The following is a 285651-nucleotide window of genomic DNA, read 5'->3' as shown; positions in this document are numbered from 1 at the left end:
ATAAGTAAATTATTTGCAGGCTAAAGTATGACAGTTTCATCTTCCAGTTTGACCTCTTGCACAACACAAAACGTGACCCTGTTGTACTGATGCAAGGTATCGGGCTAGCCTACATGTCTTACATAGGAAGGCATCCACATCAGGTATGAAGACATCAAGAGAAGGGAAATCCACTATCCTCCTTAAAAGTTTGCTTCAATATTTAGTTAGCCAAGCAAAAACTAGTCTGGATCAATAGGATTTAAAATTTAGCCTTTGACTGTTGTCATGCCTTATTGTAAATTAAAAAGCTCTTGTCATGCTGCCTTTTCTCCATTTTGCAGATTCTCTGGACCCATGGCAGCCATAACCATGCCACATCCAGGGCAGCTAGGAAGGACAGCTATGTATGTGCCAGACATTAACTTCAGTGTTACTTCAGTGCAACTTCGGTTGCATTCATTTCAATCCAATAATCATAATCCACATTTTTGCTCACTGACTATTCTAGACATGGTTATAATGGGAGTCGTTGTTTCAGCAGAGTGGAAGTGACTTCTGTGCTCACTTTGACATTTGTGAGGCTAAAAAACCATGAATTATAAAATATCAAAGATTGTACGTTGTCAGTAACTGATTCGAGTGAAACCAGTGCAATTCTTCCTTAACTTTTCCAGAGAACATGCCACAGTTCTGGCACATATAACAAATCACAACACCAGTACCAGCTTCTGCCCTGATAGCACCACTCAGAATCCACATCATCACACAGGCTAATACAGTATTTAGAGAGAGTTACACTCTTCATTGGAGCTGTTGGCTACATCACCCTAATCAGACTCATACTGATGTAACCACGTCCGTTCTGATGTACCACTTTTTAACTCTCCCTCCATAATCACAGCTGACTCCATGCATCACAGCTTAGTCCATTCATTGCCCAGATAACAGAGACCTCATGTTGCAAAACACGACATCGGCTAGCTTGTTGTAAGTTGACCCTGAAAACGATCCTGCACCTGAGATGAGCCAGGTCATACGCTTACACAGGCACACACTGCTGTAACTCATACATGCCACAGAAGATGTATTTCTTTCATTTTTGTTCCATGTATGGATTACAGCTGCATGGTTATGCATGATCACTGAACCCACAAGTAGCCTCTTGAACATCATAGACATAGGGAAAACCAGGGCGCTCTCATGAAGATAGTAAGGTTTAAGGACCTACATTTGGGCCTTTTAGGGCAACTAATTTACCTCCACTCACTTAGCTGGATTCTTTCTGCCAGGTACACATACATAAGGACAACTCACAGCTAAATCTGGAATTTTAATTATGTGTTTTCTGATTTAGTGAAGTTTAGATTTTAGCATTTTCAAATATTTATTTTTATCCTTAAATTGGAATTGCCTGACTCTTAAATGCATCTTCCATTACAATCAGAATGTCCTAAATCTTGTACTTTAATTCTACTTTGAGAATATTTTCATTTAAATATGTATTCACCTATTGACTAGATCTTGATTTTTCAATGTAAAGTCAATAAATTCCACAGCACCTGCACATATGGAAATAGCTTGCAATACGAACATGAAAGCTATTAGCCAGGTCAGCAACCACTGACTCAAATAAAAGAGATAATAAACAAGAGAGATAATAAAAAGCGAGTCCAAATAGATAGAAGGGGGTACTTTTCTAACAAACAATACTATAAAGTTGATGAACCTCTGAGTTCAACATGTTTAGTTCAACTTGAATAATTCAATTCAGCTGACATATGGCTTAATATGTCTTTACTTTCCTGTGGAGACTAATATACATTTGGATTCAAGCAAACTGTTCTAAATTTCCAGCCTAGAAGATTTTATCGGAAAATACATTTCCCTTTTTAGCCTATGCACACTAGTCAACATAAATAATGTCAATCTTCAGTGGAAGATTTGCTGTCAGACTTTGCTTTCTGCAGTTTTTAAATGGAGATGCAGACTCTCTAGACTAATTATACTGGACATCTTGTGGCCAAAACGCCTTTTATTGAATCTCTCCCTTCTATGGAATATCCATTCCCTGAGTTTCCCATTGGGAATTTTCCAAGGGCATTGAAAGAAGATGTGTGAAAGACAAAAGAAAAGTCACACTAAGTCCACAAATATTGAAAAGAGTAACCTCATAAAACTAGATGTCACCGTTAGAATACATCCCTGATTTCAACTGAAGGAATAAATTTAATCTCAGAAAATATCACTTGCATTATCACTCAGCATAACACATCTGTAACTGGAGCTGTAATACCTTGACTATTCAGAAGAAATAAATCATTGTTTACAGTTAATCAAGTGCTCTGTGGTTTCAATAAAGTCTGCTAGCTGTGTTATTGAAATCCACTAACTAAACCTTGCACTCAAGTGTACGAGGCTTTACGATAATGTCAAAAGCCCAGGAGGTACTGAGTGAGTCATAATGTCCCACTGCTTTTTGAATTATTCCAATTTTAAATCCACAGTTGGCAAAGAAACAAAGAACAGTATAATAAGCATTTGATGCTGTTCTGTATAGTGAACTTTTTTTTACCCTAGGACAGAACTCGCATTAAGCCAAGGAGTTCAGTGTTATGAACCTTTATCAGAACATGCAATGTTAGTCCTTATAAATGCTTTTTTGGCTACAAAACAGATGATCAGGCACTCACACTTTTCTTACTTAGCAAGGTATGATACTGCACTTAGGCTGAATGCTTTGAAACACCCTAACTGCTAAAGAATGTGCTCACAGAAGCCTTATAGCACTGTGAATCCAGCCTGAAACTGCAAGTATAAAACTACAGAAAAGAGGCACTTCTCTCCTATATTTTGGGTCTATTTGAGGCACTCATTCCTCTGCTTTCATTGTTAGGACGCATTTCGTCCCTTGCATGATGTATCTAAAGGTTTACCCCCGTACAACAAAATATTAAACTAATTTTCAAGTCAAATATTTAACTGTCTTTTCATTTCACATCCATATCAGTATACAGAGACCTAAAATTGTTTCAATACAGCATGTCTAACCCCCCAATGTCTAGGCTGGATATAGAGTACTTCAAGAAGTAGCTAGTGAGCAAAGTTTATTAAGTAGCATGAGAAGTCCCTGAGACTTGTGTGTTTAAGTCACTTAGTGAGGGGGTTTAATGCAGCTAAGTTCAGCCTCCTAAAAGTTAAATATCTACTCAAAGGTCACCTAGGACCTCTCTGTAACCAACAGAAAGAGAAGACAAGTGTCCCCAGAGGGTGACCTGTCCCACCACTGGTGAGGTGGCCTCACTGGACACAGCAAATTACGCTAAAGAAATTCCAGCCTCTCTTCTTCCGCTCACTGCAGAGGGACCCTTTACCTTGGCAAGGCACAGCTTTTAGCTGGCTAAAGTTAGGTGAGACAAATCCCACCCTCAGATGCTGCATAGCCATCACTGCGTTGCTGCCTAAAGCAAATATCATCAGCTCCAGAATTAAAACAGGCATGTCTAGTCATTCCCTACGTTTTACGCTCATGGTCATCACATTTAACTGTTCTTGTTCCAAGTGACTTCTTCAAAGGTAACTCTCTTACTATAATCCTTTGTCAGTGATAAATATTGACAAAATATCAAAACTATGTATGAATAGATAGTGAATGGTCAAAATAGACTTTTTTTTTTTCTTAAACGATTTGGACTTTATAATCTGCTGTGCCTGGTCAAAGGTTTTTAGAAGCATGTTTCAGAGTAGAGGCTGCTCCTGACAGGATTTCCTGCCTCATTCTCACGTAATAGGGATTATGGAGCACTCCATCAAGGTAGAACCATTTCCTTTGTCAACGGAAATTATTCTACAATTAACTAATGTTAATTCAGACATATCTCTTCCTTTTTAAAATCTCTTGATTCAACATACTGCAGTACTGGGAATCCCTCTGAAAATCTGAGAGTTACTCATCCCGTAACAAACTCACAATGCAAACCTCTGCAGCATATATTGAAAGTAGTAAATGAAGGGATCAGAAAGTTTTGTAGGAGGCTGAGGGTTTGTTCTGTGGACTGATTTTTGGCAATTGAAAAAATAAATATATATGCATGCTATTTTCTATATATATAAAAAATAATTTGTATATAGGTGCATATATATAAAACTAGCAACAAATGGAACATTTCATAAATAGCCTGCCAGAAAATTAAAAGATATGAGTAGTTAACAAGGGAAGCCAGAAGAACTGTCAGCAAATGCCCTCCTGTGGACAGCAAGGTAAATCAATGAATTGGAAAGCAAAAATGTGACCAGCATCTGTCTTTTATCTGAGTTAGCAATCTTCACATAAAGAGAATTCATTTAGATCAGGGATTTACTAAAAGTAAAGCTGCCTTGTGCCAGACACATACATGCAGAGAGAGGGGTGGGGGTGGTTGTTTGGCCAGAGCTATTGCTGGTGAAAAGTAGCACAATCCCATCGGCTTGGAGCAGAGCCGCGTTCATTTATACCAGCTGAGCGCCTGGCCTCGCATCAACACGCTGTTCTCAGTCCTACTGAACTGGCCGGGACGGGAAGCTTCGCTTTCACAATTACTTACAGTTTTGATTTTCTGTTCTCAGAGGCAGTGGTCATCTGCAGCTCCTACTGAAGTCAAACTCAGCAACTTTGGGAACATCAGACCAACTAAACGATTTTTATGCAATACATACAAGCCCCGTTTATGGCACAGCTAATGTAAGAGGCAGAGGGAACATCCACATACCCAATTTGACAGCCAGGGGACTGAGTCTGCTCTCGCATAGTCTTGTGTGTGCGCAACAGGGCTGTGGAAGAGCGCTTCCTCCTAACACTCCTGCCCAGCGTACATTCACAAGCCCACCTATTCCAATCAGATGCTCGGGAATAAATTTCCTCAGTTTCCTTCCTCTATGATGGTCAAAATGGTCCTTAACTCAAATTCTTCTAAACTTTAACTGGCATCTATGAATATTTAGGCTTCTCAAGTGAAAGGTGGTATGGAATTACAGGCATTTTTAACAGAGCTGATTAAAAAAAAATATCAGAATTCCGACAGAAAATATCGTTGCTGTTTTGAAATCTGAGAAGCACATCTTAGTGTACAGTATAACATACCTCCCTGGAAGCTGTTGTTCAGATGTTGACCCCCTTCCATAATCTGGAGTAAAAAGCAGAGATTTAAACAGTAATCTGCCTTCTAACTCGCAGAGCCAGGAAGTGAGCTGGTGGAGGCAAAGGAAAGCAGACCATGCTCTTGGATGGGTACCTGACATTTGTGCTGCAGAGAAGAACTGCTGGGTTTTCCTCTTTCACCTTAGAGACTTTGCTGGATTAGGAGCTCTACCTATACCTTGCTGAGGTCAGCTTTGACTTCCAACCCCTGGTAACAGTAGGACTCCCAAGTGCCCCAGGGTGCATGCAGTGGCTTTCTTTTTGCTTATCGTTCTGAACACCAGCCAGCAAACCTCATATTCTTTTATGCTTTCTTCTGCCTGCCTCTTACCCCTCCTCCCCCAGATAAATTTGGCAGGATAAAGTGGGACATGTAGCCAGGCTTTGGGCTTAACGAGATTGCTGTAGCAGAATGGGAAATATGCAGATGAAAGAAAGTCATAACAGGAAGTAATTTCCCTTTACTAGGGCATGAGCCTTCACGCTGCTGACGGGGCTGGCTAGCTCCCATCTCCAGGCTATTAAAAAGCTGATGTCCCAAAGGCAATAATTTGAATCGACTGGGAAGGTTCCCAGATAGACTGGTTTTCATCTCTACGAGGGAAAACTTTCATCTGTTCTATTTTGTTCCCTTAATAAGGCATCCTCATGAGAAAATACGCTACAAATATTTATCCATTAAGAATCAACAAATTCAGCTTCTCCATGACCTATCTTGCTTTAAAACAGGGGAAAGGCAACCCATGCTAATCTGGTTCAATCTGAGTTGTGTTTGCGCTAAAGCTTCATCCAGGGAACTCAAATTCTGAAGCGTAGCATCAATGAGCAGCCTTTGCAAGCCTAGAAAGTCACCCCAAAATCTGCCGTGGAAGCTTTCCAACAACTTCCCAGCCCCACGCAGTCATTAAAACAGTAACCAACTAGATTGTCATTATTGTCAAAAATACACGATTGCTTTTAAGAGGACTACTCATAATTAAGGCAACCTCATCTCTCTGGTCCATTGTATCAATACGCTGATTGCCATCAGCACAGTACCAGGTTAACAAGAAAAGACAAAACTTGCATGTCTCTAGTTTGGGAGACTGAACGCTGCCCTCTGTGCAACTCCCGCAGAATGGCATTTTGCCGAAATGGGCGACTTCTTGCTGAATGTGTTAGTTCTCATTAAACTTCATGTTCTGATTGTAAATGTCCTGAAAATAGTTTCTACTGCTTAAAAAAAAGAAAATCAGCTGAAAGCCTGACTTTTTAGGAGTTAGGTAAACTGCTGTGCATGCCAAAACTGCATATACATTTCAGTTCATGCTTCATTTTCACATCCCAGTAATTGCACAGTGCCTAGAAGCACAACGCTGTTGGGCAGGATCAGGGCCATGCGATGACCCTTCACAGCTGAAGTTAAAAATTTGAGTTTATTAGCTGGGAGCTATCAGACTCAGGTCACCTATGGTGTCTCTAGCCACACCGAACAGCACACAACTCAAGCACACGAACATTGTTTTGAATCTTATTTGCCCCCAAAGAGCTTTAAAACGTCATCTTCTTAGAGGCTGTTCTACTTTCATGTTATGTAGGGCTGCCCCCCCACCCACAGTTTGGAAATAAGATTTCTGTCTAGGATTCAATAGCTCAAGTTACTGTACTGCTCAGTGAGAAAGTCAGCGCTGCCTCCGCTGCCAGAGTGGCCGAGTGTCCGCAGTCACAGCGCTCCTGGGTGAGCGCAGGCTGAAGAGCGACTGGCACATAATAAAGGTGAACCAGTAGGTTCTTACCGCTGTGGATCCATGGTGCAACTCTAAGGGATATAAAGTTTAATTCTAAAGGTAACTAAGGAAAGTAAAGCAACTGCCGGGTGGCTTAAATCTGTCATATGGAAGTCGGCACTTCTATTGGAAAATGTTTAAGGACCTGCACACCAAAAATAAAAAACTGAAAACCATTGCTTTAAATTATGTGCTCTGGGCCTCCGTTCGCCGGGCAAGAAAACTCTCACCCAAGTTCAGCACTGAAATTCCATACTCCCAGCGCCCATGTGGTTACAAAATAAATGACATTCAAATGAATTATTAGAAATAAAAGTAGCTTGTTGCAAACAGATTGAGCACCAAAAGGTAAGGGGAAGAAAGAATAAAAGGATTCCAGAGTGGGCCCAGGGAAGGAAAGTTCTGCAGAGGTTGACTGAGGTGGGTCTGAACAGCTTCAGCCTAAATTCAGCTAAAGGCATCTGTCCAGGGCAGGTAGTACAGCCTCTGGGAACTGTATAAACTTAATTGAAAAACTTGCACAAAGGGTTATAGCAAGTCTCTGAAGAGGTAAATTCACAACAACTTAGGTCAGATAGAAAGAACCACAGGGCAGCACCTCTGCAGGTGTGAAGCAGCGTTACTCTTCAATATAAGGGGTGAGGGCATGTTTTACAAGAGCAAACTGTGTCTGTGCCCCAAAGGACTTTCAAGAATAAGCCTTGTCTACATGTTAATATTGAAACACCTTAAGTATGCAGTCCATGGGCACACTTTTAGGGATCTAGTTTTCTAGTATATGCCATTTTGATACAGAAAAGGAAATAACTGGTTTAAGGAGTCTTTATATGGCTAACCACTTTCATGGCAAGGACTGTACTGGCATGCCACTATCAGTAAATAAGCAAAAAAACCCCAAAACAAAACAAAAAACTGGCAGAGTTATGAGAGTACAAGAGCAATCTTCAGACAAAACAAAATGCTGAAGTAAAAGAATGAGTGCTGGATGGGGCAGAAGTACTTCACAGCTCTTATTTCACCTCTAAAATAGTATTTTCTTATCATTTTCAGCCATCCGTACTCTATCATTAGAGATTCTTTGAATGCCAACTCCCACTGTTCCCTTGGGATTTTGGACTGACTAAGGAATGAATAAACCATGAGCAAGGACACACTCAGCCAAAGTCTTTAAAAAACCCTTGTTTACTGCGTACGAAATATCAAAGGAATCTTGCAAACATGGAGGTGATGCCAGCCAGTTTTTTAAAGCAACTGACAAATTCAAAAGCATGATCTACAGAGCTGCAGGATCCCAGGGGTATTTTCTATTCCATGAAAAGAAAAGAACCAAGGTGAGTTAAACTAAACAGTGGCTGATGACTCCTAAATCATAGTCACCATTAGGAAGAAGCTCACTGCCTTCCTTGAAGACAGTCTGACGGCAAGAAAACAATTAGAAGAGCAAAATGAGCAAGAAAACATACTCCTGGTCCCATTACAGGACTGTTAAAAACTGCCATTACCTTCTGCCATTGACGGACTTTGCATCAGCCCTAAAGTATCTGAGTCATGTGAACATCATGACCATTTCCTACAACTTGTACATATTTTTCAAGATTTAAAGAACCGTAGTCTCAAACCTTAACTCAGCGAGTAATGGTTTTAACATATATTTTACATCTTAATTTGCCATAATAATGTGGCTATAAGCTGCTGTCATTCGCTCCCTCTTTCTGACCTTGGAAATAAAACGTTTAATCTCCATGGGATTTTCCTGGCGAGATATTTTAAATCAGTGCATATGTACATACTTCTCTATATGTTTTTTCAATTTTCCTAAAATATTCTCATATGTGCAGACATGATGACTAGACATGTTTCAGTGGTGCTTGAAACCTGATACAAGTGGTCAATTTAACCATGTAAATGAACAATATTACAGAAACACACGGAGTCTCCTAGCAACAAAAGGCCTTGGACATCAAGATGATAGCCAGCAGCTTAGCACTGCAATCGCCTGACCTAGCTTGAAAAGAAATTACGCTGAAAAATGTCCTTCCTTTTCTTGCAGCGCAACCAAAGATAAACGGCTCCAGGTCTGACCTTGAAGGGCTTTTCTTAGACATGTGTGCCTTACTCAAATAGTGTCACAAAATGGCCTGCGAGAAAGGAGGCCTAACTTACCTTACTTACCTTAACTTAATCCTAACTTACCTTATTCAGGTATTCTTTATATTGTACAGAAGTAAGAGCAATGCTTGCTTGGAAAATAATGCAATACTTCTGTTCCCTCAAATTTTCCCCCCATAGAAAATAAAGAGCTATAAAGCATGCAAACTTAAAGCAAAGTAGCCCTAAGTGTCACTCAGCTTGTGGTGACAGATTTCCATGGTGCAGGGATCATTTCTGCGGTGCGTGACTGGTGCAGGCACCCAAGGAAATGCAACACAGAGGAACAGAGCAAGAGACTCTCCTCCCATCTTCCCTTTCTGCCTTGTTTTTGTTTGCCTCTGCCTGCGGTTTTTGGGAGGAGAGAGATTGCAAGGTTTTTAGTCCAAGCTGGTTTTTCTTCAAGCAAGTCAGCTGAGCAATTATTCCAGAGAGACCAAGGATAATTTTCCCTGTTATTAGTGCAGAGGGGAGGGGACAGCCAAGATGCAGCCTTTTGGGGGTGTATAGGACTTGCTGGAGAGCTGGCCTCTCTCAGTTACGTCCCCTGCTGAGTCCCAGACTTCATAGGTGACCTGGAAAGTCCTTTAACCTGTGCTTCAGCAAGGGACAACAGCACTTCCCATGGAGAACAAATGCATTAAAGTCAACTGACTTTCCAACAGAATGGTGATGGGGCCAGAAGGGTACAACCGGGGGAGACACTGGCCTCCTGGAAGGATGCAGGAGCTGCTGGCTGCTGCACTGCACCGACTGTCCCCGGGGACCCACCAACGCACACGGCTCAGGACACTGAAAAAATCCCTTACACCCTTGCTGCGCTCAGAGCTTCTGCAGGGCTCTCATAGTTAAACAACAACATCAGTCCCTATTCCCAGTTACATCATGACTTTGTTTTTCCATTTGAAGCAGCTAACTGTTGCTTCAAGAAAAAAATGTCAAAAATTGCCTGTTTTCTGAATGAAAGCTTTAAAGTCTCGGGCACAGAAACAAAACCCTCCTAATATGAGAGTGACGGTTTACTGGTATTCCGCTAAAATAGCAACAGCTATTTGTGTGGAGTATGTCCGTAATAAATGCGTTGGTATAAAAATGCTGCCTTGCAAACACCATTCTTTTCAACGTTGCCTTTACAGCTCTGGAGGCACTGGCTGCTTTCACAGCCAAGTTTGCCACTGCTATGGAAAACAGGCTGCACATGCAAGCCAGCTGAAGTCATGCACACCGAAAAGGGCTAGGGCTGCTGCTGCTACCACTGTAAAAATGTTATTTGGAAACCGTCTTCTCAGAGAGCTGTATAAGGAATCAAAAATCCACGGTAAGGATGCGGGCTCAATGCTTTCCCATTTTTTAGCAATGACTAATTCAAAAAAGCTCTTATCTCAAAATAAAGCATTTCTGTCCCTTACAAAGGCATAGAAGCAGGCAGGGCAGAATGGCCTTATATAGCTGGCCGAATAACGTCCTCTTCACCACCGTATCTGAAGACATTCTTGCAATGCACTCTCATAGCTTCAACCAGTGTGGATGGGAAACTCTGCCAATGCCCTCCTCTTCCTCAGCTGCAAAGCACACAGGAGCTCTCTCCTGATTTCATCCAGAAACAGTTGTGTGAAGAGGTCCACCATTATCGCAGGCTCTGCATACAGTGAACACTTGTCCCGTGTGTACGGAATAGATGCCCCTAATTTCATGGTATTTTGTGTTATCTCTGCTTGCCCCTACCTTTGACCTCTCAAATACGGTCAGAAATTTTTCCAAGCATCTACAGGTTTGTGATACACATGGAATTTATTTTCTTCCTCTTTCTGAACTATGGTTTTGTTCTGACCATATTCATTGTCATACCAGGTTCTCCCGCAGACCTGTATGTGCTTGTTGTGGAATTTCCACATCCAAGGTCCTACCTCTGCACAGAGTACAAATCTCTGTACTACAGTCAATCCAATAGCTTCAGTCCTAGTGCCTGAAGTATCTTATTTTCTTTCTTCTTCTTTTTTTTTTTAAACTTTCTTTTAAAAGATGCTTATTTAAAAAAAAATGCATCTTTAGTAACAACTAACAAAATCAACATCTCCTATTTATCTTTAACATCTGGTCAATGGGGCTACTTTTGACAAAAAGCCCTGGCAGCTGATATTTTGACAACAAAGAGCTGAAACAGATGTCAAACAAAAATTCTGTCAAATTACAGTGAAATACGTAGAACATAGATATACACTCTAGCTCAGCACAGAGACAAGGCCACAACCTAAAGAGAAAATGAGGAGAGACAAAACACTTGATAACACTCAATAAACCTGGCCAGGAATTACTTCATAACTAATCTAAGAAAGCTAAGTGACATAGAAAAAGCACAAATTTTTGGTGTATAAGGAAACATAGAAATATATAGTTTTACAAGCAGAACAAAGCAAGCCATTTCTCCTACAGATTCTCCCTTGTGTTGAGCTGTTTGCTGTCCAACAAGGGTTGAGTTTGTAACTGTGTCTTCTTTTAGGGGAGACATTGGGTGTCTCTATGCTATCTAGCTGTCTATTTTCCTAAGGCTTGTAGGCACCAAATAACTCCATCAAATATGGTTGAGATTGACCAGTAGGATCAAACAGATATGTAACTTGACTGTATGAGTTTCTGTGAGGAGTCAAGTTTAAATAAAGCAGAAAACAAGACAAAACAAGATCACCCTGAAAGTACCTAATCAAGCAAGATACTTTTCATTCAGATCCATGTCAAACTCATGAAGAAAATTCAGTGAGGTGGAAAGAGGGAAAAACAAAAGCACAAACAGTGCTAACTGCCATCTTTTGGGGAATAAACAATACCACTTGGCACACAGTTACTGCAATACGGGACCCCAAGGAACAGCCACTCCGGTTGCTGGGCCAAGCTACCCCAAGTCAGCCATTTCATCCCTCAGCAATCCTTTGCATTAGTCAGGCCTCCTCATCAAAGCAAATCTGGGCCTAAAGGACCATGATCTACTATCTACAGTCCACGGTTGTGACATATAAATAGATCAACAACAAAGCTAAAGCAAAAGCTCTGGTTTCAAGCAGGATCTTTTAGAAAGACTGGCTCTGCTGAGGAGAACTGCTTATATTGCTTGAAATTAATAAAAGAATGAGGGGTAGGGGAGTGCTTGGCTTACAGAACAAGCTTGGATCCAGCACTCCCCTGCCAACTGTTTAGCAATGAGAGTTCAAAACAAAGATATTTGACCTGTCTCTTTTTCATTTGTGCAGCGATAGCCACAATAACTGGCTGCTACTTTAGGGCCTTATCCATACCATTAAAATCAACAGCAGTCTTTCCATCAACTTCAGAGAGGCTTGGGTCAGGCCATTACTGCTGCAGTAGAGTCCATGCCTGGGCAATGAGGTTGGGTATCATTGTATTTCTGCCAAGTTCATTGCTCGTTATTTCCAGAATGTAAATGATAGGATGGTTTCTGTCCTCAGTCAAATAATAATTAATATGGGTAGAAAGGGATATTTCTATTTCCCTAAGACGCTTCACAGCATTAACTGCTTGACATAACTGAGATGACTCCATCCTTTTATGTTTTCTTGCCTTGATCCTCAAAAGAAATACTATTTTTCAATAGCACAACATAAGCTTCATCTTAAGTAGCAAAATACCCCTGTCAATAGTCATGCCAAATATTAAGAGACATTCTGCAAAGTCCTTTGCTAAATGCTGCTGATACCTTTACCTACACTACACCACCCTGCACACTTCATGACAAGACCCTGTGAAACTGTTACTACTTCAGGCAATCAAACAAGACCTAGATCGCAGCAAAATTGTCTCTACAGCTTTTTCCCCACATTAATTTGCTGTACAGGGTGAAAGCAGCTTATGATGCCTCAGACCCGCACTGCTTCTCCACTCCAGTTGAATACAACAATATTTCACTGTCTCATAACATAATACCAGACCGGCTTGCTTACGTTTTCTTAATCCGAGAACATAATGTATAAGTATAGCTGAATTCAGATTTAGACATACCTGAAGAACTTTCAGCACAAGTTTTCTGTAGCATTAAAAGATTTCATCTCTCCTCTCATTTTTTGTAATGTTCATAGAAGGTCCAGTGAGGAATAATTTCTGCCACTCTGAACACAGGATTTTTGAGTTCTGCACCATCTTTGGGCTCCAATTTTCAGGAGAGCTCACTTCCCATTTACATATGAGAGCAAGTCATGAGATACAGACAAAAGGCTCTAGCCAAAGTTCTGGTATCCTGATCTATGACCTTACATGTGATGAGAGGTAGAAAGGACATCTGAACATATTTATACTTTGCAGATCACTTTCAAAAATTCTGACCTGAAATTTCAGGAAAACAGTAAGACATTCTGAGTAAATCTGCTAAAGGTATTAGTACCTGTTTTTGGCATCTCACATATTTTTCTGCAGAAGTAAGATTGCTTACCTTTACGAAAATGAATCTTCTCACAATCTTGAAAATTAAGTAACCCCAATATAAATGCAAGCCTTGAAGGATCAATAACTGCCCATTGAAAAAAAAATACGCTATAACAGGAGTCGTGGAATAGTATGTAGGCTGATACAACGTGGCACGAAGAATCCTAAAAAAAAAAAAAAAAAAAAAAAAAAAAAAAAAACAAATACATCACTGTCATGGTGCAAGATTCCTTCCCTGTGCTATTTATAACAATTTCTAATTTCACATTCCAAACTGATTAACTATTTCCACAAAATATTAAAAAGCCCTGCAAAGATGACAGATTAATTAGCAAACCTTGGTTTAACTAGATTATGCATCACAATTAAAATATAGACTTCACAAGATAAGAAATTTGAGTCTTGCATCAAAGTAGTCTAAATAAGGTTAGAAAAATCCCAGGTTTTTAAAACTTGAGCTCTGTGTGGTCTAGATATAATGCAGCTCAGAGCTTGTCTATTCCGTCTTTTTCATGCAAATCCCCTCTAATCTGAAATCCACACTCTAGAGAAACTCCTACAGGCTTTTCAACTGGGCTCTTTGTTAATTAAGATGTGTTTTGTCCATCTTGAGCCTTCACTTCTTCTATATTATTTGGGGCTTTTTCAAGCCCCTTTAATTTCATCACATTTTGCTTCCAAGCTCAAGAACTCAAGAACAAGAAACTCAGTGAAGCAAAATGATTGGAGATTGCTTGTGTAGTTAATCAGAAAATAACAAGAGAGTAAAAGACATCAGCATTTCTGAAAGAGAATACTACAGGAAATTAAAACCTTGTGTTGATCAATGTTCAGAACTATTAATTTAACCAGCTTGAGTCTCTAAGGGTTTGTCCACATGCAGGGAGGCACATGAAGGCAAGCTAGAGCAAATCAGCGAAACGGTGAATGTGAAACACATTAAACACTTTTTGAAAGCTAAACATGTTAAGCATTAAGCACACTAAGCACCCGTGTGGATACTCCAAAGGAGATTGAATCACAGCACTCTGAAGTCATGTGAGCATTTAACAGGTTCTAATTTATATGCGTTGACTTCACAGATTAATTGGTTCACCTTTTCTGAATGCTCCCCAGGTAGGTAAATGAGGTGGGTTACTACCTAGGAACTAGGTAGCAAAAAGAAGGCACTACAAAAAATTGAATTCAATCATATAGGACTTTCACTGTAGTTTGGCTTTGCAGCTACAGCAGGAGGGATGGAATGAAAGGGACAGTGATTTCTCTTAGTTAAGTAGTTCAGTTCCCTTGGAAACACAGCAGCACACAGTATTTAACTACAGTTTGTGAAAATAAGTTGAATAATAAGTGAAAGCCTTTACTAAGGTACCACATTTTCAAGAGATTAATTTTTAAACCATTTTTACTTAAATTAAATTTCTACTTTAAAGAAAACAACAGTTTTCATCCACCCTTCTAGGTGGCCACTAAGAGCAATAATAATGAAAGCTCATCTTCTACTCTTTCAAGCCCAGTCAGTCCCTTTTCTTCTTCCATCACAACCAATAACTACCTCTCACTGGAAATGGGAATGAAATAAAAGCTTGTGACTACATCAAATATTGCTTACCAGAAGGGGAACAGGATGATTCTTGTGATGAAAAACATGATAGCAAAGATGATAAAGAGCATCTTGCAGGTTTTCTCCCACTGAGCATAATGAAACATTTTGGCTGCCTGCATTAAATAAAAACCATCAAACATATTACAAATATTCTGTGAAATAAGTCCCTTTCTAGTATTTTCATAAACAAGAAGTCATATTCCACTTAAGCAGGAAGAAAATTTCCTCCTTGTTTGACACGTAGAGCAATCATTTTACTCATACCTAATAAAGCATTATCAAAACAGATTCCTTGTTTATATTTCTCCTTTCATCTTAAATGAAAGGACGGTATCAAAGCCTGAAGAACAGCTCTCTGATCAGAATACAAGAGTGCTATGGAAACACAAAGTGCTCTTGGAGACAGAGGTCCATCCCTCTATCTCGCAGCAGATTGGGAATGGGCTCCCAGCGATACCCACCAGCCCAGGAGCCGCTACGGCCCATCGCACCCAGGCATACTAGCAACTCTACATCACAGACCCTTCTCTGTGCCTCCTACAGCTGCTACTGCTTCCTCTTCCTGGAGGTCCTTGCTGCGGTCTCCATCCCACTGGGAAAGATCCTGATCACTGCTTCCCCCCAGCTGAAACATGCAGCTCCCCTGCTCCTTTAGGAGTTACCCTGGCCATCATGGGAAGAACCAGCTGTTCAAGTGTGAACAAAGTTTCAGGTGCCAAGCCCGGCTCTTAAACAGCAGCTTGATTTTTTTTTTTCTTTTTAAGTGGCAGGGCTGAACCCAGTTATTCCCATACCCAGTATAAGCATCCTTCTTGGTGCTGTCCTACCAGGTGTCAGTACAACCATTTGTGTGGCCACAGAATAAGCTGGGTCACAAAACAGCTCAGGGTTAAGAGTGCCTCACCAAAAAACTGTGTATATGTATTTAATTTGGATCAGACGAACTGCATGACCCCACATGTAGCTGTTCCAGCACAGCTGACAGAGTATCAGGAGCAGAAATGAGTAGCAAGAAACAGCAGCCTAGAAGGGCTGCTTGCACTGGTGCTGCCACCACCAGAGGTGATGAAACTGTGCCTTTAATCCTGGTGTTATAAACCCAGAATAACTCAACTGAAGGAAACAAAATGTGTGTTCCTCTTTGGAGAAACCCAAATGCATGTCTCCAGGAACACAGAGCTGCCTGCAGAATAAGATGCTTCTTAATCTTAAAGCATTTCTTAAGCGATACTTTGTGCAGGGAGGGAGAAGAAGGGAGAAACTTTTCTTCTGCCAGTGCCTGACATATTCTCATTCAGAAACAGTTTGAGTATCTCCAGCCAGCACTGTACGATGTAGCCATACCCCTTGGGCCAACACAGGGGTGTGAATGCTGACAAAATTAAGACACTTTGAAGTAGTCGCCAAGCTTTTAGTTGCTAAATTTGCTTGAGAATTGGTACCATGACAAGCTGTTCACAGGCTAGCCAACTCAGGCTAATTTTATCAGTGAAACAAGAATAAACCAGGGAGGCACCTGTATTTCCAGTCCCTGTTCTGTACTGCAGGACTTCTCCGTTACGCACTTTTTTCATAACCGATTCTGTAATGGAATATCAGCCTAAATTATCTAGATCTTACAACTTATGACCGTGTGAAGCTGCATCTCTGTGGGGACAGGTACGGAACTTATGGAACTGATGGCAAAGAGATTAAAACATCACTGAACACAACCTGGTCAATAAAGAAAATTAAAAAAAAAAAAAGAAAAAAAAGATGAGGGGCAGGGTTACCTCAAGCCAGAAATCCGCAGTATCGTGCACAAATATCACCAGCGTTCCAATACGCACATAATTGCCACACCAAGAGCTGCTCATCAACCCGATGGCTGCAAAGTGATGAACGACGTGAGCCAAAAAATCCTGCAAAGAAGAGAAGGAAGGACATAGAGCCAAGCAAGGACGGCCCCTGAGGGTCTCCCCGGGGTGCAGTGACCAGCAAGGCTTGTCCGGTGCAGCCGAGTGCCGGCAAGGTGGCCTGGCAGCCAGGGGTGCACAGATGTGTGCAGCAGTGCCAGGGACAGGCTGATGCTGCCCTCATGTGGCTGCACCAAATCCAGTATCGGGACAGTAGTTATTATAAACTTTGGTTTGGGTTTTTCTTCTTTTTTTTTTTCTCTTTTTCTTTTCTAAGCGAGTCTAGCCACCAACAAGCATGCCGACTTGCCTTCCTTTTGTTGTCGATCCCGAGTGTGAATAAGAGAGACCAGTAAAAACTCATCTCAGCCATATAGTACCAATACTGGGATGGCAGCAAAGTCTGCAAAGAAGAAAAATGCAGCTCACACAGAGAATAGCACAAGGTGAATGCCAAATGAAATTACTTCTTTTTTCCTTTCCTCTCTCTCTCTTTTTTTTTTTTTTCCTCCTCTGCTGAGTCTTGCTTAAAAAATTAAACTAACTAAATCCCTGTTCTGGGCTTCATTAAGGAGGATGTTCTGGGAGCCAAATATTTTAACCTTTACTCAAACCAAACTCTCAGTTTCTGCAGTTCCTCCCCCACCTCCAAATTTCAGCATGCATTTTTCTATGTTTTTGTCAGAGAACTACATGCACAGGGCTCCTGCATTTAATTACAAACAACCGCAATTAAATGAAGCCCTTCATTTCAAGGAGCAATTAGCATTTTAAACATTCACGCATCTCATGACTAGGATGTCGCTGCTTCCACTAAAATCCTATGCATCTGCCTAGGGAACAAGAGGGCTAGATGCTGCATTAACATGAGCTTGGCTGCTCAATCGGTTCTGTAGTGCGCCAGGGTGGCAGGGGATAGGTTTAGTTATCAGGTCCCACAAGTAAGAGAAGCTGGGAAAAACCAGCTAGAAGGCAAGATTTTTTTTTCTTTTGGCCCCTGCCTAGGCAAGGAGAAAGGAGAAGGCAGTGTGATGGGACACAGATTTACACGAGCAGGAGGGAAGGGGGGGACACAAAAACCTCCAACAGGGGACAAGAAGGCAGTTTGCTTGGAGTCACCTGTTAGTAAAATATTTTAGGAAGAACCAGAGCCTCATGACCCATGGAGGGAGGAACTGAAAGCAGGGCTCACTAAAGGCAGGGCGCACCAGGCTGCTCGGTGCCTCGAGCCCTCTGCATAGTGCCTCCAAGCATCCTCATGACTGCTGACAGCTCGTGGTTTCTGCACTGAAATCTGGAACGCACTCAGCACCTGCTGTGGGCAACTGGACAGCTGGGATGGGTGCAGATCATATTGTCTGGCTGGAGGACTGAGCTGCAGGAGAGCCAGATCATGGCAAAGTCCTGCAGCAGTCAGCAGGAGGAACCGAGGACGGGTGACAGCTTTGGCACGGCACCTCCCAAGGTGGTATGAGCTGGAAGGGAGAAGCGCTTCTTGGATCACCCCCTTTCAACTGGGAAAGACCAGGAATGCCTCGAGGCCAATGGCCCAATGCAGAAAGCTCACCTGAAACGGATAGCCAACCCACGTCTGCCATATGTCATAAAACCAAGGTTTCTGGGGAAAACAGATGATTCAGAGACTGATCAGCTAAGCAACAGTAAATCTTAACTCAAAATCCTCAATACTCAAGCAATAAAGAATGTCAAGTCTTTACAAAATTAACTTACATCATATAGAAATATAAGTCCAGCAATGGATGATGCAAGATAAAATGAAAATCGCCAGCTGCAAGATTAAAAAGAAAAAATAAGAACATTATTTCTTCTTTATAAATATTATCCTGAGCCAGAACTACAGTAAATCATTGTATATCACAGCCAACCTTCACATAAACATGTCCTCACTCTCTGCATTAGATGTAGTTATCTATTAACTGTATCTGAATTATTAATATCCAAACACTTGTTTTGACTAATTGCCAAAAAATATATAATTTTACATTACTACAGTATGGATATCTTGGTTGTGTTTTTTACAGTAATTTTCCAGCCAGAAGTGACCTGATCCAGAGAACAGCCACAGCAAATGTAAATCTGTTGCTCAGGGAATTTATTAGTGTTTGAGAACACCAACCTTCCCTGCTGTATCAATCTTTTTCAAGTATTCAGATTGGACTGAGAACATCTCGCAGTTCCCCATCTCCAGAAGACCTTTCAGCCAGGTGGTGCATACTTTCAAATCTGAACACATATGATGAGTGCTGCAAGCACTAGCATCAACTTGTTTTAATTGCTGAGTTAATTTCTCTTGGTCTCTCTCAACATCAGTGGATAAAAACAGGGGAGCCCTCTGAAACTTTCACAATGACTATGGGGTAAGTTTGTGTTACTACAGAGGTCTTAATCAGCTGTAAACCTCAACCTTTGACCAGGCTTGCCAGCATTTAGCTAAGCTTGATCCTAGCTTTTTGTGGTTTAAATGGATATCCATCAAGGCAGATAAAACTTTCAGGTTTTCATCACTGATCTGGTAAGGAAAAAAAAAGTTCCTATGTATCTTAGCAAACCAAAATTACATTGTTGCTTATATATGTCAGAGGAGGATGCTGTGATTTGGAGCCAGCAATCAACGACTCCGGAGCCAGCGTGGGAGGTATTGCCCCTGGGACTGGGTGCAGCTGGAGAATGCCAGAGCACTTCCACTCCCTCCTTGGCAGGTGAGGGAAACTTCTTCCTTTTCACTCTTCTCCTTGGCAGCCACCAGCCCAACCTTTCCCAGAGCAGCTCTCCAGCATCAGGAGGAAAACGCTGCCCACCTGCATGCACTGATTGCAGAGGAGATGCGTGACCCTGGACCTGCTGGGACAGTCTTGTAGGATGAGATGTCCCCAGAGGGAGGGCAGTGAACCTCGGAAAGCTGATTTGCTAAAAGGGGGAGAGCAAGCCTTCCCAAGAACACCGCTTTAGTTAGTACAAATGGACTGAGAGATGCATAAAAATGATGATTATGGTCTTTGACACACGTTAATGAAGTGCCATGTCAGAGGAGAAGATGAGAGTCTGTCTGGTGAAGGCAGCCCCACCGTTCTGAGCTCTGCACTACCTGCAGGCGAGTGTCCCAGGCGAAAGAATGAGATGTTCAAAGAGTTAGCTTGCATTTTAAAGGGAAGAGCAAACAAGCAAAAAATGAGGACACGGAATGGGAGAGGCTAGGCAAGGAAATGTGTCTTACGCCTGCAGAGAAAACCAAGAAAACTATAAAATTGCCACTAGATAAAATGATAATATACAATCATTATGTTTTTCAACCTTACGGTATCTTTCCTTGGATGACATGAAAATAACCTTTTATAACACCTACAGTGCAGACAGAACACTATAAAGGTACATGGCAAAAATTAGCAGAGCAAATGGAAGGGTAGAGTGGAATGTGCAAGCAATGCCTGGCTCAGGGTTAACCAAGAGACATCAGGAAAATAATGCCATAGCAGGGGACTGCCTCTGTGCGGGAGCTGATTCTGCCTGCACACGTACTCATATTTCAGGCCAGGCAGGCGTAAGCAGTCCAGGGGACCTAATGGGACTGACCCTGAGTTCAGTGTTAAGCATTTGCTTAAAGTGGTTTCCTGATCAGATCCAAAACATAGAGCACCTTACAAGGCTGAACCATTAGTCCCCAGCCCCACAAAGATATATTGACTGTGCTTAGCAATAAACACCGGGTGCTTAATTGACTTCAGATGAACTCATTATACATGCAAGTTTGCCAGAGCACTATCTCATTTTGTATTTAGCCAAGCTTCTTTATGAATTTGGTGAACAAAATTTGAAGCAAGTGTCATCCAAATTCACCAAATTTTACCTGACAAATGGCTTTTAATGTCTGAACATGTCCACTAGGGAAACTGCACAACAACTATGTTTCTAATTCAGTTTCAGGAATCTGTTCTGTTAAGTCTAACAGAAAGATTTTAGTGGATGAAGTTAAAGGCTGGTAAGTTTTTTAAGGCAGGGAAGGTTTCATGTGAACAACTTTCCAAACCCCAATGTTGCTTAACTGAGAGCAGTAATAGCTTAAGTATGCTTTAGATCTGGCTCATCAGATTTTCCTTGTGATTCAGAAAAGTGACGTTGGAGATTCCAGGCTTTCAAAGCGTCAGAGTGCTCATAACATCGACTATTAAAGTGGAATAACTCTGCTCCTCATTTGTTGCCTTGAGAATTATATCCAGTTAAACTCACTGAAAAAGAGCAAGGTTCACATGGTTCAGAAATTGCACAAGAGAAACCTGCTCGCTTCATTCTCACTCAAGCTGCCAAGCAAGTTTTAATTTCAGTCTTTGGCCATGTATGACTAGAGCCATGCATCCATGGCAGGCAGCTTGTGTAAGGATAGCAGGAAATCTTATTGTCGCTTGCAAAACAAGGTTAATTGATCCAAAAAACAACAGCAAACCCCCCCATGGATGTCACTTTGCTAAGACAGTTCACTCAACTCAATTAAGCTTCAGAGTGTCACAGTAACAGCTATTGACTGGATTTGTGCCCAAGAGAAGACATCACAAAATCATTACTGTATTGATTCACACCGAGAATAACCTTGATGGAGTATTCAACTTAGAGCTTTGTGGCTGTACTTTTAACCCTCATTCCTGTGCTTAAAATAACCTACACTAAAAGAGGTAAAATATTATAACCATGTGAATTTTTGCCAATATATTTATGTTAGTAAAACCCCAAATATACAGGACATTAGGAAGGTGTTGGTACAGTTTATTTCAGCTTCCAAAAGCGATGAGCTGTATCATGTTAAAAGCTTTTATCAGTAAAACCCTGTCCAGTTTAGGATTTGGGGTTTGTACAAGGTTTTGGATAATGCTGGAATAGTTAACTGTAAAATGTGTAAGTACAAGGAAGTTCTCAAATACTTACAAAAAGCATTCAAGAGTCTGATTTTTCTGGTTTTTGATCATATGCAGGAGGTTTTGAAACATTTTAAATATTCATTATAATCATTCAGAATTGTTGAATGGCCCTTTCGCATCAGCGTATTTGAGTTTATGTTCCATATGACTACCAAGTGTCCAAGCCGGGCCCTCTACCATTTAATTCGGATGCCATGATTCCTGCATGCATAGTAGCATGGATACATATTTGCACAAGGGTGAACAAGCATTTTTCTTCCCCTACAACTCTTGGCACACAGAAAAAGTGTTTTCCTGTGCTCTGCATATTTTCATTAAGTGCTGCATAGCAAGATCCTACGAATAAGTCCACTACTGCACAGTGAAGAAAACAGTAAAGTATTTTGGAGAGTTTTTTCCCTCTTTAAGAAAGAGGAGAAACTGTTAACCTAAAACTTGAAGTCACTGCATTTAGAGCAATATTAGTAGATCCTTTCAATCTGCTTGTGTATGCACAAAATCAAAAACCCCAGTCAGATAGACCCAGCTTTATGGAATTGAACCCCTTTGGAAGGGCAGCTCATCTCAGGCACCCAAGGACCAAGCATTTTTTTCAAAACAAACCCACAATAAACAAAAAAGCAGCTGTCTCCTCTTACAAAGCCTCCTGGAATTTCTGAAGCACCGTTGGGATCTCAAGGTTTCGCCGTCTCCTGAACCACTTTTCCACCAAATGGACTGTACAGTTACACTTCTTGGCCAGACCTTGAATCTCTGACTGCAAAAAAAGGAATAATGTTAGCAACAACATCTAGCCAGACACCATCTTCATTTATTTTGTATTTCATAGATCGGCTTCACACTGCTTCACTGTTGTGAGGTCTGCATTTAAAAATATTACTAACATTAACTATCTGTGAGGGTTTACCTTGCAGGCTTCCTGCTTTAATTTTCAAGTAACATTCACAGAAGTCATGGATTTTCATGACACAATTAATTTTGATAAATAGAGCAGGCATGAAATGTACAGGTCTAGAAACTGTGCTATTTTCTTTCTGGTGACTTCTGAACATTTCGAAGATGCAACTTTTACTGCTAAGCAAGAGATTTAGCTGGGGAGGATTTGGTGAAGTGCCATGTATTTACACATTGGCATTAAGTGTGTAATGTCTTACCTAATTAAAATTGGTTATTAAATTGTATTTAAATAGAGTCTTGCAGGTGAGACACTGGCCTGGAAGTAAGGTGAGTGCTACTGTGTGACACAGGGCATATTAGCTAATGTTTCTGGGAGAAGACCCAGACTGCCTCCTTTTGGCACTTGAAAAGAAATCAGGGCTGCAGCGGTGGCCTCTCAGCTTCCTCTAGCTCCTCTGCAAGGAGAGGCAGAGGACGCGGTCTGTGCAGGGCTCAGCACACCCTGGGAAAGCTCCTTCCCCAAAGGTAGCATGCAAATCACGGGTGGCAGCAGCACCACCTTCACCAGCACGAGTCCTCTGAGCTGGACACCCCAAGGAGGCAGGTTCAGTTGTTTTACAGGCAAGGCAAAAAATGCTGCACTTCCACTCAGGCACCAGGCATCACCCAGCCGCCCTCATGCAGGAGGAGGACACAAAACAGAGACCAGGAGACTTGCCCAGGTAGAGAGGAGCTTGCTCGCGGACATGAGTCCATCTGCTCCTGGTGGTGTCAGGCCAAAGTCGCAGGAGGAGCATGTCAGGGAGAGAGACAGAAAGCAGAAGTCCTATGCAATAGTCAATATCCCTCATTATTAGAAAACACATATTTCTTCCTCAAAACTGCATAGGAATGCTGTAATTGCTTGGTATTTTTAGTTACATAAGTGAACTTTTTGGGAGTGCATTCACAGCACGGTATCTGTTTCCTATCAACAGTCAGGTTGCTTCATTTTCTGAGATGGTAAATGTCGTCTTTTTTTTTTTGGTTCAAATTTAAAAATCAACAGCAAGGTAATGGAAAGACTGTTTGCTTTTCTTTCTCATGTAAGCCAGGATTAAGTATGCAGCAATATAACAGATCAGAAGGGCTCCATTCCAGTGTGCCAATATTATTGCTTGCAATAAATATGGTATCACTTTCCAACAACAGATGTCAGCTGATGTTTTCTCCAGGCAGAATGAGTTATAGATGGAACACTGATCTTCATTGGAAATAATATTAACAGTATAACCTAGAACAGCATGCCAGAAAATTAAACATCTTTAGAAAATATATATTTTCTATTTTGGATGCCATATACCCTGTCAGCAGGACAGCAACATAAACCCAAATAAATTAAGTTATCTGTCAATCAGCTGGAACTCATCTCATGATGTCATTGCTGATAGCTCATTGAAACAGTAAGATCTGGGATTTTCCAAACCTAGAACTACTTTAAAAGAATGAAAATCCTTACTTGGGATGGATGTTTTGTGCACTCCCGGAAATAACTCTCTAAAACAGGATTAGGCTGTGGCTTCACACGTCTTCTATTCTTTATACCTAAGGCTTTTGCTAGAGGTATAGCAATACATCTGAAAAGACATTGGAGGAAAAACTTTAAAAACGCAACACAGTTACAAGATCTTAACTATTCTTATGCCAGGATATGAAGAAAGTAAGTGTGAAACATTTTAATCTGCCACAGGATATGTAAGACTGTGCACTGTGACAGAAAGGAACCTCCCTCTAGCTAGTCCCAACAAGGAACTATAGCATATTAGCAGTTTTGAAAAAGCAAACCCAAGGACTTAAATGTGTGGTCCTAAAATGCTACAAAACAAAAGGATAGAGCCCGATTTTTGTGCCCTTGCATTTTTCAGAGGTAGATTGGAGCCAGGCAATAGTTAAGGGAGAGTGAAATAAGAACAGATGCTCTCTCTGCGTGAGCTAAAGGATTGCTACCGGGATACTTTCTCCTAATGGCAGAGAGTCATTTAGCACATTGCTTCACAGGACTGCCACCGCCAGGAAAACCAGGTCCTGCCACAGCCTCCAGCACACAGCAGCTCCTCCAGCCTCCTCCAAGGCTCTCGTTCTCTCTCCACTTTCTGCCATGAAGAGCTGCAGAGCAGGTTAACTGCTGCTCTTCCACTTGAGCAGGCTTTCCTGAAAAAGCCCCCTCATTCCTGTTGATAGCTGCAATTGATTCCTCATTACTCAGAACAGCGGGCACTTTTCCTCATTCACAGGCAAACTCATTACAGGCCAGGTGTATGGGCTAATTGTGCGCACAAATGATTTCCAACAGCAGTGCAGGGAGACACAGCTGGGCAAGCATTTACTCAGGAGACACTGTGAATGGTTGCAAGCATATGATCTAGATTACTTTTGATCTCTGACATGATCTTATCTGATTCTGTCTTAACTGCATCCAACTTACAACATTCCAAATTTCCTCATTCTACCCTGAAATAATTGAAAAAAACACACTAATCACACTCTTTAGAGCAGGAAAAAAAAACAGGCAAGCAATAATTAACAAACAAATAAGTCAAAGCACTGAAAAACTCCATGTGTGAATAGCTTTGTTCTGTGGAGCCAATCTCTGCCTGTCCCATAAGATTCCAGCTGCAGAAGCAAAGCTGTCCATCTTCGAGTGCCAAACTGAGAAAAAGGGAATCAGTATTACTAGAGCTGCGTAAAACGTTCACATCAAACTTGGAGATCCCTCCAGTGTGCTGAGATTTGTGACAGTCACACACCTGGGATTTATCAGCCTCACACAAATGTTCTGGGAGAGCACCTAATGAACAGAGAAGTTTGGTTTGGAGGATAAATAACTCTGCACTTCCACCAAAAGAGCAAAGCAAAAGGACAACTAGGTGTTTTTGGAAGAATTATCTCTCTAGTAAAAACAGAGTTAGAAGTGTCAAAATGCTGGTCCAAAAAACCTTGACAGAAATATTTTCTTTGCAGACTGGACCACAGCCACACATTCCTAATAATGAAAACATTTCCTAATTTTTTACCCACTACATTATCAATACTAGATCTTTTTAACTAACTACCAGCTAATCCTTCTTTATGAAAACATCTGACTACTGATTTAAAGATATCTTGATTTTCAAATATTTTTTGCATTAACAAGAATTAACAGTAGCATAAAATTGCATGCATGTTTCTTACCTTTCACTGAAGAATCGAATAAACAGCAACACAAAAGCATACGGTATTGTGGCATATAATTGATGTGGTTTTGGAAAGACAAGGCCATCACGGTCTACAAAATGTGCCCATGAGACATTGACAGGCATCCAGATATTCTCCCACCAGAACCAGCTGTTGAGTGTCTTTAATATGTGTGCCATGCTAAGCAAATAGAAAGATAATTCAAAATTATTCCTGCCATAGTAAAAAGAAAATGCATGCAATAAAATACACTGCATCTTGTTATGTATAACAGTGGTTCCGAGCTGGTAGGACATTTCCTACAGATAAGGTACAAGCAAATTACAGAATTTTCAAGCAAGGCTGTGGTCCCCAGAGAATAAGTCCTCTGGGCACACATGGGTTGCATTGGTATTGCAGGCCCGGCAGAGGCCCTCTGCATTGCTTTCCCGGCAGAGAAGCCGCAGGGGCTGTAGAGGAGAGATGTCCAGGCGTCTCCAGACTAAGTCATCCAAAGCTGAACAGACCTGGCCACATAACTGAGGAACAAGGAATGAGCAAGAGCAGCCACCAAGAAAGAACCCATGGAAGTGTGGAGTTGTGTCGGTTTTCTCCAAAACCACTCAATTGCAGGAGGTTGGAAACCTCTTGCATTGAGCGTGCAGGTGGGATTATAATCGAGGGGAAGAGAAAATCATAGAGCTAAATCTTGCGCTGGTATAAACCAACACAGAGCCTTTGAAATCTGCAGCGTTGTCAATTCACATTATCTGAAGCACTTTCCCATGCAGCGTATGTGGAGGCAAGTCCTTTGCTGTGGCAAGTGAAGGGTGAGGGCCACCAGAGCTTCTTCCTCCTCACATCTCCCAGCTACTCAGAAAAAACTCTAGTGGGAGACAGAGCTGGCAAAAAGCACTCAGGGGAGGTCTGGCTCCACGGCTGAGATGCAGTCATTCACACTGGATTTAGTAACTGATCAAATCTTTTATAACAATCATTAATAATCTATCATACAAATACAAAGATAATCAAGAGACTTGATCTCCTATAACTTGTGTGTTGAATTTTCTGTTTCTAAATTCGATATTGGGGGGTAGGGTGGGAAAGAGATGAGAAGGTACCCCCTCACCTGGTCCTGTGATAATGAAGACATCATTTTGCTGCTGAGTTGCTCTTGCTTAATATGCTAGCACTAATACCTTGATCCTGATTTTGCAAACACCACTGTGCCCAAGAGCATAAATATCACAGTGCACAGTGAACTTATATGGGGATTTCCAGCAACTACCGTGATTTAAGTGTGGCCATGTCCTAGGCCAGAACAAAATGTCTAAAATCAATTCTTGAAGGGAAAAAAAAAAAAAAATCGCTTACATCAAAACATTTCATTCTTATAAAAAAGTCTCATTTTCAACTTCTACATTTTATATGATATATTTAGAGCTTTCTACTATCCCTCATTTTGCTGTAAAGACTTTACAGAACAAACATATTATATACCCTATTAAACTATTTTAAAATAAAATAAAAATAGAAGTCAATATAATGTTTTCCATAAGGTTGAAATAAGTAATTTTTCTGGACATAAGTTGAAATAACTTCTTTTCCTTAGTAAAGTCTCCTATAAAGCAGAAAAATTACAAGGAAATAACTGATTTCACCAAACCCTACTTTTTGATGAGAAAACAGTTAAGCTAGGAGAATTTCAACCAAGTTTCCTCACAGTGTCAGACTTTTCCATAGGGAGAGCTTAGAGTGAAACAGGATCAAATGATAAGATTAAACCATGCTGAGGGTGGATGGTAGGTTTGGTCTTCTCACGCTTCCAGAAAGTCTTAGTGATCTCTCCAAACGGAGCAAGAGCCACACAACTTTAGTTTTGTCTGCATTCACACTTATCACCTGCGCGGGATCAGGACACCCCACTCAGTGCACTCACACATACTTTTCGGATGCAGACTCGGCCCGCTCTAAAGCCTGCATTCAATCACCAGCTACAAGCAAACGCTGCAGTCCACATCGGGCTGTTTCCTTTGAGGAGTGGGGCTCTGCTGAAGCCTCAACAGCAGGTTTGTGAAATGGTGACTTTATATCCATCAACCAGAGCTGCGTTAACAGACACATTAAATCAATTTACTGGCCGTACACAGTAGTCAGTATTGAGATATTAATAACTCAGCCATTTAATCTTTTTAAATGCTGAAAGGGGAAAATAAAACCTACTGAATGGATTGTGCGTGTGTATAAGCAAATGCAAAAATAAAGGAGGGAGAAATCACAATTGTTCCTGCACTGAGACTTTTTATGCCAAGTTTTGGCCTAGAGCAATTTTTTTACTGCTGAATTATAAACTCCTGGAAGTCAGGATTTATAATGGGTCTGCTAACAGACTTTTAACTACAGCTAGCAGGCGCCATGATAATGAAGCAGGGCTTTGAAACATGACATTTTAGGTCAGACATAAAGACTTACAGACAGACTGCCTTAGAAGACCAGGAGGAGGGACTCATTACACAGTAGTGCTTCTTTTTATTTATTTATATATTGATGTGTGTTTGTGTGTAGCACATATTTTATATATATATATATATATGTAAAAAACACTGTGTGCATTTGTGTGTATATACACACACATATCACATATTTATATAAATAAACCAAACTGTGCATTGCAAATTATCACAGACCATAACTGTAATAAAAATGGGCCAGTCTATTATAACACAGTGTCTCCTTTCAGCTTTAGCAGCTCTCAAGAGGACGTTCCTGGAGTGCCTGGAAGGTAAAGGGATCCCTCCAAACACTCAGGCAGCAGCAGCCTCAGCGTTTTACAGTTTTTGCTTCTACCCTCTGTGCTCCTAAGCACTCCACAGCTGTGGCTGTGTGATCAAACACTTATCCCTCCTCAAATCAGGAGATCCTGAAACATATAGGAACTCCATAAGTACTATTTCATCACATACATCATATACAAGCAGGGATCTTTAGTTCTTAGGCCACAGCTGTCGCCCTTCCAGCTCGCTAAGAAAAGCCTCCTGGAGCACACACACACTGTAAATTTTTTTCCTGTGTTAAAAGGAAGATGACACCTGACAGAAGTCTCCATTGCAGAAAGTGCGGCTAGAGGCAATTAGGAATAGCTCAGTACTAAGCTCTATTTATCATCTCCTTCTCCATAGCTACATACTTGCTACTCTCTACAAACCTTGATTAAAATTAATACTGGCACTAAGTGACACTTTCAAGAATGATCCTATCTACTATCCCATCCCCATTGCCAAGCAGGTTGTTTCAAAGCTCCCTCGGCATCACCGAAACAAGTAATCCAGCCTTATGGCTTGCTCAGCACATCTACGGCAACCACTGCCCCAAATGCTAGTCCTCATTATTGGCTTCTCCGCATTAGCACTTGATTGCTTCAGTTTAAATTATCTGCTTTGAATCCTTTTAGCCCTAAACAGTGACTGTGAGTTGTGAAATGAGAGGGTGGAGAATGGTGGGAAAAAGAGATGGATAGAGCACACACTGCTTATTTGCCTCTAGTGAGCTTTAAAGTCAGTTACAAAAGCCATAGCTGCTTTTGCTGATCTCTCCTGATCACACAGCTGTGATCTGACTCAGACACACTGACTTGGGCCATCAGCAGTGCCTCTCAATTCTGCCTTCCCATCACCAGCTGCCTGCACAATTGCAGCAGAGGGACTTCTTGGGCCCCCTGAATCCCTCATCCATGCCAATTTAGCAGGCGGAGGCTGAGCAGCCAGAGAGCGATCTCTTCTCCCAGACCATGTCAGGTTAAAGGCACCTTGCCAGCACCATAGGAGAAAAAACTTCCCCATTATCATTTGCACAGTACATCTGCTGAAGGAAAAAGGCTTTCTTTCATCAGGGTGGCATATGGTTCTGGCACATTACACGTAGACCAGCCTCAAGCACTTGCATCTATTTTAAATTATGTTTGTCTTACACTGTTTAATTTTGTTTTTAACCCAAAGATACTTGGCAGCTTACTAAATGTTAACAGGTTAGAATGACCAGCAAGCCTACAGCACAGCTTGGCTATATAATCTTACACTAACTGAGAAAACCCCTTCTAAATACCCATCGTGCGAGAGGGACAGGAAAGGCATCCACCATAGATGCTCTTGTCACAGGACTAATAAATAGGCAGAAGTCTTTCCTTCAGCTGTCCCTTCTGCCACCCAGGAACAGGGGCTACCATCAGCATGGTGTAGACAAGCATTTCCTCCGATAGTGCCTGAAATCTCATTGGGAAATGGGAGAACCAGTTTCTTATTACTCACTTAGGAAACTCTATTTTGCAGCAGGCTCATTTTATGTTGCCAAGCAACTTTCACCCCTGAAAAGCAAGTGCCAGGGCTGCAGCACTCAGGACTCAGGCTCAGCTCCCCAGTACCTCAGTGTAAAACTGGAGCACACATGCACTTACTTTAATCAGGAGCTTGTTACAACGCATCCAGTGTAACCCCAGCTAGCAGCCGTCAGTTCCAGCACTGGGATCACACCACCGATGCTGGGTGCCAAAGAAGGGCGACCGCTTTAGTTTGCCTCCCTTTGTCACCAGCCATCATCCTCCCCACGCACACACTGCTTCCAACGAATTGGCCGCAGCTGCAAAGACCCAGTCTCTCCTGATTTGAGACCAGCTCTGAGAAGACACTTGAAAGCCTGCCTGGCATGAACCTCCTATTGCTCCCAGTGCTTAGCTCAAAGCATTTTTCTTAGAGCTCCTAACAGAGCCGTGGAAGCAGCTACATGTGTCAGATTCACACAGCAGCTGAATGACCCATATTCTGCTAAACCCAGGATGAAAAAAAACTGCTGCTTCTTCCCAGGTTCACATCCATACGCAAGCACTATCAATATTATTTTCATCCACAAAACTGGAATCTTTGCTGTTGCTCTAAAAGGACGTCTAACAACTAAATAAAAATGTTTTGGAAAACTGGAAAGTCCCCCTGCATCCTGAAAATGAAACACTCCAGATAAAGAAATCTGATCACCTCCTTGCTAAAGGAGGATCTCTTCTGCAACCTGCCTAATCTGGTTTTAAATCAGCTAGTGCGAAACAGGAAAATCAGGAATGGTTATAAAGGATGCAATTCCTGAACTTAATTAAAATCGAAGCCTACATAATTGGGAAGTACCAAAGTGAAGTCTACTTTAAAGCTCTGTTCCTTGGATCCTGAAACATTTAGTTAAAAAAATTTAACCTGGAATTTTTAATGCTGTTAAGCAAAGAACAAATTTTTGTTTGACATAAACTAAGTGGTTAGATTTTGAAAAGCAAAGTCAGAAGCTGCTTTGAAGTAGAATTTCTGGCTACTACAATCTGGGGAATGAATTAAAAAAAAAATACAGAGGAAAAGCTTTGATTTTGCTCCAGTGTAAAAGCTCAGAAGACTCAATCTTGCTTGCAAAAACCTAACTTGCAAGAACAGAACTAAGAGAAGGAAATATCCAGATTTGAAGGATGTGTTGAGAGGACTTCCTTTCCTCATCTGTTGAATAAATTGGAAAACCCAGTAGATCACTAACACAAACATGCAAGTGCAAAGTATTCATTTCTCTGAGCATCTTACTAGACTACTGGGTCTGATTCTGGAGGTGCAACAGTGAAAGAAAAAAAACAGCAAAAAGCAGCAACATCTCTCTCCTATTTCTCTTACTATGTGATAGAACTAGTAAAGCTGGTGCAGTAACTGTTGGGAAAAATCAAGATTCCCAGATATGAAAAAAGATAGCAAGACTGGTCCAGGCTGTTAGTCATCAACATTAAACCAAAGTGGTTTGAAAGAGTTAATAAGGTCCTGATTCACCATATCACAGGTTTTGTTTTCATTTAAAAGTAATCAACAAATGCATGAATTAACACACAAGTTTCAAGCAGCAGATATGTGCTCTGCTAATACTAGATAGCACAGTGCTTAAAGAATCCCATGTATTAGGTGAAAGAAAATACGGAGCATACACTTTCTTGTTAACGTTTATGCAACTTTTTTCCTACTGAGAATAACAGAAGCACTAGCTAAGAGATACCTTAAAAAAAAAAAAAAAAAAAAACAATATTGGAGAAAAGTGGATTTTAACAAAATTCAAAGAGCTCACATGTACAAGTGCTGACAGCTGACACTGTGCCACAGAGCCTTTCAAATGTACAACAGCTGCTTTATACATACAGACAGGACATACAAACTTGCAAGTTTATAAGCAATCAGAGGATCGCTCATAGGATGTGATACTAGGTTAGTTTCTCCACTGGTAATTTTATTATGCTAAAAAGTTATTAGCCCCTAAGGCAAAAAGAGCAACCCTGACCTTCATCCTCTTCTCCCATCCAAAAAAAATCCACTCAGATATCACCTGTTTGTTCTAGGCACCTGCCTGTTAGAAGCACTAATTGTTAGTTCCAGCTATCTGCCTCTCAGAGACATTGCTGATTTCTGCTCTTTGGCACTGTTTTTGCCTTTGACTGAATTGTGTTTCACAGTTGACCGGCATACATAATTTGAATTGTGGTTTCACGGAAAGAATTGAAATGAAGAACATTGGGTTGATATCAACTAGTATCAACTAGAATCATCCTGCATCTTGCACATCTTTTTTCATCCTGTTTATTCAAATGTGAAACAAGGATTCCAGTTAAATTTCACACAGCCTGAGCCACAGCATGAAAGAAATCTTACCAAGTCTGCACACACAACCAGCGGTACCACAGAATAAAAGAGCTGTCAGACTTAGAGGTTCTTATGGTGAAACACTCTGAAATACTCTATACATAAAAAAGAGTTAAATTAAGACTGGTATGAGACCTTTAACTTCAAATTTACTCACCAACACATACAAATCCCAACTGTAAACAGTTATAAGTGCTTGGTTATAAGGTAATTAGAATATTTCATGTCTTTTACTATTCTATCATATTACCTCATAACTTGGTTTCCATATTGTAGCATGCTAAAATAGCACTTTGCAGTAACCCTCAATTAAGGTGGCGAGTGAGTTTTATTATATTTTTCCCTGTTCTCAAGGGGTGGGGGGGGAAAAACAACAGCAACAAAAACCCAGAACTGTTTGAAAGAGTTCATTTTCTGGGTGAAGTTTTCAATACCCTCTCTACTTAAAAGATGAATTATTTTGAAGCGTCTAAAATCTGTTTAGCTGGTAACAGGCAGTGGAGGGAAGTGAAAACTAGTTCTCACTATACTGTTATACTACAAACTGTGTCTGCTTTTAAGCTTTAAATCTGTAACATTGATCGAGTTGGATAAAAACTCAAATCTCTGCAATAATCTTCAAGTAATAAAACTACAGCTGTATGAAAAAATGCCCTGTCAAAAGTACAGGTTCATAGGTAGATGCTTAAGAGTTAAGAGGTTTGAGCAGACCGAGAGGCAACACCAGTTGTGCTTCAAGAACTTGCTAGTAGGACTTGTCAGAATGTAACAAAAATCTGTTTTTTTTGTTATTGTTGGTTTTTTTGTCAAGTATGATCCCCTCTCACCCCAATAACAACTTGAGGAAAACATACAGAAATGATTATTTTTTGTAATTTACCAAAATTTTAGTTGAAATAAGAATTTGAAGTCTAACTTTCCAAAATGCTAAGTTACATAAAGAGGATTTTAGCAGAGGTGCAAGACTCCTTGGTCATCAGGTTTCTATCTAAGGTAAGGGTTAAGAATCACCATCTGTTCATACGCCAGGGGAGAAAAGAATACAGGCGAGTACAGGCACACAGTGTCCAGGGTGCTGACTGTACGAGGTACACACCAGGGAGCAAGGCCTGACATAGGCAAGCATCCCAAAAAGCAGACTAGAGGTAGATTGACCCCAGATTTGTGATGCAAAAGAAAATACTGGAAATAAGGTGGCAGGTGCTTTTCTTTCAGAGTTGAGAGCCAGATTCAAAGATAAGGTGGAAGGTGCTTTTCTTTCAGAGATAAGAGCCAGATTCAGCAAGAGGCTTCCATCAGATCAAATGCGTGAAAAGCAAAGAGGGGAGAGTTTTAGGTGGAGATGACTGTGAAGCACACTAGAAGCCAAATCCATCGTGGATGGAAGGTAGCTACAAGCTCTTTCTTGCTGCTGCCTTTTCTATGCCATTTCCAGTTTCCTTCCTATGACTCTCTAGTTAAACATATGTAAGGAACAATGAGCTTTGCTGTTACCAGGGCAGTCACCAAACGTACTCTGTAATGTCCCCATGCCTCCAGTCTCCTCGCTTTGCCTCATCGAACTATGAGCTTCTCAGGAAAGGAAATCTCTCATTACTCACACACTTGCATGATCAAGAATAAGCACATTATCAGCAGTAATGAGTACAACAGTGCCACAAAACATGGGAAGGGAGCAGAATATGTAGAACTGGAGAGTGGGCCTGAGGGTGCAAAGGCAAAGATGTTGACTGCTTTGCCTGCACGGTGGATAACTCCATGTTTTAAATTAGCCCTTAGGAGGTAGGGAAAGAGATGACATGGTGCAGTTGCACTCTGCAAACTCTCTTATTTCCTACCTCCTGGAACACTCTGGCAGACAGAGGAGGTCTTTGGCCATCAGGTACATACGGTGGCTAAAACTAGTACATTGCCTTTAATGACTTCATCACCACCCCAAACAAGAAATTAAACTAAGTCTCTTGTGCATCACAGCTCCTAGTTCTCCTCCTGTTGGTTATCCCTTCCTTTGCAATTTAACCTGCTCGCATATTTTTAACCCACAAAGTCAGCATATAACTTCTATTTCATTATTTCAGCTTCTGTTTGGCATTCCTGTCAAGTCCTAACAAACGCAAGAAATAAATCTTCAGCTAATGTGTACTGGTGTAACTTCATCATGGTGTCACCCTGCCGAAGATTTGATCCAAGCTAGGAAGTTAACTAAAAGTAGGCATACATTACAGAAGAGGAAAAAAAATGCATGGAGTTCCTCCACCTGACTATTAACAGCATTACTTTGAAAGAAGCATGTGTGGCAGCTTGTTTAAAGTGCATTACTCACAGCAGTATCTGCTTCAGATCTTCAGCAGGTTAAGTCATGTATTATACTCTGCTAAGCTGACCTTCACATGGAATGGATTTTTCATAGCATTTTAAAGAAGAAAATTTGAACCCACTTTTTCAAGCAACTTAAATTCTTTTTTTTTAAATGAAAACACATTTACATTATTAACTAACATCATTTTTCCTGTTAATATTTTCCTCCCTTCTTATTCAGAATTAAGTGCTCTTAGAAACACTTTCTAGAATGATGATACAGAAGGTAAAAACTACTGTAACCCCTATTTCCTTCTCTAACATAGAAAGTAGTTCTCATGGGTTGGAATAATTAGTGGTAATACATAAAATCTCATAAGCACCTGTTCCAAATGTCTAACTTGTTTGAATTCCTTATCCTAAGAGTATTAGGAGAGTTGCTCTAAGTTTCCCTTATAAAAGGGATGTTAGAGATGAGCACATGTTAACAATCCAAACCATAACCCCATGTATAGGGAAAAGAAAAAAAAGAAAAAAGAAAAAGAAATTCCTACCTTTATGATGTTGCAGTCAAACAGAACGTAAGCACATTAGCAGGGAAGAAGTATTACGCTCACTACTTTGGCAAGGCAAACACGCCCTATCTCCAGAACTCTTTCAAATTCTTCAGAGACCCACCCAGCAAAGCTGTACTTCAAGATTTCTGACTGAAGGCAATCCTGATGTCATATGTATCCAGTCAGTGAAACTCAGGAGTCGTAAGGCTGTAAGGCCTTCCCTTGTGCCTGTTTCAACATAGTAGATGAGGAAATGTTCTAAGTCACATGGTATTTTGTTGCAGTACGTCAATTTGTCTCAACTTATACTGCTCTAGACATGCATGGGAGGATGCTGTGCCTGCTGACCGTGCAGAAAAAACCCAAATACATCACTTTGCAACAATATTTTTGATGCATTTTTAAATGAGATATGGGCTTTAAAATAAAGCTGGGGAAAGGTTTCCCCTTTTAACTGACCACCCTCAGGAATATTTCCTGCCTCAGTTAACTGGATGCTTTACAGAAAGAGTCCCAACTCCTCATATGACATAAACCAGAATTCTTGAAATTCCTAAAGTAGAGGGAACTTACACAAACTGAACACGTTTGGTCACATATACCATAAAAAAACATGTTAATTTTACTTAATCCAAGGTGATTTTTAAAAATTCCATGACTAATAAGGCTGAAAGTCATTCTCCACCAGCTCCCTCAAATTTCAAATGATAACTAATGGCATCCAAAGATGTTGGCACTACTCAGTATTCTAATGGTAGGACATTTAAATGATACAGAAAAGAGAGAAAGAGTGTCACGTGCTAGTTAGGAGCCTCAACATTTTGAGTCTGCAGAGAAGTTCCTTAGCCCTCTTTTTCTGCTTGCAGTGAACAACAAGCAATGCAAAAAGAACAGACATGTCAAAGCTGGATCAAAGTTTACTCTCACCCAGTATATTGTCTCTGAAGGCAGCTAATAGCAGATGGCTATGGAATAGTACAAGAACAGGATAAGCACAGTATAGCAATTGCTGATACCCCCCAAGCCTTCAGTAGTCTGGGGCTCAAAGACTTCCTAAACCAGAGACAGTCACTATGTACATAATAGCTCTGGACAGATTTTCTTCCTTAATTTCCAAAACTCCTTCTGAGCATATGGAAACTTTCATCATAATCCATAAAACTGCAATAAGAGAACACATGACCAATATTTGGATCCAGTTCTAATTTTCTCCCAAAGTGATCTGGACTGAAAGATCTGCTTTTGTTCATATAGGGTTTTTTGTTGTTTTGTTGTGAAGTATTGTTTTTTGTAGCTATTACATTTCTTCAGTCCTACTGTAAAATAGGGAGTGGCATTCAATAAACTGAAGCACCAAAGGAGTATTAAACATGAAGGATTATTTCAGGAAGGCAGTAGTAAGGCCTTGCTCTTGCTTTAAATTATCTCCACACTCTCCCACATCTGAACCATGAGAATGAACCAAGTAGAAGATTTAGGAACATTGTGCCAATTAGGAAAGCCTAGAGCAAGCTGATTCACATATCACTTGGCTAATACAGTGTCGGTAACGTAACAGATAATTGGCCAGAACACTCCTTATGCCTCCATCCAGTTTCTTCACTGTCGCACTACATTGCAAAAGTATCTTTTGCTTGACTGGAGCAAATTTGGGGCTGCTCCAGATAATAAAACAGGAGAATGTGGTTTCTACATACTTTTTTGAAGAGCATTTGTTAAGTAGAACTCACCACCTCCGTAGGATTCTATTACAGGATTAAAGATATTGCACAGTAAACAACAAGCTAACCATACCCTCTTGATCAAAGCTGCCTACTAACTTTTCGGTTATCACTGCGTTCTCATAGCACTTTTGCCTTGAGGTATTGCAGATCTGAATGCTGCGAAGAGGAAAAAAAACCCAGCCAAACAAAGATCGTAGTCTGTACATCTCATTAGGAAAAATCCCAAATGTAAACACTCCTTAGTTGTAACATAACAACCATTCAATCAGATGACAAACATAACTGGACAATGGAGACATATTTGACCCAAATAATTAATTGTACATACCACTGGAAAGGGCAACATTTACATAAAAGAAATTTTCAGTGAAAAAGTATTAGAATGAAACCCAACAGAAGCATTCACAACTTCTTTTTTTCCCCATCAGCTAAATACATATATTAAATTCCTGTGAATCCACATATTGGATGTGAGTTTTTACCTGAGCTTCTAAGTAATAGTTAACTATCTCAGTACAGAAAACATCCACAGCTAGTCTGTTGGACTGCATTAATATTAAATTCCTGGGATCAGAGCTGTTCCATATGATGGTACCTGCAGGAGAGTTAAAAAAAAAAAAAAAAGGTTTCTTCTGTTTTATTTCATACAAAAAGAAATCTGGAGAGCCAAAGATCAATGTCCTAACTACACTGTCTATTAGTACCTAGTCATTTCTGCTAACTGATTATCTCAATGGCAGACAATTAATCAAATCTCAGTGAAATACACATTCACTGAGAAAAAAGTAGAAAGGTAGTTACCTATTTTTTCATGATACCCATACAGCTAGTGAGACTAGCAAGAATCTATCATCTGACAATTAGATCTAATTTGATCAAATAGATCAAAGTTATATCAATAATAATATGGACTCTGAATTCTGTTTTCACTACCACTGGAACCCATCTGCATGCCATTTGGAACTGTTTCAAGATTGAGGTAAAGACCTTCATATTCTGATACTTTCTGCACTTTAGAAACAAATACCTGAAAATGAATCATTCCAGCATGAATGAAAAAACACATTAAAAAAAAAAAAAAAAAAAAAAAAAAAAAAAAAAAAGCACTATCAGAAATCAATCTTGCAATCACTAGCTAAGCTTCTTTTTCACATGGATTCATATCTTCTCTGTATATATCAATCTTCCCCTACAGAAAAGTAGGGTAAAGTCACTGGATAGGAAAGCAGTGAATGAACATTAACACACGCTACTGCTGGGCAAGCTACCACTGGTTTGCTAAGATGCAAAACCAGGATTATTAATAGGATCAGTTACGCCTTTGGAAAAGACTCCAGGAAATGATACTGACATTACCTGGTGACTACTTTGTAAGCAATCTCTCTCTCACACATTTAACAATTAAGGCTTGTAAATACCACAGTTATGTTATCTCTTTCAAGTTGTTGCAAACTTTTTCCTGGCTGAATTTCATTTAAATATTGAACATACGGTTTATTGATAAGCTACTAGGACAGTAGTTAACAATCATCTTCTATCTAGAGGCACACAGATGTATGCATGCTTTAGTGAAGAATTCATTTGGTTACAGTTTTGTCAGCATTTTAATGCAGAATCCTAGTCTGTTTTGTCCTTAAATTATCCTTGTAAAGCCTTATGCATGCAATCACAAAATGTTAACAAAAAGAACTGTATCTGAGGTTTGACTTTTATAGTTCACCCTTTCCATTCCAAATGTAGTGCTATTAATTTGCTCAAATAAGACTCCCATGTGCTATTCCTATCTTAGGCTGCAGTAAACCAAGGCACAAAATATTCTGTCTGGAACACCACCAATTTAACAATCAGTCAACCAATTAGTTCAAAAGAGTTTTTAAATTCATTTCCAAATCCATTAAATTCATTTCATTTTAAATTCATTTCATTCATTATCATAGAATTAAAAAAAAAAAAAAAAAAAAAAAAAAAAGCTGCATCGTTGATCCTTGGGGCTACAAGCACTGGTTTAATGAGTGTACGAAAATAAACCTCAACAATTTGTAACACATGCACATTAGAGAATATTGCAAAAGTTGTTTAATTACATCAGTAGATGACTCTCCTAGCATCAATATCTTACTCTCTTCTATCGAGAGAAGTGCAAAATATAAACATTTTCTTGGTAAAACTTAAAGAAAACCCCTTCGATGACTCATAGCCATCAAGAATCCCCCTCCCCCCCCCCCCCACACCATCATCTCATGATACAGAATTACCAAAAATGCTAGCATCATACTGCTGGATGTTTTTTTAACTTAGGTGAAGAAATGCTCCTTTAGAGGGATCAATATTCTGTTGAAGATGACCTAGCACTAGGTTCCTCCCTGAGAAGATAAAGAATTAAAAAAAAAAAAAAAATTGGTCAAGAATTTTACATTTGCTGCATTGTCGGCCTTTGTGTAATTCTCATGGCAATTTCACAATTTTTTCAGGTCCCCCACTCGAAAGGGCACTGCTGACAGACAAAGCTTATGTTTTGCAATGCACGTAAGTAGGAACCAGAAATGTCTAAAGGATGCTATAATTCTACACTAGAGTTTTTCTCCACAAAATATCTCAGGAGAACATCTTAATTTCCAGCTAAATTATTCTATAAACTCCACCTAGTCTTCTCCCCCATCCACCACATCCATCCATTCACTAATTCAGAGCTCAAGACTAAACTAGCAGGTGGCCACAGAGATGTAGGGGTCAACTACTCCAAAGACTGTCTTATTCAATATCTATTTTAATTTTACACTAAATACCCATTTTAAAAGGAAGATACAACTTAGTTCTCTGAGACAACAGAGCACTTAACTTCAGGAGAGGATCTTAAGAAGATGAAAACTGCTTCCTTATAGTTCTGAGGAGGTCTGGGAATTTAGACTAATCCCCCCTGCCATTAATATTTTCCCATTGCCATCATTACAAGCTGCATGTTAAGTGTACCAATATTAGCTGGTTTCCACTGTTTGGACCCTGTTCTGAACTAACTCTCCCCAGGTACTGTCTTAGGCACTTACTTTTCAGGTAATTAAAAATAGCTCTAATAAAGGATGTAAGTGTAAAAGTTTAAGTTCAACATCCATCTTACTACACTGCAAACATTTAATTTGAGTTATTTCTAATTTAACTTTTTTTTTTTTTAATAAATATCCCTTCTATACAGAATGTATAACAGAAGTGAGGAACTTTGTTGGAATTTCACTTCTGTGTTACCCAAGCTTGATTTTAGATTTCATGCTGCATTACAATGCTCTATAGATAGGCAACACAATGCCTATAGACAGGCTAGTCCAACATCTAGCTTTCTTTTTAATTAAAGGAATACACTATAAAATAGTTAAGAAACACTAATTCCAACTTTCAGTGAAATGGTAACACTGCTGATTAAAACATATCCTAAGCTTTTCTGCCAAGACAAGAGACCTGTTTTTTTACAGTTGTGAGAGTAGCCCAGTGTGTCCATTTAGGCCAGACCACTGATGCAGAACACACAGCATTAACACAAAACAAAGAACTGTCCCCAACTAAAAGGTTTTATTTGGCTCAACCTCAAAGCATTTAAGTGTTGCAGTAGCACTGCACTGGAGTACATAAATCACTACCAATCTGGCAGAGACTTCATACATTAGAATGACACTAGGTATAACTAACATCACTTTAAATATCATTTACTGCTGATATACTTTCAGATTAATCATTTATTATCAGATTTTTATACCTAACAATTCATCTTTATATACAGTACAGTGACATACATACCGTGAATAAGCCTAGGACTCTAAGGTAACAGCATCAGGTCACTGAATGCAACTGCAGATTTTAAGATCTTTTTAAGGTGTCAAAAAACCACAAGTTTAGCTTGTTCAATTCAAATACATGATAAGTGCAAAATGCATGAGTTTTAGAATTCATTTCTCTTATGTAAACATTGCCTTGTATACTAGTGAGAAATCATGAGCACACTTCTTTGTCTTACTGTGGATTCATGTTCTTACTGATCTTCTCAATGTGACTCAGTAGTTTTAACAATGCAGATGGATTATATGGGAAAAGATTTCTTCTCTGCAACCTCAGAATAGCTATTTGCAGTTCTTCCAAACATGCTGTTGATTTGTAAAGCATTATTCTTATGGGAGTGATGTTATTTGAAGACACCGTACAAGCCAGAAAGGATGAGGTATTAGATCCCCTTTGTTTCAGAGGCAACACTTCAGATTTGAGGGTATTTTGTTTATCATCTATGCAACTGCAAACGGCTTCCCTTATCTTTGTCTCGCTCTTGTAATTTAAAGGCATCTGCTTTGCATTTACCAAGCACTCTTTTCCAACTGACTCTAGTTCAGAATCTTCTGAGCTGTCATAATTAACAAGGCTTTGAAGAGAACCCAGCAGAGATGCACTATCAGTGCATAGCAATGAGTTAGACTGGTTGGACTCTGCAACTTCATTATCACCTTGCTCTGCTGTAAATACTAAGTAATTGTGAGAAGAGGCCAAAGATAGAGTCTGTGGAGCTGGTTCACAACAAGCATTCAGCAAACTTGCATCAGTCATACAGTTCTGTTTTCCTTGATGGGGTGGCTCGTCAGAAGAAATGGATTGAAAAGCAGCATGTTTCGTATCAAAATGGTTACAGACATTGACAAAGTGGTGCCAGTCTTCTCTAAGAAGTTTTAAATACCTTACCAAATACTCCAGAAAACAAGTTTCTGACGAAATCAAAAAATCTAGAAGAACTGTGGAATCAAATGCAATATTTTTTAGGAAAAATAAAAAGATACAGTGGGGATTATAGCCACTTGCATGCGTAAGGAAGTGCCAGGTTTCCTTCTCTTTTAGGCTTAAGCTATCAGCAGCATCATGTCGTAACCTGAAAAGTAGTTAGCGAAATAGATTAAGTTCAATGGAAATCTAGAATTGTTTAAAAACAGGTATTTTTGGAAAACATTACTGTATTTTTGGAAAACATTACTGTTGATTTTTTGTGGTGTTCTCAAACACAGATTTTAACAGCATGCATACCAGTTCCTGCTGCAATTAACTGTTTTTACAGTGACACATTTCCAGAAAATATTTTAAGTCAACAAAATCTGCAGAAAAGCACCTACTAGAATCAAAACAGAGGAACTTGTTTCATTAGAAGAGCTTTCTATGCAAGACGCACAGTTTTGAAATTTGTTCCTGCCTATGGTATATAACAGTTTGAAACCCAATAACCCACCAGGCACATCTGATTTGGCTGAAAAGTAAACACCAAAAAGAAAATGAAGTTGTGATACTAGAATGAGAAAGAATTCAGGCAGGTGTGAGATCAGAGTTTAGGAAGGCAGAGCACTTAAAGCAGGCTTCCTTAAATTGTACTCCTCCTCAGGATACATTCTGGAATGAGCAAAGTTACTTGCAATATATGAATTGTTTAATGTTTTTGTAAACCTAAACACAGACTAACTTTCAGGATGCTAAGCCTACTGGAAAAAGTGGCGTACTTGGATTTATGTGCCTAAAAAGAATTTTATATATAAGATACTATTTGCAATATCTTTTAATTTGAAACTTCAAGGATAAAAGCTTGAGCTCTTATAAATTAGGATATCATCGTGTATGAGAATTTAAATGGCCATGAAGCAGTGAATGTCCATGACAAATTCTTAAACACCATGTTTCAAATGTTAGTAATGACAGTTTTTGTTTTTTTTAAATCAAATATCTGGAATTAACGTGGGTCCAATCCTTAGAGGGCTACTATGCCACAAGTCCCTGAATTCCTGCAGTTTAGTTATAATATTGCATTCTTCTCAAACTCCCAAAGTTGAAAGAAAACAGCCTTCTACCTGTGTATAATCACCATTTTAGATCTGTGAAATCAATTATTCTGGATTACAATATACAATAAAGTATTTGACAGGAAACTGTTGCACAACTCTCACTTCAATCCAAAACACCTAATTAAATTATCGGAAAAGTTAACAGCTCTTACAGCACACATTACTACATAGCTTTGAGTCTTTTAAAATTATTAAAAATATACCTTCTTTATGCAAAGTCATCAAATAAAAACATTATTACGTATTTCACAACAACCTTACTAGGTCTTCATAGTTCTGTCAAATAAAAGGTATACTAACCTATCAAATTTTAAATAAATGAGTAACAATGCTTTAGCAGCTTCCCACATATCATCATCTTGCTCTATGAAAGTCAAGGAAAGCCATTCACAATGATGCACAACAGGGCGAGAACGTGAGGAAGATGTCAGATGACCCCTCCAAAATGTCAACAGTTGGGACATGGAACTCCGAAACTCTCCTGAAAACAGGAAGGGGGAGGGGGGGGAAGTAACTACATTTTGTTATAGTTCTTTGTTACTAAACAACATATGCACTTTTTAAATGTAACAATGCATAACACTGAATGTACTTATTTCATAGCTCAACTGAAATAACACAGCATTAAGTTTTACAGACTAGTTCTTGCTTCTTGATACCAAAGAAATTAAGAAATATTTTGCAGAAAGCCATGAAGAGTTACCTAACCTTAAATTCTATGTGATGGCTATTCTTTGTAACTCTAAACATAACAATGGCATCTAAACATTGGTAACTGTCATATATCCTGCAGAAAATGAGTATAGCACTTTTTTTTTTTTTTTTTTTGCAAACAAATATAAAACTTAAGGATACAGGCTATTCATAAAACATTATTCTTGGATGACAGTCACTCATCCCCCTTGGAGTTCAAGGAAAAGTAATCAGAGGGCACCAAAAACTTTTGAGTGCAATAGGGTGAGTCCTCTTAAAACTAACATTGCAACCTGATGAACAAGATTACATTTCAAAAATTTGTAGATAAAGGAAGCCTCTAAAAGTTTAAATATACCTACACAGCTGGGGTTTGTACTTTTCTCTAGCTTCTCGGTTAGGTAGCTTCATTGGTACACGGCAAACTATAGACAAGTGAATTGTAATCAAGTCAAAGCCACAGATTTAACGATCCAGTATGAGCGCTTTGGTGAGATTTCATCTCAGTCCTTCCCACTTGAAAGAACAATACAATTTTAAGGTTTTAATGGGGTTGAAGCTAGAACCCCTACTGTGTGTTTTACTGTAGATAATCAGTTGCAGTGATTTCTAGTCTCTGGGAACAAATTGTCATTCCTCCAACAAAACAAGGTATCAAGCTTGTAACACAGCCATAATCAAACGTACTCTTTATAAAATAAAATCTTCATGAATGATATACAGTCATATACATTTCTCAAGCACATATTAGCTTGGAGTAAAGGTAGATTCATGTGATGGTACAAAATCCTTGCTAAAAGTACTGAATTTACTGACCTCAAGGTAATATATGCACTGTTTTTCCTGCAAATCTTCAGTACAGACTTCCCACATGCTAAACATTGCACTCCTGAATGCAAAAACCACCTCAAAACATACATCTTTACCCAGAATGTACACCTTAGGTAGGAATTCCCATGCTGCTGGAAGGACACCATGGCTTGAAGAGCAAAGCTGCATGGTTTATATAAACAGTGATTAATGCTTTCATAAGACTTCTTGCAACATGGGAATCAGTTTTACTTACAAAACCAGCATTATGTGGTTTGCTTGAATGCTTGATTTTAAGATTTGCTTTTCCTCTTAGCAAAGACATATAAACAACAAATTGTCTTAGTTTATTAATAGATACTATTCAGACTGAAATGCTTCCCTGTATATCAAAGCTATCTGGAAGCTACCCTCAAAATTGAAATGAATTAAAGTTAAGCCACTCTAATTCATATTAATAAAAAAAAAAGACAGGATCAATCAGCTTCCCGGAAGGGAAGTTAACATATTAAAGCATTCTGGTACTTGTTCTAACCACCTCATTTAACATCACTAAAATAGAAACACCATTACTTTGAACTTGAAATTCCTTGTGATGGTTACAGTATTTGAATCTAATTAAAGAAAAAAATGTTTGTGGCATGGGTCTGGGGAAAAAAAGAGACTTTAAGACAGACAGATTTTTTTTTTTATATAGGTATCAAAAATAGTTTTAGGCTACATTTATCCTATTCACTTCTTCTTGGAGGACCTCAGAGTCTCTAGATGTTTTCAGAGGGTGGACTGTAAGAAAAATACTCTCTACAAATACTTAAAAACTCTAAGAATGCAACTGGAATCACAAATATGACAACTTCTAAAATCTGGAAAAAGCATCAGAAGCTGTCTTGCAGAATTCTGTAGCTCTTTTGCACAGTCAAATGAAAAATGGATTTTATGCTTTCTACAGAATGTAGAAATAGAAAAAGTAGAGTAACATTTACATCCAGAACTTGTAAAAAAATGCCCCAGTACATTTACAATACCATCAAATTTCATCCCTGTAGAAGAAAAAAAAAAGGCAAACTTTGACTTTTCACCACTTTGACAACTGGTTGACAGTAAGGAACACACATTCTCACTGGTATTTGACTAGAAACACTGTTTCAGAGCCACCTTTCCATTTTTGCCATGAAGACTGTAATCCAGGGACAATAAGCTGCTTTGATCACACAATTTGCACATCCATGCTCACACAGCTTAGAGCCAGAAGAGGTGCATCATATGCCTCCAAGAGGTAAAAAGGTGGGTGGGAAGATGCAATTCCAGGAGCATCTCGCAGGCAGGAGAGGACAGTCTCACTGCAGCACTCCATTACAGCATAGGAGAACGCTGAATACAACCTGGCTAGAGTGAAACAGCAATGCTTTCTCTCCCGTCAGGAATGCAAATTACACAGCATTGCCATGGCCCTCCCACTGCCTGCCTTGTGGCATAGCCCTAACACAAGAGACTGATCTGCTCTTCTCATAATCTAACTCATCTATTCAGTGGAACAAACACACTCAGGCCAAGCAACTATGAAAAGTATGCCTAGCACCTACTAATCCATAGGACTAGGCCTATTATAAGCGAGGGTAAAGAACAACACTCTCCTCTGTGAACTCCCATAATTTTCCTGTCTTTTACTTCACAGATTTGTTGTTTTTCTCTTTTCCACCATTGCCATTTTCTGCGCCCTACTATATTATTTGTCTGACTAGTACCTAGTACGTTCAATCAAGATAAGGGCATAATTGTACTTTAAAGGTCTGCCTCCATGTTAGAAACCAGGAGAGCGTTACCTGCCCTTCCTGTAGCTCTCCATCCACAAATAGTGTAGATGTTTATTCTATGGACTCTCTTCTTTCCCAGCTGGAGAGGAGTCTGATTTCCTCAAGCTGGCTCATCTATTTCATATATTTGCAAGTGTTCTCAAAAAAAAAGGTTTTCAATCCCAAATGCAGCTGTTTCAAACCCCCATATCCCTAGGCTAAGGCTAGGATCAAAGGCAAGGAGACAACTAATACGCAGGACACAAAGTGACAGTGATAACAGGTTTTCTGTGTGGGTTCCCTCCTCCCCCCACATTCGCTAATATTCAGTTCATTTAATTTTTAGAAAATGAATTTCTTCACACTAACAACTTCTAATTCTGCTTAATTCTATTTACAGTCTTAATAAGCTGTGACTAGAAATCTGAAAGCTTTAAGACTCTTGCTGCTTGATGAACAAAACAAAACGACTATTACCTTTGACTTCAGCTTCTGTAGCAGAGTTCTGAAACTTGAATTCCAGTGCTTTAAGCACAATTAGACTTAGGGCTCTGAGAAGGGTTTGGTCAGGACCACTGTGAGTATTATCTCCAGGATGAGGTTCACTGCCTCCAAAGTAGCTCACTTTTTCACTGAGAGGGATCTGGTTAAGCCAAGTCGAATTCATACCTTGCAGAACACCATTACTCAGTGCAAGCATATCCTCATATAAATATGGCTTTTGTAAGAACAGTGATCCACTTACAGGATCTTCTCTAGATTTGTAAAGGACACATTTTTTAAGGAGCATAATGAACAACTTCTTGAATAAATAATGAACTGATGAGCTAATGAGATTCAGGACATAAGAAACCTTCAAAAATAACACTCTCTGGCATCTCAGTGGTAATTCTAATTCAATTCTGGAAGCCAAAAGAGCTTCAAGTAGATCTATGAAGCTGATCAAATTGTTTGCAGGTTCAGAATAAGGTGAAGTATAGTGGTGACTGTCAAAATGATGGCACAAAATGGAATTATAAAATCCTTCAAGCACAGCATCAAGAGGAGCCAGCAACTTCTTCAAGATACCTAGAGCAACAAGAAGAATGTTACGCAGAGTTGCACTTGCTGAAGTACAACACAGTCAGCTATATCACTTAAAATATCCTCATCAGATAAGCAGCAAACAACTGATTGTAATCATTTTCAGTTTTTAAGCATGTTAAAAACACTACATTTTTAATAGTACTTTGCCTCCCTCTTTTCAACCAAGAAAATAACCCAGTGCCATGGATATTTTCAGACAAGCTGCTCTGGAGGAGATTAAAAGTAATTTTCCTCCCCCTAGTGGGCACTCATATATTGATAGTATCATAAATTTGCTACAGTACCTGCTTTAGGTAAAAATTTATCTTTCAAAATGTCCCTGATAATAGCTGTAAGAGTCCACAGACATTCTGATACTTGAGTATTTACAGTGAATTCTGACAGAATCTTCAAACTAAAGGTGAGCCAGGTGACATTTAACGCATTCTAAAAAAAAAAAAAGTTCAAAAAAAATCATGTATGCTTTATAATTGTGCAAATTAAATTCAACCACAACACAGTGATTTAATATTGTAGATTTTAAAAGATGTTAACATAGGCATAGAGTGAAACAGGTGGAAAAAGATACACTCATACATTTAAGTATGTAGACCTGCATTTACAGATGTGAAGTCAAATAACTATGTAATAGAATTTATCTGTATTTTCCAGAATGGAAAAAACAAACCTGCTAATGTCATGTGACCTGCCTCAAAACCTGATAGTACTGTAGAGACACAATAAGTTAATAATTCACAGTCCCTCACAACTTTGCAAGAAATATTACAAATATGCTTCTGAAAGAATTCTCTGTTCAGAGAAGGTACTATGGTACCTACAATACACATTCATCAAATCTACAAGTAGAAAAAACAGCAAATAATTGGAATATTCAGACAACATAATACAGAAAAGTATTTGATTAACTTTCAACAGGTTATTGCCTATTCTTATTACTGCATCACCTAACAGCTCCATTAACTGTAAACATATTCATAATACAGCTTTTTTTTTTGCAATATACATATTGCAAGCTTAAAGAGAATGGCTTTTTGCATCTCAGATATGTTTTTCCCCTTAAAATAGTTTCATAAACTCCAGATCTTTATACAGAAAAACATTCCTCCTCACATTCCAAACTCTACTCCCACTACATGTCTGACCTCCCTTCTTTCTACACATTCTCTGAACTTTGTGCATCTCCTAACACACTTGAAAAGGTCTCTTGGAATATTCATTACATACCCTTCCTATCAATCATTTCTGACCTCAAACCCCTTAAGATACTCTTTAAGGGAAGACTACCATATACTATTATCTTGTATAGCTTTCACCTTGTTCCTGATGCTGGGTCGAAAGACAGCTCAACAAAACTGCATGACATTTTGAGCAAACTAACATATACTGTACGCTGAACACCAGCAGAGTGTAGATCTGCCTTTCAGAAAGTTAGAGCATAACAGACATACAGGGAACACATGCAGGAAAGGCGCAGTCCTGATGTTGCTCCACAGGCCTAATTGCAGAATGCGTATCTTAAGAGGTACTTACAGATTTTACTGTAGTCATGTAGTCCCTGCTTTTGTGCCATATAAGCACTATAAAAAGCTGGCTCTAGAGTCAAATGGAAGAACCTGAGGGCACACATTCACTACCTCATTGTTTCTAAGCTGTGGAAGGTTATAACATACTCACCTCTTCCTTCAGCTGGAAATACACAAGAGATGCTAAACTTTTCAAGGCCATGTGAGATAACAGCCGATCAGAACTACTGAACAGACAAATCTGCAGACGTGAAAAGAACAAAGTATCTAAGTTATATTCCCTTTTCCCTTTTCATAAAAATATTTCAAAAGTTTGTAAAAGCTTACCAGTTTTGAGTCAATTTTTGTCTCCTTCAGAAGGAGGACAAAAATATCACAGTACTTCTGTCTTGTACTGAATTCAATTTCCTGGGACTGCACTTTTGCCACCATCATCTTGATCAAGGTTAACTGAAGCAGCATCACTTCTCGTGGACACAGTGAGGAGTTAATGTTTGCAAAGTTATTAGATACATCATCTGTTACAGAGACGACAGCTTCTGAAATATCAGGGTCCTGATGGCTCTTAATACCACTATTAGATGGCAGATGCATCCAATTACACGATTCATCTCTTTCTGGTGACTGCTCAACACACAGATTGAGGAAAGAGGTATAATGACAGCTCTCCTTTCCTAGTGGAATGCCTACCAGTACATCCTTATACATCTGCTGCAGCAGAGAGATCTTCATTATGAGAACAATAAATATTCTGGAGAATGTCTTATGTCTTCACCAATTACTTCTGGTCACTGCAAATTTGTTTTGAAATTATTTTTATCCATAAGAGAAACAGAAGCACTATCAGGCATTTCTCTTCCAAGTTACCTAGAAATAAACATTCCACTGTTACTGAACTTAACAGATAAGCAGGAAGATACAAAAGAGCTATACACATTTTTGAGTTAATACTACCCTTATTAAACATAATTTGAAAATACACATTCACTATGTTTTTAAACAGCAAGAGTGATAAGCTAACAGTTGCATAAAGTTTTGTCCTAGTGGGACATTTAAATGACTTAACTTTACAAGAATGACCACATAGTGAAGAAGTCTATAGCTCCAAGTATGATACTACTGAAACTAAGGCTGATTTACTAAGCCTAATGCAAACAGGAATGACTACTATTAGGGACTTCATCTGAAACATTGTAAGAAAATTTTGATCAAACCTTCCTCTACATAGCTACAGCTTCCTAAACCTCATTTCCTGTGTGCGATTCCTCCAAAAATAGGTGCAAAGCTGGAAAATCAAACTGAAAATTTTTATTTGAACAGGCAATGTTTATTGTTCCACTAAGATTGGGTAGGGCAACACATCAAGAAAAAACAAACGGAGACTAAAGAACAAATCTTGTACTCTGCTGCGCACAGACATACAAGGTGAGCAACATGAATACAATGGATGGAAGAACTGGGCTCTTAATTTAGCAAGGAGGACTGAAGAAAACACCTAACAGAACTCCTTTACATCTACACCTGCAGAAGTCTCATTCTGAGCCCCTAAATCTTATAACCTGGAAAAGATTTTTAGATATGCACAAGACCAACAAGGCCACAGGCCTGGGCTCAAGGGGCAAGTGATGGAGAAATTTAAAATTAGAAATTACTTAAAAAACAAAGTGTTGGAAGCCAGTAGAAATATTTAACCACATTTAGAAAATCCAAAAAAAAAATCTTTGATCACAAAGTCAATGGAACATTTTTCAATAGCATGAGAACACTCAAGAGAGCTTAAAATGAAAAGCTATTAAGAATTCAAATCTCTTTACTTTCAAGTGTGAGTATCTAACCACCTACAAATTTCCAGTCATTACAGAAGTGGCGAGACAGATATCAGATCTCATCAGAAGACAAAAATAATATATTTAAGATTACCAAGGTTTCTTTTTCAGCTGTATTAAGAGTAATGCTAGTCTGTAATATCAGTCTTTTCAGGACAGTTTTACCACATTATCTACCCAGAATTCTTTTAATAAAAAGAAAAGCATTATCTTTATCTACTGCCAATTTGGGAGTGGGGGTTGTTTTGTTGATAGGAATTTACTAATTAAATTTACTAATTAAAGACATTTACTTGAAAGAGGGGGGAATGTCAATGACTGAATCTGCTTCAGACATAATCAGAGAGAGCACAGTGAAAAGCACAAAGCTAAAGAGTAAAAAAAGCAATCATATCCATAAACAAGAAATGACAAACTCCAACCCTTACTTGTATTATTTATTTGTGTTATTCATGACAGCATCTAAAAAGCAATTAAGATAAGGCCCCACAGTGCCAGACACTTGCATAAACAACAGGGAACAGTTCTAAAGAGCTTATATACAAACAGATCAGGCAGAGAGAATAATTACACAGTAAAAACAGAATAAACATTGTTATATATTATTTCCATGATTATTTTAGTTAGGCTTTAAAATCAAAAACAAAGTCACATGGAGCTGCAGACAGAGGAAGGAAAGAAGAAGTCGGATAGAAAAGGAAATAAAGGAACTGAAATGAAAGCTCAGATGGCAGCTGAAGCTTGTAAGGTTTAGTGATCAACATAAACCAAACGAGTGAAGTTTAAGCAGTTGCAAATGCCCCCACAATACCCTAAAGCAGAATTATAAAACCAGTGTATTTCTCTAGGGTAGGATGCTTAATTTAGCATGAAGTCACAGAAATCATTGGTTTGACTGGAAAAAATAACAGTTTTGAAATATCATGCTACTGTTTATTTACTTTTTTATTTTTTTAATGCCATGAATAGCTTACAACAACACACTACAATTACTCAAACATATCAGTGAAGAACAGGCATTATTAGGGGAAACTCTGGTCAAATACCTATACTGCATTAGCCTTTCTCTGCTGTATATACTATTAAACGTCATCACATAAATAGCAACTGGGAGAAAAACTATCATCATAAAATAAAACCAGCGAACGCAGTTATGGCGCATGACTTAATGGATACGAGCTTGGAGGCTCTGCATCTCCTCATGACGCAACGGGCGAATAACAGAAAAACATACTTCGACCTACTTGTACCCGCAGTGACTCTGTAGGCTCATCTCTCATTAAAGAATAAGCTTCCAGTCAGGGCTGAAAGATTGTAACCGCCTCTAAAATGTGATTTCCTTCCAGAGGCTGCAAATAACCGCCACCGGGAGCTGTCCGCCTCCAGCCGGTCACCGCTGACGCCTCGGCACGCCGGGCGCTCAACCGGTTCTCGAGCGGCCGCCTTCGCCCGCCACAGCAGAGGGACCGGACCGGCTTTCACCGGGCCCGTACTGCACACGCAGCACCGGCGCCTCGGGGGGCGCTGGCAGCGGAAACGCTGGGCTAAAACCGCCCTGCAGCCTGACAGGGAAAGGAGGCGGGAGCGGGGAACCACTGCGCCACAGGCGCCGGCACCAGGGGCGAGGCCGGGCGGGGAGCCCCGCGCCTCGGGGGCCGGGAGGCAGGGCCTGGCACGGCGCCGTCGCCACCACGGGCAGGGGCCCCGGCCCGCAGGCCCACTCCCCCCTCGGCAACGCGGCCCCGCCGGCCCGGGGGTCCCCGGAGCTCCCTGCCCCGCCCAGCGGCTCCCCCGCACCCTCCAGGCCCTCAACGGCCGCGGCCCGGCCTCGCGCCCCCTCAGCCCGCCGCCCCCCCACCCCGGCCCGGCCCCGCCCCGCCCCTCGCTCCCCCGCCCCGCCCCGCCCCTCACCTGGCAGCGCGCGGCCCCGCTTAGTCACCCCGAACCGCCGCGCAGACGAGTCCCCCCTCCCCTATCTCCCCGCTGCTAGGCAACCGCTCCGAGTCACCCGCCCCCTGGAGACAAGGCGCGGTAAGGCCCAATTCTCCTCCGTCTAAACGGCGGCGCCGCTACAGCCCGCTCCTTTCCCCCCCGCTTTTCCCTGTCGCAAAACCCTCCCCCTCTCCGGCGCATTTACGGCAAGGGGGAGGAGCGGTAGGCGGAGCCGACGTCAGCCCGGCGCCCAACCCGGCGCGGCGGCGGCGCACGGCCGGGGGCGGGCTCAGCGCGGCGGCGGCCGATTGGCCGCGGCGGAGGTCAGTCCCTGCCCGCTGACCCCGCCGCGAGCCGCGGGGGGCGGCTCGGTGCGAAGTGTCCCCACACGGCTCGGCCCCCTCCGCGCCCGGCTCCGCCGCTCCCCCCGCCCCGCCGCCGCCGCCAGCGCGGGGGGCGGCTGCGCAGCGGGCGCGCGCCGGCCCCCCTCCCCCCCGGCAGCAGACAGGTAACGGCCGCGGGGGGTGGGGAGCCCCGTCCGCCCCGAGCCTCTCCCCGGCGGCGGGGGGGGGGGGGGGGCGCGACCCCCTGGCCCGCCGCGGGGCCTCGCCGCTCCCGGGCAGCCGCTCCGCGGGGTGGGGTGGGGGGCCCACCGGGGCCGGCTGCGCTCCCCGCTGCGGGAGCCTCGCCCCCGCCGCCCCCTCACGGAGGGGGCGCTCAGTCCCCTGCCCCCGCCGCCGCGGGGGGCGGCCGGGCTGCTCTGCTCACCCCCCCCCCCCGCCTGCCCGGCCCCGGGCCTGCCCCCGCCGTGCTCCCGGGGGCTCCCCCGGCCCCGCGCTCCGCCGTGGGGCCGGGCGGAGGGAGCCGCGGGCCCCCCCCGCACCCCCGCCGGCCGCGGCTCGGCTCCCCGCCCGCAGGCCTCGGAGCCCGCGCTGGGGCTTGACCGGCTCCTCCCGAGCGCTGGACGGGTCCGGAGGCTTCGCTATTGCGAGGGAGCGATTGCCTTTGCCGGCAGCTCTGCTTTGCGGGCTACTTCCTGTCCCATTCCGTAATACTTACCTGCACCTCAATTCCCGGGAGACTGGGGCCGGGCAGGGCTAGCGGTCCTGCTGTTGGGCTCCCTCCAACTCTTCGGTATCCCGAGAGGGTGCTCCCGTTTTCAAACTGAGGCCCCAGTTTGGGTAAATAACCCTTTCCTCCCAAAATTTTGCAGATTTTTTCTGTTCCAGCCTGTTATTGCTTTGGTATTAACTGTTTTTGCTTTCCATTTCTCTCTCTTGTGTCATTACATGATTCAGTGCACCTTTTTTTCTTTCTTTCTTTTCTTTTTTTTTAGGTTTAAGCTGCCTTAAAGGAGAATTAAAAATTGTGACTCCAAAGAACAAAATAAGACAGAAGAGAGAAAGCAGCGCTCAAAAAAAATAAAAAAAAGGTGATAATTCGCTTAGACTCTCCAAAACCATCCTAGACATGTGGTTTGGCTGGGTTTGGGGCCTCGTGTTGTGCATGTTTTTGATAGATTTGAATAGGTAGTATTAGATTTCTTTGTTCTCTTAAACCTACTTGCTATTGAGCTTTAAAAGTTGAAAAGCTTTAAAGCCCAGTTGAAGTTCTGTCCCTCTCTCTTCTTGTTCTGTTCATTTTTTAAATTTAATCTGCAAACATTATTTTCATTATGATCTGCTACGTAATGTTTATTTTTGTGGCTCCTCATTTCAGGAATGTCATTTAAAATGACTTCACTCTGGGTAGTTGAAAGCATCTTTTCTTAAAGCCTTTTCCCTGGCTTATGGGTATGACACATGAGTTTTAGCAGCTGCTTGGATTCTAAAATCATTATTGGGGTAGGTCATGGTAATTACATTATGTCAGTTTAGGTATATCTAACTTTTGCATGTGTCAGGCTTTTTGCATTGTGTTGTAACTGAGTTGCAAAAATTGAAATTCATTTAATTGGGTGGGTGTTTGCTTACAAGTGCTAGCTTTTTGTGTTGAAATCACAGAAGAAGATAATACTGTTAGATACTTAAGGAAAAATACGAAACGTGGCATCAAAAATTGAATGTTACTGCTAAAAGGAGAAAGGTTAGGTTTCTGGGGAAGAAGAATTCAGAGGGTGCATTGCCTGTTCTATGTGGAAAGAAGATACAGAGATGGGCTTTAGAAAGAAAGAGAGCAAGGAGGGGGAAAAAGATGTCTGTCAGCCTTTTTCTGCATCCTACTGTTAGCACGCTCTGAATAATGGCGTTTCTGCTCATTTTTTCCATGTGGAGTCTATGCTGAACCCGTTTTAATCTATTTCAAATGTAGATGAGCCTGTGTTATTTTGGTAAATATATCCTCAATATACATCCTGGTTGTCTTTGTCACGTTTTCAGAGATGCCATTGACTGTAGCATAATGCTTTTCATTGTCAGCAATAAATTATTTTTTAGCATTAGTTGCAGGGGAAGAGCAGTACCTGTTGCCAACAACCTTGGTCAAGGATGGGTCATTTTTCTAATCTAGGTATCTTTAGGGTACGGTGAAGAGTAGCTGTTAAACTTCAAAGACTAAATAGAACATTCCCCAGTAACACAAGTGCAACAAACTTAGAGATGCGTTTTAAAAATGCAGTGAAGAAATATTCCAGTTATTTTGGTCGCTTAGTATAAAAACACGTGTAACACTGTTAACGTGTCCAGTGTAATTGCAGGAGGGATTTTGTTAACAATGTAATAGGCAAGTTGAATGTGCATTAGTACAAACTTTTCAATGCGGTTGTGCCACAGTTTATTCATATGAAGTTGATTTATTATAACACCTTTACAACCCATCCAGTGCACCTAACTTAGGGGCTTGCATTCGTGTAGCTACTCAAACAGGACGCCTCTGGTGCTGATAAATCCTTGGATGTTTAGGATTTATTCACAGAATGAATTGCAACTGTTCTTTTGATTTGTGAAGCTCCTTAATGTAAAATGCCAATGCAGGGAAGTTTGATCCAGATGCAGAGACTGAAACCAAGTTCGCAGAAATGGGGGAATTAGCTTCTGGCAGAAATTTGTACATGGTCAAAACAAGGAACAAAGGTAAATAATGCGCTGAAGGCCTGCCCTTCCTCTCTGGAGGAAATGCAACATGTTGCAAGTATAGCTATCCCCTTAGATAAAGTTGCACATCCAGACTTTATTTTTATCTTCAGTCTATATGCTTCCTTCATTGTTTTTTTTTCTTATAGTGAATTCTAAAGAAAATGTGCTGACTGAGAGACTGTTTTCTGTTGTTCCAGGATTTGCTTACAGAATGATACTATCAGAGTGAAAAACTATTGCTTTATCCAGTGAAGTCATCTAATGAATTTTGCCCTCAGACTCTTTTAGGGTGTTTAAAAAAAATACAGAGCAAATTTAAGTCTTCTTAAGATTGTTGAATAAAATGAGCTTTAGAAATGGCACTCGTTTGTTCATCAGTTGTGTTATGAATATTAGGACTGAAATGATTGCTTTAGTAAGGTTGGAACTAGCCTTTTTTTTCTGCTTCTGTTGTTCACTGAAGTTGGTGCTTGTATGCTTTAATGGTAGCAAGTCATGTTAAATTATATAAATCTTATATACTAGCACTTGCTCTGAATCATTGCTTACTTTTAAGGCAAATTTTTCATCTTGCTTATACTGCATCATTCTTTGAAACTTAATAACAGCACCACCGTAACTTGAAGGAGAGATTGTCTTATGCTTGGTACGTGAGGATCTCAAAGCACGCTGCAGACCACAAGCTCTGTGTGGTTTGTCGGTATAGACTTTGAGGAAGGATAGTTGTAGCTCTGCAGACCTGATGCCGTCTTCTTTATTGAAAAAGATCCGTAAGGCATTGCTTTAGCACTACATTGAGGTCCTTGATTTAGAAGGATTTGCAATTTCCTTTACTGGGCTCTACTTGCAGTTCAGGTTGTTAGTGTACGGGTAGGAATTTCTGAGAATTGTTGATAGCTGCTGCGTTACCAGCGCTTTCCGAAGGCAAGGTCTCTTCTGTTGTTCTCTGGTTTGCAGACCTAAAGTTATTTGAGCTGCGTAGTTTCACTTATTCTGCATCAGGCCCAAAAATCAGACCTCACAACATCTCTGTGAAATGGATAATAGTTGGTAAAGTGATATGTCTAGACTTGAGTTGCAGCCACCTGCAGAATGTAAGAGAAGCTGCTTATTAGTATATAATGACACTGGGCAGCATCATACAGTACCATAAACAACTGCTGTTTATGTAGTATTTTTACATCATACTTATTTTAAGTTAAATTTGTCCAAGGTGCAAGGTGGCATTACAGGTGCTCTCATGAGAAGTGTGTGTGTATCTTTTAATGACGACTTAGTGATGGTTTCTTTCCTTTGAAGTACAAGTTCCTCTGTGATGTTTTGGGGGACTTATTCACTATTAACTCATTGCTTTCAGAACCAGCGGTATACAGGTGTTGCTTGATAATCTTCATCTCAGTCATGTGGACAGATAACACATACTTTGCTTGATGCCTGTCTGGGATGTAGTGTTGAGCACCTACCAGAAAATATATTCAGGGTTATAAGGCTCTGTGAAATTTTGCTATTTCATGTGTTACTAGTAAACTTTATTACTATGATCTGGGAGCACAAAAAAATAACATGATGTGTTGCCTTAGTCTGTTGTCTGAAGAGCTTCACAAATAGGAAGTTAAGCAACATATGAAGATGATAGTTGCATTTAGATTTCTTCTTGAACACACATTGACCATTTTTAAAATGCCATTTGAGTGAGAACACATTCAGCTTGTTTGAGTTCTGAACTGGGTGAGAGAAGTGGGTTGCAGGGATAACGAACAGTAATGTGATTATTCTTAGTCCACAGGGCTTTCCCCCCCTTCCTCTCTCCTCCAGTGTCTTAGAATACTTCATTTCAACCAGAGACAATTAGGATCTACATTGATGAGGTCTACGCTAGCTATTAAACGTCCTGTGTAATGGTACGCTTCTATTGTTGTATAGCATTAGGTTGACATCAGTAAGATAAGGTCCTTATTCTGCTCTTGAATATGTAACCTTATGGCCCAGGTTTGAGGTCTCTCAGGCCATCTAAATGAACAAAATACTATATTATAAGGTCTTGCTTTTAGTGCCAACCTTGAACTGTCTTTAAAAATATAGATATGTCAGAATTAATTTTCCACATAATGTTTGCAGTGGCTTATTTAGTGCAGGAACACATTGATGTAGCAAAGTCTCAGATCTCTTTGACAACGTGAGACATTATCAATAGGTAATGAGGATGTTTGTCTTATTTTTTTTTAGTTGGTGTGCTACTTCTACTATAATTATTAGCATGTTAAGCAAACTTTGTCTAGTCTTTCAGTAAGTGACTTTACTTTCACTAAAAATATAAGTTCTTTTTATTAAAGTTGCAGATCTTACTCTTGCCATATGCAGCTAATTTTCCTTTGGGGGGAAAAAAGCTTGTTACTTTTTTAGTGGAGCAATCTGTTACCTTGTCTGTAGTCTGTGAAGTCAGTGCAATTCTAATTTGCATCAGCTAATAAAAAATGTGTGGGTTTTTAAGTGAAAATCATGCAAAAATTAAAAAAAAAGGTGAACTAACAACCGATAGTCTATGCAAAAAACAAGGCTAGAAATGTGATCAAATGAGGTCATGGCAGTGCAATTTTGTGCAGGGCTGTGAGCATATCTGCAGACCTCGTATGTTTTATCTTGGGAAGCAAAGCTCTTGAAAACGTGCATAAGAGGGATGAAGAGTGCTTTTTTTTCATCCTCTTTTCTGAGCTATCATCGGGAAGGCAAGATTTTATGTTGCGTTAAGTGACAGAAATTTTCACTTAAGCTAAAAGCTGCGTAGTTCTTGTAACTATTCTGGTACAACTCAGTTACAGAAGAAACAAGTCAGAGTTGTTCTTGTATGATCTGCTATATGATGAAGTAATTAATGCTTTTATTATTTATTGTATTTTTGCAGTGCCTAGTCATGGTCTAAGTTCCCATTGTGCTCAGCATTGTACGTGCACACTCGAAAGTGGTCTTGTCCCAAAGAGCTTGCAGCCAAAGTGAAAGAAAGGCCAGATAGAAGAGGTATACAAAGAATTAATGAATACTATTAATTAGCACAGGCTCTCAGAAGTGCTGTGAGGAATGGTCTGACTGTGGGGCTGACATTGTTAACTATAGATGACAGGGAAGGAGGATTAGCTCTTCTTATCTGAAGGAAGAAGCTGGATAGGGATTGTAACAGCCGTTTACTAAACTTAGGGATAAAAGGGAAAGTATTATATATGGAGAAAGCAGTGAAGCTTTTTGAGGTGAAGGTGTTGCTTGTTTTTTGAAAATATATTTGCCTGTTTGTAAAATGCAGCGTGTCTTAGCCTGATTTATTGCGTGAGGGAGAGAAGACTCTATGGTGGCACTAGAGAAGTCCAGTCGAAGGACGGGGAAGACTGTTCTGTGTTGTCAGGTTTTATTCTTTAGATAAAGAACCATAGATGTGATAGAGAAACAAAAATGGTTTAGGAGGAACTAAATGGATCATCTATGTTTTTACTGGAGTCTGGCTCCCACACGGAGATGTTACGCAGTCAAGCAGAAATGTCTGCTGTAACTTTTGCATCCATTCTTGTTCCAGGGTAGGAACAGATATGTGAAAACCTGAAAGAAGGGTTCTCCAAGGTTTAGTTCAGTGATATAGTACATCTCTAGTTTCCTTCCCCCCCCCCCCCCCCCCCCATTAAATGATCTCTGCAGCCTTTTCCTTGTCTGTCACTAGCACCACCACACCCCCACCCCACCCCCAACCTCTGGCAGACTGTCTAATAATGAAAGCAAACACTTTAGAGTCTTTTCTGGCATAACTGCATTATAACGCAGAATTGTGGCATAGGTTCAAGATGAAATTAGGTAGACCTCTCAGTTTTACTCTTTGCACCTAATAAGAAATATCATTCTTTTTAAGGGGTAGCAGGTTGTTTGACACACATGGGCACACAAGATTATGAATAATGAAGACAGTGAAGAGTGGGACATACATCACAAAGTGACAGCCTCCTATAAGGTAATGCAGGAACGCATTGAATTTATCCTGTTGTACTTGCAAAATCAGTTCAGTAGTTGTCCTCTATTTTCATGGTGCTATTGTCATTATAACCAAGAATGTCTAAGTACATTTTTCTTGTCTTCATTTTATTTTAATTTTTTTACTTGCATGGAGAAAGCCAAAATGTAGCAATCCAAATGCATACTGTGTTCTGAATGAGATTGATTATAGTTGCATAATGTTAACTATTAAGTGCCAAATGGCTAATGACTTCCAGTAGTCCTTTCTGTCTCCAAAGATTGATACTGTAAATGGGAATCTGCAAACGGGAATTTTAAATGAACTGTGGAGCAGAAGTGAAAATATTTTCAAAGCTGGTATGTGTCTAGAACTATCCTGAAACCTTCAACGTTACAGTTAAGTATTCTTGTGATGTGAATCCCATTGCCTGCCATGGGGGTGAGATAGAATAGGTATTTTGAGAAACTCCACAAATGATAAAAGGAGCTGCTTATGCCTGATTTGTCGTCTGTTTTGTATGTTTTTATACTTACGTACTTCAGTACTAGCTAATTTGAATAAACTCTGCTAGTCACATGCAACATATGGGGCCAATGCCAACTTTTTATAATGCTGCATTACAAATATACCCACCAGCTGAGAAGTGTGATATAAAGAGCTTTGCTTTCCCTTAACCAACTGTCTTCATATGTACTTGGGGGGATACTGCTGGCCCCTTAATGAGAAATCCCATTTCTTCTCTCCTGGTCTGTTCAGTCATCCTATCTTTTCCTGTAGTATTTTCAGCAACTAGTTTGACCTTCTCTTTCAAGATAGTATGAGATCCTGCAAGTATTATTCCTTTACAAGGAATATTTCGTTTTTATCAGATGTTCTCAGTTTGAGGGAAAAGTTTTCCTATCTTGCTTTTCTACACATTCAGAAAGTAGGTCTGAAGAGGCATGCTCTGTTTTTTGAGGGGTCTTCTCTTGGCCTGTAGTTATTATCAGGCAGGTTTTACTATCAGTCTTCACCTGTAAATCCAAAGGAAGATCTTGGCCATATGGTTGGATGTCATTAACAGTACCATTACCAGTGTGATACAGATGAAATCTAGCTCACTGTCTCACAGGTGAGCATGTTCTGAAGTGCTAATTGGAGTTTAGAAGGAGCTTAGCAAAAGCTTATTAGAGTCAGTAGAAATACTTCCATTGTCATCTGATTAATCAAATTTGATTTTGGAGATGCTGCAAAAGCTGAACTCAACTGCAAAAGTTGAGTAAGCAGGTGCTGGTTTTGCAAAGCCTCTTTTCTTCCAGTACCAGATAATGGAATCCATATTATAAAACAAAACCAAACCAGTTCCTAAGCTATATGTAACCTTTTGAGCTAGAAAATGTTTCATAACCACTTGCTGAAATGGTGACTGTTACCATACATGGTATCTTGAAGCATTTATAAATGTCAAAACCAGGCATTTTCTGTATGTAATTTCCATATTCACTGTGTAAGTAGGGTCATCGTAGCTACCTGTTACTTCTGAGTTTAAATCTCTGCAAGCAGCACATAAATAACTTTGCCATGGGCCCAACCAGGTTATAAGAGTAACTAGATATCCAAGCCTTTATCTGGAAGGACAGCAGTGATTGATGTTTTCACTTTTCTCTTGTCTGCGTATATATCTGGATCAGAGGAAAACAAGTGCCCAGTGGGATATGGGGAGCTGATTGCAATGTCTTTTGAATGACCTATGAATCATGAGGATCTGGAAATCCTTATATTTATGTAAATGAAGGGATACATGATGGTGTGGGTTGACATCCTAATAAAATAGGGTTGCTGTAAATTTTAAAGATTAGTTTAAAGTTCGTTTTTGTCTTTAGAATTTTTCCTCGTACCAGTAAGAGTAAGTTAATTAACTTTACAGGAGTCTTTTCTAAACAGATTTTTTCCCCTTTTTATCTTGAAGTTGTGTGTTAATATCCATTGCAATAGTTTCTGAATATTTTCCGAGACTTCTACTGCTCAGCATTCCCTTTCTAATACCTAAGTGTTTATCCACTTTCTTCTGATACTCCTTTCCATTCTAGGAATACCTGTTAATGGGATGTGATACATAATGTATGTGAAAATGCAAATGTTTAACAGACTTTATGTACTGTGAAAGAGTCCGTAAATATCTGTATTTTTTTCTTGTCCCCAGCTGGGTAGCAAGTAGAACTGAAGATGAATACTTTTCAAACAGAGCATGGAGTATAGTACTTATTTCTTTCCCAATATATGCTGGTGTCTAGGCTCTTTTACAATGGCTATTCTAGATAGCCTTTTGGCCCAGCCCTCTCATATACTGTATCAAGGTAATTACAAATTGAATTGTTCTGGTATACGTGCTGGTAGTGCTTGAGAGGGCTCTATTAACTGCACCTGTGTTTTCTCAGGTCTCATATATGATCGTCTTTGTGTCTGATCCTTGGATTATAAAGGTCCTTTACGGTGTTTATATACTAGTAAATGGTTCCACAAGCCAAAATACAGGCAGGAGACTGTAGCTTAAAATAAAGTTTTTAGTTTGAATGCTAGTGTAACTAATACTTCTGTGCAGTGTGTCACAAGAAGAAGTTTTATTAGTCAGATGAAAATATTTTTGTTTTAGCTCAGAGGTGATACATTTCTAGAAAAAAGTCTAGAAAAGAATATCATTGTCCAGTTGCTTTAGCAAGGCAGCACTGTTTCATGCAGCAGTTTAGATAATCTATTTAGCCAATATCTCTGGAGTTAGTGATAACCGTGTTGTGATCTTAAATGAAAGTTGGGTTGTGGAGATTTTTCATTTTGCTTATTACTTGGGTTGCTTTAACAGTGGACTGTTTGTTGATGCTGTCATTTCAGAAGAAAGTGTTTTCTATTTGTAATGTGCAAGTGTCCCTTTTTGTTGCAGTTCAGTGATTTGAACCATGTGCTATGTTTTTGCTAGCAGTAGTGAGATAGTCTGTAATTCTTATCCTATACATAAGATGGCTTTGTTCTGCATATGGAGAGTAAATCTTAGCATTGCTTTTCACTAGTACTGACTCTTTTTCTAGATATCTCTTTTCCTTGTCCCTGTCCTAATTTATTCATGTTTTATATTGATTCAAGGTGACTAGTATGACCTCATGACGCTTCTGTAAAAGCCAGATTCAGCTAGGATGTTACACCATCACTGTCGGAGAAACCCTGAACTACAGGAAGAGTTGCAGATTCAGGCTGCAGTTGCTGCTGGCGATGTTCACACCGTGCGCAAGATGCTGGAGCAAGGGTATTCTCCAAATGGTCGAGATGCCAATGGCTGGACCTTGCTTCATTTCTCTGCAGCAAGAGGGAAAGAGAGGTGTGTCCGTGTTTTTCTTGAACATGGAGGTGAGTTGACCAGAGAAGAATTTTGATACTCATCTTGCAGCTTTCTATCTCAGTTTCTATTGTATGCCTTTCTAGCACCAGTTAAGTGTCAGACTACTTCTGATTTTTTTCTACTCTTTGGAGTGATGCTTCATTTCTCTTTCCATCTGATGCATGCTCTGTGAATGAGGTAATAGATTAGCTTTGTATCTTAATACCTTAAAATTTTTTTTTCAGAATTGGCTAGGAACTGTTATAAGAATGAATAAGCATTATAAAAGTAGGGCAGAAGAGCTCATTATAAACTTAGATGCACTCACAGCATTCACTATAGGCCTTCCTTCACTGTTAGGGGGATTATTAGAAGGCAAGTCCTTGAGTTGAAATCCTAGGGAAGATTGTTTCATAATTCTCGAGCAAGTTAACAAGTCAGATTAAAGAGTGAGCTTCCATGTAGGCTTTAACACAGTCTGCTAAACTTTGAAGACAGTACTCTTTGTGCTAGGATTTTAGTGTCAGCTAGTCCAGTTGAGTTTATGCCACTCCCGCATCCATCAGGAACAGTGAAGCTTTGTTTGAAGAACCAATTGAATTTTGTCAGTTTAAGTGGTATAGTCCTTCAGCTGATGGTTATTCCCCCTCAAATGCTAGAGTCAAAATTGCTTTTTGCTATACATTTTTACAAGAGCACCTAAAGTTTTGGAAATTGGTAGTCTTAAACTTTTAATCTGACACTAGGGGCGGAAAACAAAAATTGGGAAAGGTTCTCCACATTCTGAGTAGAGTTTTTAAGAGAACAGCATTTTGTAGTCTAGTACTGTTCCGGTCAGCTAAGTTGATAAATTATGAAGTTAAGATGTTTTCAGTTCCAAGCAAACTATTTGAGTTCTCTTTTTGATGCTTTATTTATACCTGAGGCTATACAGGCCCCTCATTTGTATTGCATTGTTTGTTAGATGTATAGATCATACTTAAAGCCAGGTGGCACTAGTAGGCTGTTGTATTTGTACCATTAGTGGTATGTTACTTCAGAGTAATGGTGAAATACAGCCTGAACAACTGGGCTCTGTTTGTATACCTTTTACAGTTTGCTAACCGTATTAAATTGGCAACCCCCCCCCCCCCCCATGTTTTTATTTGGGTGAGGGAAAGGGAGAGGAAGCTACTAGATTGTAAAAATAAATAAATAAATAACTTCTACTTTTTAAATGTCATATATGTAGGTCGGTAAAGTCTTCAGTTTTATAATTTTACATTTTTAGGCTGTAAATCTGGAAATAAGTTGTTTTTAACTCTGTAAACTTGAAGATGGTCTCAAAAAGAAAAAAAAAAAGTAAATCTCTAATATTTTCATCATATAGGTTTTGATATTAGATAGCTGCTGGCTTAGCGTTTTGTTTTGTTTCTGTTTTTGTTGTTTCTCTCTCTCCTAAACGAAATACCGACTGAATCTGATGCTTGGTGAGAAACGCTTGTAATGAAACATCCTTGTTCTGGAAGCAACATGGAATTTAATCACCAGGACTAGAAAGTTGAGTAACAAATAGTGTGAGGGTTAGTCATCTACAGCAGCTTTTCTTTTGCTGAGTGTTGCTTCAGAAAGTTGGTGCTGCTTTGTGCCTTGCCTTGTTTTCCCTCAAAACAGGGGCATAAAAGATAATGGGTATTTAAAAAATAATAATGTCACAAATGAGTTGTTAAGCAGTGAATAAGCTGACTGTTAAAGGCAAACTTAATCGTGCCTGCCTCATTACCGAGAGGTCTGTGTCTACCTTTCTTCACACAATTTTTCATCTTCCTCCCACTCAGGAGGTGGATTACTTTGATATTGGGTGCTAATCCATGCAGACTATAATGATGTTGTGGCGAAGGACGTCATTTTCTGGTGTGAATCTTACAATAAACAGAGTACTGAACTGGCTCTATATATTTGTTATAAAAGAGATAGTAAGGAGGAGTGGATGAAGCACTGAAGAAGAGGGGACTAAGGTGTCAGTGGGAAGGATGGGGATTCATGATAGTTGTGGCCAGCTACAGCGATGAAGTTTAGCAGAGCTGGAAATATTTTCATAGTAGAGGAGTGAGAAAACCGTGCTGGGCTGTTGCTGAGGGGAAAGCACTCTGCCTAAGATCTGGGACACTGAACACTACTGACATGCAGTCTTGAACGATAGTGGGGTTGAGATGGAGTTTGGCTAACATGGGCTGAGATCCTTGACCTGGAAATAAAAGGTAGCTTTTTACGGGGAGTTATGACCGGGCTGCCTCCTGGTTTCCCTTTTGCTCTTTTCTTCCATCATTGCTCACCAGTGAAGGAAGAGCCATGGGACGGGCTTGTGCATGCAGGCTGGCTGGACTGACTGGAGAGCATAGAACAGGAGCAACCTTTTTATTATCCGTTAAACAAGAGGGAGACACAGACAGATGGGGGAAATGCATAATATAGCTAGTCCAGATTTAAGGCTGAAGCCAGCAGAAACAACCACCAGATATAAAGGTAATAGGTCAGAGAAGAAGTACTCCTTAGCAAGTGATGAAATGCAAAAACCTGAACAGAATCATGGAGAAACTTAATTTTCATAGGAAAGCGTAAATTAGACTTTTTTGAATATGTCTCATTTTAATATAGTAACAATTCTATGAAAGTAGCTTTTCCCCTCCGTAAGAATATCTAATGTCACAAAACTCAAATTTAGGAGAACAGTGCAAAAATAGGGGCATAGTTTTGAGAAATCTAGAATTCTGGCCTGATAAGCTTTTTTTCTCTAATGCGATTTTAAAGGCAAAAAAGTACATATTGAGCTAGACAGCCCAAAGCTGGACAAAAAATACATTTTATTAATCCACATCCGTGCCATCACTGTTAAGATTAGGACCGGCTAGAGGCTTGAAAGTGTGTAGCTGTTACTTGTCTGTTGGTGAAATCATCTTGATGCTAATGGAGCAGGACAGTTTCCAGTTACTTGTATTAAAATGAAGGAATAATTCACAAAAGCTCCTAGAAATTGAAGAAAGAGTAAGAGAAGGAAGTATCCAAATAGGGGTTTGTATTTATTTTTAGTCTTGACTGCAAGGTATCTAAATTTTAGCAAGATCATGCAGAATCCAGGAGAAACTGGAGAATGGGAAATGCTTCTCCCCCTAAGCCAGCTGATGAAGTGTTTTTGTGCCTGAGCAGTAATGCTTTCCTGGAGGTCTTTTGTATCAATTTTGTCCTAGAAAATTCAAAACAAGAAGCTGTATGTAGCCATGTTTCTAAACCTTGAGGCCATAATTAAACCCTAGTGGGGGAGGAAGCTTGACATAATAGATACACTTTATAGAGCTAGAAGTATTGCTTTCTTGGCTTCTCAAATTAGACTATGATAGAATGACCTAGTGAAGGTAGCACAAAAGAAGGGAAAATCTGTCCCACTGGACAGTAAATAAAAACTCTTAACATTTTAGACTGAAATCTATGAATCTATATGTCCGCTAGATTAGAGTATTAAGAAGAGTCTCCTCCTTGTTAACAGTGGAATTTAAATGACTAGCTTAGATGCCTGACTTTAACGTGAAATGAGATAATCTGCATATCATTTAAACTTGCAAATTGTCTCATTTGAGATCAATAGCAGTTATTCGGTGTCCTTGATAACTGATGTAGCAGTTCAAGATTTACGTCACTTTGCTATACCTAATCTTTAAGGGTATGAGAAGTGACCAGATGCAGTAGTTCGTATTTCTAGATTTTGTTATCCCCAAATTAATGGGAAGCTTGAGAAGGAACAATTATAATTGCTTGACAGGTTGGAGACAAGATAAAGAAATGCTGCCAACTGCTGGCTTCATACCTTCCTAGTTAAATATACTAGTAACAGCTACTTTTTTTTTTTTCCCCCCTCTCTGCAGATTCTGGAAGGTAAGCAAGAGAACTTTTTCCAAATTTGTTTCTACCTTGCTTGTGTTCCAGGGGTAGAGAGTTATTTCATGATATGAAGCAAATGCTGAAGTTAAGAAAAAATCCCAAGTTCTTAAGGCAGTGTCAGCTTTGTAGCATACTTTTACTAATATCATAGGGACTGAAAAGATGGAAATAGTATGCAACATAATATAGGTCCAGCTTTTGCTAGAAGTGCCCGTGCAATTAAAAATAGTTTGTCCAGGAGATGGCAGCAAAACATTTACTGAACAGTAATGGACAATGTTTTGGTCTTGTTTAAATTACTTGCCTAATTGAGGAGGTAACCGGTACCGTTAGCTCACTAGAAGCCCATAATCTTAACAGAAATTGCAGTATTTTTTTCATGAGGTCTTGTTTCCAGACTTGCTTTTGGAAGTTTTGTTATTTGCATTGCTTCTTTTTCCCCAACTGAAGCCGTTTTTTTCCTGTTCTTCTTGAGACACTTATCAGTTATGTGATTTGGTATTTTTTTGGTTGACCTTTGTCATCAAAAGCAATCCAATTTTGTGAGGAGGGAAGGCATGGAAAGCTGCTTTAAACTGTAGGGAAAGGGCATCTTTGTTTTGTGAGCTAAAATGCAAAAATTTGCATCAAAATTACATGCATGCAAATATTGGGCAGTATCTATTTGAATTTGGAAATGGCATAGACTAAACGAGTGGCAGTGGCCTGTACCTTGGTTAGAGGGTAGAAATGATTGATATGCGTGCCCTATGCAGCATAGAAGAGAGAGAAGGCACAGCACAAAACGGTGGTTGTCCCTCACTGATGCTGTCTCCTTTCCATTATGTCCGTCTTCCTCCCTAATTCTAGTTCCCAGAATACATCACCCCCCTGCATCTTAATTTTCATGTTTGTGCTTCTGACTTAAGGTACGTATCACCCATCAGGAACCAATCTAGAGTAGTCTGAGCAGTGGGAAGAAGCAGACCCTGGGAGAGACTATCCTGACTTTGAAATACTCCCCTTAGTCTTTAATGGCTTTGTGGGTTATACTGGTTCTCTGCTGTGTTTTGGGCCTCATCATAGTGCAGCTCAGGAAGCAGCTTTTCTGTCACTGACTTCATTTCCTACCAACCTGTGGGTGCTTCAGCAGTTACCTTCACTCAGTTGAGGTGCAACTTTGCAGAGTGCTGAAACTTCTGCTGCCTTTCGTAGAAGACAGGAAGACCGTTGCCACTAGGGGTCTAAACTTTCCTTAATTTTTCTGTCATTTCTTCTAGGTACCTGCTCTATTTATTTACTAGAGGCAGTTGTCTGATTTTATTTCTCTGAATGCTGTTTTAATTGTGTAGCCAGGCTGTCTTGTGCCCCCCCCCATCTTTATTTAAAATTTTTAAAAAATCCTAAAAGTTGCTGGATGACTTTTGCAGCTGTACTCAGAGCTTTCTTGCCTGTCCTTCTGTTTTGGTAAGGTCTCCATCAGTGCATTTCCCAGATATGGTCACAGTAGATCCATATTGGGAAGCTCTTTCTTATTGTTCTGTAATAAAATCTTTACATATTCAGACCTTTAGAGTAAACTAGCTTGCAATTAATATTATACTGTGAAGTTAATTCACAGTAGGCCAGAATTTTAAGATGGGAATTCATCTCCTCCTGCACTTTGGAAATACGTTGGCAACTGAACAAAAAATTCTGCCCTTTCTATATGGTAGGGCAGACCAAGTGTTCCTCTCAAGTGATGTATCTGATCGCTGGGTGTTCATAGGCTTCAGCCAAGTTTGTTTTAAACTTGAGTAGTGTCAATGTCCTATTCTCACCCCTCCCACCAGCTCTACTTTTCTTTAAAATACAGTATGTATAGATGAGGGAATTCAGTGCCAGAATGCAAGGACAGGTCTGTCGAGGTTATGAAAGATGGATGGACAGTGTTACACTTCTCTGCTCTTAGCGATGATGTGCTTTGTGCACACATGTTGTACAATTATACATCAGACACTTACACAAGGAATTACGAAGGATGGACCTCACCAGTTTTTCCAGTGGGTATACTGGCATATTGAACATGTGTCGACTTCAGGCTAGTCGCTTGTATAGGTAATATCTCTCCTTACCAGCTAGTAGACTTAAGTTAGGAAAGTGCCTCAAACATCCAAGCTGTGGTATGCTCCCCTTTTACCATCCCACAGGCGATATCTACCCACGGTGGAAGGAGAAACCTTTTGGCCTGGCTTGCTCTGTAGCTGAGAAATGGTAATGCGGCAGGCACCTTTCCTTTGGTAGTTAATGTGGCAAGTGCAATCATTAGCTTTAGAAATCTGGGTCTGCTGAGCGAATTGAATTAAATAAATTGGCTTTGTTATTTTATTTTTTAAACTCATAAAACGCACCGAGTTTGTATGCTGTTTTGGAAAATAAAATCTGTCTAATCACTTGTATTCTGTGCTAACGTCCCCTGACTCTTTCCATAATGGGATGCTTACATTCTTGTAAAATCTTAAATTTTTATAAAACTATAAATTCAGAACAGATTTGTCATCTATAAAAACAGATTTTATCAAGATAATCTAAAATAACATATATCCTACATGCTTTGGAAATCCTGCAGACCACAGAGAAACGTTTTACCTAATACAGTATTACACCCTAAAAACAATACAATCCTGCCAGACCACAAAACATCCGCAATTTGGGACAGCAGATGTTGCTACACATGCTTCTTTTTAAGACCAAGAAGCAGCACAAGGGAAAATAAAACAAAAAGCTGAACACTGAGAAAGAAATGTAATATTGTAGAGCTGAAGGAAAACTGGATGGACAGAGAGGGTTTAAGTAGTTAGCTGAGGATTGCTGAGAAGATGTGGAAAACTGTTAGTCAAATGCAAACATGCATTTAAAAAAAAAAAACCCTTTTTTGTATAATTATTTCTTAAATGTAACTTAACTTTCCTTAAAAATATTTTTCTTTGTGAAAGCAAGCATTTGTTTGAAGTATTAAAAAAACCTGTGTAATGTTATGCCTGGAAATAATAACATTCAACCATTTGATTATTTTTTTGCAGAACCAGACTACAGTAATGTCTTCTAATTTTTTTTTTCCATTTTAACTTTAGCTGATCCCACTGTTAAGGACTTAATTGGAGGCTTTACTGCTCTGCATTATGCAGCCATGCATGGCCGAGCGAGGATTGCGCGCTTGATGTTGGAGTCTGAATACAGAAGTGACATTATTAATGCAAAAAGCAACGATGGTTGGACTCCCCTCCATGTAGCAGCCCACTACGGCAGAGACTCATTTGTCAGGCTCCTGTTGGAGTTCAAGGCTGAGGTTGATCCGCTCAGTGATAAAGGTACTACACCGCTTCAGCTGGCCATTATCCGAGAGAGGTCAAGCTGCGTGAAAATCCTCCTGGATCACAATGCCAACATCGACATTCAAAATGGTTTCCTGTTACGATACGCTGTGATCAAAAGCAATCACTCTTATTGCCGAATGTTCCTTCAGAGAGGGGCGGATACAAACTTGGGTCGCTTGGAAGATGGACAGACACCCTTACACTTGTCTGCTCTTAGAGATGACGTGCTTTGTGCACAAATGTTGTATAATTATGGAGCAGACACTAACACAAGGAACTATGAAGGACAGACCCCACTGGCTGTTTCAATAAGTATTTCTGGAAGTAGCCGACCCTGTCTGGATTTCTTACAAGAAGTGACAAGTATGTATGTAAGAAAAGTTAATCACAGGACACAGTGTCCTCTTAAAGCCTTCTTTGAGTTTAGTCCCAGAAAGAATGTTTCCTCTTTGCCCCTTGAGGCTATTTAAGTGCACTATGAAGTTATTGGGAAAGTGAAGGGATAGTGGTACCGGGAATCTCTTGCTGTCCTACTCAGCAAAGGTGCTAATGTTAAGTATATCTCATTTGAATTCGCTTTGTTTAAATATCTACAGGAAGCATCCATTTAAACAAAAAAAATGGACTGTAAAATCTACTTTCATTAATGGTCTTAGCACAAAAGTATGTGTGTGGGGGGGATTTTGTTTTTTTTAAGGGTTTTTTCTTGTTAGTGCTATGCCGGTACTCTGCAGTTGGTGGCTGTTTCATCTGGCACTGTGACTAGAGGAAGAAAGAGCTTTTGCTGCTTTATGTTCTCCCACGTTATCTTGTCTTCTCTCCCCTCAGACCAGACAACAAAACAGGTGTTTTTTTATTCATGCAACTCGTTGGGAATTTGTAGGCTGTGTAGCTTTGATTTGATTTTGTTGATATCTCTGATACGAGAGGGAATTGAACTCGTCATTACTTCTGATATTTAAACAGCTGAGCATATATAGGCTACTAATGTTCTGTTCTGTTTTAATTGTCACTTTCTGGTATATTAGACCTACTGAAAATTTTCTTTTACTCTTTCATTGCACATGCAATGCTATAATAAAGTGCTCCATAGTTATAGTATTAAAGCATTTAGGACTTGTTGATTGGCAGTTAGCAGGAGTTTGCTAATTCAAGCATATTAAGCTGTCCCGATAATGTATCATCCAACTAGGATTATCTTTGAATTGCAGAGAAGAACAGGGTATTTGGTATGTGCTTCCCCTCTGCCCCTTCCTTTTTTTTGTGTATAGTATAGAAATACAAGCAACTAATTGGTTTTATATGATTTCCCCTGCCCCTTCCTATTTGAACACATTTCTTCCTGCTTTTGTCTTTGGGAGCTTCATACTGTATAATAGCAAAGTCAGGGTTATTGGTTGATGATATAATATCGAGACTTGCAATATTTCAGTCTTAGAGCTTATCTGTAAACCTGGAGGATTAGATTGCTTCAGAGATTTTCTGCAATATCTAAAGACTAATTCAGAAAGTCAGAAGTTGGTATTCTAACTTATTTTTAGAGTGTAGATTCCATATTTTAAGGGTTTAAAGTTATGATTTCATTGAAATAATAAGTAAATTCTGCTAGGCCTACAGAAACTTCTTTTGTAGATTAAATTTGTGGCTGATATTATAATCTTGGAACTATCCCAATTTTGTGCCGAAGGCTTATATTTCTGTGCGTGGAAAGGAGGGAGCAGTGGGAAAGGAGGAATGTCTAATGCTGACAAAAACACTTCAGCTTTGTGCTTCTGAGCAAAACTAATATTCATATACAGTTTACAATAGCTGTAAACAGACTGATGCCCTTATTAATCTCCAAATACTGTCTTCCACTGTTTTCGTAAATAATCCCTTCAATAAGACGATGTAGGAGAAAGGACACGGGGAAAGAATCGGCTGGACTTTTGATAGCAGAGTTCCCGGCTAGCTCACATGATGTACAGACAAGCTTTGAAATCTTATACTGTGGCACTCTAGGGGAGAAAGTTATTTCTGAGTCTATTGCAATATGTATTTACTGGAAAAACTTTTACAAAATTTTTCTAGCGGTAGTCGTACTGGAATCATCTCTTGTGGTTGGTAGCAGTGCCCTGGTTTTAGGGCTTGAAAGGGAGTTTTAGTTTGTTTATTTGAGCATAAGAGGAAATGCTTAATGTAGAAATCTGTAGCTGTAAGTTTTTATATATGCATTCAGGGTTTAGAAAAGGTATCTTTTAATAAAACAGAAAGCAGTATTTACTTGCAGGAGATTCAGTTTTTAGGCTGAATGTATGTAAATTATGAAAGGTATCAAACTGGTATGTGTCATCGAAAGAAAGCAGTTGGGTACTTCAGGTAAAAGAAAGACTATTTATCATTCTATATGTAAGATAAAGTTGCTATTATTTTTATCCTCAGATAACATATTTGTACTGTTTCAAGTCCACAAAAGCCAGCATATATGAAATGTTTTCCTTTAAAGCATTTGGCTCCCGGTCAGATGCTCTAATGGGCAATAAGCACAACCTTAGTCTAGTCCCCTGTTCTGAAGAACGGGCAAGAAATCAAGCTCTCAGAAATGCTTACTACTGACTCCCGACGTCTATGAGAAGATTGGCGTGTTGGAGGCTTTGTTCTCTGACCCCAAGGGAAAGTGTCTGATACTCTTCCTGATTACAGACAGATTTTTTTTACTTGTAATAATTCCAGTAGGAATGAGGTTAGTGTGTAGTTGCCTCTCAGTATTAAAGCATGAAGTTGGAAGTTAGGAAAGTGAAGTTTTTAACTGTGAATCTGCTGTTGACTCAGTGTTTAGGCAGTCGCTCTTATCTGCCCCTCCTTTGCTTTCTCCCCCCAGCACAAAAAATGAGTACTGTTCCTCCGTGAAATAGCAGTATGGAAGATAAGTGCTTAATGACTTTATTAATCACCTTCCTTTTCCTTCTCATGTAATATGGCTTACGCTTTCCTACTCCAAAGATGCTTATTGGTAGCCACCATGGTAGCTGAAATCATCTAATAAAGAGTCATTTTGGAGCCCTTCGGTGTGACATTTCAGTTGTGCAAAGCAGCAGTGGCAATTCACTTGCTACCTCTTCAGGCTTGTTAGTGGGTTAAGCTTGGAATAAATTAATGCAAAGTTGAAATACAGATGCTATATGTATGTGTGTGTTTGTGTGTGTATTTATATATACATATACACACACATACACTTTTTTTTTTGGTAGCGAGTATGTCTAGAGAATTACATTTGTGATTACAGTCCTGGATGGAATGGTTTAAGTTGAGGTCGAAGAGAATTTGAGAATATATAATAAAGAGAATACTGCAGGTAATAAAAATGTTAAGTGTTAGGAGAATACTTTAAAATTTAAACTTTAACAGATTAAAAATTCAATTATGATCTTGAAAAATCTCGAACCCTTGAATCCCTCCCCATAGCTTCATTTAATTTAATCACTGTTCAGATAACTTAGCTGAGAAGAGAGCCTGTAACTGGCTTGGCAAGTTGCTCCTCTGTGTGGAGGCAGATAACGAAATAAATGGATATGGCCACGGCAGTGTAACGCGGCATGTGTGTTAGCAGGTATCAGAGACAGCTAACTTTAGATCTGGAATGAGATCTAAAGGTCACCAAATGAGTAGCTAAATGGAATACAGATATTTCATCTGCATGCAGCTTTGTATTTTCCAAAGGGCAAATCATTGGCTTTGACAAGAGATTTTCATTTATGTTTAGGACACTTAAAGCACTATCAAAGTGCAGAAAAAATTAGAAGTCCAGTATGGAAACGCATACACCTTCTTTGTCTTGATGTCTGTGCTAAATAAAGATAACTTTTCGCTAGGATTTCTTTACTGGAAGAGCATTTTAAAGAGACTCTTTGCATAGTTTAAACTTTCATGAATAGAGAAATGTCAGAATAAAATATGTAGCGATCTGTTTATTTCTCTCTGTGGATAATTGCCGAGGAAACAGTATCTTCATATTTGCTATACTACAGAAGAAATTTACTGGAATTAGAAGTTTTGATTGTTTCCTTCAGTGCTGCTGGAAATATTGCACTAACAAATGTGATCTGCTTTGTCATCCAGTGTTATGCAGGGAATTAGGGTAAAACAGGTATTTTATAAATTATATTTTAGCTCGATCAGTGATGCACAAATGTTGCTTGAATCATGGTTACTTTCTGCTGATTTCAGCTAACTATTTCTTAAAGACCCATGTAGTTTTTGATACCTTTCAAACAAAGTGGGTTCCAATTCTCTTTTTAGGGAACTGATCTAACCCGATTCCTTCCTTTCAAGAAAAAGGGAAGATAACTTTCAAAGCATTGTCTGGCTGTGATTAAGTCAGAACTACCTGCCTAAACCTAGTGTGATACTTAAAAATGTAGCTAGCAAAGCAAGCTGCGGTTGACTGTACTGAATAGTTGAATCCTTTTTATATGTCTAGACAAATACTTTAGGATAGTTACTTCAAGAGTCCTATGTAAAATAAAATTTATAATAATATATGTCAGGTATGGTGTTCCCCCCCACCAGGGGAAAGGCACTATTTACACATTTATGCTGTACTCTGTTATAATGTGAAAGTAGCGCAACAATGTGACTTAAGCCTTTCTTTACATTCACCTACCAGTTCAGGCATAAATTTCAGGCCACTTTACTTCTTATCTCATAAAAATAGGTAAGCATTATGCTGTTGAAGCTCTCTCTGAAACTGCTGTGTGAATTCCACTGAGACTAAATTTATAGATAAGTTGCAAAATATTTAAGTCTGATGCAGGCATATAGTTTATCATATTTAGATCTTAATTTTATTGCCAAATACCTGACATTGTGATTTACTGGCATTCTGCTTTTCCATATATAAATTTTCAGTCCAAAACCATTCCTCCTTGGTGCATATTTTCTGTGCCAGAAACTGAGATTTAACAAAGTTAAATTCTGGTGAATTATTTTTTCAAAGCGCAATGAAAGCATGCTTCAATTTGAAGTATTCTAGCAGAGGCATACTGAACACAAAATTAAGCTACAACTTGGAAAGCGGCTTGTATGATACCCATTTAAAAAAAGGATTAAAAGTTATCTTTTTCTTGTTGAACTGGTTACTAGTTTGAGGAGTCTGTTTAGTTTCACAGTGCATAGTTGCAGTTTCAAAAACTTCTAGTATTTTGGCTGTGGCAGGACCAGGAGTAGTCCCATACATGTGTATATGTGTGTGTATATTATTTTTTTATATATATATTATATATATATGACATGCAGGGCTGAGTTTATATTTCAGACCTATAGATTCTGGGTAGTGTTTTTTTCTGGCATTTAGAATGCTGCAAACCCAAGTATTTTTGGTAGTTATTTAGCTCTTTAAAAAAAAAAAAAAAAAAGCTAGAATACAAGAAACTGCAGTCCTTAAACTGTTAAGGACCTACTTGGGCTGCACTGAGTGATTGAATTCCTCTTCGGTCCCACAGTAGCTTCATCAGCGTGTTTCCCGGCTGCTGGTGTGTGTAGCCATACTATTGCCCATGCTATTGCCTTTTTGAATGCGAGTTTCCAGTTAATAAGTTAATTCTTTAATTCTTTAGTGTGTGTGTGTATTTGTGACCCCCCCCCCCCTTTTTGAACTTCTCCAAGACCCTTTTTACCCTGAAAACCAGCAAATTCTTAACTAACTTCAGTTGCTGGCAGCAGCTCAGTTCCTTCACAGTTGTGGAATAAAACTGGATTCAGAGTTGGCTGTAGAGGAAATATTTATTCCTGTGCTCTAAAGGAACTGAGCTGTTGCCCGCTATAAGTCAGCCTGGTTTGAACTGTTTTCTTTAATGTTTCACAAAACTTTTATTTTTAAGTTTCCTTTATAGCTAAAAAGAAACTACTAAATGGCTTCTTGCTGCTGTTTTCAGTCTTTCCCAATTCTCAGGGGAATCAGAGGCTCAGTTTGAGGAAATACCGCTGTAAGCTGTTTCTAAAGAAATGTATTAATATTGCAAAGAAAACTGTGGGCAGCTTCCCAAATATAAAACTGACATTTCTTTTTTATTTTCTGACTTCTTCAGAAATTGCCTAGCCACGTGAAGCCAATGACACTGCTTGTTAGCTTTTACAAGTTGGTGTGTGTTTGGGGTTTTTTGTTTGTTTGTTTTTTAAGTAGGTGGAACAAAACATTGGGGAGAGGATTGTCTAACAGCCTACAAATGCATTAATTTTAGTTACTCTTAAGCTTTCTGTTGGGTAACAGAAGAGATTAGTTCATGGTTTCTCTGCTTGTGCAGATGTCCTCTTATCTTCTAGTGGAGGACAGTGGTTGGGGGTTTCCCCCGCTGTACCTTTACAATATTTGGATCTCTTTTTCTTAAAAGTGGGTGATGCCATCCTTAAACATCTTTGCTTTTAAAGGTACTAGCCCTAATATTATGCCTTAATGCTCCTTAAATATAAACTTGTTGGGTGGGTTCAAGTGGTGTGCTCTTGAGGACCATGTCCGTGGAGGAGTTGTGTGAGTGTTCCCATGTACATGTGTCCCTGTTCAGCAGTGTGCCCTATCTAGAAAAATAGGGTGTTTCACCCAAAAGGTCTCTGGTAAGTGCAAATTATACAAATACGTGGCAAGAACTACTAGCGTTTGTTAAGAAGCCTAGCCTTTTTCAGGTTTTAACTGAAAATGCTGTGAATGGCGTATGCTTTTGCCCCATGGCTGTCGCAAAGCTGCCTCTTCCCCTCAGTTCTCATCAGTCTCTGCTTTGCCTCAAGTCTGAGATGTGATTTCCTCAGATCATGATCGCTAGGAAAAAATTCCCCCAAAGACTGTGTGCTCCTGATGAGTAAATAACATGCCCGAGGGAGATAATATGCCATCTAATTAGTGCTCAGTGGACTCATGTGAGATGAAACTTAACAGCACGGCATTCGCAAAAATAAAAACGTCCAGTGATCCCGTTCTGTGCAAATTGGACTTGCCTTGTTTTGTAAACGTCCCCTTTACAAAGCTGTCAGTGTTCCTCTATTTACGGCTGTTACGTGCACGTTTTAAAAGAAAAACTTGGCTGGTTTATCGCGTAGGATGGCTGGAAATAAACTACCGCAATGCTCTGCAGCAAAAATCGGGAACCTTTTACTCCGTGATTTTTAAAGAGCTTTAAAGCTTACTGTTTACCTCGTCCCTTCCAGCCCTGGTAACTAATGCATACAGATGTTAGAGAAATTGTTTGTGCTCTATTTAAAAAAAAGAAGCCCAAGTTTAACTATATTAAAATTGAGCCTGGTGGTAAATTATTGTAGGATATGATGAACAGGACCGTGACTTCTAACTTCCGTGGCTCAACCTGGGGCTTAAACAGAGACTAGCTCTGTCTGAAACAGCCCGTCTGTCCTTGGGATACAACAGCAAACTGCCAAATAAAATAGCAGAAAATCTTCAAATCGAAAAAGAGGAAGGGATAAGGTAATGAGTGGAAATGCAGGATTAATTGTAACAATTTCTTGCAGTTGAAACACATTATTTTTCCCCTTGTTTTAACAGAGAAGGCCGATCTATTAAAAATAATAGGGAAAAAGTTTATTTTGTTTTTAAAGGAAATAATTGCTTTGAATTATTTAAGATTATTTAAGGAAAAAAGTTCTGGATATTGTTTTGTGATCTGTTGAACTGAGTTAGGAAAATGTTAGATTTCATACATATTTAAGTGCTGCTTGTAGAGAGAATAAAATTGAAAAGCAGTAGTACTCTTTATATATATAAAAAACATTATATATATATGTGTGTATATATATGTGTGTGTGTATATATATATATATATATATATATATATATATATATATAAAGATAATATGCATATTTTTTCCTCACATAATTTCTTCTGTAGGGAAGAAACTTATCTGTCATGTTTGGAAAACTATACACAAAAAATATCTTGGTGGGGCTTTGCAATTTCATTATGGCACATGCCATAGCTGTGGAAGACATGGATGAAATACAGAGATCTCCTTTTCTGTTCCAGTAATTAATACTTCTAATTTATTTGATTATTGCTATAAAGCTTGCAAAATAAATATACCAAAGTATCTCGCTTGTTCATGTGAACACATTAGTTAACCTGCAGCTCTCCAGTAACTGCAAGTGTTTGCTGCTGTAGGTGTAACTAGAGTTATATAAAAATCTGACAATAAACTAACTGCTCCGGAATAACAGCATTGCAGTAACTGAGGCATCCCTTTGACATTGGTAAGGGATTTTTTTTGAGGTGTTCAGTACTAGAACTATTTTTATGTTGCCATGTTGCACAACAGTGGTAATTTGGTCAGTCTTATCTTTTGTGCTTTCTGTTTTCTTAATTCCTTTCTTCTCTAGCTTATTTGCTTAAACATGTTTCCAAACTTGTGATGCAGGATATAACCTAAAGTTGTTACTTCCTAATCGTTTTTAGGCAGAGCTTTATTCATCATTTAACTTGTCTTACTTTGCCAAGTTACTAATAACATTTTTCGTTTGCCAAACTAAGGTTCACTGACATTGGTCTGTAATCCTTTATTTTTTTTCTTTTTCATTCAGATGCAACCAAGAATGAGTAAGTGCTCTAGACACTGTTTCTAATAAATCACGAATGCATTAATAACCCTGGAATTTGCAAGGCGTGACCTAAGACACTAACAGCCACTAGATGTAGCAACTGGTGCTTAACACTGGAAATGTCCATTGTTAGCACATTCCCAGGAAATATTTTTAGGCTTATCAGGGGAAAATGTCATACATTTGATAATCAGGTCTTTTTGAATTAACCGATGACCAATTTCTTCTGGGTATTTTAAGTTGTCTGTTCTGTTTTACTCCCACACAAAACATAGGCTGTTAATTAAAAGGCGTTTGTTCCTGAAACCAGAAATCATGGTCTCATAGCTGTATTGCTGTGTACTCCGATACATAAAATATACACACAGATTTATAGTCCTCTGTAGCCTCTAACACTGTTTGCAATTACGTTTTAGAAAGGTGTTTCCCTTCTGAACCTTGCTTTCATTCACACTTCAAAGTATCAGAACTATTTCTTTGTCATCGTAAGAGTAGTCTGTTTGGTTTCTTACCAAAAGTGCTTTCTTACCAAAAGTACCTTTTCTGCAGCTGGAAGCTGAACATTCAGCTACCTTCTGAATTGCAGGAATTCATTCCTTCAGGTGAAAGAAAATTTTGCTAAGGAAAAAAAAACACTGGTAGACTACTTGGTGGATTACTTAATTTATCATCAGTATTCAAAGTCACAACATCATGGCTGAAGTATATAACTAAAAAGAATTTGACATTTGGATACTCTGGTGATAAATATCATAGAAGTATTGTAAGCTGATATGAAGGATATTCCATTTTCCATGCTATTTAATTTCAAATCTAATTTCTTTAAAAATAGACTAAAACTAATTCCATGCATTGTCTCTGCCAGCTTACCTCAGAGAGTTATAGTGTTTAGGATAAATGCATGTATATATAGGCCGGTCAGTCCATTTCCATAGGAAAACCCACACAGCAAAAAAAAAAGGGAACTCACTATAGAGGGCTTCTGAAACCACATCCAAGTGCCCAAAGTAGAAAACGGGAAACAGTTTCATAATCTCGTTGCTCTAACCAGGATCGTCTAATAAACTCTCCCCTCTCCGCTCATCGCTTTGCCGCCCGCTGAGCCGAGGGCATCGGGCTCCTTGACGTAAAACCCACACGCACGGTGCTGAAGGCGTTTCCTGTTTGCAAATGTCTTGTTTAGTGTTGGCAGCTCAGGAGATCAGATTGGAAACGGCCACCTGAGTTACTTAAATTCGCTTTTGTTGTTGCCTCCTCCCTTTTAGAGAAAACATTGGATTCGAACAGTTGGCTCAGTAAAATCCCCATGCCTGCCTTTGCAAAAGCAAGCGCTGTCTTTTGCCATTAACAATTGCATAGATGATAAAAGATTGCAGCAGCTTGCTCCATTGGCGAGGGATTGTATGGATATCAGCCAAAGCACCTACATCTTTCATTGCATCATTTCCACTTATGCAGTTGTCTGGTGACATAACTGTTTAGGCCCATTTTTCAGGTTTAGACCATGACGCAGGTAAGTCAGGGAACAAAATACTGACTAGCACACGTGCCGCGTTATTGGTAAAACCTCCGTAAAGATACCATAGGATGAGGACAAGTGGAAAGGAAGGCAGCTGGCTTGGTCCCGGTTTTGGAGTGGCTTCTATAGGATGAGATTAAACAGACTAAAGTCTTCAGCTTTGGAAAGAGGTACCAGGTCCGAGTGGCGGAAGGCGAATAATGTAAAAGTATGTAAAGTCACGACTGGCGTGAGAGCGATTATTCATTAGGCCTCGTAACTCAAAGAATGCTAGGCACTTGGTGGAGCGATCAGGAAGGAGATCTAAAATAAATACAAGTACTTTGTAGTTTTCCAGCCAACGCCTAATTATATTGTGAAATTTTTTGCCACAGGATGTTTTGGATACTGAAAGTATGAATGGGTGCAAAAAACATTAGGCAGATTTAGAGGACATGCATTCAGGGCTGTGAAAGACACTGATCTGTATGCGATTGCTGCTTTGGGAAGGCCCAAAGCCACCAGTGCTGAAAGCTGGACGGGTGTACTGGGACAGGATTTCTCAATGTCTGTTGTTCTGGGTTTTTTCTTTTTTCTTCTTTTCCCCCTCCTCCTTCCTTGGGATCTGTTACTGGCTGCTTTCTGAGACAAGGCTAGATTAGCCTTTGCTATGCTATGTGGCATGGGGGACCATTTCTGAAAGTTTTTGGCTTCTAACAGCTTCCTCTTAAGAAGGAGCTTGAAAGGGGCCTGGTTATTTTGAAAAATGCTTGCCAGAATCTCTTAAATTCATGTGATATCAGAAAAGCGTTTCCTCAGTGAACAGTGGTTTACTCATATTTTCAGTGCTTTCTGTTCGACAAGGTTGTGGCTGCATCCTAAGTCCTTGCCGTCTCCTTAGAAAGAGGGGAGAAGGGGGAAAAAACAAAGTAAACCTTAACTCGGCCGCGTGATCCTTGGATGACTCTTGCAAGCCTTGCTCTCACAGGAGACTACCTAGTCCTGTTGCAGTTGAATGTAGAAATTTTTGCCTTAATGCTTTAAAAGAGGCAAGGCCGAGGGTTTTTTTTTTTTTCTGCAGGTGATAAAGGGATAGAAAAAATGCACAAAAAATTATGTAAAGTAGTTGCTCTTTTCTAGGCCTTTGTTTTACAAACACTTAAGCACATGTTGCTTCCTCGCGTGAATATAATGAACGTAACTCCTTACATGTGTAATGTCCCTTCGCGCTGATGTCAGTAAAATTCTTTGCATAGAAGTGTGAACGTTTTTAGGATTCATCCCTTGATTTTGCTGAATTATTGTTTGCTAGTAAGTTACTAACTCGCATCCCGCTTTTTTAATTTTTCCCTTTCCTCTGCCTGTGCCCTTGCCCTCTTCCTCCAAGAAAGCGAAAAATGTCTGTGATTTGAATAAGTAAATGCTCTCTTGAATTATGTTTAAAATGCGATCATTTTGCTTTTATGTGTTCCTTTTGTCTTTTCAGGACAGCCCAGAAACTTGCAAGATCTATGCCGAATTAAAATTCGTCAGTGTATAGGCCTTCAAAACCTAAAACTACTTGATGAACTACCCATTGCCAAGGTCATGAAAGACTACTTAAAACACAAATTTGATGATATCTGATATCCATGAAGAGAAGAACTCTGAGCAAGATTAGTTATATTCCAGATACTTAAGAGGCTTGTTGCCTTGCACAAAGTATATCCTATGCAAGTTCTGATTTTTCTGTGAAGTCAGAAGGCAGGTATACACTTCCTTGGGTTTTTTATACCACATGCTAGAAGGTCTTAATTTTTGGTTTCTTGGTCCAAGTTTACAAGGTCCAAGCTTTCTATACAATATTACATTTTAAAAGTTGCTGTTGGTTTTTTGTTTGTTTGTTTTCGAATTAAGTGTGCAGACTTGCAGTGGAGATGGAAAATAGCCTTTCAAGGGAAGTGATTGGTTCGAATTGGCATGCTGAGCAATTATTAAGATAAAGTTTGGGAACCGAGGCACCAGTCCTGCAAAAGGATGCCTATAGGAAGATCTTCAGGGCTGTGTTGTGCGTTGAGACCCTTATAGCTGTAAGTCTCTACCTGGCCGTATGTTTTTGCAGGATAGAAGGTAGAGTTGGTAATCAGCATGTCCTGGAGTACCATACAAATATCATTTGGAAATTAAAAAAAAAATGCAGGTAGCCTGTTCAATTCATAGCTGTGAGCACTGACTCTTTTTGTATTATTCTCTTCCTGATTACTGTAGTTTGGATGCCGATAAAATTCGGGCCCTCTGCTTTCCTGACATTCCCTGTAAAATGGGCGGCTGTTTGTAAGTCTATTTTTAACAGTGACAGTACACTACACAGAGGCATAGCCTCTGTATTTTTTACATTAACTTAAGAGTACACAAATTTAGATTTTTTGAAGCCAATATATTCTGTTTCTCATACAGTGCCTCCTGTGCAATAATCTTTCTGATGTATTTTCCCTTTATGTGTGACTTCCCCCCACACACTATTCCTCATTTAGTCTCAGTACATTATTTGTAAGAATAGGAACTGCTGCCTCACTGTAGTGTTGATATGCCATTGCTATAATGATGCGGCAATTGCTGTTCATTATTAATCCCTGAATTTCATGAATGTATAACCTGCTTTATTTCACTTTCAGTTGAAATTTTATCTACGGGTCCTCAGACAAACTGTGTCCATTTAAAAAAAAAAAAAAAAAGAAAGAAAGAAAGAAAGAAAAAAAAGAAATTGGCCTAAACCCTTTTAATTAAAGGCAGTGATTTTTCTTTTTTCCTTCAGAAATTCAATTGGCTTCAGGTTAGAGTGGGAAGTGCACGTAACTTACTAATTTGCAACTTTTATGTGCACTAACAAGAAAAGTCCCCTTCATATTAAAATTTTAAATTTTGCAAACATTAAATGGTTTCCTATTAATCTCAAAGCAGCAACTGCAAGCAGTACTGAAATTTGGCTACTGAATGTGTTTTTCATAATAGATATTAAAAAGATCTGTTAAAGAGTTTTGTTTCCGATGATAAAAACGCCGTTCTTGCCATGAAAAAAGTGGGCCAAAATCTGCAATCGTTTCCCTCCCCTAATTTTCAAGGGATTGTGGATTCATCGTAAGGTTCTTGCCAGTGTCTTCTACATTTGTTTTGCCATCCTACTGGCTCCTAAAGAGCCTCTCTAGTATCAAGAGCGCTTTTGTACCGATTGTATCAATGGCAGTGGGGAGATGAAAGGAACGGTGGTGGCTTTTAATTTTAACACTGTCACTTTCAAAATATTTAATATTAAAAGTATGAAAAAGGGAAGCAAGTATACTCATATTATTTAACTATACTAGTTCCTTTTAGTTTTTTATAACCCGGATTGCAGTTCCTCAAACACAAATCTTATCGCTAGTAATGGATACACTGGAGCTGTGGCAAGCAAGGAGGAGTTGCTCTTCCTATTGTGCCTGATGTTGCATCAGGTTTCCAAACAAAAGTGATTTTGGAGATTGATGGCTCAGAGGATTGGTAATGGGATGTTGAACCTTTTTACCTCCAACTCATTGGTTCAAGTCCAGCCTGCTTCAGCAGTGACCACAAGTTAATGTCACAGCAGCACGTAGGAAGCCAATACATCCACTCCTAACATGTCCAGCCAGCGCATCGGTCACCCCTGGGCAGCAGAGCTCCCACCTTTACGGTGCTTCCTCCCGGTCGTAGGTGGTGGTGGTGGTGGTGGCACTGTAGAGGCAGCAAGCTGGGAGCGTGGGTGAGGTGCGTGAGAGCACGCGTGCGTGATGGTATCTGCCAGCTTTTACCAAAGCAGGACGGATCAGCCATTAAGATCTTTAAACCTTGGCAGTACTGAGGCGTGATGACAAAAGTGAAGAATTGACTGGCAAGTTTTAAGCTTGAGTCTTCAGTTTTGTGAAACGAAATCAGAACCTTAACATTGTGGGGTTTTTGGTTTTTGTTTTTTAAAATCCTTAATATTGTTCACTACATTTGTAAGTTGGTCTAAACCAATGTCCTTCCCCGCTGAATTTTTACAGTAATATTTTCTAAGGTAATCTAGAGTATATTTTAGTTGCAACCTATATTAAGGCAAATTATTTGTTCTGTCTGTTGCTGTGACTGAAGAAAATTATGGAAGACTTTGTTGGTAACAAAAATGCTATTTAATGAAGAAAAGTGTAATTCCATTATTTATTGTTTGAGGTTTGTTTTTTGGATATTTCTGTTGAGTAACTGACATCTAAAGGGAACACACATACATTTCAGGCCAGTAAAAAGCTGTTCTTTTAAATTCATTTTCATCCCATCCTCTTTCCCCTCCCTAAGGCGGGGGAAGCCCTCATCCTTTCTTACGAAGCTAAACCATCTCTGAAAGTTGGTTTCTCTGACCTTGATTCAGCAAAGCACTACAGCACGCGAGCAGCTCTGAACTGTCGGCTGTTCAGAGTTACCCATGTGTTTGAGGGAGTGAAGTGCAAGAGTTTATTCGTCATTAATCCTACCCAAACTTCAGTAATGGGGAATTTGGTCGTTTTCTTTATTTTAAATATTGTGCACAAATACTTTGAAAAACAAACTGAACTTTTTTTGTTTGGACTAGAATGTGGAATGATGATAAGTGCATAATATAAATTTGTTATGTAGCCTGGTTCCATTACCTTAAAATTCACAGTTGAACACTTATAATAAACCTTAAAAATTGGCAAATACACCAAAGAAACAATACGAGTAAAAGACTCTGATCATTAACAAACTGCAAACCTCATCCTTTAAAACAAAGCAGAAAGTTTTTGTAAATATTTATGTTTATAAATGTACAGCAGAGTAAGAGTGTTTTTTAGATTATTTAATTACCATATTTCTAAACTATTTACATTATAGACAATGCTTGTTAGTTTGAAAAGCTCTTGAGTGTTTTTTGTTTTTGTTTCTTGGGATTTTTTTAAATTCATTATCACTCATGCTTGGAATAACATCTGGCTTCCTTGGGATCATGTGGAAAATTTAGTTTTCTGGCTCTAGTTGGCAATAGTAGGAGAACACATCTGGACAGACTTGTCAGACGCATACCCTGAAGCAAAGAGAATATGTAGCATGTTACCAGGGTGGACCTGGACTAGATGAAAAATTTTGGATCCTAACTCTCTCAGTTAAATCTGTCCAGAGCCCACAATGTCATTGTGACGGGAGCAATTTACAACCTGCCCACAAATCCAGCTTCCATGCAACTCTGTTACCGATATCATAATGTATTTTGTTCTTCCTTTGTAATGTAAGTTTTTGCTTTGGGTCAATTTGAAAGTTTAAAAAAAAAAAAAAAGTTAAATCTGGTTAAAACCTTTTTCTTTGGTTTACGTTCTGTTTATTTCTGATGTGATGTTTTAATAACATAATATCACTTTACACACTTTCTCTCAATGTTTGTCTGTTCTACTCCTTTTCCCTTCTCCAGCGCCTGTGACTCCGGTAACACAGTTGGTACTCAAATTTGCCACCCCAGCTAGGAGTGCACATGTCTTATGGGTTGTAATGGGATTTGTACCAGTAAATCGGGGAATAAAACTCAGTCTTGGAGCTGGACTGCAGAAGGGAGGGAACATACGAGTCTTTAGCTGTGAATAGTTCTTCCTTCCCTGTTTGGGTTCCAGTACAGCCACTTTAAGGTCTCAAAGGTATACCCTTCCTTCTCAAGTTCCTGTGCCAGATGAAATACAAAAATGGACCAAACAGAGGTCAGATATTGTAGATAGGTCTGTTTTGTGTCCATTTGCTAATACTAAAGTGGAATAAGGAGGATATATCTGAATATTCCTGGGGATCTGGAAGTGAGTGTTTTCAGTCTTGAGAGTGATGTACAAGCAAAAATTGCAATAAGTTTTTGCACCCCAAAAAGTTGGAGAGGAAGGGAATGGGAATAAGGACTATTGCTGCTAAAAGGTAGTGGAAAAGATGCTTTCCCTTGCCCAGCGGCAAAGTATTCAAGCATCATTGAGTGTACATAGGTTGCACAAGACAACAGTTGTGTTTAGAACTGTTGGTGGTAGTTACTGACAGACTGACCGGGCTTTTGACTAGTGTATTTACTAAATGCTGTGTTAAAGACTTTGTTCCTGTTTATGTATCATATTTCTTGTTTGAGTGTTCACTTGTTAAGTTTAAAACAATTGATGTTATTACTTTAAAAAAATTTATTTACAAGCTGTTGACAAATGAGATTCTATATAGAATATACGGTCTTTCCATATGTTGGTATAAGTGTGCGATAAGAAAGTGTACTTATTCTATTTGACATTACTTTTTCTTTTTTAAAACATAGTATACATATATATATATATATATGTATATATATGTATATATATATGTATATGTGTATATATATATATATATAAAAAGGCTTCTGCTTCTTTGAAAGCAAAAGTAGTGGAGCCAGTGAGAATGAGCTCAGGTCATGGAGCTGAATTCTGCTCTGCCTATGCCACATGTTTCCCCAAACAGCCTGGACTGAAGCATTTAACTTTTTTGCTCTAGTGTGTGTGTGTCTGTCTTTTCTCTCTCTCTTACCTTGTTTTTATTGGGACTGCCACAATCTCAAAGGCTTTATACTGTTCTTTGAAACTTAAAATAGTATTGAAAGGCTGAAGTTTATTCTTTTCATGTATCACTGGCATGTTTGAATCTTTTCTTCATAATTCTACTTCTTGACTTATGATGTTAACCAAAGTAAAATTCAACATGCGATTTAATCTCGTGAAAATAAGAAACAAACCAGTTATATACACTGCTGCATGAAAACATGCTACCAAGAGTTCCTTGGCCAGTGCGTTCCCCAGGGATCCACGACATGCAGCTGGAGCAGCAAAAAAGCTGGGATCGAAAGCTGCATTGACTTTTATTGGGAAATCTCCAGCTATCTAGTGAAGAAATTTGAACTTCAGCCGTTTCCTCTGCATCTGGGATCCCCGGTGCTGCTGACTGCTGTTTGTGAGGCCTCAGGTAAGTTTTGAACACTGTTACAGTAAAGGCTTGTCTTCATGTTTGCAAGAGGGACACTTGAAACATCTGCTTCTGTAGGTGCTTTTACAAGTGTACAGGAGGAGGTATTGCTGTGCCTTCTCTAAACTTGCCCATTTTTTCCATGTAATGGAGTTTGTGTAGTCAAAACAAGTGTGCTTGAGAGCTATGAATGCTACAGAGAGTGAGTGCTTCCCGGATTTTGACTTGATCAGCTGCAGTGTTCTGGGTCCGTGAAATATTTCTAAAATGCCTGGGAAAGGTAAATGAAAAGCAAGTTTATACTCAGTAGGTTATACAAGGGTATGTGCTTTTAAGAGAAAATGGAAGTCTGAAAACTACTGACATACAGCAAAGAGCATCTATTCTTTGTTAATTTTTAAGCAGTTTTCTTCTTTATTTACAGGCCACAAAATGACCATAACTCCTCTGTTCTGACTTGAAAAAATAGTATTCATTTGCAGTCTTAGTAGTATTCATTTGCAGTCTTAGTACTCACCACGTATATCAGAAGGTCATCTCCCATTCCGTTACTTTCATTAACTCTTAGTTACTTATATTGTACTCGATTATGTCCTCATTCTTGACTTACACCATTGTAACTTCACTGAAGCTGGTTGTTATTCGCCATTTAATCTAGTGTGAAAGAGCAAATCGTTAATATAAGGAACTTTAAGTCCGGCTTCTTGCTTTATGGTCTAATAGGGTGAGTATTTTTTAAAAGTATTTACAAAACACTTTGTGAAAGGGCCCTATGAGAGATGCTGTAGTTAGGGTCATATTTGTAAGCTAGAAATAGGCAATTTTTTTCCTGAAACCATGGCCTGTTTTTGTAATGTGATAGAGTTGCTGCTTAAATCCTTTGAGTTGATGATGAACTTTTCATGTTTGTTCATTTTGTATTTTGATGAACTTAATGTATTTGTTTATTTTCCAACACAGCTTATTTTCCAATACAGTGGATTAGTTAGAGGTCCAAAGCAAAATGTAAACTAATTTTATTTTTAAAACCATTAATTTTAAACCATTACAGATTATGGTGTGTGGAGTTTTTTTGTTTTGTCCATTCAACTGTTAAATTTTTCAGCGTTACATCAGGGTCTTCTGCCTCTCGCTGAATGCATGCTTAGCTTGTGGGCTGGTTGACTGAAGTCAACTGTGCAGTCAGTTCACAACATATTAAAAAAGTTAGGTTAGGGATCTAAATAGCATCTTGCCGACTGAAGCAGTTAGACCTGCCTTATCTCTAATATGTCTAAGCCCAAGCCTTAAGTGAGGCTACAAAAGGTTAGATGTCTCTGTCCTATTCAGCTACAAGGCAACTTTCTGTGTTTTAGGTTCCCGTGTCTCTTGTTATGTGACCATGGTGTTTGCATGGTCTATGGAAGTGAAGTTTAGGTTCAGTTTCCTCCTGTGCTTGCCTTAAACCTTGGAGAATACCCGGCTGCTGGGCAAGGGGTACTGAGCTGTGACTGGCAAGTCGTACCTGTGTGAAGCAGTTCAGCTACAGATCCATCCCTAGCTATCTGGATATTGCTCATCCTGTAATACTGAACTGTTCTCAGGAAGTAAAAACAAATAGTTTTCGGATAGCAATCGGTATGAAAATAAAATGACGAGGATGTTTGGTAGGAGAAAGAAGTTAAGATGATAGAGCAGAAAATGTTGCTTTTAGAGAAATATTTGGTATGTGGTTTGTTGGGCCCAGAAGTCTGAATGTCCTTAATATGAAATGATCTGTGTGAGTGTTTGAGTGATCCTTTCCTAATTTGTGTGAGCTATTTAATGGTCAGTGAGCCAGAAGAAATCATTCCATTTTCTGATGGTTCAAGCACCCTCCTGATGAGTGAGAGGCTTTAGTTCAAGTTCCCACTCTGAATCAGGCAAAGCAATTAAGGCTAGGGATTTGAAATGTTCCCACCTCTCAAAGCTGTGATTACAGGGTTGTAAAAGTGTGTGTGAGAGAGAGAGAAAGAAAGAAAACAAACCCCCAAACTCCTACACGGTTATTCTGAATGACTTTTCGGAGTCAGCCTCAGAGACCACCCTGCTGCGTGGAGCTCACCCTCGTGCCTTTTGCCTGTGTGAACAAAGGACTGTTTTTGTCCTTACTTACCTCTCTCCTACCTGGAGAAAAGAAGATCATTCAGACCTTTTCTGGTGCACCTTACCTCAACCTCTGGTGGTATTTATATTCACAAGCACCCACCTGCCTCCAGCTCTAGTCTTTGATATCACTGCTGACCGCCTCTTCCTCTTCACAACCTCACCTCTACAGCAGTTCCCTCAAGTGGACAGGGAACGAGTCCTCCCTCTGTCAGGAGGAGACTGTCCTAGCAGGATTGAATTTCTGGGATCGTGTGATGGTGACACCCAGAGGTACCAAGTCTGGAGCTTGGTAGTGCCCAGATCTACCAAGAGCGTGCTGGTGCTCTCTTGTCAGCCGTCGCTTCTGGGGAAGCTGCTGGGAACGATCCCCTCCGTTCCTGGTGGCTCCGCAGTTGGATCCCTTTTTTGCAGGGAGTAGTCTGTGCGGGCAGCTGAAAGAGGGGAGCAGTCTGGGTGAAGCTCATGGGTGAAGACTGTGATTGGAAGAGTGGGATGCAGTGAAGGCAGGTACAAATCAAATGTGATTTATAGAGCAGGGCTGCGAAGGGGAAGTAGTGCGTTGTCTTAAATACATTTATTGTTGTCATTTGAAAATGTTGTCTGGCAACTGCACCCACCCTTCCTGCATCCAAGGAATGTGCCATTGCCACAACCTGGGGACGCTGCAGATGCAGTGTGTCAGTCTTAGCGCTGTCCCCTCTGTCCTTCTGTGTCCACGACATTAGCTTCCTACTCTGTCAGCCTGTTCTGAGCCATTTCCTCACAACCTGAAGTGAGAGTAGCTTGAAAAGAAAAGGCGACGAGGAAGAGAAGACTGTGGGGATGATGATTAAGGTGGCGGTGATAATTGTAATTTCCACCTTAAATGGTGGTTGGTGGAAAAGTCACAGCTTTGTCACAGTGCAATGGGGTTTGCTATTGATCTACTGTTCGCACAAGTGAAAAGTCTTACATGGTTCTACTTTTCATGATACTGCTGATGACTTTTACATGCTTTGATTTTTATTTTATTTTAATCTGATTGCTTGGCAGAAGAATTCATACTTTTTTGATATATAAAACCAAAATACCTTAGTCTGCATTTTTGTTGGCTTTGGTGCCAATGTTCCAGCCCGGTGGAATGCCAGATCACTGATTTAACTTGTGCTGTTGTAGGACTTGAATGCGTTTAACAACTTGCTTCTCTTCACAGCCAGTTACTGTTTTAATGGATCAGACTGACTAAGGACACAACAAAACCTTGCAGTGATATATATGGAGTATTAGTACTATATCCTCTGCTTCTAATTTGTTCTTATCCACAGCAATGAAATTCATTATTTTAAGAGTCTCATCAGTTGTTATCAATTAATATTAGAAAACATTTTACACTGAACAATCCCAAATAAGATTTCTTTGAAAGGCGATCCAGATATGGGCACTACCAGTTTTATCTGATAAATGGATTCAAATAACCTCTGCTGCTAACTGAGTCTTTGGGGTTCCTTATTTCCCACCCCCCACCCCCCAAGCATGGGGACAACACTTTTTCTCCCTCGAGCCACTTTTCCAGAATTTCCTGAAGTCTGCCATTTTTGAGCAGAGAAATGTTTTGTTGAATTTGAATTGCTTTCACAGCTCGTTGGCCTTCCTTCTGTCCTGGTAGAAGGACAACTTTTAATGAGAGCAGACCCCTTGTTTTAAAGGGCATTTTTAATAGCCACTACACTTTGCCCAGTTGTTCAGTGTCTTATCTCTAGTACTTCATTAAATTGTAGTTATCTTGTCAATAAAGTGACTTTTTTTTGTCAGATGCATACAGTATAACAGTTATTAGTTATGTGCTTATATACAGCTGAACTTGCTGGCTTTGAGCATTTCCTGTGCTTTGTAAAATGCTTATATAATCTGTTATGCAGGCTCAGCTGTTCTTAATTCTGATGTGATTCATATCGTGCTTAGAAATTGACATTCTTGGCTTGTCAGAAATACTGATATATATTAGTGCTGTATCTATCGAAAATTGCCATTTTTTTTTGCAGTGCTTTAATTTGCAGATCTTTATATTGTAGCATTCCTTATTGCACAACACAGCATTGTTTGCTTCTAATTTCCCTCTCTTCCTCAGTCCTGAGAAGCCAGAAATAATTAGATTATTTTTTTTTCTTTTGGCTTGCATAGTTCACTTGTAGTGAGTTATGCTATGCAAAGCTGTATTCCTCAGTGAGAATTTGGTTGTCACTTTTGAGCCACACGTGGACTGTATACCACGCTGTACCACATATATACCACATTTGTACTCCGCATTATAAACACTCTTTGCCCGCATGTGGCTTGGAGTCAGAAACCATACCTCACTTGTAAGTCAGAGTAACTACTTCCTCCAGCAAGATGCCATGTTTACATTTCTCAGGCCTTTCTGCTATGGACAGAGCTGTTCCATAGACAAGAACCCTGTTCTAAAACTCCAAAGACGTGGCTAAACTGCTGGCTGAGGGTCAGACTACGTTAGAGACTACTGCAAGTAACCCTCTAGCCTGTGCCTCAGACTCCTGCGTCTTAAGTGGTACTTGCCTTGGAATTTGTATCTTAACAGCATTAGTGGCTGTTACATGTGTGGATGGTCTTTTTTATTTTTTCTGTTCATTTCACAGTGGGTCCTGCTCCAGGACTACCTGGCTTAGGATATCAGCTCTTCATTCCGCATCCTGCTATTCCTTGCTCTGTTGGCACAAGAGCAGGCTGGCCTCTTAGGCGAGGATTGCAGAGATGACCATGGCAGGTAGGACAGGCTAGCAGCTTGAATAGGGAAGGATATTCTTCATAACAGTGATTTTAGAAGCTAATATGGTCTTGATTTTTAATAGCGAGCTGAAAGTATTTTGGAAGAGTTGAGTTCAGTGTGGACAGATCTTTTTTTTATTTCAATGGGTCATGGGAGATCAGAAGGTAAGTTCAGACTTCAACTCCCCTCCACTTGAGCCAAATAAATTATCTCAACAACTGGATGAATTCATATTTTCAGGAAGAAGTTTGAATATACCTTAAAGGTCTGTATGATGGCAAATCAAAAGCCTTTACTGTTCAGCCACTTCTGTTTAATTACCCTGCGGCTGAGACGTTGAAGTCTTTGTTTCCAGACTGAATCTTTCTCATTTCAGCTGGAAAGTAATGAATGTTGCTGCATCTCTGTGAAGTCTTTCATCTTGCTGATGATATCATTTTCATGTATAATCATTCAGGTAGTAAATAATTACTGTTCAGACTTCCACTTTGTAGGTAGAATGAGGCTTCAAGAGATTCTCTTCCACTCCCTGCATTGTTTTTGTTGCTGTTAGGTTTTCCCCCGTGCTCTTTACCAAACACTTGCATTGCATAGACCTACCAATTCTGTACTGGAGCTCTTTGATTCTGACAGGGCGCTAATAAAAGCGAGCCTTCCTTGGAGGATTCTCTTGCTTGCGAAGTAATGAAGCAGCAATGTCATTTGGCTGCCCAGGGAAAAAAGTTACAGTTCTGTGGGGTTTGGGATTTGGGGTTGGTTTGTTTGTTTGCATGTTTGTTTTCTCCAGTTCATCTTGCTTGGAGCCCTTGAGGCTCTCTTGACCTAGCAGAGTGCCCCTGTGGGCTGAAGCCTTGGAAGTTGCCCTAATTATGCATTCTTAAAATTGCTTTTCCTTGTATAAGAGCCACACTTAGAGCTGGTGTTGGAGGAAACAGTGTCGTTGAAGCACGGAGATGTACCAGTCTCAAATTTATATCACATTTAAGTACTGTCCTTATCCGCACAGAAGAAAAGGCACAGCTCACTTCTGAAGCCTAATCTTGTTTCCTGTCCTCATCCATTTCCTCTCCTACCTCTTTCCGAAGTATATTACAGCTAACGGTTCTGTTCGCTACTTGCTGCAGAGTACTTCAAGACCAAGAGGTGCACACAAATTGTTTTGATTTTTAGGTCAGCTTGAATTTTTTTTTCAGTTACACATAGTCAGCAATTCTGCAACAAAAAAGCTACTTTGAATTGAGATCTTACCTACATTTGTTCTGTATATTCTTAAGAAACTTAGATTTTTATTACAGAATGTAAATGAAGTCCAGATATGATTGCACAGCCTGCTGTGGGTCTCTGTTTAGTGTGGTCTCTTGTTGTTGACTCATCTGTCTTACCAAAGCATAATGCAGCATAGATACGTATTATTTTTAAGTAGCATTTATTCTCAAAGTAGCTAGCTGCAGCTGCCTTTTATTCCTGCAGTGCACAGATGTGAGGTTAGAGTACAGTTCTTCCCCCAGAATGATGTATTGCTATCATGACCTTGACTTCTGCTCTTATGGAGGTTCATGGTCATAAAAATCACTTTGTTCAAGAGCAGTGGCTGTAACAAATACGCTTAGCTAAACCATCACTTTTTCACTTTTACTGATTTCACTTTTCTGCTTTATGACAGAGGTTAATACAGAGAATTAGATTTCAGTGACATTGTTTAAACCTCTTTATCCTGGCCTAATTAAACTGAATACTTTAAAGATGATTCATATTGCTTGACACCCTTGCATCTAAATACTGTTTCATTTACTTTGTGGCTGAAAGAAAAGTCTAGACTAGAAATTCAAATTAACCTTCCTTTCAGTTATTAACTGAGAGAGTCTATTTTTTAATTTTTTTTAGAGCTTTCATTAGAAAGCACTATATTTTTCCAATATTTAGTGCCATGATAGCCAGATCCTACCAGATTTCCAAAAAGTGTTTCTTACAGGGAAGAATTCAAAAGCCTTCAGAGCAATACCTATCTGTAAGGTTTCAGTGCAGAACCACATCGTTACCTGCTATAGAGTGGCACCAAAGAGTGTTGGAGCTCTGGAAAAGGCTTGGGTGGGTGTTTTGTGCTCTCTGTCCAGAGAAGAACTGGAGCAGGCAGGTGTATTTAAATGGCTGTTTGCTTCTGTGCCGTTTTTGTACGCATCAAAGTTTTCATACAATAACTTTTTGTTTGAACTATTAACAATTTAATATTTTGGGAAGTCCCTAAGGTGTGCATTGTCTTTGTTTTCTATCATCAGATTCAACATATATGCTGTTTATAACTCCACCCACCACCCCAAAAAAGCTCTTTGCAACACCCTTTTCTGAAACCCTAGCCCACTTTCCTCCTGCTGATCCTGTACTGTAGAGCAAATACCCTCTGATATGTCACCCGATATGCATCACGACTTCACCCAAGCTGCGTGCCAACGACAAGATGGTAGGAGCCAGGACTCTTCCCGTGCATCCAACTTTTTGGTCTTGGGAGCTGCTGTGTACCCCAAAGAGGATGTTTGAGGGCGAGGGGAGCAGGGCTGCACCATGCCCCTTGTAATGTTTCTCCCATCCTAGGACAGCCGTGGTCTGGTGGCACATTCAGGTTTTGTCAGGTCAGTCAACAAGGAAACACCGAGATGAAAGTTTTCTGCCTTAGCTAAATAATTCTGCCTAAGCCACCAGGAATTACTTGCTTTTGTATGTTTTGCGTGCTGGCTCTTGCAGGTGGTGTGGCCGGACTAACAAAGGCAGGGTTGAAAGATACTGCGGTTTCCCTGCCTCCTCCTCGCAGGATTTAATGGTACGAACAGCACATTACTTCACTGGTGTTTGTTGCTGTTTCTGCTTGTGGGCTTTTCACAATGCTGAGGTCACGAAGATGACAAGATAAAGGATGACTAGTGCGAGTCTGCTCCCTCTTTTGGAAGGAATAACTCTCTTTTCTGATTATATTTTCCTTCCCATTCTTTGGAAAATTTGACTCAGAAATCCATCACAAAGGAAGTAAGTTCATTTGAATTTCTATTGAACCTTGAAAACCCACCTTTTTTTTTAAAAAAAAAAAAAAGTTCCTTTTGGAGGCTTTCAACACTGGCCTTTGACAAGAACAGAAGACAAAACTGAAACTCCCAGTTAAAATATTCCTGAATGTCAGTGGCTTGCCCTTGGCTCTTGCACTGTATCACAGATGGAAGATGAGACCATTACTCTGTCTTGGGGATATGATGTGTGATCTGAGTCCTTGATAGTCTTAATGCTAAGAATCTGTACCATACAAGGAAAAATTACTGTTTATTAAAAAAAAAATGCTAGCAGAAATCTTTTACTGTATTTGGAGGTAGGACAAGAAGGAAGAGGCTGAATGTGATCACTTATTTCCCTGTCCCTTTACAAAATTTCTGATGTTCTAAGTAAAAATCTGTGTACTCAGCCTCAATTTTTGATAGCATGTTGAGTAGTAATCATATGTGTTCAGAAATACTACTGTTTTTCTTTGAGGCAGCATAGCTTAGAAGAACAAGTCTCCAACAGATACAAAAGCGAAAGTGTGTATGGCTGTTCTTGGTCCCCTGCATGTGTTGCAGGATCAAAACGGTCTTCTCTGTTCTCAGCATGATATGAAAAAGGTGCAGGGGCTGAAAACAAGGCAGCAGCTTCCCAGCTATGTTAGGAATATAAAATAAAGCTGTCATTGCATCATTGGGCTTTTTATTCCAAAAGATCCTATGCTTGCCCTTGTCAAAAGTGAATGTGTAAGCTACCATTGTTCTGAGCACAATATAAATGCCAAATTTGTGGTCGTGCTCCAAAGAGGCTACATGGTGCTACACTCAATTATCAGGCAAAACTTTTTCTTACTATGTAGGTAAAGAAAGGATGTAGAGGGAAGATACTGGTTCCTTGAGCTGAAAAATCTTTGATTTCCTTAACATAAGGCTTTAAATCGAATGAGGTTTTCTAAGCTGAAAAGCACTGCTCACTGCTTGCATGTGTGCCGTTGTGTAGTGCAAAGCCTCTTCACGCTGCAAGCTTTGCGTGTGGACAGGCTCATCTGCAGCTGAGCCTTGACATCGTCTTTGCCCTTTCCATCCAAAAAGAAACCCTTCCTCTGAAGGCCTAGAGATGAAAAGCTGTTTCTGCTTTTTTTTTTTTTTTTTTTGTCTTCTACAGGGTAATTGGAGGCCTCTAGATGTTTGGAAATACCCATGTATCAAACTGAGTCCTAGCTGTTGGGCAGTAATAATTAAGACAGAGATGAGATTAGGGGTAGGCTTAGGCCCTGCTTACTTTTGAAGGAGTGAGTCAGTCCAGAAGAAAACAGTGGTGCATTGTGGTTTGAGTTGGGCAAGATATTACTTTTAAATAAATAACCTTCCCCTGGTTAGCTGTAATGCTGAGCTGCTTCTTTCAGTGCCGGTGTTTGGGTGCTGCTGTCACACAGCACAGGCTGCCTGACTTTGTTCTTCCTAAGTCATTCTGCTGAGCTGTAGCTGATACCAACATTTTTGTTCAGGTAATACAACTCGTGACAGATGTGGCAGGTCTTTATTTTGTCTTTTTTGATTGATTGCCTTGTTGTCTTGAAAGAGAAGTTTTAAAGAACAACCTAATGTGGCCATAAAAGAGGTCTGCTGTATTTTGGACATGAGTTATAGGGGCCTGAGACCCAATTTTCAACAGCAAGTTAATTCTCTGAAGTTTTGAAAATCCCTCAGAGGTCAGGCTGCTAAGTCATCTTAGTAAATCAAGTTTTCATGGTAGCTGTGCATCTACTGAACATCTACTGAACTGTAGATTTTTTTTAACTGTATTTTTAATAATCAAGAAATAGTCTTATGGATGATAGGTCTACTCTGTATTGTATAACACTTGGTTATGTGTTTCTTGTATTTTAATGGTTCTCAGAATAACAGGTGGAGATAGGAAGGCAAATAACGGGAGTAAAATGAGGCCACAACTTCATAAATGCTTACTTTTTTCTAACATGAATATTGGGGTTTTTTTCTCAACAGCTAAAAACTGGACACAGGGAACTTCTATGCTTGCTCCTAACTATATACCAGTCTCACGTTGCAAATCTCAGCACTTGTCTGCTCCAGTCACAGTACCTTGCTTATCTGACCAAAAACCTGACCTTTCTGCTCTTGCAAATACTTGGTTTCATTAATAATACAGAGGATGCAGATAATCTTTAGGCAAGGTTATGTGGGCCATTTTTGGAGCACGTTGTTGTTGCAGCTCTCACACTGTTCAGTGAAAAGAGAAGCCCCGTCAGAGGCTGGGAAACGGCGCTAGGCTGCTGTTGGCAGCCGCTCGCAGGGTTTTCACTAGTGCCGAGGATGGGGCAAAGTGTCACTTGGCCCTGCCACGGTTGTTCCTTTCTCATGGCTCCCCCTGAATTTTGTAGACTAAACAGAGAGGATGTGTAATGGCTGATAGGGTCAGGAAGGACAAGAAATGAATGGATTCAGGCTGCATGCGTTTCACTGCAGCTTGCTCGTTTGTGTGCAAGGAGGATAAAAATGTACGTGCCTAGTAGGAGTATTTAACTATGTATAATCCTTATAATAAAGCAGGCTCGTAGTTAGCAGCCTGTTTTAATCGCTTGCATTTTCAATTCTGCCTTCCAGCTCCTATAACTTAGGCCCATGTATTTACAGCAGTTGCTTGAATTCTCAGGGTTTTCCCCTCAAATGACCCCCCTCAATTTTTTATTGAAGTTTTCTAGCAGTCTTTGAATAGAGCCATACTGGTTAATGGGTTGTTCCCTGCCTAGGTTTACTTTAGGCAGTTATTTGTGCCCACTCTTTTTGTAATAGCAGAATTAAAGGGTGGGTTAAAAAGACTAACGAGCAACAAATGAAGCAGTGAGCAAACAAATCATATTTGTATGCAAATAGAAAAATGCTGGACGAGATGTGCTGTGTTCTGGAACCTGTCAGCTATCTCCAAGCTTTCAAAACTTCAGCCCCATCGATGTTCTTGTGCTGGGCTTTATGCCAAAGTCTGGTGAGTCAGTGGGTCCTCTCACTGGCGCTGGCGGCTTTGGATGGGACCCTGCCTGCTCCCAAACCTGAGACAGGAGAGATCTGAGATGCTATCAGCTGCTTGGATTTTGTAAGGGTCTTCTCTGTATTATGAAGGCTTTTCTCTGTTGCAAACAAAACCAAATCACAAGAGCCAAAGAATAGACCGGTTTTGGAAACTATTGGATTGTTTTCTCTGTCAGCCACTGTCTTGATTTAGCGACCTCAGTAGCTGTAAACGTTGAGCCCGTACTGCCTGCGTGGAAGAGCCAGCCACTCTGGCTGGAACTGGGAGAGATTAACAATGTCTGTGGCTTCTGGCAAAGAAAGAGGACAGGAAGCATGTTGACCAGCGTGTCAAAGCTCCGTTTCCTCATACAGAGTATATGAATCTGCTGGGCTCCCAGTAAAGTTATCCCTTGCGATTGTGAACGAGGTGATTTCCATCCCTCTTCCCCTTCCCTCGCGCCTGCAGTGCCTGGTGTAAGCTGTGAGAGCCCTGCGTAATCCCTCCCGTTCTTCAGCGGAGACAGGCTGGAGAGCTTCCAAGGAATGTCCCCTCGGTGCTGTTACCTTTTTATTACGGGGAGTTGCAAGGTGCTACGGCGTTGGGGGGAATGAATGAAATTTATGTTGGTTTTATATGGCTTTTGAGTTGTTTAAATGACTCGCTGTTGATAGGCAGATCAGGATCTCAAGAGATCACCTAAATTTGGCTTTTTTTTCCTTGAGCTAGATAAGCAGGAAGGATAGTCCCTAATGGGAGGAGAGGGAGAGGAGGAGTGAGGAGACATGTGGCATGTGCAACCTGGAAAACTTGTCTATGAGCTTGCCTCGACTCCATCTAGGGAAGGAAGCTGATGCTAATGGCTCTGCATGAGATAACAAATTATACCCAAGCATGTGTTTTTTGTATTCACCACGATATGTCATGGGGGGGGGGGGGGAAACAGGATGTATAGTGTGTGCTTATTGCTGGAGCCTCAGGAGAGCTACCCAGATGTTGAAAAGAGGTAGGGAAGAGAGCTGGAGATAAAGGGGAGAGACCTCCAGGGTGGGACTGTAAAAGCTGATCCAGAAGAGGAGTCACTGTGTTTTGCTCTCGGTCACAGCAGCTGGCTTCAAGTGGCAAGGGCGGCTTCCAGATAAGCTGTGGACAGTAGGAGCACAGATAAGGAATTTGTTCCAAAAGCCTGAAATAAAAAGCCGAGCGATGCAGTACACCCATAAATAAATATTTTAAAAAGATTTCCTTAGGACAGCTGCTGGATGAATTGTCCTAACGTGAGCTCGAGGTGTGGTGTGAAATATGGTGCTAGTCTGCTATTTGTTGATAGTTGTGCAGTAATCTTAAACAGGCCGCTTAAAGAAACACCCTTGTAATCACATTGCCATATGTAACTGTGTGCTTGAGATGTTTCTAATCCATGTGGTTAGCTGTCAGAGGCTGCATTAGTGACTGATGTAACTCTGTATGCTTGATCGCTGTGTGCTGGGAGCATATGGTTTTCAATGAATTATCCCGCCTCGAGCCTTCCCCGAAGGTTTTCCCGGGACTCTTCTCCTGTTCTGTGTAGCCTCTCTGTGGAAAGGGAACCAGGTTTAGATTCAGCAGCCCTGCTGACCCACTTTGGTTGCCTGGTAACTCTTCTGCTTTTTTCATCCCTCTGAAATTATGCTTTATTTTAATTTAATCTCTGATGCTACTAAAACCAGAGTTCAGGATCTCTTCCGCTGCCTGAGCGTGGAATGCTTTTTTGCCGCAATCAAAGGACACGCACACGCACGTGTGTGCATCACACTCTCAAGTGTAAGAAACAAAATTTGGGAGGCTTCTGCACTGCTCCCTGTGTTGTGGGGTATTTGCAAGGATACAGGTGCTGCTGCTATTGCTAGGTAGGGAAAGCCCAGAACATACTGCATTTTAGCAGTGCTGAATTTACTGTGTGGAAGGAGATGTATCTACGTTTTCCTTCCCTTACCAATAAAATATAAACCTGTGAGATAAGTTAGAAACCCATTCCCTGCTCCGTCACTGGTTTGTTTTGACGTCCTTGCCTTTCTCATGACTGGATTTTCAGAAGACAGTTGTGTTTTTGCAAAACTCTTGTTGGCTTAAACTTTTCAAATGCATGAAAGTTTGCATACTGAAAAATGCCTACAGCTGTAATTTGCTGCTCGTTATTGAGGCCACAGTGGGATGGAAAAGTGAGTTTTGCAAAACGCACAGTCAGTAAGAAATGTTGAAGTGTGTTACAGGACGTTCACTGCATCTCCCAGTTCTTTGCTGTGGAAATACTGAACTGTGCTGCTTGTAGCAAGGTCACGGTCGTGACAGTCTAGGCATTTAGACAAGGCAGGATTGGTAGGGGGAGAGATGCTTCGTATTGGTTTCACCTCAATGGTTTTGAGGAGAAGAAACAGTCTCTGAACTTCTACTTTTCTCCCCAAACCTTGCCTGAAGTAAGCTCAGCAGAACTGTGACTAGCAGCTGTTTATGCAACAACGCTCTTGTTGCATTAATTTACTGAAATTCTGATGTGGACGGGTTTGTCCGATCAATCAAGCACGTGCAAAAGGGTCGTGTCGCGCAGTGGCCGGCGGGGACGGCAGTGCTCACCCTTCCTCCGCTCTGAGGAAAGCGGAGATAATCTGGAGGGGAAAATTTTGATGGCTTCAGCAAAGTACTTGAAAATGTCAGAAGTGTATCCAAACTATTGTAACCTCTTGGGTCTACTAATGTTGGAATCAAATAGGCGGACAAAAGAGTAAATCAGTAAGAGTTGTGAAGCTTGGGACAATGGGCAGTGCCGTGCAGCTGACAGATAATAAGATGATATCATTCGTTTCCTGGAAAATGAGCTGATTCTGGCCAAAGCATTCCAGACCCCGAGCACTTAAGTGAGCTCGAGTTCTTGGAGTGTGTTAAATAGAAATTGCAGTAGTGCAGGTGTAACATGACTAAGAATGAATAACCCCATAGCGAGATATGACTCAAGATTGAGATTTCTGGTAACTTTTCTGTAGGCAACAGTAAAAATTACAGGCAAGGAAGGTGAGGGGGAGTAAGAGTTATGGTCAAGATTTGGGGAAAATTTTAAATGTAGGGTCAGTAATGTCTTTAACGTTTGCGGCTTTGAGAGTGGAGAACATTAATATCTGGGCTGTATTACCGTCAAATACACAAATATTTACGTTTAGATATTTTTCCCCCTATGAGAGGACTTATTGTAAGTATTAAAACACCCAGAAATTCAGAAAGAGGGGGGAAGCATTCAGCAGCAGCCTAGATGGAACATGCAGATGTGATAGACGGTCTGGGAAAAGGCTGCATGGCTGAGCTTTTGGCAAGGGTGACGTTTGCATTTGTGTAACAAAGAACAGGATTCTGGTAACTCATTTTAGTTTTCTTTTGTTGAGTTTATGATGTCTCTAGTCATGCACAATACATGCACAGAGTGCTTGTGAGAGAGGCCCAGGATTAATACTGGAAAGTAGTAAGATACTTTCTGGATATTACAGGCAACTTGAAAGACCAAGAGGGGCTTTACTCACCAGTTACTTGACATCAGACTTGAAGCAGGAACTGGACAGGGCATTTGTGTATCTACTTCACTGGAAATAAGTGCAAGGAAAATGCACAGCAAGGAAGCGTTATTGAGTGGTGCAGGGAGGAGGACGTGCTCTAGCATCGAGACAAGGGTTCTCACGAATAGGCACACCTGGATCGCTGGTCAAAGCAGATACTCCCATAAAGGCAAGCTGTTTTGAACTCCTATTGAAAGAGCAGAGAGGGAAAAAAGAAAGGAGGATTATAAAGGTAAAAAGAATACATTATGTCAACATAAATGAAGACAGCTACAGGTGAACCTAGTAATAATCCCACTTCTTGCCATCGTAATATAGCCAGGGTTATACGTGCTTGATCCAGCCACTCAAATCAAAACACTATTATGTTACTGAAGATAGGAGCCTCCTGTCCAGACCGTTAATAGGTTATTGTTTAGGAGGATCTTTAGAAGGAAGAAATGTCAGATCCTACTAGTATTCTGTACTTAGCATTTGGCAAATGTGAGCTAATCTTTTTCACCCCTGTAAGATCTGTTGGTCCACATTACGTATGTAATTATCTTGGTGCTGACTGTTTTGATTTAGTGTTTGCAGGTTGTCTCCTGTGAGTAGACTGTGGGTGGGGGAAAGGGAAGATGGAGAGTGGGTTGGGACTAAGTACAAGTCATATTCTGTTTACTAGGGAATAAACCCTAATACTGTCATTAAAGCAAAGCCATATGATCCATATTGTGCATAGGAATCTTCTAAATGTCAAAGGAAACAAATCCTGAAGCACAAGAAACTGCAGATATGAGCATCCTAGTGGTGAATTTAATAGTGGGATCCTAGCTCGTCTGGGGATGCAGCAAGCTCTGCTTCTAGTTATGTATGAGCTTAACTATGTATTCCAGGTGTCGGGGTGACTGATCCTTCTCAAACACTCGGTTTCATTTTGATCCAGGGTCTGTTAGTCAGTTGGGCTAGCTGCCTAGCAGATGGCACCTCTTGGCCCCACGCATTCCTTCCTCCTGTGGAGTCTTCATTATCACCAAAGAGCTGTATTGTCATTTAAAACCTTAGACTGCGTGGTTTTCTTTTACCGGAACTCAGAAATATTAGATGGTGTGATGCTTTTTCTACACGAGGTAGAAACAAGAATGGATATGGGAACAGAAGAATGGACTGAGGAAGAGGAGTAAGGAAATGGTGGCTTTGGAGAGGATAAAAGTGTGTAGTAGTCATATTGCCCTAAAATTGATAACAGGTACAAAAAAAAAGGTCTGGAATCATATGCTGAATGTGTAAATATGTTGCTGAAAACTGTAGATCAGCAGAACCTGCAATGAAATGGCATCGTTAGAGAACATAGCTACTGAACATGGAGTGCCATAAAAAGAGCTGATATTTGCTGGCAGTGTGTCCAAAGTGGACAAAGGTGATGGACAGCGGAGCATAAAGCTCTAAAACTTTTAAATTTTCATGTCAAGTAATGACTTAATACAGTTAAATGACCTTGTAAAGGGGGGGGGAAGTCTTTTTTTTTTTTTTTTTTTTTTTTTTTTTTAAGAACTGTTTGGAAAAGCAGTTCAGGTCTGTAGGTGGCACTTAATTTCTGGACAGCATCTTTGAAACAATCCATGTTGCGTCCTAGAACTTTAAGTAGAAAGCCAAGAACGAGACCACCCGATTATGTGGCTATAATGGTTTTTAAAAAAAGGTGTTTTGAATTCTGACACATCATTGAAAAAATGAAACAGCAAATGTGTTAGTCATCTGAGTTAAAGTCTTTGCAGATTTCAGACCATGCAAGAATGTGCAGTGGTGTAATACTGGCAGAAAAGCCCTCTCTTGTGAAAATGATCCTTCATCTTATAAAGTGGTTGGCAAACAAAAGTGGGTCTGCAAGAGGCAGCTACACCTTCACGGGAGAGGGAGAAAGGAATATGCTCTGAGCCTCGAGCGTCAGAAGCAGTACTGGCTTTGGAAGATCAGAGGAATGACAGGAATGGGCTGATCAGGGCAGTGTGGGGACCGAATTTCCTAAGAGCTTTGAAAATGGGTTACACACATCCTGTTCCCTTCCTCAGAAACTCCTTTCTGGTTAATATGTTGCTTTTTCACTCGTAATAGACCCATCTCACTTGGACACTGACAGTAGCTAGTTGTTTCTTAGAAGAAAAACAAGAACAGGGCATGCATCACCTTCTCTGATTTGTCTAATTTGTGGTTTAGGGACTTTCTGAACCAGAGGTTGCATCTCCCTCCCAGTGCTGCAACAGCTTCAAGAGATCATTCTCCCGTTACTTTCTGTACTCCTTTTTGAATCTGCATATAATTTGGCATCCAGAACATCCCATGGCAGTGATTCCATAATGTAATGAATGTTGTGTAGGAAAACATACTTTCCTTTTCTGCCTGATTATTTCATTGGTTTTCCCCTCATTTTTGTGGTACGAGAGAGCAAGCTGTTTCCTACTCATCGTTTTCATTCAATTCATGTGCTTAGTTGCCTTCATGCTTCACCTTCAGTTCCAGACCTGGTTCACATAATCTCCTCTGTGTGGAAGCTCCTCTGCCTGCACTAACATTGTGGCATAAAGGCAGATAAAACTCAAGGTATCATAAATTTTTGCAGCTCTTCCCAGTAGGTTCTAGTTTTGATTATCCTGGATAATTTTGCATCATCAGGGAGATTGATTGCCTTTCCACTCGCTTCCTTGTACAAGCCCTTCGTGCAAGTTGACCGTTCGAAAGGAGTGAGGATGGGAAACAGCGAGAGACAAGCTCAAGTCTTGGCCTATGGTATAGCCCGTCAGTGCTAACGGGATGGGCTGCCAAGTCCATAGCCCCCGCTTGGAGGTGGGACCAGAGACCATGGAGGTGGGCAGAGGAGCAGGGACTTCCAGCCTCCGCACAAATAGCGGGATAGTGGAGGCACCGCGGCTGAGCGGAAAACAAGTGTCACAGCACTTGGGAAAGGGTGGAAGCAGGGCCGGATGGAGGTGACTTTAATAGCTGTTTTGGGACCTGGCTGTGACTTTTAATAGCCAGTTTTGTCGAACCACCTCCAGCGTAGCCCTGCAGTGCTATGCAGCAATTCAAGTGAGCAATATGCAACCTACTGATCAGATGGAAAGTGCTAAAGAAATATGGGCATCCATGAACAGCTATTGGAGGCAGGCTGTGCCGGTAATTCATATGCCTGAGTCTTCATTTGTTTTTTTCCTCCACCAGATATAAGCGGCCAGGAAAGTTGCTAGGTTGAGATATTTCCCGGAATCCAGGGGCTTCCTTCCTCCATCTGCTCTTTCAAGCGTTACTGCCTCTCTTCCAGTGGGGTGTTTTGTTTTGCTGCAGTTAAAGTTTAATGGGAAGGGTCTGGGTAACTTAATCTCCAAACCCTCATAGCTCAGAAGACCATGTCGGAGGGCAGGACCTCTTCTAAATTTCTACAGACTCAAAGAAATTCATGAGGACTGCAGCAGTTCCTGATGAACTAAGTGTTCGTCGGGGTGGAAATTCTTGTTTTCTGACATAAACAAGAAAGATGAATGTACACGTAGCAAGGAGCGAGGCTTGGAACATAACGTTCCTGGATGTCCACTTCAGTTGACAGAAGTGTAGTGGTAGAACACAATGTTTGTAGCTTCAAGGAGCCTTAAAAACAAAACAAAGAAAAACCTATCAATCTTGGATAAATGTTTTAATGGAAATAATTATGTGACTTTAGAACTTTGAAACGCTCAAATTTTTTTTTGCGGTTCTGAAGGAAAGTCCCAATTTTCCTAAGAGATGAAGAACTAGGAAAAAAAAAAAAAGAAAAAAAGAGGGGGGTAATCATATCCCACTTCCAGCTACTGCAGCAACACCAGTGGCAGCTGCAGCATGGAAGAATTTTAGATATTGTATTAGAAAGGAAGAAGACAGAATATTAGACATCTTGAATTTTCAGCTGTATAATGGAGCATATTCCTTTTGCCCATGAGCACGTGAGGTCCTGCCTTGTGCATGCCGAAGGGATGCTTTGTCACACAGGCAGAGCTGCGTGAGCTGCTTAAACTTTCCGAGTTGATCTGAGTTGTTAAACTTTGATTTAAGTGGGGGACTTGACAGATGCTTCTGCTCTGCGGTTAACTACAAAATCCATTTGTTATCTTATATATAAGCAATATAGCCCACCCCTGTGTTAAACCAGGCACCCAATTTCTACAGCATAACACGAATACCAGACCAATTTCTTATTTGTATAATAAATGGGTTGTGAATGCCGGCGTTGCTACCGTGGTGCAAAGGAAATGAAATACGTTCACAAAACTGCAACCTCTTTAAATGTTTGGTTTGAAAATATAACACAGGACGTAATTTTTACCTAGGGCAGCTGTGTTTGGTGTTGTTTTTAAGAGCGTACAACCATGCGGGCTGCTGCTAGGTAGCCCAGTGAGTGCGTGCTTCATAGGAAGACTGCTCCTAAGAATTAGTTTGGTATTCATATTCCTGCTTTTATCAGAAGCATCATTATCACATTTTAAAATCTGCAATTTTTGCCTTATTAAGAAGATACAAAACCCCGTAATTCCAGTAACTCGATTTACAGAATTTCTTCATTTTTTCTCCCCCCCCCCCCCAAGGGACATTCCATGCAACCCGCGTTAAAAGCTCTCTCTTCAGCTACTGTTTGTAAACACTGCGGACTCGTCCCGCGTCCCTTCGCCAGCGCATGCTTCCTCCCCTGAACGGACTGTCTGGAACAAGCCTACGCAAGGAGAGCTGCTCTGGCTTGCTTTCTCTAATGCACAGCAAAGGTCGGCTTTCTGCGTTGCTGGTGCCCGAGTCCGCACCAAAGGGTGAACCAACGTGCTTTCCTGACTGCTGCCGGCTCTCTAGCCATTGCAGCCCTGAACACGCGTGTGCAGGGGGTGGGAGATGCCAAACGTGTTTCCTTTTCTGCCAAGGTGTGGGTCGGCCATGAAGGTTTGCTTTTGCATCCCACACTTACCTTTGCTGGAGTAACCTGAGTTAGTGCGATGAGTCCAAGCAGGAGTGGGTTGGCTTTTTGCATTTCCTTCAGCAGGTTCTAGTGGAGACTCTGACTGGAAGGGGCCAGGTCTGGATCTGAGTCTGGTGCGTGAGGTCGTCATGTTATGATACTTTTTCTTATGATACCTTGTGAAGGATCTTGGTGCCGTCCGAAGCTCTGTTCTGCCGTTATGGGTGCGGGAGCATATTTCGTTGTCTGAAAGCTGTCAAACTTCTTTGCTGATCTGCAGTTTCCAAGTTTTCTTTTATGTGAGCTCATCCTTGCTGTCACCCTCTGGAGCTTCCCCTTATTAGCTGTGAAGTGCTTTGTTCCCTTATTCTGCCGTGCAGGGCTAACGTCGACCTTAGCTTAGCAATGTATCAGGGAATTAGGGCATTGCCTCTGACAATGTAGTGGTTGTGTCCCTTTTTGTCATAAAGTATTTTTGTGCTAGAGCTCACTTTATCATATCCTTTTAATAAATGCAAGTATATAGTATTAGCATTTATCACAAAAAAGATGCAGCTGTAAAGGCATATCATTACTTCTGAACTCGAACATCTTAAGGCAGTTTCATGAACTATGACATTTTTTGTCTCCACTGACAACAGTTACCCCTAAAGTCTACAGTGATAATAAGGCCAGGAAAATACCCCCCACCCCCAAACCCCTGCTTTTATTCTTCTTCATCACACTCTGATTTCTAGTCTCTAATTCCCTCAAAATGGTTTTGTTTGCCAGCTTAGTAGATTCCGTATTTCTAATTTTATTGCATATTTTCCCGAACACAAGCTGCCATCTAGCAATTACTTCTTGTCTTAGGATAAAGTTTAAAGGAGTATTGTGGTGTTTCCTGCCTATTTAGGGAAAGAGCTGATCGCTCCTTTCTGTCCTCTCTCTTGATATACTAGAAACTAGGTTTACCTGGCTTTTCCACCCAGAAGTTTGGGTGATGAGTGTCATAACAGTGACACTGCGAGAGCCAAGAAAATAAAAATTGAGTAACGACACTCAGAGAAATAGGTAGAATATAGAATAACTATAGAATAACTGTAAGTAGAATAACTTGACAGCTGTTGGCGGGACTGTTCAGGGCCTGGCTTCATGCAGACATGTGCCATTGTACCTATGTACTTACCAAACTCTGAGGTCTGACTTCAGAAGTAGAAGGTGAAATAGCCCAGTAGAAGCCTTCTTAGGGGCTTACTAACTTCTTGTCCGCTTCCTATACGCTCTAGAGTTGGTTGCATCCTTTCAAGTTCGGCGTCTTTCATTTTGAAAAAAAGGAAACTTTTTGAAACTCTGCACTGCTGGAGCAAATCTGGGTATATATTTATGCACGAGTGTCTTGCTGCAAGTACTAGTTAGGTAAGGGAGCAGTGGGACCCACCCAGGTGCTTGGGAGGTTTGTACTGAAAAGCCTGTGCTGCCGCCTCGTTGCTGCGATGCATTGGAGCATCCCCTTGCTGCTTGGCGTGAAACCTCGTGTGTGCTCTAATCCGGTCTGTGCGGGTGTCCGGTCCGTGGAGGGGGGCAAGTCTGCCCTGGCTGCACCGGTCTGTCCCTTCCCAGCGCTGCTCATGCAGCTGCTTAGGGGGTCCATGGCTGGAAACCAATCTTTTTCTTTTCTTTTCTTTTCTTTTTTTTCCAGCAGTCATTCCCAGCAATCATCTTCCTTTCTTACTGCAGCTTTCTCATCCTCTGCAGAGCAAGCATGTTCCCAGATAGATTTGTAGATCTCTAAAATATGACTTGACTTGACTTTTGAATCCTGAGTACTGTATTTCCAGGGCTGGCTCAGCAATATCACTTACCAGACTTGCAAAGAGAGAAAAATGTTCTTTGGACTTAATACAAGTGCGTTAATGATAAAGTTTCACTTGATGATAAAGTCTCGTTGCTGTTTCACTCAATAATGCCACGATTTCCCTCTACCCCTCACTGTTCCAGTTTGCTCCACTTAAACATTAAAGCTCAATGAGCTCAGACTTGCTTTTTTTCTTGGTTATTTCAAATACATTTGTAAAGGTATATCGCTAATGATAAATTTTGTTGTTGTTTGGCAGTCTCTTGCAGAAATCAGTGCTGTGCTCCTTTCCTGTACCCTGTGCTGGATACTTCCAATACTATGAGGTGTTCTGGCATATCTGAGCGAGGCTTTCCTTTGCCTTCTCCAAAGCAATCATGGAAGCAGTGTTAAATCATACAGCAGGTTACTACACACTGGGATATGTAACAGAGAGAAAATGTTTAATGGAGGGAAAAAAAAAGTCATTATTCCCTCAAGATATTAAAACCTAGTTCAGCTCAGAGATGATGGTCTATTTAGAAAGCAAACTACTCCCTTTCTAATATCATCAGTGGGTGGGTTTTTGTTTTGTTTTTGTTTTTTTAATATCCTGTATAATTTAGGACTGAAAGCACCTGTCTTCTCGACCAGATGTCCAAGGCACTGGTGCATGACTGACTGAAACTCCGGCACCGGAATTCCCTCCTGCTGAGTTATTTCTTTGGAGATAATCTACAGTCGCTATTTGTCTGCAATCAGGCTTCATACAGTGTTTTCTATAGACCTGGTGAGACTGAAAAGCATTAGGAAAACTTGGCCTTGAAGCAAGTGACAACAGCAACGTAAGTGTACGTGTGTACAAACCTAGGTAGTCTCAGCTGTCTTCAGCTGGAGGTCTCTAAGCACCAATAAGAGGAGCAGAAAAAGGGCTTGATACAGAACAGTAAGGGCTTTATTTCAGCTTAAAAGTTGGAGAAGGAATATGAAACATGAGCTGATTAGCTGGATCTCAAATACTTGAAGATCTAGCCCTTGTCTCCACAATAGTTAGTCATGATATTAGCCTGACAGGGCCAGCCTTGGTGACAGCCAAGGGGCCATGCGTTTCTTGAAATAATTAAGCAAAAATATCTCACACATGGCTTCTCCCCGAGAATGCAGCCTTATCAGGTTTCAATTTTATTTTGGTTTTGTTCTGCATTATGGCTTGTTCGTCCCTGCTCGTTGGGGTTGGCTGTGGGGGTTGTGCAGGAGGAAGCTGAAGGGGAGAAGTGGAGAAAGACAGCGTAGTGTGCTTCCTTTATTTTGGGAGAGTAAGTATGCCTTGCAGACAAACTACTCGGATACACTTTCATTGCTGCTTGTGATTGTAGCTCTAAATGAAGATTATATTAACAGCAGATCTGATCAAATGAATCTCTCTTGTATACTCAAGTGTGCAGATACTTTGATGGTCAGTACTATAGAAAGTGTTAGATTTTCACAATGAGCTCATGTGATGCAGATGCAGAAACTGAGGAGGATTTTTAATCCTCTGAAACAAGGAGAATTGCCTTTCTGCTGAATAAACAGGTAGGTTTTGGTCAGTGGCAGGTAACAGTTCTCCTAGTCTAAAGGCACGGGGAATTTTGGCAGACAGCTCATGAAACCATGAACCAAGGTAGCAAAGCTGCAGGTCTCCATAGGAATGTCCAGGTGTTTCTGATGCAGACTAAAAGGGGGGGGGGGGGGGGGAAGAAACATATTATTAAAAAAGGTGCACATGCTGATTGAAGGCAGCCTTGCCCATACGACACATCTTCTAGTATTAGCAGCAAGGATGGGATCAGTCCATCCTTTTTGAATCTTGGTTTGGAGCCCGAACAAAAACAAACAAATTTCTGTTTACTTTGAGGCTTGGAAAAATGTATTTAATGTTTTCCCCTCAATTCACTCCATTCTTGTCTGTTTAACTTCATGGAAGATTAAGCTTGCAGAATCCAGTCAGTGACTTAAGTCCCCTCAAGGTGATGTTTTGTGAGAGATTCAAGTTGACAAAAATGCCAAAAAGGGATGGTTTCACTTTCCCCCTTTAATCCAGTCACGGATTTCCTCTCTCTCTCTTGTGCCAGTGCTAAAATTCCTGTACCCCCATGCTCATCAGAAGACTCATTGGTACTAGGCTTAATTTTCAGTTGGATTAACTGCATGTGAGTTGGTGTTGACTCAAGGGAGTGAGGCCAGGAGGGGGTAGATCTGCCCATTTTGTCACCAGCCAGCACTTGGACAATTTTTAAATTAATTTAGGGCTCCAGCTGTAGTCCCCGTGAAAGTCAACAGGACTTTGGCATTTACAAAAGTGTTATTCCAGGAAAGAACTTGCTGGAGTGGTGTCATAGGAAAACAAAAAGAAAGTTGAAGCTCTTCTCCAGCTTTTCAAAGATTTAGTGAAATTGCTGTTCAATAACAGAGCCACCAGTGCTGGGTCTGGGCGTGCCACCTTTCAGGAGGAAAGTCAGAACTCCAGCCCCTGGGAAGAGCACCTTTTAGGACACAGAGCACTGCAGTGATTGTCCAGGCACTTAAGTGACCCATGGTAGATGACCACTGCAATGCTTTAAGGTCTCTATGACCTCAGGCCTGTTGGATCTGAGTGAGCATCAAAGCATCCCTGGGGTGAAGGGCATGTTCACAGAAGTTTCCAGGACACTAGAAATGTTTTAGCTTGCATCAGTAAAGAAGCGATGGAGCTGAATGATTAGGTCCTTATTTAATGTTCTTAAGATACTTGAAAGAGAGATCTTCCTTTGATACCTTAAAAGTTAACACATGGAAATGATTGGTTACATCATTTCATAGTAGCTACCAAAACCTCGCAGCAGCCTCTGACTTAGTAGCTGGAGAAGGTCATGGGACACTTGCCTCTTGGCATGCAGTTCAGATTTTATTTTTTATTGTTGTTCAGGGGAAATAAGATAGAGGAACTGTTACGGGAAAATCTGGTAGCACAGATCTAACAGTATATCCAAAAGCACTCACTAGATACAAATGATGAGCTTTACTTTCTTCAAAAAACAAACAAACAAACGACTCCAAATACAAACATCTCTTCATTCTCTCTCTTGCGACTTAGTAACTTTTTTTAGCTCTGAATTGTAATAATTACATGTATAGAATAATTGGCTTGGGATTAACCTGGATGTTTTGGAGCTTATGCTGGTGATCAGCTGACCATCATATATGAAATGCGCAGCACTTAGTAATATGCACAATCATCCACAGGTTCTGTGCTGTTGAACCCATATGTTTTTGCTGTTTTATAGCCTTGTATCCTGCTTCCTCAATGTACGGATATCCAAGGAAGTTGGATTGTTTGGTTCTGGGTTGTTCAGTTAGTGGTGTACCTTGTCTAAAGGCTGGAAGTTGATATCCCATCTTGCAGTGTTAGAGTCAAATCATCCACTGCTGTGAGTTAATGCGTTTCCGCTGAAATGTATGGCTTTGACCGCTGCTTTGATGAATACCTTTCAGCACGGCTTCCCTGGAGACGTGGCCAGCATCTCCCTGGCCCACTGGAGAACCTCCTGGTGTACAGATGCTTGGGAAGCTGCTCACAGTGCTGCCCTTATGCCACAGTCTCCCATATGTGCAGAATGACCCTGTCATTAATCCGATTTCCTTGGGGCTTCAGCGTGACAACGAAAAGTTGGGCTGAGGCAGAAAGCAACATAATGCTGTTCCGGAGCAGAGCTGGGGAGATGGTCTGACTCTTTCCTCTAAATGAAACCAGTTTCAAATGTTCTTGTTCCTGTCCATTGTTTCCTCCTTGTAAGTTTTGGACCTGCTAGCCCAGTTCAACAACAAGCGTGAGAAGGGTGGAAGTCCCAGAGATACCACGTCCCTGCAAGATTGCAACAGAATTGGCAAGCAGGAGGAAATTCAAGAGGAAATGACAGAGACTGAGATGCAGTGTTTCCGCTGAGGACAAGGTTGGAGGAGCTCAAGTGGTCCTAGATGGTCTCTTCAACCTTTGAATGCCAATCTGCCCATATGCATTAACCAAATGGTCAGTTTGCCCTCAGCTCCGAGCCAGCTGCAGTGACCTGGCCACGTGGCCTGCGACCACCGGAGGCAACAGGAGCAGGAATACAAAGTGCAAGGAGAAGCAATTGGGGATTCAGGATAAATCCTGTAGTGAATCAAATTCCATTAGTTCTGCTGTGTGGAGAACTTGGATTTCCTTAGATGCTGCTTAGGAATAATACTGACCTGACTGGCGACTGTATAAAATTGCTGAATATTCTACTCATCTTATATTTTCTGGGTTTTTTTTGGTTTTTTTTTTTTTTTTTTTTTGGTTTTTGTTTCTTTTGTTTTGCTTTCGGAATTAGGTTCAAGTACCATTAAAGACTCAAGTACTGCGGGAACCCTGTAGAAAGTGAAGTACTCGGACAGTCATTTTCAGTAAGTGGACTTAATCAAGCATAGATAATGGGGAGTTAGGCCATCTTTGAAAATCATGATGTGTGTCATAAAAGGATTGGAGACTTACTGTTAAGAGTTTATTTAAGTGAAGTGAGATTTAGCTTCTTACAGATTTGAATTCTTTTAGGGACTATTGGCATGGGAAATTAAGAGAGATTTTGCTGGGGAGGTGCCTGGGGGCATTGCCTCTGTCTTGGTCATATTACTCATACAAAAAGAACCAGAAACAGGATTGTTGGTCTCTAAAACTTCTTTAAGACATTGAATAGAGGCTTATGTAGAGTAACTGAGAGAAAGCAAGATGCCATCTTCTAAAAAAGGAATTTTATATTCTTTATCATGGATTGTGATGCCCTGAATCTAATTTAAGGCTTTGAAGTATTCTGAACCCACTTGCATTACCACCAAATCCCCTCCAGTTAACATGTTCAGGGAAAGGCACGTACCTCAAAAGAAATAGCCATGCAAGGAGCCTTCCCCATGATAGCTGGGGCTTTCGTGCAGACTTTGCAAAGTGTAATCTAAAACTTCCTTGGCTGCAATTAAGTAAATCTTGTGTCCTACAGCAGTGAGATAGTATCTCCACAGAAATGCTTTCTAAAAGTTTCCTGTTTCCATTGTGTTCTCAGTCCCCATGGGATAATATTCTCATTCGCTAAGTCCTGGGCCCTTAAAAAAAAAGAAATTAAAACAGGTGTGAGTCAATGGGATTCCCCAACTTATGTTTGTTTTTTGCTTAAGTAACATTACAGCATGCATGGTTTATTTGAGCAGTCTGGAGAGATGCTAGTGGTTACACACAGCTTGGTGAGCCTGGAGACATGAGTCTGGTGAGGGAAAACGTGGATTCTCAGGATGCACATCAGACCCTTTTATTTGATACTTTGTCTACATTGGCAAAGATTTTCCCTGTCTCTGTCCCGTACTGTCTGTGTTTTGGCTCTTTTCTCTGAGGAAGTGCTGTCTCATGATTCGTGCACCAATACCTCGTACACATGGATTCAGTCCCAGCTTTGCTCCGATTCAGTGTGTCTTCCAACAAATGACTTCATGTGCCTCAGTTTCTCCAACTTTAATGACTGCCAACCAAAAATTGGAAGGGCATAACAATTATGCAACAGTTCCCAAATCTCTTTACCCACTTCTGTTTGCATCTCTGGGTGCTCTACCTAGTTTGGGAAACTCAAGATGCCTTATAAATGGTAAGCTAGTGATTCTCCAGTGAAAGCTGTTGGACAAGCGAAACCTTTGTGCAACTATTCCCAATATGTCTGGTTCTCTAGATGAACCTAATCCACCACCGACTGGTTTGACTCAGTCTCTGTGATCTGCTAGAGACGCTAGTCTCAAGTGCCTTTTATTAGGAGACCACTGTGTTTCTGAAGGCTTTTTGGTCTGATGCTTCCTCCTGAGGAACAGGAGGAGGAGAAAATGGACCATAAAATTTCCATTACACTGAAAAGCAGAAACATCTGTTGGAGACTGCAAGTGAGGTTGGAAGTGATATTTACCAGCGAGAAACTGGCATCTAGTCTGCTCAGACCCTCTGCAAAATAACTCTCACTTCCTCCCATGGAAAATAACGTGGAGGAATCTCTGTGTCAGGATCTGCCCCAGGCACTTAGAAGGCAGCAAGCTGAGCGCATCTTTGCCAGACTCTTGTGTGTGCACGTATGTACGTAAGGCACATGCCTGTGACTGAGCGAGGTGCATCCCATGAAATAGCCGTGCAGCAATGAACTGTTTCTAATAACAAGTCTTGCATAAAGTCAGCTGTTCTGCATCATGCATTTGGGGTTGAGAAACTCAGCTCTTCAAAGCAGAGTTTCGTAAGCTGTTTTTTTAAGGAGGGGTTGGTGGAAGTGACAAAGTTCCCAAGGTATCCAGAGACCTATGGTTCCTCCATTCCTAGCAAGAACATTTGCCAGGGAAAGGGGAGTGAATAAAACAGTGCCTTGGGTCTACGTGATGCTTGCTTACTCCATGTGCCTATGGCCTATGACTGCTGCTGTCTTTATAATTTTGGAACTAGAGGGGCAGGCAGCTTTCCCCGTGATCGCAGCGCTGTCCCACAAGAAGCTTCTGGGAGGAATTAGTGATCATCAGTGCAGCCAATTCCTTTTTCTGACAGTTACTCTGGAGGCTGGAAGTGTCCTGCTGCTCTGGCCACGGGAGACTTCCCAGCGTTACTGCAGATCCTGTTAAGTCAGTACTGAAACATGGAGAAAGAAACCATACCTGGGTTATTCAAATGTCCATGATTTCATGGAGTGAGAAGTATGTTCCAGCTAAATATTGGTTATACCTCAATTTCATCTCTCGCCAGACCCCCGGTAAGACTAAGGCGAGCCCTAAGGGCCAACCAGGGCAGGCAATGCCAGGGAAGGAAGCACGAAATCCAAAGGCAGGCAGCTCCTGCGGACAACCTCTTTCCAGTCGCATCCTCTCCTGTTGGGTGAGGTGCCTGGTGTCCCTAACCAATGGCAAATTTATCCAGCCATGAGAAGTATGGCAGGAGACAATTAACATCTTTAGCTTCCAGTTTGGGATTCCTTGCCAGCTGCTTCTTCCAGTCTGTTGTGTTGTGTATTTCGTTGAAAACCAGGAGGATTTAAATAGTGGTTTGAAAATTGACAGGAAAGAAAGGCTCTTCTGTATCATTGCAGTGCAGTGTTTCATGGTCACAAGGCACATCTTTTGTCTGAATTCCTATCTTGCTCCAAGAGATCTGATCGGTAAATGATTCAAAGGCAGATGTGAGCAGAGGCTGATCTTAGGGATTGACATTGGCTGTTTCTTGGAATTAAATAATTATGAGCACAACACTCATTCTTGCACTATGTTGGCTACCTGTAATGCTGAGTGATTTAATAGATTCTTTCCTCAGTTTTGCATAAATTATTCTGAGACCGGACTCTGTGAGAGCTACTGCTTCCCATGTCATGATGCATTATCTGAAGTGTCGTCTCGCATATAATCCCATGCTGAAAAGAGCAGAAAGTGCTAGCACTGGAGGGCAAGGGGATGCTAAAGCTGTTAGGCAACGAGCGTGCATCTGTGACAAGGTGTTGAACCCGCTGCCTGGACTTTGTGCAATGCTTCGAATCTGGTTTTCTCATTTCCACCTGTGCTGCACAGCTGGAGAGTGGACCCAGGGCGCAGTTGTTCAGGGGATTATGTGCATCCCTCTGAAGCATCTAGCCTGAGCGCTATCAGATATGGCATCCCAGGCTCAACCGTTCATCTGACCATACATGGTATTTCTTTCTGTCTTTTTGCCAGGTTTTCTTCTGAGAGTAATATATGCCCATTGCAAAGTTAGCTAATGATGCCAAGTACTGCTGGAGGAACTCTTGCGAGTGACCTGTTTTTTTGTGAGATAATCTGTGGGTTATTAAAAAGACATATATTTAAAAATCCTAAAGTCAACAGATTTGCATGAAAAATTGTCTGACTTGTCTGGCTTACTTGACACTTTGGCCGTCTCAGAACAGATGGGACAGTATCCAGCTGTGGGAAAGGAAATGCATTTAATGTTCATATTGTGGTCATTGAAATGTGAGGGGCACCAACAGGCTCGTAAGGAACCATTGAGAAAATCCCCAAAGCCTATCAAAGCCTAGGTTGCATAATTTTGACATAACAGTGCTGCTCAGAGTAGCTGTGCTAAATCTAATAGCTGTCCAGGCTGTTCTGTCTTGTCATGAAAGATTAGGTTTGATTAAGACCAGTATGTTTCAAGAAATCATTTGTCCCTGCAGATCCATGCAGGATGTTCTTGCGGGCTTAAAGAAGAACATCTGAGGAAGCAGAAAGCTAGCAGTTTTTAGAAAAAGAAACAGAGACAGACTGGATTAGAAAGGGGCGGGGGGGAACCCTCAACTGTCCCTAATTTTCACTAATGTTCCTAGCGAAAGAGATTTCCTTCCCTTGTAGAAACCATCCCTTGTTTCCCTAGTGGTAGGAGTAGCTTTGGGTGGTGGTGGTTGTGCAGTGCTTTCTTGCAAGAGTGGATCCGACCCCAGGAGGATTCATTTTGGGCAAGGAAACATATAGGGGTGGATTAAAAAGTGGTGATGGCTCCATCTGTGTTGCTGCTCTTCTGGGCCATCTCTCAGGGAGTTTGGGCAATAACGGGAAGATAAGGCCAGGGCCATGTGAGCCTCTTTATTGCTGTAAATTGCGAGGTGCGTTAGCTCTGTGCCCAGGGCTGGGCATGCCCCAGGATGGGAAGGGCGCTTCCTTGTTTCAGCTTTCTTACAACTGAGCAGAGTCCTGTATAGGATGTTGAGTGGCTTCCCTCTTCTTTTGGTTTTTCTCCCCACACTTTTTGCTTAGAGATCAGCCTGAATTCAATTCTTTCTGTCCTCCCTTCCTTACTTTTGATAAAATTGATATATGGACCCAAGCCTTGCGACAGCCTTAGCTCTGTGCAGCTGACAGACTAAAAGCTCAAATACGAAAGTCTGAGCAGTCAGCTCCACCTCCAAAGTCCACAGCTTGAGCCCATCTCTACTTTTAATTATACCAGACCATTCCCATGTGTCTTGGTCTGTAAAAGACACATCTCCTCATATCTGAGTTTGCTTTAAAATTATATCAATTGCCATTTTTCTAAATCCCTCTATCAAAGAAATCCTTTCCCCTCCCTACTAAATCTCCTGCACTTGGAACTTCAGGGAACAGAGCAGATGCAGTTTGATGCCCTCATCCAAACTAATGATTTGTTTCTGGCTGAGAACACGTTACCATCAAGGGGTTTTAATATTCTGCAGAATGTAGTAGAGGCCAATAGAGTAGGAGGGGGGGTTAGATGCTCTGCCTTTGCCAAGATGTTTATGCAGCAGGAATGTTATTTATGTAAATCTGGAAGCACTCTTGAAGCGATAGCCTTGCTCTTGCATCTCAGACTTTTTTCATTAAGTCGTTGATCTTTCTTCAAAAAAAAGCTTTTCTTTTCTTTTTTTTAATAAAAAAATCCCTCTGAAAATCTAAAACTCTAGCATGAAAAGTGCTTGGAGAAAAATATTTACTGCGCAACTGCTCCAAACTGCCCACATTATGCAGACCACGGCAATTTCTTGAAGAATGTCAGGGTAACAACTGCCTGGTTCAGGGTTTTGCACATCCTCTCCCCCTCTTCCCCAGCTGCCTCCTTTCTCCTCTCGAAGGAAGTTCCTGCATGCACCAGCATCTGACTCTGCCCTCGTTCGAGTAAGCCCATTTCACCTAAACGGGCTTTGCACAAACGTTAAATTACAAAATAAAGTTTGGAGAAAGTCCTAATTGCCAAAGTATGTGCACTAGGGCAAAGTACCTCTCTGCATCTTCAAATTATTCCCTCCTCGCTGGTAGGAAGCCCTGCAGAGGCCGTGTCTCTTGCATGAAGCCACCGAATTCTGGCAAAACTCGGTCTGTGCTTCTGAGTTTTTTTGGAAAGACTTGTTCTCCTTGTAAAGTTTTTAACATGTTTTATAGATTTCCTCCCTGTAAATAGCACCGTAAATAAATGCTGCTTGCAGCTTTGTCTGTTAAAAACCAGCACGTAATGAGAAAGGCTGGTAGCATGGAAAGAAGGGCACAACGAGCGTGGATTTCTGTGGATATTTTCTGCTGTAGAGGAAACCGGACGAAAGCAAAAGTGTCAGGGCAGGGCAGCATTGGCTGTAGTGCGGCCTGCTGAATGCTTATCACGTGCAAAAAGGAAGTCTTTGCTTGGGAACTTGCTCTTTTTTCTTCCTCTTTCTGTTTCTCTCATCTTTTAAGGGAAGCGTGACTCCCCCGTGCTGGAGGTGCCAGTCTGTAATGCTGCACTGCGGTCGGTGTCTGCTGTGCCGCGCGTAGCTGCTGCAGGCCACATCTCAGCACCGAGCCTGAAGAGCGCTTCAGCGCGTGGCTCCTCTCGTTCAGTGAACCCCCGTGAAGTGCAGCTTCAGCGTGCGAGGAGATGGGGACGTGGACCGGGGGAGCAAGGTGGTGGCAGGTGGAGAAGCAGAGATACGTGCTGCGTGGAGAGCAGGGCTGTTGTGTTGGGCGTGTGCTGCTGGACCAGCTGGGATCTTACCGGGGGGACACAGGCAGCAGGCTTGCAGAATTGCTTCTCCAGAGCCTCTGCTTGTCTGTCCTGAAGAGCTTAAAAATCTTCTGGGTGGCTAGTGGCAACTGAGACTCCCTGTGTGGATGTACTGTGAAAGAGGCCTCGTGAGATGGTGATTATGAGACCTATTTGCTTCACCTTCAGGTGCCTGATAAAACTCCTGCAGCACAGGAGAGGCTCATGGAGCAGAGTTACTTTGCACAGTGCACAAATGAAGAGCTGTAATGAGGCGGATGGTGTGTTTCAGGCACTCGGATGTGACGATTCCCATGGGGGAACGTGCATCCAAAATTGCTAACTTGTATACTCCAGCTCTTATCACTGCTGAAGCAGCTGAGCAGGCCCTTATGTCATGTATTAGCAGAGTATGAGCAATGAGGCGGACGGTTTCATAAGCAACATGTTCTTACAAACCAGTGATGTGAGCCACTCATGACTTGGAAGTGAGCAAAGTGTGGACTGAGCTGTCCTGGGAAATAAAGCCTATCAATAGTATTGCCAACAGCCAAGATTATTGGGAAATTTAGCCCGCACAGCATTGATTCCTGATTAATGCAAAATTCTTGGCTTGGCATGTCATTCCAGTGACTTATTGCAGATAATTGACCTCACTTATCTTTTGGGGATTTGCATTATCTGCAGTAGCAGCAGAATTTGGCTGTATCTGAGCCTCTCTGAACCCCAGCCAAACTAATGGCAAAATATAAACATCTGCCTGGAAACTATTTTTGAAAGGGCATATATGGTAATAACAATTTGTAGACAGAAGAAATGCACCTCCTGGCATCCCAGCCCGGTATCTGTTGCCCCTTTGCTCGTGGAGTCTTCTGTCTATAGCAGATTTATGTAACTCGCAGTAGTAGAAAAGGTGGTGAAGCAAATGGTGACCAAAAGCCAAGTATTACGGCTTTTATGATAGAACAACCAAAGCACTTCCTGAATGCGGGGGGAAACAGAAGGAAGTAGTTTTACAATCAACACTTGATCACAGCAAGGCTATCATCATCCAAGTTTTTCTTAAGCTGAAAGAGCATGAGGAAACATCGTGAATTCTCTATTAATTAACCTTCTGTATTTGCATATCCCAAGCCATCTGAGACCGCTGGTTTCAGTAGAGGAGGAGAGAAATGCTACGGGCCAGATCTGTGGAAGTAAGCAGATTACACCAGATGTGCATCTGCCTTTAAGCTCCAGCCATAGAGCTAAAATTAGCTTTTAGAAAAGAATGTTAAAAGCAACCAAGATGCATTTTTATTGCACATTTTCTTTTGTCGTGATTTTTTTTTCCCAATAGTAGGTATGAGACCAATTATCTGTGTTTTCTCCACGCGATTGTTACTGAGGTTTATTAACATCTGGTGTTTGACCTGGACCATCAGTGTGTGGCACTGGTAGCAAGCAGGATTATGATGTGGCAAGGGGACATTCTTATGTGCATAAAGAATTCTTGGACTCCTTCCCACTAGGGATGCTTGGATCCCTTGGAGATGGGTGTGGGGTTTATGAGGAGGGGGAGGAGGGGTTACTCGCTGGGTTTTGAGCCTAGCTGGGTAACACCCTACCCGTGGGGCAAATAGCAGGCAAATCAGAACCAGGAAGCGATGTGGCACATGCACATGAAAAACGATGGGTGGGGAGTGTTAACCAAACTCGACTGGAACTTGGGAGAGGTGCCAGGTCATGTTCTGGTTCAAACCCTCTCCTTGGTTCCTAGTTCATCTCGCCTCCGTTCCTCAATCCGTAAACCCCATCCCCGCGAGAAGGCCTGTGCAGTGAGGGACAGGGAGGAAGTCTCTCGTTGGTCCAAATTACGCTTAAAATCAAAACCAGAAGGTAGCAGGGATTGTCCCTTGCACAGTTGCTTACTCACGGCTCTTGCGTTGCTCAGCACCCTTCCTGTGCTGTGTCGTGCAGTCTGTCCTTAAAGCAACTGATGCTGTCCGCATGTGCTGCTGATGCGATAGGAAAGGTCTTTAGTGTACGCTTAGTTTTTCCCTGCAGTCTGGCAGCTAGAAAGGGCTCCAGGAGCCAGTGCCCAGCCAGGAATTCTAGTGCTCTGCAAGTTTTAAAGGAAACCTGGAATTTGCTACACTCGGAAAATCACTGAGGTCACCTGCTACCTCCTCTGGCTGTTAAATTTCATGACGGACAGCTAGATATTCTTAGAGCTAAATATGCAATTTCCACTCTGGTATGGCTCCCTTGTCCTTATGGCAGGGTGTCCCTTAGACACCCAGCAGAGTCAGTCTTTCGTTCTAGTCCAGCTGTGATCGGATGAAGATCCCAGTTTAGGACAAAGATAGTTCTCTGAGATATTTCTTTTCCCCTGATTCTAGGATTGCGAGCCCTGACATCAGTCAGCACCAGAACCATTCCAGTTTCTCCACGTGAGAATCCCAGTTAGCCCCAACACCATCCTGAGATTACTGGAACGTAGCAGGGTTTAAGATCTGCGTGCTCTCCAGAGATGCTGGACTTGGGAAGGCAGGACAGCGTGGAAGAGGTGTAGCCTGCCACCAGCGGATTCCTGCAGTCCGTGTGAAATCCCATCGGGATAGCTGGGTTGACCTACTGCATCCTGCGAAAGGCACAAAGCGACCGCAGCATGAAACAGGGTTTCTCTTTGGAAGGTAATTATTCAACAGAAGCAAAGATTAAAGAATGCCCCCCAGAAATGCAAAGTATCTGAGGCCAGAGAACTGTTAGATATGTATGATCTGATGGAATAATTAAGAAAATGTGCCTAGTTTCCTTCAATGAAACATGCAAGCCATCTCTAAATGCTCATTTGTTATGTCGAGATTTTACTGCTTGGATCCTAATTTTTCACAGCTGTAAACAGAAGACAAAGAGGGGTGGAAAAAAACAGTCTTAAGTAGGAAGGAAGAGGTGTGTGATCAGAAAACCTTTGGCAAGTTAAGAGGATTAAGAAAGGCCCTAATGTTCTGATTTTAAGTTCTCTGAGTTGGACTAACATCATGGATTAAATTTGGGTGGTTAAGAGGAAGAAAATACCTCATTAAAAAGAAGCAATTGGGTTTAAAGTTGTTGTAAGACAATGGCTGAAACAGCTCAACTGGAATGGTCTCGCTTGCTTAATTCTGGGGTTTTGGGAGTGTGCGTGTGTGTGTTTTCAATGCCCTCCCCCACCTCTTCACTCCCAATCTAAAAACCTGACGGATTTGCTTTAAAATATATTACTTTCTTTCCTACTTCCTTCTTAGCATTGCTGTTTGGACTGTGCTGCTGCTCTCTAGAATTGCACTGGATAGTGAAGCCTGGCTGATCCTAGGAGCAGAAACTGTTGTTCTTTGGGCTATGTATCCTGCAAAGTGTGGCTGAAAGGATAAGAGACCAGTCTTAGCCATTCTTTTAAGTCCACCTCTTCCCTTACAAAAGCAATATTCTTGGATTTTTGCACCTTTACGCTTTGCAAGGTGATAAACCAGTGACAAGTGAGCAGATAACCATTCTAGCAGGATTAAACCCTATAGGCAAGACGGAGGGTATATACTCAAGGGTATTCTGCCATCCCTTTCTCAGCTAAAGCTTTCTGACCATGCATATCAGTGAAGAAAAAGAAAATCCGAGGGAGATCCTTTTGGAGAAAGGATGGAGTAAATATGGAGCAGAGAAGAGCCCTGGAGCTGCCGGTGCCGGTGGCTTGGGAAGAAATCAGCTGGGAAGCCATGGGGTGGCAAGCAGCAAAACAGGAACCTGGGGAACCCTAGGGCTGCCTAGTGCTGGATGACCATCCACATGGCAAAGTTACCTATGCTTTAAAGCTCTTGGCTAGCTCATGGTCAGTGTTTCGTTGCTCTAGGAAGCCAAGAGAAGAATGGTTTGGAGCGGCCTGGCCTGAGCAGGTGCAAGTTGGCTTCCTGCAAAACCGAGCTCCGTCCAAAGAGCCGATTTTGCTGGAGGCTGTTAGAGGATGCCATAACCCTCCGTGACCGAGCAGGTTTGCACTGGAAGGGAATTTGCTGTGCTCCCGATGACAGCGTGCGCAGTCTCGCTTCCAGCTAAACCGCGGCCAAGCTTCCATTGACGTTAACAGCGAGGCGGGCTGGCCAAGCCCGCGGACGCGGCCCTCTTTCCACTCCGGCTATCTCGCCGTTACCTTAGCTGCCTTTTGTCGTGCGTTCCCCTCGACCAGGCAGATTTTTCATTCTCATGTTGAAAGCAGAACAATTTCTCTGAGAGCAGCTCTCTCAGCCGTAATATCCTGCCAATGGAAAAAGTGACACTAAAAATAAACCGTTTTGGAAAGAAGTAAAGGCAGCTTCCAAAAATCCCTAACTAAAAAGAAAAAGAGGAGGAGAAAAACCAGTCTAGACAGCTGCACTAGGTGGAGGCAATAACAACCAAAAGGAACAAATTAAACTGTGGTTAAGGGGAGAATTTGTCTCTCCTGATTGCAAGACAAAAGAAACCCAATTCCTTGTTTGTAGAAAGGGATGCTTGGGAATTTCTTAGGCCAGCTGAGGACCTATTAGAGTGATGTGAACTGGAAATGGAGTTAGAGGGCTTTGGCTGGTTGCATGACCCAACGCGGGACCACACACAACACAATACGCGAGGCTTTGACAGGACAGCGAGTAGTGGTAGGTGGCAAAACCGTCCCTTATTCCACTAAACAACAAAATCAACTTCTGCTGCGTGGTTTTGGCATCAGCTGTAGCAGCTATGGGGGCAAGAGCAAGTCTTCGTTCCTCTGGACTTTTACCTCTGCTTCTCGAAGCTCCCCGATGGTTAACTGTACTGGCAACTCTTGGATGCGACTTGGGAACGTGGTTTGAAAACTTGCAAAGTTGTGGGTTTCCCCTTTTTATTCTCTTGGTCACAAGCAAACTGCAGGCTGGGTCCTGCCGTTGTTCTGGGTGTTTTCTGGGTTGGTTTTAGTTTCGTGTGATTCCTGGGTGCTGCAGCTGCACGCTTTGCAACAGGTTTTGCGCCTTGTGCGTGCCCGAAGACTTGCATGTATGTATGTTTGCCATGCAAACTTCACGACTCGTTTTCCAGTTATTTGATGGAGTGGGGGCAGGATTTCATCCCGTGTCAGTACTCGGAGACTTCAATGGAATCACTTCACCATATGCGTATTAAAAAAAAAAAAAAAACAAAAAAAAACACTTCTGAAGGAACAATTGAAAACTCATCTAAATAAAATAGCTGCAGTCGCGTTCTCTGTCTTCTCTGTCCTCTTAATGAAATCTGTCACTGCTCTGTGTATTATCTGTCTTGTAAAAATGAAATAGCTCTTCAAGAGTGGACAGTTAGAGAAAGGAGATCGAAACGTTTCGGTTTCAGGACCTGTGCCCAGAGTCTGCCCGGGGGCTCGCTGCCACGTAGGTGCCTTGTGCGGCGATTCCTATCTCGCGTTGCAACTGCGAGAGGGAGGAATCGCCCGAGGTGGCACTTTGTGTCTTCTGATCTGGAAACCAGCAAGTGACAGATAACAAATAAAACTCTCTCTCCTCCTTGCAGTCATTAAGGGTCACCTGGCATCGGTAAAGGCCCCCGCATTTGCCCTCGTCTCCAGACTGAATTCCAGCTTGCTTATTAGCATTTTTCCTACATGCAATTCATCCCAAGATTTCAGTTGAAACCCAGACTTTTCTGTGACTTTTTCCTTCAGTATTACATTCCAGAGCAGCTGCATTTCGGTGGTAAACAAAATGTGGGGTTTTTTTTTTTTGTAAGATCAGTTAGTAAAATAGCTGAAGTATTGTGGGATCCAGCTGCAAGAAAGGCTTTGCGGTTGACGTATTTATTCACGGCTCACAAGTTTCCTTTTTTGATTGAATTATTTTTAAAAAGCTTAGAGTTTTTTTGTTGTTGTTGTTTTTTAAACATAGTAGCTAGCTGTGTACAAGCAGACTGCGTGTCTACCCTGCGCTCCGTAGGTCACAGCGGTGGGACCGGAGCTCCTCTGGACACCGCGGTATTGCACGGACGGACGCACGAGCCTGGCATCTCCACTGCTTGTGATAGCAGCCTCGGGGCTGCGCTGAGGACCAGGCAGGCCGGGCAAGATCCGTGTCTGTCGGTGGATCAGGTCCTTGGGTGCCTGAGGGACCCCTTGTCCCACCGTCGGTAGGCTATGTGCAGGGCAGCTGTGGGTGGAAGGTGGGAAGAAGGTAGAGCATTTTGCACAGCTGGGCTTGCGATTGCTCTCTTAGAGCAGATGCACACATTGCTGTTGAAATCCCAGTCCTTTGGCCCAGCGTGTGTTCGGTTTAATATAAAACTTGGGCCAGAAGATCTGGAGGGTCTTCATTTGTGCAAAGCCCTGGTGAGGGCTAGGTAGATTGTATCTTGTCAGTTTGGGGAGATTAAATTCAAGGAACTTGATGCCAGAAATGTCCTATGAGCTCCGTCCAGGGCTTTGCTGCCTGTTCGTGGTCTGTGGCACGCTAGATCTGTTTGCTTGGGAAGCAGCAATACCCCTAAGAAGGTTTGGACGGGTCTTGACTTGCCTCATCCCTGTGTCAGGTAGGTTTTAGGTGGTTTGGGGGTTTTGCCTGGTTTCCTACGGAAGTGAGCCTGAGATGACTGCACCATTCGTGTCTGTAGCTATTCCTCTCCGCTGGTGATAATTTTTGCACCCACTAGCCAGTTTCTGCAAAGTTTGGCCAGGAGCTAATGGTCTGAGAGACAGGGGATACCTACAAGTCTCACGAAATAGCTGGCTGGGAGAGACGGGAGGCCCGATGAGCATCCCACCGAGGAAACAGCGAGCCCCGTTGCGCCCGGTTGTCACACGCCAGAAAATAGGTGGGGAGGAGAGATGTTGCACGTGCCCCAGTAAAAGAGCAGCTTTACTCAGAATTCGCATCTACTTTAGTATAAAATGATACGAGATGGCCAGCCACAGGAAGCCTCTGGCTTCATGAGTGCCGCTGCTGCTGCTGGAAAAGCTTTATTTAAGTTGCCTGGAAGCCGTGCTGCTGAGCATCAGTTAAGCTCACCTGGAAATGACGGGCCTACTGAACTGACTTAGCGTGAACGGCAACTCGTGAAGATCCCTGCAATAATAAATACACCCTGCACAAACGGAAAATAAACATTGCAACTGGAGCGGCGCGTTTTTCCCCGGCTGCTGTGCAAACGTTAAACACCCCGGTGAGGTATGGACGGCTGACTCGGCCCCGCCGCAAAGCCGGCTCGCCGTACGAGCCGCGGCCCGAGCGAGGGCACAGGCGGATCGTCTGAGCGATGTTTCTGCACGAACAGCGGGTAAAAGGCGGCATAGTATTTCTGTACCAGCTGATCTGCTGCTTCTTCCAACGTGCCTTTTGATGTCTGCTTTCATGGCGACTTCTCACGACGCGAAATTCATCCTGGTTTTAATGGTTTGGGGACGATGCGGTTTTTTAGATGAACAAAACAAGGACGTAGAGCTCTGAAAGATTCCTCTGCCCTTTATCAACTGTTTCTTTCAAGTACTAAATGCTTTTTCTTTCCTTTTTGCTCTGGGAAGGTGGATTCTTCCCCTGCGCTGTTTACTAATTAAAAGTTAGTTGGTAAAGAATAAGCATATTGTCCTTGCCGTGGTTTGATCTATTGTTATGAGGGCTCTGTGTTGTTACAGATGAGATCAAAGAATTTAATTTATGATGGGTGGATAGGTCAAGTTCAGTCGGCTGAAGCGAGTGCTGGATAGAAAGAAGGGTTGAACAATAATGTCTTAAGCAGCAGCTCAGGCAATAAGCTTTTCCTTACAGATAATACAGTCCCACTTTCTCCACTTCTGATTCAAGAAGCCAAGCAGTCCTTCGGATATAAATATATGAGGACAGCTGGATGCAGTCTGTTAAACCCCCTGTGCTTTCCCTTGGTACGATATCCACAGGAGATAATATAACACCGAAGGCATCCGAGGCTTAAGATAAAGGAAAATCCTGGGACCGTGACTGCGTGTTTCGGACAGCCTGATTCACAGGTTTGCGTTGTGTTTGCATGCATGCTGCAACTTCCTGTGGTATTTTTTAACATAATTTTAAAACATCCTTGAGGTTGCAGCAAGAATCTCCAATTAAGACCTAAAGTTGATGCTGCTAAGCCTTAGTCACACCCTAATAACAAAAGGGGAATGAGGCAGGGGAACGAATTTATTGGGTCTGCTTATAGTCTCTAGCTGCAATATTTTCCTTGAACTCTGCTCAGAGAGGAGTGGGTTGGATTTTTTCCATTTCATCCTTATTTATTACACATCAGAGCGCAGCACTGTTATGAAACCAAGAAAGTCACCCACCTCTCCCCTGTGCCTATGGAAAGCATGAGGACTGCCTTTGACATGCGAGATGAGTAACCTGGGAGCCGTTTTTGGGTTCTATTATTAGTATGTGTCTATGAACACATGGTTAATATAGCTGCGTACGTGGTTTGTGCTTGCCTTGCGTTCTGCCCAACTGGAGCCTGGAAGCTGTTTTGGGTGGGAACCACGTCTCTTTGTGCCTGTTTGGAAAGCGCTCAGCACACCATGGGCTGGTCGAAGAGGCGTTTCCTAGTGGCCATGGCTCTGCTTGCAATCAGGCAAAGGGAGTTTTGCTTTCAGCTCCGTCGCTGAGCTTGGCTTCTCGGTGCGTCTGCTTGCCCTTGCGTGTTTTTCTGTCCCAGCAAGGGCTGCGGTTGCTTTGCGCCAGGCAGACTCCTTACAAGACAGCTGAGCTGCAGCGAGGCCGTGAGCCGACACGGCTGCTTGCTCACCTAGAAGGTCCGTTTTTTCACTGCTCATGAGCTTTTGGGTTTGATCAGAATCCCCCATCTGAAGACCCCAGGTGCCCTCTCCCATGCAGAGCTTCTGCCCCAAGTCTCTCTGTCTTAGCTGGCTTCTTGCTCGTCCAGTCCCCCGCTGATAAAAGCCTGTTTGCTCTGAAAGCTCCTCTTTCTCTCAGCCTTGGTGATAATGGGCCAGCAATAACAGCGTCTTTTCCTTTTTCCATTTCTTGAAGAAATACCTGCAGGCTCCAGAAGAACAAGAAAAAGCTGGAACCACCAGTTTTCAGGTGTTGCCTGTTGTCTGTAGCATTCGCCTGAGAAAAGGAGTTGTCTGCACTGGCGGTTCTCCATTCTCCTGTCTTGGAGGTGACGCCAGGCCACAGGCAGCAGCTGCTTGTGCATCAGCTGAGGCTGTGGGTCTCAACACAGAGCCTTTGGTTGCACAGGCAGCTCATCATGGTGATGCCCATCACCTCCTCTCTGTTTCTCCTCCCAAGCTACAGCATTCACTCCTCAGTCATGTGCTGCATTGTGGCCCGGATCGGGGAAATGATCCGGCTTTTTATTTATTTATTTTTTAAGTTGCTCATAAATTCAGTTGGTTGGTTGTTTTCTCCGCTGGGTTATTTTGCACCAGACCAGTCCCCCCGGCGGGTTCACGGCACAGAGCTGTGCTGGCGTGACGGAGGGAAATCGTGCACCAGGAAGGAAGAAACTGCTCAAGAAGGGGAATACCTTAAACCAATGTCAGCCACACTTCCAACCATGACACAGTCTCAGGAGACCTGCTGGAACCAGTGTGCTGTACAGAAACAGATTCCCCAAACTGTCAGACTGGAAGAGTCACAGGACTGTCAGCAGTACTTCAGCTGCGGTGACACCTACAATCACAACAATTTCAGTTCCTGGTAACATCATCAGTTCCTTATTCTCCCTTTTTAGCCACATTTGTTAACTTCACTAAGTGAGGTCAAACTCTGTCAAATGTAACTGCAGCTGGGCAAACTCCGGCCGTGTGAGTTTGCCAAGAGGTTGAGGAATTGCCTTGTTTCAGCACTAGTGGCCTTTCCACTGGTTTTGCTTTTCAGGGTCTCTTTGCCATCAGGTCCTTTTCCATCATCACCTCGCTCTTGGTTCTGGCTCTGGCATTTTTGCCCTACTTAGCTACCTTCTGGCTTCTCTCCTGGGTCTCTTTCCCTCTTTTTCTTTGTGTCATTATGGCTGCCTTTTTAAGGCTCCTCTCTTCTTTCTGCAGTTGCTCTCATCCTTTCAGCCTTGGATGTCTCTTGGAGTCTCATTACTAATTTGGGGTTTAATGAAATTCTTCTGAATCATCAGTGAGACTTGCAGGTTCTCACAAACTTGGACTTGAGGTGCCGCTGACAGCTAGGTGTCAACCGTGGCCCGGGGATGATTCATCGCACCGCAACGCGGGTGCCTCGCGCGTGCTGGAATCCAGGAGCTTCCTCATGCGTCCCTTGCCGAAACCTCCGTTCTGCTGCAGAAATGGGGAAAACGGTTTTGATGAAAGCAAGGCTTTCTTGCTGCCTTGGCTCTGACGCGAGGGTACAACCTCACACCTGAAGGAGCTCCTCTGTGCTTCCCAGCTTCAGCCGTGACTGAAGACTGATAACCCGCAACTGCAGTATGGCGATGTTGGGACAGAAGATGCTATCATGGCCTTTTTTAACCCAACCAGAAGCTATGAATATCTGAATCCTCAGCATTTCCTTGTAAACCTTCCAGCCCAAGAGTATAGACCCAGGAAACGCATGCAGTCGAGATAAGCTTCAGGGATGCTCACAAACATTGCGTTGCTTATCCAAACCTAAGCCCCAAACTTTTAAAATTTTCCCATTACCACCCTGTCTGCCACTCAGCTTGGAAGTTTTAAAAGGGGAACTAAGTGGGTGATACAGCATACATCTTCGTGTCTTAGTTACATTTACTGATGTCTTCACTTTCTGGAATAAAAGCTTAAGCTTTTATTTCTCATGACTTCTAATGTATCATCTTGGAAATCAATCTTCCCTTTAGTTTACTTAATGAAGCTGTTTAAAGTCATCAGCTAGAAAGCATTCAGTGGCAATTACAAGAAATCTTTTCAAAACCCACTCCCTGCTATGGTAAAGTGAGAGAGACAAAGAAAATCTTTTACAACTTATTTTCTCTGTCTTAGTATACTAAAAACAACCCCCCGAGGGGCGTTAGTGACTCTTGAGGCTGAATATTTAGATATAGTAATTTATCTTCATGTTTATAAAGCCACAATTAAATATTTAAAATCTCCAGAAAATTATAATTGGAGATGTGTAGCCAATTTTTTTTTAAAAAGGATGACTTTTAATGTCTAGGGATTTTGTGTTGTTTGTTTCTGTTGACTAATACGTACAGTAAAGTGCCTGAGTCCTGAGGTGACTCACGGGCTGTGCAGATGGTGGGGCTTCCTCCGGGCTCACTGAGTTAATCGAGTAGGAAGAGATGCTGCATAACCGCCTCCTCCAGCCCCACGTCCTCTTCCTCTGCTGCAAAACCAGAGGGTGTGTGAAAACCCCTCCTGGAGACCCAGCTGCAGGAATAGTGGGTTTTCCAGGCAATTACGTTTTTGGGAAACTTGTGCTCTGACCCAGCATGCATAAAACAAAATTAGCTGGGGTCTTCTGGAGGCTGCCAAGACAAGAGCCATGTGAAGGATGCAAGCGTGTGGGAGGAGAGCAGCTCTTGGAGGAGAAAATAGCTGCTTTTTTTTGAGCAAGAGTGTAGCTGTCTCCCAGGGCGGGTTCCTCCAGGGGAGGGGGTCTTGGTGCAGGTAGCACTCTGGTTTCTTCACCCTTATAGCTGAACATTTGTCACCTTCTTGAGGGTTTGGGGGAAAAGAAAAGCCCCCAGCCCTGGGTGACCCCTTCCGTGGTCCGTTCCTGCTGCTCTCATGGTTGCGCGTTGGCCATCAGAACCTGGATTTTGGGACCTGGGCAATCTTGCTTGTGAGCGTGTTGGTGGGAGAGGCAATACAGGCCCTCAATGTGCAAATGTCTCCAGGGAATTTCCTGGAGACCCCTCGCAAGTCAGCTTGTGGCAGCTTGGCAGAAAAGCCACGGTGCTGTGGTCGTTTCACTTGGGCACTTGCCGACGTTGTTTCCTTATCTGGTCTCACCTTTCCTTTAACTGTACGTTATCCTGAAAGCTGGAACATCCTCGTGCTTCGACATCCTGAACGACTATTGTTTTTAAAGTTTCACACGTGTCCATTCATTGTTCTTAGGCTCGTGAGCAGTTCCCTTCGTGCGCAGTGCTGTGATGAAAGCGCACACCTGAGCGATGCCCTGACCGCGAGGGTGACATCACGTTTGCTTTGGTCAAAGTCATCTTCTAATGGTGCCTAATTGGAAGCTGAGCTCTTAGGAGAACCTGGCGCTGGCTGTGAGTACTGAGCCTTTCTGAAAATCCTCGCTCTGTTATGTATTCACAAGGACTACGCAAAGCCTCTTCTTGGCATGGGGACAGATGCAAGCTCGTAACAGTGTGCATTTAGTTATAGATGTAATTTTATTTGGCTTTGTTAGAATCTTCAGTATAAAACTCAATAAAAAGACCCCTCTAATAAAAATGGCTCAGAGAAATAACAATAAACAGGTTTTATTATACGGAAGATACATTTAAAAAATCCTACTAAGAAAAATGATCTAAAGAGTCTCAAAAAAATATGGAATATGGAAGGGGAGAATTTTTCCCCCACCCCCTACAAAGATGGGTGGTCTGCATGCCATGTGAGCTTCCTCGCTCTGGCTTTTGTGGGCAGGAGGAGGGGAAGCTGTACTCTATCTCCATAATGAACTCTGACTGTCCAGGAAAGCATTTATTTTTGCAAAATTAAAAAGGGGGGGGCAATGGATCTGTTTATAGCTATATAAAAAGGCAGAGAAGTTAATGCTAACATATGTTGCTTCGTGGTCCCAGAGCAAAAACATTTGCAGGGTAGTAGTCCAGAACGCAGGTGGTAAGCGATCAATACTTTTATTTATTTATTTTTAAGAGATGGCAGAATTGCTCACCTAAGGGAGGAGTTACAGTGGATGTATAGCCCCGCTACGGACACGTTATGTTCACGGGTGGATATTGTGTGTGTTGTATCACATAGACTTTAACGGTGTGCACCCAGCTTTGAGGATCTCCAAAACCGAGTCATCCTCTTAGCAAGTCACAAATTCAAAGGTGTCTTCTCCCTTGCTCTGTGCTCCTGCCTGTCACCCACGTTAACAAGCCAAACTGGGTCGTGCATCCAGGCTCCCAGTGCCGACCGCTTCCGGAGCGCCGCGGGAACCTGGAGCTGTGTGTCTGCGCCCGCCCCCTCCTCGCGGCAAGGCTTCCTCCAGCACGAGGGGCCCGCGCTGAGCAGGGTGATCGAGTCCTGAAGGGACTCGTGGACGACCCACGCCGTGAGGGAACGAGTTTGCGCAGGGCCCATCTCCGGATCGTGGTGGTGGCGGCGTCTTCTGCCGACGGGAGAGTGAGCGATGCGAGGGGTAGAGCAGCCGAGTAGGGGCTCTTGCGATTACGGGCTGGGCTAGACTGAAGAGATCAGGGATTTATGGATCTCTGGTGTTGTCTTGCACAAATCGTGCTTTGTTTCCAGTGTCGTAGATCCTAGTCTATAAAACGCTGAAAATTCTCTCTCTGTTCTCCTCATCGATGTAGGCTTTTTGTCTCAGGGACTGATTCTTGGTCGTGAGCTTTTAGAATATGTAATCCAAAAGATACAGGATCTTGTAGGCAACTAATCATGTCCTACAATGATGGTGATAATATCCAAAAGAGAAGCAGGCTTGTTCAGAGGGATGTAGAATATTATGGAGGCTATAGTTAAATCTTTCCACATATATATATATATATATATATATATATATATATATATGTTCTTAGAGCTATCTCTTTCTCTCCTCAATCCCAAACATTGGCAATTTGGCAATTACCAGTGTCTCACCTATGTTTCACTGGAAATGAGCTCTGGTGGTTTTGAGACAGAATGCAAACTTCTCGTCTTTTCTGTTGCTGTAAGTGATTAGATGCAGACAAAGCCCTATTTCTTGTTTTACAGTGTCCTGGGAGAGGGAAGGCTGCTGGTCTGAGATCATCTTCTTTCAGAGGACAACAAACTGGGCTGTGAGACTGTGATCCAAATGCAGATGAGACAACTGGCAAGATGCGAGTTCCTGCTTCAAGACCTCGTGTGTCCTCCCTGCCTTCAGGATCCAGGTGTCACAGGTTAGAGTTGATCCTACTGAAATCGAATGGGATTTCCTCGTCCATAAGACCAATGGTAGGGTTGACCACAAATATCCAAAACTTACAAGTGTTCTCATGCTTTGATTTGCAGGACGTGTAGTGTTAACGTTATTTTCCATGGAGATGGAAAGTTCTAAGTGTTTATAGTATCAGGCCTGTAGTTTGCTTTCCAGTCCAGTCCAGCCCAGGGCCAGGTATAAGTCAGGAGCTTTGGAGTGGGGACTTGCAGGCTCTTTGCTTCCTGTCATCCCCAGCAGACTGGCTAGGAGCTGGTCAGATGGTCTGGTGGGACAGCAGGTAGGTTTCCAGATCCGTGTGCCAGGCTGGGCTCTGCTGGGATCCTCCTGCTCTCCCTTGGACCGTTGTCCATATGGATATTTTCATGGAATGCTTTGGTTGTTGACAGATTGTTTTCCAACAGAAATGTTCCGCCAGAGAATTTCCAAACAGATCTTCAGAGTAGCTTAAATAATAATTAATAATTCTCTTTCTACACAAATTCCCACAGGATCCATTGCTGGTTGTTTGATTGAAAACATGAATGAAGCTTTACTCCATGTATGCAAGTTAGAGAAATAGGTCATTTTTATTTTTTCAATGATATAAGAGAGCGTTTTTTTCAGAGCACCAGACTCACTGGACACAGCACAACAAAACTCAAAGAGCTTTGTCTGTTTTCCCCTAAATTTTAACAGAACTTAGCCTTTAGTGTAAATATCAAGATCCCCCTATCCCACATATGAAGATAACTCCTGCCCAACCCCACATCATGTCAGACCCATGCAGGGGCCACCTGAAGACCAGCTGTGCAAGTCTCTCTTGGACTGGGTGTAGTAAAGAGGTTTGGGAAAATTATTCCAAAATTGAAGGCTTTCCTGAGGTCTTTACTAGCAATATCTGTTTGTTTTTAAATCAAGTAAGCTCTGGCTTGGGTCGCTCTATCTATTCCAGCTGTGGCGTTACGGCATGAGGAGCCTGGCACGCTCATAGGTGTGAAGTATTGCAAGGAACGAGTTCATTTTGAACTCCCGGGTGGCCTGGTAGAGGATGGTAGCATCGAGAGAAGCAATTAGACCGGGAAATAAGCTGAGCATTTCATCTACAAATACATTTTAACTTCTCCGTTTGGGGGAAAATATTCCTGGGCTTTTAATTCATCCGTTTGCTTGTTATCGTAATGGGAATGATAGTGGTGACCTCACTGCGCTGGGCTCAGGCTGGGGAAAGATGGATCGTTGGGGCTTCGCTGATAACCCCTGCCCAGGGCTGGGGTGAAGCTGCGAACACTGCCCATTCCGGGATGGGAAAGCGCATATTCTCCCTGCTTTATGTATTTTGTTAATGTGTGTTGATGTTATATGTTATTAAAATCGATTACCTCCTTCATTTACTTCCTTTCCAACTGCTTTAACTCTGGACTCAATTACTTTGCATTTCTTTTTTTGGAAATGTAGGTTGAAGCTGATACAAGGGAAATAATATCCAATCTGTATTTTTTAAGGTACAGGACCAGTTTGTCAGGCTGTTGGCACAAAACAACAATTGTTTTATTGTCGGGGTAAGTAAATAAGAACAAGAAGTCTTAAGTATTGGCATATGTTGATACTTGGCCAAAAAGGTCTCTAAACAATACATTTTCTATTCATTCCAGAAACCTCATACTCCATTATTTCTCATTTAATGCTGTTGGCAAATACCCATGTCACCATCTAATTTTGACTATAGTTCAACTTTTTTAGTGCAAAGCTAATCCTCATTATAGTTGTAAACATGTGTTTCATTTGGCCTCATGTTCATGCTCTGAAGTGACAAAGACAATTTAGGATTTGCATCAGAAATGGAGATGTATAGGTAAGCATTTTGTTCAATCTAATTCATCTTTTATACAGTGAAAATCAGCTCAGTTGCTTAATAGCAAAGAATGTTTTTATAAGCCTCTCTGTACTCTCGTGCTTGGCCCATTTCCTGCTCTGACTTTTTTTTTTCTTTTCTTTTCTTTTCTTTTCTTTTCTTTCTTTTTTTTTTTTTTTTTTTTTTTTTGAGACAGAAAGATGGGAAGCACCGAGAAAGAAAAGAATAAGTGTATCTAGGAAAAGTCTTGAGAGTCGTTAAGATCTTGTGCAGTGACTGTGTGCATGTGTCTTCCACATCTTCATTCTTCAGACGCTAATGTTTTATTTTTGTATTTGAGGTGCTTCATTTTTTGTGAGGGAGGATTACAACCAGAGGCCTTAACAAGGCCCTACTCGGAGGAATCCTCTTTGAAATCAAGTTGCTGGTAAGGGATCGCAAATCAGCATCCCTGAAATCACAATTCACTTTGAGACAATTTTACTTTTTAAACCATTTTGTAATTTGTCCATGGCAAAATTCAGCTCGACTCCCCTGCCTCCAGTGAAGCGAGCGACACGGTATTTTGTCAAAATAATCTGATTCGCAGAAGATTAGTAGTAACAAGACTTGAAGTCTAAGCGCTCTTGGGATGCCAAGCGCTGCCACTAATCACCGAGTTCCTTAAAATGCAGTGCTGTAAAAACAGCAGCAAGGCCCGAGCCTCTCGGGGACAGTGAAACGCTGCTAACTTGAATCAAGTGGGACCAGACCCATTTTCTCCACGGTTTCTTTCATTAAAATTATTCCATCATAGTTAAGCTCCTGGCTGAAGTATATGCTGGCTCCAGAGTACTTGAGGTAGAAGTTGAAGTAGTTGAAGTATGTGTTGGCTCTTTAACTAATTGCTTTAGGTTAAGAAGTCACCCAGGAATAGGTTAAGCAGAGGGAGGAGGTTGGAGGTACAAAGTGGAGGAGAAGGTTTTGCTCTTGGCGTCGTCTGCGACGTGACGGAGAATTGCCGTGTGCGCGTCGTGGCGCTGGTCCGAGAGCTGTAGCCCTGCGGCCAGCTGACGTTCGGCTCCTTGGGGAACCACCGGCGTCCCACGGGCTTGGTCCATCAGCTTTCCTGTTTTATTGTTTGTAGGAGACCTCGCTCCTCTTTTGCTGACGACGTTCGTTCGGAAGGTGGCATCTGTCACCCTGCAGCAGTCACGCTGTAATGGGAAATCGGCTGAGAAGCTCCCGAGCAGACACAGCCCATCTGCTTGGATTGGGGTGGGCACCACGGTTTTAACAGCTGGCAACGTCGTCAGAGTTTGTCTGCTCTGAAAGAAAGTAACGATGGCCACAAAACGTTTTTCTGTATTCAGATACACAGCTGAGCCGCAAACACTTCTCTGCGTTTGCAAATACCACCGAGTCACAAATTGTCTCTGTGGATTTAAATAGGTCCCAAATTCAATCCATACATTTCCAGTCATTATCACCCCATTATCCTTTCTCTTTTTTGCTATTTTAGTTACCAAGCAGTGGTAAACCCCAAGCCTTTTCTCCAGCATGTGGTTGATAGAAGAGGAAAGGAAAGTTCTTTTCAAATATTAAAATGTTTTTAAATACTGTTTTATAGCAATCAAGTTCATCTGTAAGAAATCAATTTTCAAAGAAGCGTTTGATGGACTGACAATCGTTTGAGCCCAGCACGAGATGAAATAGTCCAACTCAAACTGGATTAGGGCTCGCCGTTCTGGAGAGCACACAAGTTTAGAAGGGGATTGATGAAGCTGAATTTCAAAACTACCAATCTGGCTTTTAAAGTGTGTTACGATCCAGATTGGTAATAGCAAAATTGCAAAATACACCACAAAGTGGCCACCACCTTTGGCAGCAATGGAAAATTGTGACTGACAGCTGTTGGGGAGCCCAGACATCCATATTACAGCATTTGTCATCACCTTTAGTACCAGTGGCAACTGGATCAATCAGGGTGAAGAACTGAATGAGTCTCGTGGAGACCAAGACCGGAGGAGACCTTGCTAGATTGCATCAAAGCAGCTTGGAGGTGCAGCATGTGGAGCGCTCGCCTTAATGGTGCTGTGGGGATAAAGTCAGGGCTTGGACATCTCCGATGCCTGTAGCAATCCCATGATCATGAAACAAATTCCTAAAGGAAAAAAATCCCCTTTCTGCCGTTGGCTCAATGCATTCTACTTAGGGATACTTCATGATTTAGTCTCATTTTATTTTTCTAAATCAGCATGGCTGTTTTGTAAGGGACTGATGCGACTGGCCACTGAGTGACCTGGGGCATGTCGCTGCTCACTGCTTCTGCCTCTCTTAAATGAGGACGATGATTACAAAGCAGGTCAACGTTTATGGCCTCAGGCACCCCAATCCCACTGGTGTTCCTTCACCAACTTCAGCAGGAGCTGGATCGAGCTGCAAGTGCTTTCTGAAAATCCTCTTGCTACCTAAAAAGCTTGTTACCTACCTCCAGAGCCAGGGGCATGAAGCAAAATGGTAACAGTTCTCGTGAGTTTGGTGCCTCTGGTGGGTTTGTGGGGGCTGTAGCGTGCCCTCCTGCCGTGCTGGCTTCGGGAGCAGGGCTGATGCGCGAGAAGCGTATCCCACAGGCGAGGTGGCCTTTCCCGGGAGCTGGGGAGCCTTACGGTATCTCTGACTGCATGGTCTGGCCTCTCCATCACTCCTGGCACCAGGCCGTATCCATCCTCATCCTCAGGACTACGAGGATCAGAGCTAGCTGAGAACTGAACGGCGTGGAAGAACTTTTGTGTAGAGGGCAGCAGTAAGGAGGAACAAAAAATATATCGGACCAGTCATCCCCTCTTACACTGGGCTGAGGGACGAATCCAGTCATGACCTCTGATCCTCTTGATTAAAGCTCTAAAGTTTTTAATGCTCCCCCCCACCTCAGGTTTTATAGTGTATTTGTTATATAGCTTCCTGCAATAATGTTTATTGTTCTCTGGGGGACTTAAACTGTTGGTTGCATACATGCTTCAGTTTATATTTTTTGTCGTTAACTACGGATATTGTTCTGTTTGTATATTTAGGGAACTTTCAATATGAAGTTTCAATATGTTATATGGAAGAAACTAGGGAGAAACTATTTCTTGGTTGGACTCCATCAGCTCCTCAGCCGAATGGTTGCGTTTCTCCCTGCCGCCTGGCTGATGTGCATACATTATGCTCTAACTGCTGAGTTTTCCATCATTTACGTTTTCTTTCCAAGACGTCCAGGTTCAGAAGCAGCCAAAGCTCTGGGTTTTTCAGTTGCCTTTTTTGTTGGCTTTTCAGGGAGTGCTCGTACGGAGCGGTCAAGGCTTCGGTGATCGAGGGCCGGCATCGGCGCTGCTGTAAAACTCCTTCATGCTTTTCAGGTGTCCGGCTTCCAAGCGACTTAGGGCACAAGGGGAAATGTAAACATTGTTCTGTTATTCAACCCCCTACATAAGAGCATCGGGTCTGACAAGGCTCCAGGTACCCCCGCGTCCCCCTCTTACCTAGATTAGACGCTGATATCCCTCCCCGTGACATCGAACCCGGCCGGCTTGTTTTCAGGGCAACAATTGCCCACTGTAAAGGGCGGTTGTGCTGCTTCGTGCCTGCCCTGCTGGAGCCGATCCCAGCAGCTGCTTGCTGCCTTTCTCGGGATTCAAACTCTAGCAGTTTTTTCTTAAATATACTTGGGGTGAATTTAAATACAAATTCAGGTGCATGCTGCATTTACTTCATGCATATAAGTGTGTGTGTAGGGGGGTGATTTCAGATGTTGTTTTAAACTTGTATCAAAAGCCAATCTAGGCTTTTTGCTTAGTTTTTCTAAGAGAGATATAGGTAGAAAGACATAGGTAGTATTAAAAGCTGTGACCCTCCCTGGTGGGGTTCAGGCCACGTCGCATGAGGCTGTTTGCAAAGCACGGGGCTGGCTGCCGAGCGGGTTAGAGCAACTTGTGCCACGCACAGATTTTACGCTGCACACGAAATGGGTAAAAGTCACCAAATCTGAAAGTGCTGCATATAGAAAAAAAGGGCCTCGGTAGGCAGCTAGAGCAACAGACCCAAGGGCTGGTGCTGAGAGCAGAACTTGGCATCTTTGAGAGCAGAGCAGGGAACACATCCCCTTCACCCGCTATCGGCTCCGCTCTGCCTCTGAGCAGAATGATTCCTATTTCCACCCAGGCCAGCAGAGACCGTGAGGCCAGGTCTGGCGAGCGAGGAGGAACCGCCCGGCTCTGCGGCACCCTGAGAGCGTTCACAGCGCTGATTTAAAGCGCGAGGCTTACGTATGAATTACAAGCAGCAATACAGGTGCCCAGCCCTGGCGGGAGGGAATTGCTCCTTCTGCTCAGTGGGCAGAGCTGGGGTTAGAGCAGAGCTCTGCGCTCTGGTGCAGTTCAACTTAACCTGGATTTCTGCGTTATGTTATTTTTATAGTCTCTTCCTGTCTGACGGAGATCTCTATTTCTTGGGTAACTTAAAGCGCAGGAATCTGTGTTTTGTACGCCGTACGCGGCTCTGTCAAATAGGAGGTAACAGCCTCCTACCCCTGCCGGGGAGCGGATCTGCCCAGGAGAGGGTCAGGGTCTCCGGGCTGGGGTACGTGTCCCCATCGTCCCCGGCTCCGTCGCAGCCCCTTCCCGAAAACCCACCGTCCCCATCATCGTGCCGAAAGCCCTTCGCCGCCGGCCCCGAAAGCAGCAGCGAGGCGTCTCTACCTCGAGCAGTCGCCTTCCCTTTCCTTACCTTTGGCCTTGGGGTCAGGAAACCCTCATAATTTCCTTTCTATTAATTTAATCCACAGTTCCTGGTCATTACCATAAATTAAGCCTGCTGGCGGGGGAAGCGCAGCCAATAAACCGCGGCGGCGGCGGCGCTTTATTTCCAAACGCCGGTGCCCGGAGCGCCGTTCCCGGCGGATCGGTGCCGCGGCTGCCGTGATTAAGTGCAGACCAGCCCAGCCCAAAAGGCACGCCGATCCCCGCCAGCCCTCTCCGCGTAACGGGGGACACCGGGGCCCCGTCCCTGCCCGCCCGGGGCGGCCGTCGGGGCAGCGCGGCTCCCGCGAGCCGTCCACGCGTGCACCTAAGGCGAAGGCTCCCGGGCGGAGGTGATAGCGTTGCATTCCTCCAGCGTCTTGGGGTTTTTTTTTTCTTTTTAATTAAATTCTTGCAACATGAGGATTTAATCCCTCCTGCTATGTATGGTGTGTACACATATATATAATTTTTTTTTCTTACAAAACGTTCATCAGGGAAGTTATTTGTGTTTCCGAAAATTGGCTCGGATACGGGGTCAGTAACTTTCCAGCCGGGAAAAGTTTGGGGCTGGGAGCAGAAAACCCGGGCAAGGCTTGGTCTGCGCGGCAGCAGCAACCCGAGCCGGGTCGAGAGCCACCGGGGACCAGAGCTGTTGTGTTGTTCTTGAAATTTTGGGTTTTTTTTAATAAAAATAATGGAAGGCGGCAGTTTTCTTGTGCCCAGATCTTCTAAAAGCAGGGAGTTTCTACCACATTGAAAACGGTACTAGGAAAATTAGTAGTTTCCAGTGCGGAATTGGATTTGAAACCTAATCCCAGAAGGGTAAATTTGGAGTCGTAGACTCAAAATTAAGCTGCAGCAGAGCAGCGAGCGGTTGGATTGCGGCAGCCGGCTGGGAAGAGGAGGAGGAGGAGGAGGGATCGCGCCCCGCTCCCGCTAGCGGGGAGCTGGAGCCGGCCGGCGGCAGGGAGGCACTCGAGGAAGGGGCATGTTTTTGGGGGGGGGAAAAGGAGCCAACGACCCTCGCGAGGGCTGGCTGCTCCGCGGAAGCATCCCTCTGGGTCACCGGCTCCTCCTCTGGAAGAGCGATCGGGCCTCCGGGTCTTGACATCTGCTGCTGCTTAAAGGAACATCATCGTCGCAGATACGTTCCTCCTGGGCTCGCAAGGTACAGAAAGCCTGATCCTTCCAGCATCCGTGATTGCAACCAGATTATTACGTGATGGCGTCCCTCGAAATGCCATTTCGCTGCCTGCAGCCGTGTTAATTAACGGCCCTGGGTGACGGAGGCTCGCGGGGAGGGTGGCTGGGGGCATCCCACGAGAAGAGGTTGCACCCACTGCCCCGGTCTGGGGAATCCCCCATGGTGTCTCGTGGTTTTTCTTTGGGTGCTGAAGCATTCCTCGAGCTCGTGGCCCCCCCGAAACAACCCCCAAACGGTCTCATCGCCAGCACCCAGGTGCTGGTGGAGAGCAGGCAGCTCTGCCCCGTACTTTCCTCCTGCAGCAGCAGGTTCAGGGTTAATGGCAACGATTGCTTCTTACTTATTTAATTAAGCTCCTCGGTTCCAGCAAGCCCTTGCAAAGCAAAGCAGCGTGCTGCACGGCGCAGGAGGAGGTCGTCTGGCTGACGAGCCCGTTGTGGTGCCCTCCCTCCTGCAGCGATGCCTCCTGCTAAAGCCCAGAGCCGCTTGGGTGAGCGTGTGGCCACTTGCCACCAGAGAAACCAGCCGTGGGGTCCTTACGGTGGAGAGCAGCCCCTTCCTGCATGCACCCACGTGCAGGAACACGTGTGCTGTAGTGACTTGGCTTCTTCCACAGACATTGCGCTCTGAGCTGATGGGTCCTGTTGTGCCGCTTTGGCATGCAGAAATGGGCCTTGGTCTTTACGGGTATTTGGTTTCTCTCTTTTTTTCACATCTAAAACATCTGTCTTGTCCGTAGGAAGCAACCCCCTTCGAAAGGAGCCGGGGAAGGTTAAAAGCGGAGGGTTGCCGCCATGCCAACGCTCTCACACCACCTCGTTTTTCTCAGTGCAGCCAAGGCGTAGTAGCATCAACTCCTTCATATTTTCCCAAATCCCACTGGATCGGAAGGGCGCCCGTTCCGCCGTGCCGGGCCTGCTGCCTCCGGGCTGAGCCGGGAGAGCCCTGTCCTTGGGCAGGGCCTCAAATGCTTGTTACATCTGGTCTGTTTTTCATGCAAAATGGCTTTTTTCTTTTTTTTTGAAGAAATGTTTTTTTCATCAGATCACAAATTTTTCTGAGGCAGCCGGGTTTGAAAATATTTTCAAAAATTGAGATTTTTTTCATCTGTTGCAACTAACAATAACCCAGCTTCTTGCCCACCGCAGTCAGAAAACTATTGAATAAATGGTAAAATAGATTTTTTTGTGTATTCATCTAACTATTTTTATGGGATTGAATGAACTGAAGACACTTTTCTGACGAGAACTGATTTAGCACAATGAACTGGAGCTGCTGATTTCTAGAGCTAAGTGATTTATCACAAGCTTTCACAAAACCATTGAGGGCAGGAATCAGAAAGAAGAGGAGCTTTTGCTTCCTTTCTGGACGTGTTCCGCTTCGCTCCCTCGTTGCGGAATAGGCCCTGATTCACTCCGTTAATCTCCGTTAACGTCGCGTTGCGTTCCCGGCTTTCCCAGGACGTAGGTAGCTGAGCTTCGGCGTTGCAGAGAGAAACGTGAAGGTTCCCCAAGTCAGGCCGGTGAGTTGAGGGAGTTCGGTCCCAGGGCCGGAGGCGAATCCAGCCGCTGCAGCTGCTTCGGACTTTTTCCAGCTATTTTTTCACGGGAACGGCCGCAAGGTCGCAGAAGCTGGCTTCCCCACGGGTCGCGCTCTGACTTGCTGGATTTTTTTTGTTTTTCCCCGTCTTGTTCCTGTTGTGCTCGGATGCAGTTTCTAGAGATGAGAGACTCCACTGCAAGCTAAACGCGTGGCACAGACGCCCCGGGCCGAGGCTGGAGCAGATTGTGAAAGTACAGTAGAGGGCAGATATTTGTTTTGGCCTTAGTGTTTGTCCCACAGCATTAAAAAGATTTTCTGGAAAAGGACAAAGTCCCGAGATCCTTGGGTTTATTTAGATTTACTTAAGCGTGGCTCTTCTCGGCGCTGTCTGGTCCCAGTGCCAGGACTGGGTTTCTGCAGCCTCCCCCGGCTCTGGTTTGCGCGTGCGTAGACGTGTGTGTGTATGGTCACGTATGTGACCTGCTCGGTGAAGCTTTGCAGTGTCCAGTGCATGGTACCAGTTGGACGTTTATAGGTTTTGGTCATTTGGCATCATCGCCAGCGGCTCGGCGGGCTCGGAGCAGGAGACCAGGCCTTTTCCCGCGCCGGAGCAATAACACGTAGCTGAACAAGGTCATGTCTTTGCAGAAGAGAAATTTGCTCTCTGCTTTTGAGATGGCGAGAGATGAAGAACCCACGGCGCTTCTGCCTGACGCGCTCCAGCGCTTGCGTACCCTCATTTAAAAACAGATGTCTCCTCTCCAGTTTGAATTTTGCTGACTTCAAATTCCAGGCGTTGGACCTTCTTTTGCCTTTTCCGAGGGATGCAAAGAGCCCAGCGCTATCAGATATCCGCGCTCCAGCCTGCCGCTACCGCCGAGCAAAGCAAAGAGCACCTCAGGTGTCCTAAAGCGGCTCTTTTTCCCCTTGCTGCTAATAAAGCAGAGCTATGGGGGTCGGGAAGATCAACGACGTCGTAAAACACTTCAACCGTATTCCTTTGCACGGTGTCTCGGCCGTGACGGCTCCTCAGTGGAAGCAAGGCCTTCGTGGGCACAGCCTTGCTCTGGTTTTCCCATTGCTGACTCCGCTTTGACCCACCTGCTTTGCCCGGTGACGGGGTTGTGTCCTTAGCTCGATTTGCCTCCCGTGAGCAAGTGATAAATCTGCGAGGAAACGTGAATTTTTTTTCTTTTTTCTGTCTTTATAGCTTGTCGTATTTAGTAGTATGTTTTACGACTGCACTGGTTGGGGCAGATGGGCTGGTTCAGTGTCCGGGCCAGCAGTGCACGTTCCTCCTGCAAGAGGCTCCCAGGGCAGCGGGGACCGAGGCTGCCCCGGCCGCTGCTCCCTGCCGAGCCGCCCTTTGAAACCTCACGAACAAGAAATTAGGGATTTTTTCTTGTCGACAGTTTAAAGGTCAGGCTTGGTTTTGTGTCTCAGCTGCATGCACGAAACAACTGAGCCTTCCTCTGCCGTGCTCTCCCTCCACCTCCTTCCCCTGGGGCTTTTGCTGTTGAACTCGTTTGCAGCCCCAGCTCTGGAAACCAAGGCAGAAACACAGGCAGAGAGGGGAAACTTCCCAGAGGGGTTTCATCCTGCAAACTTTCATCCTGCAAAATGCCGAGCACATGCTTCCAGGCTCAAATGTTGGGCTCTTCCCAACGCGCTGTGTCTCAGCTTGTTTAAAGCTGGATTTGCGTTTTCTAAAGTAACCTAAGAAGATCGAAAGGAAGTGAAGATGTGTCCGTAGAGCCAATGGAAGTATTTGGCTCTCTCTCCTAGCCCCCTAAGTACCTAATGATAGTTCAGAAGAGTAGTGCACGCTCATTTATGGAATATGCGCTACGGAAGAGCTATCGCCAGTCAGAGAAGACATGGGCTTAATGCGAAAAAGAGCCCGAAGTTGCAAAGCTGCTCTCTGCAGCCTAGAGTTGAAGCGTGTTGTGATACCCCTGGGTAAAGATCAAACTGGAAAGGACTTACCGACATCTGATTCTCCTCAATTTTAGTTGGATCCAAATCGAGCAAAAGGGCATTTTATATCTGGTCCCAATCCAAAAAGATATAGCAAAATCACCTGGAGTTACAAATGTGTTGCAGAACCTGTCCCTAATCACATTAAGAGCTCTAAACTGTAAGGCTCAATTGTTTGCCAAATGAAATATTCTCCTCCGGTATTTGCAGAAAGGAATTACAGCCTGTGAGTAATGTTTTTCATTTGGTATCGAAACACGTTTTCTGTTTTATGGACCCAATCCTGAGCTCGAGGACACGGTCGTTAAAAGGGCTTTGTTTTGGTGCAGGAGGAGGGCGATGCTGCCCAGCCTTCGCGCCCGCCCTGGGAGCGAGCGCCGGGCAGGACAGACCGAGGGGTGCCGTCCCCATCGGGCTGGTGTCACCGGCGTCGTGAGAGGTGCGGTGCTCACGACACCCGGCGTTTGCACAGCGTGAGATCTCAAACGCCCTATTTTGCGTTCTCGGTTTGCAGCAAGGCTTTCGAGCCCTTGAGATTCATGGTTTTAAGCTTCTTCTGCAGTTCTGAGAGAAACACTTGTTCTTGCTGGATTTGAGGTTATGCTTAAAAGCACGGGAAGTGCATGCAACCACGGGAGTCCAGTCTCCAGGGCTTAAATAACATCCCCGGAGACCATGAGGCTCATCGTAGAGATGCAATGTCTGGCGGGAGCCCGGTATCCACCCCAGGTTTCACGGCGTGCACCAGCGTCCCGTGCAAGGGTGGCTAATGGACCCAGTGCTTTTTGCACGGCCCCAGCTCCAACCGTGGGCTTGAGGGCCTCCAAGAAAAAGAAGAATCGGGTGAAATGGAGATCGTGCAGCAGGTAAGAGCAGGGGACAGTGAAATCCAAGAGAGACAAGCACTGGCAGGAGCAATGAGGCGGGCTGGAGGCTGTTTGGAGAGCCCCTTTCCCCCGTGTGCCAGCGGGGAGGCCGGTACAGCCCCGAGCACGATGGGGACCTCAGTCACCCGAGGGCTTCTGCCACCCTGGGCTGCGGCAGCAAGGACAGAGCGAAGCAGCTGATGCTTTTTCCAGCATCGCGCCCAGATTAAACCAAAGCCGTGGCCCAACCAATGTTGCATTTTGAGCAGCCCCAGCTCTCACCCGCACCTTCCCACCGCTCTCGATTTGTGCCTGCAGGAGCATCCGTGAGGGGCCTGCTTAGGCTGAGGAGCAAACGGCACGTCCAGGGTTGTTTCTGCTGGGTAAGCCCAGTTCTCAGTGCAGCTCTGCAAGAGCTGAATGAGCGCAGCGAAGGCAGACGCGGTTTGCTTAACTGGGCGCTGCCGCCGAACGCGACGCCCATGATGCTGCACTAAATCACATCGGGGCAGCGGGAAGGAAACGCGTGCGGAGAGGAGCCCCGATTCTGTGCCGGGCTCCGGGGCCAGGACAGCCCCAAACGGCTCCATCCCACCTCGTGTTTTAAGCTACGGGCATGGGGAGCGTGGAAACCCCTCGGGAAGGCCGGGCAGCGTCTCCCGGGCGCGCGCTGCTGCCTGCCCCACGCCTGCCCCACGCCTGCCCCACACCTGCCCCTTGCAGCCTCTCCGGGAGGAAGCGCAGGGCCGCTCGAGCCGCGATGCCCTGGGGATTTTGGTCTGACTTTTTGCAGCGTCTTAATATGCCCCAGCTGGCAGCAATAATTGAGGAGTTATTTAATAACTGTCTGCCGTGACACACACTCCGCGCTGCACTGTACCAATTATTTTCCGTTTGCTCCCCTCTATCCCGACGTGTCCCTATTTCCCCATCCTACTTTGTTGCAGTTCCCGGGAACAATTTACTGTAGTGATTGCAGGGTAGCAGGAATCCTTTGCAACAAAGAAACTACTTTGCCTGCTGCCATGGTTAATGCCCCAATTTAATGAGTCCCTCATATCATTCTCACCAACCTAAATTAAAGGGTAGCCTATGCAATTAAACTGTTTAGGTTTCAGAGTGCCCCTCGCACGGTTATCTGCAAAATGGGTTGAAATGCAGCTGCTACTAATATTGCTTGTATTAAAACTGGCAGAGGAAAAATGCTTTCATCTCTTTATTTTTAGTAATGTGCCTTTACTTTCAATTAAACTAATTATTTGCACCATCTCGTTCCAGATCACTGTCCCATGAGATTTTCCTAGCCAGGAAATATTTTGTGCAGTACATAACTGTAGATGTTCAGACCTTCATGTTTGTGTCTTTCAGGAATGAGGAGAGCGACGAGATTTGCAGCTAAATCTTAGTCGAATTTACACCAGTGTTAATCCAGGGTAAAGCTGTCGCTCGCGGTGGAATTACGCCAAATCTATACTTTGTTAGTGCAATCTGAATTTTGTCTGTTTTTTCAGATAGACGCTCAATGAAGACAAGCTCCCCAGCACCCTCCTCCCCATGTCGTTTCTTTGCATCTGGAACATATTGCTGCGTTACCGAGGGTCAGACAACATCCTGCGTTACGGAGCATCCTCGAGGACCCCCAACTCCTTCTAGCAGGAATCGGCTCACCCACCCCAAAACCCAGCCCACACCGGGTGCGGAGCAGCTGCTCTTGAAGGAGTGGGAAGAGCTGGTCACAGCTTTGGTCGGGAGTGGGGGGACTGTGTATTTATTGTTAGGCAGGACGCAATTGCTCTCTGGATTTAGCTGAGTTAGCAGAGCTGAAGTCTCCGGCCCCAACGTCATCACCCTCTCTGGGGTCGGGAGCCTCTTGCAGAACGTGCCGCAGACCCCAGCACTCAGGATTTTGTCCCCAAAGTGTCAAAACAGAAGCATCAATGAACGGCATAAGAAATAGCTCCTCTCTGCCATTTAACTGAGCGAGATGCTGCAGTAATCCAAGATCTTGTCGTGGGGATTCATCTGCAGTGAAGTTTCCTCCTGCCCCAAACCTGTCAAGCTCCAATACTCATTGTAATGATCTCATTTTAGAAATAATGGAAAGAAAAACAATATATGCAATAGAAATGAGATTAGAAATGGGAGGGGAACGAATTACAAGAGTCTGTAGTTATTCCAAGGGAGATAAATCTCATTTTAAGTGGTCTCCAGTGAGGCAGTGTCTTGCTAAGAATAAAACAAAAAACCTGCTTTAGTGGATAAACAAAACTGTGGCAGGGAGTGTTTTCTAACGCTAGTCAGTCGTCATACTGTCTCGGGAATAGAGATACCTGGGTTTTATTCCTGGCCTTGCCACGGTCTCTCTGCAATAACTGATTTGATGCTCTGTGCTGAAGCTGCAGCAGAATCTGGAAAATCAAACTCCAGGGCACAAACGTACCGACGACATTGGTGCGCAGCTCTCCCGAAAGGTGTCGGAGCCAGGCTTCCACCTCAGTAGGATTATGAAGTCTGGAGGACACGACGAAGTGGGAGGTGCCATTTAGGGTCGTTTCAGCAGCCCACATGCGATTTGCTTCAGACGACTCTGGGAAAGACTGTCCCTGCAAAAGGTGTTTTAAATCAGAGCTGGGTCTTGCCTGGAGATGAACCTGGTGTGTATCTCCCAGTGTGTCCTGCAATACCAGTGACGGGTTGAAAACTCTGTCTTTTTTTATGTGCATGTGGTCAGATTTCCCTCTCCAGAGAATTCCCACCGAGCTCCTCCTTCACCTGGTCCTGGAGCTGCAGTGAGGAAGGCACCGTATCGGGGATGAGGAGAGGGACATCGCTGAAAACACCCACCAGCTCAGCACTGTGGGAACACCATCGCATTTGTGCTTGCCTGATAGAAAACAGATCCAACGTCTCCTTCCCGCATTTCAACGACACGGAGGGAAGCGTTGGTGCGATGGCTCGCTGCAGCAAGCGGAGTCAGCGAGGTGTCCCCAGCACGACCGTACGCCCGGGCGTTGGTGGCCGGAGCGGGGAGGGCTGCACGGAGCCGCACCGCGCTCAGCATCCGTGGGGGCTGGAGCCGCAGAGTCCCTCCAGGATGGCATGGGTGTACTCAGACTGAGTCAGTATGAGGAGATTTGGGGAAACATCAGAAGTCATTGCTGGGGAAACTCTTCAGAGCTGTTGCAAGAGTCGTTGGGCAGGTGAGTATTGGGCGATGGGGCCAGCACTGTGCTCCCAGGGTCCGACGAAGCCCTTCCTGTGCTCACGGGGCTGAGGATTTCTCTCAGAAACACAGCACAGACGTGTGACCGCTATCATTAGCATTTGGGACACCTTCTGTGAAGCCACCAGCGAGCCACGGGAGGCTTCCTGCCCAACGTCACCGAGGGTGTAGCTTCAAGATGCTGAGTGGGGCAATGACATCCTTGAGGAGTCATCCTGAAGGATGACTGAAGACTTCAGAGAGTGGCGAGAGAAAAGGAGCTTGAGGGACAATCAAAAACTTAGTTGACGATCTGCACTGATGAGCTTATCTGGTCACCAGTAAGCAGAGATCGATTATTCAGGAAGTTTGAACACCTGCTAGAAGCATTTATTGACATCAGCTGGATGACCAAGAAGGCAAGGGCAGGGGTACGGACCAGGAATGGATGGATACAGGCCAGTTACTTGCCTCTGCAGAGAGGTTTGTCTCAAAGTAGCTGCTCTGAAAGACCAAGCTGCAGCCCTCAAGACAACACGGGGTTTTTGTTAGTATATTTATGAAGATGTAAGGCTTAGGTGCTGAAAATGAAGATAGTGTCTTTGCAAATAAAGTACTCAAGCAAATGTTTGTCCAGTGAGGGAGAAAAAGTCATACAGAACTACATTTAATAATAGGAAAACTGCTCAAGAATCAAGTCTAGTGGGGGGAGTGAAACCCCAGTGATGTGACCCAGCTGGTGCGCAGTGAAGGTGACACTGGACAGACCAGCCGAGCATCTCCGCCAAGCCGCTTTCTAGCGCTCTGGGCTCCCTGGCTGTTCCAAAACGTGACGGATGGCTGAGTCCAGGCTTTCGCCGTGCGACTCACTGGGAATAGGGAGCTCGAAAGGGACACAGCAAGATACGGGGTGAAGGAGACGGTTTCATACACAGGGTTTAGGGGCCAGTAGCCCCCTCGTTGCTCTGGGCTCGGTACCAAGGACGGCTTTGTGCATCCTCCAGCGCCCTGTGGCACGAAGCACAAACCCACCGAGACATCTGGGGTGGCCTCCTGCCCCTTCCCAGGGCCGCAGGGTCCACGACAGCTACCCTGGCTCGACCCTCAAAATCACCCCCCAGTCAGGTCACCTTTGCGAATTAGAGGTGGCACCTCAGAGGGGTTTTCTCAAACTCCTGACCAAAAGCAGAAGCGGCCAGTCGGGTCAGTCGGAAACTCAGTAAAAACTTGGTGAGTTCGGGTATAAAGAGTTTCCTTCATTTCCTCGGCAAACGGTGTCTTACTACAAGTAGGCGCGTACCCCCCAGCCTTCTTGTGTCCCGGCTGATGCTTAAACCGTCACTAATCATGAGGTTGCTGTCACAGTGCTCCTCAGTGGCGTGGACAGATTATATCTCTGAAGTCCCTTTATTGGCCCGTGTTCCCAGAAAAGCTTGCAAATTGCTCTGATCTCGCCAGACAAAAGCGTTGCTCACTCCCCCGGTCCTTGGATATCCCGCACAGTAACGTCTGAATTGGTGAGAATTACCTGAGCTCCAATATCCCTTACAACATCAAAGTTCCTCATCTCCGAGCTGTCAGGCGCGGGCATGTGAAAGTCCTGACAGGCTGAAGATAGGAGGAAGAGATAAAGCAACAGAGAAGGAGGGGGGGATGGAGAAATTCTCCCAGTGAAATGTTATATCGTTGGACTTGGCACAAGGATTTGGGCGCAACGGGTAGCGGAGGCGTGAGCGAGGCGCAGGGCTTCTGCCTTTGCAATGAGAAAGCAGCTGCTGATGCAAGGACAGGTCCAGGGCTTGTGATACCAAGGGGTTAAGTAAGCGGGAGAAACGAAGACCAGAATCCACCTGAATCGATATCGTTCCACTTTCTGGGGTGAAGCTAGTGCCGGAGAGTGCAGCGGCTTGGAGGAAAAGCCCGTTCTCGGTAAGGCTTAGCAGGGACGCAGCGCTGAGCGTCTGCAGCCACCGCCACGGAGAGGAAGAGGCAGGGTTTGGTGCTCGTCCGTTGAGGAAGGCTAGCAGAGAGCAAACACGTGCCTTTTTTTTTTTTTCCTTTTTGCTGGCTGCTCTTCCCCGGGAAGCTCACGAGAGCGGGTGAGCTGACCGGGGGGAGCACAAGACAGTTTTCCCTATATTTGCTCTGTGCGTTTAACGACCCAGCTGCCTGCGGCGGTCGAGCCCCAGCGCTCGCAGTAGCTGCTGGTCAGGCTCTCACCTAATGCAGTCAAACCTGTGTCAGTTATCTGATTGCAAAGCACAGGGTTTTGGCAGTAAAGCTGCAGGTAAGGCTTAAATCACTGCGCTGAAGCCGATTCAAACAGATTGAACTGAAACGAGATCTGGCTTGCTGGGTCAAAATCCCACCATTTCCCAGCGCAAAGGCTGGACGGCCAGACCTTTCCCGTGCCCACGGCTCCGGTGTACCAAAGCTTCTTCCTAGTAATGCGGTTTAGAGAGTGCAGATCAAATACCTTCGGGTTCTTAGAAAGGACTGTTTTTGGCAAATACACAAAATACTTCTCTCAAATGACATAAATATTGCATGTTATTTGCTGCCTTGCCAAAATGCAAACACACACACATGCACTCCTAACTAAGCAACATTCTTTAAAAGTTAAGCTCATTGCTTAGAACGAAATATATGGCATTTTTTTATAAATCCAAATTGATCACGCACGGCGTGTGCTGAAAATATGCACAAAAATGGGACCCCAAAACTCTATTAAACCACTTCTGAGACAATACACCACTGCACCTTTATATTGCACAGAGGGGTTTAACAACCCTTCTCCAGGAAAATATTTTACTAGGTAACAAAAAAAAAAAGTTATTGAAAACACATATATTTGATACTTTTGGCAATTCATTTTACTACTTGCATTTCCAATTCATTGGTACAGTTCATGAAAAAAAAATATTTTTGAGGTTGGGTCATGTTATTATTTCTCTAATTTTTTTTCTACTTGAAAGTCACGATACAATTTCTCCCTGCAAAACAACAAAGAAGGACAAACGATGCTCGCCCGTTTTGGGGATCCTGTCGATGTTTTAGGGGAATAGGGTCTGCCGCGAGTGCAGAACACATCGACATACGCCCACAGGAAATTATGGCATTTTTGTGCGTTTCTGTATAGTCACTTTTATATCTGAGCCAGCTAAGAGCGAGCCAGGGGAAGAACCAGCGCGTAGAATATCCTAAAGAACGAAAAGAAAAGCCCATCAGGCACCATGAAGAGCTTTTGAAAAATTATATAATTTTGCATTGAATCACACTACTTCTTCCAAACGTTATGAGCAGCCGGTCTCCAAGCATGGGTGCAGCGAGTGTATCACCGCTCAGCAGCCGCGCAGCAGCTCGCGAGCGGAGTCGGTGCGTTGTGAATCCAAGTCCTGGGCCCCCGCGCTGCCTCTGCCACCCCCGGCTGCCCGCCGTGGATAAATCACTGCGCCCCACTCTCCCTTGCTCCTCTCCTCTCGCCTGCTGTGGATGTGCCTCTCCGGGTGAAAGGCTGGCTTGAATTCGGTCTGCACCCGAACGGTGATCCCAAAGAGGGCAAAGAAGGGGCGATGGGGAGATCTGCTCTTCCAAAACCAAACTAACAGCACGTCCTCGCTGCAGGCTGAACCTGGGCTCAGGCGCAGCTCTGCGTCCTTCTCCTACGCACGGAGAACGGCTCTTCACCCAGAGCTGCTCGAGCTTTACGCCGCACGGAGCCGCTTCCGCGGGCCCAGCTCCCGGCCGCTGGTCCCTGAAGATGACCCGGGGTGGAGACCAACACCTGGCATCGTCACAAGGACCTCTGACATCCCGCTGAACCTGTCCAGGACCATGCATGTACAAGAGCTCACTTCTAACAACATGCAGGTACATCTAACCTTGCACTGAGACCGTGAGGTGTCCCGGTTTGCGTAGTGAGCAGTGATTTTCCACTTTGGGTTTAATTGCTTCCCGCGCGACACATAGTGCTAGGCCCCAGCTTCTTGCCCGCTGATCTCCTCCTTACCGCATTTCTTTCCCGCTGTGCATTTAATTATGGCCATGAAAGTCCGCCGGCAAAAGTGCAACCAATTTAAAAGATTAACGAATCTCACGCTCTACCTCTCTCCTCCCCCCCAAAAAAATTAGAAAGCCCACTCTGCAGTTTCCAGCACACGTCTATCATTACACACGCCTGGGTCTCAGGTAAATTAGCAACCTGATTCTTTTCCCTGCTGTCACTTAAAAGAAAAGGGCTTCTTCTTTGCCATCCAAGGAAAAGTACAGTAAACCTAGAACTAGATAAAAGAGAAGTAATCAAATATATTTCACTGTACTCAGCCAAATCCCATTATTTGGATAGATGTTAGTTTGGGCATTTAAAGAATTAGGATCGCCCTGTCTTTATTAGGAAATAGTGTGGTTTTATTGAAAGGCACAATTTCTGAGCTGGTCTTCTTCCACTTATGGGAACGAGAAGTTCAGTGAAGTTCAGTTTTATATGTGTGTATACATATATGTACGTGTATAAATATATATATGGATATGTATGTATAAATTGCCATGGTGAGTTCGGCAGGTATTCAGGAAAAAGCGTTACATGTCCGTGCTTCTCCGCGGAGCCCGTGCGTTTGGGGTGGATGCAGCATCCCTCTGTTTTTCTTCTGTAGACGGGAAATGCCTCCTCGGAGCGGGAGGCCCCCTGCATCGTCCTTGCCACTTCTCCCTGGAGGAAACGAGGAAAATTATTTGAAATTAGTCACCTCCTACGTAGCCGAGGGCACCAGGTCCCAGCCATCGTGGAGAAGACCGGATCATAATATTTAGGGGAAATGCGGGTGGAACGGAGCACCCACGGCAGGAGCGTGCTGTGGGCTGGTGGGCTGGTGTGCCCACGGGAGCAGGGACATCGCGGTGGCACTGCCGGGACGCGGGACGCTGCCTCGGCCGCTGGCTGTGCGCAGAGGGGAGAATGCGCCACCTCCAGACGGCTGGGCTGCTCGGGAGCCCCAGCACCGTCCCCTGCTGCAACCCCGGACCGGGACTAACCGACCGGGGAAATACAGCCAAGCCACCTCCGTGCCCCGCTCCACCGCAGCGAGTCTGCTTCCAGGGCTCCCGCACGCTCCGGACCGGCGAATCCAGGGTTGCCTGTGGAAGCGTTCGATGGAGACGTCCCAGCACGATCCGCAGGCAGCGATGCAGACGCGCAGCTCACGGGCGAGCCCCCGTCGCCTGCGCCAGTGCCCGCGGACAGCCGGTCTTGGCCCACCATGTGCAGAAGACCCCGGTGCCTGCCCCAACCAGGCTGTTCAGCAACCCTGGCCTTGCAGGACGCCCGTATCAGCCAGATGATGCCCGAGCTTGCCTGGATGTAAACGGGCATGACAAAATGAGGCACGTTCTGGTCCAAGACTCCAGTTTTGCTCTGCTCACATGAAGCATTACAGCTCAATATTGTTTTACTACTTGTGAGGGGGAGAAGGAGGGAGACAGGAGTCCCCACGTTGGTTTTCTACATGCCTGAGTCAAATTACCCTCCCTTCTGCTGGGCTTCTTCTGAAATAACAGATCTTACTGTAACCAAATATTGCCACGCAGGAAAGCCATTTTGCAACCAGCAAGGAGGCTTCTTCCTTCTCAGCAGCCGCTCAAAAGGCCCTTTGTTCTGCGGCTGAACACCTGGAGAGCGGGACCGGCGGTGGCCTCTGCGGCCGGCGCTCGGAGCGGCCCGGTGGCATTGGCGTCTGCGCCCGGGGGCCACTGCCATCGAGAGCTGCCCGACGGGGCCCCAGCTTTCGGCTGGCTCCCTCTCCCATGGGTACTAAGGACCCAGCCTGGGTTTTCTTTCTTGTCCCGTCCTAAAATGAGTAGCTTGAGCTCATGTGATACCTTGCGATGTCTCTGTGGATGCAGGGCTGAGGGAGACCCAGCCTTGGGCATCATCATGCTTTTCTGGTGAAACTCAGGCTGGCCCCGGCCCGGCTCCTTGCTCCGTCCACCTGGTCGGCAGAGCTCCCGTTCACTGCCCTGAAAAGACAGCGAGGCCCAGGTCTGCCCCAAACCCAAGGAAGGGAAAATCATCCTATCCATCGGTAGTCACCCAGGGACAGAGGTTCCCTCTTCGTGCGAGTCGCATACCTGCAGAACAACACTGAGTAAACCATCGCTGCCAGGCAAACCAGCTTCAAAACCCCCAAATTTTCATTCCTTCTCTTCATTTTATATGGTTAACAAAAAAATATCTGCGCGGAGGGAAGGGGACGTGGCGAAGCAGGAAGCGGGCTGTCAGGCACGGATCTGCTGGGGCAGCACGGAGAGCTGCCTGCAGCCCCCGGTTGCGTGCGGCGAGTCTGTGATGATTTTAGCAGTGACCTCAGTGGAAATTGGAGCTGCAGCTTATGAGTTATTTAGCAGGTCCAGGCCTACAGGCCTTTCTCTGTGAATTGGTTTTCCATTAAAGTCACTGACTGAAAGGCCCCTATCTCAAAAAAAAAAAAGCAATACTTAATTCTTCCTTGCCCAAGCACGTAGAGCAAATATTGAATCCTCCAAGGGTGCCATATGGGGTGGGGGGGGAAGATTTCAGCAACGCCTTGTCACGGGATGCTCGGCTCTGTGAAGCACTGGCTCCGGCATATTTCTGCCAAATACTGCGGGCAGATTGCACAGTTTGAGAGTGGACAGACCAGAGCTAAAGCTTCACTGTCTGCAACAGCCGTTCAGGGTCTGAGTCACCGGTTTGTCCATGCGAGGTGGCATCACTGTCATTTTCTTTTGGACTGGCTGGACTGTAGCAGTGATACAGCAAACATTTCCAGCAGTTCAAACGAGACCTTTCAGGACTGAATCCCTGTAAGGTTCAGATAAATCAACAAAGTAAAATCCTGCAGAAATTTTACCTGGGACAAACCACAATTTCTGTGTTCAGATCCCAGCAGTTTGTAGAGTACGGGCCACCTTAAATCTTGGTCTCTGTCCAGACACCACTACCAGTTCTCCCAGGACTTCATGTTTATGTCTCTCTCTAATATTCCTCCTTTTCTTGCTCCTGAAGGGAAAATTTTCAGGTTTGTTCCTTTTAACTTTGTTCATGGTAGCAGTCTTGACAGCAGGACTTAGTGTCTATTTAGCGTCTTTGCAAGGAAAAGGGAGAAACTTCTCGATTACATAAAAGTTTGTATCAAAATTCAAGAATCCAGATTAATTATAGGAGACTTGCCTTGTATCATTCAATTTTTGAATAGCTTTAAAGATTAAGCAGATCCAAGGCCTAACAGAACCAGGGCCAGTAAGACAATAGCTGAGATTTTCCTTTGAAACAAAATATACAGGTGGTTTCTGTGAGTTTCTGTGTCTATCTGCCCGGCTTTTTTATTTTTATGTCGTATCCGATATCACAGAACCTGGCAGTAGAAATCATATAGCAATTTGTGAAAGCTTCTTGCTTGTTCTAGATATCATATACAGTCAGTTCCACCCCAGCAAAGACAAAACCAATGCCTTTACTCCCTGAGTTTTCATTCAAAGGATAATGATCTCTGGTAACAAAATATTTGGCAGTAGCATTATTTAAAATGCACAGAGGAAATGTTTGTCCCTAATTCAAGGAACTGTGGTCACATAGTCCCTATTCACTTGGTATTTACCAACGAGTGCCAAAGGCTAATCTGCCAAAGCCCAGGAAAGGAGTTAGGTTTATCGCACTCCATCCTCAGCCCATCCCGTTGTGAGGGAGAGCTAGGTAATTACCGAATTTCTTTGCGGTCAGGGAATTTATAAACTCCGAGTTATACCCAGCAGTTTGTAACGGCTCCGCCGGTAAATAGCTAATTAGGTGGTTGGGGTGTTTGTTCCTTGGCCGCATACTTTGGTGTTTTAAAATCCCCTTGCATCAAACGCCTTCTCCAGTTTTCCAAATTTCTCACACGCCCAGGAAAGACAAACGGCGAAGGGGAGATTTCGGTCGTGGGAACCGGAGTCGGAGACGGGGATTTGCAACGGCGAAAAGCAAAATCCTCCCCGAAAGCCGCCTGGAAAAACCCGGGACCCGCAGCCGCGACCCGCGGGGGCCACGGGCGGCCTCGGGGGGGCAGAGCCGGGCGGCGGGGCAGCACCGAGGGGGCGCCGGGCTGCTGCCGCCGGGCTCCGCGCTGCTCCGCGCCGCTGCCCGGCGTCTCGGCGTCTCGGCGGGCGGCGGAGGCCGCAGCCGGCCCGGGGAACGCTGCCTGCGGGCGAGCGGCTGGCCGCGGCCGGGGAGCCGCGCCGGGGGCTCCTGCCCGCGCCCCCGGGCTCGGCGGCCCCTGCTCCCTCGTTAGGGAAGTGTTGGAAAGTTGCTGAAGTGCGAAATGAGCCTGCGAAACCTCGTTGTCCTCATTAAACTCTGACAAGGAGGGTGACAAGAAGCAGCGGAGGGGAAACAATGCGGGCAGTGTTGGGGAGAGCCCCGCACCGGGACAGCCTTTGTCCCCGCCAACAAAAGCTCTTGTTTGCATGTGTTAAAGGCCATTAAACCGCGGCAGCCCCAGGTGCAAACGCCACCTTCCACGGCCGCGCCGGGCCGGGCAAGCCGCCGCCGGGGCGCTGCGCCCGCCGGGCCCCTAATGAGGGCGGGCGGCTCGTCATTAACGGGCCGCAGTGCAGCAGCTAAACCTGGTTTCTCTTTATTTTGGCTGCCCCCAGATTCGTCTGTGCCCCCCTCCCCGCCATCAGCGCGTCCGGGACACAATGTCGCGTATTGTGCTCAGCCCTCGCGGAGGCAGCGCCGCGGCCCGGGGCGGGCAGGCGGGCCCGGCCTCGGGTTTGCTCTGCCGTCGCCCATCGCGCTACGCCGGGACGTGGCGAAACGGAGAAATCGTTTTAAAAATCGCACCTGGGCGAGGAGGAGAGCAGTTCTGGTACCTCGCGGCTCAAACCAGACGGCGCAATTCCGCCTGAGAGGTGCAGAGAGGGACTGTGCGAAGGCTCACCGCGAAAAAAGCCTCGCACAGGGCAGAGCTCACAAACACGGCCTCGCCGCGCTGCCAGCGTGTTGTATGCCTGGCATGGTGCTTTGTCCAGAAAAAAGTAATGCCAGGTTCTGTTGCGACAAGTCTGTGCCCATCAGTTTATCCCCGATGGGTCTGCCCGGGATCTGCCCCACGGCTATTTTAAAATGTGCTCTTAATAACAGTTCATTACAGTCGATAGCACTGGAGACTTGCCTTTTATTTTGCAATTACACATGAAGGCTCTGAGCTGGCAAACGCTGTGCACAGTAAGCATGTGAGTAGCTCCACTGGAGTCATCTGGGACTGCTCACGTGCTTAGCGTTAAGCCCATGCGGGTTTGCAGGATCAAGGCCTGAGATGGTATCTTCTCTAAGGGTGTTTGTTTACCTGCTCTGCTCAGTGCTTTCTAGATGCATGACTGTGCCCTGCAAAATTGCTTCTCTGGGAAGGCCTGAACGGGCTAAGTCAGCAGGGCACGGCTCACAAGTAGCACTACAAAGGCAAATGATTCTTCCTGTAAACAAAAATTGTTTGCAGGAGCTTGATTTGGGAAGACATTGTGGCATTGGGTATGTTGCCTTGCAAACTGCTCAGCTGTCAAGCCTGTGTGTACTGAGGCGTTAATGCAAAATTGTTGGGCATTGGGCCCAGAACAGATGTGACGATGAGTGAGAGCAAAGAGACGGGGAGGAAGGAACAGAAGGAGAGAGCACATTTTCGGCTCCTACTGCTTACACCACTGCTTACAAAACCTGGGCACCAGCCACAAATGCCTCTTATCAAGGAGGGAAAGTAGGAAGCAACATGATCTGTGGAGAAAACAAACATATTTGTTTTTTCATTTGCCAGTGCTGCAAACAATAGCTGTTTGTGGGCAAATAACGCTCAGGTCTGGATTGCTAGATCAGTGCCGGGAGGGGTTCCCGTGGGCTCCCGGTGCCAGGCACTGAATGGTGTGTGGGAAACAGGTCCTTGGACGCCTTCACAGGTCAGCGCTATCTCAGTGGGTTATCACGCACTTGCTTCTGCTCCTGTGCCCCTGTCGAGTCCTGGCAAGGAGAAGTGTACGCAAGAAAAGAAGTCCTTTTAATGTAAGAAGCTTCAAAAAGTTCGGCTGTTTGCTATTTCTTTGCCACTTACTTACTTTTCCAATTCACTTTTGGAGGCAGGAAACTAAAGAGAAGGCCAGTCCGTGGCACAGTCGCAGTTTAATACCTATGATACACATGAAGGAAATTAGTTTGAAGAAAATTAGTTTGGGGATTTTGCTTCATGAAGTAAGCACAGTGCAAAGTATAGAAAGGCTTTCTTTTGTCTTGAACCACCAAACGCTGGTTTTGCCCCATGAGGTGGTATTTAGGATTACAAATGGGTTGCTGTGCTTACACAAACAGCAGCTTGCAGTATCTCACGCTGCTTCTCTTCACCTTTACAGAAAGATTTTTGTGAAGGTGAAGAGGAATGGGAAAAGAAATTCTTCTTCAGCCGCAGATCTGTTAAAATGGATGCTTTAAAGTGACTAGGCAGGAGAAGGGCAATAGAAATATTTGGAGAATGACAAGTTCATGGGGTCAGACCGCTTCAACCTCCAAGACACCTGATGCACACAACCCTTCCCCGCTAGTATCAGCTGGCGCAGCCTACGTTGGACTAACTTAAAAGGACATAAGGCATAGTCTCCAAGGGAGCTTTAAAACAGCCAGCTCTTTTTTAAAAAGAGGCATATTCCTGGATTACAATCCTGTTGAAATTTGTGTGAACACTTTGATAAACTCAGCAGGACTTGGTCTGACTGGTGGTACAAAATGGCAGATTTTTTGTTAGCACTGCGTAGCCTGTGGCGTCCTTCACAGTTAGTGCTGCCGTTCAACTCCTAGCGTTTCTTCTACTTGTTTTACACAGCGGCTGGTCAGGCTTGGCTTCAATGAGCTCATAGCAAAAACCTACAGAAGCCAAACTTCCGACAGCAGTAATTACCATTAGATGGCTACATAATTGTTTAGGCACTTAAATAAGCAATTAGGTGCCTTTGTTACTAATTGACTTCTTCAAATAGGTATCTGAGGGACAGCTTCTCCATCCTTGCATTCTCCGTGTCCAGGATAAAGAAGCAAGCTGGGAGGAGGGGACCAGGTGGAGGGAGCTCCCTACATCCCATTTGTTTCTGTATCCTGGAGTGGATCTTGGAATCTTGCAGCCAAAAAATATCTGGAAAAAAAAACCCTGCATGGGAGGCCATGTGTCTCACTTCCCTCCAGTGGCCAGCCTGTATCAAAGATGCAGCCTACCACTGCTGCCAGGGAGCCTGTAAAATGCCAAACATCGCAGTTCAAAACAATCCATCCTGCTGCTAACCCTTATTGTGGTGAGTTTGATCAAGAGTGATGGAATAATGATTTTCAAGAAAAAACAAACCCACATCCTAGAAAAGTATAAACAGAAGACAAAGTTACAGGAACAGTAAGTGTACAAAATCTGGCACTGAAAAATAAGAAAATCCCCAGACTAAAGCTACTGGTGAGCAATGCCCAGTGGGCTGTGCATTGTACCTTATCCGGGTGTTTAGGTGGGAGATCTTCGGATCTGGCTTGTTGTGCAACTACAGCTGTAGCTGAGGTCAGTGGGAGCCGAGCTTTGAACATATATCTAAAGTACTCAGACTGTACGTGACTCATATTGGGAAATCAAAACGGTGAGGACCGTTTCTTAATTCACCACCCTGTGCCTTTCTTTCTCACCAGTAGCGCAGGGACAACATCCTCTCACAATTACTGGGAGAGAAAATGCTGCTCGTGAAACACTCAGACGCTGCTGTGACGAGCACCGTGGAAAAGCTATAAGGAAATGAATAATATTGTGCCCAAAGCATAGTTTGAATAATAGGCTGTAAAAAGCCTTGTTGCTGTATATTAAACAAGAGGAGGGAAAAAAACATGGGGGAGCTGCTCTGTTAGGAACAGCAGCCACTGCCAATGCTGAGGGAGGGAGATTTGTGCAACTCATTGGAATACCCCCAAACAGGCAAGATTAATTCTGGTCACTCCTAGCTGTTGGATGCCTGAGTGTACAGCCTCAGTAGACCTTTAGGATACTGTTTCACACATGCGCGTATGTTTGTGTGTATATGCTTCAGGTCATATGTAAAATAAGCAGGATAAGCTTTGGCTCTGTGCCATGTTAACTGCTCTGCACAGCTATGGGACTTCTGGTCAGCTTGAAGCACAGGCTGGGGTCTAGCTGCAAAATATTGCGTAGACACCGGTCGATCAAATTGTACAGTATCTGTCAATGGCTGTGTGGCGGCTGCCCGGGCCAGGTGCAGACCACAGTCCTGGAGGTGAATATCTGCCCCACTGCCAAATCGGGGTTCATCCATGCGCAAGACGCCAAAGCTGTCTGGAGCCACCATGCCATCCGGTGATCTGGAGCCGTCTTCACTGATCCTCTGGATACAACCCCCCTGCACTCCCAGTGCGGAGTCAGGACACAGGACACAAGTATGTGGGAGCACAGTGTATTTGGAGGGGGAGTCACCGTGAGCAACAGCCCCCTCATTATGGTTAAATGAGGTTGGGAAGTCTGAGAAATTAATTCCTGCAGAGACCCTTGGCATCCACAGCAGATAAGGAGGCAGCTATATCATAGCATGAGCATGTCCTGAGACTGCTCTTGGCAGACAGATAGACTGGCACAGAAAAGTGTGATCAGGTCTAATTTATGATGGCAGATTTAAGAGTGTACATGTCTGACCCTAAACAGGAAAGGCAATCCCGGTGCTGGCTGGCAGGGAAGAGCTGGTGTACTCACAGTCTAGAAGCTTTCTGTGAGATATGGCTCTGCAGAGAAGCACGGCAACAGCGAATTCACAGCTATCCCCGTCTGTGCATCAGGTTAAGGATACATATTGCAGACATCTCTGTAAATACTGCTGCAAGGGTAGAACATAACAGGGTGACTCAATAGTAATGTGACCTTTCATTTAACAGACTCTTTGCCTCGTGCGTCTGCTTCTGACACATTTATGAACTGTTACAAACTTAGGTAAACCCCATTTTTTCAGTGCTTCTATCTGAGTGGTGGCATTGCCCTCGTGCAGCATGGGAATGAATATAAAGCATTTCTCACTTGTTCTGATCTGGGCTCTGCTGCTGGTTTGCTGTGTGTCTTTAGGGCATCTCCTGCTGAGCTCGCCATTCAGCGGTATGGAGGAGCAAGCGTTTCCACCTCTGCGGATCTGACTCGAGCACTGGTGACAGAGGACACATCTCCCTCCTGAGGCTGGCAGAACTGTTCCTTATGGTAGCACTGATTTTGCCCAAAAAGGGACCAGCCGGTGTCTGCAAAACTCTTTGATGGTGGAACGTGTTGTTACTCTTCTTGTGACATTATTAAGGGAAATATTGCATATAGCTATGTATATTGGTCAGTGTATTATTTCAGTTCATCCATATGCAACTGACTCATAATTCATTTGCTTCAGACAGCCTTGTAAAGCAGTCTTATACACCCCAAAATCTTGCATGCAGAACTTTTACCTTAGATACATCATGTGGTGTGGCAACATTAACTCAAAGAGCTAAGCAGTAAGGTCTAAAATAATTTTCCCATGAATGTCTTGTAAAAAATCCTCCTCATGAGAGATGAAGAGACAAGGTCATTCCATCCGAGACAACCCACTGGCATGACTGTTCAGACACTGCTTGTCCTGGAACTTCTTATTCATCTTTTTCCTCCCCCAGCTATTTTGTCCTCTAATACTAAGAGTACTTTCCACTTCAGCTGAGCATTCCTGTAGGCAAAATAAAGACAAATGGAAATGGATTAACTCTACCAGTATTGTGCCACCTTTGTAACTATTTCCTCCGTGCGCCCTGACATTAGAACTATCAAATTATTGCCAGTAGTCTTGTGATCCATTATGGTAAAACCAGAAATGGTAAATTACCAGAGGCCTCAAAAAGTTCTGTTGCCAGAGTGCACCACAAGCCCTAGAACGGATCAGTGGCCAGGTCTTGCCCGGAGGAATAGACAGAAATGTTTTCTGTCTCCAACTTTGACTTGCAGAATCTTATCGGTCAGCTTGTGGTTCTGCTGATGACAACCAAGGATAGCTTGGATCCAAATTCCTCTTTATTGGGACCAAGAGTATGTGGCGGTTTGCCTAAGAGTTTCTTCTGGCTTTGATGCTTGTGCAGCTCTACTGGGAAAAGGGAACTAACAGTTAGAAATGGGCAGCTTAAAAATAAATGTTTGTTCATTTAATTGCCTATGAGAATGCTCATTTAATTTCTGCCATTGCATCTGAGGCTATTCCCAGAAATTATGTATAATTGAAGCACCCTGTCATCCAAAGAGAAAATTTGAGATTATTGCCAGGCAGGATGAGTCCTTTAGTATTGACAGTTCAACAGAGAAAGCTGCGGTGATTTGTCTGATAAGCGATGTTTAGGTTGTGGGGAAAATAATCTTACTTTGTGTTATCGTTGTGAACCGTGCATCAGGCAGAGAGGTTTTCACCTGGACAGAGGAGCTCCAAGAGCATCCGATGCTACAGGAAGCAGGGCTTGACTCACCGGTGCTGCTTTCCCTTCTGAGTCAGCACTAGCTTCTCAGGCCGCGATGATATCACGGGCTATCTGCTTTTGGAAGTGCTGAGTATTTTTGAGCGTTTTCACAGCAAAGTGCTGACTATTGCTGGGGATTACAAATTCTGTGAAACATTTTGTAAGATAACTCCTGGCATCGTGCCACTTGTTATATGGAAAATATGCCGTATTATCGTCCATGTGTGGGGGTGTAAGGGTGCTCCCAGTGCCCTGGCCCCCAGCCTGCAAAGCCTCACACATACTTTATTCGGCATGAAGTTAAGCAATACATAATGAACTCGTTCAGGCGCGGAGCCGAGATCTGTCACTTCAGACATGTTCCATATCTCTCCGGGCTCCTCGAAGGACAGCGACGTTCCCGACGTGCGGAGCGCGTTGCGGTGGAGCCGGTGCTGGGGGGTGACACCGTGGGACACCAGGGACGGCTCCTCGGCCCTGCGGGCGGCTTCGGCCGGGGGGCCTGGTCCTGCCCTGGCCGGAGGAGCCCCTGCGAGCGGGGCGGCCGCACCGGGGTGGCCAGGCGGGTCCCAGTGCCCAGGCGCGCCCCGCGCAGGAGCCGCCACGAGGCGCGGGCAAGGCTTCGGCGGGACGCGGCGACGGGGGGCAGCGCGGCCCCCAGCCGCGGGCACAGCCCCCCGCGGGCGCTCCCCGGCCCGTTCCGGCGGCCAGCGCGGCTCCCGGGGCGGCCCGGCGGCGGTGGGAGCCCCGGCGTCGCCCCGCCACCCGCCGCCCCCTCAGCGCCTCGGCGGGGCGGCGCCGCCCGTTACCTGAGGGCCGCGCGACGGGGCGGGCGGGGGGCGGGGCGCCGCGCGGGGGCGGCGGCCAATGGGGGCGGGCGGCGGCGCTCTTAAGGCGGCGCCGCGGGCTGTCAGCGGTAGAGGGCGGCGCGGGCTCGACGGGGCGGCCATGGCCGCGCTCAACGGCGCCGTGGAGAACGGGCAGCCTGACAGGAAGGTGCCGCCGCTGCCGCGGCCCCTGCGCAGCCTGGAGGTGAAGTACACCAAGGTGAGCGGCCGCCGTCGCGCCGAGCCGAGCCGAGCCTCGGCGGAGCGCGTGCTCGTGCTCGTGCTGGTGGTTTTCTTTTCTAATTTATGCCCTCAGCTTGATTTTTTTATTATTATTATTTTTTCCCCCCTGATGCCCTAAGCAGCAAACCCGTGGGGATGCAAAGGACGTGTTAGTTCCTAAATCGAGCGGATGCTGGTGTCACCTCCAAGGGAGCTGTGGTTTCCCCCAAGCCCAAGAAATCAAGTTAATTCTTAAAATGAAAAGCTTTGTGCCGCCAGCCGCAGGTCTCCATGGGGGCTGCTTTCCCCACGCCCTCGCTAAACCATCTGGCAGCGCGTTGGGTGCCCCTTCGGTGCCTGCTGCCCCGCACAGAGGTGAGGTGGGACATGGGATGGGCTTTGCTGAAACCAAGGCTGCTCCGGAGGTTTCATCCAAGGTATCGGCGCGAGGCTCCCGGAGGCAGGATTAGGCCCTGGTGAACGCCAGGAGGAGGGATGGTTTCTGGCAGGATCAGGCCTTAGGACAGGGTCACAGAGTGGGATTGGGGCCACCCGGCAGCTCTGTGAAGTGAGTGGTTTTGATGCCCTTCCGCTCTTCTCCTCCACCCTGATGGAGCCACTCGCGGCCTCCCCGCAGGATGAGGAGTTAGGGTAGAAAAACCAGCACAAACGCACTCCGCTCGGCTCCTAGAGCTTCCCTTAAAGCCGCTGTGGTGCCCTCACCGCTGGGATTTCACCGAAGGCTCCTGAGGGCAAGACACTTGGTCCTTCAGACATGATGTGAGCTACAGCGCGGGGCTGAGTGCTGCCGCAGAAGCCGCTGCTCCCCGAAGCAGCCGCAGCGCCGCGATAGCCAAGCCACTTTCTGTCCTGCAACAGCCTAACCCGCTGCCTTGTGCGCTGGGGAAAACAGCCAGGCTCGTTACGCTTCTAGGCGGCCTCGATTGCCATAACTTGAACTATGTGGCTGGATGAAAAGGGCTGGAGGGGAGCTTATTAAGTGCTGTTACTGTGATTAAGCATAAAAAGGTGCAGACCTTGAGCTTCATTCCCTTGCGATGGGAAGGAGTAAACAGCGATAGCTGCTCCAGTGAGGTGTTGATTTGAATTATGCGTCTGAAGAACTGAAACAGATTAGCAATTAATGGTAATCGCTGGACTAGATTAATTTTGAGCATCCCAAATTTATCCACTTTTTTTATTAAAGATAAACTTGTCACCTATCAGCAAATCGTATGCGCAGTCGCTGATTGCGGAATGGCGTAGCGCTGCGCAAATGGCTCCCTTCCCCGGGTCCGACACGGACACGGCCGGTAGAGAATTCTTAAACATCCAAATGTTCTGTTTTGTGTTATTTTTATTGTTGTGAACATTTTTAAATACTCCTTCGGGATCTGATCCTGCAGCCGTGTGTGTTTTAAAACATGCTTTTTTTATTCTCCAGAGTTTAGCCAGAGACAGTGCACTAAAGGCATCTAGACAGTTATTTAGAAGTGGAAACCAGCATTAATTGCAAGTGTGAGTTTGACATCTGATCTGATGCTCCCAGTGCATCTGAGAAAATAACGAGCAGCAGTCAGTTTTCATAAAACTGCAAGGGCTTTTCTACAAGCTCTGAGTTTCACCAGATGTTTACAGCTGATGATACACTTTCCTCTGTTTAGTGGAGATCTGATTTTTGGTTCTACGAGTTACTGGGCTGGGAGAGAGGAAAGGAAGCTTCTCAACAATTTTCAAACAGATCTTACTTATAGAGCAGCTTAATACTTGTGAGATGGATGTGTGTTGAAGTGATCTGTCCACCCTCTAATGTCCCACATTGTGGGCATGTTGCACGAACAGCTGATAAGCTCTTCCAATTGTGTGGTTTTTTGTTTTTTTTTGACTCCCCATACTGAAGGCTCTGGCTATGCAGTATGACTCCCAGAATCATGCCAGTGTATCTGGTGTTTAAAACGGTCTGATTCCATCATCCTTGTGTCCCAGCACTTGTTATAGGGACATTGCCTTCCCACCCCAACCCACAGATTTAATGTTTAATGCAGGGACTGAGAAAAACAGTATCCCCCAGTCTTTAGTTGGTAAGCATATACCTGACTCTTCAATTTTACAGTCCTTGTTACATCTCTTACATTTATAATGTGGCTTTTTTGTGAAACAAGGGCAAGCTAGATTTAAAATGTACTATTTTCTTTCTATATAATTAAAATGCAGCACTTGGAAATAGAGGTAGTTTGAGAGCATTAGTGTCAGGTTATTTAATGTTTCTTATGTTGCAAACTTTCTTGTGACTTCATTTAGCCACTTGTCACATTGAATTTTCTTTTTCCTGGGCCTGACTAAAACAGGTGGGCATAAAAATGCAGCATCTGTTCCAGTTGTATCTCAGATGCTTTTGCAGAAACAGTCAGGGAAAAACTGCATTTCAGAAAAAAGCTACCCGAAGAAAGAAAATTATGACCCAAAGCAGTGGGAATTCTAGATGTAAGGGATGCAACATTAATCTCGCTGTAGTGTGTAGAGACTCATAAACAAGATTGCGAACATGGAAGACTTCCAAGTAAAAGTACTAGCTTACAGCTGTTAACGGGGTACTAATAAAGATTATTTCATCTAATCTTATTTAAAGTATCTTTAGTTATAAAACATAACACTGCCAAGTTAGATCAGTGTGGATAAGATGCAAGTTGAATCAATTATTTGTGTATAGGTATTCATGTTCTGTTTACAGTGAGTAGCAACACTCTAGTATTTAATGCATTTTTCAGTTACGCAACACCGGGACTGTTTGTTCTTGCTCTGGAAATGCAATATTTTGAAACACTTAAATCTTGTCACAGATGACTCCAAGTGACGTGGGAGGCTTGATCTCTCCTGTGACAAGGCATGGTGGGGTAGAACTGAGCCTGTGCTTACCATCCTGTGGTCAGCGTTGAGGGCCAAGTCATGGAAGTAGCCCAGGGCAGGGTACAAACAACCAAATAATACTGCGTGCTGACATTTCCTTTGTAACGTATAACAAGGGGCTGCTTTTGCGTGAACCGTATGGATTTCTCTTGGTGTCTGCTGCTTGTTCCCATGGAGATGTATTTGAAAAACTGTTTCTCACTGCCAGATTATGGCGTTATACTGTGTGGGCTCCATCCTCTGTCGTCTTCTCGCTCAAAACTGACTGGATATGCGAAGGCTTGTTGGCCTGTTCTCTGGCTCAGGTTCTAGTTTGGCTGTGCTCTCTGTATCACAAACACAGCCTCGTAGGGAGAGCCTGAATGCGCTTGGCTCCACCATCAGTGGAAACTGAGGATCCTCAGGACCTTTGAGGAGTACTTGTAATTTTTTTTGCATCACCTGCATCAGTGTTTTCTTTCTTCCTCTCCTCTTTTTCTCTATTTAGATATTTATTAACAATGAATGGCATGACTCTACAAGTGGAAAGAAGTTCCCCACCTACAACCCCTCAACGCTGGAGAAAATTTGTGACATTGAGGAAGGAGACAAGGTAAGCGTTGCTGGGAAGGCAGGCAAAAGACAGCTTCCAAGGGATCTCCTTATTTAGGAAAGTAAACAGAGGAAAAACTGGCTCTTAACTATGATGTGCAGGAGGCCTGGAACACTAAATGTGCTGATCGAGGATTACACAGGGTGGGGGGGATCAGTCCTGTTCAGCTCACTGAGTCACTTTCCCTTACAGATCAATACAGAAATGCCCCCAAATGCTGGCAGAGGAATGAGATTCAGCATCATTTGTGTTTTAAAGCTGCAAAGAAGTAGCCACTCTAAGTGAACTCCCCTGATGGAACTCAGGTCTCATGTTAGGAGTGGTTTATCTGCAAGCTGCATGGCAGCCTGTTAGAGACACTCAACCGAAACTCATCCTTCTTTTAAAAACAATCACCAAATAGTCTGAGTGGGAGAATTTAAGCTCAGTCACACAAACAGTGCCTACCTTCTGTTAGAGATCCCCTCTGGTGATACTCCTCCAACTGGTATCATGGGTTCTGTTCTCCTACATAAACATGACAACCGTCAGTTCAAACAAAACCAGTATCTCTCAAGAACATTAATAGTCTCGGGCCTTGGAGCACTGTACTGTAGCCTAGGGCATAACTGCTTGGGTTTGGTAATGGCTTGAGGTGAAGAACAGTCGGATGTGACGCTTTTTGTCCAAAACAACTCATCACACGTGGGCCAACGGGACTGCTGTATGGGGAAGAGCTGGCCCAAGAGTTTGCTGCTTGTAGTATGTCATGGGAGGGTGATTCATGGCTTCCCTGCCATACCAGGGCTTTGGCGGCTCATTGCTGCGGGCAGGAAGTAATAGTGGGGACACTTCCGCCTGTGCTGTGGTATCTTTTTGTCAGTATCTAGGCTTGCCCAGCGCTTGTGAGGCTGGATGCCTGGTTTCCAGCTATGTAGCTGCCTTGAGGATCCTTTGCTGGTAGAGGTGACACTAGTTGAGCAGGGGCAAAGTGTTTTCTGGTGTTAGGCTCTGTCCACTTACACAATATAACCCTTCTGGAGAGGAGAGCAAACATGACTGGTCGTAACAAGCCCCCAGTCTTCCTGCACGTGGCACATAAGGTACCCATTATTTTTGGATGGCACTAGGAGTAGCCTTCTTGGAGACATATTGCCATGGTGGATCATTTCATCCATAGGGTAATAGCAGATGGGGGCAGAACCTAACATAATGTGTAATTCCATTATATTAACTGGATAGGATGCTTAATTGTGTTTAATTGCAATGGCATGTAAACGGTGGAGTTAACTTTAACTCTGATGCAATTGTATTTTGCTAGGCAGAAACCATGACTCCAGTATTGTTCCCTGAGCTAAGTGTCTCCTCAAGCAGTTAGAGCGTTACATGAGTATTTCAAGCCTGCTTCTTAATGACTTAGTCAAGGGAAATTGCTATGCAGAACTAAAAGGCCAATATTGCAGCTTGTCTCCTTGAGACTTGTCCCCACCTAAGTACAAGGGTAACTTTCAGCTTCTGGTTTGCAGGAGAGTCACTGAAAACCTTTCCTTGGAGCTAGTCAGTGGAGCCCTCTGCCCCCCGATGCTCAGCACAGGTCCCTGACTTGTAGGTATGTAGAATAATTGGAGGCAAGGATATAAGTTAGCTGCACCTTGGGTGCTAAAAGCCTCTTCTTCCACCTCTTTACATCACACCAGTTTTTTCTGCTCTAAGTAGGTTTGTGTGAGGGACTGAGTGGGGCTAGACCAAGACCTCAGTTAAAAGGCTTAGTTGGGGGTCAGAAGTGTCCCAAACCAGCTGTTTGACTGCTGGTGACACTTGACCATGTCCCACTGTCCTCTGGGCAAGCTAAATCCCCTGAAACTTCCTCTGCCCTGGCTGAACATCCCCCATCCTAAATCTCTGACTCCTGTCTGTTGGGCTGGAGCTCCCTGTTACCGCAGAAAGCAGTGAGGTGTGTTGGGTAGTGCTTTCCAGCATCTTGTCCCCCGAGGCAGCCCTGCTTGGCTGTGCTGGTCAGTACTGCAAGAGGGGTGGCAGTTCCTGGTGCTGGCTGTGCTGCGCCTGCCTTGGGCTTGCCCTCGGGCTGGCTGGCAGCAGGGCTCCACTTCCCTAACCCCAAACAGAAACCTGCCCCTCCCTGGCCATGCTAGGCTGCACGTGAGGGGTGGGAATTTGGCAGTTAATACCTCGGCGATGACAGTTTACTCTGGTTCTGAAACTTGGCCAATATTTTATAAGATTAGGAGCAAAGGTTTTGCTGTTTGCTCTGCAGTTAAATTTAAGACAGAAATGCTCTTTGGAGCAGTAGGGTGATAAAGGGAAGTCTTGGGTGGGAAACAAGCACTGAAAATAAAATGGCAAATGCTTCTGTTGGATGCTCAGAGGCTTTTTGTCTTCCAAATAAGGGCCGAGCATCCAAGTATTTGCCAGCTTGATAACTGCAACAAGAATAAACTTCATTATATTTTTGCCCCCAGTGAATGATGCAGCCCCAGAACTTTCCACCCTTTCTTGCTGTTACTGTGTCGAGGTAAAAATACTTGAGCTGTTGCCATTTCTCTGGTGCTGTCACTAACACCTGGAGATGGGCTGTTGTCTAGCAGCTTGCCAGCAGCCAGCAAGGGCAGGGGAAGGGGCCTGCCTCCTCAGAGGAGTGCCTGGCTCAGCTGGCTGCCACCGAGCCTGGGCAGCAGGGCTGCAGCTGTGCAGATGGGCTTTCTGCAGAGGGAGTTTGCCTCCACAGGCAAACCTTTCCACTGTTAAGATGCTGTTTGTCGCCGATTGAAACTTTGGTTCAAACTTTATGGCAATGCAACGCATAGACTGTTTGCAGAGGGCTTGCAGGGGAGCAGCTCAGCTCTGAACCTGTTCTAATTGAAAAGCTGTAGTATGCTCGTGCCCTGTGTCAGAAACATGCCTTTCCAAGGATGTATGCAGTGGAGATTTTTCAAAGAAATAGCAATTGAATTGAAGCAACCCAGTCTCCACTGGGTGTGCTCCATCCCTGGCATGTCTCCTAGTGCTGCGTTGTCTACACTGAGCCAGAAGCAGACCTTTTTTGCAGGTGTTCTCCCAGCTCTGGCAGCATGAGGCACAGGGACTGCAGGGTAATGGTCTTCAACATGCTCTGTAGCTTCGTGCTGAGGCAGCAGAGAGGAAGAAGATGCAAGATGGAAGGGGAGCAGTGATGAGCAGGACTTGTGGTAGAGGAGGAAGGTGGAGGAAGTAGATTAGAACAAAGATCTGTGTGAGTTTGTTCAGGGGAAAATGGTATGTGGTTGTGTAACTGGGGGTTGGATCATACATAACACAGGAACCCGGGGTAGGTATAAAGGTTTGCTGGCATTTCCCAACACTGATGCTTGACTTCACAATCTTAATATTCTGTTAACGGAGCTTTTTATGTAATACTCAATAAATCCTGTATAGACCAAAACTGAGCCCTGCGACACGCAGACCTTCTCCTTGTGGTTTTGTATACTGCAGTGTGTCCTTGGCACCTTGACAGTTATGAGTCTGTCTTTGTCACGCATTGTGCCTACCTATTGCAACATCCCTGTAATGAACACACTATTCAGACTCCCCTAATGCCTAGTCATAACAGGATGGATTAAGAATGGCATTTCAGCCTTCCTTAAGAATTTCCTTGTTTTTGCTGGTCTGAGCTCTCAGGCCTATTGTGTGCTGCCTTACAAGATCTCACTTGGTGGTGTTTCCCTTGAGGGTGTTTTGGGGAAGCTTTTTTGTTTGTCTGTTAATGAGTGCAATCCCCAAGCCACTTTGTGTATGTACCCTGAATATCTAAGAAGGAAAGGGACAAGAATGAATATAACTGACCACATAATCATCACCCCTCCAGAGCCTCTGGACAGCAGCACTATGACATTGTCATCAGTAAAGATGCACTTTTTGTGCTGTCTCTAGAATAAGAGTGTGTTCAGCAGTGATCCCTGCAGGAAAAGGGGCAAAGCCCAAGTGCTTCGTTGCTTTTGTTTTCCTTGAGTGCAGCATCACCAACATGCAGGGTTTTGGGGGAAGAAGCTCGGTGCAGCTTCTCTGTAATCACAGTAGCTTCAAGTCAAAATGGGGAGTTGGGGACGGGGGGGGAAGAGGGACTGTGGTCTGCTAGTCAGGAATGCTGCTGTGTTTCTCACTGGCTGGTGTGAGTGTCTCCTTGCAAACCACAGGGATGGGTGCCTCTATCGGAGCGGCAGTAACGGCTGTCCAGCCGGTCTACAGGATCTTCCCTTCCTGCTGCCCCGCGCAGGCTGTGTTGTTCAGCACAGCTGCTCCCTCTGCCTGCGCTTGAGCAAGAGACTCCTGGCACAGGTTGGAGCCTCGGCGAGTCGCCTGCGCCTCACCACTCCAGCAGATAACAGCTAGCATTTGCAGGAGCTGCAGCAGGGCTAAGGTGCCCTCACGTTTAGAGGGTGGGGAAAATCTAGGCACATACTGAAGTCCTTTGCCCACACAGCCATCTCATCCCTGTTCCCGTGAGTGCCAGGACTGTGCCGTTGGCACTCAGTGCTGTGAACGCTGTACCGATGGCACAGGCTGCAGCCCAGCACTGCAGACCTGACTCTGCACATCGTTTCTCCCTGCCTGCTCACAGAAGCTGATTAATCACTGCTACGGAAAGATGTGTTCAAACCTGATGCACTTCTCTCCTTTCTTGTCTGCTTTGCCACTTAAAATATTGCCTTCTTGCAGCTTGAGCCTTCGTTCTAGCAGGCAGGATGGAGAGGACATAAATGCACAGCAGTCAGTGCTGCATTCTGGCTTTCGTGATGTGCCAGTTATTTTGAATCCAGATTAACTCAACTGGAGTGAACCATGCCTCGAGCACAGCTGCAGGTCTCTGGCCCCATTCTGCCCGTCAGTGACAGGCACCAGGGAGGACCTGCGTGCGTCCATACAACAGTTGCTCTGCTGCCTCTACCTTGCAGCCACCCTTGCTTGACCAGAGCCATTTTTAACCCCCCATAGCAGCACAAGTTTCTTATGGTTTCCTCACCAGGTCCCTTCTGAAAGGGTGGAGTTCTTTTTTTAGCAGTATATGTCAGCCTATTTTTAAGCTGTGTAATCTACCTGACACCTTGGACTAAATTTGGCTCCTTTTCTTTTCATTTCAGTGGATGGTGACTTTGGATGATGCAGTTTTCTCTGTGAGCCTTCAGTGTAGAAAGGCAATGTGTTTCCCTATAGCACTTTTCTCAGTTCAGCACCACAGATTTCCCCCTGGAGTGGGGAATGGCCAGTCCTTGTTGGAATAGTGTGGGGGTTACCTCACAGCTGTATCCTGCACTGCAGGGGAGCGTGATCCGGTCTGACTGAACAGGACTTGAGATAAGACGTGTGTGAGAGCAGCTAGCAAGGTGCTATGAGCAGTGATCAAAGCCTGAAACCCTCCCTCCTTTCCCATCCTCCTGAGCCACATGTTGTGCTGAGATGCAGAGAGCTCTCCCTCAACTGAAGTGAGGCATGCACTGTGCCAGACATTACACAGAGCAGGATCCTGTCCAAAGCCAGGGTGAAATATGCTTTATATATATGCTTGGGGTACAGTCCTGACTCAGTGGATGTTGATGGCAGTGTTCCCATTGACTTCATTGGCTAGGGAGGTTGTCCTTGACTTCACTTTTTAATCAATGCATATTGGTGGGGGGAAGGAGAGAGGAGGGAGGAGTCGGCTGGGGCATGCTGTGGCCAGAGCAGATGTATGAAGCTTCCCTCTCTTCCCACACTGCCATTGCTGGGGAATTTACTGCCATCCTGAGTAGCCACTTGTGTAAACACAGTTAGATTTGGTCCAGGATGCAGTAAAGCAATGGGGAGAGAAGGGGAGAGTGGCACGGTACCACTAAGTCCCTCTAGCTGGAATGCTTCTGCCCTGCCACTGGCAATGTGCAAACCCTTCCTGACTGGTGGAAGTATTCTTGAAGCACAATCTAGGATCTAAGGGAGCTTTCTTAGTGTGTTAATTGTTATTGATGTGCATTCACATGGGATTGATGTGCATTCACATGGGAGAAGGTGGGACTAAAGAGAGGGGTCAGAACTGTGACTGTTCTCCTGGCTAAAAGCATGGTCTCTCTCATGGGGGACTTTCCATCCCACGTTTGTTTAGAGGATGCTCATCTACACAAACCAGGAATCTGTCATACTTGAGAAGCTTTAATGAGAACAGCACTGAGATCTTGTTTCTTCATTTTCCCTACTTTGTCATTGACATGCTATATTGGCAGGAACATGATTCTGGATTATTTTGTAAACAAACCAGTTGCATAAAGTTCCCCTTTAAAGACCCTATAGGCACTTTGACCTCAAGGTTGTTTATCAGCCCAGGCCAGACCCAAGATGTCTGAAGCCACTTGGGATCTTGCAGGCTTAGGTCCAAATCCAGGAGCAAAATGGAGGTGGTCTTGTCAGACAACGAAGTTTTAGCCACCACAGCATCACCTAGGAGACAGCCTTCTGGGGTCTCTGTGCCGCTGTCCAGCTCCTTTCGTTGTAACCTAACATTTTCTTGTTTGCGTGGCTGCCCCAGCCCGATGTGGATAACGCAGTGGAAGCAGCAAAGGCGGCGTTCCAGAGGGGATCTCTGTGGAGACAGATGGATGCCTTAAGCAGAGGACGGCTCTTGCACAAGCTGGCTGATCTTCTTGAGCGAGACAGAGTCATCCTCGCAGTAAGTACAGTGGTCGGGGAACAATGATAAACCAGCAGCAGCTGGCTGATAACTCAGCTCCATCCCTCCAGTTTTGCTGCATCCCTGTCCCATGTCACGTTCCTTTTAAGGTCTCTAGGGAGGAGAGAATCCCACAGTAAGGACCTACCTTCTAGCTCCTTTTTTCCCTGTGCCCACTGCTGACTTAGGCTGCCTGCTCCCACCCCTGTTCTTTGTGCTGTACAGCTGGGAAGGCCAGGTAGCTTTTTCAGAGCCCATGGGCTTTGGTGTTGGGCAATGACAGCAGCAAATCCTTCCTGAACTCATTTCTCATGTGTCAGTCTGGACTGTATTATCCCAGTCCATATTACAGATTTCAGCACTTCCAGAGGAGAACCACAGTTCAGACTTGAGCTAATTCTTTCCCTCTTCTCCTATACAGGAGTAAGGGATTTGGCTTTGTCTTTTGGAGAGTCTAGGGTGAGAAACAGTCCCAGTGTCTCCCACTCAGAGAAACAAGTAACAGTGGCAGAGGCTCAAACTTTCTCTGGTGTGTTTAGAGCTCTGATACTGACTTCTTTCTCTCCCCTCTCTCCCCCTTTCTGTAGGACAGATGGGTCCAAGCAGAACTTATGGCTTATCTTCCTCTTTCTACTGGATGATTTTGGGGGTCCTAAAAGATGGCTGTCGGTTCTTGTATATAGTTGATTTCTTCTCAAAAACTTTAGCTAGTGATTGAAGAGATTATAAATATTAACGCCTAAAATTTTTAAAGCAATAAACATATTCTTTCTTGGTTTAACAGTCATCAATATTCATATGCCTCCCAGGTTAGGTAGCTTTCATATACCTAAAAAAGAGAAAAACTCACTTGGTCCTTCCTTATTACAAAGATGCAAAGCCTGTTTGACTTCTTCACAAACTGTTTCCCCTAAAAAGGGGGTCTGGAAAGAGAGTCTTTCTCTTGTTGGATGTCATCCAAAATTTAAAATGTGTGTAAGTGAGAACTATTCCTTTCCCTACTGAATGTACTGGCTCAGGAAAATCTCTTTATAGCCATGAAGCTGTGTTAACTTGGACTTCTGCACTGAAGAACTATTGCTAATGATTCCCCATCCTGTCCTGAGGAAGGAATCCTTCTGGTACAGAACAAGGGGAGAAGGATCTGAGCTAAAATGTGCTGCAGTGATAGAAGCCTTGAGACTCTGTGGGACTTGTGCATCTTTCCAGATCTCCCCCAAATTCTAGCATCTCTCAGCTTAGAGTTGCTGTCTGTCCGTACCCAGTTCCATCACCAGTTCAGCACAGCACTTCTGCTCTGCTTGTCTTCAGGAGTATGGCATTCGTGACATGCAATGCTATTATATACATAAGTTACTGAGTTGAAGTCCCACTAAGGTCAGCAGTACCTGAGACATGTGGGATGTGCTTAGGAGCCTGTACTTGCATGATTTCTTTGAGCTGAATCTCTTCCCTCAGCACAGTGTCTCTGAACCACACGGCAGGCTCCAGTTTCAGGAGGACAGAAACAAAACTTCCAGGTCTGAGGGGAGTTCTGGCCTGCAAATAAAAGAGAAAAAAATATATATAGTGTGTGTGTGTGAATAAAGCCTGTTCATTTTCTGCCCATTTCTTGGTGTGGCTTCAAAGGGACCTCCTTTTTCCATAAGCCAGGACACTCATTTCAAGCTTTCTGCTGTCCTTCTGATCTGGGAGGGCTTGTTTGGCATTGTTGTTTTCACTGCAGAAAACCAGCCGTAGCTGCCTTGGCTGCGTGCTAAGTAATGACTTATAAAAATCAGTCATTTTAGCAGACGTTCGGAGCGGATAATAATCCTAGTCATTCCAAGGGGAATGTCTGTTCGAGTGCTGTTTGGACCCTAATGTTTGTGGAAGATGACAGGGTATGACTTCATATGTAAACAAAGATGTTTCAATCTACCAAGGGATAGTACTTCCTTTATGCATGTGCTGGCCATTTCCACCAATATCGCAATTAATGACCTGAGTAGAGAACAAAGCATTCACTGAGCTAATATCCAGAACTGCAAGAAGGACACAGGCCCAAACTGGACTCCATTTAGCGCAGCTCAGTATTAGCGCAACTTCAGTGAAGCAACTTCTCCATTGCCGCAGTGTAAGCGCAGATCTAAGCACAAAGGTTTCTTTACCAGAACTCTGTAAAAAATGTGTTTTCTATCATCCTGTGGACAAAAGAGGCTTTTCAGAGGTTGCTTTTAAGATTGTGAAGCAGGAAGCAAAGTAGATTTCCAAATAAAAGAAAAGTGGGTCAGACTGATTTCAGTGACACCATCTGGAATCCAGAACATCTGCGTTGGAGGGTCAGTTACAGTGAAGTCATGACACTTGCATTGCATCTGAGCAGTGCCCCAGACCACCGCCCTGTGTCCCACCCACGGTCACCTTGTGGGAGCTTCCAGAAGACACAGTTTCGTTGCAATCACTGAACAAAGCAACCTGTGCATGTATCGGGGTTACTGAGACTAGTTGTCTTTGTCCTACTTTATTGGTATTAACTAACTTGCTCCTTAAATATAAGGTGAGGGAAGGAAACCTCATGTCTGCAGCACAAGGCAAAAGAAAATTGAGGAGTTTGTCTAAAAGCTATTTTAAAAAGAAAAATATGGACATGTCTGACAGTGCACGTGATTTGTTGTTTCAGACTCTGGAGACAATGGACACAGGGAAACCTTTTCTGCAGGCTTATTTCATTGACCTGGAAGGTTGTATAAAGACACTCCGATATTATGCTGGATGGGCTGACAAAATCCAGGGCAGAACTATCCCAGTGGGTAAGTTCCTTCTGACCCAGTCTCAGAGCTGGGATGGGATCAGGCTTGAGGAGGAGGGAGGTTTTGTGGGAGGGGGGTGCAGGGAAAGACCTGCTTCTGAAAACCTGCAAAAATAACCTTGCATTTCCTTTCTGTCTCAGGGATGCATTTTAAGTAGATACATTTCAAGATTTAAGGTAACAGGAGAACAATGTGAATGTCAGGATAGACCTCTGGAAAATATTGGATGGGCTGTTTCATCGTTTTTTTAAGAGAACTCTTTTGTTGTTAAATTCAGACTAACTCCTGTAGAAAAGGAAAAAAACCCAGCTGTGTGTCCTGCTTCACTGATGCTCCAGCACCCCTGGCAGTGCTGGCCACACAGATGTTTTGAGAAATGAGATAGTGTTTTTTGTTAATTTTTGTTAAAGAGAAGGTCTGAGATGTTGACTTCTCTCAGGAGCCAAAGTGCTGTACTCTTGGAGGGGTCCTCTCAAGTTTTTGACACTTGGAGGAAGTTTATCAACACCTTTCCTAGATTTCATAGCCAGAACAGTCACACTGCACTTCTGTGACTGTGACAGAGAGAAAACACTTTGGCTCACGTGTATAAGTGCAAATACGGTTATGGGGAGAACAAGTTAAGACAGTTGGTATCTGTGTGGCATAATGAACAATGTGGTATATTTTGAAAATCAACCTGCTCTGTCCCTGCATGCTGCTGGTCTCTAAGGGTGTATGAAGGACAGGCACTGCAGACAAAAATTGCTCACCAGAGCAAGGACTCTGAAGGGCTGAACTAGTTCTGCCTGTCCAGTCAGCAGAGGGTCTAAAGACAATGATGTCAGTCATGTAAACTGAGATCTGTCACCCTCATTCAGGTTGACATGAAGCATTGCTTGCCTGGACGTTGGTTGCTGGTACTGATTTGAGATCACTTCTAAAATCTATAGAAATTTTTGAGTTTTCAGTCAGATCTTCCCACTGAAACTAGGCTTTCAGCAAGAAAAGAATCTATAAGGAAAATGTCCTTCCTGCTTTCACTTTGAAAGAGTAATCTCAGTATTTTAACATAAACAGCATTACTTTACTCCCAGAATCCCGTTTTTTGTGGTTTCTTACCAAAAATGCAATTCCTATTACACTGAAATGATTCCTGTACAAAATGGGTACTTCAAGGAGAAAAGTACTTTGCTTCTGTCAGTGAGTCACAATCTGAATGAAATTCACGCTTGTTCTTCAGTGTAGTAAAGAGTTAACCTCCCCTGAGCCTCAACGCAGGGAGTTTGTGGGAGGAATCGACCCAATGGTTTTAAAAGGTTCCCCTGTGAACATGAGCAGCATTTGGCTTTTGAACTAACACAAGCCTGTTCTCAAACAGATCTTCGTCCTTCTGGGGTGTCCCAGGGGCGTGAGTTAAAATGAACAGATACAGGGTTATAAAGTCCTGTCCCCAACCTGTCAGTGTGCAGTAATCTTATACTGTTTCTGTAGAAACAGGGGTTTTGACTGTTTTGCCTTCCTTTATTCTTTTGTTTTGCAGATGAAAACTTTGTCTGCTTCACAAGGCATGAACCAATGGGTGTCTGTGGAGCTATAACTCCAGTAAGTAGCAATGATGGTGCCCTGAATCTCCCTTGAGACTGGAAGAAATGCATGTGCACTCCCTGTCTCATACTGCAGCCATTCGCTTCCTAGTTAAGTACAGCTGTTCTGCAGGGAACTCCCATTTCAGTTGCCTGATGTAGTTTCTTGTGTTACCCCCATGCCAATTCCTCTTGGCAAGGTAACGTCCTCTGCAATGGAAGGGTGGGTCTCCTAATCAGACACTGTTCCTCTCCAAGGCTGACCCCAGTCACCAGAGACCAGTCAGAGCTCTCTGACTCTTCCGCTGCTGGGACAACCATCTTGTCATTACACGTGCTTGCTTCTTGCTGCCTGGTGATGATGCATAGTTTTGAGTTTTAAATCATATTCATTAGTAATAACCCCTGGCTGTTCTCTTAGCTTGTGTGATTAAACCTCATTGAATACAGTTTTCTTTTCCTTGAGGTCTCATTCTTTGCTGAGGGGACAGTGTGGCTAGTTCTTGGAATACCTCCAGTTTTGATGTGTGCTGCTTGCTTTGTTTAAGCAGACAGCCAGAAAGACTTTACAGCTACATGGGAGCCATAGTTAGTTCCTGTCTGGTTGTAACATGCTTTGAACATGGTATCCTACAGGCCATGATGCAAACTGTGGTGTGCAAGATTCTCTGATTAGATACTTGGATCAGTAAAGTCCAGGGAAGATTTTGACCCCTGGGATAAGGTTATAGGAGAGACTGAAAGAAATGCAAGTGGGGCTTTGGATTTGCTTTTGAATACCACGTCTGGTCCAGTTCCCAAAAACATAGGGGGAAATTATTCCTTTTCCTTCAGCTAGACTGAGCTTGTATCCCTGGTGATAAAACGGAACAGTCTATTTAGCCCTGTCAGGCTGTGGTTAGTGTTAGTTATCAGATGTTTGCCTTAATAACTTTGCACAGCTTTTATGGCTGAACCAGCAATGTGACTACTTGTGAGCAACTAGAATTTGTGCCCTAAGTTCAAAACACCAGGTTCCCTGCAATGATCACCGGTTAAAAGGTATCTCCCTTCAACTACCTTTAGCACTCAGGAATGCTTCTGGAGGCTATCCTTTTAAAAACCTACATGTAGGATGCTTTGAAGGACGAATATAAGGGAAAATAGCTGCACTCTTACCATTTCAGGTTGACCATACATCAGCAGTACATACAGTAGAAAGGATTTCTACAACTTTGGATGTGTTAGAAACCTAATCATCTTGGCTGAGAAGAATTCACCTATGCAAGTGGATACTGTTCTGCTTTCAGGACATTATGATAGTAAAAAACATGCCAGTATCAATTCAGATATGTGATTATCATGAGCTGAGTGATGTTCAGTCACAGATAAATTTGTAACACTTCATTAGAGGAACAGTCTATGTCAAGTTTGCCACTATGCTCTAGAAGATGAAAAATAGCAGTATTAAGTTACACATTTAAAAAGCCCTAGTTTTTAATTAGCTCTATCAAAGAAAAATTGTCTACCTGCCCAGGTGCAAATTGTTAGGAGACTGAAGTGCTTCTTTAGTAGTATGACAATCCACATACTGTTCACCACCCTGAAACTCTGAGCTCTTGAAAGCTAAGCTAAGAAAAAAATGGGAAAGATTTTGATTTAGCTGTTTTCTATAAAGTTGTCTTTGCTTAATTTAAAATCCCTTCATCTAAAGGTCTAAACTTAGGTCTGAAAAACCAGTTCTGACGAGTAGATAGAGATCCTTTGTCTTGTAAAGAAAAATAGGTTTCTTTAAGTCAATGAATATTTCATTTCAACCCAAAGAAGTGATTTGATTTTGCATCCAGAAAGTTTAGGTCAAAAGTTTGATGCATACCTTTACTTTTTCAGCAATTTTTGGAACAAATCCTTATTTCACAATGTTTATTTTCTTCAGTTTACTCCAAAAACATTTTTCCAAATTTGACTCAAGTTCAACACTATGTTTGTAAAAAGGATGATTTGGGTCGACAAAACCACATCTGTCTCCAGTTTACTCAGAACAAGTCCCCTTCAATTTTTTTTCCCGTTTGATCTCTAACAGCAATAGTCAGTGGATTTGTATATTGCTACTTGATATAGAGGGATTCTGTCTCTATTCGCCTGTGTCTCCCTAGATCAACTAACAATCCTTCCTTTTTACTGTAGCTTGACTATATTTAAACCCACCTACTTAGCAAGGGAAGTTCTTAGAGAGTGCAGCATATGACTGAGCTTTATTCCAAGGTGATGTCAGGCAGCCCTGAAGTCCCTTCCTAACTTATTTTCACCAGCTGTTCCGCAATGGAAAGATCCTAGTGGAGTTATGTCATGCTCTGAAAATGTAGAAAAGCAGTGAAGATGCAAATGTCCCCAGCTGAGAATTCAGGCCTTCAAGAAGGCTTAGGAGAAAAAGTCAAATAGGCAAATGGTGGGATGTGGCCAACCGGAGAAGATCACTGAAATGAAACAGGTTTGGGGACGATGGAAAGGCAAGTTGAAGAATAGTGCTTTAGAGTAAATTCTGCATTGTCCTGAGGCTGCAGGGTTAGAACAGAACTCGTCTCTTAAAAGCTACACTGCTAATTTGTTTGTAAGTGTGAATTTGTGGATTCCTAACATATTTGGCTTCTTTGTTGATAGCTGAAGGCCTTTGGCTTGAGCCTTGACAAGAAGTCCCCATACTGTTGGCCTACTTCCATCATCCCTGAAGCAACATTAATTATTTTTAATGAAGAAAACCTTTCTGCTGCCAAATGACCTTTCTGAGATTCTGCATGAGCTAGATTTTCCACTTCTTGCTTAGGCTCCAAGATCTACAAATCACATGACCATGAAAGAGATTAGCACAGAGGAAACTGATGTGGACTGGTTCCTAATTCCAAATAAGAAAACTAATTGGAAAGGAGCAGTTTACAATTTAAAGGGAGTTTAAGACCTCCCCTGGATCTCCATGGCTGAACAGCCCACTGCAGTTTCCTACGTAGAAACCTGGAATTGGATGATATTGCATAACTCCTAACTTTTCAGCCCTTATGGTAACACAGAAAACTGAGCATCTTTCAAAGAGCAGTTTCACCCCATAACTCCCCCACATAGGGTTGCAGTTCAAAAGGGATGCATCAGAATCCCAAAAGGGATTCTGTGAACAGCAAAAATCCTATATAAAGTGTGGTCAAACTCCAGTAAAGAACGAAGTTGCATCATACAATGTGCTTGTCTGATTTAAGAGGATTAGCTTGGGGAACGGAGGAAGATGTAATCTGTCATCCAAGCAAGCGCACTATTATAAGGAAACACCACTCTTTGGGCTATTCTCCCAGGTGCTTGTTTTTCCCTGAGCTGTGCAGAGGTGGGGAAAATGCCACTTGGAAGTGAGTGGGTGGCTGTGCAGCTGATCTGACTGGCCTCCTGTTCTTGCAGTGGAACTTCCCGTTGCTGATGCTGGTTTGGAAGATGGCACCAGCGCTGTGTTGTGGAAATACTCTGGTTATAAAGCCGGCTGAACAAACTCCTCTCACATCGCTGTACATTGGCTCACTGATTAAGGAGGTAAGGAGATCTGAGCATCCCGTCCAGGTACTGTACTTTTAAGGTCACGAGGGAGACTGCATATTGAATTGGCTCTGTGGGTTTTTAGGCTGCATTAAATTAAAGATTTCACAGAGGAAAGTGGGAACAAACTATGTCTTCAGTCTTTTCTTTCAGAGACCCTGGTGTCTGGCAGTGGCTAACTGGGAGGTAACAAGGATTACAAAACCTGTAGGTTTTGCTCCTGTAAAAGAAAGCTGGAAAGAGAAAAACTGGTCTTTTATTCTTCTGTCTTGTCCTCTCCTCTCCCAAATGAGGGAAAGACTGCAGCTCAGTTTTATTAAGCAACATGGATCTGACAAAAAGGAGAGTGGTTAGCCAGCAGTGTTGTGTTTGTACCCTTTTTAGACATGGGATAATTCAGTCAAGGCAGCGTGCCACAGGAAACTATTCTTCATAGTTTCTGCGTCTCATTAAACAATTTAGCTATGTCTGGCCTTTAGAGGCACCTGTCATACTGACATAAAGAGAAAATCACAGGTTGGGATTTCAAAAGGCTGATTTAGGACTTGTCATGTAGGACCCCAGGTGCCCTCAGATTTATTCAACACACAGAGGTGATGGCAGGTGCACAGTATCTTCCAGGACTGCTCTGTACAGCATCAGCCTTGTATATTTAAGTATGTGACCCTAATTGTGAACAAAAACTGAAGGTGTTGTGTGACACAGAACAATGTCCGGCATGAACAGGCACATGCCCAAAGCTAGATGCATTCAGCATAACGTGGCATTGTTTAGTCTAGGCCAGAATATGCTTTAGCCTCTCAGCTAGAGAGGTCTGTTCACTAGTCTCAGTCTAATTTTGATGATGATCCTATCCGTTCTTGGCTTAGCCTGGGGGAAAATAAAAGGACATGCTAACAATTGACAGTTAGGGCTCCTCCGCCAGGAGAAGTATGCGAAAGTACTACCAGTTAAGTGTCTTTCTCCTGCAGTTAGTTGACTTAATAATAATGCGCTAGATGAGTGAGCGTAGGGTGCAGTTTTCATGACTCCCAGCTCGCTCTGTCGTACCACTGCTCTTTTCACTCTGGCATCCAGCTCCCCACAAAGATGTAGCATTTCCCTAAAAGAGCCATTTCATTCTTGTGAAATTATTTTTTTAAACTGAAAATCTAATCCGTTTTTGGCAGTTGCACTTCAAGGCAGAAGTGTAATTAGAGCAGAGTAATTTTATTTGAACATGCCCTCTGCTACTGCCAACAATTAGCTAAACTCTTAGGAGTTTGTCAGAAGAATAAATTTCCTTTATTTATTTATTTATTTATTTAGAACCTTTTAAAAGGATTCAGCAGATGTTAACACACAAGCAAAACTATTTATTGGGTTGAATGACATATTTTTGCATCAAGGAGAGTAGTTTGGCTTTTGTTTTTGCTGAAAAACAGAAGAAGTCTTTCTGGTTCAGGGTGACCTGAATGAATTTTTTGCTTCCTTGTGGCTTTGCTGCTGATTCTAAACCCTGTTACTTGCGCAGTTCGGTGCGCAGTGTTTTCTTGAAAACTGATTAGCCCAGATGCAAACTCCATTATCTTTTAGCATTGTCTTTTATCATTGTCACTTCCATGTGGGAACTTGGACTGCATTCCCGATTTATGCAAAAAAAGTCCTATCAAGATAATTTTTTGCAAGGTAGTACATCAGCAACTACTTCCATTTTTTCTGTATTAGAAAGGAGCAATTGCATTTACTGAGATTTTATATTTAAAAGCCACAAGAAATGAAGTGAATATTTAATATCCTACAATTCCATTGTTAAGAAATGCAGGGAAAACAGCCTGTGCAGTCAGTAGTAGGGAAAAGCTAGCCTAGAAAAGCATAATCCTTGAAACTCTTGTTTCAGGAAGCAAAAACAGACCAGTAAGGCCCACACTTCTCCTTGCACTAGAATTTCACCTGAGGTTTTGCCATTTGTGTCTTTTGGCAAAATTACTAGTTGGCTAATCTAGGTTGTAAATGTGGTGGAAACTGGCATTAGTCTGTTACCATCTGCACTTGTATTCCTGTTTTATTAGACCCATCTTCTAGTGAGGTTTTACTGACTTCTTAATCCCTCTGGCCCCTGAAGAACCGCAAATGTCAACCTTTGTTCAAAACAAACTTTCATTCAGTTACCCCTTGGCTCCATCTGCACTGCAGTAGCTGGGGGCCAAGTTTGGCCAAAAGACTCACTCTAACTTGAATTTGGGACTCCTCCAAGAATTCTTACTGAATCTTGGCATTTCCTAAGCATGGCTGTTGTTTTCACTCATGTCTACTCCAGTGGGTAGCAAGCAGCCATGTTACTGAATGGTCTGTTTTTCCCAGGATGTATCTGGTATATTTGTATACACCTTAAATTACTTTAACATGCACTAGGCATGTCAAATACATATTAATTTTCATATTTGTGCCTTGCATTTTAATGGGGAAATGTATATTTTTGCCCTGAGCTTGATTTCAGTGAGGTTAGTAAAAGCAGGTGATACTGTTAATTATTGAAGGATTAAGGTGTTTTGCTCACTGATCTCCTGTGATGTTCCAAACATGAATGGGTTTCGCAGAACCCTCCTATAAATGCTTAAGAGTGAAAAGCTACAGAAATCACTTTGATGGTTTGTAGAGTTTGTCCTCATCCACAAGAACATAGTGCAATTAATTCAGGCTTCTTGAGAACTGAACTACAGCTCTCAGGAGTGCAGATAGGGTCCAAAGTGTTCAAAATCCCTCTCTACAGAGCTCTATTTAACTTCCTTTTAGGTGGGTTTCCCTCCAGGTGTGGTGAACATTGTGCCAGGCTATGGCCCCACAGCAGGAGCTGCCATTTCTACCCATCACAGCATTGACAAAATTGCTTTTACTGGATCAACAAAGGTAGGTGATGGCTTTCTCAAACATCTGCTGTTCCTGTATGTGTTCTCTCCTAAGACTGCCAGCCATAGAAGACTGAATGATTTTCTCTGTCACCAAAACCATTTTCCATCATTCCTATGTGACAGGATTTCTGAGAAGCATTTGGGATTGGTCTAATTCAGGTCCAGCTGCTTTTATTACTGATCCTTGCACTTCTGATAATGCCGTACCTCTTTAAGCTGGGTTTTGCCAAACTGCCACATTTCTGTAAGAACTGTAAGTAACAGATGTTCTGACATAGGCAAGAGGGTCTATAGGGGAGGCCTATGGTGACTTAACATCGTGTCATCGACCTAGTGGAGCTTCTGGACAAGTCTGCCTGCCAGTCCTGCCCTGCAAGCATGTGCAACTGGAAAACATGTCAGTCAGAGTCTTCAACAATTCTTCCTGGGCTTTAGTTACCTCAGAGGAACTGGGGCTTAAATAAAAACATGGCATAGTGCCTGAGGCTTCCACTGCTGACGTGGATGGGATTAACATTTCAGCTTCTTTTGAGACATACACAGTAAAGCACCTTCTATTCATTTTTTTCCTGTAAGTAGCTATGGCTGCCTTGCTTAGAAAAGGGGAGAAAGAGAGGCCTCTGCACTGTCACGCACCTACAGCCATCCTCTTCTGTACCTGCATCGGAGAAAAGAGCATATTGCTTGGCCTAGTCTGTGGAATTGAGCATAGGAGTGGCATGCAAAAGAATTTGTTTCCAGTGATCGCTGTTGCAAACTCCCTAATGAAAAATTGCTTAGAAATGTGAATGTTTGTTTTTCCACTCACTGCTGTAGATTTTCCTTGCGGTACATACCCACGCCCTGAAGAGGGGCTGTGGGCAAAGAATGGAAATGTTCATACCAACGGTGCAGTTGAGGCAAATAGTCTTTTCATTTTTATTTCCTTGATAACATTATTCTTGTTGAGCATTTGCTGAATTCATCCATTCTCATGTCTTTCCTCATAATTGCAGAGTGCAATCCAATTGCATAATGATAACAAATTACCCTGAAAGGTATTCTTGGTCGATAAAGGTAACTCGCTAAACATTTAAAGGTGTTTCAAACTATATGGTTTGCATTTAACAACAGTACCATCTAGTGGTTTAGTGTACATACTAACTACACAGCTTATCCCATAGGAGAAGGTCTGTTAAGCCTCCGTTTCTATGTAGAGATCATGGGAACAAACATGAACACAGTAAAGTAAAAGTTCACAATGAGTTTTTATTTTCTAGATAGTTGGTCTAATCTAGGAGCTTACCCAGACACATGCTTCTCTCCAAATCCTAGATCAGAAACTTTTAGCTCAGATTAGACTCTGACTGTGTGAAAACAATAGAGCTTATAGATTGATCCAACCCACATGGATCTGTTTGGGTCTTTAATGAAAAAGGAGTATCCAGTGGATTAGGAGCAGAAGGAAAATCTCAGCCGCTGGAGCCTGTAGGCAAAAAGCTCCTATTGGAAGCATTGTGCTTGTCTTCCTAATCCATAGGTGTGCAGGAAACACTGAGGGAGACAGATTCTTTGCTAATGCATGTGTAATTTAGAAGTGTTTTCTTTCCCCTCCACCCATCTGTGAGTTCAGCTGCACCTCTGCAGTATTTGCAGCATTATGCTACTGTTTCTGAGCCAGAAAGTGAAGCTAATGTAAAATACATTTTGACTTAGTTTTTAAGCCCTGGCTTGGGCTCAATGCCAGCCTGAAACTACTGATATTAAACTGCATGAGAATTTTCCCATCTAAATTTCTTACTTTCCCTCAGTGCTCATGAGATAGCTAGCCTGTAGTAATGACTCTTGTGAAGCTACGTGCATCTTGCAGCATGATGCAGCATGATGCATCACTTTATTTCTGCTGTTGCTAGGACTTGCTGAGCGACTAGAGATGATCTGTACCACTAGGCTCAGGAGTCTTGCCTGAGCTGTAAAGGCAGTACGTGAGAAATGCAGACCTGGAAGTGCCAGCCAAATGCCACATGCTTTCCTTGCTCACAGCTCCACACCAGTGCAGTAATATTTTTAGGCAGAAATCAAGTTAAGATTGCCATGTTCGAAGATAAAATACACGAAGACAAGTCACAAAATGAGGACATTCAAAGCCAAGGTCAAATTTGAAAAAAAATAACCCCCCCTAAAAATTGAGATTCCCAAATAATTTTTACTCATGCTATTTCTAACAAAATCAGACTACTAAATTATGCTGACTCTTGATGTATGTTCTTCTTGTGAAGAATTCCATTTTTAAAAAATGGAAGAGAAATTGCTGTTTTAGTGTTTTCAGTATAAAAAAGAAATAGGCCAGTCGATCAGAATTGGGAAAATATTTAAAATGAAACATTTTTTCTGTGGGGGAAAAAAACCCTCATTTTGATAGTATTTTGATTAAATTCTGAAACAAAAGTAAATCCTCCATTTCAGGAGAGGGTGGCCAGATAAATTCCACCAGAGAGTCAGAGCCGGTTCTTGGGCAGAAGATGCCAGAGCAAAGCTTGTCAGAGCTTATCTGTCAGCATCCTCAGTTATTGCTTGGGAGGGAACGTGTCTCAGTCACTCTTGTGTGTGAAGCAGCTCAGCCTGATCTGTCAGAAAGAAGTGGGGTTCTCCTAAATGTCAAAATCATCTTTTATGAGAGAAGTAACAGGTAAGAACAGTGAGTTCTTATCACTGCCTTGGCAAGATCTACTCAAAGACATTGAGTTCCTGATTTTAAATATAAAATTCCTTCCTCATTAACCTTGGAGCCCTATTGAGTGCCAGGCAGTTGCTCAACAGTTTGCGCTGTCCAGCATGATAAATGCCTTCTTCTGCAGTTCTGGTAACAGATAACTTCAGACTGCAGTTCCTGTAGTTCTCCCACATAGAATATAATTTCATATCTGCCTAAAAGAGATGGTAATTCTGGGTCTGTTCTTGACCCAATACATCACAGCAGTAGGAAACTCAAATCATTTCAGAGCGCGGTCCCTGACTTATGCCAGCTTCAGCCACCCACCAGGCTCTTCTGCCCTTGTTAGCATCCCACTTGACACACTGAATTAACACTTTCAGGGGGAACAGCCCATATCCTCTTTGTGTCTCAATACTACAGGTTGGAAAACTGATCAAGGAAGCTGCTTCTAAAAGCAACCTCAAAAGAGTGACATTAGAGCTTGGAGGAAAAAACCCCTGCATTGTGTGTGCAGATGCAGACTGTAAGTATGGGCTGCGGTGTCTGTATTTGCTGTAAGACACTATGAGTGCGGTGTGCCCTGTGTGCCTCTGCTGTCCTTTGGCAGCTAGCAGGGCTGGTATTCTTCCCCAGGCCCCTCCATCCCAAAGGCTGCAGGAAACCCCTGTCCTAGAGCATGATGGCGTCATTCTGCATTTCAACTGTCTCCCAGCACGGGGAAGATCCATGTGGCAAATGAGCAGACCATTATAGCGCTGCCTTCCCTGGGTATGGCTGGAGTTGCAGATAGGACACACTGCATTTGTGCGTCTCTGCTGTCATGGTACCTTCCTTTTGAGCTGGAGAGCCAGAGCCAAGTACTGTTTCCTAAAATGCAGGCCCCCTGCAGACTTTGCTATGACAGAAGAGTTTACTAGGACCTGATCTAATCCTTCCTTCTTCCTTCCTTCTATTCCTAGAGGGTCTGCAGGATTTGTTTCATGTGGTTCTCTTGTGTTAGTGAGTAGCACTAGGAGATGTATTTAACCTGTGACCATCAAAGTCATTTTAAAAACTTACTTGGCTTGGGGAAAATACTCTCCACTTTCCTGCATGTGTAGGCTAAAAGCAAGACATGTGTGCCATCTGTTAACAGTGAGCATTGCAAGGACCTGGTCTGAGCTGGTTGTACAACAGAAGGGCACGCTGCTTTCTAAACAATCACTACTGAAACTAGTCTTCAGGAACTCATACATGGGATCTAGGGATCCACAATTGAATTCTAATGTGGGATTAAAAACTAGTTGCTGCCCTGAGTGAGACCTTGTGGAAGAAGGTGTCAGAGCCCATGACAAATCAGACCCTGGGACAAAAAGCAGGGGGCCGCTGGAAGTAGTAGGGAGCTGGTTTAGGGGCAGAGCAAGGCCTGGTGAGTGCCCTTAATGCGTATGGACCATTGTCAGCAGCTTTTAAGGAAGCTTTCCAAAAGAGAAAGGAAGAAAAATAAGGCTGAAAACATCAAAAGGCAGAAACTGCATGTGGTAATGCTTTTTCTTCCTGGACTGCCCTGCAGTGGACTTGGCAGTGGAATGTGCCCATCAAGGCGTGTTCTTCAACCAAGGGCAGTGCTGCACGGCTGCATCGCGAGTGTTCGTGGAGGAGCAGATATACCCAGAGTTTGTCAAGCGCAGTGTGGAGTACGCCAAGAAGCGACTTGTTGGAGACCCCTTCGATGCCCGAACCGAACAAGGGCCCCAGGTAACTGCGTGCCTGAGAACAGTTGTTGTTTGGTTTTTGGTTAAGCTTTTGTTTAATTCTCCTTGGATAAATATTATCCTTGTGAATATGGTCCCAGCAGAACCCTGAGGGGTGAGTAATGTATCATGGCTTTATTTTTGTTTTTATTTTAAATACCAGTTAATCACAACTGTTGAAATGTTATGTTGTAATTTTCTTTTTAACACAAATGTATTTAATTCACTTCCTAGCTAGCTTTGTGCAAGGGGCTGTCTCCCTGGTACAATAATAGAAAACTTCTTGCAGTGAGGACTAGAGATGCACAGAAGAGTGCAGCTGCAGAAACGATCATTCAGCTACTGGGCTGTGTTGGTGATGACAAGTAGTTAGAGCCCAAAGACTCAGGAGTCCCCACTTTCCTTTTCCTCTTCTGCCCCCTTATGATCCTTTGGTGAGGTTTCAGCTGAGCTGGAAAAAAGAACCATGCTAAGCCAATGTCACAGCCAGTCTTGTCAATGCTCCCAGAAATCTTATTTCTTCCTTCCAAAGTGATGTGAGCTGGAGTGATGTGTGTGGTGGAGAACTCTGGAGGAAGGTGATCCTAGGGTCAGATCTTCAAACAAGGCCACTGTTTGCTACTGAAATTAAGGGAGAATCCCAGAAAGCTGTAGCCTAGGTCATCTGTTCCCAGTACTACATTTTTCTTCCTTGATACGGTACAGGATTCCCCAGAGAAGGGATGACCCAGGGGACATCTGCCTCCTCATCTGGAGCTCTAGGCCCATCCACACTTGATACATATGTGGCAAAATCTCTCTGTGTATCCGCATGTATGGGGATATGATGATGTATGTCCTCTGTTCATGCTGGGGCTGAATCTGTTCCTGAAACTTGCCTAGAAAGAGATATCAAACTGCTCAGCTGTCTTGTTAGGGAAATATTAATGTGCTGGAACCTGTTTCAACAGAGATGAGCTAACCCTCAAACTGTTCCAGGGTCTGCTCTTACCTTCTGTTCAGGACTCTCAGCTTTTCAGAGTTGTTTATGTTTTTTGATGTAGTATCAGCTTAAGCCTTACCTAGCTTTCAGTAGTTGTAAGTGAGCTGCACTTACAGTTGGTCCCATGGGGACCACCTTTGGCTGGCTGCTCTGATAGAGACCATTGACTTCATAGGAACAGCCCCTGAAATCACAGGGACTAGCTATGTGGTTTGAAAGGGTGAGCAGAATGTGTAGGACTGGGCTGCTTATTGCAATTCATCCATCCCCCTCAACGCTTGCCAGGCTGTCAGAGCACTGACAGCACTTCCCAGTGCTGCTGTGGCTTAAGGGATACTCCTTGCATACAGAGCTTATAATTAAGGGTAACGGTAAGTGGCAATAACAGTCTGGAGAGATTGCAAATATGGCCCATTTGTCCTCTCTCCTTGTTCTGGCTTAGCTGTTACACTTGTAGTAGCTAGCAGAGATAGGACTCCCCCCAGCCTGAACTTCTCTGCCCGCCAGCTGTCAAAGCCAGGAGTGGAAGGTTTGGTGAGAGTGGGAGGAAACTGCTAATCCCAAAGCTTTCATGTGGCTCCCACTGCAAAGGAGCAACCACTTCCTCTGCCTCTGCAATGGTTGCTGTCTTTCTGGAGCCTATGCTGTGAGATGCAACACAGAAATTCAAGCTTAAAAATGCAGAAGGAGGAAATAATGCAGTACCTCCAAAAGTAGCGGAGATTCACACCTGCCCTTAAGTTACTATTCAACTGTAAAGATCTAGATCAGGTTTCTCCTCTGTTCTTTAAGTCACCTGCTCTGCTATGAGGTGGGTTTTGTTTTGAACTGATGGAGAAAGGAAGAATCACCAGAAAAAAACACTTCTTCCTCCTCTCCCTCAGCTCTCCCTGTCAGGCCTCAATTGCTTCAGATCCAGGTCATTGCATTTATTCTCCTTCTGTGGCTCAGGGTGAACATACGGAACGGTGTTACTAAAAGTGGGCCACAGAGTGTTGTGTAGACCCGGTTCTGGGGTGATCACTAGCTTAGAAGCCAACAGTGCAAAGGTGTTGGAGCCGGCCCTTATGTTGAAGATGGTTGTAGCCCATGATCTTTATAGTCCTTCATGAGCTCCAAGAGCTTGCCACCAGACAACAGGCCCAAGAACCTGTACAGAGTTCAGAGGCAGATGCAGGAGATCCTCTGTAGTCCGGACTTTGGGCTCACGCTCTGGGAAACTAAGCCAGACCACAGCTGCTGAGACAACATGAAGCAGGACAGCATGGAGTGACAGACAATACTGTTCCACAAGAACTTAATATAAACTGGTCCTGAATATGTGGTCCTGTCTGCAGCTGCTTATTCCTGTATTGCACTGCACTTGTGAGCTGGACTGAGGAACTGGCTGATTCAGGTCTAAACCAGCCTTTTCGTGAGTGGGGAAGAAAGGCAGATTTTTACCCAAATCAGTTTCCCGATGTGCATTACTGTGCACTGGCATGGATGCTCATGGCACGGGTGTGGGGAAAGGACAGTGTGAGCTGCAGCATTGGGTTATGCTGATCTAAACTGTCCTGCTCTGATCAAAGTTAAGTTGAATTTAATCAGTATTGCACAGAAATGAGACATGCTTCTGCTGTGGCTTCTCCAGAACTCACATGTGTCTGAGTATGTTGGCTGGCTGGGAATTCAAAGGATGCCACAAGAAACCTAAGGGGTGGTCAGGGTTGCTTGATTAGAGTGCCAACCTCAAATGTACATCAAGGGCCTTTTTTAAGTAGATTCCTGTAAGCTGTGTCACAGGAAATAATAAAGTAAATCTGCACAGGCAGCAAACTGGTTAACTGGCATACTATAAAATTGTGAACAGCAGACTGCATTAGATGAGACTAGGGTCCCGATAGATGAGAACAGGGATTAGACTAGAGCAAGACTAGATTAGTCTTGTCACTGTAAAACCCCAAACCCTGGGATTTGGGGACTATACGACCTCATCTACAGGAAGAAAACAAGCCCTAAATCTTCCCTGTGGCATTTACTAGCCAGAAGTTACTCAGCCCAAGCCTTATTGCTTGATTTTTAAGACACCAAATATTTTTCTTAGACTATAGATATTTGTATACTTTAGGATTAAGGCACGAGAGCAGAATATAACTGCAGTCTGTTCAACACAAATATGGGATTATTCTTTAGGATTATGGATGATAGGTTAGGAAAAGGAAAAACTGCTTCTTGCAGTCTTGGCTCAAATGAATCAAGATGTGAAGATCTGGGGATTCTCAGCATCACCCTGTTCTCGTAAGAGCCGCCTTCTCTTTTGAATTAGATGGATGAATGGTAGAATTTGCTCTGCCAGATCATATGCTTTCAATAGAAATCAATACTCAAACCATAAATAACAATGGAGCAGGGGGCAGAATTTATACAAGCCTTGCAAGCTCTAGTTACAATGACAAACAGTTCCTCCCTTGCATTTCATTTTTTACAAATGTTTTCTTTCCCTAGTGTCTTTTCATCTAACTATAGTTTGCCTTGCAACAAGTTACAGCTGTATAAATATCCTTGTTTTGTTTGCTGTGATGTGAAGGGGCTGAACTAGATTGGTCTGGATCACAGACATGCCAGGATGGAAAGCACTTGCAGATATTTTCAAGTTATTTACGTTTGGCAACTAAGCAACTAGACAAATAGACAACATGTATGACACCTGCCAAACTTTGTGTTACACCTTGTAGCCTACATGAGGGCACACATTTTCTCATGTAGTAACATGTATTAAATGTTTCCTTTGGCAGCATTTTACACACGAGAACATGAGCACTCAGTACCAAGTTGTCTACAGGGCATGTGATATGCACATCTGTGTGGCAGGAGATGTGCTGTTCTCTGTTTTCTCTCTGTACCAGAAGTACCCAAAGGACACTCTCCTGAAGCTTTGATATTTTTCTAAAAGCATGAAAACTTGGATTGCATGTGGACAGGATTAACGAGGGACAGGATATAGTCTGTAATCTGGAGGAGTTGCGTATGGAGCACTCTATGTTCAAACAGTCCCAACTGGCGACTGGCTCTGCTGAAATAAAAACAGATGTCTAGGGAAGGGTATAGAACCAGGGCAAACATTTGGAGATAACTGGCATTCAGAATAACCTTCCAGGCTGCTCCTTGAGCCAGTGGCAGAGTCTTTTATTTAATTTGCCTCCATTAATTTGTCCAGGTTTCTGTTAGTTTTTTTTTTTTTTTAGCAACTCTGTAAGACTTTTCCCATCTGCAGCATGCTGTGATGAGGTGTTCCATGGCTTAATTATGCAACATGCAAATAGCTACATCCTTTTGTTTGAAACCTGACAGTACCTGCAATATAACACTGCATGTGGGGCACAAAAGAAGTACCAGTACTGATCGGAAGTGCTGTGGGCTTGCGTACTTCTTCCCAGCACGTGTGACCCAGTGTGCTTGTGGGGTAAGCGGTGTCTCCTGCCTGGTGCGGGAGTGCACAGCTGTGCAACTCCAGTGTCTTGTGCACACATCTGGACTGGCCTTTCCCCACCTTTGCTGGAACCCCTAGTTTAAAGGCTAGTAACACAGTAGTGCTAGCCCTTTGAGCTTGCTGTATATTTAGGCGTGGGTGGGAAGGGGTTAAGCAAGGTTGGTAATTAAAAGTGAAGATATGGATGTCCAGTCCTGCCAGTTCAGAGAACCAGAAAACGCTGGAATGCTGCTAGTCTCTAAGATACTTGAAAGGTGATTCTGATATTAAAAATACGGCTTTAGGGCAGTAGTTGTTCTGAAACCACTCCACTAAAAGAGCTTATCTTTGTGGCTGGGTGGCAAGAGGTGGAGGCAGAGCTGGTTGGGTTCTTCCAGCTCTCAAGCTGGAGCCACACAGCTATAGGTGAAGTTGCACATTATAGCTAAGTCAGTTTATACCCTGCTTCTCCCTCCTTTGCACTGATTCTGTTGCTCGTCAGATCCCTTGCTGAGCTGACTCAGCTTGTTAGCCCAGCAGAAACCCATCTCAAGCCATTCTTACTGTGCTGGTGAGCTAAATCAGTGCATGGAGAAGTTTAGGAAAGTCGCAGAGCTGGTGTGAGCTAAGCCATGGAAATGCCTATCTTGGGGGTGGAAGAAGGGGAAGACCCTTTCACGTAGCAGCAAACTGTTAGGTCAAATTAATCCGTCACATGTAACTTCACCTTCTGTTTTCTGTGGCTCAGGGCTATGCCCATATCCTGTCTTTCAGCCTACTTTTTGTATGAAGTATCATAGAATGGTAAATGAAATGTAAACTTACCCAGTCTGACAATACTCTGCAGACATAACCCTGGGCCCCATAACATGGCTCCAGCAGGATCCAGTCTCTGAAACACCATGATAATAAAGGCACTGCTGTCTGTTTCCTTTCCTTTTGTGTCTCACAGATTGACCAAAAGCAGTTTGACAAAATCTTGGAACTGATAGAAAGTGGGAAGAAAGAAGGCGCTAAGCTGGAATGTGGGGGTCTTGCCATTGAAGACAGAGGCCTGTTTATAAAACCCACTGTGTTTTCAGAGGTCACTGACAACATGCGCATCGCCAAAGAAGAGGTACAGTACAAGCCACCTGAACCTTTAGACGCATTTATCACTATAAATGACAAAGCTCTAGAAAAGAGACAGTGCCATGGTTTGAAGTGAAAACCTGAGAGAAGAGTTATTTCAGTCTACAATGTCCTAAAAACTACCTAGTGATGAAATCTGTGCATCTGCAAAGTGGGCTTTAATCTGGGGGCTGAGGGTGGGAGTAACAAATGTGGCAGAAGGAGGACAGCACAATGGGCAAAAACACTGTCAAAATGTTTTAGTAGTTTTTTTATCTCCTTGTGCAATTAATGGGGTGTCTGTTTGCCAGCACTTTCTAATGCTTTTCTGCTTTCTCCTGTTTTGTTTGGTTTTTCAAAAGGGAAGTAGCCCTGTGAGTTTGTTCACCATACAGTAACAAACCCAGATATGAACACAGTAGATAATGCTGTCCTAAAGCATTTGGGTCTCATTTCAGGAGAATTTGATATAATGCTAAATATGAGCACATGCCTTACCTAGATATAGCTGCTATAAATGCTGCTTCTGAATAGCAAATAGTGGTGACGGGGGGGTTTCTGAAAGAATCGTTGACGTGAAAGAAATAACTGAAACTGTTGCAGGCTGGAGCCTGAAATTCTGTCGTCTTTGCCCCATAGTTTGACAGGTTTTTGAGACAGAGCTGGGCTCTCCTACTCTAAGCAGGCTGATGTTTGTGCATGCCATGTGCTCTTAGAGACTGCCTTCTAAGTAGACTTGAAACTGCTCAGTTGTGGTACCTGCTGATTCAGAGTCCAGGATGATGTGGGTTCTTGCTCCACCATCTTGTAAAAAAGAGTTGCTGTATTGCAAAAAGGTGGGACCAGAATGCTGGGACCTAAAGCTGGTGAGGAGGGAAGGAATGACCCTGCTATATTGCTATCAAAGAACTTTTCCCAAGTAGTGTTAGCATCTGAAATAATCCCAGATTCTGTTCTCGTGCTGAAATCCCCTAAGGCTGACTATTTTTTTCCGATATGAAAATATGGCCAAAGCCAGCAAAGTGCAGATCTAATACTCTGGCTTTCATTATTCATATGGAGAAAAATTGAACAAGCCGCATGTGATTAGATCCTGTGATGGTTCCTTTGAAATATAGTTAATCTACTTTTCATCATGTTCCTCAATGGAAAATAAGTAGTTGCCAAAGTCCAACTGGCACTTGTATTTTACAGTTTAGCCCAGTGCTTTTTATGGGGCTGCTGACTGTTCACTCCTGGCAAAATGTTTAGATGTCTCAGATCTGCCACAGAATCTCTAAGGAACCTGGGAAAGATATCCGTCAGTCTGGGCATGAGTTACATTCTAAAAATAGAGGGGAATAAGAGCTGAAAATCCCATGACAGGCCTTTTTTTAATGAACTGTCTCCAAATCCCAAGTCATGATTCATGAGGCTTATCCAGTTTCATTCATTTGCAGTTTTGTTGGAAATGCATGCTCTTACTTTGCCTAGGAGCAAGACTACAGTTAAGTACCTGGACCTTCCAAAATGAAGGAATTTAGAAACATCTGCATAAGCCTAAAGGCCAGGCAGATTCCTGAGTGTGGCACTCAAGGTGGCACAAGTGAGACTGTATCTCAGATTCAGCAGGGGATTATTGCCCTGGAAGACCATGCAGGCCAGAAAAGTGCCCTGCCCTTGGTATTGGGCTTGACGAGAGACTCTATGCCAGAAATCACGAAGTACTATGTTTGTAGGCTGCCTTTATGCTGGCAGTCCAGGATGCCAAGTTTGTGGTGAAACACATACACAGTAAATGCACTGAATGCAAATAAACTGCATACACTTGCAAAAGCAAAGCTAAAGCTGAGGAAGAAAACTTACAATATCTGAAATATGCTAATTAGTTTGAGTATACTCTACTACTGAGTCCAAAAAGAGAATGACTTGTAAATGTAGAAGGAGTGAATCATTTGAAACTTCTCCAAATCTAACTCTGCTCATTTTGATTGTTATAGATGACTCTTCACATGTAGATTACAAAACCTATATAATCTGAAGGAAACCTGTTAGTTGCTGGATCTTTGCATTTATGTTAATACTACAGAATATCACTGTACTTCCTTTGAACCCAGTTTCATTCCCAAGAGATTCCCAGGTAATTCCCAAGAGATTCTACCAGTGAGTTCTGGAGGATGTTAGGATTGTTCTGACATTTCAGATGTCATATCCAAACAGAGCTTTTGATTCTGATTACTTCAAAATTACCATGAGTAGCAAAGACTTTCCTGTACTAATGTTTAATTGAAATGTGTAGATTTTTGGGCCAGTTCAGCCAATTATGAAGTTCAAGAGTGTAGAAGAGGTCATAAGAAGAGCCAACAATACTGAGTATGGACTCACGGCTGCAGTGTTCACAAAGAATCTGGACAGAGCATTAACATTAGCTTCTGCATTGCAGTCAGGAACTGTCTGGTAAGCAGTGCGTGACCTGAGTGCGAGCTGGGATTGTGCGTGTTTGCTGGGAGGGGAAGAGGGATGTGTAATTTGGAAACCTGTATAAATGCTGGAGGCCAGATGCATTAGTAGTCTGTTCAATTCTTGATATTCTGCTCAGAAGCAACATTCATTCATCAAAATCAGGTGGTGAGAAGACAGCCAGACAGTCTGAAGAGAAATGGACTGTTCATTCAGTTAGTGCAGTTCTTCATGTGGAAAATTCTGAAGTTATAGGGGGCTGTAGTAAGTTTCACTACACATGATGCCCTCCAAAATCCTGTGTTTAGAAAAATGCAATTCTGATGATCTTTAGGTAGCATCAGATGGGGTCTTAGACCTTGCACAAATCAGTATGGGCAGTAGATGGCATCACATCACTGTCTGAAAGACAGGTAGATATTTTTGCTCACAAACCATATTTTATATTAGAATCATTTTAAAGACAAGAATGGAATCCTGATTTTTTTCCACTGAAGACAGGAATTTGATCTGATTCGGATGCATACAGAGGATCAGTTTTAAGAGTTGGCACCAGAAAAACCTGTCTCTTCAGATAATATTTACATAAAAATAGGATATTGGGCTTTGAAGGATATATGTGCTGTATGCATCTGAAGGTGCAGTCCTACTGCATCAAGCCACACCTGGCTTGCTTCAGTCATTTGGTCTCACCAAAATGCTGAGGATGTGTCTGCACTAACTCCCTCCACCCAGTGTCTATAGAAGCAGGGCTAGCATTTCAGGTTTTACTGCCACACAGGTCTAATGCAGTCCAACTCTTTTTGTCTTCCTGCAAGCGGAAGGTGGGGCCTGCTCATGAGTGTTTAGATGACCTTCTGGTGAACATAGACATTTCAGAATCTGTTTCATTAAACTAGGGAATAGGTTGGACTTTCAGTTATTTTTAAGTATGACTCTGAACGTAGCATTAATTCCAGCTCAAGCATGAATGACTTGGCCATTAGGGATTGAGAAGTGAGACAGGAGTCAGATTCTGAACATCACTCAAATGTTTTTCCTTTCTATAGCAAAATAAGATTTTAATGCTAAAATCTAATTTCTCAAGTGAATGAACTGTATAAAGGAAAAAATGACTGATATCAGCCTTTTTTAGTATTTTTGTTTTTGTCATCTTCTTTCTTTTTCTTGGTGTTGAATTGTCTTTTACAATTGATGTTTTCATTATAGGATCAACTGTTACAATGCGCTCTATGCACAGGCTCCTTTTGGTGGCTTTAAAATGTCAGGCAATGGCAGAGAACTGTAAGTTTGCTCAGTATTTTGTTTATATGTGCATGATAAGTGCAATAACAGTTGTGACTTGGTGAGAATATTGTTGGATTTGCTTTTAAACCATCAGGCTTGCAACTCGCTGCACAGAGAGGTGTTAGGGCATTCAGTGCAGTACAGCATGGATGTAAAGCACAGGTTTGAGAACATGAGCAGTACCTTCAGGAGTCCTCCATCTACTTTATAAACTCTTAAATACCCGCAGTTCAATCAATTCCATTTGCAAGCATTTTTCCTTCATTGAATTTTCAGATCAAGGGAGAGGTGTGACACCCCAGCCTGGGGCCGCTTATATCCACCTCAAACCTCCTCCATCTTTATATCCCGATAGCTGCGTCTCACTTGACAGCTCTATCATTGCCCCTAGCTGGATCTCTTACGACCTCTGACTTTCTCGAGCTGGAGCTAGAACAACAAGGAACAATCTCCAAGATTGTTCTTCCTCCCATCTTCCAAGTTTGCTATAAGTTAGAGAAGGACTCTCCAGCCCTCTTCCCTGGCCTGATCTGTTGCAGCATGGCCACCAGACATTCCAGCTTTAGCTAGTTAGTTACTAATGCAGATAATTTTAAAATGAGGTCACCCTATAAGCTAGAGGAAGAGTTGAGAAATAGACTTAAATCTTAATTTTCTTCTTGTACAGCAGAGAGGCAGGTTTTATTACACAATTGGGAAGACTCTTCAGAGGAATCTAATGCACCTCTTCTTTCACAAGCAGATGTATTTCCAGGAGCAGTTTCCAGGAGCTCTTCTGGTGTATCTGTGGGCTGCTTTGAGACATTCCGATGCCTCACATGCTAAGCACAGCAAACGAATGAATCCTCAAAAGGGATACACATATTGAGACCTTATGCTTTACTTTGCCTGATTGCCTGGCTAATTAAAGGATGTCAGGGGTTTATCCCTTGGGCAAGGCGTGGGAATGGTGCCAGTTCCCACCAGCTAAGACATAATGCAGTGATTCGGTCTGACATCCCTTTGCATTTTTGGAGCAATGCAATTTTCTAGGCTGAATAATAAAGCCCACTGTGCCCTCCTGACATGTGGTATCTTGTAGACAGAAACTCACTTCCTATGAAGGAGTAACTAAAATTACTGTTTAATCACCGATAACTATATTCATGTGGATGCTTCTTCTACAAGATCTCACAACAGTGCTCAGTTTTCACTGGGCTGGGAGCCATGAAGTATCATCTTGGGGTTACTGTGACCAGAAGCATTCAATGTTTCCTTTACAATAGGCGGGGTGTATTAGTGTATGTATGTATATGCGTGTACATAGTGATAATTAGACATGGTGGGCCGAACTGATTGCTGGTGTACATTAGTTCAGATCTGATTTTAAATGGCCTGATATTGTTTACAGCAGCTGTTGATCTGCGACTAAGTTGCACTTGTGTAGAAACCTCTTATCTTAGGGAAGTATGTATTAATAAGCTACAACTGTTTGTCCCTTTCCTTCCTCTCCCTTCTTTTGCAGGGGTGAATATGCTTTGGCAGAATATACCGAAGTGAAAACAGTCACCATTAAACTCTCCCAGAAGAGTCCATGAAAGCAGAAGGCCTAAAAATGCTGACACTCTGAATGTGACACATGGGGGACGTGTTCAGAGCAAGGGGGAGGGGAGGGGTAGGAAGGAAAATGGAAACAGCACTTGTTTTGGAGAAACACCTTACTTTATTCCTCTAGAAACACTGAATCTACTGGACTCCATTTTGTCAACTGGCTCTTCAAAAGCTGATTTCACTGACCCTACTGGCAGCATAGCACACACTTGTGCTATGCAAGTCCCTGGTGCCTATCTGTCTGCTACCTGTGATTAAAATACTGGTCACGGTGTTTTCAGGACATCTGCTTTTCAGACTGTGTCCCTGAAAGACTTGGACATCAATGGCATGTTAGAGTGACTTCTGGTACCATTAGTATGGATTGTTAAACACCTTCAGAGGCACATGGATTTCACTTGGCATAAATGGACTTGAGTGGTAGGGCCAATATAACTGAAGTTGACAGAGTTTGTGTGAAGACTGCAATCAGAGTTTTAGATGGGAGTGTAAGCTTTCATGGAAGGATCTGTAAAGCAATTCTGCTTGAAAGAGCTATCTTGGTCTCTCTAAAGATACATGCATCCCCCATATTGGTGATATTCTAGCCCTGAATGAGGTTTATGGGAGTTTCTTAGACAACTGCTTTGGGGCCAGTATTTCACCCAGCATAGCTAGACTTTACAGTGTCCTTTGAACTAGATGTTTTGGTGTACATGCATACACGTGCTGCAAATGCAAGTTACTGACTTGCTAGCCCCTCTCCTTCCAAATGAGTCACAATGGTATCTCAAAGCTTCACTGTAGCACTTTCTGCAAGAGGATTTTGCACTGTACTTACCGTGATGACACAGAATTGAATGCTAAGCATGTAGCATGGTAGATACTCATGGAAAACATCCAGGGCACAAAGACCCAAGCCAAACCTCCTTCTGATCTGGGGGGAGGGAGCAAAAGAGCTGCAAGAAGCTGTCTTGCTCTCTCTTTCTCTGTCATTTTCAGACTGTGTGGACATCTCGCCATTTTTGAGCCAGAGCTAATTATGTGAGTAAAACTCGCATAACAACTCAAAAAGTTATCCTCACTGCTTCTTTCTCCCTTATGAATGTAGCTTAGAATAGATTTCTGGAAGTTCAGTACGAAAAGGCAGGTGCTGCCAAGCACATACTGAATGCTAAAGATGTGGGTGTACAAATGAGTTACCATGGAATAAGCTATGGCTGGACTTAGGTGTCAGCAGCTCTGCAGTAATTGTCCCTGTGAGTGCTGTCATCTTGTGGCAAGCACAGAGTAGCTGAATCTTCACTGAGGAATAAACTACCTTGAATTCCCTCTTGTTTACAGTGGTATAAGCATGCACACAAAGAGGATCCATGGAGCAGCTGTCACACTAAGTTCATGCTTTAGTATATCCTGCAGTAACTTCTTTGCATGCCCAGACATTACTTACTTTGGGCTTAATGAAAAGCCACATGCTGTCTTCGTTCGTGTGTTCGCTACTTCACCTGCCCCTTATCCTCTACTGAAGAACCACTGGCAAACCTATGGGAAGCTCCATGTCCATGTGGGCTGTAAGTAGGTGGAAGTTAGTGGTGTCAGCTGGTTAGGAACTTCAGCTGATCCCATTGGGTTAGTCCTCTAAGAGCAAACTGATGCACGTTCCTTAGTGAATATCTACAGATCTCTATGGAGCACTGGTAAAGATCACTGCCAGGAGTTTTCCAGATGTCAGGGCTTGAAGCAGGAATGCAGGTCTAGTCTCTGTTCTCTGAAGCAAGCAGGGATTTAACCAGTAACTTCCTTTGATCAGAGATGTACCCAGTCAGTACAAGTGCTATTGCATGTGTGGACCTTTTTTGGAGAGGGAAGGAAGGTGGGTGGTGATGAGTAAGGAGAACATCTGCATGGGCCTAAACTTCCTTATTAGTTAGTGAACATTGAAATTGCACTTCAACACTGCTTAATTTCTCAAATGACATACCTCCAACAGTTGTGTGTAACTAAGTGCCTGTCCTCCCACGGATATGTGAGACAGGGCTTCCACAGGTAAATCTCCCCATCCAGTGAAGAAAATGTCCTCCCTACCCCATGAAAGGCCAAATGGGTAAATTGTAAATAAGTTTCTATTTTTGTAATACACTTAGAGTGCAAACATCTTCTCAGACAAACGTTTTACTTTTGCCTAGTTGATGGTTTTCTAGGGCTGCAGTCAGACAATAGGGAGGTGAGGCAAATAGTAAAAGGCTGGTTATTTTGATGTAGCTTCTATATTCATTTTTGATAAACAGCAGTTGAAATTGAAATCATCTGGAACTCTTAAAATCCTAGTATTCTGCCTTTATATGTATAATGTATATTTCACCTCTTTTTTTTTCCCTATCAAGTTTAAAAAAAGTCAATGTATCTCTTATTGTATAAATCAGGGTTTGACTCTACACACTGAATTTTCTAAGTTATATAACACTAGACACTAACTTTAAAGTAACCCCTTAGAGGGTATATATTCTTTCATTGCACAGTAAGGCTTTCATATGAAATACTACTTTTTTAAGAAAAGAACTATATTTATAAATTAGGATACAGTTAATCTAATGTATTTTTATAGTTAAAGGTACATGGAAATGCTATGTTTAAACCTCATGTATATATTTAGAATACATGTATCTTTTTGTAATAGTTCGCTTGTTCCTAATAAATGTTTAACTTTGTGGTATAGTTTCTATATGCTATATTCCGATATTGCCCAGGAAGGATGATATGGGGGGGGGGGGGGACACACTTCTACTGACTTTACTCCTTTGAACAGAGAAGTAACTGTAATCCTTTTTTGTGTACACTGATTAGCGCCTTAAGAAAATTCTGGCCCCTCTAATGCAAGTTTTAAGACCCCTTCCAGCAGCATGCTACTTCCACTCAACTCAGTCCTCCTGTCCCTGCTTTTCATTTCATCTCTGAATTTGGCCCATTGTGTCAACAAAAGCGAACACTGGAAAGGGTTAAGGTCTCATGCTTCTAAAACAAAATGGCCCTGTATTGCTCTAGTTGCAGGGGGCTCTTCTCAGAACAGCGCTCTGTCTGTTCCCCTCGGTTCAGCGACCCAGCAGGATTCCCCAAACAGGAACGTGCCCTGGGCTCACAAGGAGCGGTGTAACTTCAAGGTACCTTTTACATGTGGCAGGACTGAATGTAGAGTGTGTTCGTCCGTCTGTGTATGTGGGGATTCAGCATCTCGCTGGGGGCCTGGGAAGGAATCTGAACTTGAATTCACTTCTGCATTTTGTGAAGAATATCCTATTTTAAAAAAGGCAAGGGAAGTAAAGTGCTGAAGTGTGGTCAGTGCTCTACAAATAAAAGCTGGATCGTGTGTTTGTTCGCTTATCATTAAGCAGTTTTCTTTGTAAGCTGTGTCATTTCCAGTAAGCGAGGTGGGGGAGGCGAGCAGAGTTGCAGCTGGCAGGGGCAAGCACAGCTTCTTCCAGTTCTAAGAGGATGGATCCTTTTCCCCTTCTGGGGTGAGCCTGAAAGGGAAGACTTCGAAGGGGCCGGGGACCACACTGCCAGATGAGGCTTCCTGCCTTGGTCTGGCTTGCTAAACCCCGAGAGACACATCCATCACTCGGCATGACTCTGCTCCACCCTTTCCCATTCCTATCTGATTTCCCTCCTCTGCTGTGCGGACGGGGAGCAAGATACCGATATCGCTGTCTTTTGCCCAGCATTCTCTCTTTGCATCTGGTATGTGTGTGCGAGAAAAACACAAATACCTGTCAGCTCCCTACCTAGGCTAAGCCAACCCCCTTGAGTTTTTCCTGCACTTGCAAATGGCATCGCTCAGAAGCTGTGACACTGGACATCAGAAGGGTGAAGGCTGGGGATGCAAAGAAATGATCATGAGTGCCATAATTGATGGAGGCGTAAGCCAGGGAGCCTGGGATTAAATTTAAGGGAAAAAAAGGTTTTTAGCTTGACTGTCTGGAGAAATTCCTGTTCGGGGAAATTACAGTGTTTATCGAAGTAAAGACAAAACCAAGTGGTTAGTGGTTTTTGAAACAATTGGGCTGCAAAGGCTGTAAGAAAGGTCTGGATAAGAGCCAGGCTGTGAGGCATAAAAGACAGCAGTCTGGACAGAAGGGGTAAACAGTGCCAAATGGGTAACAAGGGTGCCAAACGGGCTGCAGCTAAAAGCGGGGTTCATGGGCACTTGAACCCAAGTGAAAGCACCGACAAAGACCCACGAATCTCCACAATCACAGCACAGAAACACCCTAGGACAAACCTCAGACTGCGGGAGCTAGTCAGGCGATGGGTATGGCTTTTCCTATGCTCAAGCAATCATTGAAGACCCATTTCTTGTGTGGGGCCAGGGAAGAAAAAAGCTGCATAGGTAACATAAGGAATCATCATGAACAGTGAAATAAAAGGCATGCGAAAACGGTGCTCTCGTAGCAGGTCCAATGGGTGGGGAAGAAAAGCCGTATCAGACTTGGGAGAGTTTCCTGGTAACAGGGGATGAAGGGGTATGTGATGGGGAAAGACGGGACCAGCGCCAGCACGCCAGCCGCGGCGCAGGAAGAGCATAACGCCGGCCGAAGAAAGGGGGCAACCTTGCTTTGTTTTTTTCCAAGAAAGAGGCGGCTTATTCCAGGAACTGGGAGAGGAGCAGCTTTCACAGGAACAATCTCGGATTAACTCTGTTGACGCTAGGGCCAGGCCTCTGCGAGGAGCAGGCGCAGACACAGAGATCAGGAGGGGCGCTGAGGCAGCGCAAGCGTGGCCCACGATTCGGGGGGCTGCTGCGACCGCGACGCCATCCAAGGAACTCGCTGCAGATGAAGAAGATGGTCCTACTTCACCCAGATGGACCCTTTCTAGGGGAAATAAACAAAAAACCCTAAAACCCCCAAATGGCGTGAGTCCCGCCCGGAGAAGGCGGCTCGCTGAGGGATGAGGCGTCCTGGCGGGGCAGGGAGCCCCGCGGGGAGGCGGCCCGCTCCCGCCCGGCGCCGGCACAAGATGGAGCCCCTCGCCCTGGCCAGGCCCGCGCGGAGGCCTCTGGGACGGCGGCGGCCGAGGCGCGGCCGCGGCGGGGCCCGCGGGCGGGCCCTGACCCCGCGCCGCCGCCGGGCCCGGTGGCGGAGGAGGCGCCGCCGCGCTTCTGCCCCGCTCCCTTTTCCTTCCTCCCTCCGCCTCCCGCGCCGCAGAGCGAGGCGGGCGGGCGGCCGGCGCCGGAGGAGGAGGAGGCGGCGGCGGCGGCGCGGGGACCCCGCCGGCAGGAGGTAGCGCGGCCGGCACCTGCCCCGCGCCGGGGCTGCGCCGAGGGGGGCGCGGGCTGCGCCGGGCGGGCTGCTGGGGGGGGGGGACACACAAAAAGGGTTTAAAAATAGAAAAAAGCGAAAAGTTTAGGCAGAACTTTGTGGGGGGCGGGGGGAGCGTGCCCGGGGCGGGCGGCTGAGGGGGCTGCCGCGGGGATGGGGGGGCGCCGAGCCGGTTAGGAGCCGTTACCCCGTCCCGAGCGCCGGCGGGGGGAAAGGAAACGCTTGAGAGGAGCCGTAAGGAAAAAGAAAGAAAAGACCAAAAAAAAAAAAAAACTTCCTTTTATGTAAGAGCGGCCCGAGCGCGCTGCGGGAACGCGGCCGTTTGGGCCGTTTGTAACGCGCGCGCCGTCGCCGCTGCCCGCGGAGCAGGGCCTCCCTCCTCCTTCCTCCTCTTCCTCCTCCTCCTCCTCCTCCTGCTGCTGCCTCCCCGGTCCCCCACGCCCCACACGGGCTGCCCGGCGTGGCGAGCCCCGCGCTGGGGTTCCTCTCTGCCCCGTCGCAGCTCGCAGGGGCCTTGTGCCGCCCGTTTAGCCGAGGGGAAGAGCACGGATAACCCGAAGGGACCTTGGGCAGCGGGGTGCGAGCGATGAGGTTTCTGCGCCCGCTTTCCGCACTCGGTAGGGCGGGATGCCTCACTTCGCCTTCCCTCTCCGCCTTAGCCGCGTGCGGAGATGGGAGCTGTGCTTTGCCGCCTCTCTGCAGCTTTTCCGCGCGGAGCTTTGGGCTCCTGAAACCCCTGATCTGCTGCACAGGTCAGATTTGCATAGCCGTTCAGCGGGGAGGTCCCCGGCGAGGGACCGGTTGCAGTCACGCAGTTACGAAATGGATCGCTTCGGCGTCCAGGTGTGGCTCCCCCGTGCCCCTCTCGGGGGCCGTGGATGAGCCCACGGGCCGTTGGCACCCGCGGTGGTGTCATCCGCCTTCCTTGACGCGTGACGTTGCCCTGTGCGTCTAACGCAGCTCCTAACGCTGAGTGGACTTCTCAAGAAAGAGTAGGTGGTTTGAGCAAAGAACTTGTTTCTGGAGAGTTCCCCTGACCTGGGAGGTGACCTCGGGTAAGCTGTGGCATGTCCGGGTGCCTCACTGCGCTTGCAGCAAGTCTGGCTTGGCTGGAGGAGCCGAGAGGAAGATCTCAAGATGGTGCAGACGTGGTCGGATATGCTGGGGAGCACGTGCTGGGGACACAGAGAGCCAGCTTGGGTCCAACTGTCCTTTTTTTGTTTGCTTTCGTGATGACCTTACCTGCAGAGCCCCCAGGCAGTGTGCGTGTCCCCATCACCGCGGGTCCCGCCAGGGCCTGGGCTGCCCACGCTGCTCGCCCGGATGGCCTGCGGTTGAGGGGGACTAGCCAAGGAATAACAGGAGCCTTGACTGAGCTCTGGGAAGTGCTCCCCAATGAACGACACTTCCCATGGAAAATATCTTCGTTAGCAAGCAGACATTAACTTCTCTAGATGTTAGCTAAAAGCCGTCAATAATAGAGTCTCAGGAGAGAAACTGGGAATAAGTGAAATAGGATGTAAATCAGCATTGGGATGTATTCCTCCTTGGTCCCACTCCTTCCGAAGGAGCTTCTGCCCAGCCCGTAGGCTCCCAAGTAGTACTCTTTTTCTAGGAGTTCTCTATCCCAAAATCAAACTAAAACATGGTGTTTGCAAGTGTTACAGTGAGCTCCTGGTGTTGGTAGCTTTGGGTAAGAGCACTTTAGGGATGTCTTCTGTTGTCTGTACAAAGGCAGTGAAATACAGAAGTGCAGAGGCAGTGCTCCTTGCAGGGACGCTCTGAGGCAATAATACATTTATGGTTAAGGCATTTAGCGTGCTAGTCGCAGCGAAAGGGAACTGAATATCAAAGTCGCTGCATTATTTTTCCTGAAAGTTTTTTCCTTTCACTATATATGAGTGTCAGCCTGGGGAGTAAGCTGGGTAGAAATCCAGAAATGGGGAGTGTTTTCGAACCTCTGCGGTGCATACTGACCCCAGTCCGGTATTTCCCCCCCAGTTGCTGCAAGTGCACTCAGCATGCCGCAGCCGTACCGCGAGGGGATGCCACGCAAAACCCAGCATCTGCCAAAAAGAGCTATTCTGTTGGTCTTTGCATGGGGACGCAGTCATTCTTACGGTATCTGCTTAGTGCATTTATAGTGAGGGCGCAGAGGTGGCAGCTGCTCGGCCCTGGGAACGTCACGTCCCCCCCGGTATCTGAGTGAACGGGGCAGCTTCTGGGTGGTGCAAGTGGCACGGTGGCAATCTCATCCATGCTCAGAAGGGTTACAGCCCCCCGAGCTCCTCTCTGGCACCTGCACGCGGTCCGGCACGCGAGGGCTGCCCTGAGAGATGAACCGCCGCTGCCGTTATCTGCAGCAGGGAGGGAGGGAGGGAGGGATGCTCTGCTGCCGGCGTGCAGCGGGAGCTGCAGCCGTCCCACCGAGGAGGAGGCTTTTGGCTGTGAGGTGCGTGTGAAAGTGCTTGCACAGAGCCTGGTCCGGGCATCTCAGGCTGTGTTACTTGCAGTACCCAAAGCGTTTTTCCCACTTTTGAAAAGCACCAAAGAACCAAACAGCAGCTTCCCCCAGCTGCCGTCGTGCAGGAGAGAGGGCTGCTCCATGCACGAGGTATGTGATTCGGTTCCTGCTGCTGGCCACCACGGCACAGGGGTCATCAGAAACTGAATTTTGCTGTACCTGCACCCAAAACTCAGATGTTTGCCTAGAAACTACTGATGTAGCATTGGGCAATTTGGTAACATCGTCAGCTCCTTGTTAAACCCCTATTTAATGAGGAGAGAGCAGGAGGCTGCCTCGAGCATGGTGGTGCATGGGTGTATTTTTATCCTCTCCTTGCTCTTTGATCCCAGCCCGAGAGACCAGCTCTGTTCAGGCAGGGTTAGCGATATACTTGGGTCTTGCTGGCCCACATGGGTCTGTGCACTTGGCTGAATTAGAGCCAAACTAACTCCAGTCAAAACTGCAGCATCACAACACCAGCCACGGGAAAGTCTAACAAGAACCAGAGGTGAGGGGCATCGTGTCAGGCTTGAGAGGCCTTTACAGACTGAAACTGAAAGCAGAAAATGAGGGAACAGGGATGCCAGTTGGGCACACACTGCAAATTCACCCGTAGTCTTAACCTCTGTGGAAGACGCATTAAAAGACAGAAAGTTAGAAGTGTGCAGCTTTAAAGCAGTAAGAGCTTGGAAATGCCACGGGAGATTGAGCTCTTCAGTCTTCTGCTGCCTCTTATGCAAGGCAGTTTAAGAGAAGGCAACCTTTAAGAGCACCTAAGGGTCCGATGTGCCTCCCTGCCCACATTTGAAGGAGCCTGCTGTTTTTTTAGTATTAGAGTTCTCTGAAGTGACTGGGCAAAGGGGAAAGAAGCTTGTGTGTTCCTCCAGCTCTGTTTTCTTTCTGTAGAGGATTGTCTCAGTAACCACATCAGTATTTTTCAGTTTCTCACAGTAGAGTCTTACAAGAGTCACAGTTGTCTCTGTGAATGGGGAAGATTTTGAGGTTGCATTTAGGATTTTTCCAGCTGCATTGCATCGTTTCAGTGCTCTGAATTTACACTAGCTTGTGGAGAATCTGAAACTGCAGCTGTGACCCCTGCCCACCCCCTCAGACCAAAGACTCAGCAGCTTTGGCTGAGAAAAATTGGGAACATTATCTTTCCTATAGTGGAGACGTTGTTAGACTCCTCTGTTAATTCACGTTATGCTCTTAACAAAGCTATTATATAACTAATTGTATTTATATTTGCATAAGATGATGGGTGCGTTTCTCCAAAGTAATATCTAGACAACTGTGTTCGTAAGTGCAGAGGAATAAGCCTCTTGCAATTTGTGTACCAGAAGCATTGATTCGTTTTGTTGTTTATTTTTATACAGGGACATAGTGTTTCTTTGGGATGGTGTTTACCAGCAGCGGCCCTGTTCTGCACTTACTTGACGGAGGTCGTTCAGCTTTGACAACACTATTCACTTTGAAGTGCTGCAGAAAGTTTGCTCGTTGAACCTTCACAACTACAACGCAGAATGTACTGGTGTGTGGGAACGGAGGAAGCCGCTGTTTGCAGAGCGAGCAACATGGATCCACAAAATGGTAAATGGAACAATTTCTTTCCTGGTAGGATTGGGAGCAGAAGTTTTTAAGGGAGTTTTTTAGGTAGCCAGCTTCTGCTGAGTTTCAGTGAAATTCGAATATGTGAAAGGTCTTTGAATGATCTGAATGCTAATCTTTGAAAATCTATGAGATGTAACAAGCAATTTTACTTGCAAGGAGAATGACGTTGAACTATTCAGGAGGTAAGAATAGCAATCCTCTGAAGAACAATTTTCTCTGAAAAGCTACAGATTTAGTCAGTATATGTAACATACCAGTTCCTAAATATGTTTTGCAAGATCCATACTTTTTGAGCATGTGAATGCAAATATGTTCCCAGCCACTGATGCAGTGTGTATTCAGGGTATGAAAGCTGCTAAAATCAGAGCATCATTTTGCAGACTGAACAGAGACTAACCTACTCCAGTTTTACTGTCAGCTTTGATTGAGTTGCAGTGATTTATTGTTAGTATGGATTAGGAGATCTGCATTTATATAATACTACAAATCTGTAGGTAGAAATTTCCCTTTCAAATGGATATATGCTTCAAGTTGTTTTCTGTTCATTTTTTTTTCTGAAGAGCCAGATTATTTTTGGATGGTTGTTAGCACTGAAATCCTCAGCTCCTGTGCGCTCCTGAATCTCACTGAGTCAAAACCCAGTTATGTCTCTGCATCAAGAAATGGCCTTCTGCTTATTGTATAACGGAGTTCCCCCCTTGCAACAAACAGTTCATTAGGAGGCAGCATCTGCGTTTTATGTGTGGGATGAAGGTGTGTTTGACGCTCTGTAGTGAGTAAGCAGGCTTCAGTGCAAGCTAATGTTTTTGCAGCCTTATTTCGGATTTTATCAGCAACTATGAAGCAAAACCTGTTATTTTATTCAGAGGCCTTCTCATCTTATTCAAAGACGTTTCTCACCAGCTTCACAGGGAGCTCTGGGAACTCTTTCCTTTCTCCGTATGTATTCTGCTTATTCCGTGATACTGATCTATTGTTTTTCGCTTTTGTTAATTAGCATTTTATCTTTCTGTAGTGGGCAGGAGCATTTGGTTATTAAATATCTTTAAAAATGCTGAATTCTATCTTCTGAGTTTCTCTCAGGAAGAAATTATCTTCACTTGAATACTAAGCTATAAACTGTGAGAAGAATTTTAACCTGCACTAATGACTAGCAAGTGTTAAGTGTAATAGTGATTTGACAAGTTTTTCTCAGTGTTTAAAGATACAGTAAATAAACAAATTAGTTCATGAGTAAGTAAGGAAGAAAGAAGGAAAAAAGGTATAAAACCGTATTTTCTACATCACAAGTTCAGATTTTCTTCTGAGGACTTTCTTACGTTTTTCTGTTATGTAAATGTATTCAGTTAAACCGGTTAACCGGAGGCATACAAAACTTATTGGTATAATCTTCTATATGTACATGTATGGGTTAGTTTTATATGATAAACGGCTTTGGAAGCCTGACAAAGTGGTCTGAGGAGAGCTTAAGATCTAGTGCTACCCTAGTGGATTTGCTCTTTATAAGCATACTGTACATGTTTAAACTCATTTTTGTTTTGGGATTGTTTAATTCCTGCCAGGAGTAATTGGCGTTAGCTAGTTGGTCCACTCCCAAAGTTAGCTGGTCCTTGCTCTGCCTTTGGATCCCGTTACACAACTCAGCTGCGGGAATGCGGTGAGTCATTCAGCCACCACATCTGACCCTATTTACACGCCGTTATTGACGGTCTAGGTGCAGCCTCCTGCTTCCTTTTGCTGGCCGATGCAGTGCAGGGAGGATGCGCACCTGGTGCCTTGGTCCTTTGAGAGCCTTAAAATCTCAGAGCTTTTTTTTCTTGTCAGCTATACGTTTGGCCAGATCTTCATGTGGAGGATGTGTTCACGGCTCCCTAGTGAGCAAACATACAGTATGGCACCTTCCCGTGCCTGCTTGCTGCTCCTCTGCTGCATCGCTCATCTGCACGGGATCTCGGCTGCGTTGCAGCAGGCGCTTGCTCGCCCTGGGTGTCAGTGAGCTGCCGTGCAGTGCCGGACCGTGCGGAGCCCGCTGCGATGCTGCCGGCTCGACTCGCCGGTGCTGGCTGAGCATCGCGTGGCTGGGCTTTGGGTGCAGTCAGCATCTCCGTCACCTCCTCAAACCCTGCTTGCCCGCTCCCAGGTTTGTTCCCGGTGTGCTAATTAGTAGAAAAAAATCTCATTCCATGTGCGAAGCGAGCAGGGATATGGGGGAGGCTGCAGTCTCTCGTGAAGCAGGGTTATTTTAAACCTGGTTAAAGAGCTCTGCGAAATATAATGGAGGTGACGCAGTATGATTCTTGTGGGAAATAAGACAGAAGCCTGAAGATATCACCACGTGAACGTCTAGAACTTGATAGAGATTTATCTCCTTTCTAGTGGTTGGTTTGTTTCTTTGACTCTTACAAAATTTTCCAGCTGAGAGTTAATTCTCGTACGAGTTTCTAGGAGACAGTTCAGCAGAGATGCAGAAGAGCCATCGTCGTCTCCTGAAATGCAAGAATACTTCTGTTAGGCAGCTTTATCTCTCTCTTGATAAGAATTGTATTCCAAGTCCCAGAGCGTTCGTGTGCCCGTTGCATGCGTCTCCGAGGTGGATTTGGGCTCTCTTGCGAACGCACCAGAGGTATCTCTTCTCTCCTCCTAAAGCTAGAAATGAGTATTGAAAAGGTGTGTTATATAGCAATGTATATAATATTACATCATTAGGGGCAGTGATGCCAACAGTAGTTCTTTCAAATTTTGTCACAGCTTCACAGGTATTACCCGAATGAACCTTCACAACTTCTTCTGAGGCGAGTGTGTTGTAAGCTGGCCACTTCCAGCTGTACGGAGAAGCAGAGAGACATGTACAGTGTGAGTGGAAGAGGACGTAGATGTTGAAACTAGAGGGCAAACGAGTAGCCAGAACCTAATGACCTGTCCTGGCATTTCGAGCAGACCAGTGCAAAAGTGCCGTGGGGACTCTGCAGCTCACAGGACTTTATTTTCTGTGAGAGAAGCAGCCCACGACGGTGGTGACTCCGCGAGCCTGGCGGCTGGGCCACGGCTCGGGACGGGCAGGCTGCTGCCTGCGCTGCTGCTCAGTGAATCGCGGCGGAGTCGCCAGGGCGAGCAATGCCGTAATCCCCCCTTCCCTGGGCAAAAGGGTCCTTTTAAGCAGAGGCACTGCTCGGGAGCGAATGCTGTTTCTTATGGGAAGCTTCACAAGTGGTTAAGGGGCGACAGTTTCGGTTAGCTAGCAGCAAGGAAGGTCACGTTTGGAACGGCCCCTTTAGTGGCACAGGGCTCAGCGCATCCAGCGTCGTGCCCCGCTGGCGTGGAGGTGCTGCGTTTGCAAACGTGGCCCAGGGCTGTAAGCAGAGGGCCCCAAAATTTCGCTGGTCCTGCCCTTGCTCTCTGTTTCGTGCTCACCAGGCAACCCGAGCTGACCAGGCTGTCAGTCTGGCTACATGTGAAATCCACTTAAAAAATAAAAGTCTGCAGGAAGAGCCTGACTTCTTCATAGCAGTGGAAGTAGGCAGAGCGCACCTCTTGCTGGGTGTGCACGTACATGGCCTCCAGATTAGATCTTTGCTGTTACTTCTTCATACGTCTGCACGGTTGATTTTGTTGCCTTAAATGCAAAGGGCAGGAACTTGCTTGTGTTACTGTGAATATTTTTGCTTATAAATTTTTTCTCTGCTGAAGAGAGGAGGAAGGGAAAATCGGTGTTTGCAGCACCACTGCTGCAAACCTCTGTTTCTCATGAGAGCCTCATGGAAACCTTAAAGTCTACGTCAGCTGCGTGCATGGGGTTACAGGCAGCAGCTAGATCGTGGGGCACTTGGACTTAGTCCCAGTTGTGGCATGATGCACCATGTAACACGGAAAAAGGTGCTTGCGCTCTGTCCTGCTTTTTTCCATCTGCACAGTGGAGGCAGTAGTACAACCCTGCGTCTGCCGAGACAGCGTTGCTGTGGGGAGAGTAAGGAGAACATCTGGAAAGCGGTCGGAGCGTGTGTAACGCTGGAGACCTGCTAAGCGTGTTGGTTGCCTGAAGTGCTGTATAATCAGGCTAAATGAGCCTTGAAGGTTTTCTGCTTTTCATCCCGTTTGTTAATCTGAGAGTTAGTTTGAGTCCAGGCAGTGAATTGAAACTATCCCTGCAAGCAAAAAGAAGAAAGAACAAACGCCCCCCCCCCCCCAAAAAAGCTGTTTTATATGAATTAGTCTTAGTCTGTATGCCCTCCAGAAAGAGGAGGAGGAAATGCTAGGCAGAAATAGGAAGTACACTAGCAGAGCAGTAATAGGTTTGTATTTTTAAACCTATTTAAATACACACTTTATACAGAAGTGGTGAAATCTCACATGGGGCCAAAAGCTAATGGAGAAGGCCAGTCTGCACCAGCAAATGCGTGTGGTTGAGGCTGCTCTCCGGTGCAGGCTCTGGGGCACGGCTGCATGCTGCACCATCTCGCTGAGCTGAGCCGAGATCTCCTAAGGGGGCAACGAATGCCGCAGCATGTAAAATTAGGTGCCTAATATAAGACACTGAAGTGATTTTCAGAATATGGGTGCTGTGCACTGTTCTTCAGAATATACCCTTAGAAGATGTCTTTTATGTTTCAAAATTCAGGCATCTGAAAGAACCATTTGCTTTTGGAAACTGGCTGTTGTCCACGCGGGAAGTGATTGAGGAAGGGTGTACGGACGAGCTGAATTAGCTCGCCTGCATGCCTGATAAGGCACATGGGTGCTGCACCTCGCTGGGGTCAGAGGGACACAGAGGTGCACTTAGGTCTCAGCTATAAAGCAGGGAGTGCAGGGACTAGGAAGGACCTAGAGGCCACAGGAATAGGGGAGGTGGAGGAGAGCACGCAGCCACTTTCAGAGAGAAATCAAATCCCAGTTCACTTCTAGGAGCACTGCTAATTGGGCAGAGGGCAAACCTCAAACCTGGTGTGATTTACAGCCAGTTATTGATTATAATTATCGATCCTTATCTGGGCTATACTTGTCTTTATCTGCCACTCTACAGCTTTATTTTTCCCCCAAAGGCTAAAATATTGGTTGTGTGTTACAGTAAAACATAACTTGTGACCGCTGTTATCAAGAAGCCTATAAAAATCAAAGATAAGGTGATAAGGGAAGTAAAGAAAATCGTTTGCACATAGAACTGTGCACAAAGACTCCTTGGCTACTTTACTGCTGTGATTACGGAGCCGTTCTCAGAGGCGAGGACTGGCACTGGTCAGAGTCGGAGCAGTGCCCTCAGCTTCAGTGGGAAAAAGCAATTGATAGCGTTCACATGGACGCAGTCTTTACTAGGCCTCTAATTGATTTATTGTTTTGTCAGTGATGTTGCAGGTCATTTTATACTTGCATTTAAAAAAAGTGCTATAAACTCATTTTTCATCCTCTCCAAAGCCTCTGGGGGCCTTATCCAAAACCCATTAAAGTCTTTGCGCTGGCGTGACAGGCTTTGGACCCGGTCTTTGGGGAGCATTAGGACATTAAGTCTGCGGTTGGTTTGTTTTTCATTTCTCAGATCGATAAAGAGGCTGCCGGGGCTCTGCTTTGCAGAAAGCAGCTAGTTTGGAGGAAATGTTTGCATTGCAGATGAGGGGTGGGGGTGCGTTTTTATGCCATCCAGCTGTCAGCCTGCTATATAGGTGAAGACCGTCCCTTAGCAGGTTCCACCTTGGGTTTACATTGCTTTAGGCTAATATTAATTCCTTTCCTGAAACAGAGTCTGTGCGTTCATTAGTGGGTCGGCAGTTGCTTGTTTGCGTGATTATGTATAACCCCCGCAGCGGCTTGTAGGTATTTATATAGGATACTCATAGTTTCACAACAAAAGCACGTCCGTGCTTTGAGTCCGTGTGTCACTCTAACTTAAAGGGAGGACTGACTGTCTTTAAGTATGTAAAAATAGCAATGTTTAGTAATATTTTGGAGGTTATGCTGCAGTTTTTGCAAATGCCCGAGCCCTGCTAGGATGATAATTAGCCATCCCATGCACGTCTGAAGAGAAGGTGAAGCCCCGTGATGTTTCTGTAGGTTATCTGTTTTCTGCAGGGACGTGTGTACCTGCCAGCGGAGGTGTTGGTAGGCAGGACAGCCTTCCCCAGCCTCAGCTCCCCTGGCACAGGCACGTGTAAAAGGGACGTGCTGATCCGGGCTGATGGGCAGGTTAACGCTGTGCCACCCGGGGCGATGGGAAGGGGTCAGTGAGCTGCCGGAGGGCTGGCGAAAGGAGCAGGGAGCCAGGGGTCGGAGCTGGAGGAGTGACTTAATTTAATTCTTAATAGTCAATAAGCAGCTTGCAAGCAGAAGGGTTCACATTTCAGATATGACTGGGGAAAACTCAGTCCCAGGCTGTCCACAGCGCCTTTGCTGTGCAGAGCTGAAAATCATGGAAAAATAACGAATCAAAGCAGTGATTCAAGCAAGAAGTCTGGATAAATTTAGCTCAAATATTCTTGGTATTTTTGTGGTCACTGTGGAAATTACGTCACTGCTTGTTTTAATGATCAGAATATCACTTGGAAACTGCCGTGGCTATCCCGAGAAATGCTCAGAAGGAAAACTTTAAAAAGCATACATGTCTGGAATAACAGCTTCTGCATTTAGGTGGTTTGGAGGGTCTTTGTTTTATTCCCATCTTTTATTCCCATCTACAGGTTATTGCTGCTTTATTGAAAAGCCGCAAGGTTTAGAGCTGATACGTTCTGCAGTGCAATTATCCACCTCATATTAAAATTCTGTCTAGTGAGTAAGATTCAGAAGGAGTGCTGGTAATTGCTTAAGACAAGACCTCCTCCAGAATCTGCCTGCCTTTCTGTTTTGCACATCAAAGAGCCTTTGAAAAAGCTTTTGTTTTTGCATTAAACAGGAACATTCTTTTTTTTTTAAAAGTAATGGGCAGGATCCCTTCTCAGATCTCAAATGTAGCTTTAAAAAAAAAAAAAAAAAAGTCTAGCTCCTTAAGTCAGCTTGTAATCGTAGTCGCAATTCTCCACTGCCTTGCACCTGGGAGCTTTTGCACCTTGACAGGATGGCAATAAAAGCTATGAAATCAAAAACCTTCATTGTCGTTTGCGGAGGATAGTAATTTGCACAGATTGGATCAGGTTCTCCCATGCACTGGGTTTGAATTCATCATACGTTGTTGGTAAGAGGATGAAAAATGCTTTTGCTGATGTTGCCCTCTGTAGCTCAGAGCAGCCACGTAAAAAACCTATGGGCTGCAGCTGGTCCACGGCATGTGCCTTGATCTGAGCATAGCATCCTTCTAGGCAGCAGCCTTGTCCCTTGAAATCGGTGCTGCCTTAACCAGAATTTGGGAAGGTGGAGGGGAGTTTTTTCCCCATTCCCCCTCTCTGTGAGCGCAGGCATTTCTGCCACTCGTAGGTTTTATCACAAGCTGTGGAAGGGTTTTGGGTTTTTTTGTAGCCCCCATTAAACCTTTGGCAGCACGTCGCTTTGCAGGCTGACTCAGGCCCAGCGCTGCCTGCCTTGGCTGCAGCAGAGGCCTTTTTATGGTGCTTTCTTTTGTTCCAAACCCAGCTGCTAAGGTAATCTGCCCTCCGTGATACTCTTTCCCGGAAAGCTGCGTCTCCGAGGGTCTGCTCCTGCTTGCCTGGAAGCTGGTGGAGATGCTCGCACGGAGCTCGGTAGGAGCTGGATCCAAGCCTCCGCTTCTAGACTGCTTTTTTTCTTTTGCAGAGCATCACTTGCATACCTTTTTCCTGCTGCTCTTCCCAGCTCTGCCGCTGCCAAGCGGCCTGTGCAATTCCCTCGATGCCAGCCCTAGCCCCTATCCTGGCTGCATTTTCTTTTGCTGTGTGCAGCACTTACAGATAAACTAATCTAGAGCTGCTATTGTCTTGGTGATAAATAAGACCTGTGGGTCAGCGCCCTGCTGTTGCCCTCCTAGACCTCGCGCAAGGCCTCTTTGGAAGGAGCTGGCTTGTCCGCTGCTGCTGCGCTCTCTGCAAGACTCTTCCAGAGCCTCATTTCTCCAAAGCTTTCAACTCTCTTCTAATTGGCAGCTGAAATGCGTTCATACCCTGCTCATAAATAGCTCTTGTCCCTCCCTGATGTCTCCCTCTGCATGTGTTTAAAAGCAGTAGTCCCATCGCTATCCAGCCTTCATTTTTCCAGGCTAAGCGAGCCAAGTGCTTTTCAACTGTGCTCTTGCAATTAGATGTTTGTTTCTTTGAGTCATCTTCTCCGGCCGCTCCAGATTCTCTTAAACTCCCTTGAACGTGATAAACCCCAGTTACCCAAGGTATTCTAAATGCCTTTTTAATGTTATTTCGCCTTTTTCCCTTGTCCCTGGCCAGTCTTTCTGACTCTCCAAAATCTCTGTATATCCAGGATCCATAAGACACCTGCAGAGACCTCAGGCCTTTCCTCCCCTTGCACACACGCAGCTTCGCTTGCGATCCCTGCGGACTCGCCATGCACAGCTAGGGGCACAGATCTCTGCTCCTCTCTAAATCCATGTCTAAGGAGGAAGCAGCATAAGGGGGCTGGCCGTGACTTGGTGCTTTGAAAGTGTGAATAGTTAATATCCCCTTTTTGAGAAGAATATTGAGAAAATGATTTGTTTGAAAGGGGGAAAAAAAAGCATGGAAATTTTTCTCTTCTGGTGAAAGCCTGAACATTAGGGAAACTGAGAAGTTTCAAAAGAAACAAAAGTCATCTGTGAAAATTTATTTTATGAAGTTTCAAATGGAAATCCAATCTTGACTGGATTTCATGGTTAAAATACTTGATTCACTTGGACAGGAATAGACTCACTAGAGACACCTTCCACGATTTACTCGGTCTCTCTTTGCAGCCATGCCTCGAAAGGGACATGAAGAAAATCCACAAGTATAACCATGCTTGTGCGTGCTTAATGTATATCTTCCAATTTAAAAATTGGAAAGCAAGAGTGGCATAGCTGGCCTTGCATACGAAAGCATATTTCTGAGTGATTCAGGCTGTAGGATTGGAACCAAATCGCTGAGGCCAAAAGACCAAAATAGAAACTTTCACTTAGCGCTGAGTCATTTGTATTTTCAATACAGCAATTGGCTCTTTGGCTGTTTACAGCTCTCTTTTTCCTAAATCCCTGCCCCTCAGGAGTGGACCGTGTTGTGGCCAGCAATGCTTTGAGTGCTCCTAAAGTTAGAGAGGACTCATGCACATGGGGCTGTTTTGGCCTGACACTTGCCCTGAGCTCAGAGGGCTGAACCCTCACCCTAACCGCTGAGGGCCCAATGCCTTTCAGCGAAGTACCAAGCTTCCCTACTGCTTTTTCTTGCTTGCCGGGTTGCTATCCCGTACCGCGGCCCACGCTTCCTCTCGCGGTTGGCGGAGAGCTGCTGCAAGCCGGCTGCGACTCCGCCAGCGCGTGCGGATCCGCCGCAGCTTCTGCCTTGCTGCTGCAGCCTGCTTCCCCTCCGGCGGAGGGCAGGGGGGCCGAGCGGGACCCGTCCGTCCCTGCGGCAGACGAGTGACCGTGCCGAGATGCCAGTCTGCGTCCAGCGTACGGGAGGAGAGGGAGGAGGAGGAGGTCGTCAGCGCGGGAGGAAGGGGCACATGGCCTCCATTAATTTTATGCGTCTTCTTTTTCAGCAAAGTAGGAACAACAATTTTGGTTTCATTTGAACTCCTTGGACAAAACGACTGATTCCGGAGTCCCGGGGGCCTGGGAGGCATGTGCACAAGCGCAGGAGCCTGCTCAGACCTGGCAGTGCTTTTCTGCCCCGGCTCAGCACTGGCTGGGACGGACCAAGGCTTATTGTATAAATGTAGAGCTTAAGCTAAAGCTTTCTGAGGCGTCTGTTTTTCATAATTCAGTTTAGGAGCCCCTTAAAAAGACAGGAGCCCAGAGCATTTTTCCATCCGGGACTTAATTTTTTCCTTTCCAATTTGCATTAGCAAATGCTTTTTCCTTGCAGGTCAGGAGCGTTTCTAAATAGAATATTTCCAGTGGTTCTGGTGATCATTGGTCACTTTGCATTGCTGAACCTAAAATTGTCCGCGTGCCCCTGACAAAATCCTTTATGCTTGCTGGGAAATGGTCAGTGCAGAGCAGGATTTAGCGTATGTGGTACTGGCACGTAAACAATTTAAAAATAATACCAGATTATGCAACAACAATGAAAAAGATCCCTTCAGTACTGGGTTTTTGTCTCCAAAGCATTCTTCTGTGTTTCATATTTGGTCTTTTGTAGGGTTATGTTCTCTTTCAGGGGCAGTGAGCATTGATTAAAAGCTGTATTGTAAATCTGGACTTCATTTGTACTAAAAACATCTTCTTTTCCACTGGCATGGCAAGCAGATCTCAGTGTAGAGCTGTTCCTTTAATTAGTTTAAATAATGGACATTTAGATGAAATTGAGCCACGTAAAAAAGTCAGAAGAAGTGTGTGTGTGTGTGGAGGTTTCCCTCTTTGTCCTGAGAAAATGGCACGTCTCCCCAGTCGGGAAGAAATATTAATCCCTGCGAGGGGGACGTGGCCCGGTTCTGTCCTGGCCTTTCCAGCGGGGACGCTGCATTTCCCAGATAAACCAGCTTGTTATCTCGCAGGTGCGTTTACTGTGACTTTCCCTCTCCATCTCCTGGCAGGGACTTTTGCAAGTTGTTTGAATCCTGACATTTTACAGCAGAATCAATTGGGCCAGGTGTATTTTGCCTAAATCCTGGGAAAAAGATGAAACGGGTGGCAGGGTTTTTGCTGCAGGACTTGCCTCTGTCCCCCACGCCAAGGAAGGCGGAGGAGCGACCTCCTTCCTGGGGCCACAGCGAAGCAGCAGGTCCTGGGCTGTGGCTGCATCTTTTTATTTAAGTAATAAATAAGTTATTTAAGCAATTTAAGTAATGAAAGAATGGAATGAATGAAACATTTTTAAACAACCAATAAAACCCCGCTTTGAGGTTTAGAGAAGGAGCACTGAAGGGCGGTTTGTTTCATAAAGCATTCTGATTCATCTGGGCTGATGTAAAATTTTACATACTTGTGTGTTAAAGAAGCCTGAGAGTTTGTTTTTTCTGCCCAGTCTGGGATGGGACGTTTTTATCACTATCTCAAAGATTTACATGAGATAGAAAACTTTTCCTTACCCAGTCTAGTTGGAAAGCGCAATATAGGTCAGATGCATCTTCCTCTGAAACCACTGGAGGCTTCCTGCTGGCTGCTACTCAGTGTATTAATTTGAAGCTTTCAACACACCGTAAGATACATGTGTCTGGTGCAGAGATGCCGTGTGCCTCAGAACTAACCTGGCTTTCTGTTAATTTTGCAAACCCGCCTGCCATTGCCTCCTTAGAGCAATACTGAAAAACGTTCAGCGACTCTTGTGAGTCTTTAAGCATTTGGGAGATTGGCTTAAAATATTTAGCACGTTTTAAACCTCGTCTCTGTCCCTTTTTGCGTCTGCTCTGTGGCAGTGAACAGAAGTCAAAATGGCAAAAATTTAATCTGGGAAAGGTTAGTGGTAGCCATCTGGTGCTGTTGAGGGATTAATGCCTGAGCCCCCCCGGGAGAGGCAGCCTCTCTGCCCGCCCGTCCCCGGATCCTCGCTAGACCGGAGGCTTGGATTTCACTCTAATGGGACGCGGAGATGAAAATAACTGTCAAGGGTAAAATGTAGCAGGTAATTCAGACAAAGAAACCGCCAGCCAAAAGACGTTACGTTCAGTGGCCGCTGTCAGAGCTGCTTGAGAGCAGTCTGTGCCAGAGCAGAGGCGGGCAGCCAGCGGTCCAGGGAATTAATAGCTTTATTGAGCATCTCTTCATGGGAGGCTGTGTTAAAGTCATCATCCCTATTTGCTCCCATCTCTGGAAGTACCTGCACAAACTATGACAAGGTCAGTAGCAGTTTTAAAGTTGTGTTATTATTGTAATTCTGTTCTGAAGTAGGCTAGCTTCCTGCCCTAATTTGTCCTGCATTAAACATGTCATTTATATTTTTTTCTGATAAATAAGAATGTTCCAGTATTGTAGTTAGTTACCAAAGAACTTTTGTCTTATCAAAGGGACTTAATGTAGCACCTGTAAATTCTGAGATGTTATGTGTCAAAAAATGCAGTGATTTGGGACATAAAGATAATAATCATCGGTATAGTGTGCTATTTTGTTATGCTGCTGTGTGCTGATAGTTTGCTGATTCACAGCATTTACCTGCAAACCCTCACCTTTTTACTGTTGAAGGGATGCTATCAATTTAGAAATTTTAGGTTTTAAACAGTTTCTTCACCAGCCCTATTAACAGGGCCTGAGAATGGATGTAACTGCACTTAACACTGATACCCTCATGATACCTTTATTACTAAAAACGTCTGTTTTTGTTTTGTTTCTTTCAGCTAAGACAGCACAGTCCATTTCGCTTTTAGATTGATACTGCTGTAATTGTTGAATGGCAGTAAAATAACATTGCTTTTTAAATTAGTAACCACTGTTATGTTTGGAATATTTTTTAAAAGAAAATTAGTCTTGGTCTTAGCTTTTATAAAAGACTGTTACTGCAAAACCTACCTTAAAGCTACTCCATAAGACATTGAAATCAGGAGTGGGAAATATTTCCAAAGTGAGTTCCTTTTAATACAAACTGTTAAGTGGTGTAAGGAATAGAAGAAGGATGTGTTTTTAATGTCAACAAATGCCTGCTGTTTTCCCTTCTTTAGAACTAGCATTTGGTTTGGTTACAGTCATTAATAGAAAGAGAAGATTGCAGGACATCAAGCAAAGAAAAGGTACAGTGGGTCTACAGAGAAATTAAACAAAGAAGCTGCAGAGATAGAGGATTGAGCGGTAAGGAGCCTTATGGCCTTGTTTTCATCAGTGTTCAAATACATGTTAGAGAAATGAACCCAGACTGTACTACCTCAGTTCAAATAGACTTTGTTTATCTGCTTTCCTTCTGCAACCTCAGAAGGAAAGAGCGGGCTGATTTGGGGCAGTGGTTTTTAGAGGCCCTCACAGGAATTCTGTCCCTGACCATTGTGCAATAAAGCAAAAGCCAAAGGAAATCACAAAAGGGCTGTAAGAGCTTCTGGAGTTTCGCATTGTCTTTTATTATAGGAATACTCAAGAAGTACCGATAGCGTGTCATAACTTGCTATGCCGAATACATTTTTGTATGTTAACATAGACCTTACTGAGCAAAATGCAGAAGTCAGGGCCTAAATCTATGCAATCCAAGAATTAAAAGCGCTTTTTTACATCCAGGCTTAAATGCTCAGCATGTTGCATGATCAAGTCCGAAAACAGAGGTGCAGTGTTACTCAACTTCAGTTATTGCTCTCATACTGTGTTATTTAAGGCTGTATGAATCTGAGGTGACCCTATTGAATGAAAGTCATGAAGTTTTCAGGTAAAGAAAGAGTATGAAGCATGTAGGGTTAAAGCTGTAGGCAGGATCATTTTGGATTTCAGCCCAGATTTCTGGTAAAATCAGCTCATGCATATACTGGCAAAATTTTATTCCAGCCTACATGAATGCCAGTCCTGATGATAGTTCAGCCATGCATCTTGTAGAAATAAAACAGTCTTTAACCAGCACAGTGTAATTTTTCTCCTCTTTTTTTTTTCTTTTTCTTTGCCTTATAGTCAGTATAAGTTTAGCTTATAAAATATGTCTGGCTTCTCATTTTCCAGTTGTGTTTCAGAAGTCAATATATCATTTCTTAAGTCACCAGGAAGTCTTCTGCAAATTGGGCAATTCAGTTCACCAGGTGCTTAGCTTTGCAACGATGGCTTCCGTGTTTTTTGGGAACTGGGCAATGGATGGCCTGTTTTCCACTATCACTTAGTCTTTGAAAACTCGAGGTAGCTTTGACAGAACCATAGGGGTGCAGCTGTTGGTCGAGGGCAAGCTTTTGTTACTCCATGGCTCATCAGTTTTACTCTTTTCAGGCTTGTAAATTAGTTCACTTGCATGGTCTTTCGCTGCTGAAGACCTTTAACAGCTTTTCCCTCCAGATCTTCTTAGGCAGGAGGTCAATTTGCTCTGCAGAATACAATCACAGAATGAAATTTTGATGACAGTTACATAATGAATTTGAATGATGAGCAGCATAATTTTTCTTCCAAGGACACTAAAACATAAATACATCAATTTCAAACACCAGAATTGTCCAGACTGCTTAGATTCAATGAAGCTTTTCTTGACTTGTACTTGATGGATGTTCAAACATAGCCTAACTAGTCAGTTTTGGTCAGATCAATAAAAAGTTCTTATGTACTTAAGACTCAAATGGAGTTTAGGGACCAAAATTAAGGTCCTGAAATTTTGACTAAACTGCCAGCTAAGTTTGGGAGCATGTTAACTCCATGAAACCAACAGTTTGTGACCATCCGTGTCCTGGAGTGCCCGGAAGTCTGCACCTAACGCATGTGAGCAGACTGTGACGGGTGATGCCCAGCCCATGTTCTCCAAACATTGCTTGTAACTACGCCATTCTGCCAGAGAGGATTTAAGGTTTTTGAGGGGGCCAGAAGGAGCATGGAAGAGGAAGCATGACACATTAGCCAAGCGATTTCATGAAGCAGTCATGGCTAAAACGCAGAAGCAGTCTTGGGGTTAGTCTAGTTTGCCGAGTTCCTCCTTCCCTCAGTTGTAATGTCATGGTCCTTCTCGTGCTCCCTGGCCTAGCTGATTCGGTGGTCCCTGGTGGGGCAGTTTCAAGAGGAGAGGTGGAAAATGCCCCTGTACGGAGTGGTCCGGCGTGCAGAAAGTGCGAGAGGTTGGTTGGAGACCTCTCTAGCAGAAGAGGAAGTGATCCTGGGATCTCCCAGATCCTCAGTGAACCTCTACCACGAGGTGCTTGTATCTCCACCTCGCCTGGCCATGATTCAAAAAGAACGAATGATAGCCCAGCTCAGCTCTTGGCAGAAAGGATGTGCCTGTCCACTTGGATGGGGCTCCAGGCGTGGATCTTGAGTGATAGTCCCCAGAATTAGGAATTGGGGCTGGAAGGATGTAAAACTTGTCCCTACTCTCAGCATTTTTTTAGTGACTAGCTGAAAGCTGCTGTGCTCTGGCAGCCCTGATTTGAAGGGCTTCCTGCTCAGCTCTCCAGCTGTGTTGGATCTCCAGTGCAAGGCGTTTTTTTCTTCAAGGGGAATTCCAACGCTTCTCTCTGGGTCCGGGATTTCATCACGGGCACTGAGCACAGGGTGGCTGCGTGCTCCAGGAGCTGGAGTGTCTTCTCTGATCTGTACTTACAATTGTACTTAGTCCTGTAATGAACTGTTTAGATTGGAGAACCATTTTGCTTGAAAATTCTTCCCCTTTAAACAGATAGCTGCTTAGGAATAATTTGCATTTCCTTCCTTTGGTGTCCATAAAACCAATTAAAGCATATGCAGTATTCAGAGAGGTCCATTACAAGTGGGTGGTCTGCTGTAAAGGCCTCGAGCAAATGCTGGATAGGTTTTCTGTTACGTGCTCCTGAAAACTAGAGAATTAGAAGGAAAAGCTAATGCAGTGAAAGCATAGCACCCACTGCATGAGTTCTGAGATGCTGTTCATTGTGCTATAATATAACAACACGTTCATTTCCCTTGATTTCTGCTCTTTGTCCTTCACACATTCTGCATCATCTGAGAAAGGTTATTGATGCCTACACGTTTTTAATGGAATCAATCTCTGGAGCCATCTCTGATGTCTGAGTGATTTGAGCTTCATTTAAATAATTGATGAGAAGTGTTAGTCAGAAGGTACTGGTGATTCAGACTGCATTATTCAAAGATATTTAGTGACAGTTATAGATTGGTCCAAATTTACTTCTTTTTCCAGGCTGCATTAAACTAAGCCCTGCACGACATATGTGTCTGTTTAAAAAGTTCTTGTTAACTCATGTGAAAATCTGTGGGCTTCACGGGTTTTCTTTAACCAGTTGCAGATAAGCAGTAATAATTAATAATATTTTATTAGGAAAAAGTGAGTATGAAATAGTCTCTTTTCAAGTGAAAAGTGCTTCTGGTTTTGGTTTTCTCTGTCTCGCATGTCATTCTTTTGTGCTCCTTAATGGAGGCAGCTTAATGCTTTGCTCCCTGGGCTCACAGGAGCCCTGTGGTGTGGGCGATGTGAGATACACGGGGAGAGAGAATCACGACCCCAGCGAAGCTGCAACCTCAGTGTTGGGCAGAGGACGGGGAAATGGAGGGGAGGCATTCGGGCTGGCTGACCCCAGCATTGGTGCCACAACCAGGAATGGACCTGAGCATCTTCCTTGCAGTTCAGTGGCTTTTCTGCCAAAGCACACAGCTTTCCCCTCCTCTTAGCCAGGATCCGTGTGTGTCACTTCGTGGCTGCCTTTTTGTTAGCCACAGCAGAGCATCTTCTTTGACAGCCTGCAGCGTTTCATCTTGAAACTTGTTGGTAGTGTACCTGGGGCAACCTCAGACAAAATAAATCCAGCACCCATCTAGCAGTCCTGTGGCTGAAACACAAGAGCAGGGATTTCTAGAGATACACAGTTCCTTTAAAATGTAAAAACTCACATGGCTTCTAAGAGCGTTTAAAAAAAAATCTAGCCTGGGACACTATCCAGGATTGAGCTTGGTGATGCTGGGCATCTTGCATAATCTCCTTTTATTCTGTTTTCCCATCTAGAAAGTAGAGCGTAATAATTCTCTTTCCTTTGACATTCATTAAGGTGTAGAAAGCTCTAGTTGCAAGTGCTGGAGAAGTACAGTGGGGCTTTATCAGGCCCTTGGCATGAGATGAATGAAGTGTGACTGAAGTGAGGCTAATATCAGAATTGCTTTGCAGGCCCTGCAGACTCCTGCTTCTTTAGAAGTACCGTAAGTGCCAGTCTCGTGTAAGTATTTCCCTTCCCAAGTTGCTGCACCAGGAACCCAGTGTGTCGGGCTGCAGTAGCACGTACATGTCTCTGTGTGAGCTTTCACACCTTCCTTTGGAAACCACCTCTAGGAGCAATTGAGGAAGTCACTGTCCCTTTTAGTTTCATGTCCCTGTTGGAAAGTACTTTAACATTCTTTAACATGGCTTTCTGTCATCAGACAGTTTAGGTGTTTTTTTTCCCTTCACCTTTTTAATTGTATGCAGTAAATATTTCACTGAAAATAATCTCCCCCTTTTTTTTTGCCAGATTGCATTGGTGTTACAGCTGTGCGTGAATAATAAATAGGTACTACTTCTGACCCCTCTTTTCCTCTTTTACTGCAGGATCTGTGGACATGGGTGGCAAGCAGTCCACGGTCGGTGAGGTCTCCATACTTCAGACACCCGTGACAGAAAGCATTCAGGCTGCTTACAAAACTGGAGACTCCAGTAAGGCCCAAGAGTTGATTAAGTTGTCATGCGAGGAGACTGCATTGCAAGTGGAAAAGGTAGAGTAGAGTTACTCTTCTCCAAATTTTATTGAGAAAGAAACCTTCACATGCCGAGCTGCTGCCTTGCATCATTCCACATGCAGACAACAGTATGTTCATTTACCTACCGTGCTGGTGCTGCAGGGTCCCAGGCAGGACTTGTGTGGGGCGCTTCAGGAACATAGGGACAGGATTTTCTCTTGAAAGCACAGGTCAGAAAGATGAGACAGACCTCAGGGAGAGCGTACATAGGCACAGAGGGGTTAAACAACATGTTAAGGTCAGTCACAGCAGCAGGAGTGGGGCCAAAGGACAGAAATCCTATTGACATCGAAGTGGATGGTAAAACTCCTGCTGGCTTTACTGGGGTCAGTATTTCACATCACACTGCCAGTTTATCGGAGCACGTGAGGCTGTGTTGGCTTTGCGAGATGCAGAGTCCTGGGCTTTTCAGCCCTCCCTCCAAAGAGGCCAGATGCAAGCCAGCTCTGGTCCAGGAGGCCTCCACTGACCTCCAGCTGACATGTCCTGTTTTGCAGCTTGTATATATGACTTAATCTTCAGAAAGTGTACAGTGTCTTGGGTTGCTGGGCTTCTGGTGGAGTTGGCAGGCAGAATCTGTGCGATCTTTGTAGGGACTGAAAGTTGCTTTAATATGGAAGTGAGTCCTGCATTCAGCAGCTGCACAAAAAAACTCTTAAAATCTTTTCTTCTCAGTATGGTGGACTACTATAGAGAAAACAAATGGAGTTCCTAGTGACTTAGAAAGATGGTTACAGTATAAGAGATTTATTTGTCAAAGGCTGGAGTATGGCTGGAGTATGACTGAAACATTAGTTTTAAAGTCTTGATTATGGTGAAGTAATCAGCAAAACTTATACTAAATGTAAAATTACTATGCACGATTCTCAGCTGGTATAAACAAACACTTTATGCTAACTGCACGTCTGGCCCTGAGTCTTCATTATCCAGGAATATATTACTCTTCATAGCACACATCTGTTTAAAGGTCGAGGTGCATGACAGTGTGTTATAATTTCTGTAAATTTTCAGGCGAGATAGTGTCACGATTTCTGCTGAATTGCCCAGAATTGCCCTCTTTCCTCCCTAAACACCACCATTACCATGTTTGGAGAGTACCTGAGAATTAAGTCCAGGCTTAGTGGCCATCTCCAAAATAAGATACCACTTCACCTGCCAGCAGAGCTGTGCAAATGGTGTTTCTGTTGGTCTGTGCAAAATTGTTTTATATTTACCATGCTGGACCTTGGGCACTTCTGCAGTAAAGCCATACAAAAGACTATTAAACAAAAACAATAAATTAATATAATTACTTATTACATCAACAGCAGAGGTTATAGTGGCTATTAGTGTTCACGACGTTCTCAGCTAACCACAGTGACAGAGTGTATGCATTTGCATGGGCATAAATAGATACATAGCTCTAGAAATGCTCTTTTCCTTAGCCTGCCCCCTTTATAGAAATGAGAAGAGGGTCACAGAGTTTATTTTGCTGCATTTTCTTTTCCAGTGTCAGCTTTTGGGTATTGCAGCAGCATATGGAGATCTGCAGGCGGTGAGGTATTTACTGAAGGAAGCATTAGTGGTGTTACCAACAGAACCTAATGATGACAATGCAGCTGTGGTGGCTGCGTATTTTGGACATAAGGATGTTGTGAAAGAACTGCTGGACTCCTTGCATGGTAAGCCTGCTGTTGGGTTGTCTCTGCCTTTTCTCCAGGCTTTTCAATAGCTGTGTGCTACAGCTTCAAGCAGGCATTATTTTTTTTTTCCACTTCCCTTGAAAGGGGAGGGACTCAGTCATGGGAAAGTGGGTGGAGGGAGCTAATATCTGCTGTGTCCTAAGAAAGCTTCTCCCATGGGGGAAGAAAACACACGCATAAAAATATTCCGTGTTTGCAAACTGGAAGTAGGGAAAGATGCCATTTAGCCGATTCATTCCCATCAGCCCTCGCAGCTGGGTAATATCCCAGACCCTGCAGAGAAATTACAGGATTTTCAGGAAACAGAATCATCCCACTGTGCTGATCCTGCAGACACAGCGGGGCTGGGAAGGAGGGAGTGCAGCATGACTGTCTGGCAAGGAATAGTTTGGGTCAAAGATGGCAGCATGTTCTTTGCTCTCTTGTTCCTGCCTTTTTGATTTGACTTGCAGGGGAATTTCTCAGTTTGAATCATCATTTTATTTTATTTACATTTTCATTTTGATACAATGATTTTATGGCAGAGAAAAACAATTTTTTAGCCCCAGGTGCAATTCTTAAGGCAGGTTTTTCCCTTGCAGCTGTGGGGAAAAAAGAGCATGGCTCTGCGAGTCGGGACCAGGAGTGGTACTGGAGTCGCCCGCTGCTCTCATCGCATACTGCGGCGTTGCAGCCGCTTCTCGCCGGGGGCTGCCCATGGAGGCAGGTCTGGCAGTGCTGCACAGCAGCCGGGCTGAATTATTCATCGCTGTCTTGACCTCAGGCATGGCGGTGGTCGCAATGGCTAAGCTCATCCTCTGCAACCTTTGATCTGAATATAGCTCTGGCTCCCCACCAAAGCCATATGCTTGCCGGTGGCCTCCATGAGAACAGGAATATGCTGTTGGGACACCTACATGTTTGATTTATTGGACTGTTAGAGCGCTAACAAGCAACAGAAACTTTGCAGTTTTGGAGGGGGGTGCAATTAAACATAATATCTCATTCAGCCAGAAAAGGAGGCTGATGAGACTGTTTTTGTAACCCAGCAGCAAAAACTAAAATTATTTTAATATAATTATATTAAAATAATACTCTTGGTAATGAAAAGTGACCTAAGTAGATGCTGGAAACTTAGATAGGTTTAGAACTGACCAAATGCCCTTAAATCCTTGATTTGGGGGACTCGGGTGCAGGGATTAGCCCTATAAAGATGCAGCTTTCAGAAGTGTTTATACAGGACCTTCCAGTGGTTTCCTTGTGAAGTTATGTAGAGACCAGTCACAGTGCTTGAGACTAAATTGCATGTATATCGCATCCAGGAGCGTTGCCTTGGCTAGTGCACTGCAGTGATTCTCTCTGGCTCCATGTGAACTTCTGGCTTATAGCTGAAGTGGAGCCTGATTTTTGCAGCGTGAGGGTGAGAGATATAGTAAAGCTGTTAAGGGTGCAAAGAGTGACATTATTTCTGCAGTTGCATTATTTCAACTATTTCCCAGTTGCAGAAACTTGGGCTTGTGGACTTTTCTGCAACCATTTTACACTGGATGTGAGTTTGTAAAATAAATGGAGGTGGTGGTGTAAATCAGGAAGATTAGAGTATGGCTTGCTGTTCTACCGCAGACATTTAGTTACGTAGGGGAAAATTATGCTCACCCAGAGGAAAGCGATGTTCTACAAACAAAAATTTCAGCAAAAAAGCAGTTTGGGGATGACTAAAATGATAAGGAAATACATGCTGAAGTTAGAATATTTTTTTTTTTAGTTTTTAGCCTTAAATAACATTTGCCTAAATTTACTGTAAATTGATAGTAAAAAATTCACTCAAAATATTTCAGTGGGAAATTGAATTTTTTATGGGAGACTTTCGCTTGCAGTGAAAGCTAACTAAAGCAATTATTTCACATTATCTAAAACATTTATTTTTGGCTTATTTATCCAGAAAGATGAAAAGTCACCTGTTTTCCCTGTTCTTTGTATCCCCTCTCATGAAGCTGGAAGAAATGGCCTATCTCAGATGTTTGTCTCTAATGTCTGCAGGATCAGTCCCGTTGTCTCTGAATGCAAGACAATTTTGATCACCCCTCGCCACTTCTGCTTGGGAATAGATGTTGGATTTTTTACCCAGCAGCCTAGCAGGCAGCCTCCAAACCCTGCTCTTGTCGCTAGCTTATGCACGGTTAGGTCAGGGCTAGTCAAAAGAGTTACCTATTAGAAGGTAGGTAATGAGGAGCAGTTAAAGAAAGCAGGTTGCTCACAGCCCAGCTCAACAGGAAAGATTGTGTCAAATCAATTTGGGACTGCTCTGTAACACACTTTTGCAGTGCAGTCTGCTCTTTTGCCATCGGGGTTTCATCCTATACCCCTTTCCATAGCCGTTGTTTGCAGATGACTTTTGCACTTCACAGACTGATCCAGCAGCATCAACTAAATCAAATGCCCTGTTTTTTCATAGGTCCTAGTACTTGCCAGCAGCTCCTGAACTGGATGCTGGCCATAGCCTGCCAGCAGGGACACTTGGACGTAGTAAAACTCCTCATTCGAGCGTATAGTGCTGACCCAGAGAGCTGCGCAGTCAGGAAGAATGAGTTTCCAGTTCTTATACGGTTGCCCCTGTATGCTGCTATAAAGGCAGGTATGTATTTGCATACTTCAAAGTTTTGTCCCTTTTCTGCAATGCCTTTTAAAGAATGGGCTGAATTCTTGTCCCTATCTGGGAAAGTATTGGTGTGGCCTGGCTTTCCTGGAATTGTTCTGAATTTCAACCACAGCAGGTTAGAACAGAATTGGTTCTGAATCTTTTGATTTAGCCAGATTTAAGGCAGGGCCTTCCTGAGTTAAATTACTGAAAATGCTGGGAGACTGAACCTTCCTCTTTAATTTTAAATGCCTCGGGGGGGGGGGGGGGGGGGAAGCTGTCCAAAACCAGAAACCTTGCAAGTATAAGTATTATTGTAATGGGTACTGTGGCACACAGGTTTGATCTAGGCTGAGCAATTTACACTTCAAAGCACAGCTGTGTATATAGTTTAATAAGGCAGGAAAAAAAAAAAGAAAAAAGAAATATAGTCGAGGCCAGTGCTTTCATATAGTGTCTTTGCTGTCTCGGATTGACCAAACTAAATGCCATCACTGGAGGAAACAGTCTTTATATAGTTCAGTTCCCTTTTTGCACACCCCCGTGCAGATTGTTTTTTTTTTTTCAGAAGTGGTTATTTCCCATGGATTTCTCTTCAGCTCCGTGTTGAATCACTTGCATAAGAACAAGAGAACAGACAATATTCTTTTTCTCTAAAGGGAATGAAGATGTAGCTGTGTTCTTGTTACGGAATGGTGCTTTCTTCTGCTCCTACATCCTGATGGACAGTCCTGAATCCAGCAAACACCTTCTGAGGAAGTATTTCATTGAGACAAGCCCACTACCAGGTAGTGCTCCAGCAAAAACAGTAAGTAGCCATTTATCTGTCTGAAGAGGTGCTCTTTTAAAGGAGCATCATGTTCATAATTGATAATTGTCTTTGCATACCACGGTGGCTGGTGACTTTCCTTCTCCACTAAGAGCCTTGTGGTTTGCTACCCATTTAGAGAAGGAGCTGCCGAAGTGGCTTTCATGCCAGTGCTGAACTGCAAGGTGTAAAGCCTGAAGCCTTTAAATAGTATCACTGTGCAGGCTGGTATGTGTGGCAGCTTCTGCTTGGCCATTTTAACATCAGTGTGTGAACTAGGCTTACAGTGTGGAAAGGAGACTTGGGCTTTGTACTCAAAGCGTGCCAGCTCTACCATAGGCTTCCTCTGTGACCCCAGGCAAATCATTTCCTTTAGGTTTCTGTGGTCCGTTTTGGTTGCACATGAGCTCTGTGCTGGCCAGGAGTGTTAGCATGGCACAGAGCTGAGCATATAAACCCTTCTCTGCCCTGGGTCTGTTAGCTCAGATATAGCCAAACAAAAAGGCTCATGTGGCTCTTGGTTAACTTGGAGCATGGACAGAGCAAGCTCAAAATATATTCCTCCCTGCCTCAGGTCCTCAGCATTGAAAGAGGTCTGGTAGCCTTTATTGTCACTCTCAGAACATGACTGGCTATCTGGAGCAACAGGGAGAGTCATGTGTGATCACATCGTAATAATGTGATATTAATGTGATCCCTTGCTTGTCCCATGTAATCGATTTTTGGTGGGACACAGAGGCTACGCACTAAATTTTGTTAGCCGACAAAAAGAAACTGAAGTCTTCTTAGGTTGACAAGAACTCTGTTTGCTACTTAGCCATCAACAGGCTTTCAGCAACTTACATCTCAGTTTCTTCTGCTGTAAAATGGGGATATTTAAACTTCTTGTACCTCACAGAGCTGGTGGAAGGTTTAATACATTGTAATGTTGCTTTGAGATCCACAGATGAGTGGCATTGTTTTAATGCAGAGTATTATTACATTTCATAGCTATCCCGTATCTTTGCATAACTAGGCTATACTGTTCACTCTCTTAATCTCTATTATCCAGTCTCCTTTATTCAGAAGCGAAGGATGTCCCACAGCACATGGTGTTGCCGCTTTGTAGGGAATCATGTGATGTTTCATGTTATTGATCATTTCTACCGTTAGTTTTAGTTTTCAGGCATTTTTCACTTTTCTCTTCAGCAGGTGGTATAAACCACCACGTCCCAGGTGATGTTCGCCAGGAACACGTTCAGGACTCTGAGTTTCCTTGTAGGTCACTTTGGAGATGTGGTTCATGACCCCATGGTGAGAGTGGTGGCAGATATTCTTCATGGTGCCCTGGATGTTGTTTTGCAGAACACTGTGGCTCAGCATCCTCTTTTCGGAGTTCTTTCTGCTCTTACCAGGAAGGGACGAGATGATGCAGTGTTCAGACTAACCGGCCGGTGTGTCTGAGCAATACTGTTCCTCACACTGTAGAGAAAGCTGGTAGGATTTCCTAAATGTTTAAACCGCAGAGAAGAGGTCTGTTTTCCTTGTGAACTTGCTGGCAATATTTAACTTAGCCGCTGTAATAAATGACTCAGCTTTGCTGTTGTCACACCCTGAGCGAAGAAGAGAGAAGTCTTAAAACATGAGCTAATTGACAGAAGGGCCTGGTTTAAAAAAAAAAAAAAAAAAAGGCAAAACATAAAAAAAAAAAAAAAAAAAAAAGAGAAGCTTGACCTTGATTCTCCTTGTAGCCGTTTGCTTTTTATATGTTGTATATTTAAGGTTTTCTCTTTGAACTCAGATTGGCAGGCTAGGCTACGTTCAGGCAATCTTGTCCTAGTTTCTCTGCAAAGCTCAGGTCTGACAGTCACACACCCTGATATTATTTTTAAAACACAGCTTCATGGTGGCTGCAGACAAGCTGCCTCGGTGCTTTGCTTTCCTCGTTATCTCACAAGGTTCACGAACGTTGCTCTTCCTGAGTCGTGGGAGGAAGCGCAAATGGAGTGTGCGGAGATGGCGATACGCGTGGCAGCCAGCTGGGCTTCAGAAAGTCTCTCCTGCGGGACAGAGGAGACCAAGCACTGATCGTTTCAAAATCAGCCCAAAACTTCGAAAGGGGCTTGTTCCACCTGGGCTATCCCCGAGTGGGAGCACTGCACAGGTGACCTCAGAGCGGTTTCACGGCAGTGAGTGCTACCAGCCGTGCGCAGGCGGTGGTTGGAGGCCTTTGCGTAGCCATCGCCCCATCCAGGCAGCCGTCACACTGCATATGGTGCTGCCCTTTCCGAGACGACAGGAGTCACATCTCATTTTTCTCATCCTTGTTTCTCCTTTTTTTTTTTTTTCCCCGGGTGTAAATATATCCCCATGCCAAGCCACTAGCATGCTAAAATGAGGAAGTGCTCCATTTTTACAGGAACAGGTAGCAAATGTCAAAAATAACCCCCCGCGTCTGGGCACAGATTCCAGACGTTCAGATGGGTGTAGTCCGCATGGAGATACATTTAACTTTTCAATGTGTGCAGTGTTAGATTTTGTTTTTTTCCATTGCAAACTGGAAAAGAGATTAAACTGCTGCATTTTCCCAAGGAAGCGTTTTGCCAAGATTTTTATATGCAAGCATATAAATGTGTATATATGTGTGTGAATATCATCTATTTCTTTATCCACCACCTGGCTGAGCTCGGTTACATCACCACCAGTAGAGAAATCTGCAGCAGTTCCACTCAAGACTCGCGCTGACGTTACTGACGGTGGAATTAATCACCATCGTTACAACAGCCCAGCTATGGCAAGAGTGAGGTGCTGCTGGGGCATGTGAAGTCAGGAGAAATGCCTAACAGCCTTTTTTAACCACCTTACCAACTAGTCTCAAATTTAAGTACATGTTTTTCGCATTTATGGTTGATAATTTGGCTTTACTTGCCCCAGAGCAGTGGGGTCTCTTGCCTTCCTCAACATATGCCCTGACATCACTGCACTAGATGGTTTCCATCCAGTTTGCAGGACTCGAGGGCTCTCCCCACTGAGAAGTTCTTGCCTGGGCAGGGAGAGGAGTGTGCAGAGGTTTTCCTCGCCCTTCTGAAGACCAGTGAGCCAGCAAGGGTCAGGCTGCGCCCAGGAACGGCAGACGCTGGCCCTCCGGCTGGTGCCAAGCAGAAAGGTTGGGTTGATTCCTGAGCTCGGCAAGCTCGGCATCACAGCCTTTTGGCATCCAAGGGACAGGCTTTTCTGGGAAGCTGGTGGAGATGATGAAGTGTGAGTTGGGGAGGAAATCCCTACTCTTCATGGTGTTGCAGTCGAGCTTTCTTTCACTTAATTCTGTCTTCACTACAGAGTGCTCAGCCAAATGAATCCCTAATGTAACTCCCCGACAGCAGGGTACTTAGACCAAGGATGAATTTGGTCCACTATTTTGAAGTCAGACAAGGGGGTTGGCTGATCTCTGCAGCTTGCAGCGCTCGAGGACAAGAGACGCTGTCCGTCCCGGGCTCCAGATGAGCAGGCGGCCTGAGCGCAAGGCGCTTACTGCTGAGATCTCAAAAGCTGCCCGGGAGACAGATGCCCACCCTGCAGCGTTCATAGCAGGTGTTGGATTTCACCATCTCATATGTGGTTTTAGAAGTGACCGTCTGAATTCTGCAGTTATCTTTGTATCACATTACAATACTTTGAGGCCGTGACTCTGCATTTTTGAGATGAACGATACGCAGTAATCTAAATCCAAAACAGAGATGAGTATCAGTCTGAAATGGGAGGCAGCAGAGACGCATGGTCCTGCTTGCACCCGGTAAAAGCAGGTTGCGTGTCATATTCCTGCTGCATTGGTTGGAGTCCACTCAAGGACAGGTCCCTTTTTGTACTGAAATAAGAGCCAGGGCCCACTGTCAAGAGCATCATGTTGAAGCAGAGCAAGAGCTGAGGGAGGAGATAAACACCAGCAGTTCTTTTTTTCTGCTTTATTTTCTTTACTGCAGCTTTGTTGGGAGAGCTTAGCGAAGTGGGAAGAGGAGGAGTGTGCATTTTTCCTCCTGGCTCTGCTGTGAGATGAGGAAGTGTTACTGTCCCGTTACACGGATTGGCAAACGGAGGCTGGGTAACTCGAGCCAGGGACTGGTGCCACGCAGGAAATCTGGGTCAGGGACAGGGGCTCTGGAGTCTGAATCCGGCATCTCAGCCCCAAGAGCCTGCTTTCTCCTGGGAGGTGGAAACAAAACGAGCAAGCCAGCTCCAGGCGTTCGTTCCCACCACTGCTGGCATTTGAAAGCACTGCGTAGATATATGCGTCCTGTATGTGAGTGAAAGACCTGTGCACAGGCTTTTGAATTGAATATTAGCTTGGATTTTTGGTTGTAATTCTGTTTTTTTTTTTTTTTTTTTTGCTTCTGTGGGTTTAGGTAAAATATGTGAGTAGTTCAAGGGATTGGACACTTTGGTCATGGATGCATATCTTAGGAAAGGTGCTACAAAGATCATCACATTTTATATCAGACTCTAAAAGTTGATTAAGGAAAAGAAAAGCCTTCCCGGACTCCTTTTGGGCCATGGTGTGGGTCCTATGCATGCACTGCCATCGCAGTAATACCATTTCCAAAGGAGAAAGTGTCAGGAAGCCCCCATTTCATTTCCATCTTGCTGTACTGTTGAGAGTTGTTCTGAGCTCCCAGGGTAAACCTCCTCTGCTCAACATCTTTGCTGTGTGTCCTGCTCAGCGCAGTGCTAGTCTTTGCCTGGCGATCATAATATACATATAGTAATAACTAAAAGCTTAGGTTATCCGTGCTGAAGTCACCTTTGGCTGTAATTTCACAGTTTACTTTTTGCACTGGGACAAGGGAGCTTTGGTCTTGCAGCCAGATCTTCATCCCAGCTTGATCTCCTGCCTGCACTTTGCTCCATGCAAATCCATAAGGAGCCACCTCAGCCGCTGCCGGAGAGCTCCCTGGAGCTCCCTGTTGTTCCAAACCCCACATCTTGACCGCGATGCAAGTAAGCGGGAATCCCCTTACTTCCCAGGGTTTTTTTAAGGACACAGCAATGCCTGGAACTGCTGCCTAAGAGCTTGGGTTTTCCCCTACCCGTTCTGTTTTACCCCCATGTTTTGGCTGAATCTCAACACAACTTTTGAAAAAAAAATTCTGCATTCCTGAAAAGAAAGGCATCAGGACAGGGTATGTGTCGCAAGCCAAGGTCGGTTGTTGCAATGGCTGGTTCCCTGTTAGAAACATTTCTCATGTATGGAGGCAAACTCTGTATCCCGCTTTCCCCAGCTGGATCTTTGTTACACCTTTCTCTGCTAGCTTGAAGAGGCAATTCCTATTAAAAAAATTGCGTGGAGGATGTACTGTGGGGAGCAGGCCCTTTCGTAACGCTTTCCTAGGGCAGAGGGTATGTGCTATGTGATTTTGCTAACAGAGCATGGGGTTTTACTCAGCACTGTTAGGTAGGAGTGTAATATTTTTGGTTCTACATGGGCAGAAGTTGCCACATAGATTTAACTGTGCAGGCGTAGAAAAGCTTTTGCTGGTATGGCCTACCAACCATGATAGGGCATAAACATATCAGTAACAGAACTTCCTTGTTGATTAAGCTGTTTTTCTATCAGGGACAATTTTAGTTCATCTAAGGATAGAGCTCCGATGCTGCTGCTCTCTTCCTGTCCCCGGCCACGCTTGCCTCCCTCCTCTCGCACCGCGACCGTTGTAAGTCTGCTCGTGGTGACCTTGGCCAGGAGGCTAAACCAGCTGAAAATTCTCTCAAGTAAAGGATAATAGTATTTTCAGGCAGAGTGGTGCCCTGAGCTTGCTCACAAGTGGCCAGGTAGTTATCAGCTCTACTGCAGGATTTTGTTCAGTGTAGAACTGGGTTCCTGCTTTGCCTAGATTTTGGGGTCTGGCACCAGTTGGGGGGTTCGTGGGACAATTCAGGGTGATGATGAGAAAGAAATAGTCAAGTGTCTCAGCACAAACTTGCTTATCCTCTGTGAGGCTTCCTCATGCTGAGAAGATCTTCCAGTCCCTTAGCATCAGGACCACATCCCTCTTGAAGCACAGCGTAGCTAGGAATGGAAGAGGGAATCAGACCTGTGCGTTTATGCTCTTTTTGTGCCATAAATCACAACTGTTGCCACTGGTACCTGTCCAGTGATGTAAGCAAGCTCACTCTGGGACTGTTACAGCTGACATACAGAATTTAAAACCAGGTTTCGTAAGCACCAAACTATTAAATAACCAGATTTGAGAAACATAACGATAAAGCTGAATTCACTTCATACAAGTGTAAAAGCTTTGAAATGTAACTCTCACTGGGTACTGCGTGTTTTACAGTAGTGGTGGATGCTCTGCTTAATCTGGTTTCTTATTGCGGCTGGCTCGAGGCATGCCAACGAGGACAACATTAAACAATGGTTTCCCCAGTGATACAATGGGCGTAGTATTTCCCTTCGCATTTTAGGGCTGACCTGAGGTTTTGCTAGTGAATGTTTGAAAAGCACTGTGTCTGTGCTAAATAATATTACTATAAATTTGTAAAAAGTGCAACTCTTTATGCCTTTCCTTTATTCCGTTCTCCTAGTCATCTTAGCTATATGATCTCCATTCCCCAGAGTTCAGAGTCTCAAATATAAGTATTTGAGATAAACCGATATTTCCCTTTTCTTCCTCTCCGTTCCCCAAATGTATTGCTTTTAATTTCAGTTTTGGAGTTACGAACCTTAGAGCTATATTGGGAGAAATTGGGCAGCAAATCGAATTTGCTGTCGGGTCCTTGCTGCCTCCTGGTGGTGAGTTAATGCGACACTGCATTGAGGCCGTCTTCCGGATGAGTTATGTCAAAAGTCCTAAATTTGTGAAAACGTTTTGGGACTAACATCTTTCAAGTGGGTATTTTGGAAAGCAGATCTCATTAGAAGTCAATGAGTTGGTTTCAGATTTCCTTTGGAAAATGAAATCCTTGCACTGATGACCCTCGTGTACTCACACTTTCTTAAAAGTGAGCTGGAGTCTGAAATAAGTATTTATGCCTTTCACAATGACTTCTGTTTTTTCCAAAGACTTCCTCATCTAACCGTCAAAAGCAGGAGATGATGAAAGGAGGCAGGTGCCAAAATCACATCTCACAAATGAAAAAACAGCTTCCTAAATAATACTGGGAAAAATCCCAGTATTTAGAAATGCTTGACAAGAAGGTTATCTGCCTTTTCCTGCCTGTCCCAGACGTTCCTCTGCAGGGTCTAAGCCTTCCCCAGAATGGTTCTGGGCTGCTGCTGCTGAGAGGTTTAAGACCCAACAGTGGTGTCTGGGCATATAATAATTATTCCAGAAGTTGGCCTCCTTATGACAAGTTGTGACCACGCTTGGCAGATCTATCCTTGTCCTCTCCACAGATGCACAAGCAGCAATCTGTGAGTGCTTCCCACACTTGCTGCTCCTCAGAGGTGCCCCTGGGTGAGTTTGGCCTCTGCTGATTCTCAGCATCCCTTGGAGAGCTGAGCAGTGACTCAGGCCACTTCCCTGAGACAAACTGGGGTCTGGATGGAAGGTGGTTTGCATGATCTGTCCATATCAAGCTGCTACTAGTAGCGGGTCTAAATGCAGGGCAGGGAGCCCAGCCGCATGGAAACTCGTTGCATATTGCTAGATGAACAAGCGTTGTGGTCTGCCCACCTCTGGGGTGGGAGAGAGGGTTTCAGGCAAGGCTGGAGCTAGTGCATGGGCAGGCGAAGTCTGTCCTCACTTTGCACTGGCTCTTGGTCTTTCTTTGGATTGAAGTCATGGAGTAGCTGTGGTGCGAGCTGCTGATACCTAGGCATGATTTCATCTCAGTCAGTTAATTCCTCCAAGCAGACTGGGGAGTAAGCAGAATTTCCATACTCTGGTCTGCCAGATCGCCAGTGGTGTACAGGCTGATAGCAATCAAGCAAGAGGGATTTTACTAATGTCATTTTCTGTCTTTTCTTTGACATGCGCAGGCTTTGTGTGTGAACTGGTCAAACCTCAAACTGCCCTGGGTGGATCTGGACTGGCTCATTGACATCTCCTGCCAGATAACTGAGCTGGACCTGTCTGCCAACTGCCTGGTCTCTCTTCCATCCGTGATTCCTTGGGGCCTGATAAACCTCAGGAAGCTCAGCCTGGCTGACAATCAGCTCACGGAGTTACCCAGCGTACAGTCGTCTGATGAAATTATATGTACCAGGTGTGTGCGCTGGATGCTGAATACATGCTTACAGAGAGACAGTGCAAATGAGTCAGTTAAGCAGTTTTCACACAAGTATAAATAAGAGCATACACAGGAGCTTCTTGGTTTATTTTCTGTCTATGGCAAGGTTAAATTTGGAGTTTTCTCTTTTTCATTCTCAATGTTTCCAAGTTTTTGTCAAGACGATCACTGGGACATTTATTCTTGTGTTGTCCCATGTTGCTTCTGTTCCTTTCCAGTTCTAGTGAGCTCTGCTCCTGTTAGAGGGGAGTTCAAGCCCAGGTGGATGTTTGCAGTCTCGTATCAGTTATTTGACCTGCTATCTCTCCAGACCATTTCTGTCTGCTCCTTGACACAGGGTTAACTTTCTAAATACAGCTTTTTGCTTTGCCTCAGGAGAACACATTCGAGCTACTTTCATTCAGATGTAGAGCTGTCCTGATAAAATAGATGCTCATGGCAACATGAGTCTTTGCTAGTGTTTTCTTGATGCCTGACTGTCTTCTGTACTCACAGGTTACTCGAGGTCGACGTGTCCGGCAACAGGCTCTCTACTCTCCCTTCTGGATTCCTACATCTTAAAAACCTTAAAAAACTCGTCGCTGCCAAAAACTATATGGAGAAGTTATTTGACGAGGAAAACAGTACGTGAGGTCCAGTGTTGCATTACATTTCAAGGCCTGATTTGTAAGGGGGATCCCCAAACTTAAAATAATGCCTTAAAGCCAGTATTAGCAACAGATGCTTAGCGTCTCTCAAATGTTTGTCCAAAATATGTGAAAGGCCTGATTATTTTTATTGCTTGGGGTATCTTTTCGCTCTTTATCTAGTGAGTTTTCATCATCAGACTGCTATCAGACTTGCATCAAATTTGCAATGTTTTGTGTTTTTAGCAACTAATTGGATTGGTTTAAGGAAGCTGCAGGAGTTTGACATCTCTGACAACAGGTTGGTGGAACTTCCAACGGTTTTTCTATACTGCTTCAAGTCCCTAAACATACTGAATGTTTCCAGAAATCAGCTGAAAGTGTTTCCAGATCCCTGGGCCTGCCCCTTGGTAAGTCAAACTGCTCTGTCAGAACCAGAGGCTGAAAAAAGCTGTAGAAACAATGCAAAGCATATACTGTGATACATGTCTTATGCTAAAAGGGCTGTTCTGTTCCTGTAGAAGTGCCCCTGCCTGACTTGGTTTACGAGCCTCAGAGCAAGCCTTTCTGAGGTTCTGTCTTTGTCACAATGTCGATGGCCTTGGTGGAAAACTTCCAGAAACATGTCTCACATGGATGCATTAGTTTTGTCTAGTTCATATGAACAGAAGTACTGTTAGGATCGTTTTACAGAACACGTGGCCTTTCTTCAAAATTAACCTTGCCCAAACCCACAGATACATCAGGTATCTATACCCACACACCACTGTCACTTTATTCCTGATTGCTACAAGAAAAGTTAGTGACAAGACTGCATGGATAGCAAGAGAACAGTATACTTGGCAAAGTGTTTGTTTATGGTGGAAAATGATGGTTTTCAAAATAACTTCTGAAATACTTCTTTTAAAAAAGAATTTGCCCACTGATGCATGCCCATTAAAGCATGCTGCTACTCAGCAAATCCTGTGTGCGTGCATGCACAATAGTTTGTCTAGATTAACAAATCTAAAGAGATTGACTGGAATGAATGTATTAATGCATTGAACACGTGACAGCTGATCTACCTGATTCTTTAAAGACGTGTTTACTACTACCTGAGTGTTTTTCCTTTTTTGTTTCCCAGAAATGTTGTAAAGCATCTAGAAACTCACTGGAATACCTACCTGACGCATTGACTATTTTTTGGAAAAATCACCTCAAAGAAGTGGATTTTTCTGAGAACTCACTAAAAGAAGTTCCACCAGGACTCTTCCAGCTTGAAGTAAGTGTCAGTTCTTCCCACCTTGCAGATATTTCTGTTAGTACCTATTCAGAGCTTGAAGTCGTAGTGGTGGCTGCCTGGTTAAGATAGGAGACTACCTGCTATTCTGTGGTGATGAACGCTGCCGTTGCACAGTGCCTCTGAGCACCCTGTGACCCCCTGAATGACCATGTTCCAGCCATCATCCAACGTGATACGGCATCTAGCTTTTGACCCAGATCTTTTGAGAGCTCTTTGGATGTCTGTGGTTTTCTGTTTTGGGGACCACAGTTTGGAAGACAACCACGATATTGTGGCTGCAAGTTCCAACCTTTGAAATACAGATGTTAAGTGTGCTCACAAATAGATGTGGGTTAAAGAAAAAAAAAGACAACGCAAGTTCTTCTTAATCTGGCACACCAATGTGGTGTAATTAAGTATTAGTCTTTCTCTGTTGGTAGTATGGTTTGGAAATGGCATATTTGAATGCCATAAATAATACCAGTTGGCATCTCACTGACTTTACGCTTGTGCAGATTAAATAGTTCTGCTCATTCCCCTCTTACTCATTTAATGAATGATAAGTAGTTCCATGGCTTGTCTTGGTGGTGTGTGAAACATTTGCTAGGGGATCTGTCTCCCTCCAGAATAAATGTGGTTTAGGGTAAGATATCTCTCAAAGCCTCAGAGCATGTTCACCAAAGTTTCCTCTACATTTTGCAAACCCCTTTGTGCAAACCTGCCTCTTCTTCTCAGTGATCATCACAGATCCATAGTTTTGCTTCAAAATTCTTCAGAATTTGTGGCTTCACATAGTTTCGCACAAAACCAACCAGAACTTGGTGGTTTCCTCCAAGCTTCCCTTCCAGATTGTGAAATTCAGCGTCATGGAGTTGGAAGTAGAGGTAAATCTTTGTGCAGAAGTTTGGCTATTTGCATTATTTTGGGAAGGATATAGAAGTGATGGTTCATGCCCATTTCCAGTTTGAACCTCAGGGGTCTGCTGCAAAGAAGCCTCTGGCTCCTGCCTGGAAGCAGAGTGATGAGGATCATTTGCTCCCTCAATTGTTTTTTTTTTTTTTTTAATGATCCCTGCAGATTTGGGCCACTTTCTCATAACCATTTGTTTCAATTGGCATTTCTCTTGAAATATAATGAATCTTACAGGTTATTGTCTCCAAAACTTGCATTTTCTGAATGTGTTAAAAAAAAAAAGCCCGGTGGGCAGGAGCTACCATAGCAGACGTTAAACACTAGATGGTGCTTCAAGGGCACGTTTCCTTGGGTGCTGCTGCACCAAGTGGGATGTGAAGGCTCCCAGTGCAGGGTGCCAGAGAGGAGCTCAGTGCGGTCCCTGCTGATGGCCTGGCTGTGAAGTTAGCACACTTTGGCTACCCTAAATAATGCCAGTTCTTATCCGTATCTCTTCAGACTCACTCGGATAAAGGAAATAAACAGCAGGTCTTTTCGGTTCCCGCAGGGCCAGAGTGTGGTTTAAACTATGACTATCTGTTGCCTTCCAAGGAGCCATGACTCAGTTCTTGAGACTAATTTGCTTCTCTTGAAGAGGCTGACCCTCTCTGGGGGAAGTATGCAGGTTAGAGCCTAGTCAGCTTTTTCCCCATCACAAGCTGACACAGCCTAATTTGGATGCTGTAGTTCCTTCCCTCGAGCATAATCTAATGCAGCAGAGCCCTTCTTGCATGCCGCAGCAGAAGGTTTGAGGGAAGTTGTCTACTGCTGTCATTGCCTCACTTCTGGAGGCATCCGTTCTCTTCCTGAAAAGCAGCAAAAATGGAGAAGTTGGAGCTGAGAGAGAAGAGATGATTGCAAAACAAGGACTGGCGATTTCCAGCATGAGTTGCAAAGAGCCACAGCCACTTGGAAGTAACTAATTTTCCCTCTGCGGAGCAGGCACATAAGCATATCATCTCACCTCCGGGAGGGTGGCTTTTGTCAGGGAGTGTGGGGGACATCTAACATGGATACAGTTGACTGAAAATGCAGTGCTCCAGCTAGACCACACAGAACAAAGTTTGTGCTAATTCTGGAACATGTAGCCTCCCTTTTCCCCAGCCTCCTGCTCAGGGATATTTCGAGGGATAAGTGTGAAGCATTGTCATTGAACAGCCCCATGGTGACACTTGGAGAGAGCTCGACACCCGGTGCCAAGGGAGGACTGGTTCTTTTTTACGACTGGAGATTCAAGCCAATGGAAGAATAATGACGATAAAAGCATCAGCTGTCAGGATGCAAGGGAGGGGGAGGGTTTTATAGTTTGCGCTGTTCTCCATCTCTTTCCTCCAGTGATTCCCTCTGCATATTTGCCATTTTATATTTTGCTTTACCTTCCCAAATCACACCAAAGCCCCGTGGTGCCCCTCTCGTATCACTAGAGGGAGCGTTTTGCATGGTAATTGCCGATCCAGCGCTGCCTGTTGTCCATCCCTTCTGTCACATGGATGCCTCCTATTTTTCCATTTGATAAAGGGGGAGAAAAGCCAACAGACTGCCTTCATGAGATATTGTTAATCTGGCTCAGTGAAAACTGACATAAACCTTTTATATTTTGTGGAGCGCATCTAGCATCTAACACACCTAAAGCTGAAGTCTCTGCTGGTACAGCACGATTTCTGCAGGGTGTAATTCGTGAACGCTAAGGTAGTTACGGCACTAAATAATTTAGCTGACATTCTGCTTACCTCAGTTTGCATGGAGGGATTTGCAGACTTAATGCTGGTTGAAATTTTTCCATAGAAAACTGGTTTTCAGTGGAAAAATTGGGTTTTCAGCCAAATGAAAATGTTTCTTTCAGCCTCAGGATTATTTTTAAAGGAAGATGGAAGAGCAAAAACTGTATAAATCTGATGTGAATTGATTTTTTTTCTTTTATATTTCAGTTAAGTTTAAAGGAGGGCTTGTGTTTAACCTTGTTCAGAGTATTTGCAGCCGAGTCCTATTTGTGTGGTGTTGCTTTACAAGCCAGCTTCAGTTCTTGTTGTTAAAGTTTCTCTCTGCAGCGTGAGGGGGGGAAAAGTAAGTAGGTAAATTGTGTAAATCATGAAAAGTTAATTTAAATCCTTTCCATTTTTAATTGACATGCAATAACAAGCGATTACAAATTCTCCCTCTGTAAAATAGTTCACATTTTGCATGTTGATCTTATACATAGACAACAGGTGTAGGATTCCTCTGCCATTAGCTTGCACACACATACAAGACTTTTCGTCCATATGTGGCAGCCTGCGTATGTAAATCATGCCATTCTCTTCCATTTGGGGAAGTTTCCTTAATCAAAGTAAAATGTTCTCTTAAATGGATTGTGGCCAGTCGTATCCTTCAGCAAGTAGAGTAGTAATCTCCCAGAACCAACAGTGGTGTTGCTTTTTGCAGAAAATACACTGCTGGAGACGAAAAGGAAATGTGTGCACACTAGGCAGCCTGGACAGGATGTTCTGATGAATAAGATGTACTTTCCTCATGTTATTTAACAGCCATGCTAAAAAACCTCTTTCTGTATGGTTGATGGACTGTCTCCTAACTCCAGGCTTTTCCTCTTTTAGGCTTTGGTGTCTCTGAAGTTGCTGGGAAATCAGTTATCTACATTGCCTTCGCAAGATAAGTGGAATTGCAAACAACTTAAAACACTGGATCTTTCTAAAAATCAACTTGGGAAGTAAGTGTTTCTTTTAAATTGTATCTCAGAAAACAAAGGCTGAAGAAATAATAGCAAACCTGATCCGTCGTGTAACACAAAGGGTGTCAGTGGTGAATTAATTACCTGCATAGAAAGCATTGATATCTGCATACCACGTCTCTGAAGTATATTGTGTGTCTGTGACAGTGATGAATTATCCCTTACTGGCTCTTTGGATATTTAGCACACTGTATCATTTATTAAGTGGATAGATTACTCATATTGGCAATTTAATTTCAGAACTTGTAGAACTTTCTTTAACCCAACGTTTTGTTCATCACTACAAATACTAGTTTGTGGGGAGTGTATCTTAACCATAAACCATCTGGCTGGACTGCAGTTTGTAGTTAGCGTGGGAGTATTGTTTTGGAAAATATGAAAAATCTTTGTTTTTTAAATGGAAGTGTAACCAGCTGCAAGTTCATAGAGAAGACTGACGTTAATAAGGTCATCCAATAAAAAAGCGATGTTCTTCTACTTAGAAGCTACAATAAGGATGTTTAATATAGAGATTTAAAAGTCCGTTCTCTTCTCCAGAACTAGATTTAATTGTGTCATACTTGCATACGTACATCTTCTCATTTGGGTGCCTGTCCAGAAAATTTTCTGGAGTCCTTAGGAGCTGCCGTGTCAGTCGATAAATAAAAATTAATATTTTTTGAATGTGTTAGAGTGTTTCCAGAGTTGTGTTGCTGGGTCATCTTCTCGAAGACTGCCAGGTGAGAGCAGGCAATGGCAGCAGGTCGATTCTCCAGTGCTTCTCGTGCAGCTTGTTCAATTTGCTGTTTGACAGCCTTCTTAACCTTGACACCCGTAAAGCCAGGGGTCAAGTACTCTCGCCCTGGGAGTGGAAAACGCTGCCTCGCAGAGCTCTGTTAATTTGCCAGAAGAAAACCATTGGGCCTGGACGAGTGTTGGTGGAGCCTAGCTCTGTGATTGCACTTTGGGGCTTCAGTCCCATCTCTCAGAAACCGAGGGGAACCGTGGGAGGGCCTGACCCTGCCTTGCGTAGCACCCTGGGCGCACAGCTCCAGCACGGCTCTGAACTGCTCTTTTTTCCCCACGTTGCCGTTTTGTTTTGCCCACAGGAATGAGGAGGGTTATAAAACAAAACGGATTCCCTTTTTCACCACGAAGAGCAGGATGCGCTCTGGCCCCGAGGCAGGTAAGGTCCACGGCAGCGTGCTGCCCAGAGCGGGTGCGGGGAAGGTGAGGGCTGAGGCAGCCGGGTGAACTGAGAAGGGGTCTGTGGAGGTTGGCTGGGGGAAATCACCATAAATTCAGCTGCTATTTTAAGTGCAGCAGCATTTAAATAAAGAGAAAATATGTTTAGCTAAATTGCTAAAGAAATGGTGCAACTGGCTGGTGCCATCAACACAGAAAGGTGAAGAATGGGTGAAACCTGTTTCTTTCACTGAGTTTCTGTTCTTATCTTTCAGATTATTCTTTTCAGCCAGAGTACTCACTGGTATACTCAGAAGAGAAATTAACCCATAGTTAGTGTTATTACTCTTATCATCATTTCTGTGGTTGAATTTGTAAATTGGGTTTTTTCCCCTTGCCTCTCTGATTTGCACCCAAAGCTTGGGGCAGAGCAGAAGAGATTTTCTGGATTAGTGCACATGAAATCCCAGAGAGAACAAAGGACTATTTGAAGATATTTGCACTGTTCCCTGCTCTCTGTGGGATTCATCTGCATTTCTTTTTGCTTGTTTGTTTTATTTTAAAGCACTTGGAAGCTTTCTTATATTCAGCTGACTGAAGAATGGCTTGTTCTAAAGCATTCCTTGGGAATTGCAGAGTGGAAGAAAGCTGGCATCTTTGTGTTGCACCCCAGAGCAGTCCTCAGTTGCTTGCAGGGGGGAAGAAGTCCTTCTGCAGCAAATGCTTTCTTAGTCTGTCCCCCCTGAAAATTGTGTGTGGTCTCAGGTCAACATGGATAGGTAAAAGTGGTAAATGTACCAAGTTACAGTAAGGGAGGAATGGGTTCAATATAGCCTTAGTAGTGTTAGTTTTAGCTCCAGTTGGCTTTTCCGGAGGGCAGAGGCTCCACCTGGACCTCCAGGCAAGGCTTGTCTTACTGCATTTGGCATCCGTGGAAGCAGAGGCTGCTGCTCAGCAAGTCGTGTGCGTGCACTCTTGTGAGGAGGAGAGGTTGGTCCGCATTGTTTTCAAAGTAGGAAATGAAAATACAATGCCACGACGTCAGTGAAATCCTGAACGCAGAAATAGGAATTGGAAATAGGAGTCTGAATCTCCCAAATCTATCGAGCCTGAGGCACCCTCAGTTCTCCTCTGTGCAGTGCCGCAGCAGCGTTTCCCAACAGGGAGAGAAGGGCAGAGTGCAGCAGGCAAAGGTTGTTAAAAACAGCGCTGAGGGGAACTGCAAACCCAGCATCACCCTGCTACATAAGGGGAGGATGGACTCTGCGCTGGTGCCATCCAAACGGCCTTGGCACAGCATACGCTGATGCAACGTAGAGCTGCCTGAAGTTGCTTCAGGTTGCAGGAGGGCCCCGGCGAGCCCACCTGGCTGGTGCCAGGGTTGCGTAGCCACAGAGACAGAGCGAAGCCGGCTCATCTTTTTCTCTCTGTTCCTGTGCCAAGTATAGCTTGGTGAGACTAGAGGATGTGGCCAAGAATTTAGAGAACATCAGGAGAAAACAGAAGCTGGAATACATCAGCTGCTCACAGAAATCTCCTAGCGAGGTGGGGGGCAAGTTTTCCTATGGTTTTACCAACAAAGCTATTTACTCAAGTCTAGATTATTTAAAGAGAATAATTTATGGATGCTCACTATACTCAGCTGATAAATCTCAGAATAACTCCATGCACATGCATGTGGTGTTCGTGGCGTTTACTCATCCAAAAATACAGTTTTGAGATGGGATTTTGTTTTAATTTTTCTACAGTTCTTTAAAAGCAAATCTGAGCTCAAGCCAGAGAAGTCATAAATAACTCATGAATAAATAATTGCAATTCATAAACACCTTGAGCCTGCTTCCAATATAGTACACACCTTTCCGCCTTGAACTGTTTGGTGAATTGAGAGTATTACTACAATTTTAGGTATTTGCTCCTACATGTCCAAGAGAGACTAAATCTGTCTGTGCCTAGGTGCATACTGGTGAGGAACAATGAAAAGTTTAAGTCCAGCGATGAGCCAGAAAGGAAGTGAATTGAATCCATGAATAAGCCTGCTGTTCTCCTAAAATAATCCCAAAGATGATTTTTTATGTGAAAACTCAAAGGCAGACTGTGACACGCTGCCCACACCAGACAGTCCTGTCACATATATAAAACACCCTGCACACAGTAGGACTCTATCTTGCTCCTCTTCTGATCTTAACTCAGTCCCAAACTGATGTTAATATTAGAACTGGGGAGCTTTTGCTTGAGAAAACCTCTTCCATTTTCTCTTTTCTGACTTAGTTACAGATCCTCAAGTCTTCTCTGTAATGGAAGACCATCTTGGTGGAAGTGCAACTGTCCTGTCCTTGAGAAAGGATGTGTTTCAGGTCTCAGAGAGTTGCTTTTATTGACTGTGGAGGCAGCAGATGGTGCTGGTTGTACTTTACTAATCAGAGACCCCAAATCTCCTTGTCCTTGTGTGGCCTAATTCTCCTTGACTTCAGGATGCTTCTTGGTAGATATATGTGACACTCAAGACAGCAACACAATTCATGGCAGCTTTTCATGCTGCTATCCCTGGAGTAATTTGTGGAGCAAAATGATGCTCTTTGGAACTAGCTGAATTTCTCTTTGTCTGAACCTCTCCAGCTACAGCAATTCAGCAATGCAGTTGTCGCTGTTGTTGCTTGGGTAGCTCCCAAAATATGCTAGTTTCTGTTCAAACACATAGGAAGACTGAAGTGCCCTGAACCCTTGCAGCATAAAACAGACCAGAGGAGCAAAGGCAGGCAGTGTTTTGGAGGTGATATAGGGTAGCAGTCTGTCAACTACAGTTTGGGTTTTCCTCTCCATTGTTATTGACTTGATATGTTGCTCCAGGCTGCAACATTGGGGCCTAAACATCAATTCTGACCAGTTTCTCACTTTCCTCAAACAGTGTGAAAAAATATATGGAAAACCATTGCACCCTTGGTATGTTCTTTCACTGCAAGCTGTTGGGCTGGAGTAGGGGGAGTCCACAAGGTGTTATCCAACAGGAAAAAAAACACAATACCACTTGTGCTCTGAAAGATAGTCCTCTGAGCAGCCCTAGAGTCTCTCTCTCAGTACCCCAGAGATCCTGGAGATCATCATGTTCAAACAAACACATCACTGTGATTATAAAAATTGTAATGTGAACATTGATTTTGGTCACCATTGAAGGCCATGTGCTTTTCTGGTGTTGCTTTTTGGTGGTTCCTGCCAAGGGACATGACCTCATGTGTTTTCCACAAAGTTGAGGTGAAGGCTCTTGGTCCACAGCCTTGGTGCCTGTTACATTTTAAAGGTGCAGTTTGTTTCTTGTCTTGTTTCAGGTCCTTTTTTGGAGTTCCCAGCATTTCTGAGTGATTCTCTGGAAGTCCTTTATCTGAACGACAATCAGCTGGACTCTGTCCCGCAGTCCGTTTGCCTTCTGAAAGGTTTAACAGAACTTTATTTAGGAAAGTAAGTCCATGCCCTGGAAAAGCGATGCAGTTTTATTTCCATGTTGTTTTAATGACCAGTCTTCCGTGGAGCCCCACCCCAGATGAACAGTGCCTGTGAAATCAGAAAGATGGAAAGAGTCAGCCCATGTAGAGCTGTGCCCATCATTTGCTTTAGATAAGGAGGAGGCTGGCCTTTTATATTAGGGAAGATGATCTAATGCTTTGAGCACCAGCCTGGGAATCTAGTGTGTTTCAAGTTAATTGTAGCTCTTTGCTGTCTGCTTCCATGGCTTGTGAGTCAATAACTCATCATTTTTGCCTGTATTTCCTCAACTATCCAGTAAAGATGACTACACTTGTCTGCCCCAGAAGATAAATTAAAGTTATACATCACTACAAGGATGGAAATTGCTATTGAAGTGCTGAATAGTCTTATTAAAATATTAATGGAAGATTTCTGCAAGGAGAGAATAGTGTAATCTGAGAGTCCATGAGAGCAGCTACTTACACACAAAGCCTGGTTGTTGGTAGATTTATTTGTTTTTGTACAGTAACCCTGGTATCCGAGAGCTTCCTCCAGAGCTTGGACAGCTGGCTAATCTCTGGCAGCTGGATATCGAGGAACTAAATATCAGTAACGTTCCTGCAGAGATCAGAAAAGAGGGTAAGGCTGATCCCGTGTGTTCTTTATTAGATTGACTGAACATATAATCAAAATTGCTTCCTTTTAATGGTCTTGAGCAAGAACAGACAGTATGCACTGAAGCCCTTTTTGTGACTAAATGGAATTGCATGGGAAAACCTCCTTCACGTATTTGCAAGTTCAGTAGTGAGTGCTAAGTTCTGGCTATAGGATCAGTCTAAGATAGATCCCATGTTAAAATGATGACCTATAAATGCAGTATTTTATTTGCAGTATGCATGGTGGACAAATTCCATAGTTTGCTTTCTGAATGTGTGTAGTTTAGGGTTTTTAGACAGTCCTTCCAAAGACTGAAGTCTTTAGGAGCAGCAGTCAAAGTCACACTGCAGTAACTTTATTGAAAGCTGTTAGGTTTTTGGATCTATTACAATACAGTCTTCTTTTTTCTGTGTTTTAATAAGAAAATCCTGTGGGAATAAAGTTATTAGGAATTATTCCTTCTCCAGCAAACTGTTGAAGCCCAAATCAAATTTTAACTAGAAACATGAAAGTAGAAGGAAAAACTGAGTATTTTCCAATACTAAATTAGTTTTTTATGTTTCCTTTGAGCTTCTGAAGAGTACGAGCCACAGCATTTGTTTCTCCTTACAGTGCTTTATTGTAGGCTCTCAGAGCACTGACCTTTTTCTGGGGTCTTCATCTCAGGTCTGTCCACTGGAGGTTTGTTTGTTTATTCTCTGGATCGTCTCAGCCCACAATAAAGCTGCAGGGAAAATATTAATTCAGCTGATGTGTTTGCTGCAGTAGGTTTTGTGCGGTTCTGTGCATTTGTAACTGCAAACCACAGATAAAACCTGTTCACTTCCCCCCCGCCCCATAGGCCCTAAAACAGTGCTGGCATACTTACGAGCACAGCTGCGCAAAGCAGAGAAGTGTAAACTGATGAAGATGATTGTCATCGGTCCCCCGCGACAGGGAAAGTCAACGCTAATTGAGATTCTGCAGACCGGAAAAGTCCCTCAGATGATGCACAGTGATGCCACCATCCGTACGACAAAATGGGAACTTCCCAAGCCTGTGGGACACAAGGCAAAGGTGAAAAACAGCCTAAGATACTTAGCCCCAGTAGGATTGTTTGAGCCCTGCAGGGTCCCTTTTGGGCTGAAATTGCCTGCCCTTTTGCAAAGAACAGTTTCCATTACCTGTTACCAGACCTTGCAAGTGATGGATGTTTAGACCTGCCATAATTCCTGTGATTTTCCAGTTGTTTATAGAGGATGGGTCTGTTTTCCTCAGCATTCAACCTTGACTTTGTATCCTAAAGAGTGAGAGCCATATGGAGATTGCTTAAATTCTGGCTAAGTCCCAGCTCGGGTGGTTTTTGGACACTGAGTCTGAGAGAATGTTTCAAATCAGCTTCTCTAAAGCACCACCCAATGGATTGTCCCCTCATTTGGGGCTGGAAAATGGGACATCGGTACCTAAACCTAGATGCCCTTCATGTCAGAACTGTCCTAGACCAGGAGGGTGGGTGGGAGTTAGATGCCTGACCTCTGTTGTGATTCAGGGATAACTAAGGCATACCTTCAACACCCAAATCCCAGGCAGCTCCTCCAGGGAGTGCGTCAGCCCATACTGAACTCATCTGGGCAGCATTGAATTAATTCATGCATGTAGGTGGCCCTGTCCACTGCCTGCGTAATAACACAGGAATTAGGGCTTGCAGAATCGGTCCGGGGCTTTTGTCAGAGCTGAGGGTATGCAAATTCATGGCTCTCCCTGCCCAGATGAAAGCCATGGCCACCAGGCTGTTCTGGAAGGGATGGAGGAGCCTGCTGAGTTCAGCTATTCTCCAGTAAAGAGTGCCAGGCCAGAGAGAGAAAAAAAAAGAGCAAGCAGAGCCTGACTCTTTAAAGAGAAGACTTGCATAGGAGAAGGGAATTGCGCATTTTGTGTTGAAGTGCAATTGAATAAAGTAAGAACCTAGACAGCATCGTAAAGCTGGAGTGGGATCAAGAGGTACAGCTCTTCTCCAAGATGCTGAATGGGCTTTGTCCCTGCCTTGGAGTCTGTCTGTCTGTACAAGAACCCACACTGAAAGTCTTGGATGAGCAAGGCTACCCTGGTGCTAGTTAGGGCTTGGTTTAAACAAAATGGAAATTCTTCCAGTGGTTCCTGTGAGGCTTCAGACTGGGATTGTGCTGGGAGATCAGAGCCCGAGTGAGATACTTAACTCCTTGCTGAAATCTCATAGGGCAACTTGTCCTATGGGGTCAGGCAGTACTTGGTCGTGGACTGGTGAACAGAACTTGCTTGGTGTTACATGATGCTCTGGGGAAGGTGCCTGGAGCTGGGTTTGGCTTCCTGCCCAGTTACACACAGCTTGTCCCCCCCAGGACCAAGTGATTTAGGGACAGAGCCTCCAAGGTACGTAGGTGCTTCCTACTGCAGAACTGGGAACCTGAATACCATTTAAATGGATACCAGTGCTTCCTCCTAGTGCCGTTGCGAGGCTGCACCGAGGAGTGGGTGCTGAGATACTTAGGAGTGGACCTGAGCTAAGCTGTAGAGACCTGCGTTGAAGCTCTCCCCTGAAAATCGGTGAATCTGAATCACAGCGAGGCATAACTCTGGCCCATCTCTGGCGTGACACGTATGTGTCAGCGGCCTCCAAACAACATCCAGGCGGTGCTTGCGAAAGGCATGAGAAGGTGCCTCCTGAGCACCTTCTGTGTGTTTGGCTCAGCCGGGGCTGAACTCGGGAAGTGATTGCAGCAGGGGTTTCCTGTTCCCCGGCGCAGTGGCAGATAGCTGGCTGCAGCGGTCCTGCCGAGTGTGCCACAGACAAGGATGAAACAGCTCCTATTCAAGACGTGGTGAAACACAGGGCTCAGAATGAGACTTCTGTTTGTTCTGCAGAATCCACGGCATTAACTGCAGATTTACCAGCATCAAGGGCACCTCTATCATTTTAGCAGCGAGTAATTAGTCCTGATTTCCTGTGGGGAAGTGGTAGCCGTGCTTAACAATTGCTTGTTGATTTTTCTTTCCTGGAGGCACAATTAGGACATTGAAACCCTCCTTGTGTCATACATTACGCAGGCGTAGGTTTAGGCTTCGGCTATTATCTCCCCGTGATTTACTGCAACCGTTTGATTTGAACACTTCTCTTTGTCTAAGTAGGTTGATTCAGTGGAGTTCAACGTCTGGGATATCGGAGGCCCGGCAAGCATGGCTACAGTCAATCAGTGTTTCTTCACAGACAAAGCATTGTACATAGTTGTATGGAACTTGGCACTGGGGGAAGAAGCTGTTGCAAACTTACAGTTCTGGTTGCTGAACATTGAGGTAAGAAGTCCCCGGTGGGCTTCAGGATATCTGTTTATTAAGTAGTAAACCCGTACGTCATTATGGGATATTATAGAATCTTTTTGGCCTGCTTTTCAAAACTCCACAACCTATGAATTTTGCATAGCTTTTGGAATTAATTTTTCATTCTGCTGTAGGCATGTTGCTATATTTAATGGTTTAAATTTATCATTTGCTTTGTTCTCCCTCACGCACATCAGAGAATGAAACAAAAGCTGATTTATAAACCCTTGCTAAGTAGGCTGAACATACTTATTTTGGAATTAGTGTTTGACCACGCTGTGCTCTGAAGGGGTTTTGAAGCATTTTCTTTCTTGTGTGGGTTAGACGCACATTAGTCTAGAGGTTATGTTTTTAACACTTTATATTCGGATAACCAGATTGTCTCTCCTGGCCAACTCTCAGTCAGGAGTCAGAACTGCGGTGAGTTCTTTGGTGCTGCTTGTTTTTTTCTTTAATATGATGTTCATAATTTTTTATAACAAAGTTCATTATTTGAAATTGATCTTAACATGACATATGCAGCCATGGGCTCTCAACCAGTGCCTCTAAGAAAAGACATCTTGGCATTACGAAAAACTTAGCTGAATATTCAGCAGCAATCAAAAGCCCGGACCGGGTAACAAAGCAGAAAACATCATTGCGACATTTCATAAATGTATGGTACTCCTGTGTCCGATACACCCCAAGAAGCACAGAGTAGTGTAAGAAAAGGCACAGGGAATAATACTGGGAGACTATTCCAGGGAAAATCACTGCATGCTTACCCTGTGCCTATGCTCTTTGTTAGGCCTCAGACAGAATATTGGGCTGGCTGGGCCCTTTGGTCCAAGTGGGTACAGCCGTCGCTCCTTGGTTTGCCTGAGTTAAGAGTTTGACGTCATTCAGATTGCAGTGAACATCATAACTGAGAACTGGATTGGTTGCAAATAAACAAATACACTTCTGCATCTGAATTTTCTCCTGTGTTCAAAGTCATTTGGATCCTCAGGCTGATCTCCACTTAAGCCTGTGCAATCCCATTGTATTTGACAGCATGTTCCCTGCAATCTGGATACTTTCCAGTCCTGTAATAGAATCATGGAGGGATTGGACGAAACCACAAGATCATCTAATTCATTCCTTTGCACTGATTCAGGATTAAGTAGGTTTAGACATTTCTGGCAGTTTATCTCACCTCTCCATATATCTGCAGTGAAAAAGATTGTACAACTTCCCTCGGTATCCATTCCAGAGCATCAGCATCATTGTATGTTAGACTGTTCCTCAGGATGTCAAAGTTAGATCTTCTGTCTACAAATCAAGCTATGGTTCTTTTTGCCTTGCTCTGGGCGAACATGGTTCTCATCATTTAGCTGATTCATGGAAACTTAATACCCTATGGTAACTCCCTTTATGTTGATCCGTGACGTAATAAGCCCAAATCGACGGTTTCCTCGTCTGCAGTAGCAGCAGATGTTGAGCCATATTCAGTAGGAGAACTTCTGTAATACCCTGCTCACTTTTTGCTGTTGTCAAGCTGCCAAGCCAGGTTGCCTCCTTTTTATATTCATGTGTGTAACTCCCCTGTCTTAAATACTGTACTTTTCACATGTCCTCATTGAATTTACTGGAACGTAGTCTGAATTAGGTCATAGTCAGTGTTTTCTCTTGCAGGCCAAAGCTCCAAATTCAGTGGTGTTGGTGGTAGGAACACACCTTGATTTAATTGAAACTAAATTCCGTGTTGAGAGGATAGCAACCCTGAGAGCGTATGTCTTGGCTCTCTGTCGATCTCCCTCTGGATCCAGAGCAACCGGCTTCCCAGACATCACTTTCAAGCACCTACAGTAAGTACTTGTGCCCTTATGAAGCTCATTCTATTTTATGTCACCTTAATGTGCATAGTTTTCTAATGCCCAATTTCCTTGGCAACAGAGCTGATTTAAAGACTCTTCAGCATTGCGTTTCATCTATTTTTGATCAAGAAATAACGTAGTATAATTAGAGGGAAGCTTAGCACAGCTCAGAGGTCAGCCTGGCTCTGCGAGCTGGAAGCTCTGAAGTCATGACCTTGGCCAGCCTGCTTCAATGCTCCTGCTGTGCTCAGCTTTCTTGTTAAATGGTGATACAGTCTATTAATTAACTTTGAGGGAGAGAATATATAGATTAATAGAATCTATTAGATTAGATATAGAATAGAATTTAGAATAATTAATGCTGCAAAGTTTAAAAAAAAAAAAAAAAAAAGAAAAAAGCATGACTGTTGCAGGGCGGGTGCAGCGGAGTTTGGGGTGGAGATGCTGCGTGGGTATGTCTCAATGCCCGAGGCAGAGAACGTGGCAGCGTTAGCGGGGTGAGAGCGGGGGACGGCCCCGGCAGCCCCTCGCAGTCCCAGTTCTCCGCTTGTGACAGCGGATAGGTTGGGCAGCCTGGGAATCAGTGTCTGAGGCCGCGGAGCGGACTGCCGCTCCCTCCCTCCGACTTGCGGAGGATGCCTTTGGGGAGAGGAGGCTCTGCCGGCTGGGAAAAAAAGCAGGTCTGGCAGCCAAGGGAGCGCGCGGCGCAGAGGGAGCGTGGGTGAGGCGGCTGGCACCAAACAGCTCGAAACTGTTCGGCATTACCAGTGCCTGGGGCAAGGCACAGGTGGTTGGCTGGGAAAGGAAGCAGGGCGCTGCCGTGGCCTGTCACACTGCATCTGCTGCCTGGCAAAGTCCTCGGGAGGCCTCCCACGCTCTGTTCGGCAAACACAAGCGTTGCGTCGGGCATGGCAGCCGTCTCCTCCCCATCCCGGGTACCAGTGCGAGGCAGACGGACTCAGTGAGAGAGAGAGAGGAAGGTTTATGGTTCATGCTCCTCATACCTCTTTTCCCATCACCGTAGAGCATCCCACCATGGTCCCACTCGTTCTTTCTCCAGGGGACTGTCTTTCACCCTGCCCCATGTCCTGCACACTTCCCTTTTCCACCTCTCCGTTGTGCCCGGTTTCCTGCCTCCTCCTTCCCATGCTCGCCACAGACCGTCTCCTTCGCTCCCCGTCGTGCATCAGGCTGGGGCTCTTCTGAGCAGTGCTCTGAGCAGCCAGGTGTCTCCGGCATCCCAGGGAGCGAGCGCACGCTTCCCCCCGCCACTGAGGCTGAGCTTTAACATAAAGGCTATTTCTTTAAAACATGGTTCTCCCTCTGCCACAGGAACATGTGTGGGATCGCTGAGAAAGACCCTTTGTTGGGGAAATCAGAAGAGAACTGTTCTTACGCAGCCAACAAAAAAGCCAGAAATAGTAGGAGTTGGAGAGAGCAGGTTTTTAGCTGTTAGAGAGATGATGAAGGCCAGCTTTTAGGATCTAAGCATCAATTCCCACATCACAGGATCCAGCTGAGCGAGGGCCGGAGCTAGAGTGGGAAAAGGTGTCTGTTAGTCATCATCGCGTCTCTTTGATCTGAGGCTGGGAAAACTGGACTCGTCTCCAGCAAGGGCTGGAGCACAGTCGTCCTCCTTCCTGCAGCCCCTTCCAGGGTGGTGCCTCTGCGCAGCAAGGAAGGGAGATGGGCTGATGGCTTTGGTCCCTCTGCAAGGGAAGCCCCCAAAGGTCCCCGCAGTGCACAGCGAATCGAGCAGGCAGAGCAGAGTTTGGCCAGTGTATCTTCTCCAGGCTTCTCTTTCCCAAGCTAAAAATACCCACCGAGAGCTTTCCTCCCATTCATCTGGCACAGGAAATTTAAAATCACCGATAAGAAAAAGTGAGCCTGGAAAGGAAGCCAGTGTGCCGATAAGGTTTGATAACCCCCACCCTTGTGTGTCTTTTGCAGCGAGCTCTCATGTAAGACTCTGGAGGGCCTCGATGGGCTCCGCCAGCTGATTTTTCACGTCACGTGCAACATGAAGGATGTCGGCAGCTCAATTTGCTCGCAGAAGCTCGCAGGGAGATTGGTGAGGACTGTGCTTTCTAGTGGTGATGCTTACCAAAGGCGGGGGATGTTTTGGCTTGGTTTTGGATTGGGAAGTAAACTTTGGGAGTTACTGCTGCTGCCGCTGGAGGCACGTAGGGTCTACAAAATGGCTGTCTGGCTTTGGGAAAAGTCAGCGCTGTGGGATGCCTGTGAAGAGGGAGATGCCTTAGCCACACCGTCACCGGCAGAGTGACTGCTGTTTGAAACTGATCCTGCTGTTTTCCTAACGTGGCTTGCAGATACCCAGAAGTTACCTTAGTCTCCAAGAAGCCGTCCTTGCCGAGCAGCGTAGGAGAAGTCAGAATGATGATGTGCAGTATTTAACAGACAGACAAATAGAGCTGATGATTGAGCAAACCCCAGGAAATGATATCAAAGACTACGAAGACTTGCAAACTGGTAGGTCAGAGCAGACCAGTAATTTCTTGGAAATTAATATGTGCAACCAACTGGGAAAATTTTTATAGAGGCTGTTACAGAGGCCTTGTTCTGCACGGGCCAGGGAGAGCCCTTCCCCAAAGGGTGGCCGGAGGAGGGCCGGGGGAGGTGGCATGGGGTCAGAAATAAGGACAGGAAAGCGGTGAGATGTGCTTATGGCTGTGGGTTTTAAAAACAGAGTGCCAGGTAGTAGCACACCTCAGTTAAATGTTATTTCCTTGGCTTGGCTTGGCTACATCCTGGCTATACCTGGTCTAGGTAAAGCTGTGGAGACTGCCTTCTAATCTTTCCCAACCGCACTGTGGTTTCCTAATGCTGAGCCATTGCTGATCTGTCATTCTTTTTTTTTTTTTTTTTAAATCTATTTTTACTTTTTGCAGCAATTAATTTTCTCATAGAAACGGGTACACTGCTGCACTTCCCAGACACAAGCCATGGCCTGAGAAACCTCTACTTCCTTGACCCGGTCTGGCTCTCCGAGTGTCTGCAGAGGATTTTCAACATCAAGAGCTCCAAGTCGGTGGCAAAGAACGGTGTCATCAGAGCAGAGGATCTCAGGATGCTGCTGGTTGGGACGGGCTTCACTGAACAAACCGAAGAGCAGTACTTCCAGTTCTTGGCCAAGTTTGAGATTGCACTGCCAGTAGCTAATAACAGGTAGGCTGACAATTAGAGATGGTTTAGCCAGACTGGAGAAAAAAAGCCATTTAATCAGCGTCTATTAACAAGCTTCATCACTGGAAGCAGCTGTCTTAACAAGGGTCTTGCTATGAGAAAATATTTGTGTGTTGAATAGTGTAACAGAAGATGCTCATCCATTTGGGCTGCAGTTCCTTTGGCATGGAAAGGCTGCCGTGAGCATCCTGTGCTCCAAACGAGCTGGGCTAGTTTGAAAACTTCTAAAGAAGCCCTCTCAGCGTGTTTTGGCTGGGAGCGTAAAAGCCGCTGGGGTGACTGGCTCGGCAGCCAGCATGGAGGGGCAGTGACACTGGCAGGGATGTGGCGATGAGCAGGTGGAAGCTGTAATTGCTCTGCCAGTGCAGCTGCAGCTGGGAGAGGATGTGAGCTGCGTGGCTGCCGGGCTCGAAACATAGATGGGCTGGAGTCATCTGCTTCCAATAAAAGATCCTTGCTCCAGAGTACGGCAGAAAACTGTGTGTAATCAATAATTATGTCAGCTCTGAAAGCAGTAGTATTTTATTTCTAGCGAGACCAAGGAAGTGTAGCTTAAGTAGCAATGTGATTTTCTTACTTGTAAGCCTCTCCCAAAGGTACTGATCAATAGTTTTCCCAGAAATTGTCTAGGGAAACCTCATTCTCCTAAATGTTAATGAATCCTCCTCCCCCAGACCCCATTCGCTTTTCCTCTGGGCAGAGTTCCCTGCTATTTTTCTCTTTCCATCTGCTTGGCGACCGCCTGTTGTTGGGTTGACGGTGAAACCATAGTCGTAGTGCACTTTTGATGTAGCATTTGCATTTCACTTCCTCGCCCTTCCAGGACACGGCTGCATCGCTCGGAGCCTCTCGGGAACGCTGAATGCCAGCACAAGTGCAGCATTCTCCGTGCTGTCATTATGCCTGTCACTTATCCAGTCCCGGATGCCAACAAATTTTCTCAGGCTTAACACAGATAAAGCAGCAATGTTTCTGCTTAGGCCAAAATGCCTTTTGGACTCCTTGTCGCTATCTGCCGTTTTTCTTCAAGGCAATTACATTGTCAGTGCCTCAGGAACAAGGAAATGTTTTTTTCCTGCCCTGCCCAATCTTTTGTAGCGCCATCCAAGCCACATTAACAGATTATTCTTCCCACTGATGGACTGTAGCTCTAGCAGGTTGGATTAATTTAATGTACTAGCCAGACACAGAGCAGTTATTTGTTATTGTGCTTCTGCAATTATTGTCTGGTTTGCCAGATAGGGTTTCTGTGCAATCGGTAGAGAAAGCAGCTGCCAGTTGCAGTCCTGAAAGGGTGGATGGGGGCATGTTTCACATATTTTCAAAATTTGCATTGGCTGTTGTTCAAGAGCATTGAATCTCCATCTGTATTGTAAACCATTATATGCTTGTGGTCCAGAAGGCCTCACTGGCCTTCTTACTACTTATATTCTCAGACCCTTTCTCAGATGTGCTGAGGAAAATTTGTTCCCAATCACACCATGCATCCACTGCTTTTATGGAGCAGGTACTTGTAGCTTGATGCACTCTGCGTTTCCACCTATGATGCATGTAATTCAGATTTCTCCTACATGTTAAAATAGGGTTGAAAGTATGATCATTCTTATTGTAATTTGTAAGTGAGGAGAAATTTTTATCAGTTCTACATTCCAAAGATATTTTATGGAATGAATAATTCGATCATGTAAAATGTCATCAGACTTTATGGACTGGGACATATGGAGAGAGCTGTTGTCTGGTGATGGCTGTTTCTTCTGAGCTGATTTTTCAGGTTTTACAGAGTACTGCAGCTGCTGGAGAGAGAAAGTGATACAAGGCTTAAAACATTGGATTTGGACCCAACATTAGTTTTAGCTGCGCGTCTAGTTCCTGCCACTGCTATCACCTCACTGTTATTTTGGTCAAGTTCCTTGGCCATTTGCCTCATTGCTGTCATTATGCCCGTCATAGATGAGGCCCAGGTGCTGACAAATTTTCTCAAGCTCAACACTGATAAAGCAGCAGTGTTTCTGCTTACAACCAAATACCATTTGGATTGACTTTCAATCATATAAGCATCTTGGAATGCATTTGGTACGGAAGAATACTACTGTTTTGGGATGTATTGGCAGGTGTTGAAAGCCATAAGCTCATAGTTTTCAAAACAGGTCTGGTCTTCCATCACGTTTTAGCTTCCCAAATGCTCAGGATCAGGAAAAACGAATATTCAGTGCTTACTGAGAGATCTGAAAATGATTTGGAAGCTGTGGTCCTCTGCACCAGCGTCGCTCTGTTGCTTCTGATCGGTCAGATTCAAGTAGCACTGAACTTCCACACTTGGACAAAGATCCACTGCTGGATCGAATACAGGAGGAGACCCCTCCAAGACAAGAGATATCTCGATCTGGCCAAGCAAGCTCTTGCCCGCGGGGATTGTGGGGGATGTGGCTGGGAATCCTGCAGCTGCAGCGGGATACAGTGGGGAATGAATGCTGTTGCGTTGACCCGTAGAGGCTCTCGTTCACACCGGGGCTGGGATGATGGCCAGAGCGGTGCAGTCCCAGTAGCCTGCAGTGGTCTTGTTCCTACCTCCCACAACACCTCCTGTCCTCGTCTTCCGGGCTTAGTGAAGCTAAGCTGCCATATGTGGTTTTTGCATTTATCTTCTGTTCTACTTAGGAGCACAGCTGTAATTCTCCGCTTATAGGCAGAGCACAGTCTGTACAGATACAACTCTGAAAGACTCCTAACATCACAGCTGTTCTAAAGGCTCCTATATTTTAATGCATTTAATTTGTGATTACACAAATGTCCTGCCCATTATATCAATTTTAGGCCTGTCCAGTAGTCCTGGGTGTATTATTTAATGCCTGTTTTGCCTCTGCTTGCTTCCATAGTATAAATGAACTTCTCTGTGTATTGCTCTAGTGCCTTCAGTGTAAAAGCTTTTTTATACGCAGTAGGCTGTGCCATTAAAAATCTCTTTGGAGACTGAATTGCCTTATTATCTGGTATCAAGGTACTTGCTGTGACAGTCTATAGCTAAAATTTGTACTGTTGAATTTGATTTGTTTCAGCTACCTCCTCCCTCATCTGCTGCCTACCAAGCCAGCATTAGATATCCATGGGTTCTGCCACCAGACCACAAACACAGTCCAAAGGGTCTTCAAGATGAGTTTCGTCCCAGTTGGCTTTTGGCAAAGATTCATAGCCCGAATGTTGATTAGCCTGGCAGAGATGGACCTCCAGGTATGCTGCTGTATCTCTCTGCGAGCCAATGGAGACAGCTAAAGTTACGGTTTGCTGAAAGTGTAAATGGGTGTCTCTTCACGTCCAGCTGGCTTCAGTCACAGACTTCAGTAGCGTTACTTCTGTAAACAGGGAGAGATGAGTCTCCACAATCACAATCTGATTTTGTTTTCACAGTAAATGTCATTTAGAAAGACAAATTGACACTGGAGAAGAAAGCCTGCATTCTCTGTAGCCTCCTTATAACACAATTCCCTGGAACGTCTCAGCACATCCAGCATCTTCCAATTATTTGTAATTGGAGCTCTGCCTGCAGCTCTTATCCATGGCAGTGTTTCCCTGGGCCAGAGGCCGATATCTGGATCTATGTGGGTTTAAATTAGAAGAAAATTACAAGACTGTTGCCTTAATGGGATAACGAGTGCAAGCAGGCACCCTATTAGTGCAAATGATTTGCATATCATTAAAATAGTATTTTTAAGCTTGTGAAAGCTAAGTGGATTTTGTTGTTGCTATGGACAGTTTTCTGCAGCAGTCTGTATCTGAAAACATAGCCCTGCTGGAAACCGTGATAAATACCTGCAAAATATTTCTGGTTCTACTGTGGTATCTCCTTCTTTTAAACTGTGCTCTGTCATTGATGTACAGAACATTGAAAACATGCTACTTGTTTTTACCTGCGTTAAAGGGCTATCTTGACAGTTTCTTGCTTAGGTCCTCATGGGCGTTACGTACCTTTGCTAGGGACCTCATCCAGTACTCACTGAAGTGAATGGAAAGGACTGCAGGCATCAGACCAAGTCTGCAGACAAATAAGCATTAGAGTAATGATTACAGTGGAATTCTGCAGATTATGTCTTTGGTTTAAAAACAAAAATGCATTCTGCTCTAAGTGCTGGTTTGAAATGTCTTGGAGAAAAGCCATCTTCCTCCTACTGAAACAGGTGGAAAAGTTAGCTCTCTGTGTTGAACGCAGACTAATCAGTCACTAAAGGATTTAACTCTTCTTTAGGTGTATAGGAATTTTGCAAATTAAAAGTTAATGTAACAAATGTCACCAGGATTACAGAAATGAGTCTGTTCACTGGCATGAAGTTGTTCCTCTTTGAGTTGCATGGAAACATTTTCACTGCTGCAAAAACAACTGTTACTGTGTGTGTTTTCATGCCATCACAAAAATCTTTTATGGACTCTGGTTGTTTTAGTGGAAAAGCTATGATAATATCTATTAAAGCCAGAAAAAGAAAAGTCACCTTATTTTTTGATAAAAACAATGTCCTAATGAGAAATTTCTATAATTTAATGATTATCATGCTTTTCTGCTTATTTCAGCTTTTTGAAAACAAGAAGAACACCAAGCCACGAAACAAAAAGGTGACCATCTACAGCTTCACTGGCACCCAGAGAAACCGCTGCAGCACGTTCCGAGTCAAAAGGACTCACACTGTTTACTGGCAGGAAGGTCTGTTCGTTACCTTTGATGGAGGCTATCTTAGGTAATTTGTGTTCATATGCAGCATGCGTTACAGAGGACTAATAAAGTGTATGAAACACGTCATCTGAATGGAGATGAATGGGCCTGACTCATGCTGTACGCTCATCCATCAGTAGAAGAGGAGGCTCTTCTAATAGAAATAGCTCATCTGGTGACAGCTCAGGACAATGACGATGAATAAGGGATTATTTGACAGTTCTGAATTTATCAACTGTACGTGTTATTGCAGTCACGAATTTAAATAGGTCTGAAAAAAGAAAGCGATATTCAGAGCAGAACTCTTTGCCAGGGTATAATCGTGCATTTTCGCATGCAAGCAGGTCCTTAGGGCAATGTGTTTTCCACTGAATTGTTAAACCTCACCACTACATGGCAGCAATCCAGATCAGTGGAGGTGATTTTGTGCCACCCAACTTTGTGTGATAGGGACTATGGGCTAAGGTTGAAGCTGGCCAAGGTAGTGGGCTGCTGGCTACACGCCTGGGGAAAATCTGCTGTCCATGTTCTTTCACAAATGCAGAGTAGCTGGCCACTTAAAAGACCTTAATCTCTGCAGTATCTGCAGATATATTTACTCTTCCAGTCCCTGGCAAGATAAGAAGGAACCACTAGTGCTGTTGTGTGGTTGGAGAGCGACAGGGCGTAGCGGCTCACCTGAGTTCATTCAGGCAGTCTGCAGCTGAGTAGAGACTTAGACTCGTGCCTGAACCCTAAATTCTGGACCATGCGTGCAGTTGTACTTTATTTCCCCATGCACCAGGCTTCAGGGAGTCATAGAAAGGTTTTTTTGTACGAAAGCATGTTTCTTTGTGGGAATTGCACAAAAAAGGTTCCGAGCATAATTTTTTTCCAAACAGTTCTTTTTAATTATTACGAGGCCACTGGAATTTTGTTACTGACTAATAAACTCTTCACACTCCTCTGGATGGGGTGTTTCTGTCAAACCACTCTCCATCCACTTCATCGAGGCCAGCATTTTCTGTTGCTTTGTGCTTCTGTACTGTTCACCCATTGCGAGCAACCAGCATTTCTGTGCAAGGCAAAGTGATTGCAGAATAGACTGAATTGAAAATCACCTTCAAAGCTAGGTTGCTTTTAATTTTGATTACTTATAAACTACATGGTATTTTGTAACTCATGTTATCTGAGATAAGGAAGTTTGCTGACATGAATACTTCACAAAAGCTTCATTTGGCCTTCTTGTGGCTTCCTTTCACAGCGTGGAGTCTTCCGATGTGAACTGGAAAAAGAAAAAAAGTGGTGGCATTAAAATCATTTGCCAGTCAGAAGTGAGAGATTTTTCAGCAATGGCGTTCATCACAGATCATGTCAACTCTTTGATAGACCAGTGGTTTCCCGGTAAGAGGACTGTTGTGATTTTCTGTGCTGTACTGTGTCTTCTTAACAGAAGGTCCTTTGGCAGGGCTCTCCAGGTGCACAATATTGTGTGTTAAATGAAGACCCCTCAGGCTCATACAGTCTCAAGCCAATAAAGTTTGAGAAAAAGCTGATAACCTGCAGACAGATCAGGATTCTTTGCCAACACACCTTGGTCTAGACATTGTGTCTTTCAGTCTTTCAATCACAGCAAACACGGATGAAGTTTTACAGTGCAAACCGGACCAGCTTCTATAGAAATCCGAGAGAGACTCTTCCAGTGCTCATAGTCAGGGCAGGATTTGGCCCAAACTACTTGGCACTGTCTCTTACTGGCAAAACTTATTTTGGCATCAGCTGCGATCAGCATTTTACCCATAAATTGCCATTTCTAACACCCTATAATTTATAAAATTGGTATGTGAGAGGCGTGAGTGAATATGATACCAAGGACTCGGTGCCAAGGTAGCTTCCTTGACTCCAGCAGTTGTTTATACTGTGATCAGCAGAGATCCTGCTGTTACCCAGTGGGCTGTTTGCAACCCCAAATACACTTTTTTTGAAAAACAAAACAAAATCTGAAGTATTCTTTGTCATCCCACACGGGTCTAGGAAACAATGCCAAAATCTCTTATTTGGAGGTTCTTTTGAGGAGACAAAGTGGTGCATTCCCACATAATCATTTTCTGCATTTTACGAAGACAAAATAACATTTCTTTGCCTTTGGATTAAAATAATGATAATATTAATCGCTGAGGCTTGAGAAAAGTCATGACTTCAAAGGCTCTGGCCTGGATTCACCTCACCTAATTGCAGGCATTTAATGGAGCCTGTCACTGCAGAGTCCCCCCGGGGTCAGTGAGGGAGGTGGGAATGTCCCAAAGGTTTGCTCTCGGTGGGATCCGAGTTTCTGCTGGAGGGGTTGAAGACGTTGCTTGTAAGGGAGCCCAGGGCAGCTGTGTTCCTAATTTTGGTGGCGTTGCACCCAAAGCCACCTGGCAGCTTGCAGCCGGGTCCGGGGCTCGGGGCCAGCCTTGCAGCTGCCCTTCCTCTGCTGCGCGGTCATGCCCTTTGGCATACGCAGGCATCCCCATCTGCGATTCTCATAGTGGGAGCTTCTCTCCCCTTCTTTATTTCTGTACCTCAAATTTCTTCAAGTCCTGCATGTATTTTCTTTGCAAGCCTGTGCATTGCCTGTGAACGAAGCAGGGTGGCTATTAAGTTACACCAACAGCACTGTCTCTTCAGTCTCATCCCTGCTATCTGTGTATCGTTTGCAATCAGCTTTTTAATTATCCCAGTCAGTACGCTAGAATAAACTGCTGTGCTCTTGCGTCTGGCTGTTTTCAGGTGGTGGATCCAGGTAGTGACTGTAGACATTTGAACGTGCTTGGAGTTGTGCGCGCTATGTTTTGTGTTTGCTTGTTTGGTTTTAAGCCCTCACGGCCACTGAGAGCGACGGCACGCTGCTGATGGAGCAGTACGTGCCCTGCCACATCTGCGCCACTTCCAGGCCGGAGCAGAACGAGTGCGGCGAGAAGGCAGAGGACACGCAGTACTTCAACATGGAGGACTGTGTCCTCACCGCCATAGAGCTGGACTGCATCACGTGTCCGAACCACCCGGATGTCCCCGTTTCTCTCCAAGAGCTGGTTCCAGAGCTTTTCATGACAGATTTTCCTGCCAGGTAATCTTATTTGGCAGCCTTTGGTTGAATTTCAGTGCGTAGATGATTTATTTGGTTTTCTTCTAAGTCATTTCTACTAGAGGAATAAACTCATCCACTCTTGATCCCGGCTCTGACAATTCTTCCCAAACCACGCTCCTCGCTTGCTTCAGCAATTGCTGTGTGCCGATCCAAAACATCACTTTGTGGTGACTCTGAGATCACTGTGGTGCAATGTGAAAGTCTCTTTTTAAAGCCATCACTGTCCTTCATTGCCCAGTATAACATAGTCTGGCCGGAGTTTTCTGCAGTTGGAGTCCTGCTGGGATCCCCGTTACACCCCAGATAGGATATTGTGATATGGCCCCAGCAGAACAGTTTGCTGCTGTGGCACAGCTGGATGGGCACTGAGATCACCCTTAGTTTTGAAAAGCCTTTAGGTCAGTGCATTTATTACCCGTTGGGATGGAGGCTGTTGCATACGGAGCAGTAGTGGCCGTCCTGAGCAGCACGGCAGCTCTTCTCCCTGCAGCAGCACTGCCAAATCTTTAAGCTGCTTAACTGCATTTGCCAGAGAAATTCCCTGGTGTACCCCCTATTGCTTGGCACGTAGCGAGAGGCTTCCTGACCCCAGCGGGACAGCAGACCCGTGTCCCTTCCAGTTCACGCTGTCTCAGAGTCCTTTGGGCCGGTGCAGAGCTGCGAGACCTGTAGACCAAACCGCATGCTGCCGGCGGGGCTTTCTGCGCTGCCCGCGAGTTTGGCGTGGCCCCCAAAGCGAAGCGTTAACAGCCGCCCTTCCGTTTTCGGAGTGGTTTTAATGGCCGTTCTGGGCAAACGCCCCCGGGGCCCGTCATGCCAGCCCTCCTTGGAGCGTTATCTCCTAGAGGTTTATTTAACCGGTGTAAGGCGAATGGAGATGCTTGAAGTATGAACGGCTGTAAAAGTAGTCTGAGGAAGAGTGGGGGAATGATGAATTGCAGCCTGGGAACAGTAAATTGGTTTGAATAATCAGGTCTCAGAGCAAGGGGCTGTTCATAAACATCCTGTCCTGCCTCAGAAGAGGAGAGAGGGACAGGAGGCTGAGGAAGCAAAAACCAGTTAATACAGATAAATGTAATAAATCTGTGTACCTGTGTCATCTGCTTGGAAAGGGAGCTTATGTGCTTTCCAGATCATTTTTGATTCTTGCAGGATAAACTGCTTCAATAAGCCTTTTTTGGCTTGTTTGCCCAAGTTGCTTTTTCTGCAAGAAATCTATTGTATAGCATGAGCTCGAGTACCTTGAGATGACCAGGGTAGTTTAGGTAATCCTGTCCTCTCAGCAGAAAAGACAGGAACCTGTTAGGGATCTGTGAAAGTGGAAATCACGTTAAACGCATAAATTTACAGTGCTTTTAAAACTTTGCTTTTAATTAAAAAGCCCCAATCTCTTTTTGGCAGACTATTCCTGGAAAATAGCAAACTGGAATGCAGCGAAAATGAAAACAACGTTCTTGGCCAGGGTGGAAGTGGGACCGTTATATATCGGGCACGATACCAAGGAAAACCAGTGGCCGTGAAGAGATTTCAGATTAAAAAATGCAAGGGTCCTCCTACTTCGGCAGCAGGTACGGTACACAGAATCCTTGTCTGGGCATCAGCTCCGCAGCGCACGCTCACGTGCTAGGACCGAAGAGCCTTCGCTCTCCAAAGTGCTGGCAACACCTGTTTAAATACAGCTTTGAAATATATAGCAAAATTGGCGTGTGTTCATGGAGGAAGAGGATGGATCTTAAAGGGTCCTGCACGAAAGCACTTGTAAGAGGTGGAGATGATGGTCCCTGGCAGTGCAGGAAGCTCCTCTCCTGCAGGTCAGTGGGTGGACTCGCAGGGTGCCAAGGCAGAGCCCTCAGTTGGGGTGGGAGGCAAGTTTTTGACTCTGGTTCCCAAGCTGGTTGGCAGTGAGAAGCGTGGATTTGTATGGGTTTGCACTAAGGACTTGTGGGTCTCTGCCTTTGAATAAACCCTTTACTCCATCCGTGGCATCACCTGCACAAAGGGAGTGGGGAGTCCTCCTCAGCCTGCAGCTCCTCCAGGCAGGGACGGGCCGGTGTCAAGCACAGGGTCAGTCCGTGGCCAGAAGGAACGGGGAAAGTGCCTCGCTTACCTCATTTTTGTCAGTGAAGGGGAAAGATGCAATAACCCCTGTGCTGTGGAAGAGACAGCTACCGTTGCAGTGACAGGTACCCCTTAGGAAGACCAGTGCTGATGGGGGTACTTGCCTGAGCAGCCTGCGGTGGCCTGTGGCAGAGGGACAAGTCCTGTGAATGGTCTCTGTGCTGGCAAGGCAGCTGGGAAGGGGAGGGAAGACCCCTTCCTCTGAAGGGTCTGCAATGTAACGTCCACCACAGCATGGGGTTTCCAAAATCATCCAGGTGATAGGCACCAGAGGCTTATGCGCCTGCACGGGAATGAAATTCAAAGCCCTGCTGTCGGCAAAACCCTGGATACTGCCTTTCTCCCCCAGCCTTTGCTCAGTGATTGCCCCCGTCCAAAGAGTTTCTAACTTGGCTTCTCAGCCGGGGAATAAGGAGGGGTTTGTGTGTCCTTGCAGATACCATGCTGAAACACCTGCGAGCCATGGACGCCATGAAGAACTTCTCCGAGTTTCGCCAGGAGGCCAGCATGCTCCACTCGCTGCAGCACCCCTGCATCGTCTCCCTCATCGGGATCAGCATCCACCCGCTGTGCTTCGCCCTGGAGCTGGCCCCTCTGGGCAGCCTCACCACTGTCCTGGCTGAAAACTCCAAAGGTAAAAGCATGGTCTCCCCCCCGGAGAACTCACTCCCTGAGTTACAGCAGTGACAAATGGTCAACAACACTGCAACTACAGGTTTGATTTACTGAAGGGGATTTTTTTTCCAGACTAGGGGAAGTGAGAGGGATGGAATTGCTCTTAAGCTGTGCCTTTGGGAACCTAGTCAAAATTCATGCTTAGGCTTTTCAAAGCTACTTTGGAAACCTGGATTTTCAGTTTCTCTGCCAATTAATAAGAACTGCATCTCACTTTAATGCTGCATATGTAATTCTGTGTTCTCCCCCCCTTCACCGATGGGTGTCTGGAGCTCTGAATTCTCTCATAGATGGCTGTATTTCTGTCACTGCCAAATGAATGACACTAATTCTGAGACAGAGTGAGGCCAGCTGACCCTCTTGGCACCTTGGCGTTGTGTCAGCTTTGAGCTGAACAGTAATTTTCACCCGAGGGTTTAGGAGTCTAATGGAACTGTCAGACATGTGTACAGTAACATGAACAATGTCATTGCAAATTGCAGCAGTGAGTGATGCTTTAAAAGGTTGCTGGATATCACTTTGGAGTTTGAAAGAGGGGGGGAAAAAAAAAGCAGCTGTTACAATTACAAGAACTGCAGACAGGCTGTTCCTTTGCGGCAGGGTCTTCCTTTGTGCCGCTGGGGCACATGCTGACACACAAAATAGCGTACCAGATCGTAACGGGCCTTGCCTACCTGCATAAGAAGAACATCATCTTCTGCGACCTGAAGTCGGACAATATTTTGGTGTGGTCCCTGGACGTCAAAGAGCACGTCAACATCAAGCTCTCCGACTACGGGATCTCGCGGCAGTCGTTCCACGAAGGCGCGCTTGGCGTGGAAGGCACGCCAGGCTACCAAGCCCCCGAGATCAGGCCTCGCATCGTCTATGATGAAAAGGTAACTGCGGCATTTTGGCGGGGGCAGCCCCTGGGCGATGGCCATGGGGGCCAACTTGCTGCATGGGGCTCAATTCCCCGCTAACCGCGGCACTGGCATGCAGTGCTGGCTCTTGTGCTGCAGCTTCCCTCGCTCTCCGTTGCACCCGCGGAGGGAGGTTTGCTCTTTTCTGTCTGGCGCTGGCTCTAGGTCGACATGTTCTCGTACGGGATGGTGCTGTATGAGCTGCTCTCCGGTCAGCGGCCTGTGCTGGGACAGCACCAGCTCCAGATTGCAAAGAAGCTGTCCAAAGGCATCCGTCCTGTGCTCGGGCAGCCGGAGGAGGTGCAGCTGTACCGGATGCAGGCGCTCATGATGGAGTGCTGGGACACTAAGCCAGAAAAGGTAGGGGACAACCCTCACGACCAATGTTTTTTGAGCACGTAGCTAGGGGATCTGGCAGCCCTCTTCACCCCATCTCTCCTGGTGCAGCAGAGCGACTCCGAAGCTGTTACTGGAGTCGTGCCCATTTACTTCCATTGACTTAAGCTTTTATGAATGAAACAGTGGCAGGTTGGTGGCCTTAGGCGTCTGGAGTGACACGAGGGTCCCTTGACGTCAGTGGCAGTTAGGCCATTGATTTCACCAGGGAGAGACATCACCCATAATTTCTAGAAACAGCTACAGTAGCATGCTGTGAATATAACTACAAAGACCCCAGAAATCCTGAGATTATAAAATGTGATGTTAGGGGATAAGAAAAGGGTTTAAAACATGAAAAAAGGCTTATGCTGTATCGTATTTGTCATTAATTATGCCGTGGAGTTTCAGAGCTCCTGGGCTTCACACAAAGGTCAGCTCGATTTGCAAAGAGCTAGACAGTGCCATGAGACTGGGTCAACTTCCTAAATTCTTAAAGCTGAATAAATTCAGGGATAAAATGTTAAAGAGAAAAACAGACCAAACTCTGGAAGTAAGGAAGAGGTTTGAGCTTCAGTGTCTGGGATACAAATGATGCTAAAAACCAGGAGAATTTGGTGCAGATTTGAGTACCTAGCAGAAACTTTTATTTAAAAAAATCGCATTTCCTGGCTATGTTAGTAAATAATGATTATTATGAATCTATTATTTGTTCTGGTCTTCCAAGTATCTGTATGATGTATGTCTTTTCCTTTCCCCACAGCGTCCACTGGCCATTTCTGTGGTAGGACAGATGAAAGATCCTACCTTTGCAACTTTTATGTACCTGCTGTCCTGCGGGAAGCAGTCTTCCTTCTTCTGCTCCCAGGGACAGGAGTATACTGTGGTGTTCTGGGATGGGAAGGAAGACACCAGGTTAGATGGCTCATATCGGTCATTTCTGTATTTTCTTTTAATGTAAAAATCCTTCAGTGTCTTTGCTTATGCCGCTGGGATGGAGGTAAAGAAGGTGAAAGTGAATTTGGATGAATGCCAAGGATACACTGAACAGTGTTTTCCCAAACTCCTTTAATTGGGAACAGTGGTTGCTTTATAAAGGATATTTAATGGGCTTAACTCTGCTTCAGTTAATATGGGGAGAAGATTAGGGCAGTGTAATGATTCACACACAGAGGATGAAGCATTTGCACATGAGAACAGACGTGTTCTGCCTTTCCTAATGAGGCCATTTAATGCTAAACCTTTCCTAATTGAAACTGCAGGTCCATCTCTGTTCTGCAAAGCAATTAAGCACATGCTAAAATCCTATTGAAATCATCAGGAGTTAGCCACATGCCTGAAGGTCCATGTGCATCCAAGTGTATGCTTCCAGTAAAATGTGTGTTATACTGAATAGGCATGAGCTTTAAATGTTATTAAATTGTGACTGAGATGATGGTATTTTGCTCAGCCACATGTGACCCATGGTGGCTAGTCAGGCTTTGTATGGATGTTATGGATTTTTATAGCCCCCTTCTTATTGGGAAACCATTCACAAACTGATCTGAATTTTATATTAATGTATTCATTATTTGTAAGCATTAACCTAATGGGAAGGGTACGTGATTTGTCCATGAACTATTTGCTTTGCTATTTGTGGTGCCTGGTCAGTCATGCCGGGCAGACAGTACAACTATTCGTGCTAAAACTGGTGAAACACATGGGTCTCACAGATGTATTTTGAATACGTGGATGTTGTCCAAATATTCACAGCAATATATCTCAGTGAATCTGCTTCCTGACTGGACAGTTGAATTGCTGGAGACTGCTGAACAACAAATTACTTATATCTGACAGATTTCAGGATGTGTAATTGCTTGTGCTACAGTTGGTAAAACATCTGGGGCTCACAGATGTGATCGTGAATATCCAGTTGTTCAAACACCCAAACCCAATAAACTTCCTCAAACTCATAACAAACGCAATCCTTTTAGTTACAAAAGTATGAATTAGTCGTATTTGTAAATTATTTTATCAGGTTACAGGTCCTTGCTCTTACTTGAGAGAATAGTGCTGTTTTGTTTGTGCCCTAGAATAAGCACTGAAGTAAGATAATACTGAGGCAGCGCACTTGGAGAATAAGCACATATTCTCCTGAGACTATAACGAGGAAGAAGGGCTGAGACCTCCCAGCTCTTAATTACTGCCGTTCGGCTGGAGCGGTTTGTCTCACAGCTGCATTGTAGCAGCAGACCATGTAAGCGCTCTGAATCCATTTCAGCGCAAAGTCAGATAGCTTCGCTTCGGTCTTCACCAAAGCCATTGCGTATCTTCCCCCTGGGGGGGAGCAGGGCCATCGCTGGGTTCCTCTCCCGTTACGACAGCCTTTGGGAGGCTGGTGAGTCTTGCAGCATCGCTCCCATCCGCGGTGTCCGGCTCAAGCCCGATCGTAGCACGTCCCGGCCACGTGCCCCGAGTACCGTCCCGTAGCGGTTTGCAGCGAGCCGCTGGCTGTAGCAAACTGCATCTGCTCCTTTCAGAAACTACACGGTGGTGAACCCCGAGAAAGGAGTGATAGAAGTGGAGAGGATGAGCTGCCCAGGGATGAAGCTGTGCTGCCAGCTGAAATTCCAGAACGCGCTCTGGGCCGCCACGGAGGTAAGCGGCACCCGCACCTCGCTGCCCCGCCGGAGGGAGGCACGGATCGCGGGAAAGAGCCTGTTAAAGTAGTGAAGCCCAGGGTGTCTGAGACAGTGGGCGTCTCGGACGAGCAGCCTGGCTTTGCACCTGCCGTCTGCTGGTGTATTGTTTCCCTCTGTTATTTAGCCGAGATCGAGATCGAAGTCGTGTCTCCTGGTGTTCGACACGGTCGTGGGAATCTCGGCTTTCCAGGGTGAAACTCTCCAGGTTGTGGCATATCCGGCCTGAGGGTTTCGTCTGGTAAATGTCCTTATCCGTAGGTGATAACGGCAAGCAGTGAGAGAAACCATGCATTAAGGATGGAGTTTCGCAAGAGGCCTGAGGGACTTGCAAATTGGTGGGAATGGGTACCCAAGTTTGCTATTCACCGTGGAAAACTGCGGCTAAAAAGATAAGACCGAGTGAGCATGGCCGATTTATCTCCCTGGGCCTCCATCTACTCTCCAGAAAGGGCTGTGTTAAGTGTCAGCTGGTTCTGACGCAATCGTGTGACACAAAGCAAACAAAAAATAGCTAAAACAAATTGAAGCATGTTCCTAAAATTCAAAGAGAATAAAAAGGCTGCACATGCTGAAAGAATAACGTGTGTTGGTTAATTCACTCAGCCCTAGTATGGATGCTGGCATCTAGTGAAAGCTAAGATCTTTTTTCTCTGTAGGAGAGTAAGATATTTTGACTTTTTTTGTCATCCCAAATCAAGGCAAAGTTCAAATATTCACATTTTTTCATAAAAAGAAGTATAGAAAGATTACAATTCAGAAATCTTAAAGCATTTTATTTCCACCCTTTTGATCCAAATTAAATGCATTGATACTCTCCAAATTGGATATTCTGTTTTGGTTTGGTGGATTTACGAGGTGTAGAGCAGGTGTAATTTCACATACAGAGTAATATTAGCTTTACTTGAATTGATGAGTTAATGCAAAATAACATACACATTTCAGTTGCCTTGGCAAATGTCCTGCCATGTTTCGGTAGATTCGTGTGGAGTCAGGGATGTCAAATGTTGCTTTACACACGATGATAAAACTGCTGTAGTGGTGGTTTCGGTGGCTTTTGGATTGTGCACATATCACCCATAGCTGTTTGGGGGAAGGTGGTACCCTCTTTCCACCCACAGATGTGGCAGATGCTGTTCAGCAAAATGAAACCTAGGCTCTGAATATCCAGAAATACAAATAAAAACTCATTGGGGAGCCAATTTGATCTCGCTTGGGTCTCAAAATGTGAAAATCATGACAGATGACTGAAGTCCCTGGGATTTTGTGTGCTCTTTGGCAGGACCAGAAGATTTCTGTGTACGGGCTGCAGGGCATGTGTCCTCTGAAGGTGCCGCAGAAGGGCTTAGACACTCCCGCTACCGTGAGCTGCTTCCTGGTCATGCCCGTCGTCAAAAAGGTAAGCAGGGACCTAGGGAAACCCAGGCTGCCTGCTCCTGGGACAGGCGGCCGCTGCTAGGGCTGCTCGTCACTAGCGGGTGTTGAAGGACTTTGCAATTCCCAGGAACGATTTGGCAGCATGGGGAGAGCGTTTCCAGGCCTCCGTGCCTCTGCCAGCAGAGCAAAGGACAGAGGTGTGGGCATGAACCCGAGTCAGGGACCGGAGCTGGCACTGCTGGGAAAACACTCCAAATATATCCAGTTCCTCAGCAAGGAAGTTTTCCAGCTGTGTTTCCGCATCGCTGGAAGAGAAGGTTTAGTCTGATCAAGCAAAGTAGAGGGGGCATGAATGAGTAATTAGAGTAGACATTTGTTAACTGCTGACGCAGGGCTTGAGTTTATCCTAGCTCTTGTACCCACTCCTTTCCTGGTGTGTATGCATGCTGTTATTTCTGTGCCTAATCATCTTTAAATATTATCTGTGCTTAGCCACACTTCCCTTTATTTTTGGATGAGAACATTTAGATAACAAAGGCAGCCCAAGAACTGCCTCCTATGGGTAATGACAAAAGTTACATACTATCTGTCTGGTTCTGGAAATGCTCACATCCAGCTATTGGCAAGAGAAATCTGACATTACTGCCTATTGTGGGCGAGTCTTGGGAGATGTAGAAAAACTGTTTTCTGGCTAAATTACCTCCGGTTTGCTTACAGCCACCTGGAATAAAAACATATAATTATGTTCCAACATTATTGGTAGCTGTGTAGTTTTTGCAAATGCCAGCAGACTGGTATGTGTCTAAAAGCTCAATATGGAGCACTTCTCGGAGCGGCAGCGGAGCTGTTTTAGGCCATGTGTCCGGTCTGCGTTGCTGTCCCTTTCTGGCTGGTTTGCTCAGACTCCTGCGTGGCCGTAGACTGGCAGATGGTTAGTGCGAGGTGGAGCACTTCGCTTCCAACCACGCTGTAAGTAGGACTGAAGTAGGACACAGAGCTCAGGCTGGCACAGGGATGGATTTCACCCGCCGGGAGGCTGCATCTGTCGGCTTGCTTTGGCTCCCAGACCTGCAGCGTTTCTCCTCATTTCTGAAGTGCAGGGCAGGTTTCTTTGTCGTGCTGCCTGAGGTTTTCTCCAGGATGGGAAGCGAGTCTTTCCCTTTCAGCTTTTCCACTGTCATACGGCTTTGCGGAGCCGTTCCTCAGGGCTTACGAGTGGCTCGATGTCTCCTGGTTTCTATTTTCAGTTTGTGGCTTGCCTAGGAAAGGTCATAAATAATGCCAGGCCCTACAATAGGAATATTGAGTCTAGACACCTCCCTTCCTCCCCCGACCCTACCCAGGCTTCCAGCAATCCACAGCCCTTCGGCACACTCCTTCTTAGCTTGTTGGACTTACTTTTTCCTCTCTCCTTTCTGTGAATGAATTTGGCAGTGAACTGGCCACACCAGCAGCCATGGGGATGTGCAGAGCAGGCTGGCAAGAAACTCGACCATTTTTCGAAACAGCCAGTTCTTCCAGAAAAGCTAAGTGGAAAGGCCGAAGTTACACTTGTCAAACTCGCTGTGCAGAGCTGTGAGTTATAGCAAAGTTATCGAATAGTTCTTACTGCCCAGTGGAGGAGAGAGGCTCGCTATGGGAACGTCGGCCTTTCCCAAGGCAGAAAGCCGTGTAGCTGCTGGGATGGGAGGTGACTTGCCGAGGCATGGTGCTGGGAAGGGGAATTCTTTTTAATCGCCTTGGGAAGCCTGATCCAAAAGAAATAATTTCCAGAGCTGGGTTTTTCGTCCAAAAGGAGCATCATGGAAATTTAAGAGCAGCAGAGAGGGGCCCAGAATCCAAAACTCGGCCTCCAAGGAAAAATCATGTAAAATTTAGCTTTTTGTAGATATTTTCTGTCACTGGTATCATCACCTTTGGCAAACAATAAAATTCCCTATAAATTTCCTTTCAGAAAAATAAAGCAGCAAGCAAGCAGGTGAAAAAGAGCAAAAGAAGATGCTTTCTAATCGGCTTGCAGCATTCTTACAAAAAACCTTGAGGAAAAGAGAAATGTGGAGGTGTGCGAGGCTCTGGCCTCTCGCAGGAAAAAAAAAGAAAACAACCTGGAATAGGCAAAAACAAAAGCTGCATTTAAAGGCTGCAGCCTGCCGCGGTGGCCGGTGCCAGCCCTGCGGGGATGGAGGGGACGATGTGACCGAGGCCGCGGTGTCGGGGGCGTTTTGACCTGCTCGGGGCGGCCTCGCGCCGGGCCCGGCCGGGGGCACGGGCTGGTGGGTGCTGCGCGGCGCGGCCCCGCTCCGGGGCTTCCTTGCCGGCATGGTGGGACTCCTGGCTCGATGGAGACTTCCAACGCAGCCCTGCGGCCGTGTTTTTCTTGGCCCCTCGCGGAGCGGAAATGTTGAAAACGAATTCTGAGAAAGTTACTTAAGGTTTCTGGTCGCTGGCGAGGGGACGGTCGGATCAGGACGGGAATACTTGCTCCTCGTTTCTGAAATAAGGAGATAACATCAGTGGCTGGATAAAGCAGGTTCTGGTCTCCAAGGCTATAAGTAATAAGTGCCTCCACGCATAAAATATCTTCCAAATTTGCTTCCGCTGTTGTGATGTCCTAGGACGGGCTGGGATTTGGCAGGGCTAGCAGCCTTAGCACAGCGGAGTGGGTATAAGTGATGCAGCTCTGCCAATTAAAACGTTATTTCCCTGTGCAGGGAGAATTTGGCCTGTTGTATCCAACAGGGAACCTTGATTCTGTTTTGCAGTAGCTGACACTAATCAAGGAAATCAAAATATTTTTTCTGAAGACTATGCTTGGATAATTCATCATTTTCAAATCAAATGAGAGAAAACCACAGACAACTAGAAGGCTTAATAGTGTCTTCTGTTGAGGTAGGAACAGCTGGAGTTGACGTATGCACATTACATTTAAGCAAGCCAGCTTAACTACGTTAGAGTGTAGTCCTGGCATCGGGGAACTCATGAGCCTCTTAAAACGTGGCTGATAATGAAACTGGACAATAATTTCCTGTAGGTCATTAAAAAGATGAAATTAGACCTTTTAATTTCAGATGTTCCCATTTTGATACAAATTTTTCATTTTCAGTAAGAAACACTTAGTATGCAGGGTCTTTCGGATTGGAAAAGTTGGACGATTTTCACCAGAGAAATGTGGTCTCTTCTGCTGTGTTTTCTTCTGTTCTAAATAATCAAACTCCTTTTCAAAAAAAAAAAATTGCAGTTGTGCAAAGCATCGTGCCATGTTCCAACCTACTGATGCAACTCCCTGGCAAGTCCAGGTCCAGGAGACTTTGCACCAGATCCACATGGCAGCAGGGACGTGGCACCGAACACTGCAGGCCATTTGGGTTTCTTTTAATTAGTGGTTAGAGAATTGGGACAGCACTGGGCTAGAGTAAAAGTCCAAGTCTGTTTCACAACTTTCCACTTGCTTCCCTGGTTTTTCCCATTACAGCGAAACTCTGCCGTGATCCGAATTAGTCACACCGTCTCAGCACACTCGTGGTTTTACTCAGACTTTGCATGCAGATAGCGTGGTTTTGCCCGACACTCTTTAGGAGCCCTGCACACAGTACTGATGCTGAACTAATACTTACCCCTGTGCTAGCTGCCCCTCCACATCCACGTTCAATTCAACGTGCTGATTTTGGGCCCTATGGACTTAAGCAGCCAGGAGCTGCCTTACAGGACTGGTGTCCTGGCAAGGTGCAGGTTTTCTGTTGGTGTAGGAGCAGCGAGGGGTGCTGGCAGATGCCCAGAGGGTCTCGTGGGGCAGGCGGCGTCACCGATGTCCCAGGCACCCTGGGGACAACAGCTCGTCCGACACACACGTCCGTCGCCGGAGCCTCGCGCTGCCAGGGCATCCATTGGGGCGGTGCAGGGCCGGGCTCCGCAGGGCACCGTGCTCCCGTGCCTCTGCCTGGCCAACCCGTCTGTGCAGGCACGGACAGCGTGTCAGGACCTGCAAAATTCCCCGCTGCACTTGGCAGCCGGTTTGTTGAACTGTCCTCGGGAGGAGCGGCGCTGTCGAGTCAGCGGAGGCATCCCTGTGTGTCCTCCTTCGCTCGAGGATCATCTCCATCTTTCCGTGTCCCCCTGCGTTTTTTCCATTCCTCTCCTAGCCACGCTGATAGCAAAAGCTGCGCTCTGCTTTACTCCTTTTTGGAAACGAGCCGAGTTTCTAGAGCTGGATTCCTAGGACCACGGTGGCTGTCTCTGAGTATATTCCAGCCCAAATTTGTTAACCTTCAGGGCAGGCTGCCAGGTCGTCCTATCCTTCCTTGCCAGTAAAGAGAGGTGATACTGGGTGAGAGGAGTGTGGCTCTGCAGCGGCTTGTGTGTAATAACTGCTTTTTATGTTGCTGTTATCACTGAGTGATTTGGGGTAAGTTATTAGTCTACTTACAAGGTTGGGAGAGGCAGCCAGGGCCTGGGATTGAAAGCTCTTGTACTGAACAGCAGTAAAGCATCCGGACAGCGAATCTGCCATCTCTTCCTTGCAGAACTCCTACGTGGTGCTGGCCGGCTTGTCCGATGGCCTCGTAGCGGTGTTTTCGGTGGCGCGTGGCATCCCGGGGGACAGCTGCTCCTACCTGTGCTCCCACACGGCGAACAGGTCCAAGTTCAACATTCCCGACGACGACCCCCGGCAGAACCCCTACCCCGTGAAGGCCATGGAGATAACCCACAGCGGAGCGGAGGTGTGGTACAGCAACGGCCCCGGCGTCCTCATCATCGACTGCGCCACCATGGAGATCAGCCGGAGGCTGGAGCCCTTCAGCCCGCCTTCGGTGATCACGTCCATCGCCTGCAGCTCCGAGTGCCACGGGGAGGAGGTGGTGTGGTGTCTGGACCATAAAAGCAACTTCCTGGTGATGTATCACGTTACCACCTACCAGCTATGCGCGCGCTACTTCTGCGGAGACTGCAGCCCCCTCAGGGACATGTTTACGATCCAGCAGCCTTTTGCAGCCATCCCAGCGACGACACCGATAAACCGCAAAGCGCTGGAGGGGAACTCGCTGGTGGATATGAGCATTATCTACAGCCCGGAGGTCGGCACCCAGATCCTCAACCATCAGGACTCGCTCACAGATTATTGCTCCGTGTCTTCCTACTCCTCCTCGCCTCCTAACAGGATAACCCGCTCCTCCTCCAGCCTGCCCAGCTCGCCCATGAGCTCTTCTAGTGCACCGATTTCCACGGATTTTGAGGAGTCCAGCAAATTTCATGAACTGAAGCCTTCCCCAGACCATGATGCTATGCCTGCAGGTGACGACACGCAGCATCTCCAAGCTGTGAAGATTCTTTCGGTCAAAGACCTCATATGGATCCCCAGGTAAGTGGTCAATAAAGCAGCTTCATCGCAAACCTTCCTGGGCTGAGAGTGAAACGAGCCGGAGCCAGTGGAAGGTCCAGGAACTTTTGCATCCCTTTTATGGCACATGTGCCCAGGAATCAACTTGACATAAAGAAACCTGTATGCTGGTGCATCAGCTTTTCTGCTGCTTTTTAAAGATACCTAGTGTTGGGCAGAATGGCTAAATCTAGAGTCTTGGGGCTTGTTTTCAGCAGAACGAAAAAGTGGGTGGTGAGAGTAAAAGCCCTGTGTCCCCACCTGCTTCCTCGCTCCCGTGGCAGCTCTGGCAAGTCCCGTCCCCCCAGCTGGGCTTCACCGAGACCGTGGGGCATCCAGTTTTGACCGTCGCAGGGGCACTCGCTGTAGTGGCCTCAGGATGCCCCTTGGTGGCATCGCCGTGCCCCTTCCCAGCAGGTCCCATACGGAGAGGAGGGGTTGCAGCCCCCGAGATGGACATTTAACCTGTGTTTTCCTCAGCTGCCCGTTGTCCCGCTGCCGCGTACACGTGAGGTCTCACTTGTTTCCCTTCCAGGCGAGGTGGGGATATCATCGTCATCGGACTGGAGAAGGAGTCCGGCACGCAGCGGGGCAGGGTGATCGCCGTGCTGAAGGCCGGGGAGCTGGCTCCGTACGGGTGAGGCTCAACTAGACGGCACCTTCTCCACCGGCTTGCAGGTGCCCAGGGGAGGGGGTGGCCGAGGGGGGGCTCTGGGGAGCTTCCCCTGCGCTGCCGGCACCATCAGCAGGTCCCCGTCGGAGGAGAGGCGGTCGCTGGCGAGGGGAAGGTGCTGTGACCTCGATCCGGGCCCCCAAAACCCCAACGCCCAACTATGCAGCCATGCCGCGGGGAAGCGCGTCTTGCACGGCGGGCACACGGCTCCTGGCGCACGGCGGGCGCGGGCCGCCGCTCCGAACAAGCGGGGCATTTACGGCGGGGCCGGCGCTGCTCCGCGGCTGCATTCCCGCGGATCGGGTTGACGCGCTGCCTCTAAATGAGCACTTTGTGCTGCCGGCAGCGACGGGCCGGGGATGGTTCCTGGGACGCAGGGGGGAGCAGTTACACACGCTCCTCCAAAACGCTTCGTACGGCAAACGAGCGGCTGAGTAAATAAATAACCGCTCGAGGGATGGAGGCGGCTTCCTGCTGATCGTTTAAATACCAGTCTGGGATTGCACTATTTCGGTCCAAACGCACGGACGCAAAGCAGTGCTAAGGATTATAGATGATCGGTTTTTACAGCTGGGCAAACGCAACAGGAGAGCAGCGTGCGGTCCATGAGCTGAGCGGCCATGAGCTGAGCGGCGTGTGCTTTTTATTAGCCGCAGGTCCCGTTAGGTTTGGGCTGCTTTACCCGGCTGATGCAGAAGCGTTAGGGAAGAGTTACACAGGGAGCTGGGATGATCCGGCCCTCGCCGACTCGTCCTGCCCCGCTGCCTTGCAGTCTGGCTGGCTCAAGCGCGACGGCGTTGACTCACCCTCCTTTTCCGGCAGGACAAAATGACGAAAGACAGGTCGCTGGTGCCGGTGGGCGAGTTTTGCTGGCGCGCGTTACCGGTGCCCCGGAGCTGGTGCGAGGCCTGTGCGGAGCGGGGTGGGCTGGCAGAGGAGGGGAGGGCGGCGGCTCAGAAATAAAACGCAGCTGCCAGCGATGCCGTGGAGCCCTTGCCCGTGCCACCTGGCAGCAGGTGAGAGCCCCCGTGGATTTAGGAAATCAGATTAACGGCGACTTCAAAACGCCGTGGCAGACACCTAGCTGCCTGCTGAGGCACCCGGCTCCCTTTCCAAAGCTTCTCCCGTGTCGCTGAGCCGCTCGCTTTTGCCACGGCATAGTTTCCAGTTCCTCTCCTTGTTACGTCCTCCTTTCTCGAGGATTTGCAGCTTGTAAAAGGAGCGTCGCTGGCCGCCGAGGAGAGCGGGCTGCCAGCCTCCGCTCCGCTCTTCCTTTCGCAGCACGCTGGTGGACGCGGCGCTCATCGCGAAGGACACGGTGGTGTGCTGCTTCGAGAACGAAAGCACCGAGTGGTGCCTGGCTGTCTGGAGGGGCTGGAGCGCCAGAGACTTTGACGTCTTCTACCAGGCCTACGAAGAGCTGGGGAGGCTCGAGACCTGCATGCGGAAAAGGAGGTAGCGCTGGTGGCGCTGGAAGCGAGGCGCCGCGCGGGACGGGGCGTCCTGCTCCGAGCACGTCCGCGCTCCGTGGCCCGGCCCCGGGGACGGAGGGGGCCGGGGTGTGCACCGGTTTTGCTGCTAAGGAGCCCCGGGCTGGGCCGCCGGGGCCTGGAGCCCGAGCGGAGCCCGAGCGGGAGCGGGGACGAGGCCCGGAGGCGGGCGATCGATCCCTCTGCGCTCCCGCAATCCCTGCGGTTCCACTCACGCCTATTTGAAATGTCCTTTTTCCCCATTTTAAGTTCCCTCCTCACCTTCAGCGTTTCCTGGCCGCCACCACCTTACTGTGCGGATCCTCGGCCGGAGCGCGCCGTGCCCGCAGCGGGCGCCTGCCTGGGAGCCCCGGCGCGCTGGGTCGTGCCGGCGGTTCGGATCCGCCCTGCTCCAAGAGGGGAAACGCGCCCGGAGCCTGCGCTGCTGGTGCTGCCCGCAGCCGGGCAGCTGTGCTGGCAGCTACCCCGGGCAGCCGCCGTGCACCGGCTGTGCAGAGACCTCTGGGCGGCAGAACCAGCAACGAGCTTTGGCTGGCCACTGCCGTTCTGGTTCCTCCAAGCTATCCCGGGACAGGGCTGCCATCGAGATCCTGAAATAATCTCCTGCCACTGACACTGCACAATCGCAGCAAGCGAGCAAGCTATTTAATTGCACTGTTGCAAAGTCGACTGTAAATAAAGCCTGAGACAAACTGAAGCCGCTCCGGTGAGCGGATGCTTCCCCGTGCGAGGGGAGGCAGCGCCGGGAGCAGCCAGGCCCCCACACTGGCCTTGCTGCCCCCCTGGGTTCCTCGGTAAATAAACTCTGCAATAGCAGGAACACAACACACTTAAATTGCCTGTGTGTCTGTCCAGCTTCCACTCACTGCAGCTTTTATTTTATCTTCCTTAGTGGCCTATGATGATGTGTTGGCTCTGAGTACAGTTGCGCTTCGTTATCCCAAGCGTGTACAGCAGTGTAAAAAGGGAGCCCAGCTACGTACCCTGTAAAAAGTTGTACAGTTTGAATTTGTTTTCCTTTTTCTATCTCAAGAAACTGGACTCTGACATCGGCAAGGCTGGCCGAGGCCGAGGGGGCAGGTTAACCGTGCGGTTCGCGTTTCTGTCGCAGGCTGCTAAAATACCCCTTCCTCAGACACAAAGCGGATCTTAAAATAAAGCGGTTCGTCCCCCCGACGGCGCTGCGTCGCTGGCCCCTCCTTGGCACCCCGCGCCGGCCCCGCTCCCGCCGTTTGCCCAGCTCCAGGTTCGCACACACGCAAAAGCCGCAGCGTTTCAGCGCTAGCGCTCGGCCGAAAGCCCCAGCCGAGCCCCCGGGGCCCCGGCCCAGCCCGGCCGCGAGGCGAAGCCCTGGCCCAGGGCGCGGGCAGCCCTTCCCACGGGGAAGCAGCTCTGGCCCCCGCGGCCACCGCGTCCCCCACAAAGGCCCCGTTGTGCCCGGCGGAGCCTTGTCGTTGCGGAGCGGCCGGATGCGGCCGGGGCAGCAGCTCCTGCCGCCAAAAATGGTTGTGTTGTTTTGTTTTGTTTTGTTTTGTTTTGTTTTTCCCTCCCTTCCCTCCCCCTGAGCTTTGCAAGTGTATTCCTTCATTTATGGGCACCGGGCCTAGGAAAAGCCAAATGACGGGAACCGCGTGTCCCCCGGCCGCAGGCTCCTTGCGGTGTGCTGGCCGGCATGGTGGGCGCCCGGAGCCGCCCCGGGGGGCTCGGGGACCCCGGCAGCCCCGAGGCGGCGGCGGGGACGACGAGCAGGCCGGCGGCGCGCTCCGGCCCGGCGGCACGGCCACCTACGGCGGCCGCAGGAAGGATCCCGCTGCTGCCCAGCGCCGCCGCGCACAATGGGGCCATTCAGCCCCGCTCGCCTGCGGAGAGCGGCTCCCTAGCGGGTCCCCTTATCCCCCCCCCACAGCCGCCTTCTTCTGCGGCTGCCGAGCCGAGGCAGCGGGGCCGGCGAGCGCGTGGGGGCCGCCGCCACCTCCCCGCCGCGGCAGGGGCCCTGCGGAGCCCCCGTTGCCTGCTGGGGTCGGCGTGCCTCTTGCCCGGGCCGCAGCGGGCAGGGCCGGGGTGCGAAGCCCGGGGACTCGGCCGGCGGCAAGGCTCACGGCCGGGTAGGAGCAGCGCCCGGCTCGCTGCCGGGAAGGCTGCCCATCCCTACGCATTTGCCACCGTCCCGTAAACCTCGGTACACACCAATACATTGCTTTTTTCCCCCCATTTAATCAACTGAGTAGCAGCACCGTTGAACT

At 44.4% G+C, this 285651-nt stretch overlaps 5 protein-coding genes across 11 annotated transcripts in view; 3 read left to right on the top strand and 2 right to left on the bottom strand.

Moving 5' to 3' along the window:
- Positions 1-41209, bottom strand: part of CERS3 (ceramide synthase 3) — a 47677-nt gene extending 6468 nt beyond the window's left edge. The window contains exons 1-13 of one of the 2 annotated variants that reach the window (XM_064517894.1): positions 41079-41209; positions 39548-39655; positions 37775-37887; positions 35566-35796; positions 26034-26216; positions 24322-24439; positions 22565-22683; positions 18730-18787; positions 18566-18616; positions 17309-17401; positions 16876-17004; positions 15110-15216; positions 13508-13664 (exon numbers count right to left, since the gene is read on the bottom strand). In XM_064517894.1, coding sequence (XP_064373964.1) covers positions 13508-13664; positions 15110-15216; positions 16876-17004; positions 17309-17401; positions 18566-18616; positions 18730-18787; positions 22565-22683; positions 24322-24439; positions 26034-26215 — 1014 coding nt within the window. In that variant the 5' untranslated portion in view covers position 26216; positions 35566-35796; positions 37775-37887; positions 39548-39655; positions 41079-41209. Of the gene's footprint in view, positions 1-13507; positions 13665-15109; positions 15217-16875; positions 17005-17308; positions 17402-18565; positions 18617-18729; positions 18788-22564; positions 22684-24321; positions 24440-26033; positions 26217-30465; positions 30627-35565; positions 35797-37774; positions 37888-39547; positions 39656-41078 lie in introns of those variants that run through there. The other variant, XM_064517895.1, reaches the window with a different exon arrangement.
- On the bottom strand, positions 40835-53007 carry LINS1 (lines homolog 1). Of its 3 annotated transcripts, none has more exons than XM_064517892.1 (7): positions 52787-53007; positions 49377-49916; positions 49201-49290; positions 47811-47952; positions 46918-47508; positions 43445-43625; positions 40835-42189 (listed from the first exon to the last, which is right to left on the bottom strand). In XM_064517892.1, exons 2-7 carry the CDS (start codon positions 49779-49781, stop codon positions 41292-41294), a joined length of 2307 nt encoding a protein of 768 aa, XP_064373962.1. In that variant the 5' UTR covers positions 49782-49916; positions 52787-53007; the 3' UTR covers positions 40835-41291. The 3 variants fall into 3 exon arrangements, with proteins under 3 accessions (XP_064373962.1, XP_025977506.2, XP_064373963.1); XM_026121721.2 differs by lacking the exon at positions 52787-53007 and adding an exon at positions 52120-52717; XM_064517893.1 differs by lacking the exons at positions 40835-42189; positions 43445-43625; positions 52787-53007 and adding exons at positions 43645-44353; positions 52120-52717.
- A 139-nt stretch (positions 53008-53146) lies between these two features.
- Positions 53147-85950, top strand: ASB7 (ankyrin repeat and SOCS box containing 7). 2 transcript variants are annotated; one of them, XM_064517897.1, is made up of 7 exons: positions 53147-53315; positions 54144-54239; positions 58784-58896; positions 59771-59869; positions 62990-63250; positions 70229-70834; positions 82031-85950. In XM_064517897.1, the coding sequence occupies exons 5-7, from the start codon at positions 63040-63042 to the stop codon at positions 82168-82170; spliced, it is 957 nt and encodes a 318-aa protein (XP_064373967.1). In that variant the 5' UTR covers positions 53147-53315; positions 54144-54239; positions 58784-58896; positions 59771-59869; positions 62990-63039; the 3' UTR covers positions 82171-85950. The 2 variants fall into 2 exon arrangements, with proteins under 2 accessions (XP_064373967.1, XP_064373966.1); XM_064517896.1 differs by lacking the exon at positions 58784-58896.
- Positions 85951-164229: 78279 nt separating this feature from the next.
- Positions 164230-204001, top strand: ALDH1A3 (aldehyde dehydrogenase 1 family member A3). The gene is made up of 13 exons (XM_026121745.2): positions 164230-164383; positions 167780-167884; positions 174414-174554; positions 177217-177346; positions 178869-178930; positions 182332-182460; positions 185239-185352; positions 188470-188572; positions 189602-189786; positions 195168-195332; positions 197604-197761; positions 198974-199048; positions 200556-204001. The coding sequence occupies exons 1-13, from the start codon at positions 164285-164287 to the stop codon at positions 200626-200628; spliced, it is 1539 nt and encodes a 512-aa protein (XP_025977530.1). The 5' UTR covers positions 164230-164284; the 3' UTR covers positions 200629-204001.
- Positions 204002-205622: 1621 nt separating this feature from the next.
- On the top strand, positions 205623-284584 carry LRRK1 (leucine rich repeat kinase 1). Of its 3 annotated transcripts, none has more exons than XM_064517890.1 (34): positions 205623-205896; positions 209818-210031; positions 227227-227390; positions 228904-229075; positions 231531-231710; positions 232373-232521; positions 240473-240699; positions 241219-241346; positions 241596-241759; positions 242473-242610; positions 246153-246265; positions 247375-247451; positions 250774-250903; positions 251436-251548; positions 252408-252622; positions 254711-254875; positions 256553-256725; positions 258685-258805; positions 259065-259224; positions 259662-259920; positions 262995-263166; positions 264499-264662; positions 265881-266020; positions 267476-267725; positions 269148-269314; positions 270301-270498; positions 271140-271417; positions 271607-271801; positions 272580-272731; positions 274336-274453; positions 275777-275893; positions 280392-281227; positions 281781-281882; positions 283200-284584. In XM_064517890.1, the coding sequence occupies exons 2-34, from the start codon at positions 209965-209967 to the stop codon at positions 283375-283377; spliced, it is 5982 nt and encodes a 1993-aa protein (XP_064373960.1). In that variant the 5' UTR covers positions 205623-205896; positions 209818-209964; the 3' UTR covers positions 283378-284584. The 3 variants fall into 3 exon arrangements, with proteins under 3 accessions (XP_064373960.1, XP_064373959.1, XP_064373961.1); XM_064517889.1 differs by having other exon boundaries at positions 205624-205896; positions 259644-259920; XM_064517891.1 differs by lacking the exons at positions 280392-281227; positions 281781-281882; positions 283200-284584 and adding an exon at positions 275999-276597 and having other exon boundaries at positions 205624-205896; positions 259644-259920.
- Positions 284585-285651: the final 1067 nt, after the last annotated feature.

Source organism: Dromaius novaehollandiae, chromosome 10 (assembly GCF_036370855.1).
Source record: "Dromaius novaehollandiae isolate bDroNov1 chromosome 10, bDroNov1.hap1, whole genome shotgun sequence".
Lineage (NCBI taxonomy): Eukaryota > Metazoa > Chordata > Aves > Casuariiformes > Dromaiidae > Dromaius > Dromaius novaehollandiae.
Note: the sequence above shows the minus strand (reverse complement) of the source record. Positions and strands in the feature narration are given on the sequence as shown.

What these genes read in the sequence shown, in the direction of transcription:
- LINS1 (XM_064517892.1), bottom strand. Translation starts at nt 49,781, where the DNA reads ATGAAGATCTCTCTGCTGCAGCAGATGTATAAGGATGTACTGGTAGGC. An exon ending in TACAGAAGCTGAAGTCAAAG is followed by an intron (nt 43,626 to 46,917) that starts GTAATAGTCGTT and finishes TCCTGTTTTCAG; the next exon opens with GAGAGTTTCGGAGTTCCATG. An exon ending in ATTTATTTAAAATTTGATAG is followed by an intron (nt 42,190 to 43,444) that starts GTTAGTATACCT and finishes ACTACTTTTCAG; the next exon opens with GTTACGACATGATGCTGCTG.
- ASB7 (XM_064517896.1), top strand. Translation starts at nt 63,040, where the DNA reads ATGTTACACCATCACTGTCGGAGAAACCCTGAACTACAGGAAGAGTTG. An exon ending in TGTTTTTCTTGAACATGGAG is followed by an intron (nt 63,251 to 70,228) that starts GTGAGTTGACCA and finishes TTTTAACTTTAG; the next exon opens with CTGATCCCACTGTTAAGGAC. An exon ending in TTTCTTACAAGAAGTGACAA is followed by an intron (nt 70,835 to 82,030) that starts GTATGTATGTAA and finishes TTGTCTTTTCAG; the next exon opens with GACAGCCCAGAAACTTGCAA.
- ALDH1A3 (XM_026121745.2), top strand. Translation starts at nt 164,285, where the DNA reads ATGGCCGCGCTCAACGGCGCCGTGGAGAACGGGCAGCCTGACAGGAAG. An exon ending in CTTTTACTGGATCAACAAAG is followed by an intron (nt 185,353 to 188,469) that starts GTAGGTGATGGC and finishes TCAATACTACAG; the next exon opens with GTTGGAAAACTGATCAAGGA. An exon ending in TGCGCATCGCCAAAGAAGAG is followed by an intron (nt 195,333 to 197,603) that starts GTACAGTACAAG and finishes TGAAATGTGTAG; the next exon opens with ATTTTTGGGCCAGTTCAGCC.
- LRRK1 (XM_064517889.1), top strand. Translation starts at nt 209,965, where the DNA reads ATGTACTGGTGTGTGGGAACGGAGGAAGCCGCTGTTTGCAGAGCGAGC. An exon ending in GATGAAATTATATGTACCAG is followed by an intron (nt 240,700 to 241,218) that starts GTGTGTGCGCTG and finishes CTGTACTCACAG; the next exon opens with GTTACTCGAGGTCGACGTGT. An exon ending in CCTGGCTGAAAACTCCAAAG is followed by an intron (nt 270,499 to 271,139) that starts GTAAAAGCATGG and finishes CCTTTGCGGCAG; the next exon opens with GGTCTTCCTTTGTGCCGCTG.